General features: G+C 42.9%; 3 protein-coding genes and 3 long non-coding RNA genes across 6 annotated transcripts; 2 read left to right on the top strand and 4 right to left on the bottom strand.

Annotated features, from left to right (window-relative positions):
• Window positions 1–51: 51 nt before the first annotated feature.
• Window positions 52–152,149, bottom strand: LOC117452130 (voltage-dependent N-type calcium channel subunit alpha-1B-like; the record flags this gene model as incomplete). Its single annotated transcript, XM_034090611.1, is given in 10 exon segments — window positions 52–138; window positions 222–276; window positions 278–338; window positions 10,616–10,719; window positions 37,953–38,140; window positions 60,087–60,239; window positions 71,906–71,997; window positions 149,358–149,497; window positions 150,444–150,549; window positions 151,350–152,149. Coding segments are annotated over 10 exon segments (1,237 nt in total), but the record flags the coding sequence as incomplete, so codon positions are not given.
• A 1,071-nt stretch (window positions 152,150–153,220) lies between these two features.
• Window positions 153,221–189,094, bottom strand: ehmt1a (euchromatic histone-lysine N-methyltransferase 1a). Its single transcript, XM_034091240.2, has 23 exons — window positions 188,992–189,094; window positions 188,166–188,646; window positions 187,505–187,598; window positions 187,106–187,188; window positions 186,594–186,930; window positions 184,092–184,225; window positions 183,275–183,418; window positions 178,909–179,216; window positions 178,711–178,794; window positions 178,542–178,630; window positions 178,327–178,433; window positions 169,860–169,982; window positions 169,302–169,403; window positions 169,107–169,211; window positions 168,797–168,951; window positions 166,681–166,848; window positions 158,624–158,768; window positions 158,010–158,087; window positions 157,766–157,881; window positions 155,758–155,844; window positions 155,594–155,672; window positions 153,846–154,021; window positions 153,221–153,484 (listed from the first exon to the last, which is right to left on the bottom strand). The coding sequence occupies exons 2-23, from the start codon at window positions 188,490–188,492 to the stop codon at window positions 153,379–153,381; spliced, it is 3,147 nt and encodes a 1,048-aa protein (XP_033947131.1). The 5' UTR covers window positions 188,493–188,646; window positions 188,992–189,094; the 3' UTR covers window positions 153,221–153,378.
• Window positions 189,095–192,361: 3,267 nt separating this feature from the next.
• On the top strand, window positions 192,362–195,477 carry LOC139434365 (uncharacterized). The gene is made up of 4 exons (XR_011643712.1): window positions 192,362–192,705; window positions 194,727–194,833; window positions 195,223–195,283; window positions 195,401–195,477. It is a non-coding gene; the product is annotated as an uncharacterized lncRNA (long non-coding RNA).
• Window positions 195,478–233,613: 38,136 nt separating this feature from the next.
• arrdc1a (arrestin domain containing 1a) lies at window positions 233,614–272,832 on the bottom strand. The gene is made up of 9 exons (XM_034090326.2): window positions 272,801–272,832; window positions 271,260–271,413; window positions 268,082–268,192; window positions 267,798–267,848; window positions 259,065–259,219; window positions 254,642–254,824; window positions 239,698–239,874; window positions 236,232–236,751; window positions 233,614–234,667 (listed from the first exon to the last, which is right to left on the bottom strand). Exons 2-9 carry the CDS (start codon window positions 271,375–271,377, stop codon window positions 234,630–234,632), a joined length of 1,353 nt encoding a protein of 450 aa, XP_033946217.1. The 5' UTR covers window positions 271,378–271,413; window positions 272,801–272,832; the 3' UTR covers window positions 233,614–234,629.
• Window positions 272,833–273,002: 170 nt separating this feature from the next.
• LOC139434366 (uncharacterized) lies at window positions 273,003–273,483 on the bottom strand. The gene is made up of 2 exons (XR_011643713.1): window positions 273,266–273,483; window positions 273,003–273,155 (listed from the first exon to the last, which is right to left on the bottom strand). It is a non-coding gene; the product is annotated as an uncharacterized lncRNA (long non-coding RNA).
• Window positions 273,484–280,242: 6,759 nt separating this feature from the next.
• LOC117452978 (uncharacterized) lies at window positions 280,243–282,181 on the top strand. Its single transcript, XR_004552811.2, has 3 exons — window positions 280,243–280,521; window positions 280,602–280,687; window positions 281,262–282,181. It is a non-coding gene; the product is annotated as an uncharacterized lncRNA (long non-coding RNA).
• The last annotated feature ends 6,177 nt before the right edge of the window (window positions 282,182–288,358 follow it).

Genomic DNA, 288,358 nt, shown 5'->3' on the forward strand with positions numbered 1-288,358 from the left:
TGTTATTCATAATCGTTTACAGTTTGGGCTGCTCTCTAAACTGTTTCTCACCAGAGTTGGTTTGTTTCCTTTTGTACCACACTCCATCCAGAGATTTCTCTTCTGCATGCTTGTCTTCCTCAGCCAGCATCACCTCCTCTGCAACACAAACACCGATCCCATCATATTTTGTGTCAACTTCAGTTACTGCTCAAATGTTTTTATGTGTGCTTGTTTCTGACCAGCTTTGCAGATCCACTTCAGGTACCCGGTTAACTCTCTCTCTATCTGCTGCTGTCCTGCGGAGCTTCAGGAACTCCTGCCTCTTCTCCACCCGCTCTCTCTCCTTGGCAAACTCCCTGTAGAAACCACAAAGAACCCCCCACGAACACACACACACGAACACACAGAAATGTTTATTAGATCTGACAAGCCAAAACAGAGACACTGGAGCACTCCATCTTCGACAGGTACACATCCGGATGTTACACGGGGAGAGCTGAACTCATCGTCTGCAGCAGCAGTATAACGGCCCGTCCACACGGCGGCGTGCGTTGAAGCTTCTGCCCATTCACTTTGAATGGGGTGACATTGTCAGGGTTGAGCGAAGGACCCAAATGCAGATTTCACAGAAAAACACCTTTATTCCAAGGCTAAATGAAACAGAAACAGCACTCTTCCCCGTGAACAACGTCAAGACACACAAGGAACTAACAAAGGCAGACAGAAAAACCCGGGGCAAAGCAGAAGCCGAGAAGGGGGACTCGGGCGGACGGCCCGGGGGCAAGGCAGAGTTCATAAAGGGGCGAAGGCCACAGCGGGCGAACTCAGGGAGCCGGGCATGAGGGCGAAGACAGCGGCTGGAAGAGTCAGGGGGCCGGGCCTGAGGGCGAGGGCAGCGGCACAGGCGGGTCAGGCGTGGACTGGACCATGGACGGAACATAAGCTGGTGTAAGTGGGACCCACGACGGAGCAAGGGCTGGTGTCGATGGGGCACCAAACAGGACAGGACATGATGTTGGCAGGAAACCCGGCGGAGCACGTGTCGGCGGGACCCCCAACAGGACAGGATATGGTGTTGGCAGGAAACCCGGCGGCACAGGTGTCGGCGGGACACCCAGCAGGACAGGTGTTGGCGAGACCCACAACAGGTCAGGGCACGGAGTTGGCAGGACTCCCAACGGAACCCCCAACAGCACAGTTCATGGAGTTGGCAGGACCCCCGACGAAACAGGTGTCGGCAGAACCCCCAACGGGACAGGACATAGGGTTGGCAGGACCCCCGGCAGAAGAGTAGTCGGCGGGACCTCCAACGGCACAGGACATAGGGTTGGCAGGACCCCCCGGCAGAAGAGTAGTCGGCGGGACCCCCAACGGGACAGGACATAGGGTTGGCAGGACCCCCGGCAGAAGAGTAGTCGGCGGGACCCCCAACGGGACAGGACATGGAGTTGGCAGGACCCCAGCGGAACCTCCAACGGCACAGGACATATGGTTGGCAGGACCCCCGGCAGAAGAGTAGTCGGCGGGACATTGGGTAGGGACTTGAGAGGGGACTCGAGAGGTGATTTGAAAGGGGACTCGAGAGGAGACTTGAGAGGTGACTTGAGAGGGAACTCGTGAGGAGACTTGAGAGGTGACTCGAGAAGAGACTCGAGAGGGGACCTGAGAAGGAACTTGAGAGGGGACTCGAGAGGAGACTCGAGAGGGAACTCGAGAGGAGACTTGAGAGGTGACTCGAGAAGAGACTCGAGAGGTGACTCGCGAAGAGACTCGAGAGGGGACTCGCGAAGAGACACGAGAGGGGACCTGAGAAGGAACTAGAGAGGGGACTCGAGAGGAGACTCGAGAGGGAACTCGAGAGGAGACTCGAGAGGGGACTCGAGAAGGAACTCGAGAGGAGACTCGAGAAGAGACTCGAGAAGGAACTCGAGAGGGAACTTGAGAAGGAACTTGAGAGGAGACTTGAGACGGTCGGTTCGCCGACAGAACACGGGGGGCTGGAGTCGGGCGGAACGCCAACAGGACACGGGGAGCTGGCGTCGGCCGGTACGCCGATAGGACACGGCGAGCTGGAGTCGGCCGGAGAGCCAGTACTGGAGCCAAAACTGGAGTCGGACCATGGCTACTGGGGCCGGTACTGAAGCCGGAACCATGGCTGCTGGGGCCGGTTCTGGAGCCGGAACTATGGCTGTTGGGCACGGAACAGAAGCCTGGACCCTGGCTGTGTGAGCCAGGTAATGGAGCACGGAAGCATGGCTGTGTGGGCCGGTACTGGTGCACAAATCCATGGCTTTGTGGGCCGGTTCTGGAGCCGGAACTATGGCTGTTGGGCACAGAACAGAAGCCTGGACCCTGGCTGTGTGAGCCAGGTAATGGAGCACGGAAGCATGGCTGTGTGGGCCGGTACTGGTGCACAAATCCATGGCTTTGTGGGCCGGTTCTGGAGCCGGAACCATGGCTGATGGGGCCAGAACTGTAGCTGCTGGGTCCAGGACTGAGGCTAGAATTGTGGCTGCTGGGGCCAGAACTGGGGCTGGGGCCAGAACTGGGGCTGGAGCCATGGCTGCTGGGGCCAGAACTGGAGCCCAAAGCATGGCTTCTGGGGCTCGGGCTGCTAGCCTGGACTTGCGACTCCTTCTCTTAGAAGCCTGTTGGAGGCTCAGTGGACCTCCACAAGCCAGACGAGTACCCGAGAACGGCTCCTGGACAGGAACAGGAAATGGGGAAGAAGCAGGGGTTGACTCCAGACGGAACACACCGAGACGTATGGTGTCAGGTTGGGAATAGGGAGGCAGGGGACTAGCAGGCCGGGAATCACATGTCTGGAGGAAGTCCATAATCCAGCCAGGTAAGAACCTCAATAAACATGGTTTCTCTGCTGCCAACCGGTGCGCCTCTACCAGAGCGCCTACTTCTGTAGAACACTGGACGCTCCCTTCCACCAATCATAGCAGCAAGCCAATAAAAAGGTAACATTTTGTAATTCCACCTCAAATGGATCATCTGCTGGGTCCACTTCTGGTTAGTTCCTTCTGTCAGGGTTGAGTGAAGCAGGAAGGACCCAAACGCAGATTTCACAGAAAAACACCTTTATTTCAAGGCTAAATGAAACAGAAACAGAACTCTTCCCCGTGAACAACGTCAAGACACACAAGGAACTAACAAAGACAGACAGAAAAAACAGAACTTAAATACACACAAGACTAATCAAAGAAACAAGAGACAGGTGAGGAGGGAGAAGAAAACACAGGGGCACCAGGTGAACACAATCGGGTAATCAGACAGGAGGGAACACAGACAGAAAGCAACAGGCAAGACAGGGGGTGAACACTTTTCGAAATAAAACAGGAAACCAAAGACAGAAAAATACAAGACAAAACAAAACACAGACAGCTCGTGACAGACGTCAGGCTTTGCCGTTCTGCATTGTGGTTCCGTCGCTTCGCTTTGCTCGCTTCAAAAGTTGAGTAATGTTCAACTTTTGAAGCTTCGATGGAAGCGTCAGCCAATCAAATAATATGCCAGTACAAGCTCTAGCCAATCAAACCGTGTGCTTGTGTGTCCGGGGCGGGAGATTCATGTGATTGGTTGTTGGTCGAGTTTCAGACAAGCCCACTGGCAAGCTTCAACGCACCCGCCGTGTGGACGTTGCGTAAGAGCTTTTTCAGGACTCAAAACACGGTTTGAGACGCAACTGGGAATTCAAAGATTTCAAAGATTCAAGGCTTTATTGTCAAATACTGAGCAGCTACAGTGTCGATATTGCAATGAAAAAACCTAAGTCCCAAGCTCTTCCAACAATGCAACATGAATATATATATAAGAAATAAAACAATAAAACAAATTTAAAAATAAGAATAGTTCAAGAGGAATAATATAGTAAAATAAAGTTGAGAAAATGCATAATTGTGACGAAGAATGTGCTGACCAAATAAATGCAGGAGTATTTATACATGTAAATAGAATAAGATAAAACTGAATGTAATATTATATATTGTACAGGGAAATAAAATAAAATATGGTTTGTTGTAGTAGCAGATGTGTCATGTCCAAGAAACTTATAGTGAAAGTGTATTCTTTATGTTAGTTTTGTCATGTCCCTTTGTCCTGTGCTTTATGTTTATTCCCTTAATCTCATTCCAGGCCTCCACGCTCCCCGCCCCCTCCTGTCTCCTGCGTCCTTGATTGTTTTCCCCGCCCTGATTGTTTCCACCTGTGTCCCCTTTACCTGTGTATATATTGTGTTAGCTCCCTCCTGTTCATTGTCAGTTCGTTGTCTCTCTATGACCTACGTTACTGCTTACCTCACGGACTTCTCACGGATCTATGTTATCGATCACTGTTCTAGTTTTCCTCGAAAGAGTGTTTTTGTTCTCCTTGTTTTCATTACTGTGCAAATCCCAGTAAAGTCTTATTTTGAAACACTATCCGAGTCTGAGTTTGAGTCGTGCAATTGAGTTCATGCCTCAGAGTTCACTCCTTGACAAGATGAATGTTTTGGTTATGGCTGCACCCAACAGAGCTCAGCTGTTACAGTAATTATCGTGGCCTGTGGGATTATCCCATTGTAATCCCAATGTTATGTTCTGGAAGTCAAGATGAGAATCTTATTTCTAGGAGAAATTATATTTCATTGTAAATATCAATGTTTTTGTTACAGATGGGTTCGGGCACAAGCATGGCAATAAGAGCCCAGCTGGTTGGATTAGGTTAGTGAGAGGTGCATTGCAGAACATGACACTGATAACTATGGGCTCAGAACAGTCTCATAATACACACATGCACACAGAAGGATTCACACTTGTATTTCATGATCCTCAAAAGGAGTCACACTTGTATTTCCGGATCCACACTTGTGTTATTCAATGCACGCACAAATGTGTTCCGTTTCATATACATGTAAATAAAATCAAAATACAGAAACAAGTTTTAGATATGTATTTTTGATCCTCACATATTTGTTTTCCATTTAAAACTGCTGCACCTGCAAACACAAGGTCCATGGAGCCTGCCTGCAGGCGCTAATCTCAGGGCCGAAGGACTGTAGTATAGTCGTCTTTATTTTTACGTCATTATTATTCAAAGATAAATAAGGAAGTGTGTGTTATATGAGATGGCAGAGAGGTTTCAGTTCAGATTATTAAATCAAAGAGGCTTAATGTTTTCGATTATATTATTTCACGGTGTCAAGGTCCAATGTTGACGACATTAATCAATAGCGGGTGTAACTAAAATACAAGATGTCTTTATTTATATATTATTAAAATAACAATAATAATATAAAAGATTGTATTTGCGTGCATTTCCTGTTCGGAAAGTGACGCTGTACTGATAGTGCCGATTTTATTTTTGTAATTATATAATACTTATAATGGTGCGTTCACACCGGACGCGATGCGAATTATCGCTCGAGTTTCACGCCGGCTGTCTGTGTTTACTCGCCTCATTCATCTGAGTCAGATTCTCGAGCCGTATCTGGCCGTGCAACACTTATAGTCACATACTGTATGCCAAAGTGTTATTTTAAACAACACATTGACGAAACACTTGAGTCAAATGTAATTACAGTCAGATCCACTCGTGTCTTAGATGCATCAAAGCAGTATCCTTTTAGACGTTCAATTGGGAAAGAAACACATCGGTGATGCACTTGAACAGTGTTTCTCCAGTGCTGTCGGGAGCATTGTAAAATCCAAGAAAATCCGTGTGGATATTATCCATGCTCTCGTCCACATATCGCAGTGTCAGTGAACATTGTTCCATGGCACTTACATCCGTTGTACCATCCGCGGTTATTCCATAGTAGGGGCTTTTTACAGCACGAGACACAATGTCAGCCTGGATGGCATATGCGCACTGTTTAATGATGTCTTTCTGTATCGTATCCGAGAGCCAATTATCCCTCCTAACCACCCATTCTCTCTCTCTCGAGCATAAGTTCATACAGAACACCATCACGACTGTTATCACCCCGATAAGCTATTCCTTTTTGACCACGTAAGATAACTGACCTGAACATCAATTCAAGCACATTCCTTGCGGTGTTCTGTGTTTTTCGGGCAGCATCAGACAGAAGGGCATTAATTGGTGTGCTACCTAAAGCAGCAATACGTTGGCTTGAGTATAAGTACTTAGGAGTACACATTGACACAAACCTCAGTTTCAAAACCCACATCAAAAAGGTCTGCAATAAAGTAAAGTTCAATCTGTCAAATGTCAGATACATTAGAAACTTCCTATCGACTGCAGTAGCAAAGCTATACCTTCACTCAATGGTTCTCGCCCATATTTACTACATCAACGTCTGATAAGTGTGTGTGTGTGTGTGTGTGTGTGTGTGTGTGTGTGTGTGTGTGTGTGTGTGTGTGTGTGTGGTGTGTGTGTGTGTGTGTGTGTGTGTGTGTGTGTGTGTGTGTGTGTGTGTGTGTGTGTGTGTGTGTGTGTGTGTGTGTGTGTGTGTGTGTGTGTGTGTGTGTGTGTGTGTGTGTGTGTGTGTGCGTGTGTGTGTGTGTGGCACTGAAGAACGATGCTATTCCTACTTTGTTTGGACCAGCAGGAGATTCGGGTACACAACCTGTAAGTATTCAATGTTGTTTGTGTATTTATGATGTTTAAAACATACAAGGTATCTACCACGACTGTTTAAATGGGTGAACGTTTTTCGGGCTGCTAAATTGGGATCACGGAGAAATGCTCTCCGCAGACCCATGCTCACAGCGTTATAAACCTTTTTCTTACTCAATATCAAGCCACACGTATTGTTTTTACTTCGGCTGTGAGCATTTGGATGAGGATGAGGATGAGTTTCGCTTGTTCTCGCTGTATCGCCGACACGGAAGCCTGTCCGCTCCTCGCAGCAGATTGCAGCAACGAGCCTCTCAACGTCCCGACCAATCAGAGCACACTGGGCTCACAGGGAGGGGGGGGGGCAGGAGCTCCAACAAGCCGTTTAGGACAGAGAGTGAATACCGGTGAATACACATACTTCACTGAGATGCTGTATGAGAAGCCAATGTGAGTTTGGAAAAGTGCACAGTGTAAATCTATTTTAGTATACCTCAACAATGGAATTATGATCAGTAGAAATGGCCATGACGTGGGCCCTTTAACTTATTATATATTGTTAAATATTGTCTAATTGGATATGCACCTTACCGTTTACCTGTTTACGTTTGGCATTGCCTAGATTTCGTTTTTTCAGCCTATTGATCTTATTGTATCAATTTAGTTTGTATCTGCACTCTATATATACTCACTTTTACTACTATCGCTGCAACTCTTCCGACTTTGTAATTCAAACTGCTTCACAAGTTTCCCGTCCGTATCAATAAAGCTCTATCTTACCTTATCGTATTTTCTTCCTATATCTTGGAGCTTGATAATGATATTATAAAGATGGTAGTTTCCTATCAACAATAAACCAACACAAACTCGTCCCACCTCGAAAAGTGGTCATAGCTAACGTGTTGGTGAGTTTTCACTATAGAAGCTTTGATCACACCGCTTCTTCTCCCAGCCTGCCCACGCTGATGGGATCAGAGCTGAGGGAGGGGCCTGACTCCTGGGGTGGTGTTGCATGTCTCTGCTCTCCTGCCTGCTCTGAGGCTCAGATTGTGGCCTTTAAACAATGACATAACCCCTGCATACCTCTGCCAGACAGCATCAGTGACCTTCCATCTCCCCGTAACTGTAAAGCCATCTGAAACCTTCAATGAAGAGGACAGTAAGCAGAGAGGACAAGGTAGCCACAGAGGGAGGGCAAAAGGCTTCCTGCCCTCACAGGCTTGTTCCTCTTTGTACAGTCTTAGTACAAAGAGAAAGACTGTTGAAGCAACTAAACAAACAACCAACTAAGTTGGTGGACAAAACAGCAAACTGCTACAACTATGCCTTACACTATAGGGATTCCGTTGGAAAGCTTCCTGTTCAACAGACACGACGAACTGGCACTGACCAGGCAATGGCACAGATTATATACGCAGGGGGGGGTATTGGTATTATGGTATTGAGTTATATGTTTTATACTAAGGGGAAGTTAAATGTACAATCTAGAAACTTCTTCAAACCTTTTTTGTGTGATTTTATATATGGATGAATATAGGCGTTGTCAATGTTAGCACATAATGCTAGCCATTCATTTGGAAACCTTAACACGTAAAACAATGCAACGCATATTTTAACATTACCAAGTGTGACCCATCTTCCTCCCATAATACCATTGAGGATGTGTACCATGAGCTGCATGCAGTGTGCAGTGTAATACACAGCACGGAGAGCTCTGGACATCAGGAAGAACCTCCACTACCTGCTGCAGAACCACACCTGATGAACCATGTTCTGCACCTGTGCTGAAAACAGAGGAGAGCCGAACCATGCTCCCATGTCCTGAAGTTTCACAGAGAGAAAGCAGATTGAGTCACCACTGTAGGAACAGATAGTGCTCGCAATATAAATACAGCACTACACACAAAGATGCCCTGTGTGTAAATTGACCCTAATGGCAAGTGTCTACCGCAATTTCATCACAATTTCATCACAATATTTTTGTAAAAGCAAGGATTTGTAATTGTCTGCAAAGCTGAACCTTCAGCAGAGCAAACCGAGCATAAAGTAAGATAGGAAAGTAATTTTTAAAATAATCTAATGACTGTTAACTCAAAACTACACGTTCCACCTGTAAAGATAAATAATTGAATATAGACAGAGAGCAGAGAATAATTCAAATGTGGTAATGTCTATAATACCAACATAATCAACACAGTTTCAACATAAGGGTACTTGGCTATTCATTGTGTACTGTCTGTTCATGATGATCCAGTTCCATCTGCTGTTGTGAGGGCTGTCAGTTATAATATCTAGACTAAATATTAAAAGCGTGAGGGGTGGGAGTAAGCCTTGTGGAACACTATTAATCTACCTTGCTGCATTGCTTTAAAAAGTACATTCAATTATAATTTGATCACTGTAAGATGTCTGGTTTTCATAGCGTTATTTTGTTAACATTTTAAGTATAGTATATGTTGTTCCTAAGTTTACCAGTTCTATTGAATTTCAGTATTGTTGATATATTGATCTTGAGCTTTATGTAAAATTGTGATTTTTAACATTATTTAGGTCTTTCAATAAGCCCTATGGGTCTTTTGCCTCTTCCTGCACTCTTTGTCTTTTATCTGTTACGTTTGTGTAGTATCCAATTGTGCAAAAACATTAAAACCACTAAAAAAACACACACATTAAAACACGGAATTAAACGGAAGAGGAAGGAGTGAAATGAGGGACAAATGTGTTGTTATGGGATGGAAATTGATGGAAATGTGTAAAGAAGAAATGTTTGTTTCCTTTCAGAAGCCTGAGTCTGAGATCAAGGAGAACTGCAGTCATGGGTCTTGAAAATATATCTCAATATTGATGATAAAGCTTAAATGTAAAACTATATAGCTGGCTTCTTTTAACTAGCCATATGAAGATAAGGATTTGCTAATACTCAAAATGTTCACTAGTTTTCATTCTAGAAAGCATTATCTACAGTTACTCATGGAAATAGACAACCGTAATCATATCTTTGACGACATTGAAGACACAAATGAATGCAATGTGAGACAAATACTAACGTCTTTGTCCAGCTGACTCAGCAGCTTGTTACCTCTCGTCATCAAACTACCTTCCCAACGGCACCAAGTCATTGCTGTCAGAATCAAGTGAACAACAAAAGCTGAGGCTCATTATTCCATCCTGCAGTAATTAAGTTAACACAAAAAGAGAAGAGTGTCCACAAAATACCAAGGCTTTGCTTTTTAGCGACAGTTCATCTCACCTTTACGCCAGCAGGGAGACATAACACAAATCAGCAAGCGCAGAGACCACCTCTTCTTTTAAAGAAATATCCTTATCATTAATACAACGCTGTGTTCATCCAACCATTGTAATTAGCTCAGAAGAAGAGTGTGCCGTACAACAGAAACGCCATAGAGGTGAGATGTTGGAGAGGGAGCGTGAACAGTTCCTCTCGCTGTGCTGCTGCTGCTGCTGTAACAGCATGTAGAGGAACGGCACGTGTGATTCAAACTAACTAACCACCTCCCACGCTTCATCCCTTTAACCTCTCATAGATGTTGAGCTATACCAAGTTAAACACAGTGTTTATTTGTTTAAATATTACATCAAATAATTATCTTTATAAAGATATAGTTCAATCTTTCAATTAGTTTGAATTCAGAGGTATTTCAAGAGTAGACCGTCTCTTCCCACCAGAACTCTTTATCATCTGTCAACTGGAATATTTCAATGGAACATAAACATATTTCTGAAACCATGAGGGGCAATGTTGGTGGTGGCCTCATATCAGAAAATTAGATATTTTTTAAATAATGTACAAACGGCATATTGAAAGTATTACTTTCTATATTTTATTTTTCAAATAAAAGAGAAATGACTTGTTTTTAAGCATATGGTCTGATTAGTTTTAATATGCTGCAGTGACAGGAGTATGTGACAACCTGCGTAGTGTTGGCATATGGTTTGGTACTTGTATGCAAACGTTCCCCACTTTATCTTATGTCAGAGGTCTGGGGGTAAAGTAAACATGCATCTCTTGAAATACGTCCCTCAGGTCATCCTCACAGTGTGTACTCACCCTGAAAGCACACCTAACACCAGGTTGAGCATGAAGAAGGATCCGATGATGATGAGGGGGATGAAGTACAGCCAGTTCCACGTGTTCCCCGAGGCATCGTTGGCCTAAACAAACAGAGAAGACCAATGGAGAGTAATATTGTTGTGCTGTTGTAGTTAAAGAACAATTCTATATAAAAATACACTTTTCGGTGACACTTTACAATATGACTACCCTTATAAAGGATTCATAAAGGGTTTATAATGACTTTATTAATTAGGTTGTAAACACTTAATCATTAAGAACCAGGATAAACCAGTTATAACATAGTTTTCATACATCAACACAGGCTCACTATTTGGCAAGATGACTAAGCCTTATATTGTCTACCTAGCTTACTTTGTCTGCTTTATCAGCCAGCATCCTTGGTATCACTGAGTTGATTCCCCCCCTTCCACCTTGATGTTTCTTGGCATCTCTTTATGACCATTTGTTTATGAGTTACTAACATGTATAACTGCCAAAAGGGAGCCTTGTAAGTGTAATTGTTGTTGTTGCTATAATGCAGGGGTATTCATTTGCATTTCAAAGAGGTCCAGTAAGAGAACATGTATTTAAATGCTCTGTTTTCGCTGTCTACCTTTCTCTTTTTTGAGCAGGCCATTTGAAATGATTCACTGCTGTTTCTCTCCTCTTGTCTCGTCTCTGTGTGTGTGCGTTTGAATCTATCGTGCTGACTCACTGACTGCACCAATTTGATTGGCTGAGTAGCGTCACCTCCTTAAAACTTTAAACAATACCTTTTTTAAACCTTTTTATCTTTATGTTTTACATTTTTATTTTTTTATTTTCAACATTTTCAACATTGTGGATAAATCCGTATATGCTCCCGGCAACACACTGAACTAACCCTAACCCTAACCCTCGCTACTTGTAAACGGCCCGCTGACCGGACCTCTGTCGCCTGTCAGCGCAACTTAAATGATGCCGTTTCAAAACATAAAAATAAAGGGTGGTGCCGGCCGTCAGCGAACCGAGCCGGCCATTCTGTGATTCGCCAGAACACACAGATGGCCAGTCTGCCCCTGGGTGGAGGTGAAGGGAATGAGCACTTTTACAGCCTTTCTGGCGAGGTGGGGGAACTCGGTCTCCACAGACAGCCCAAAGTGTGCAAGTGACACTTTACTCGTCTTTTTCTCGTTCTTTTTTTCTCACGCTGCGCCTCCCCTGAAGCTCTCTGGCACCCCCCAGGGAGGCGCGCCTCACACTTTAAATTTGCTATGATCGATTATGTAGACAAGCTAACGTCAAAGTAGTGTTGAAGAGTGGCGTAGTGTATGTAAAATCAACCTCACAATAAGATGTGTGTATATTACAAATAACACAACTATGGCATTTTGAAACATGATATTTTTTGTTAGTATGCACGTGGACGCTTTGGACATACCTGGAGAAAGAAGAAATGGGTCTTCGGAATGATGGGAGTTAAAGACAAAAGGCGGAGACTAGTGTTGAAACTAGTGGAGAAACGATCAAGATGCCACCTTGTCCCTCTGATTACACGGAATGTTAAGTCAGGAAGTAGCATTATGAGCAGTACTCGAGTTGAGGGGGGATGAGGGGGGATGGCATCCCCCCTGAAATAAAAACAGTCAAAATCATCCCCCTTCTAAAACTGCCATTCCCCCTTTCCATCGCTTATGTAATTGTATCAATGGACGTGGCACTGGTATTACTGCTATTTCAACATTAATTTTGCGCATTTTGAGTAAAATACTGTGGGCGAGGGAGCACGCACACACGCAATGAAATTTTTGCCAAGTCACTGATGCTATACTATGCGAGTGCCCTAGAGGGCGCCAGAGCGCCGTGATGCGCCTGTTTGATCGATGCCAGAAGCGCAGGTAACGGCCATCACAATGGCCAAGCGACCAGGAGGACAACGCGATCTGAAGGACTTCATATTTAAAAATACTAAAAATAAAATTTCAGGTAAGTCAAGAGTCAGTAATCTTAGTCATTACTCATTACTTTAGTCACCAAAAGTGGAATCTATGGACATAAGCAGCAATAACAACTTAGTTTGGAGTTATACGTTTTTCTCTCATGTTAGCTAGCTGGTAAGACTCAAAACTGTTGATGAAATGAAACCAGCACCAGAAGAGCTGAAACCCCTCCTTCAAGCAGTGAACACTCTGGTCATCTCCACAGCTGAGTGTGAACGTGGGTTTAGTCAGATGAACATTTTAACCACAACTAGAAGCTCCCTAGAGGTAAAAAGCATGTCAGCCTTGCTTTTCATCAAGTGTGTTGGCCCTCCACTGAACAAGTTCAGACCAGAGGTATATGTCAAGACTTGGCTTCAAAGCCATTGCTTGGCTAACAATCCGAAAGCAAGAGCCAGAAAAATTGAGACCAAAAAACATGATTAGGAAAATCTTTGGAAACTTCTATGAGATGGGGGAGAGTGGAGTAGGCTGCCATTGACAACATTGGTCCTATTTTGTATTATCTGTATAATCTTCTAATATATTTTCATATTTTGTAAACAATTTCAATTTGCACTTAATGCCTTGTTAAAAAAAGTAACATTGGGAATGTTAACATAAAATATTTGTATTTGAACTGCAATAAAATGATGACGGATCAATATTTTTCGAATTTTTTTCCTCAAATCTTTCATGAAGAATTTACATAATGATTTAATTAATTACGATACAAATGTAACCCTTTAGATACCAGTTTTGATCGTATACCAGTAACTGCTTTTTTGAAAAAATACACTAATTCAATATTCTAAAAACTATTTTGACTTTATTATTAGTATAATCAGTTGATCCATCTGAATAATGAATGAGGGACTGTTAACCTACAAGATTTGTACCATAGACTTCCATTATAACCACATTGTTGTATCCCCTCCCCCCCTTTAAATTAAAGTGAAAAAAAGATTTTGCACTAAATGCTCTGCATTTGACCCTAAATGTTAGTGGTGGCATGGCAGCCCGGGACCGACTCTAATTCTGAGGTGCCTTGGTCAAGAGCAATGAAAGGAGTATCTGAACATCCATAACATGCATGTTGTTTTAGGAGTATAATAATTACCTTTATGCTGGTTGGTCTCCCACCCTCTGCGGGTTATCACTTATCAGCACAAATGATGTCCCCATATGATCAAATCCACCATCCCCCCTGATTTTTTTTAACAACTTGAGTACTGATTATGAGTGATGAGTGGAGGGCATACAGGAGAGTGCTGAGTAACAAGGGTACAACCACTACACCATAAACCACAGCAGGTGGTTGGTGAACCCCCAGACTGGCAGTCATACCCAACATAATGAAAGAGCTTGGTCGACCGTCAAAGGACATGTCCGTAGACTGAGAGGAAACTGTGCAGAGAGTTAGTCGGAGGAACACCTCACGGTTCTTGAATGGTCATCTTGGCTTGGCTCTGCTCACGCTGATGGACTGCTTGGATGCTTGCTCAAGGATATACACAAAGCCTTTCCAGTCTGAGTACCAGTATGTCTTACCAAGTCTTTCCTTTATGTCTGAGAAAAGCTTTTATGTTTAAATATGTGTATCATATCATATATGTGTAGGCTCTGTCCCCGAAGGTTCTCAGTTTGGTGCGGGGGGTGGTGAGCAGGCCAGAGTCGAAGACCGCAGGTTCCGGGGTGGGGCATGGGGTGGAGGATGTCCGATAGGTACTGGGGGGCAAGGGCATGGAGGGACTTGTAGGTCAGGAGGAGGACTTATAGTTTATGCGGAACTTGACCGGCAACCAGTGGAGGTGGATGAGGGTGGGAGTGATGTGCTGCCACGGCTTTGTGTGTGTGAGGACCCGAGCTGCACAGTTTTGGACATACTGGAGCCTGTCCAGGGTTTTGTTGGGAACCCCGAACAGGACACCATTGCAGTAGTCCAAGCGGGTGGTGACAAATGCATGCACCAGGGTCTCAGCAACCGACTCCGAGAGTGACGGTCGGAGTCTGGCAATGTTCCGCAGGTGGTAGAACGCCGATTTGGTCACTGATTTGACATGGGAATGGTAGGAAAGGGTGGAGTCGAGGATCACACCCAGGTTGCGGGCTTCAGGAGATGGGGAGATGGAGCAGCCGTCGACCTCAAGGACGAAGTCACCAACCTTCTGGAGCAGTGCCCAGTGGACGGTGCTACTTGTACTTTCCTTGATACTTTACATTTCATGCTACTTTGTACTCTTACTCCACTACAATTTGGAGGTACATGGTGTACTTTCCCTCCACTACATGTATTTAACACCTTTAGTTACTTTACAGATCTGGATGAATGATGTGAAATATAATCAAGTGTTGAATCAGACTCTAGTTCCACCTGGAGTAAATCCACCAGCTACCCTGCAGTCTACAAAGTCATTCAGACTAGCTGCACCTTCACCAGCTTTGAGAACACTTTCATGATCAATCATTATAACACAAATTATAAAATTATACAATTTAAAATGTCACAAAAATGATTTTTTATTTGTGTCATATAATACTGAAATTATTAAACTCACATGCCTGCTGGAATTTAATTGGATTCTATCCATTTAGGGCAAAATGTAATACCACTTGTTCCACGAGAGGCACCAACCTGCCTTCAGTGCAGAGCAGTGGTGAAGTGGGGATGTTTTTACTTTGGGATGCTATTTGAATTAGGTCATCCCAGTAAAAAAATGCCACACAAGTGCGCACGCGCGCAGTGCACTCACAAAACGGGCAGACAGGTCCACAGAAACTACCGGTATGCTTCGTCCTACTTTACTTACTGTTCTGCAAAAAACAGACGGTGCTGCGCTCAACACACACACAGACTCAAAACCATGGACACACTGGCACATAAGTTACATAAACAATTTATAGGCCTAAATTGCATAAACTACAGTATTGTAACTAAGCAGACAGGCTGCTTCTCTCTCTCTCTATCTCTCTCTCTCTCTCTTCTCTCTCTCCTCCTCTGTCTCTCTCTCTCTCTCCTCTCTCTCTCTCTTCTCTCTCTCTCCTCTCTCCTCAAAATATATTTAAAACTCATAACAATTGTCCTGAAATTAACTTATTAAATAAACGAAACGAAAAATATAGCTTATTTATGCAACAACATTGAATCTGGACTTGAAATTATTCTGATTAGGCCTAGCCTACATTTTAAATAAGCAGACAGCACTGCTTTACACACCACACACACACACACCCACACCCAACACACACACACACACACACCACACACACACACACACACAAACACACACACACACACACACACACACACACACCACACACACAACAACACACCACACACACACACACACACACACAACACACCACACACACACCACACACACACACACACCACACACACTACTACTGTGAATTACTAATGGTAAATGCACTTGCATTCAAATGGCACCTCTCTACAATGTTGTCCAATTAAAGTGCTTCAAACCCTCTGGTCGTGTTTCTCCCCCCTTACTTTGGTGTTCCCGTTCAAATGTGGTCTTTTTTACTGCTCTTACATTAACACAAAAACCTTTAATCATCACCAAATGTTATTGAACACCCTATTGAGCTGTAAACAATGTCAGACTAATGGTTCAAATGAACAACTGCAGTAAATATACAAAGAATATCACTGATCTAGTTGCTTTGTGGGTGTGCACTATCTGATGGATGACCGTAATCTAGGGTTACCGATTCATTTCCAATGGGGGTCATTTTTGACCATCAACATCATAGGTGTTAAAGTTGACTAAACCACTCAAAAGTCAATGAAAGTGGGGAATGGGGACCAGCAGTTGTATATGTTCAGATACCTGCTGCGGAGGATAGTATAAGGCCTTGAAGCAATCAAATGTAAAACACAATATGTATTATTGATGAAAGTAGTAAATCGGTCACATTTGACCCAAACACGACAGGAGGGTTAAATACCTGCCAATATGTACCTCCACACATTATACACTGATGGCAGCGCTGTCATCATCTAGTAGTCTCTAACGGACCATCCTTTTACTCAGGTCTTGTACTTGAGTAAAAGTAGAAGTACCAGAGTGTAGGATACTCAGTGTTCTGCCCTCACTGTCGTTATGAGTATAGATATGCAGACAGATAACTCCTCGACAAGTGGCAAGCGTTTATCTTCTTTAAGATGTTTACATCCACAAGTCAACAGAGTAAAACTGAAAGAAACACAATATACATTGCAATTAGACACTTAGCTGTGATGCAGAAATATATAATACAATGGTTAATTACATCACAAACATCACAAAATATGCATATCAAATGTTTACATGCAAAAGTGCTGTGTATACACACTACAAATCATGTGCTAACCATACATCAAACATCAATGAATAGCAATCTACATACACATTGAAACCTCAAAATAATCGTTGATATCCTCTTAAGAATACGTACGAAAGCCAAAATACTTACAAGCAATGCTTTCAACAACATAGCAAAGAAGGATGGATGCAGATTCAAACAATGATATGTCTCCTCTCTGTCCCTTTCAACCACGACTCACATGTGGGTATCACTTCCTGTGTTTTTAATGTAAGTCTTTCCCATTGGCTGGTACTAACAAAAGAAGAATTAACAAAAAGCAACAGCACCACCTGCTGGCTGGAGTAAGACAGCGTCTTAGACAGCACACTCCCCGCTTGACATCTATGAGATGTCACAATTACATTTTTTTTTTATTGTTCTAATCATTAGTGTTTGGAAGGAGGAGGACAGTGTCCGTTATGGGCCTCAAGAAAACCTTGCATGTTGCTCCAGAGGCAACCTTGAATTCTATCTTCCTGACCTTTCCGTTGTGGCTGGGGAAGGTTTTGACCACCATGCCCATTGCCCATTGGCCATTGATTCCGATGGACCTGACTGTCCTTCAGCAGCACGAGGTCCCCTTCTTGCAGGTTAGGTCTCTCCGATTGCCATTTCCTTCAGCCTTGTAGGGTAGAGAGGTATTAGTTTTGTCAACGATGCCAGAAAGCGTATGTGAGATGTTGCACCTGCTTCCACTGGCGTTTGTAGAGGTCACTGTCTTTGAAGTCACCAGGAGGTATTGATGGAATGCCAACCTTCTGGGTTAGGAGGGTAGCTGGTGTTAAGATGATAGGAAAGCTTGGGTCAGTGGACACTGGGATGAGAGGTCTTGTGTTCACAATGGCTGTCACCTCTGCCAAGAAAGTGGATAGCGCTTCATGGGTCAGCTGCCGGGATGAAATGCCCATAAGCATTGAGTCGAGTATACGTCTTGTCACGCCGATCATGCGCTCCCAGCTACCACCTACGTGTGAAGCGTGAGGTGGGTTAAACACCCATATGCATCCTTTGTCACTCAAGAAGTCTTGCAGTGTCTTGAGTCGATATCAAGCTCTTTACATGCGCCCAGGAAGTTGGTCCCACAGTCAGACCTCAACTGCTTTTCTGGGCCGCGGATGGAGATGAATCGCCGCAACGCATTGATGAAACTGGAAGACTCCATTGACTCGATCACTTCAATGTGTATGGCTCTGACACTCATACAGCTAAAAATGACTGCCCACCGTTTACTGTTGGCGCAGCCTCCACGAGTACGTCGAGCAGTTACTGTCCAAGGCCCGAAAAGGAGGAGAATGGTGGGCTGGTGCTTAGGTGCTCCGTGGGAAGGTCAGCCATCTTCTGTGTTTCGGTTTTCCATCGAAGCTTGCGACAGGTCACACAGCTGTGAATTATGGAACTTATACTCCGCTTTCCGCCAATAACCCATAGGCCAGCTGACCTCACCGCACCCTCTGTGAAGTGGCGCCCCTTGATGCTGGACTTGTTGTGGTAGTGTCTGATAAGTAGAGTAGTCAGGTGTTGACCATGAGGAATGATGAGTGGGTTTCTCTCGTCACTTACAATATCAGCTTTTGACAAACGACCGCCGACTGGGGCAACCTGCATCGTCCAGGTAAGGAGACAACCTTGTGAGATGGCTCTGTTTGGGGGTCTCTTTTCCTGCTTGTATGCATGCAAACACTTCGGGGAAGGCCTTGCATTGAAGACTGCGTATGATTATTTCCTTGGCCCTGGCGAGATCTTCTGGGCAGAGAGCATATGTGCCAACCCTGACATGTGCTCTTATTTCTTTCTTGCTTGAAAGACCTGGCTATGTGGATCAGCCTTGCTATAGTTCTCACAAGCGATCTCCAGGTTGAGAATGATTTGAAACGACTCAGATCCAAGGGAGACTCCACAACCCGAGTGGCACAAGACGTCACGGGAGGACGGATGTCAGGGTCAGACTCTGGGTTCACCAGGTCAAAGGATGGTTCGGTATCTCCCTCCTTCTGTTTTGGCTTCAACAGAAAGTCTGGACCCTTTAGCCACATGCTGGACATCGAGGCGTTTGCGGGAATAGACCTGGAACCAATGTCGGCCGGGTTTGCGTCTGTGGGAACATAGCTCCATTGTTCTGGTAGGGATGATTTTCTGATTCTCTGCACACGGTTGCTTACGTAGACATAGAATCTTCTGAATTCATTGCAACTTTACTGTCGGTGAAGAACCGCAGAGAATGAAACTGGACATCCATCTCCTCTGAAAGCATGTCTGCAATTTCCACCGCCAAAACAGCCCCACAAAGTTTGAGTCTGGGGATTGTCACCTCTGGTTGTGGCGCAAGCTTAGCCTTGTCGAACAGAAATCCAAGTTTACTTTTGCTTTCTGCATCTGATACTTTAATGTAGGCTACAGCGGCTATGGCTTTTGTAGAGGCGTCACAGAAAATGCAAAGCTCCCTGTGTGTTGAACTGCTCAGGGGGATGGCAGTGTATGTCCTTGGAATGCGGACGTGTTCCAGATCTTTGATAGAGTCTTTCCACTCACACCAGTCTGTAAGCTTCTTTTCAGGAAGGGGTTCGTCCCACTTGCAGGCCTCCGTTGTAAGCTCTCTTAGCAGGGCTCTACCTTTAATGCTGACTGGAGCTGCAAAACCAAGCGGGTCGTAGAGGCTATTTTTGGTCGATAACACCCCTCTGCGAGTGTAATGTTTCTCTGCCCTGGACACCTGGAAGGTGAACTCGTCAGTTGTAACGTCCCAGCTTATTCCTAGCCTTCGTAACATGAGTGGAAAGTCTGCTCCAAGATTGAGGTCTTTTAAGCCTTTTGCAAGATCCTCTTTTGGAAAGGCTTTCATCACTTCGATGATGTTAGAAGCTATCTTGTGCAGCTTTAAGTTGGATGCAGCTAGCGTTTCTTGGGCCGCCTTAAGAGCTGCAACGACCTCATTTTCCGATGGAAATTAGATGAGACCATCGTCAACATAGAAGTGACGCTCAACTAGTTGTTTCAATTGAAAGTCACTTCCTTCTTGGTCTTTGGATGCCTTTCTGAGCGCGTAGTTTGCCACGGCAGGTGATGGACTGTTCCCGAAGACGTGCACTCTCATACGATACTCCACTATGGGTTGCTCCAAGTCGTTGTTCCCGTGCCAAAGGAAGCGTAATAAGTTCCTGTGATCTTCTCGTACCAAGAAGCAATGGAACAACTGCTTGATGTCAGTAGTTACTGCCACTCGCTCTTCGCGGAACCGCATAAGGACACCCAGCAGGCTGTTGTTGAGATTAGGGCCTGTGAGAAGGACATCATTTAAAGACACTCCGTGGTGTGGAGCACTCGAGTCGAAGACCACCCTGATTTGTTCTAGCTTATGAGGGTGATAAACCCCAAAGAAGGGAATATACCAGCATTCCTCATGTTCTTTAAGTGGGGGTGCCGGTTCTGCATGACCGCTGACAAATATATTTTCCATAAAGTCCACGAAGTGTTGTCTTGTTTCAGGTCGCTTCTTCAGCGTGCAACGAACTGAGGAGAGGCGTTGACTGGCTTGCCGTTTGTTGTTGGGGAGACGTGGTCTTGGAGAGCGGAAGGGCAACGCAGCCACCCAGCTGTTTGAGTCATCTTGGTAGACTTCCTTCTCCATTATCTGCAGGAAGGTTCTTTCTTCTATGGAGTAGGCAGGTTTCTCGTCTGCGCTAGTAGACTGAAAGACTGTATCTCCCATGGTGTCTGCCTTAGAGTCCATCCTGTCGCGGTCTTGGCAATCAAAACTTTCCTTTACCTGCATGCTGTTTTGACATGGAAGGAAGTAGCTTGGTCTTCCATTTTCCAAGATGTTTGTCTTGAGAACATTTACATGTCCGGGGTTGTGAGCCCCGCCAAGACAGACATCACCAACATTAACCCACCCCAGAGCTAACTTCTGTGTGAATGGAGCATTTAGGGGCCCGTTGCGCTGCTCAAGCACCTTGTGGGTCTGAATAACATCTCTTCCAAGTAACAACAGAATATCAGCCTTGGGATTGAATGCTGGGATCTCTGTAGCAACGTCCTTGAGATGTGGATGATAGTGAGCGGCTTCAGGAGTTGGTATTTCATTTCGATTGTCAGGAAGCATGTCACATTCGATAAGCGTGGGCAAAGCCAGACTGGATTGGCCATCTGCTGATTCCACTATGAAATTACTCGCTCTTCTACCAGTCACCTTTGAAACACCTGCACATGTCTTAAGAGTATATGGAGAAGAGTTTATGTCGATCCCAAAGATATCGAAGAAGGAAGATCTAGCCAGAGACCTATTGCTCTGTTCGTCCAAGATAGCATAAGCTCTGAGTCGCTTGTCATAGTGATCCTTTGGATAGACAACGAGGCAAATCTTGGCACATGAGTGTCCACCGATATTATTTCCACACACCTGTGTGCATGTAGAGGTGGCAATGGGTGAAGCTGAGCCTTGCTCCCCGCCGTGATCAAAGGCAGGTCCTGCAAACCTGTATGTCGCCCATGGTGCAGGACCAGCGTGGAGAGCACTGATATGTGAATTACTTTCACATTCTGAACAGTGGATTTCCATCTTTGCTTGATGGCTGGAAGAAACACAGCATCGGAAACATATCTGATTTTGTCTCAGATAAGCCTTACGTTCTTCCAGAGACTTCTCCCGGAATAACCTGCATTTTTTGAGTGGATGAGGTTTTTTGTGGATGGGACACTCTTTGCTTGGGTCTGTAATGGTTTTTTCAGCACTTGGCGTTTGTTCGGAGCTAACCACTTCTGTTCTGTGGACTGTGTGCATTTTTGATTTGTCGTGTTTTTCCAGATGCTTGTCTGCTTTGAAGGTCGTGAAGGTGGGTGGAACCATAGACATGAAACTGGGGTCATTTCTCATTTTGGCCTCATCTTTAATGAAGGTGGCAAAGACCGAAAATGGAAGGAATGACAAAGGATAATCGCGTCTGTATCTGGTTCCGTGCGTCATCCATTTCTCTTGCAGGCCAAATGAAAGTTGATCCACTATGGGATGGATTCCACGTGCCGTGTTGAGGTACAGCAATCCTGGTATGTGTCCTTTGCTCTTCGCAGAGTCAATCTCTAACAGTAGGTCACCAAGGTCCCGTAGCAGATGAGGCTCCTTGTTGGTAATTCTGGGGAACTGTTCTAGCCTATCAAACATAGTCTTTTCTAAGGCCTCAAGAGATCCATAACACTCTTGAAGTCTCTCCCACACTTTGTTCAGACCGAGGGAAGGGTAGTTAATATGCACTGCTCTGAGGCGTTTTGCATGTTGTGAGGATTTGTCGCCTAACCACTTAGTCAACAAGTCAAGCTCTTCACTAGCTGTAGACCTCGGATGGCATTTTCAAATGAGGATTTCCATTCCCAGTAGTCACATGGCTTGTCGCTAAACCTTGTAAGACCTCCAGTGAGCAACTCACGTCTAGCTAGAAATCTGGGAAGGTCAGAAATACTTGAGGTTTCTTGTGGGTGAATCAGAGGACTTGGCCATTGTGGTTGTTCATGCACTGCAAAGCTCTTAGGTAGCTGAGATGCTCTGTCGTTTGCGTTGTTCTTGCAAGGCAGCAACGTGTATGGAGATCTTGGGACAGGCATTTCAACTTCCTGCTTGAGTTGGTTAAATGTGGAGTCCGCTGCCTCGTTAGGCTTCAGGGCTGCATGTGGAGATTTCTCATTTTGGAGAAATTGGTCATTCACATACTCGCTTGTGCGTTCTAATGGGTGAAATGTCTGTGGGAAGCGAACGGTTATGCGGTCTTCTTCTATTTCGCTTGCCGCAGCCTCGTACACATTAGCTTCAGTGAGAGCTGCATCGCGTTCCTGATGAAGCGCTTCCAATGTAGCCTCCAGACGTGTTTCTTCCACTCTGTGTTCTGCTTGTTTTACTCTCAATTCGATTTCCTTTTGAGCATAGGCCGCTCTGGCTCGTGCTGCCTCCGCTCTAGCCCGTGCATTGTCCGCAGCCAAGCTGGCAGATGACTTACTGGAGCCCTTTGATGATTTTGATGCGTGAGTGTGGACTGATTCATTATCTCCTGGCTGAGACATGTTTAGTTTCTTAGGGAAGACTGACGTGTGTATCCACTTGGTACTTTGATGATGTAGACGAATCTGCTTTTTTGCTGTTCTGCCCTCACTGTCGTTATGAGACAGATAACTCCTCGACAAGTGGCAAGCGTTTATCTTCTTTAATAAGATGTTTACATCCACAAGTCAACAGAGTAAAACTGAAAGAAACACAATATACATTGAAATTAGACACTTAGCTGTGATGCAGAAATATATAATACAACGGTTAAGTACGTCACAAACATCACAAAATATGCATATCATATGCTTACATGCAAAAGTGCTGTGTAATTGTGAAGTCAACTTGAAAAATCCTCACAGGAGATTAAGGGGTTAAAAAGTCGTGCTGATTGACAGAGTGGCAGCTGTCTGAAATCATTACCTAATTGCTAATCAGCTTCGCTGCACCTTTAAAAGCAATGCACCTGAAAGAAGGGCAGTAATCAAAGCTGGAGAGGGACAAACTAAAAAGCGTGTGTCCAGCAGCAGCAACAAACCAGCAGAAGAAACATCAAAGAAGCAGCACTGGTGCAGCCATAAAAAGCTGGAGAAGCGGCCGGTGAGAGACGAACTGTGTGTTTAGTTAAGTCATACAACTTGCCGTTCGTGGTGCACGTTAGAACGTGCGTTCTAGTTCAGTGTCATTTGTTTGTTTGTCCTCAAGCTAAAGCAACATGATTGTTGATTTAAAAATGAATGTGATTTGTTTATTGAGAGATGTAGATTGATAAAAACGGTTTGCATGCTGCTAAACATTCAGTCTATTATATTTGCATTTTTAATGAGACTGCATATGTTAAAAACTGTTTAAAAACATAAATCATAAAAATACATTAAGAAAGTAAAACAATATTCACAAGTGTTAAAATATATATGTAAAGCATGTATTTTTGCACTTATTATTTGATGTGCATTGTATTTACAGTAATTCTTTTTCATTTAAAGTTTTTTTAACTTACAACCTTACTACATAAGCTGTACTGCAACCACAAAAACGAAAGTAAAGAAGAACTCAAAAGAAACAAAGTTGTGGTCATTGTTCGAGTGAAACCCAGTTAAAACCTCCTATGGACTGTACCAGAGCCATTTAATAGAAGAGTTACGACATCTCCGTTCACTCCAATGGACCACTTTTTTACAGCAATGGCGGATCGTGGAGCCTCTCAATCATTCCCCGGAAGTTAGCGCCAAGGCTGGCAGAGCTGTGGAGTTGCAGCATAATACACCGTTCGTGACGGACTTTTAAAGGTAAGAAGAAGTTTAAAGATTTATATTGCGGATATTATCAGTACATCTGATTCAAATGAACATGTGTATTAAAGGATGTCAGTGGATTATCCCTAAATTAGTAGATTTAGGGAACGTTTACAGATAACAGATTAAGCTAGCATACCGAAGCAAGTTAGCAACACACGTTGAACAGCCTTTTAATTGTAAATTCCGTTCTCTTAATGTCATTTCGTCCAACAGGTTGAATTAGAGAAGAGGGGCTTCTAAACGGGATTGCATGCGGGGGTGGAGGGAGTTAAATATTAGATAAATATAACTTTGGTGCGTGTAAGAGTGAGTGTTTTTAGCAGAGCCATATTGTGTCCTTGTGATTCTGTTGATTATTACCTGTCTGTATAATGTTGCAGCTCAGCTGATTTTGGATTGATGGCAAAGGGAGAGGGACTTAAGTGAGAGTGAAAACACAAGGTAAGTTTAATACTACTGTTTTATATAAGTAAACACCTTATCTCCCCAAGGCATTTCCCATCCAATAGGTGTGCTGTGTGTATAACCCTTTCTCCTGTCTGTTACTCCCTCGTTCAGCACAAGAACCAGAGGGGGATTCAATGGAGCCTGAATACCTGCACTGAGACCCTCACCCTGCACCCTGAGTCTCAACTCTGTGTTTTTCAAGCCTTTCCCTGTTTTTTTGTATTAAACAAAACATTAAGCTTTCCCAATGGTGTGGTTTTCGTTTTGTGAGAAAGTGCAAATGCAGTGTTTGTATATAATTACATCACACATTTTGTTGCTGTTGGTCGTGAAATTGCTCCTGCTGACTTGAGCCAGCCATTTTTTCCTCCACTCCGTGTCAGTGGGGAAGCCGTACATTCGTACTCCTTTCTCTGAGCGATTTGAGCATCCCCAGGCAGCACAGCAAACCATGGTGGCGACTAGGAGGCAGCACAGCAAACCAGGACAACACGGAGGAAAAGGCACCGACAAACTGCATGATATGCTATTCAATGTTTATTGAATTCCATGTATTTGCAATGGATGTTCCTAAAACAACACATGTATCATCATATGCTGCTAGTCCTGCTAGTCCTGCTGCTGCTGCTAGTCCTTTGATAGTCACCTGTCGGTCTCCTGTCCTTTCTGAAAGCCATAAAGATGACATTAGTCATTTAGATAACTTGTGTCCTCAATTACCAGGGGATTACTGAAACTACCATGAATTTAAGAAAATGGTAGAAATGAATCCAATCTGAATTTTAAAGCATTACTTTAGATCCCCTCCCTCTAAATGTATCAATAAACATTAGAAAGTGATGCTCCTGACTACCATACAAGTTTAAGAAGATAATATTGGTTTGAAAGAATTCAAAGCTATAAATAAACAGCAACAGGCTCTTTAACCAAGCCACTGTTAGCCTAACATGTAAACTAGTTGTTCACACTAATCCTAATATTATCACTTAATATTAGCAAATTTTATTTTTTAAAACATATTGATGTAAATACATACACATATCGATTTGTTGTATAAATATTGCAAATCAAAACCTTTATTCACTAATAATGACCAAAAATCGTAGTTCTATCTCCTGTTATCAATGCATTCACATTGCCCGCCATGAACTTCCGGGTAACGATCCTCGTCTACATGAACCACGTGACGATAACCGTTTTTGGACTTCCGTTGTCGTAACTCTTCTATCTATATGGCGCTGGACTGTACCATCCCTTTCAAGCGGGGAAACTGCAAATATACCCAAGGGCTTGACAGTAATACACACTACAAAACATGTGCTAACCATACATCAAACATCAATGAATAGCAATCTACTTAAACATTGAAACCTCTAAATAATCGTTGATATCCTCTTAAGAATACGTACAAAATCCAAAAATGCTTTCAACAACATAGCAAAGAAGGATGGATGCAGATTCAAACAATGATATTTCTCCTTTCTGTCCATTTCAACCACGACTCACATGTGGGTATCACTTCCTATGTTTTTAATTTAAGTCTTTCCCATTGGCTGGTACGAACAAAAGAAGAAACAAAAAGCAACAGCACCACCTACTGGCAAGTAGGTGTAGTAAGTAAGTAAGTAGTAAGACAGCGTCTTAGACAGCACACTCTGTTACAGTAAAAGTACTGCTTTCAAAATGTTACTCAAGTAAAAGTAGAAAAGTATTATCAAAATATAGTGAAAGTAGCGACAGTAAAATTAGTGATTGTGCAGATTGGTCCATTTCAGAATAACATATATGATATGTTTTATAATGATTGATCATGAAAGTGTTCTCAAAGCTGGTAAAGGTGCAGCCTAGTTTGAATGACGTTGTATACTGCAGGGTAGCTTGTGGATTTACTCCAGGTGGAACTAAAGTCTGATTTAACACTTGATTATATTTCACATCATTCATCCAGATCTGTGAAGTAACTAAAGGTATTAAATACATGTAGTGGAGTCAAAGTACACCATTTACCTCTGAACTGTAGAGGAGAAGAAGAACAAAGTAGCAAAACATTGAAATACTTAAATAAAGTACAAGTATCTCAAAATTGTATCCAAGTATAGTACTTGTTGAGTTTATGAACTCATGAACTCAACAAGTTCATGAACTCAACAAGTACTACACGGACCACTATTGCGGTAAGCATGTTGTAACTTCCGGTTGTTGTTGTTGTTGTTGTTGTTGTTGTTGTTGTCATCTCCGGGTATCCCGTGTGCCTGTTCTGTTGCTGATAGCTTATTATCTTAATCGATCGTTTTAAAACTCTTGATCACGGCAACTGCCTGACGTTGTAATCACACGTTACTACAGCTTAAGCACTCACTACTCTCCTTCTCTTAGCGACTGTAACTCCACAGTTGCCTACACTCTTTTCGGGTTTGCTAACGGTAGCTACTTTAGCTTGATAGCTAGCCATGGCTCTTTCCCCACCCTCGGGTGTTATTTCCTGCTCTAACTGTCTCATGTTATTATGAATATGTCTTTATTATCAGGCTATGTTCCACAATAATTCAAAGTAGCAGTGATAAAACCTCTTCTTAAAAAGCACAACCTCGATCCAGAGGGTTTAGCCAACTATAGACCTATTTCTAATCTTCCGTTCCTCTCAAAAATTATTGAGAAAGCGGTCGCAAAACAGCTGTGTGATTACTTAAAAAAACAATGATTTATTTGAAGATTTTAAGTCTGGCTTTAGAACACATCATAGCACAGAGACAGGTCTGGTTAAAGTCACAAATGACATTCTAATAGCCTCATTCTAATAGCCTCAGACAAGGGACTTGTCTCTATTGTCTCAAGGGACTTGTCTATATTCTTGTTTTGCTCGATCTCAGTGCTGCATTTGATACTATCGACCATGATATCCTATTGCAAAGACTAGAGCACTTAGTTGGCATACAGGGAACTGCTTTAGGCTGGTTTAGGTCCTATCTATCTGAACGCTCTCAGTTTGTACCAGGGTTTCCGCTAGGATTTTTCCTCGCCGGTCAAATGTCCGAGCAGAATTTATTTTACCGGACTAATTTGAAACTTACCGGTCATATTTCAATAATAATAATAAGAGTTGTGTAGCAGAGTTTCCGTTAGCAGGTAATTACCGGACTATGAGCAGATATGCTTCAGTTTAAAACTCAGTTCACGGGGCTCATTTTTATATTGCTTCAGTTTATAATTGTAACAGATCGAAAAATTCAGATTCATTTTTCAATAAATGATTCCACAAACAACAAACAACATGATTATTACATTCAAACAAACTACTTGTAGTAGATAACATACATTATTCAGAAGTTTGAATAATTTGAATAATAACACCGGAGAAACGGGGCCTCTCTTTTCCCCTCTCTCTCTCCTGACAGCCCGTCAGTTTCTCATGCAGCTCCTGCAGCGCTAAACAGAGGGCGGGGCTTCAGGTGATTATGCAGAGCTGCGTGTCTCGGTCAGACTCAGCAGCTGATCTGATCTCTCTCTCGCGTCCGGTTACACTTCACTCGCATTTATGTCCATATGGATCAGATCCAGCTCTCCTGATCGGCCTTTATAGAGAGCACCGATCAAACTATTAAGAGTGAATATCGGCCGATAATGACCGGCGGCCGATCGATCGGAGCCTCCCTAATTATTACCAGACATTTTGACCGGCAGGTTTTGAATTTACCGGTTTTTAATAAATGTTACCAGCTAAAAACCGGTAATTACCGGCTAACGGAAACCCTGGTTTGTACGTGTTAACGATGAATTTTCCACGCAAACCAAAGTTAGCCATGGAGTGCCACAGGGTTCAGTGCTCGGACCTATTTTGTTCACATTATATATGCTTCCGTTGGGCAATATTAAAAGGAATCATTCTGTAAACTTTCATTGTTATGCGGATGATACTCAACTATATTTATCAATCAAGCCTGATGAAGTTAATCATCTAAATAAAATTCAAGACTGCCTTAAGGACTTATAAACGTGGATGACCTTAAATGTTTTGATGTTAAACACGACCAAAACTGAAGTTATTGTACTTGGCCCGAAGAATCTACGAAACTAATTATCTAAAGATATACTAACTATGGATGGCATTAATTTGGCCTCCAGAGAGACTGTAAGGAACCTTGGTGTTATATTTGATCTGGATTTATCCTTTAATGCCCACATAAAATCAATTTCAAGGACCGCCTACTTCCATCCACGTAACATTGCAAAAATCAGGCATATCTTGCCTCAAAACGATGCAGAGAAACTAGTCCATGCATTTGTTACTTCAAGGCTGTATTATTGTAACTCCTTATTATCAGGGTGTACCAAGAAGTCAGTCAAGTCGCTTCAGCTGATGCAAAATGCTGCAGCTCGTGTACTAACCAGAGTTAGGAAAAGGGACCACATTACTCCTGTTCTGGCTGCCTTACACTGGCTCCCTATAGAACACAGGATAGAATTTAAAATTCTTCTTCTCGCCTACAAAGCCCTTAATGGGCAGGCGCCATCTTACCTTAAATAACTCATTATACCCTACTGTCCTATTAGGGCATTGCGTTCCAAGAATGCAGGGTTGTTGGTTGTTCCTAGAGTCTCTAAAAGTACAATGGGAGCCAGAGCCTTTTCTTATCCACATTTGTGGAATCAGCTTCCAGTTTGTGTTCGGGCGGCAGACACCCTATCCGTTTTTAAGAGTGCGCTTAAGACCTTCCTTTTTGATAAAGCTTATAGATTCAGCCGCTAGTTTTGCTGATATAGGCTTAGTTTGTCGGCGGACATCTTACTTCTTCCTTCTCTCTGTCTATACCTGTGTACTCATGTTCCCACCTCGGCTCCGCGTGGTCGTTTGGGGAGCATCTTGTAAAATCATAAAGGAAGGAATTCAAAGCACCAGATACAGGGTTAAACAATAATCTGTTTTAATGGTAAAACACAATACACCATACAGAGCACTTTGCAACAGTACTCCGGGCTCAATTCCTACCACCGTGTGATATACGTACCACGACAGCCATCCAGGAAGAGAGCACAGAGCATAAGAATGTTACAGTATTTATACACATAAGCGGGGAGGAGGTTGGCCGGTTTTACTTCTGGGCGAACCCTAAGCAATGAGTCAGAAGTTTGTTGACTCCATCTTACAGTGTGTGTGTGTGTGTGTGTGTGTGTGTGTGTGTGTGTGTGTGTGTGTGTGTGTGTGTGTGTGTGTGTGTGTGTGTGTGTGTGTGTGTGTGTGTGTGTGTGTGTGTGTGTGTGTGTGTGTGTGTGTGTGTGTGTGTGTGTGTGTGTGTGTGTGTGTGTGTGTGTGTGTGTGTGTGTGTGTGTGTGTGTGTGTGTGTGTCTACCCTTAGGCAGTCCCACAGTCATGCTTTGGAGTAATTTCATAGACAGAGGACTCTTGAACAGAACGCACACACATTTCCCCTAAAACATTTTTAACACACACATCTGTTTAAACCAATTATTCCAAAATGTGGTGGCAATTTAGTACTTATAACATGAGAAAACTGATAGAAATCAACAAAACGCATAGTTTGAGCAGTAATTATACCTAGTTACTACAATAAACACACACATCCTCCCTATGCATGTTTGATGCACACACCTCTTATCCTCCAGCTCACCACACCAATGTCACATGTTTTTCTTTATGAAAGCCATACTTGTTGGGGTTTCACAGTCCTCATCTCATGACCTCCTCAGGACCAGCTAACCAACAAAGCTTAACTGTTCCCATACCCTAAGGCCATCTCTGTACTTCCCTTCCACTCCGAAGTCAGCTCACCCAGAATCAGAAGGACCATTGTCTCTCTAATTGTATGTGACCCAATCGTCTCATGCTCTTTAGGAGTCTTGAAATGAACGCACATACATTTCTCTCATTAACTAACACGTAACATCCCATATATCAGGTGACATAAAAATGAATATACCAGAATTACACTGTATTAAACTTTTTGCCATAACACTTTATTTTAATTATTCAGGGTCTAAGGACAGAGGGTGTCGTATTGTCATACTGATATTCTGTACACACTGTGAAGACCACTGAGACAAATGTAACATTTGTGATATTGGGCTATATAAATAAACATTGATTGAATGTCTGCCAGTCTTCCTACCCAAATCACTTTTTTTGTAAAATAGACACACTAATCTCCTCTATTTTATGGCAATACTCCTAGAATTAGGAGAGAGCTTTTACAAAGAAAACAGATCTACAGGAGGATTGGCCCTTCCAAACATAAGACACTACTATTTGGCAGCCAATATCCACAAAGTAATTTTGTGGATTAAGGAACCAACATTGAGTTGATGTGAGCTTGAAGCCGAATCCTGTCCTACTACCTCACTTTTGGCTTTGCTTACATCTATATTACCCAGCCGGCCGACACAATACTCGAATAACCCAATAGTTGTTTCCACCCTAAGAATATGGTCCCAATTCAGAAGTGCTCATGGACTTCATGGATCCTCTATTCATAGTCCCATTCGCAACAACCATCTCTTTCTCCCCCCTTACACTGATGGGGCTTTCTCTATGTGGCAGAGATTAGGCCTTATCAGAGTAAAGGCCCTGACACACCAGGCCGAAATCGGCCGTTTTCATTAGTCGGACGACGAAGCGTGCCCTGTCGCCCAAACTCAATTTGGTGTGTCCCGCACCGTCAGCCGTGACAGGCCTTATTTCGGTTGTTGCCTCTTTTTAATGATGAATACACACTACCGCCGCCTGCTGGTAAGGAGAGTTATTGCCACTCACGCATGCGCAGTTCGTATGTGCTCGGCTGAAGTCTTTGCGGTGTGTTCCAGTGCGACACATGGCCAATACGCGGGAGAACACGCCGACGCAAGTCGGCGTCAGTGTCGGCGAGTTCTCTGGTGACTGCCTGGTGTGTGTCAGGGCCTTAAGGGACCTTTACATCAACAATGTTTTCGGTAGCTTTAGCCAACTCCCTGATAAATGTAGCCTCCCAGACTCATCTATTTCGTTACTTCCAGGTCCGTAACTGGGTTGAACTAAATAACCTTTCCTTCCCCAATATCCCTCCGGATTCAATAATTGACTCAATTCTGGACACTCTAACAACCTAAAAAGGTCTGGTTTCAAGAATTTACAATTCCATCTTCCGTCTCACAGAAACATCTCTTGGTAAAATCAAACAAGATTGGCAAGAGGAAATATTCCAAGCAATAGATGATGATATCTGGGATGGTGCATTAGCGAGAGTGAACAATAGTACGTCCTGTTCCAGGCTCAATCTTACAATCTTATACAACTTAAAGTTGTCCACCGTATCTATTACACCAACTCTAAACTCTCCAAAATATACCCTAATGTCACGGATACCTGTAACAGATGTCACATGTCACCAGCAAACATGATTTATATGTGTTGGTCTTGTCCTCGCCTACAAGGATACTGGACAAGCATTTTCAAACACCTTGCAGAGGCCTTGGACGTGGTATTGACACCATGTGCAGAAACTGCCATTTTTGGAGTACTACCTGGCCACCGAAGGATGAGGAGGGACAGTATAGCCTTTGCACCTCTATTAGCACGTAGAAGAATACTCCTAGAATGGAAATCCTCAATAGCACCTAAAGCATCTCTATGGCTTAAAGATCTAATGTTATACCTGACCTTGGAGAATATTAAATATAACCTGAGGGGCTCTTTAGAAATGTTTGAATCTGTCTGGGGCTCTGTGATAGCCTACATAGCTGAACTTAAGACACTAAGTTAAGAAGAAAGGGGGGAGACTATGAATGTATGTTTTTTTTATATATATATATATATATATATATACATGTATGTACCAGGGTTTCCGCTAGGATTTTGTCTCGCCGGTCAAATGTCCGGGCAGAATTTGAAACTTACCGGTCATATTTCAATAATAATAATAAGAGTTGTGTAGCAGAGCTTCCGTTAGCAGGTAATTACCGGACTATTTAAAACTCAGTTCACAGGGCTCATTTTTATATTGCTTCAGTTTATAATCGTAACAGATCGAAAAATTCAGATTCATTTTTCAATAAATTATTCCACAAACAACAAACAACATAATTATTACATTCAAACAAACTACTTGTAGTAGATAACGTACATTATTCAAAAGTTTACATTACATTTGAATAATAACACGGGAGAAACGGATCCTCTCTGTTCCCCTCTCTCTCTCTCCCTCTCTCTCTCTCCCTCTCTCCCTCTCTCTCTCTCCTGACAGCCCGTCAGTTTCTCAAGCAGCTCCTGCAGCTCGCTAAACAGAGGGCGGGGCTTCAGGTGATCCTGCAGAGCTGCGTGTCTCGGTCAGACTCAGCAGCTGATCTGATCTCCAGTGATGTACCTGAACGCGTTCAATGAACGATCGTTCATGAACGCGTTCATATTTTGGGCGAACGTGAACTGAACGTACTGTATTTCCGCTAGATGAACGTAATTGAGAACGCGTTCATTCTCAGCGGTGTATAACGGCGTTCAAAAGTGCGTTCATTCTCAGCACTGTATTATAACGGCGTTCAAAAGTGTACCAGATTTCATATGCCTTTCAGCCGAAAACCCAGTTAAAACACACCGTAAACAGGCTTCAAAATAATGCGGAAAACCACCCAATTTGGCAACAGCAAGCTGCCTGTGACGCGTACGCGCCTGTCACCCCTGGCTGTCGCACTAAAATATAAATATACTAAATATATCAGACTCCTCACAACAAACAATGTGGAACCGCGGAACCGGCGAGCATTGAATGAATGAATGAATGAATTAGTATGGACGAAGCCGAGAGCAGCTGCAGCAGCACTCGCTCAGAGTGAGACTCTACGGCAGGGGTGGGGAACCTCCGGCCTCCGGGCCGTATACGGCCCGCGAGACAATTTGGTACGGCCCTCGAGGTAATTTATAAACACACGCAAAAAATAAAAAAATGAAAGAAATCTAGACCGCAAAATAATTAAACAAGGAAGTGCCTGTTTTTCCTGGCCAAGATCAGGGTCCTTGAACACAACACGAGCCTAACGTGTCATCACGTGGTATATGTCTCGACTGACGGGTGCAGTTCTGACGGAGAGCACCAGAACGCCACTCCAGCACTTCAGAAATGGCAGAAAGTCCATACACATGCCGCAGTTTCTGCGTGTCTGTGTCTTTAGTTGAAAGCCCAGTGGCGATCTGCTCATCTGTCATACAGTCAATAACTTTGTTGTTATCATTAGCATCTGGTTAGCTAGCTATGCTAACGAATATAAGAAGCTTTGTCTACAACCAGTGAGGTAAAGGCACATCTTTATATGATCATTATAGTTATAAAAAAAATAAGAGAATAAAGTAAACAGGTATAAAATACTATATGATAGTTATTAATAAAGAAGAATACAGTTTGAAAGGGGAGTGATTTGTCAAATATCCATAAATTAAAAGAAAATCTGCTTACAGTTGTGTTTGGGTGTTGAGAGATGTGTCCATAGCTCTCCTAATGTTGCTCTCAAAGTGCACCAGATTGATGCTTTTAACTTCAACATTTAAAAAAAATCTTCCCAGGGGAGCATGCCCCCCGGATCCCCCTAGAGGAGGTTAGGTCCCCCCCCCCCCACTTAAATCATGTTCACATGAATAGGAAACTAAATACATTTGCACACATCTTGTGTCCATATCTTTCTGTGTTGGTGGTCACGCCACACCCTGCACGTGCATGCATACGCGAGTCATGGTGAGATATCTGGATGAAGAGGTTGCTTTTTCTTTGCACAGAATGAAATGAATGGGCTGTGATTTTAGTTTTTTTAAGCAGAGGTCAATAACTTGTACGGCCCTCTGAGGATATTGTAAAAATTGAAATGGCCCATTAACATCGTACAGGAGACAAATAATAGCTCGCAGCAACATATTGAAAAAAGAACTATGAACTATAAATTAGTTCATTTTTGAAACCATGAACTTTAGTTCAACATTTTGAATTATGAACTATGAACTGAACTAGTTCATTTTAAAATGTGTGAACTGTGAACTGAACTAGTTCATGTAGAAAGTGAACTTTCCCAACACTGCTGATCTCTCTCTCGCGTCCGGTTATACTTCACTCGCGTTTATGTCCATATCGATCAGATCCAGCTCTCCTGATCGGCCTTTATAGAGAGCACCGATCAAACTATTAAGAGTGAATATCGGCCGATAATGACCGGAGGCCGATCGATCGGAGCCTCCCTAATTATCACCAGACATTTTGACCGGCAAGTTTTGAATTTACCGGTTTTTAATAAATTTGACCAGCTAAAAACCGGTAATTACCGGCTAACGGAAACCCTGGTATGTACGTATATGTGTGTATGGGTGTAGGTATGTACATATATTAAAGCAATAGCTCACGACAGGCCGTGGTATATGCTCATCACAGCTAAGGGGCGTGGTTCAACCCTCTTAGCTCTTAGCTTAGCTTTTATAAAACGGTTACCAAGTGTGGCAATATGAAAGAAAAATACACACTCTAATTTAAATAGTTTTTATTAGTAAATAATGATGTTCAAAATAAAATAGCCCCTCCGTTGCCTTCTGCACGAAACATAGTGCGAGGTGGTTGCTATGCAACAACACTAACAGCTAGCGAACATATTAGACAGAGAGCGTTGATCCATTATTTGGCTATTTATTTACATTCATTTGTATGTTGCCGTTTATTGTGCAGCCACTGAAAAACTGTCTAGAATCAGTAGAATGGCTTACGTGGTTACTTGTATAGGTTGAGGTTGTTCTAGGCTGTTGCGTGGTGTGGCGAGAATATTGCTCCACTTTCTCCGGTCCCCGAGATTCGGCTTCCAGTAGCTCTGGAGACAGCTGCTGGAAGCGGTCATAATTTCTCTGCTTTGTTTCAAGACCCGCATCAGAAAGCTTTTGAATGGTGGTACTTTTACAGTTGGTCTACCTGCTCTTCACGTAGCTCTGCATGTCGTCGTTTAGGTGCTTCCTTTTCTGGATATAGGCACTGCTCAATCCACTCCTCCATAGTAAGACCCCCCGGAGGTCGAAGATAATCTTAAATGTTTCCATCTTATGCTTTGTAAGTTTGTTTCGTAACGGAAGAAATGTAAATATATTTATAAAACTGACAAGTCAAATCAAGCAATCTGATTGGTCGATAGCGTTTTTGCGGACCTCTTTGATTACAGATTTGAAAAGATCTTTAAAAAAACTTGCTTTAAAAGTAGCACAATTCATGATGTCAAACCTTGAAAAGTATCTAGATATCCCTGCCCTAATGCCAAAGGAACTGCACACTGAATATGTTTTGCCGTCTGATGTCTATGTCTGGACCGCTGCGTAAAAAGGAGGGTTTCTGCCCCTTTACTTCTCCGCTGCTTTCTTGTTCCAGTCTGAAGGAAAGGAAAAATACAGACCGTATAAATGTAACTCATTGTGCCTAACTCAATAAAAAAAAAAAAGAATCCACAGCATTTCAAGTCAAGCACTTCCTAATGTACCGTCCAGAGATGTTCTGACTTCGCTTTTGGAGAACCCCTGTCCAATAATCAATAATTTATCATGATATCAAATTTGATCAAATTATCATTTTGGCAATCATGGTTTGTATTCAGCGTTGAAAACCTAGCTTGTTGTTTTCGCCCTGTTTGGAAATGGCACTTTCAGTCATGGAAAGGTTTGTGTATTTGTAAAGGTGTGTGTGTATATAGAATTCAGATACATTTAACTATTTCAAAGACTGTTGTATTAAGATACAGTTACAGTGGCTTCATGAACAGTCCTTCATGTCATAATAATTATAATGTGTGTGAAGTGTCTGATGCTTTTAATATGCTTGCAACGTGAATACATAATCCTCTGAACATTCAAAGTGTGTGTGTGTGTGTGCGCGTGAGATTGTGTTATTGAGGATTAACAAACACCCTGAAAACTCAGTTGGTCAATCCAGTGGCGAGCCGTGACTTTTATACCTAGGCCCTCTGACCCCCCCTTCCCTCCCTTCTCAAAAAAGAAGAGTTATTACGTCACAGCGTATACTTCAGCGGAATATCAAAACAACGGCCCGGGGTGCAAAACGCATCAATGACAGCGACCCTCTACCACACAGAACAACACCATTTATATAAACACCTATCATGACAGGGCACCCACAGCCAAGAGACAATAAAAATGAATGAAGTCGGCACGGCGGCCCACATTGAAAATGACTTAGGCCTACCTTTGATGATCAAATCACTGAAACACAAAGTCCATCCTCCTGTCCTTTTGGATGAAGCACTTGTGGGCCATGCAGCTGATCCTGTGCCACTCCAGTTTATCATTGTAACTCATTCTTGAAAATGACTCGGTTAATAATTTCACAACGATGTCATCACTATCACTGAAGTGAGCCATCATGAACGAATTTATGCTAATCATGAATCTATTGATCATAAATCTATCGATTAGATTTATGATTAGAAAATTATAAAAGTAGGGTAGACATGTGGATATTATCCGGCTGAACAAAACGTGCATTTATCTAACAGGTTCGTTCCACAGACCTTATTTCGAGCTATTTTCCAAAATCCTAAGGAGAAATCCCATTGCTTTTGTGTCGAGGGAACCAGCAGCTTACTTCCGGGTTTTAGGACGCGTCACTGCACCACTCTATAACACACTTCACAGCAGGTGGAACTTGTCATAAAGTCCGCGATAATAAAGCCCACCCATTTAGAGGGAAGATATGATTGCTCAATTGTACTGTCATTTTGCATTACTCTCTCATTCAGTTACCCTAGCTGGCCCTCTGTGAATTCATACCTGGACCACCAATCAGCTCCTATCTTCACAGTAACTCGCAGAGACGGCCAAAAGGAGAAGCTGAACAGGCAGATTTGAAGGATTTATTTATTTGGATATGTTATTTTAAATACAATTAAATCAAGTTATTTTGGTAAAAATAAATTATGTTTTCAATTTTCTTTTTTTAAATATCTTAGGCCCTAGACGGCTCGCCACTGGGTCAATCCCAAATGTTGTATTTTGTAGACTTTGTGAACTTTCCTCCCAGATGAACACATTGGCCATACTTAAAACTAGATTAGCCTACAAATCAATGCTCTGTGGTTTGCAGCATGCAGACAGGTTGACCCCCAGGTCAACCTGTCAAACTCATGGGTCAAACTCCTGGCCTGATTTATTTTTGTTTCAGTCTGCCACTACCTAACAGACAGTGCTTTACAAACAGTTCAGATGTGCTTCCTGTCAGTGGACTCACGTTGTAGAGGATCTCTACCCATCCCTCCATGGTGATGCACTGGAACACAGTGAGAATAGCGAAGAGGATGTTGTCGAAGTTTGTGATGCCGTAGTTGGGTCCCGTCCAGTACTCCTTGCAGATGGTGCCGTTCTCGCAGGTCCTGGCCGGAGCCTCCAGGCCGCAGGGGAAATCTGCCACTTGTTCGTCTGCAGCAAACACACATTTCACACACCGTCACAGACACAAAACACAATAACATGCCGAGGTATTTTTAGAGAAGGCAGTGGATGTATTATGTAAAAGTACTTCTCGTTATACAGTAGATTCAGAAGAACATTCCATCTAATGCACAATATATAGTTTCCACTGCAATGATACATATAGTAGCAACATTTAAGTGAGCACATATTTTGAGTAAAGCCCTTTGTGGATAAATTGTGATTTGAAAAATTACTCAACTCGATATAGCCTATACTTAAATGTAAGCAGTTTATCATCAGCAGCAGGAGAGGTCTGATGCATCTACGAAATGTCACCTTCTAATACAGAAGCATATACCTCCCTTTGTCCCTGAACCAGATGCAGACATCACAGACAGTTAAAGACGGGATACTTTAGAGTTGTTTTTTTAATCTTTAATAAAGGCAAAGGCATTTAGTTCTTTTTAATCTCTTGTAATATACTACTGTCTCTTATTCCCATAATCTGCCAATAATGGAATGGCTGTTGTGTATGCACATTGTTTTGTTATTGTTATTGTGAAGTTATTGACAGCTGGAGGACGGCTGACAAAGGAGCACAAATGGATGGAGTTTCACGGCACTGTGCAAAGAATTAAAGAATGTCTGGGTCAGCAGTGTGTCCATAAGCCATTACATGGGGATGATTAATATCAATGTACATATTGTAAGGGAATAATTGTAGCTTTACTAAGATATTTGACCTTTCAGCCTGTTGACGTTTTATGACCAAGCCGAAGTCTGGTATCTGTCTTAAGGAAAGGGAACGGTCAGCTGTGGCTGACCTTACCAATTTAATGACCGGTCAACTGTCGGTCACAAGAGCCCTAGAGTCAGATAAAGATAATTCATTGCTTCCAGGTGGACACAGATGCCTTCCCCAAGGTGGGGGTTGTCTCCCTGTAAGCTAGTTAAAAGGTCTATTAGGATGAGAGGCGGATTCAGATTTGACATGACAACCCACCCGTGCAGTCAGAAACCTTTGACTGTGTGACTTGTGATGTGAATTCTCCGGCTGATATTTGTATTAAATCTCAGTGTTTGACATCAGAACTCCTGCTCGTCCTGTGTCTCTTTCATGAGTCGGTGACTCCAGATACATTGCTACACAGAAGTTTCCTCTACAAATTGGCGTTGTCGACAGGATACCAAAAGATCTTCAGAGACTGGTAAGTGTAAATTCAAATATGTATTTGGGCATTGCCTTACCAGAATCTGTGATTGACGGTATCATAAAATTACCTGTGAAACTGAGCGGCTGCATAATTTTTTTTGGTTTCTCTACTCGTTTACATTTGAGGATTAAAAATAACCTTGGAAATTGGTGTCAAAAGGGGACGTTGTCCTGGCCAATTCTCCCAGTGATTGCTGCTGGGGCATGTGCCTACAGAGCAAACACAGCTCATGTAAAAAAACAATGAGAATATTTGGGGCTAATAAATAACCTAGGATATCGACTTTGACTGATTTCCTCTGTGTGTTTCTCGGAATTAAATTACCAGACAATTACACACAGCAAATATTCGCAGAGACCTTAAAAGAGAGCATCAGTAAAGTGGAGTTTCTGCATTAGGAGCAATGTGATAGATTTGTATTGAAACAAATCGCCGAATTCTGGGGATTTCAGAGGTTAAACTCATTAAATCAACAGCTGGCATCGCTTCCAATCTGCCTGCAGATTGAGTGGAGAGCCGCAGGCAAAGAGAGAGGAAAACAGCACATAGTGTCAAATTTGTTCCTCACCATTGCCGATTTTCGAACTAAAGAAAGCGGTTATTTATGGGAAACGTGGTATGAGAATGTGATATCGCGCTGTGTTTTCATAACTGATGAGTTGCTGAATTTGGCTGTTGTTTTGGAAGAAAGGGTGGGAGAAAAAAAATTAAAGTCTATGCTCTCGGACGGAGAGCAAAGCACCACTAAATTAGCATAGTGGTTGTTGATTTGAGAATAAATTGGTTATTGCTCTTCAACAGATTCCGTTCTTAGCACGTGTACAAGTATATATGAGTAAGAAGGCACTCATATTAAACAGATATTTCTCTACCCCCTCTGAAAGTCTCCCTAATTCGGATTAAAATTTAATTGGAGGAGTCACGTTGATGTTTGTTACGAGTAGGGTTGGGTACCGAGAACCGGTTCCAACAATTCGATTCCAACGGCATCATTTAGAAATGTGCATTTCGGTTCCGCTTTTCGATTCCTGAGGAAATGTTTCTCGCCGCTCTCCGTAGCCTACTGCAGCGGGGCGGGAAATGTAGCGTTGTATCTACATTTCCTACAGTGTAACCTGAGACCAGGGCCGGCCCGTGCACTGGCATTATAAATGTTCGCCTAGGGCGCCAGATCTGTGGAGGCGCTGCGCTGACAGCTCTGGGAGAAAAAATTAATGTTTTGACCGTTGGTGCTCATCCTAATTTTCGGCCTTGATGTAACAACATTCATAATTAAGTAAATGTAACACCCTTTTCATCCCGGTTACACGTTTCATTCGCCCTGTACGATGGGCGCTGCAAGTGATGAAAATGGGGGATGTTGGCTTATCTGGCAACCGCAGCTCACAGCCAAAGTGCGCGTGAGCGAGGGAGAAAGGGAGGGTGCACTGGAACCGGCGCTGTTGTTATTAGCATCTGGTGCTAGCTGCTCAAGAAGAAGATGTTTCTACAATGATGTGGAGGGAGAGTCCTCTCCAGTCAGACTGAGAGGCTGATAACTTCAGCTCAGTGAGGTAAAGGACTCTGAGTGTTTAGATAGTTCACTTTAGTCTAAGTTATCTCAGTGGGTCTCAAACGCATACATATTTCCAAGGCACTCTTTTATAATTATTGGGATGAAACAGGTTTGAAATCATTCCAATGTATACTATAGGACAGTAAACCAGACATATCGTTTTAAACTGGAGAGATAAAAAAATATGCATAAATAAAATAGTAAAATAAGATATGAATGAACAACAAAAATAAAATGCGTTACATGTAGGCTATTTGTTATTTAATTATTAAAATGTAAACCGATCTTTTTCATATGGGTGTTTAGAGTTGTACCCCCTAGATCTAGTCTCTAGTAATTCTGCGTGTGCACCAGATTGAAGCATTTTACTTCAAAATGTTCAAACATTTCTTCCAGGTATGCCTGAGAAGGCAGATATGCTTGTTTTTCTCAACAAGAACTGTTTTTAAAAGTTGGACTGTTGCACTGTTGTAGCTTCAGTGGTTCTCAGGTTACAGTTACATAGCAGTGAATATAAACAGACTGATTAATGTGAATATTACTTTAAACTAACCTGTGTAAAAGTTTCTCGAATAAATGTAATTTTTTTGGTGGAAGAAGCATGTATCATTTTTTTACCATGCCCCTCAAAGAATCGGAATCGAGAACCGTTAAGAACCGGAATCGAAAAGTAGAATCGGAATCGGAATCGTGGAAATTCAAACGATACCCAACCCTAGTTACGAGTTTGTTTGTTTGTCTGTCTAAATTGCAGTGTTTGTTTTATTGTACTAACCGTTAAACATGGGTAATACTGTCTCCACAAACGATTCAGTTGGTAAGATGAAAAAGAATTCACGCACCAAGACACTTCCAAAAAATCGTATTACAGACAGCCATTACACGCACATGTTTTCCCCTAATATGCCGTCTGGAATTGTCGGAAGAAGCTTGGATTGGTCTAAAGTTATGCCGTTCACCTCGTTACTTTGTGAACACTCACAGCAGAATAATCAGAAAGGGAAGATTCAATTTGATTGGCCGTTAACTGGTACATTTGACATGGGCGTGTTGTGGCAGGCGTTCAAGTTGATTGAAAATGAGGTGAATTGCTCCTGGGATATAGGATACATGAAGGAATGTGTTAAAGCTTGGATGGCTATTGCAGAAAAAAGAGGTTATGATGAGCGGAAAAATGAAAAATCAGTTGGCGCCGAGCGAGGCTCCATTGAGCTCAAGGCGTTGATTGATAGGGTTTCTAAATGTGCGGCGAGTTGTCATTTGCTTAGCCTAGAGGCTGCTTTTGATGTTAAATCAGAGAACATGTCCAGAATTAAGGAAAGACACGGAAAGGACGTTGCAGCCATTGCGAAATCAGTTATGTACGATTGGCTGAAAAGACGAGGGAAATCTCCCAGCATCGCTCAGCTAATTTCCATTCTAACAGACGCTGGGCTGCTGGAGGAAAAGCAGGCTGTAGCTCTCTGTACAAAAATAATTCCCGCGATAGAACTCTCAAATCCTGTTGCGAGAAACTCCGATGATGATCTGTTAATGACAGCTACAGCTATCATGAATGAAAATGGGTTGAGATATCAGTCAGGACAGTATAGAGAACAAGATATTGAGCAGCAGGAACACAGTGCAGCGGACAGTGGAGAGGACATTTCAGACAGCAGCCCATTACAAACCCCCACCCCTAGTCCCGCAATAAAAACATTATACAATCCAAACACGCCGTACGGCAGCAGTTTTAGAAAGACTGTCCCGCATAGAATTATCACGAGACTGCAAACATCTCAGAATAATAATTCTGCTGAAACTGTGACCACCCCGAAAATACTAATAGGAGAAATTCCAGTTTATAAGCCTTGGACACCCGCTGAGGTCATGAGTGTCACTAATCACGCTCCATGTCCCCTAAAAGCCCAGATGAGTATCTGTCGTGGTTGACTAATGTCTGCTCAGTTTATAACTGTTTGGTTCATGATGTTAAACAGCTGATAATCCTAACATACAAGGCAGATCGGCCCACGTGCGGAGACGAGTTTACATTTCCTGAGTGTACGCCTGCAGGTGACTGGCCTCCGACACAGACGCGCGACATGTGGATTCAAACTAGTGGTGGGCGATATGACGATATATATCGTCGTGACGTTTATTAGGTCTCCACGATATGCTTTTTCAGAGATATCGTCCTATCGTGATAAAAAAAAATTGAAAAAGAAAAATAGCGGGAGGGGAAGAGGCTCTCCGTGCGCGGCGCAGGGGGCTATGACAGCGGACGGAGAGCCTCTTCCCCTCCCGCTCCCCCAGCCTCACCTACTGATTTAATTTCACCATATATCAAGCCCGATCGATTTCACAATGTCAGCGCACCTCTGCTTTCGTTCAGTCCGAGTTGTTTGACACGCTCCCAAAGTCCCCGCCCCCTTTGCAGCGAGGGAAAATACACTGTTGGCAGTCTGCACACACAGCAATAATGGACAGAGAGTCAGATTCTGATGTAGAAGAATTAGATTTAGTCCCCAAAAAGAACTCTACGTCTGTGGTATGGAAATATTTTGGATATAACACAACAGACACGGAGCAAACAAATGTAATTTGCAAAATGTGCAAAAAAGGACATTTCAAAGCGACAGATGGCAACACGTCGGGCTTACGAGACCGCCTCAAACGCAAGCACCAGAAAGAGCATGCAGAGACTGTGCAAGGTCCCCCGCGTGTGAATGCACAATCTACCGCAGCGACTGCACCAAAACAAACTAACATAGGGCAGGCATTTCATAAAGGGGCTCCTTATGAAAAGACTAGCAAACGGTGGAAAGACATAACTGACGCGGTGGCGTTTTATGTTTTTCCCTTCAGTTATGCTAAAGTCTTTTATTACACTTCAAGTCTACTCTAAAGTTTACATTTTAATTGTTTGGCACTGACTTTTCCTCATTGATGTTTTATGTTTTACTTAGTTATGATTTACCCTCCTTTTCATGTTTATTGATGTTCACTGCTCACTTGTTCATTCAGGGATTCATTTCTGAAATAAAACCAGCTTGAAATGCTATTTTGGTCTGTTACTCCTTTTTGTTTTAGTTTCTGTTACCTTGTAGGTGCTTGTACTGTTAAGTAACTTGAAAAATAACCATAATAACCGACATGAAAGAATATCGTGATACTGCTTGAAAATATCGTGATAACATATTTTTCAATATCGCCCACCCCTAATTCAAACCGTCGCTGCTTCGGCTATTAGAGCATGCGCTAAGACTCACACAGATTTTTCGCAAGTGATGGCTTGCGTACAGAACCCAACAGAAACTGTCCCAGAATTTCTCCAGCGTTTCATGACAGTGTGGGATAATAATGCGGGCATTAAAAGGGAGGGCAATGATTTGTTTGCTACATCATTTAATCCCTGAGACAGCTCAAACCTACATGATGGCGACTCCTGACTGGCAAGTTAAAACCTGGAAACTCACGATAGCCACAATGCGTGCCCTGCACAGAAGCCAGATATTTCTGACCCCCAGAATTGCCCAGCTGCTGCAACAATTGCCTCAAAATACACAGGCTTATCAGAGTGCGAATAACTCCCAGCAGTTTCAGGGACACAACCGCACACAGCAGTATCAAAATCAGGGAAGATCACAGGGTTATCAAGACAAAAACAGACAGCAGCAAAACAGAAACCCCCAAAAACAAATGCACTGCCACGTCTGCGGTTGCACATTGGGCAGCTAAATATCCCAAGAGGTGGGGGGCACAACAGCACACACACAACTTGCCTGCTCTGCCCCCACCCCCGCGGCCCACACTGCAGCCTCCTCCAACTCCCCAGGCACCCCCACCTCTGTCCAACAGCCGGTTTCCACCCTATGACAGGCAGGCCCAGCAGGGGCAGTATGCCGCAGCACAGGGTGGCTATAATCCACAATAGGGAGGCCATGGAGAAATGGGATCAGATTCACAGCATTTCCCCATTCAAGCAGCAACAATTCGCCTTTCCAATAACCCGCGTGAAGATCCGATTATGCCTGTTGATTTTAGTGGTACGAATGTAGATATTTTGATTGACAGCAGAGCCACATTGTCAGCAGTGCGGACTAAGGAGAAAGTGTGTGAAGCAACTAATAATTTTGTTACAACAATGGGAGTTTCTGGCATTCCTATGTCCGAGCCCGTTTCAGAGAGTACTAATGTTTCAATCGAAGGATCAAATGTCCAACACTCTTTCATTATTTCAGATGGAAGTCCTATTAATCTAATGGGCAGAGATTTGCTTTGTAAATTACAAGCAACAATACATTGCACTCCAGACGGATTGTTTTTTACTATTCCTGACAGCAAAGTCTATCAAGCTGTCCAATTCATTCAATCATCTCAGGACAACCTTTATTGTTGGTCATTTCCAGATTTCAACATGATTTCTGTTTCCTCAACAACAGGAATTCAGAAAATTGCTAGCATTTCCCCTGTGTGTGCTTCCTTAATGTCCCTTATGCGGCCTGTGTTGAATTGTCACTGCACAGCTGCTTTTAACAATCGCCCTGATGAGTGGCGTTTTGTCCAAGATTTGCAAGCTATTAACGCTATTGTCATTCCGACAGCTCCTATAGTGCCTGACACTAATTCGATCCTTGCTTCTCTGCCCCCAGATTCCAAGTATTACACAGTGATTGATTTGTGTTCAGCGTTTTTCTCTGTTCCTCTGCATCCAGACAGCCAGTACCCATTTGCATTTACTTTTAAAGGTAAACAAATCACATACACGCGCCTCCCACAGGGGTACGTCGAGTCGCCTACTGTGTACGCAGCAGCGGTTAAGAGAGATCTGGACACTTTGGTCCTTACAGGAGGTAGCACCTTGCTTCAGTACGCAGATGACCTGTTGTTAGCTTCTCCCAACATGGACGCCTGTCGCATCGACTCCATTCTGCTCATGAAAAGACTTTCTGAATGTGGACACAGAGCATCCCTGGCTAAGTTGCAGTACTGCCAGACTGAGGTCACATACTTGGGTCACATTATGAGGGATGGACACCGACTCCTCTCGCCAGCAAGGATTTGCCTTTTGAACAAAGTGGCACCACCCCGCACAAAGAAGGAGATGCTTTCCTTCTTGGGCATGGCAAACTACTGCAGACATTGGATATACGAGTACGCTGCTATGGACTCTGTCCTGCGTGCTGCCACTCTGCAGGCTGCTCCTAACATTGTTCAATGGTCTGAGGACATGCACACAGCTTTTCAGGACTTAAAGCGAGCCCTGACATCATCTCCTGCCCTGGGGATCCCTGATTACCATCAGCCGTTTCATCTACACATCCATGAGAAGGGGGGCTTTGCAACGGGCATCTTGGTACAGAAGCATGGCTCTAATTTCCGGCCTGTTGCATACTACTCATCTCGACTCTCCCCTGTGGTGCTCGGTATGCATTCATGCCTGCGGGCAGTGGCCGCAGTTGCAATTGTTATCAAACAATCCTCTCCCATTGTACTGGCCAGTGACTGTGTAGTACATGTCCCACATGCAGTTTTGCATATTCTGAACACCTCTGCTACTCAGCATATGACAGCAGCAAGGCGCTCTGGTTATGAAGCGATAATTCTTTCAAGCCCACACATCACACTTAAACGCTCCCCCCCCTAAACCCAGCTACGCTGGTACCGATTCCAGATTTTGAAATCACACATGACTGCGTCACAACGATTGACATGTCTTCTTCCCCCAGAACTGATATGTTGCAAACTCCTATCCCTAATTCAGATATGATTCTATACACAGACGGGTCTGCGAGCAGGCCGTCTGACACAGTACACTTAGCAGACTATGCTGTTGTGGACGACTGGGAGGTCTTAGAAAGCCGGGCCTTGCCAAATGGCACGTCGGCTCAGGCCGCAGAATTGTATGCTCTGCTGAGGGCGTGTATTTTGGCTAAAGATAGAGTTGCAACCATTTTCACAGACTCCAGGTATGCGTTTGGTGTGTGCCATGTGTTACGTGCCAGGCAGGCTGTACATGTGTGGTTTTCTTTCCCTCCTGTGTTTCTCTCTTCTCCCTGTCTTCTGCACAGTTAATCAGCAGCTGATCGGTATCTGCCTGTGCACCTGAGTCTGATGGCTGATTGGATCCTCTCACCCTCAGCTGGCCTATCAGCAACCAGGGCCGACCATAAAGGAGACACCCAGGAAGTCTTCTCTCTCTCACTCTGGGCCTGTTGCTGAGGAAGGAACACGGCTGTGTTTAGCAACTAAAGATCTTTGAATACTCTGACCTTTGTTAAAGTGTGTGTGTTGAGAGGTGGAGGAGTTAGGTAAGTCTGGGGTACCCTGTACATTTCTCACCACCGAGCTAACTATTGTTTAGACACACTAGGTAAGCGGATTGTTGCCACCCCTGTATATTGTTTTGTCAAATTCTTTGTAGTTAGTTAGTGAGGGTTTTTGTTTGAGTTTGGTTTCAAAGGATAGTTGTAGAGATAGGCCTGGTTTTGTTATGCTTGTTTCTTTTGTTTGGCACAATCCTTTGACTCCTCCTCCTCCTCCTCACCAACAGAGTGTTTCTGTTTAATTGTATGATATGATAGGTTACAAGGAATAAACCTTTTGTTAACGTTTACTCTGACTCTCTCATAATTATTGGTTGTACGTTATTGTCTCCAGGTCCCCTAGACCTTAGTGGGGACGTAACAAATGGGGGCTCGTCCGAGATATCTATTTTCCTGAAATAAAAACAACCAATAATTGAGAAGTTATTGTAGGTGTTGTACATTGGCTGAAAAATGGGTTTTGACTTACAGGACTTTATTGAAAGTCCAAGTGTTGATACGTTGTATTCCTGTCGCAAAGATGACATGTTATGTATTGCAGCTCACTTTAACATTACAGTAGACAAGTATAATGTAAAAAAAGAGATAAGAGAGAAAATCCTACAAAAACTAGAGGAGTTAAAGATTCTTGAAATCCCAAGCATGTCAACTCAGCCTAGGGCTGAGGTGTCTATTGAAGATAATAGGGAAAGAGTATTGGCTACACCTAGAGTTGACAAGTTTAGTCCTGAAGCTCCTGCAACACTTCCTAGGTTTGAGGCTTTCTCTCCGGGTAGCTTAGGTGCAAGTAGTGATGCCAAACTAAAAGTTTGTCTTGTCCGTCTTCAGATGGAAGGCCAGGAAAAGGAGCGTAGAGCGGACTATGAACACAGGCTGCAGATTCGCAAGTTAGAGAAAGAAGCTGAGAAAGAAATCACGTTAAAGCGGCTTGAAGTTGATGCCCTGAGAATCTCTTCAGAGCAGACATTTGAGAGGTCAAGACCTTCACATACAGTCTCTCATACAAAGAGTTTTGATGTTAGTAAAAATATTGCTTTAGTGCCAACTTTTAGAGAGTCAGAGGTTGACTCATATTTTTGTGCTTTTGAGAGAATTGCTACCGCACTAGTCTGGCCTAAAGACATGTGGCCAATCCTACTTCAGTGCAAATTAGTAGGTAAGGCTCAGGAAGTGGTATCTTCACTTTCTTTGGAAGAAAGCTTGCAGTACGAAGTGCTTAAAGAGTCGATATTGCGTGCTTATGAGCTTGTGCCGGAGGCCTACAGACAAAAGTTCAGAAACCATAAAAAGTCTGCTACGCAAACATTTGTTGAGTTTGCGCGAGAGAAGGGCATTCTCTTTGATAAATGGTGTGCGGCTAATGAAGTGAAGGATCATTTTGAGAGTCTTCGTCAGTTACTTCTCTTAGAAGATTTTAAGAATTCTTTGCCTGAAAGGATGGTGATATTCTTAAATGAACAAAAGGTCACTTCACTGGCTAAGGCAGCTGTTTTAGCGGATGAATTTATGCTCACTCACAAGACTGTGTTTTCTTCACCCTTGCGCCCAGATAGAGTTTCAATATCACAAACCGGAAGACCTGATCTTGGCCCAACAACTTTTGAAAGGTCTAGAGGACCACCATCACCTCCACGGGGGCCCCGTGAGTGTAACTACTGCCATAAAACAGGACACCTTATTTCAGGGTGTCATTTCTTAAAGCGTAAACAACAATTTTCGCAACGCTTTCAAACGCCAAAAGGCATGGGACTCATTAAAGGAGTTTGCCTATCAGACATAGAAATGTCCCAGGAAGATGATGTACCTGATCCCTGTTTCAAACCCTTTATTTCCAAGGGCTTTGTTTCTTTAACAGGGGATCCTAAAGACCAGCTGCCAGTACAGGTACTTAGGGACACAGGAGGTTCTCAGTCCATTATTAGAGAAGGCATCTTACCTTTAACCTCCAGATCATCATGTGGATCAAGTGCTGTTGTTCAAGGGGTAGGCATGACACTAGTTGCGGCTCCTTTGCACAATGTTTATATTCACTCATCTCTTGTCAAAGGATTCTTTAAAGTAGCTGTCCTCCCTGCCTTGCCCATCAAAGGTGTTGATTTCATCCTCAGTAATGACTTGGCTGGGGGCAAAGTTAAGCCAGTACCTGAGGTCATTGATTCTCCTGATCTAAGTTTAGACGCAGAGAAATCAGCTGAAGTACCTCCCGAAATCTTTCCTGCTTGTGTTGTTACAAGGGCACAGTCAAAGAAATACGGAGAGGACTTGTCTGATTTTTTTCTTGCTACAGGGCAGTTTCTTGAAGACATGACAGTGTCGGACCGACTGCCAGAGGAGGCCCGGTCTGCTGGTGCTGGATCACCCAGTAACAGCTCAGAGCTTGTACAACTGCCTGCCACTCGGGAAGAATTCATGGCAGCCCAGTTAAGTGATGAAACACTTTCTAAATGTCTCTCTATCAGTCACGAAGAGGCCAAGTCAAAGAAGATGGCCTACATTATGGAAGATCACCTATTAATGCGTCGCTGGATTAGTGATGCCTGTGAGGAGTCAGACTCCTTAGCAATTTATCAGGTTGTTGTGCCAACAGCCTATCGTTCTCAGGTGATGTCCTTGGCTCATGATCATCCGTGGTCAGGTCACATGGGGGTAACAAAAACGTATGAAAGAGTTTTAAAACACTTATTTTGGCCAGGACTTAAGTCTGATGTAGTTCTTTATTGTCGAACATGTCATGTGTGCCAAGTTGTTGGTAAACCGAATCAGGTGATTCTCCCTGCTCCTCTCATTCCTATTCCAGTAATGGGAGAGCCATTTGAAAGGGTGATTGTGGATTGTGTGGGACCCTTACCTAAAACTAAAACTGGAAACCAGTTTCTCTTAACTATCATGTGTGCTTCCACTAGATTCCCAGAAGCCATCCCACTACGGAAAATTACTGCCCCGGTCATCACCAAGGCACTTCTGAAGTTTTTCTCCATGTTTGGTCTACCGAAGGTAGTTCAAACAGACCAAGGTACCAACTTCATGTCTAAAGTGTTTGCCCGGGTACTTGACACCTTAGGTATCAAGCATGTGACATCCAGCCCATATCATCCTGAAAGTCAGGGGGCATTAGAGAGGTTTCACCAGACTAGGGCTGTGCAATTAATCGTATTTTAATCGCGATTACGATTATGGTTTGCGACAATTATGAAAACAGCATAATTGACAAAATACGATTATTTTGCTGGGTGCGCTTTCGCCCCTCCCTAAAAGCCCACTCGGCCACGAGTGACATGTGTTGTGAGTGTTCAGCGCGAGCGAAGATGTCAGAACAAGAGCAGCAACTCGTTAAAAAGAAGGGTAAAACTATTTCCACTAAGTACTTTGCCATTACATTTCACATCGCTAAAGATATGTGCCCAGTTAGCACTGTTAGCAACCAGGGCTTTAAGCAACTTGTCAACACGTTGGACAAGCGTTACGCGATGCCGTCTCGGTATTATTTCAGCAGGTCTGCGCTGCCTGCACTATATGACAAATGCCGTGGGGAAGTTGAGAGAGATGTGGCTTCAGCTGACTACTTTGCGACCACAACGGACCTATGGTCTAGCCCTGGGGTGCCCAACCAGTCGATCGCGAGATGTGTCTAAAAATAGAACAACAATATTCTGTTTTATCGTTAATGTCCTGTAACATAATCTTTCTGTGCCAGAATAATGCACTTGAACGCATCAAAGCTTTGTGATTGGCCGGCGTCACCCCATGTGTCGGGGCGTGGCTGAGGGTCTTCAGTACAGGTGGCAATATTGTCACCTGCCTGCGCTCATCTCTGAAACCAGACCATGTAAACAGGCTGGTGTTTCTCGCAAAAAATCTTTAAGAGATGACATGAGCAGCCGTACCAGCATTTGCCATGGTGGCCTAAACATTTTTATTTGGCTATATGTTAAGGAGTTTTCAGTAGGTTGTGACAGTGCACTGCAACATATTTGATTTAATTTATTTTGGTCTAATTTATTTGTATTTATCATATTAATAATATATGTTTAGTAAGGTTTTGGAAGTGCGCTCCAACATATTTGTTGATCTTGTTTATTGGTAAAATATTATTTGTTTTAAAGTTCAATAAATGGTCAATGAATAATCGTCAAAATAATCGTGATATCAATTATTGACCCAAATAATCGTGATTATGATTTTTGCCATAATCGCACAGCCCTACACCAGACTATGAAATGCATGTTAAGAAAACATTGCCATGAGTCTCATAAAGATTGGGATGACGGTGTTCCTTTAGTGTTATTTGCTGCCCGTGAAGCTGTTCAGGAGTCTCTAGGTTTTAGTCCTGCTGAGCTAGTGTTTGGACATGAGGTCAGAGGTCCTTTAAGAGTTCTTAAAGAGCATTTGATCATGCCCACGAAAACAGTTTGCAGTATCCCGGAGTATGTCGCCAAACTTAAGGATCGTCTAAATCGTGCTTGCTCCTTGGCTAGGGAAGCTTTGACCTCTACCCAGGGGAACATGAAGAAACGCTACGACCAGAAGGCGGTAGAGCGCTTGTTTCAGCCAGGTGACAAGGTGTTGGTTCTATTGCCTGTACCTGGTTCTGCTCTGTCTACTACATTTGCTGGTCCTTATGTTGTAGATAAGAAGCTCGGTGAAACAAACTACGTCATTCAAACACCTGACCGCAGACGTCCTACCAGAGTGTGTCATATCAACATGCTGAAGAAGTACTGCACCAGGGAAGACCAAAGTGAGTCTTCTAAAGCTCACCAGGTGGAGACAACCGTCTCTCCTATGGCTTCAGTTTCAAAGGTGAGCTCAAATGAGGATGAGGATGAGTTGGTGATGCGCAGTGCAACACCACAGGGGGCAAGACTAAGCAATACTGAGGTATTAGCTGATTTGCCCAATTACTTGTCTCATCTTCCTGATATCCAAGGAAGTGATATACAGAAACTGATATTTGACTTTGCATGTCTTTTTAATGACACTCCCTCACAAACTTCTGTCCTAGCTCATGATGTGGTTTTGACCAACCCCTCGCCCATCAAACAGCGGGCGTACAGAGTTAACCCAGTTAAGAGAGAGGTTATGAAAAGGGAAGTTGAATATCTACTTAAAAACGGATTTGCAAGGCCTAGTTCCAGTCCCTGGAGTTCCCCTTGTGTGCTAGACACAAAGTCAGATGGCAGTCCCAGATTCTGCACTGACTTTCGCAAGGTTAATGCTGTCACTGTCCCCGATGCACACCCATTACCGCTCATTGATGACTGCATCGATGAAATTGGTCCTGCACAATTTGTCAGTAAACTGGACATGTTAAAGGGATACTGGCAAGTTCCTTTAACACAGCGTGCTTCTGACATCTCGGCCTTTGTGACACCTGACAGTTTCCTTCAGTATACTGTGATGCCTTTCGGTATGTGTAACGCACCTTCCACCTTTCAGAGGCTTGTAAATCTTGTATTAGGACATGTTCCAGACTGTAAGGCATATCTGGACGACATTGTTGTCTATTCTAAGGACTGGTCTAGCCACATGTCTACCTTAAGAGAAGTTTTTAAGTGCTTGTCGGCCGCATCCCTAACGCTTAACCTTGCCAAATGTGAGTTTGGAAAAGGTACCGTTCTCTACCTTGGTCAGCAGGTTGGTCGGGGGAAGGTGTGCCCTGCTGATGCAAAGATCAGGGCAATTGCCTCCCTCCCAGTGCCATCCACCAGGAGGGAACTTCGCCGCTTCCTAGGAATGGCAGGGTACTATCGCCGTTTCTGCAGAAACTTCTCATCGGTGGCGGCCCCACTCACTACGTTGACCAGTCCCTCAAAGTCTTTCGTTTGGTCCGGTGAGTGTCAGCAGTCATTTGAGAGCCTAAAAGGTATTCTGTGTTGTACTCCTGTTCTTTCTGCACCAGACTTTTCGAAGCCATTCAAGCTCGAGGTCGATGCCAGTGGAGTTGGGACAGGGGCTGTTCTTCTACAAGAAGATGCACAGGCTATCGATCACCCCGTGAGCTACTTCTCCCGAAAGTTCAACAAACATCAGTTGAAGTACTCTACTATTGAGAAAGAAGCTTTAGCTCTATTGTTTGCCTTGCAGCACTTTGAGGTGTATCTTGGCTCCAGTGTAAAACCTATTAAGGTATACACTGATCACAATCCGCTGGTTTTTCTTTCAAGGATGTACAACCACAATCAACGCCTTATGCGTTGGTCATTGATTGTCCAGAACTACAACCTTGACATAAGCCATAAAAAGGGGTCCGATAATGTTCTTGCCGATGCACTATCTCGTGCTATGTAAATAGAATGTTCATTGTAAGGGCCAAACATACTGTTTGGATTTATATGTGTGGGGGTGTTACGTGCCAGGCAGGCTGTACATGTGTGGTTTTCTTTCCCTCCTGTGTTTCTCTCTTCTCCCTGTCTTCTGCACAGCTAATCAGCAGCTGATTGGTATCTGCCTGTGCACCTGAGTCTGATGGCTGATTGGATCCTCTCACCCTCAGCTGGCCTATCAGCAACCAGGGCCGACCATAAAGGAGGCACCCAGGAAGTCTTCTCTCTCTCACTCTGGGCCTGTTGCTGAGGAAGGAACACGGCTGTGTTTAGCAACTAAAGATCTTTGAATACTCTGACCTTTGTTAAAGTGTGTGTGTTGAGAGGTGGAGGAGTTAGGTAAGTCTGGGGTACCCTGTACATTTCTCACCACCAAGCTAACTATTGTTTAGACACACTAGGTAAGCGGATTGTTGCCACCCCTGTATATTGTTTTGTCAAATTCTTTGTAGTTAGTTAGTGAGGGTTTTTGTTTGAGTTTGGTTTCAAAGGATAGTTGTAGAGATAGGCCTGGTTTTGTTATGCTTGTTTCTTTTGTTTGGCACAATCCTTTGACTCCTCCTCCTCCTCCTCACCAACAGAGTGTTTCTGTTTAATTGTATGATATGATAGGTTACAAGGAATAAACCTTTTGTTAACGTTTACTCTGACTCTCTCATAATTATTGGTTGTACGTTATTGTCTCCAGGTCCCCTAGACCTTAGTGGGGACGTAACACATGATTTTGGTGTCTTGTGGAAAATGCGCGGTTTCTTAACATCGGCCGGTAAGCCTATTCAACATCATGCGTTAGTAGCACAGCTGTTAGACGCTATCATGCTCCCTGCACAGCTAGCAGTAGTTAAGTGTGCTGCTCACACAAATTCTGATGATCCTATTTCGCGTGGAAATGCGTGAGCCGACACCGCGGCTAAACAAGCAGCAGATTCCTGCTCTTCTATGGTGCTCCAATGCCCCTTGACACAACCCGCAGAACCCATTTCTTTGCCTTCCTTTAATGATGTCGCGGACATGCAAGCCCGCGCTGATGTTAGGGAGAAAGATTTATGGCTAAGACGAGGTTGTACACTTGACGCTGAGTCCAGCTTGTGGCTCCACCCAGACGGACAGATGGTTTGTCCCCGTTCGTTCCTCCATGTTTTGGCACATGTTGCACATGGCAAATCACATGTAGGAAAAGGAGGGATGAATGGGATTATAAAGTCCCAATGGTTTGCTCCAGGCATCACACTAGCTACACAGACCCTTGTAGATAGATGCATGATATGCCAGCAGACAAGAAGAAGAAGTGGTCCAGTTCAGCATGACCATTTACCGCCCCCCTCGGGGCCCTTTGTAAATATGCAAATTGACTTTTCGCGCCACCATGCCAAGGATTCAAATATATTTTGGTAATAGTGTGCCAGTTCTCCAAATGAGTAGAGGCCTACCCTACCAGAAAAGAAGACTAGAACAGTTGTAAAGTATCTTCTCAAAGATGTTATCCCTAGATTTGGTGTTCCAGCAGGGATTAACAGTGACAGAGGTCCAGCATTAATTTCTAAGATAACCCAGAGTCTAGCTACAGTGTTAGGGTTCAAATGGCAATTGCATGTTGCCTATCACCCACAGAGCTCAGGCCAGGTTGAGAGAATGAACTTGACTATAAAGGAAAAACTCACTAAAACAATGTTGACCACAGGACTAAAATGGGTAGACGCGCTGCCGCTAGTTCTGTGCTCCATCCGAAGCTCACCAAATGCAACGACAGGGCTTAGCCCACACAAAGTATTGATGGGAAGGGTAATGTTCGCAGGGTCTAGCCCCCCAGTAACACCCCACAAACTCACTCTTTTGTGGACAGATTATTACATGACTAACTATGTCAAATATCTAACTGACATGTTGAGAAAGTTTCACAGGCAGGTGGCTGACAGGCTCCCCCAGCCGGGAGAGGAGCCCACCCACCCCTTTGAGATTGGTGATAATGTACTAATCAAATCTCTTGAAAAAGATGCTCTGTCTCCCAGGTGGAAAGGTCCTTTTCAGGTGTTAATAGTGACCAGAACAGCCCTGAGAGTACAAGGTAGAGCGGAGTGGATTCACGCCTCCAGATGTCGTCTCTCTTCTCTACCGGATGCTGGCGTGTGAAGGCAGTCATCATCATCGTCATTCTGGGTCTACTGTACCTGGCCAAGGACGCCCTGCTAGATGAAGCTGTGGAAATCCCAACGACAGGTGGCGAGGGATCTCGCCCCTCTGAGAGAGAAAATAAGGTGCTCTTATCTAAGAGCGCAGGCGACTTGACCACTCAGGGCCCAGACCCTGAGGGCAAAACGACACCAACGGGCAAATCAGTGCCTAGCGACAAGGACAGGTTGTATCCAATCACCACACAGACATTCAGTATGGTGCGAGAGACACAAAGAGAGAGAAAAGGAGGAAGAATCAGGAGGATTGTCTCCCTCCCTGATCACAAATCAGAGACTGTTTCTTTTAACTGCCCAACTTCAATATGTGATTCATCTAACTGTATTATTGTGTTTCCTGTGTCCTTAGTTTACTCAACATGGGAGATATATCCAAGGGACCAGTACCATTGGGTCGGGGTCGCATCAGAGGGGGTAAGAATAGCTCTCAACACCATTGAAGAAATGCCCCCAGAACTGTGGTGTAGCACTGTAGAACAGTTTAAGACACTGATAAGGGATAAGGCAACATGTACAATGAGGAAACCAGATTACCAGGTTCCCAATCCAGGTGCTACTGCATGCAAATTGTCTGGACCAGATAGAAAAAGAAATGTTCTATCCACTCCACTTAAACACTCAGGAGGTGATATAGATTTTTCAAAAAAGGCCTTAATCACTCCTTTTTAAACGAACTAAAACTAATTCTGCAGTAAGTTTAATGTTAGACTACGCGCATGAACGCAATATTAGCAACTGTTGGCTGTGCCAAAATATGCCAGAATCTATGCATTCTCCCATGTTTAGCCCAATTCCTTTCACGAAAGCTGACTATGGGTTAGTGAGCTGGAATGACATAGCATCCAGAATTAGCGATGAGGCTGAGGACTGCTACACTCCTTCCTACCCAACAGACTCTGAGAAACCGTTACAGTACGAGGGTCTAGTCTCCCTCATTGTTGATACAGTAAATAAAAATTACCTGCCTGATGGTTTCAAACGATTGATGTTTTTAAAACTAATATATGTGAAGAAATACATTAACCTAGCTTTTGAATACAGATTCCAGTTAGCTCTAGCCCAGACTAATTGTTCGGCTAACTCCACAAGTCCAACATGTACAAAACAACCACACACTGTATCTTTGTTGGTTGAAGCCATGGTAACAGTTGTGCCCTGGTTTGGCTCCAGAACAGTGGACTCCGTTGAGGTTAAAATACATGACTGTACGCAGCCAATACCCTTAGGCAAGCCCCCTACACGTGACTGTTCGGTATATGTTCCCCCAATTGTAGTACATGAATGGAAGAATGTGTCCATCTGTTTCCAGAATGAAGCAGGATCTCACACCTCTCCAGATGTGGCACACAGCGACTGTAATACCATAGTGAGGGTAAAATTAGCCAGAATTCCCCTCCCACAGAGAGTTTGTGGCTGTGTGCCCTATGACATTTTTTATGGCACCTTTTATCTAGCCTACCTAATTCATTTAATCCGTAAAGTAGAGGCTAATGAGATTTCAGCGATACTTCTCTCTCTACACAGGAACAGCAGGTCCATTACACAAGGACAACAGATAGCGAGCCTATTTTTGCCTTGGTACGGTATTTATGTTAGTCAGCAGGAAATCATGGCATTGTCCAAAGTAGTGGAAAATCATCTAAATGTATCTAACAGAGCGATGTTAGCTGAACACAAAGGATTGCAGGAAGTTAGGACAGTAGCACTACAGAATCGCATGGCGCTGGACCTCCTCTTAGCTGCCCAGGGGGGCACATGTAAGGTGATTGGAACTAAGTGCTGTTCTTTCGTCTCTGATGCTACACCTGAAGTTATGGATATGGCTCATGATACAGCGAAGGGGATAAAAGAATTGCATGAAACTCATGGGTTTACATTTGGGGATTTAAGTGGAACCCTTGGATCCTGGGGAGCGGGGTTGGTTAAATGTGTTGTTACTGTTTCAGTGTTTATCTTGGTTGTGCTAATCCTATTGACTTGTTTGATCACTGTAGTTAAATTAGCCATACGCAGGGTTGCCAAGACTGCCCTCCAGGCCCCACAGAGGCTAGTGGGGTATTCAACTGTAGATGACACAATGTTGATGTACGACGCCGAGCTTCCAGACCCATGGGTCTCCATCGCAGTTTCTGCACCTTGGGTATCCCCATTCAGTGATTGATAAATTGATTAAAGTTGACACTCAGAATAAAGAACAGCTGTTTTTGATTTTTCCTTGAATAAAGAACAGATGTTTTGATTTTTCCTTCCTCAGGTTGTTACACAATAAAATGTCTGATTTTTCTTTTCAGATTTTGAACAAATGTATTTGAATAAAATGTATACTACTAAGTGCCTTACTCTTGAATAAGCGTACTGAAGTAAACGTAAAGTAATGTTAAAGATTGAGGACACTGTAACTTTACAGATTACAGATTGATCGATTCATCACTGTGAATTTATACCTTAACTGGGAATTTTAGCTGGATCTCTCATGATTCTGATTTTATACCTCAATTGGATTTCTTTTAATCCTAAATTCTAATTGTGTTTTAATAAGTAATTGCCTTGAAGTAAATCTTTGAGATGTAAGCTGATTTTGAATTTGTGTTTGATGAAGGAGATTAACTGAGTGATAAATGATAAAAGATCTTATTTTTTAAACATATATTTTACTATTATATTTTTGTATTTCATGTGTTTATTGCGCTTTTTGACAAAAGAAGTCAAACACTGAAGAAAGATGATTTTTCTATTGTGGTTGTCTTATCAATCTTATTCTACTTTAGGATGTAATTAATGTACGGTGGGACCACACTCATATCTGAAGGCGCCTATTGATTTAAGTATTGACCAAATTATTATTAGACTTACGATTTCAGGTTATCAAAGATGATAAAAAGAGTGGGCTGTAAGGGAATAATTGTAGCTTTACTAAGATATTTGACCTTTCAGCCTGTTGACGTTTTATGACCAAGCCGAAGTCTGGTATCTGTCTTAAGGAAGGGGAAGGGTCAACTGTGGCTGACCTTACCAATTTAATGACCGGTCAACTGTCGGTCACAAGAGCCCTAGAGTCAGATAAAGATTACTACTCATTACTCCTGTTCTGGCTGCCTTACACTGGCTCCCTATAGAACACAGGATATAATTTAAAATTCTTCTTCTCGTCTACAAAGCCCTTAATGGGCAGGCGCCATCTTACCTTAAAGAACTCATTATACCCTACTGTCCTACTAGGGCATTGCGTTCCAAGAATGCAGGGTTGTTGGTTAGTCCTAGAATCTCTAAAAGTACAATGGGAGCCAGAGCCTTTTCTTATCAAGCTCCACATTTGTGGAATCAGCTTCCAGTTTGTGTTCGGGCGGCAGACACCCTATCCGTTTTTAAGAGTGCGCTTAAGACCTTCCTTTTTGATAAAGCTTATAGTTGGGGCTGATTAGATTCAGCCCCTAGTTTTGCTGATATAGGCTTAGTTTGTCGGGGGACATCTTACTTCTTCCTTCTCTCTGTCTATACCTGTGTACTCTCATGTTCCGATTAACCCAGCTTCCCCAAATGTCTTTCTTTTTGGTGTCTATATACGCCGGGATCCGGAGTCATGGATGATCCTGAGGTCCTGTGTCCTGGATCGCGAGCCCTGGATCGCGAGTCGTGGCTGTGGTCCTGGATCATCGGTCCTGGATGGATATCCTCGTGGATTCATCTTCCTATTATACACACATGCATTTCCAAACATTTGGACTACCTATGTTGCAAATGTATTATCTTTTCAATTTACACACGGCATCTATTGCACGTCTGTCCGTCCTGGGAGAGGGATCCCTCCTCTGTTGCTCTCCCTGAGGTTTCTCCCATTTTTCCCTTTAAACTGGGTTTTCTTTGGAAGTTTTTCCTTGTACGATGTGAGGGTCTAAGGACAGAGGGTGTCGTATTGTCATACTGATATTCTGTACACACTGTGAAGACCACTGAGACAAATGTAACATTTGTGATATTGGGCTATATAAATAAACATTGATTGATTGATTGAAAGATAATTCATTGCTTCCAGGTGTACACAGATGCCTTCCCCAAGGTGGGGGTTGTCTCCCTGTAAGCTAGTTAAAAGGTCTATTAGGATGAGAGGCGGATTCAGATTTGACATGGCAACCCACCCGTGCAGTCAGAAACCTTTGACTGTGTGACTTGTGTTGTGAATTCTCCGGCCGATATTTGTATTAAATCTCAGTGTTTGACATCAGAACTCCTGCTCGTCCTGTGTCTCTTTCATGAGTCGGTGACTCCAGATACATTGCTACACAGAAGTGTCCTCTACACATATAATAACCATGCCTAGATTCACATTGTGAGCGTGTGTGTCCCTTGCTGGTCTCTAACTCACCGGTGTCTATCCTGAAGCAGGTGCGATGGAACTTTCCCATGTAGAAGTCGAGGCCGATGATGGCGAACATGAGGATTGCGAAGAAGAGCAGCAAGCCGATCTGCAGCAGAGGTACCATGGCCTTCATTATGGACTTCAGTACCACCTGCAGACCTGGTGCAGACAAGGGAAAGATGCATTTCAAAACTGACATTTAATAATTATTCATTTATATTGTGTTTTGTATTGGAGTGAGTGGGGACAGACAGGAAACACCACATGTTAAGACTGATCAATCAGTGTGACATTGTGTTCATGTTACCAGATTCCTGATTGGTCGTGGTATTATTTATGTTTTTGTTTGAACTAATCAGAAGAAGCAATACATCCTGCCAACATGATTTGAAGTCGGCAATGGGTTCTGCCAACAAAGCTCTCATTGGTGGATTGTTTCTCCAGCTGAGGGAGTCATTAATGGGCACAACACCAGACATATTATAGACATTCTCTTGATTGAGTTAATGCTATAACATATTGCGTGAACATAAAATAAATTTTAACAGTTCCCTTGGTTGTTACTTATGAAAGCATTTGACATGAATACATATAGCGAGTACCTGGTGGTTACATTCATGTGAGACCGACTATGTCTCTTAGAAAAGCAGGTTTTATAGTACTGAATTGATTTGTCATGATCATTTTCCTGATACATAATCAGAAAATCTTGTTCTTGTTTATATTTACAGGAAACTTTTCTTTTTTCTCTAATAGAATGAGACGCTTCATGTATCCGGATGGCAGGTGTACACCAGAGAGTGGTTCTCTGTGGTCCGCTTTGTGCACTTTGGTTTAGGTGACTGTGGTCTGTTCCTGAGCAGGGTGGGAATTTCAGGACGGCCATGGCCGTCGTTGCCCCACACTTTGGCCGTGATGCCCTGTTAAAAAAAATGCAATTCACGGCCAAAGTGGCCTTTGTGCCCCTGTCAAAAGTAAAAAATTAATTCCTGTGGTATTGGTATTTTGACTAGCAATTTAGTCAAATTGTTTCGTTTATCAACGCTACAACATAGCGTTTCGTGAGTCGGTTGTCGTTGTTGGGGGGGAAAGCAAACAGCTCTTTGCTGCTCGCTATGTGCTCCGCAGCTGTTTGCTGCGGAGCACAGCGCGAGCAGGCTCCCATGAGCGGGAGGGCGCTCCTTCTTCACTACAGACTATCGCGCCACCTAACCATTCGCCAAAATGTTTTTAATACAAGCGGTAACCGGCCAAGCGCCGGGCAAAAAACAATCTTCTAATAAAAGAAAGTCACCGGAGGAGTTAAAGGAGTGACAGGGAGTTGGCTGCAGTGCCGCGTCCTAAACCCCTTTTGTAATCTATCGATTAGATTTATGATTCGAAAATTATAAAAGTAGGGTAGACATGTGGAGATTATCCGGCTGAACAAAACGTGCATTTATCAAACAGGTTTGTTTTCCACAGACCTTATTTCCAGCTATTTTCCAAAACCCTGTGGAGAAATCCCATTGCTTTTTGTCGAGGGAACCAGCAGCTTACTTCCTGGTTTCAGGACGCGTCACTGCAGCTCTCAATATGTCGGCTCTGTACATCAATGCGACCTATGCTGACAAGTAAGTGAAGAGTAGACAATATAAAGGTATTGGCGAAATGTCCCAGCAGTTTAGGATAATGAAGGTTCTAATCAAATCAATTACATATAGCCATTACATGTCTAACTCCTAATGACAGGAAGGCAGAAAGTGCATTATACAAATAATAATACTCATAATAATAGCAGACATTTTTAAAAAATGACCACAATATCATTATTTTAATAAACCAAATATGAACAATTGAGGAAAATGAGGAAGAACTGATGATTAAAATGTTGTAGTAAGTAGTAATTAGTAATGTAGTTAGTGCATAAATTATTGCAACAAATGTGTTAATTTTCTTCATTATTAGTCGATTTTGTTTTGGTGGACGAATGCTCCGGGCCAGTGGTTACAATGGTGGGGCCAGTGACAATACAATTGTACCCTTACTGTCTACCCCTGACTGACTTATGTGGTTTATGGCTGAACTTAACGTATACGTTTAAGAAACACTATTGCTATTCAGCCGTTTGTAAAACGACTGGTGTTGACGTTAGTGCTACACTTTTCAGTCATGTTGATTGACCAGCGTAATTTAACCAAACAGCCTTTGTGCCCTGACATGTGGCCTTTGTGCCCTGTCATGTGGCCTTTGTGCCCTTAAAAAAAATGTGAACGGGAAGGCCAAATGGCCTTGCCCCTAAAATGACGAAATTCCAAGCCTGTTCCTGAGTCAGTTACATTTAGTATCAACCTTTTTCTGACTTTTCAGTTATAATAATTAACATCTTCTCTTTGTGCTAATAGAAAACTGTTCAGTGTTTTTATGTAAAACCATATGTGTAGGGAGCCTTCATATATAAGTGTAAGACACTGGGAAGGTGAATGTGATGTCAATTTGATCCAACAGATAGCATAAAGACAAAGTTTGTTTTATGTCAAACATGTTTTACTTGTTATCATGGGAGGAGCACATTTGTACTTGCTAACATTAAATACGTTTTATTAAAGGGTCTGTAAATCAGCTGTAATTTATTTTTATCCAAATAAATAGCCCTTATTCAAACCATTAGGGTCAGAAAATATTATCGAATATATTAACCTAATATCTTTGAATCAGCTAAATTAACTGAGCTGATCATAATCATATTTCTTATTGTGACCTATATGTCACATTATGTTTGCTGTGACATTTGAATGTTAAAGTCCCGATATGACATTAGTGTCACAGCATTATGCATCTTATTTGTTTCATATCAATTTGATCAACAGGTTAAATGTAATAGAGGACATGTTATGTATGCATTATAATTCTTAAATGGCTTGAATCTGACCTTTAGCAATAAAAAACAAGCTTTTAAAATGTAGCTAGTTTTGTCACAGACGGGGATTAAGGAAAAAGCGAGTGCGCACGCTCTATGAGCCCAGATCAGAGAATTATTGTTCTAGAAAGCCAGGCCCTTTGGCTTCAGACGCCACTGCTCTGAGTGTGAGAGGACAACTTCAATGCTCTCATGTCTGTTCTTTATTACACCACACAAGTATTTGGTTTATTTCCCCTAAAATACAAATTCTTATTGCGATTGACACAATCACTTTAATGTTTTTTAATCGGCAGCACTATTATTATTATTAGTATTTTACAGAGGTTTAGGTAAGAATATATGAAATATCTTTGTTTAAACTTTTATAAGGTTACATTGTTACATATTATAATTATATATTACTTAAAGGTGAGGTAGGTAAGTTTCAGAAACCGGCTCGAGTGCACTAAAATTTGAAAGTACACAGCCGAAAAGAATCCGCCCCTTCCTTCAGACTTCCTTACAGAGCACCTCCTCCAACACACATGAACATGTCAGCAGACTGGTGAATGTGGCCGCCTGTTGCTGGCGAGTCATTGAAGTACTGCTGCAATGCACGCCCAATGAGGGCACGCCCAATGAGGGCACGAGATACATTTGTGCGTGCACGAGATGGAAGGCTGACAGCCGGCACGGCTAAACGGATGAAATGTTTTTATGGATTTTTTGTCAAAGCACTTAAGATATTCATTGCTATCGGGATTTACATTGCACTTAATATTGAGGTAATCCAAAAGTAAGAGAAAGTAATCAGTAGGGTTGGGTACCAACATTTCGATTCCAACGGCATCATTTAGAGATGTGAATTTCGGTTCCGCTTTTCGATGCCTGAGGAAATGTTTCTCGCCGCTCTCCATAGCCTACTGTATGACTGCGGCGGGGCGGGAAATGTAGCGTTGTACCTACACTTCCTACAGCGTAACCTGAGACCAGGGACCTCATGCATAACGCCGTGCGTAGGATTCACGTGGGAAGGTTGCTTACGTAGTAGAAATCCAAAAAATAGGTACAGAAATGTTCCGACATTTTCCAATTCACCAAACATTGCGTACCGGCGACGAAAGTGTGTACAGCACTTCCTACGCCGGTTTCCCTTTATAAATCACAACCGACTCGAAATGCGGTGCAGCTTTTGCGGGCTTCACGTAACGCCCATATTCGCCTATAAATAGTCAGAGAAACGCCCATTCATTCATTCATTCTGACTGACTTTATGAAGGAGATCGCAGGAAATGACGACAGAAAAGTTAAAAAAGACGTCTCACATAGGGTTGGGTACCGAGAACCGGTTCCGGTTCGGAACCGGTTCCAACATTTCGATTCCAACGGCATCATTTAGAAATGTGAATTTCGGTTCCGCTTTTCGATTCCTGAGGAAATGTTTCTCGCCGCTCTCCGTAGCCTACTGCATGACTGCGGCGGGGCGGGACATTTCCTACAGTGTAACCTGAGACCAGGGCCAGCCCCTTGCACTGGCGTTATAGATGTTCGCCTAGGGCGCCAGATCTGTGGAGGCGCTGCGCTGGCAGAAAAAAAAATGTTTTGACCGTTGGTGCTCATCCTAATTTTCGGCCTTGATGTAACAACATTCATAATTAAGTAAATGTAACACCCTTTTCACCCCGGCTACACGTTTCATTTGCCCTGTACGATGGGCGCTGCAAGTGATTAAAATGGGGGATGTTGGCTTATCTGGCAACCGCAGCTCACAGCCAAAATGCGAGTGAGCTAGGGAGAAAGGGAGGGCGCTGTTGTTATTAGCATCTGGTGCTAGCTGCTCTGACGGATATAAGAAGAAGATGTTTCTACAATGATGTGGAGGGAGAGTCCTCTCCCGTCATACTGAGAGGCTGATAACTACAGCTCAGTGAGGTAAAGGACTCTGAGGGTTTAAATAGTTCACTTTAGTCTAAGTTATCTCAGTGGGTCTCAAACGTTTTGATCACAATTTATGTAAACACATATTTCCAAGGCATTCTTTTATAATGATTGGGATAAAACAGGTTTGAAATCATTCCAATGTATACTATAGGACAGTAAACCAGACACATCGTTTTAAACTGGAGAGATAAAAACATATGCATAAATAAAATAGTAAAATAAGATATGAATGAACAACAAAAATAAAATGCGTTACATGTAGGCTATTTGTTATTTAATTATTAAAATGTAAACCGATCTTTTTCATATGGGTGTTTAGAGTTGTACCCCCTAGATCTAGTCTCTAGTAATTCTGCGTGTGCACCAGATTGAAGCATTTTACTTCAAAATGTTCAAACATTTCTTCCCGGTATGCCTGAGAAGGCAGATATGCTTGTTTTTCTCAACAAGAACTGTTTTTAAAAGTTGGACTGTTGCACTGTTGTAGCAGTGGTTCTCAGGTTAAAGTTACATAGCAGTGAATATAAACAGACTGATTCATGTGAATATTACTTTAAACTAACCTGTGTAAAAGTTTCTCGAATAAATGTAATTTTGTTGGTGGAAGAAGCATGTATCATTTGTTTACCCTGCCCCTCAAAGAATCGGAATCGAGAACCGTTAAGAACCGGAATCGAAAAGTAGAATCGGAATCGGAATCGGAATCGTGGAAATTCAAACGATACCCAACCCTAGTCTCACACCGTGTCAGATTTTGGTTATTTTGGGGAGGTGGAGATAAATCACATTGTTTGGTGGATGCCGTTTGAACCAGAGTAGCAGCATGGAGGTCGGATCGTCACCAACATAAATAACATAAATAAATAAGTGGTCCGAAAAAGTCTAATGACAAAATAAATACACATAGCCTTCCTCAGGCAGTGTGTTTGTACCGGGGACAGGAGACCCCCCCCCCTTGATGAGAGACTGTAAGAAATGAACGGGGAATCCCTCCGGAGTGGAGTCATGACGACTGGATCTGAATTATGTTTTTGTGTTTGGTGGTTTGTGTCCCAGCTGTCGATCAGCTGTGCGCAGCGTCTCCACTGCAGCAACTCTATATCCACCAGTTAAAGGAAATACAACTAATGTGTTGTGTTATATCAGCTGTACAATTGACCACATATGGTGTTCTTAGTTTCCATACCTCCTGTGTTTTACGAGCGACTTATCAAGTCTTGGCAAACGGCATAAAACACGATTAAACGTGAGAGTATATAAAACCATGCTCGTACCTACAACCTGAAATGCAAAACGGCGTCAGTTTAGACGTAATTCTGTCCTCCTGCTGACCGCATCATTTATGAGAAAACATTTCATAACATTAACACAACATATTCGAGGTGGTTTTAAATAACATATCCGTATTTATTTATTTCTCCAAGTTATGTTTTTGTGTGCACTGAGGAGTCTCAAACAGGCGTTTGTTTAATCATTTTAAGATTTGCTTTAATCAATGTTTGAAAATGAATTCTTTTATATGACAAATGAGAGGTAACATTTTGTTTATGGTATTATTTCCACATATTTCTCTCCATTCTTCCTTCTGCCAACGGGGTCGCAGTTTCTCGTCTCTCCCGTTTTTGTGCTTAGTGCGTACGCATGGGTTAGAGTTTGTGTGGAGGACCGCACGTTTTCCCGTCAAGTTAGTATTTTATAAATCGCAAACATTGCGTAGAAACTGGCGTACGCCATTTTTTGAGCGTATATCCCTTTATAAATGAGGCCCCAGAGCCGGCCTGTCGCACTGGCGTTATAGATGTTCGCCTAGGATGCCAGATCTGTGGAGGCGCTGCGCTGACAGCTCTGGGAGGGAAAAAAAAAGTTTGGACCGTTGGTGCTCATCCTAATTTTCTGCCTTGATGTAACAACATTCATAATTAAGTAAATGTAACACCCTTTTCATCCTGGTTACACGTTTCATTTGCCCTGTACGATGGGCGCTGTAAGTGATGAAAATGGGGGATGTTGGCTTATCTAGCACCCGCAGCTCACAGCCAAAGTGCGAGCGTGGGAGCGAGCGAGGGAGAGAGGGACCGGTACTCGCTGTTGTTATTAGCATCTGGTGCTAGCTGCTCTAACGGAAGAAGAAGATGTGGAGGGAGAGTCCTCTCCAGTCAGACTGAGGCTGATAACTACAGCTCAGTGAGGTAAAGGACTCTGAGGGTTTAGATAGTTCACTTTAGTCTAAGGGTGCGTTCACACCTGCCTTGTATAGTCCGGTTGAATCGAACCCTGGTGCGTTTAGCCGCTTGGTGCGGTTCATTTGGGTCGGTGTGAACGCAGTCCGAGACCTCTGAAGTGAACTAAACAACCGGACTCTGTGTTTTGAATTGACCAATCAGAATCGAGTATTCAACAAAGCCATGTCATAATGTTTTTTAACGGACGTTGTTTGATTATATAATCATGTCTGTTGATCTCAAGACTAACAGCAGCATGAGAATAACCTTCCGAAAGTGCCGATGCTCCATGGCGGAGGCTTCGCTAGAAATTGCCGGGATTTGCGTTTGTACCCCCTTAATGTCTGACCAATGGGTGAACAGCATTTCCGTGCACATGATTTGTGTTTAAAGTTTATAGTCCCTTTGAGTTTTTGCCAGTGTGAACGCAAACCGAACCTTCTGAGAAATGAAACAATGTAACAAACTGTGGTCTGGTGCGCACCAGAGAGCGGACTATTAGGTGTGAACACACCCTAAGGGTGTGTTCACACCTAATCCCGGCAATTTCTAGCGAAGCCTAATCCCGGCAATTTCTAGCGAATCCTCCGCCATGGAGCATCGACACTTTCGGCAGGTTATTCTCATGCTGCTGTTAGTCTGGAGATCAACAGACATGATTATATAATCAAACAACGTCCGTTAAAAAACATTATTACATGGCTTTGTTGAATACTCGATTCTGATTGGTCAATTCAAAAAACGTGACACGTTTTTAATCCAGAACAGACAGACCGCTGTCAAGGATTTATCGACCGTTGTTAAGGACGCTCACATCTGCACAAAGAAGTCCGTTCGATTTAACTGTACAGTTTGGCTGAAACTAACTGACAAGAGCGACAAGAAAACAGCGGAGAAGTAACAGGCAGAAACCCTCCTTTTTACGCAGCGGTCCAGACATAGGTCAGACGGCGACACATATTCAGTTGCCAGTTACTTTGGCATTAGGGCAGGGATATCTAGATACTTTCCAAGGTTTGACATAATGAATTGTGCTACTTTTAAAGCAAGCAACGATTTTTTTCAAATCTGTAATCAAAAAGCTCCTCAAAAACGCTATCGAAGCAGTTCCTGCCGTTGCTACGTTAGTTCAAACAGTAACAACGGACTATTTTTCTTAGCGGATGCATGTACATTTAAATACAACTATTTTTTAAATCAATAAAATAATTTTCTAAATCCACAAAAGCATTTCAATTAATATTGGGAGTCATGTCGTTACTTTGTTAGGAATGTGGCCATGTAATAAGCGGCATAATGTGCAGCAGCATCATTATGGGGAAAAGAACACCTTCATGTCGATCTAGATCCCTCCGCTTCACGTCGGGCTCCTGACCAGCCTGTCGGTGTTCTTTTCCTGCTTATCCATGCAGAGGAGGGGCGTTTCACCGACGACAGGTGTTCTTACTTTTATGTAGCTGACGGAGAATTGTTACTTTACACGACACTGTTCAACACTTAATTCTGCTTTACTCTTTAACTAAACAACCGCGGATGTCTTGAAAGACTCTTTCGCTAAAGATTTTTGAAGATATCCGCGTTCTTGTGACTAGGGTGACCAGATCCCAACAAACCAAATGTGGGACAAGGAGTATGGTTGTGTGGGACAATGTGGGACACCCTCTCAACAGCACCCCCCAACCCCCGGAAGAAAAACCGTAACAAATATATAACAGAGCAGAAAGTGAAGTCAAAATGCAGTTTTTTAATAAAGAAAAGTAAACTAAGGCTAACCAAGGCAGCAGGCATTATTCACTTCAAGTGTTTAGAAATGCATCTTCTTAATTCAACTAGTGTATTACCTGTACAAGTAGGCACAACATAAATTAATAGATAAAATAAAACCAACACTGGCCAGGAGGGAACAGAAACATAATAATACATAAAATAAAATAGCTTTAAGTTTTGTCCATCACAGCAACAGAAGGTGGGCCCCTACACGTGGGGGCCCACCTTCTGTTGCTGTGCTATTTTGTTGCTGTGCTATTTTGTCACCTAGAACCACTGGTGTCTTTGACTCTGTCAAACAACTCTTCACAGAGGCAGGGGCAAGCACATCTGTTATTATGGACGCTGATTTTGTACGACCACATGACATTTTCGTTACTATCTCAGAGTCTGGAAAAATGGTCGGCGCTAGCTTGTTACCAGTCATTTGACCGGTATGAATGGGAGTGTTGCACTGTATGGTAAACACTGGTTATTTCTGCTGCTGTTACCTTGTCTGAGTGACCATCATTTTTTGGTTTGAGTAGGAATGTCTCCATATAGTGGGATGTCTCTGTTTGAGCGACACGTTTCTTGTGAGAACCGCATTCTCTGTGTCTTTTGACGTCGTATTCACTGCCATGTGAAATTTAAAAATTACTCTTGCAAAGATTGCAAAAAAATCTCTGAGTCGCCCTGCACTGGCTGCACCCACGGGTAAGTGTCTTCCCAGTCTTTGTTGTATGTACATCTTCTTTTCTTCTTAGCTGTAGTTTCAGTTTCCTCCATTTTCCATAACCTGCTGCGTCGCCTGCGTTCGTTGTTGTTGTTTGGGGGGGGTGGGTGTGAGTGAGTTACTCTCATTGGTTAACACTTGACCAGCACCCGCCGTGTGTTACAGTTTGATTGACAGCAAACACAGCCCCCTGATGATAGCCTTCCCTGCTTTCTCAACAGCCATTGGATGAATCTGATTTTAAAGAAAAGCGTTTTAGCCAATCAAAATGAAATATGCGGGACATCGTCTCAATTTGCGGGACGCACCAAAAGTCGTGAAAATGCTGTGCAGTCCCGCGCAAAGCGGGACATCTGGTCACCCTACTTGTGACACGTAAATACTGCGCTTCCTATGTTTTGGTGCGGACTGCGTTCACACCAGCAATGAACCGCTCCAGAGTTCGCAAGCAAGCGCTCCGAGACCACCTATTTTAGCGGACCAGAGTCCGGTTGTTTAGTTCACTTAAGAGGTCTCGGACTGTGTTCACACCGTCCCAAATGAACCGCACCAAGCGGCTAAACGCACCAGGGTTCGATTCAACCGGACTATACAAGGCAGGTGTGAACGCACCCTTAGTTATCTCAGTGGGTCTCAAACGTTTTGATCACAATTTATGTAAACACATATTTCCAAGGCACTCCTTTATAATTATTGGGATAAAACAGGTTTGAAATCATTCCAATGTATACTATAGGACAGTAAACCAGACATATCGTTTTAAACTGGAGATAAAAAAATATGCATAAATAAAATAGTAAAATAAGATATGAATGAACAACAAAAATAAAACAAGTGACATTTATTTGTTATTGGCTACGGGTTATTGCTTATGCTTACATACTTATTTAATTATTCAAATGTAAACCGATATTTTTCATATGGGTGTTTGGAGTTGTACCCCCTAGATCTAGTCTCTAGTAATTCTGCTTAAAGTGCACCAGATTGAAGCATTTTACTTTAAAACGTTCAAACATTTCTTCCCGGTATGCCTGAGAAGGCAGATATGCTTGTTTTTCTCAACAAGAACTGTCCTTTAAAAGTTGGACTGTTGCACTGTTGTAGCTTCAGTGGTTCTCAGGTTACAGTTACATAGCAGTGAATATAAACAGACTGATTAATGTGAATATTACTGTAAACTAACCTGTGTAAAAGTTTCTCGAATAAATGTACTTTTTTTGGTGGAAGAAGCCATTTAGATTTTTTTTACCCTGCCCCTCAAAGAATCGGAATTGAGAACCGTTAAGATCCGGAATCGAAAAGTAGAATCGGAATCGGAATCAGAATCGTGGAAATTCAAACGATACCCAACCCTAGTAATCAGGTTACTTTCATATTGTGATACTCAGATTAGGTTACTGATTACATGTTTTGACATATAACTAGTTATTGTAATGGATTACATTTTTAAAGTAACCCTCCCCACCCTGCAGACGAGGGAGGCTGTGGCTCAGTGGATAGTGTGCTGGACTTCAAATCAGGGGATAGCAAGTTTGAGTCCCACTGCGGTCAGCATGTCGTTGTGTCCCTGGGCAAGACACTTCACCCCAAATTGCTCCTCTGGGGATTGTCCACAGTATTGAATGTATGTAAGTCGCTTTGAATAAAAGCGTCTAACAAATGTCATGTAATGTAATCATGTAATGTAATCATGTAATGACACGCAATGTTTTGTTCAGACCGTTTGCAGAAACTTGTCCTTTCACACGAGACTGCTCGACCCGCTGGAGACGCTGTAGTACATATGCCGGGCCTGTAAGTGCAAGTGGCGCTGTACTTCCGCCACAAAATACACCAAAAGCAGCAAAGAAGAGCTCGAGCATGGTTGCCCTTCTGTTTATGCTCCGTGGTGGATTTTGCAACATGTAGTTCATGTAGTTCTCCATATCCACTTGTTGCTGATGGTTGTGGTAGAGGAGCTGTAGATTTTGCAGTAACATCTGTAGAATGGTCAGTAGCTACTGACAGTAGCTACTGACCATCCTACAGCAGTGAGCAGCAGAGGTGGGGAGAGGTGGGGCTATGGCTTTATCATTATCAGGAAATGATCGTATAGGACGTACACACGGAGCCGCCCAGAGCGTTCCGTCCGCAGATCTACCCACCTTGGGACCCGTTATCGTTTCCGCGGTTCCGTTACGGCCTCGTGTGAACGAACGGGCTATACGAAAGAGAAAAGTAGCAGATACAACACGAACCATCTCCATGTAAACGGGGTCTAATTTTGATAGGAATCTGTTTACATGTGCAGGTAACTCACTTGGAATGCCGGATACCAGTTTGAGGGGCCGCAGTACTCTCACCGCTCTTAGTGTTCTCAGATCAAAGTCTGTCCCCACAGTGGCCAGGATCCTGCACACACAACACAGCAGGGGTCAGGATTTCAGATACTTTAACAGCTGATTGTCTCAAACACATTGGCAACCAAAGATCACTAGAGATCACTACATGTTACACTTTAACATCATTCAGTGAGTTAATGAGGCTGGTAGACAGACTGTTAACACATGGTTTTAACAGTTGGTAAATTCATGCAAATAGTATTTTCATAGTGTTGCTAACAGTAATAACACCACAGCACAAACAATAATATGCAGATATGATATTGATATTACTGGAACGCCCAAACAGACTGAAGTTTAAAGCACTTCCATCCTTATAATGTGAATAAGTACAGTGATAGTCTATCAGGCTCTGGCATTGAATACATTGTAAAAGGAAACATAACAGGTTGAAAAGTATTGATGGATGATATTGGATTTTTACCGTTATGCATGTTTTGCCTATTGCCGATGCAGTTACCAATATAAAAATAAAAATATTTAATTTGACTGTAAATGTATATTTTGTTGGTTGATGATGAGTTTGTGAATGCATGCTGAAGACAGACACAGAGAGAGTCAGTCTGTCCAGGCGCATTCAGATGTATATGTTGAGCAGATGTTTAAATCAAATTTAAATGTCACTCATGTGAAGAGGATGGAGGAGTTCTCGGCTCATGAGATCATGCAAGTGTTTGTATTCCCGTAGCATTAAAGAATGTAAAGGCAGTCATAAAATGTCTTGTTTGTCTTTAAGGAGCTTTATCAAGCCTGGAAATAACATGTCATTATTAGTGTGAATGCTGTGCCACAGCAATCCACTATAGTTCTTCAAATTTGTATTAGTGCGAATGCTGTTCATGGAAAACCTCTCCTACGTTGAAACATTAAAAAAAATTAAGAAAAAATATTAAACAAAATGCCTCTTGAAGAGTCATGAACTTGTCAAAAAGTCCACCTAGCTCCCAATAGACTCCCATGTTAAATGTGTCTGGTTCTTTCTTCAGAACAGAGAGATGTAAACTTTAAACAAACTGCTCCCATCTCCACATTTTACACACAAAACCCCCCCAAAAAACATATATCAGTTCATTGGGGTTCCCTGATGCTCACGGTCTGTTAATTTTTTGATAGGAGCTATAGTTTTTGAACAGGTGTCAAAATGGTCAGATATGATCCTCAATGCATTCTTAATGGGACTCAGTTCTGCAGTTGGTAACCATGGTGTTGCTGGGCAGATTAAAACCTTTTATCTCTGGGCTCACACAGGTGTTATGATTATTTGTTATGATTAGGTGCTCAGCACAGAAACAAACACTGACAAACACACTAGACTGTCTCAGCCTATTATTTTCTGTCGGATAGAGACTTCATACTGACTTCAACATGTTCCACATATTTTATTCATTATTGGTGATGTATGGTTTTAGTCGAAAAGTTTGCAGTCAAAATATTCTGCTGCTTTCCCAAGCCTTTTTACTTTATTTTCTCTTCCTAATACAAATTCATTCACTACTACGTACATCTGATATGTAACTCCTTCAGCCTACTTTCAGCTACAGAAACCATTCAACTATTACATTATTCAGCTATTTCAGGACATTGAGGCTATACATGTTGTTGTTTATACCTTTTTTAAACATTTTCTTTTAAATATTAAGCTTCTTCACTATTTTTCCTACTCTTCCAGTTAAACATTTCACTTTCAAGTTTTCAACAAAGTCGTTGCAATGCATTTGAGCTGTAACAATTTTGATTCAAATAATTTCACCCTTCTGCATTTCTCCGCTGAGTTTTCCCGCACTCGGACTATGTCTGCGGGGGGGGTTTAGCACACCTCCCACGCCAACACTACAAGTCGTTATTTTTCATTTGCCTATGAATGCCAAGTTTACTTTCATTTAAGGCAACCAGACCACATCCTTTTCGGACCCTTTTTAGGATTTTGCAGCTTTAATTTGAAGATTATACTACTGTATTAATTGAACTACATTACTCTGAAAATCTGATATGTTAAACATGCCTAAGGCAAGGCAAGGCAAGTTTATTTATATAGCACCTTTCAACACAAGGCAATTCAAAGTGCTTTAAAAAAATGAAAAACATTAAGAAAATGGCATTTAAAAACAGTAATTAAAAAGCAAAAATAATAAAAGAAACATTAAAAGAAAAAAATGTATGGAAAAGTTACAGTGCAGTTTAAGATATGAATAGTTCAATTAAAAGCAGCGGCAAAAAGAAAAGTCTTCAGCCTGGATTCAAAAGTAGTCAGAGTTGCAGTGGACCTGCAGGTTCCTGGTAGTTTGTTCCAGATATTTGGAGCATAATAACTGAACTTCTCCATGTTCAGTTCTGACTCTGGGGACAGAAAGCTGATGGATGGTTAATCATTTAGCAGTAGGTCAGAAATGTATTTTCGGGCTAAACCATTCAATGCTTTATAAACCAGCAGCAGTATTTTGAAATGTATTCTTTGACACACAAGAAGCCAGTGTAAAGACTTCAGAACAGGAGTGATGTGATCTACTTTCTTAGTGTTATTGAGGACTTGAGCAGCAGTGTTCTGAATTAGCTGCAGCTTTCTAATAGATTTTTTAGTGAGACCTGTAAAGACACCATTACAGTAGTCGAGTCTACTGAAGATAAAAGCATGGACACGTTTTTCTAAATCCTGCTGTGACATTAGTCTTTTTAATCCTCGATATATTGTTAAGGTGATAGTATGCTGACTTCCATGACTACAGCTACATTTCTGGCTTTATCTGTTGTTTTGAACATTGCAGACTGAAGCTCAGCGCTAACTTTGATATGTTCTGCCTTGGCTCCAAAAACCATTACCTCAGTTTTATCTTTGTTTAATTGGAAAAAGTTCTGACACATCCAGTCATTGATTTGTTCAATGCACTTACTCAGTGTCTGAATTGGAGCATAGTCTCCTGGTGAAATGGTTATGTAAATGTGTGTGTCATCCGCATAGCTATGGTAACTTATTTTGTTATTGTTCATTATCTGAGCCAGTGGTAGGATGTAGATGTTAAAGAGAAGAGGCCCCAGGATGGAGCCTTGAGGTACCCCACATGTCATATTTATCAACTCAGATGTGTATTTACCTATAGAAACAACGTTTTTTCTGTCCTTTAAGTAGGATTCAAACCAATTTAGAACTGTTGCCGAAAGTCCCACCCAGTTTTCCAGTCTGTCTAGTAATATGTTGTGGTCAACAGTGTCAAACCGACGACTTCTCAGTTGCAGTGGGTGACATTATTGTCACAAGTAAGAAGGAAATTACATACCTAGCATCTATTCTTGAGGCAAACCTCTCCTGTGACAAAATGGCATCCAATGTAATAAAAAAAGTCAATCAAAGAACTAGATTTCTATACCGGATCTCCTCTCTGGTAAACAAACAACAGCTACTTGCAATGGGCCTGGTCTACAAGATCCACTACATCTCTATGGTACCCATGTACATGTCAAAGTTCTTCCCAAAGGTCAAGGAATACCATGATCATAACACCAGAGGGAGCTCCACAAATCATGTGAAACCCAGATTTGGCGCAAAAAAGGGGGAATACACGTTTTGAAATTATGCCACATCAAGGTGGAATGCTCTTCCCACAACTGTAAAGGAAAGTAAAACTATGCTTACCTTCAAAACCTCTCTTAAAGAGCACCTTCGGGGGAGAGCATTGCAAAACTTGCCCCGGTAATGGTACAAATCTCAACCGGTCGTACAATGGACAGCTTCCCCCCCCCATCTATGTATATACTCGCATTTTAGACTATGTTACTAACTGTATATCTGTAGACTTGGTATGTCTTAAATGTCCGGTTAGGATGTATTAGAACGAAATCTAAAATGAAAATTGTAAATAAGCAATCTGTATGTAAAAAACCACCTGTATGTAAATTGTAAATAAGCCATCTGTATGTCAAATATGTCTTATATGTCTTAAATGATATGATGAATTGGAAATGGGGGACCCTGATGTAAACAAGACGAAAGTCTTTCTCTGGTCTGCATCCCCTTAACAATTGTATTTTTTGAGCTGTACTGTACTGTACCCAATATACAAGCTGTTAATAAACTTTTCAATCAATCAATCTATCAAACGCAGCACTAAGATCCAGAGAAGTCATTGTTTTTCAAGTCCGAGTCAAGTCTCAAGTCTTTGCGCTCAAGTCTGAGTCAAGTCTCAAGTCTTTGCGCTCAAGTCCAAGTCGAGTCTCAAGTCAGGTTGGGCAAGTTCAAGTCAAGTCCAAGTCCTAAACTTTGACAAAACGAGTCATAAACAAGTCATTATGTGTTTTTCACCAAATGTAATGACATCGATCAACAGAATAATACTTAATAATCAAACTGCTCTTTATTAGTCACATTAATAATTTAATAATCCATTTTCTCTCTGCTGGTAAAGTAACGTGTTTCTATTTTAAGAGGGATCAGTAAGTTAAGGCTACCGTGACGGTTTGATTCAGAAGGAGTTTAATGTATACGATCCCTGATGTTGAGGTGACCAGAATGTTTATTTCCACTGTGTACAACATATTATAAGGGACCCACTATCTATCTTTATGCAAGGGATAATGTGCAGCCAGGAAAAGAACACCTGAATCTAGATCCCTCTGCAGGTGGTACTTTAACTATATTTTGATGCTATTACTTTTCTACTTTTACTTGTAGCATTTTGAATGCAGGACTTTTTATTGTAACCGAGTATTCCTACACTCTGGTGCTTTTGTACTCAAGTACAAGATCTGAACTTCTCCCACCTCTGACAGTAAATCCTGAGTGGTTACCAAAATAAAGGTAACCAAAAAAGGTTATTTTCATTTTACAAATCCTGCACTCAGCTTTGCTTTCTCCAATATCATTGAAATGCAGCCAGATGCTGCTTATTTTTTCGGTTTTCGCTAATTTCTTGACTTTTTCCAATCCGTCTCCCCGTCGCTCTGTGCAGCTGGCCTGTACCACTACACCTTCTGTGCCCCCCACCCTTCTTTCACATAATGGTATGATCCTAGTGTGTCCTCGCATATGATTGGCCGCTTGGTGGACCAGCTAAATAAAGTCCCGCCCCTGCCTGCAAGGATTCTCAGCAAGAGTAGAAGCGGCTGAAGATTCTGCTCTCCCAGACGGAAGTCTTTTCTTCTAGCGGCAGCTCGCGATCGGCGTGTTGGAGACCTCTGAATTAAATGATCAAGTCCCCTCAAGTCAGAAGGCTCGAGTCCAAGTCAAGTCCCGAGTCATTGGTGTTCAAGTCCAAGTCGAGTCGCAAGTGTTTTGTGATTTTGTCAAGTCGAGTCTCAAGTCATCAAATTGGTGACTCGATTCTGACTCGAGTCCAAGTCATGTGACTCGAGTCCACACCTCTGCTGAGATCTAATAATACTAACACTGAAGTTCTGTGCTGTGGTTTGGCCGAAAGCCTGACTGGAACACATTTTTTTTTGGAAGTTACCAGGCTGTTTCTACACGGACCACTATTGCGGTAAGCATGTTGTAACTTCCGGTTGTTGTTGTTGTCATCTCCGGGTATCCCGTGTGCCTGTTCTGTTGCTGATAGCTTATTATCTTAACTTAATCGATCGTTTTAAAACTCTTGATCACGGCAACTGCCTGACTTTGTAATCACACGTTACTACAGCTTAAGCACTCACAACTCTCCTTCTCTTAGCGACTGTAACTCCACAGTTGCCTACACTCTTTTCGGGTTTGCTAACGGTAGCTACTTTAGCTTGATAACTAGCCATGGCTCTTTCCCCACCCTCGGGTGTTATTTCCTGCTCTAACTGTCTCATGTTTGGTTACTTCCCTACCTCCTTTACTGGTACCGATACATGTGTTAAATGTAGTATAGTTGTTAGGTTGGAGGCGGGAATCATAGCCATAGAAGCCCGGCTCCGCATCTTAGAAAGTAACTCAGCTAAAGTAAAGCCCATGTTAGCCGGTGCGGACCGGCAAAAGGTAGCTCCTCTTAGTCGTCCCCCGGCAACTCCCGAGCAGCAGGGAGACTGGGTGACTGTTCAGAAGGGGCATAACGCGAAACCCGCAGGTCCCCACCAACCCGTTCACGTATCTAACAGATATTCCCCACTCAGCGAGACACCCGCTGAGAAGCCAACTCTGGTTATTGGTAGCTCTATTATGAGACACGTGAATTTAGAGACCGAAGCCTCCACAGTCACATGCATTCCGGGGGCCAGAGCGGGCGATGTTGAGGCGCATCTTAAACTGCTGGCTAAAAATAAACGTAAATACAGTAGGATTGTTATTCACGTCGGTGGTAATGATGTTCGTTTACGCCAATCAGAATGCACCAAACTTAATGTGGAGTCGGTGTGTAGTTATGCTAAAACAATGTCGGACACCGTAATCTTCTCTGGTCCCCTCCCCAATCTGATCAATGATGACATGTATAGCCGCATGTCATCATTTCAGCGCTGGTTGTCTTGGTGGTGCCCAGCAAACAATGTGGGCTTCGTAAATAATTGGACAGCCTTCTGGGAAAAAACCTGGTCTTAAGAGGGACGGCATTCATCCTACTTTGGAAGGTGCAAATCTCATTTGGGCAAACATTTCAGGGCTTTGTGGACTTAATCAATGACAAAGTGGAGTTGAGACCAGGAGGCGGAGTCGCAGTCTTACACGCTTCTCTGCGCTCTCTCCGAGGCAGTCATCCATAGGAATCCCGAACCCAATAAAATACCCAATATTAACGGTGTGTGTGTCTGCCCAAGGACAATTTAAGGTAAAACCTAATAGAGGTGTCATACATAATAACCTAATAAAAGTAAATGTAACAACTACTACAGTGCAACAAAACAGGAATATTAAATGTGGTCTCTTAAACATAAGATCCCTAGCATCTAAAGCAATATTGGTAAATGATTGAATATCAGATTATAATATTGATATATGCTGTCTCACTGAAACTTGGTTGAGACATGAAGAATATGTCAGCATAAATGAGGCCACTCCACCCAGCCATATCAATACTCATATTGCCCGAGGCACGGGCCGAGGAGGTGGAGTTGCAGCAATCTTTGACTCAAGTTTACTTATCAATACTAAACCAAAATTAAATTATACCTCCTTTGAAAGCCTCGTTTTTAGTCTTACGCATCCGACCTGGAAAACTTTGCAGCCAATCTTATTTGTTACAGTGTACCGTGCACCAGGTCCTTATTCAGAATTCTTATCAGAATTCTCTGAGTTTTTATCAACTTTGGTACTTAAAACAGATAAAGTAATTATCGTAGGTGACTTTAATATTCATGTTGGCGATGATAAAAATAGCCTTACTGTTGCATTTAACTCTATATTAGATTATGTTGGTTTCTGTCAGAGTGTAAATAAACCAACCCACTGCTATAATCACACTCTCGACCTTGTTCTGGCTTATGGTATTGAAATTGAGCAACTATTAGTCGAACCGCATAATCCTGCTTTATCCGACCATTTCTTAGTAACTTTTGAAGTACTATTACTAGACTACAAAGCATTAGTCAAAAGCTCCTGCAGCAGAAACCTATCTGTTAGTGCTACAGCCACATTTAAGGAAGAGATTCCACCAATACTTAACTCGATAGCATGTCTGCATGTAAGGGAGGAAACTTATACAAAATGTACACCACCCCAAATTGATCATGTTGTTGATAGTGCTACAGATGCGCTGCGAATAAAATTAGACTCTGTTGCTCATTTGAAAAAGAAGAAAATAAGACAACATAGATTAGCTCCATGGCATAATGCCGAAACCCGCAAAATAAAGCAAAAGTCAAGACAACTTGAAAGGATATGGCGTTCCACTAAACTTGAAGAATCTCGTTTAATTTGGCATATTACTCTCAATGAATATAAGAAAGCACTGCGTAAAGCGAGAGCAGCCTACTACTCTTCATTGATAGATGAGAATAAGAATAATGCAAGATTTCTTTTCAGCACTGTAGCCAGGCTGACGGAGAGCCACAGCTCGATTGAGCCTTCTATTCCCATAGCACTCAGTAGTAATGATTTTATGCTCTTTTTTAACGATAAAATTGTTACTCACAGCTCCCGGAAACGTAAGTTCTAATATTACACTAGATAGTAAATTTTCAGCCATTAACCTTGAACAATTAAATTCAATGATTCTCTCTTCTAAACCATCAACGTGCATGTTAGACCCAATTCCAACTAAGCTGTTGAAGGAAGTTTTTCCATTAATTAGCACTTCTTTATTAAATATTATGAATATGTCTTTATTATCAGGCTATGTTCCACAATCATTCAAAGTAGCAGTGATAAAACCGCTTCTTAAAAAGCACAACCTCGATCCAGAGGTTTTAGCCAACTATAGACCTATTTCTAATCTTCCGTTCCTCTCAAAAATTATTGAGTAAGCGGTCGCAAAACAGCTGTGTGATTACTTAAAAAACAATGATTTATTTGAAGATTTTCAGTCTGGCTTTAGAACACATCATAGCACAGAGAAAGCTCTGGTTAAAGTCACAAATGACATTCTAATAGCCTCAGACAAGGGACTGTCTTGCTCGATCTTAGTGCTGAATTTGATACTATCGACCATGATATCCTATTGCAAAGACTAGAGCACTTAGTTGGCATACAGGGAACTGCTTTAGGCTGGTTTAGGTCCTATCTATCTGAACGCTCTCAGTGTGTACGTGTTAACGATGAATCTTCCACGCAAACCAAAGTTAGCCATGGAGTGCAACAGGGCTCAGTGCTCGGACCTATTTTGTTCACATTATATATAATTACGTTAGGCAATATTAGAAGGAATCATTCTGTAAACGTTCATTGTTATGCGGATGAACTAAGTTCTTTTGGTACCGGTGATATTCACATTCATGCCTTTTCATATGAGTGTGCAAGTTTGATGTATTTCCAGCCGCGTAACCAATTTTAGTTGAACAATGCCGACAAACAGCTTTGGTTTGGTCCACCTGTCTTTGTCCGTAATCCTTGTATGTAACTGCGAAACCAAAATGTTCCCAAACCGGAGACTTCAATGATGCTGGAGGATTTTCGAGCTCAACTTTAACTGCGTTCGCCATTAATTTTCGACAGTTCCTCAAATTACTGACTAAATTTGAACGCATCCCTCTGACCAGCTCTCATAGCATGCCCTCTCATCCAATGAAATGACTTGCTCGCTCTATGACGCGATGAGCCCAATGGGAGCAAATTACTCTGAATGCTGCGACGCAGCACCTGAGATTACTTCCAAGAAGTTGTTCACGTTCTCAATTTTTTTACGTTTAACGTTATATTCGTTCGGTACACTTCGGTACACACGTGTACCGAACCGAAGGGCCCGTACCGAATAATTTCGGTACGGGTACGTGTACCGTTACACCCCTACCGTCTACACTACAGCGTCGACAGCGTCGAAAGCTCCAATCTGCTCCAATCTGCCCATTCACTTTCAATGGGGTGACGTCACGTAGCCGCGCTTTTTCGCCGAACTGAATTGTGGGTAGCAGAGCGAGGCGTCTCAGGCGTCTCAGGCGACAGAAGTTGAACAATGTTCAACTTCTGTCGCCTGAGAAAATCTGACAGCTGAAACTGTAGCCAATCAAACCGCGTCTAAGCTGGGAGAGATATCCCGCTGTTCATTTCTATATTTCAAAAAAAGTCGGAGGAGAAACTAACTATCGCCGTAGCAAATCACCCGGTTTTGTATGACCAGACCCTCTTCACCTACCGGGATACAAACCGGAGGAACCAGGCATGGAGGGAGGTGGCAGAGACAGTGGGGGAAACTGGTAGGTTTTCGCCTGTTTGGGGAGTTTATATATATATTGCTCGCATAAAATCCCCGGGGGTTTTTGCTTTGTATGTCGGGGGCGGGAGATTCATGTGATTGGTTGTTGGTCGTGTTGCTTGAATAAAATCCCCAAGCTCCAGACACGCCCAGCTCCAAGCTATTTTTGGAGCTGTAGTGTGGACGCTCCGTTAGGCTTTGCACCCAGAGAGTTCCAGGGAGGACTACCACTTGTAGATGTATTACCCGGTACACAGCCCTCCTGTTTCTTTGAATCCTTGTAGCTGCTAACTAGCTGTGAGTTCCCACATAGTCCATTCACTTCCACATTAACTTCCAACTCTTTCATTTTCATTTCCAACACGGCCATCATCTGTAGAAGTTTGGAAGTCATCTGTAGAGAACGGAGGCATTTTTGCTGCTGTGATGCTTTAGCTTAAGCTAAATAGAATGCAGTACCAGGCTTTAGCTGTTGCTAGGCCACGCTACTGTAAAGGCCTGGACACACCAAGCTGACACCAAATAACTGACACAGACGGACCCCCGACTGTTGTGTCGCCTCACGTCTCCTGCGTCTTGGCCATGTGTCGCACTGGAACACACCGCAAAGACTTCAGCCGATGGCCAAGAAGCACTTACGAACTGCGCATGCGTGAGTGGCAATAACTCTCCTTACCAGCAGGCGGCGGTAGTGTGTATTCATCATTCAAAAGAGTCAACAACCGGAATAGAGACTGCGTGATAACCGAGAGAAGAAGAACAGACTGCATGATATAAACCAGGGGTCACCAACCTTTTTTAGGGTGAGGGCTACTTTCAAAAAATAAAACAAGTCGAGGGCTACTTTTGCTCCTCTTTTTTTTGTTTTTTGCAGTGTATATATTTAGCACATTTTAACATTATTATATGCTGACCTTTAACCTTTGTGTGCTGTTTGGGTCTGTGGGACCCGTTTGCAGTGTTTACTAAAAGAAAATGTTTGCAATTTAATTAATTTAACCTGCTTTATTTGGGGGTGGATCTCACCTCCTCTAGGGGGGTCCTCACCGCCTCATGAGCATGCATGGAAGATTTTTTTTTAAATGTTGAAGTGAAATGCATCAATCTGGTGCACTTTGAGCACAACATGAATTGATGGATACAGCTCTCAACACTCAGATGAAAGGGAGCTGTATTTTCAATAATCCAAACATCTTTAGAATATGATCACAACCAATAACAAATCATTTAAACTTGTTTATTCTTATCTTATGTTACCTATTAGCATTCTTTCTTTTTCTTTATGCATATTTTACTAACCACTCCCCTTTTAAACTGTTTTTTTTTTACTGTCCTATAGTACACATTGGAATTATTTCTTACTTTATCTATATTAAATAGATAAAGGTGTGCTCTCCCTAGCTCTCTTTCTCTCCGTCTTTCTCTCCGTCTCTCTCTCGTCTCTCTGTCTCTCTCTCTCCCTCCCTCCCTCCCTAGCTCGCTCACTCTCTCTCTCTGTCTCTGTCTCGCTCGCTCACAAAGGCTGTGTGCTCCTCCGTGGCGATGACAGCTTGCGTTAAAAAATAATAATAAACATATTTGTAAAGTGGGGACACAAAGGTGATTTCGAAAAGTGCGGGGGACATGTCCCCAGTGGAAATTACGCCATGCGTGTGTGTGCGTCAAGTGCAATAAATATATAAGTTACAACACACAGAGTAAAACTCTGCCCCTCGTGTGTTGTATAGGCTGGCATGATAGGCTGTTCAATGATGTGTAGTGTAGATTCTGCCAGAAGGAAAATCAGCGGGGAGGTTTTCTTCCCGACTGCAACGCTGGTCCCGCAAATCAAGCAAGAACGTGATTGGTCGATATTCATTGTGGGGGGAGGGGTGTTAGATAGATATAGAGTTGTAGTAAGTAGATAGAGTTCGCTATGATTTAGCTTTCGTTTATGCATAGGGTAGATTCTTTTAATTACATTTCCTTTTTTATTTTGTGTATTTTATACATTTTGGATTTGCTTGGCGAGCTATTTTTAGAACATGCCCGGCGGGCGACTCACGTTGCCCCTGCGGGCGACTAAGTGCCCGCGAGCACCGTGTTGGCTACCCCTGATATAAACAAACAACAAATAGTGTGTGCGTTCCATTTTCACTCTACAGCGAGAAGCTCATGGGGCTTACCCGAACCTGTGTCGAGAGCTGGAGTTAAATGAAATCTCAGATTTGCCTTCCTAATAGTTTATTTGGGTCCCTCACTTCCGTTTTGCTTCTCATGCACTGATTCGCTAGCTGAACAGCCAATCAGAGTGATTTATTTTGCCACAGCCTTCAGCCCATCGATTCGACATGTTGAATCGGTGGGTTTTCGGCTGAAAAGGTGTCGGCACGGCTGAAAAGACACGACGGTGCGGGAAACACCAATCTGAGTAGGGCGTGTCGACGCTCATCGTCGGCCTGACACCCATCGACGACCAAAATCGGCTTGGTGTGTCCGGGCTTTAAGACTGAGGTCGTCGTAAAAATATTGAAATATGGCTGAAACCCTCCGTCTATTTACGAAGAATGACTGTCCCAGTGATAAATGAATGTCCAGGAGCCGCTGCTGGAAGTTTTCAGAAAAGAAAAATAGGAAAATCAGCATAAAAAAGTAAGCAGAGGCAAGAGCAAGCTGAAAAGCGTCTGCATTGTAAGAAAGCACACTAAGAAAGCTAATGCATAATAATGAACATTTATAACCGTTTTCACATCCTCTCTGGATGTGAAATAACAAAGCTATTGTTTATATGATTCAAAAGGGGGCTGTCAATAAACTCAAATTATTGTATTAAACCAATGGATATTCTTGTCCACATGTTTCTGACAGCTGTTGTGTCCTGCACTGCCTGACATGCATAGGTTACTCAGATTCTCACACACATCCATCAAGTCAGCAGCAGGTCTGCTACTAAACTCCTTAACTGATCAGATGGACTGTGGACTGTGTAAAGATGTGGACGGCTGCTGGGGGGGAGGTGTTGTCCACAATGGGGCCAGATAAGCAAACCAGAAGGAGGACTCTTATTTTCTGTCTATAATTCAAGAGCTGATTTATCAGCACATCATTTAACAGAGAATGGATTGAGCAACAGGAAATTAACTTCAAGACCTTTGTTCAATTATGTATGGACTCTTACGAGGATGAACCATATCATGAAAGGCAATTCTAACAAAGTCCAAGACTAAATCCGAATATAAAGAGCCAGTCAAAGAGCTTTGACAAGGTATAAGTTATTAGTTATAAGTATATACCTATATCTAAAACTGGTGATCCAAGTAACTCCACAAACCATCACCCTTTCTCTATATGATTATTACTATATATTATTCTGAACATTAATTTAAACCTCAATTTTAACAAATGTAAACAGTAAAATAACTCTTATAAGCTTGAATATGTTTTTAGAAAGCATATTTCTACCTATGGCTAGTAATAGCCATCAGTAGAAGTATCATTTAAGTCAGGGATGGGCAAATTGCGGCCCCCAGTTTAATATTCTAAAAACCAAGAATTTGTTTATTTGAAATCAAATGAAAACAAACTGTCACGGACCCTGCCGTGTTATTAATATACGCTTTTCATTCATAATTTCAGCAGGAGGGGGAGTGGTGCTTTTTTTTGTTAGTTAGTCAATTTATTGAACATGTCAGAAACAAAACAAATATATAACAATAATATATATATATTCTCCTTTCTTTTTTTTTTTTTTCCTTTTCACTCAGATTAATAATTATAACAAAGTACCAAAAAAAAACAAAAAACAAAACAATAATAATAATTTTCAGATAGTCTCTGTTCATGTTCAACAGGGGCAAGAAGAAGCTTAAAAAACTTTTCTGGTCCTACCCCCTCTAACATATATTTTTCTTATAAAACATTAGGTCATCGTCATCAGCGACATGTTTGTCTTGTTAATCTTTTCTTTTTTTTTTTTACAAAACAATCAGAAAGAAATTACTTTTTACAATTACAAGAAATAACAACAAATGAGATTTTACAGGTCCTGTTCATAACCATTAATGATTAGACTCCTAAATAATACTTTCATTTTAGATAGACTTGTACAATATTTCAGTGCATCGTTACAGTTATTCCACAGACTAACACCTTTTGATGAGATGCAATGAAGTTTGGCATTTGTTCGTACGGGTGGTTTTTTGAAAATGCAGTTTCCTCTCAACATGTGCTGAGGAACAGCAGAGTGCGAGTTGACAGGTGTCTGTGTGGACATTCCCCTTATTGTGGAATAAGGGGAATGCAGAGACAGACTACAAGTGTCTTAGGTTCAAGTTAGACAACTAATGTCTGGGTTAGTGTTCATGACTTCATGTTCATGTCATCTTAATGCACACACATTTTCCGTGCTTTCCAATAGTTTTAAATAGTTTTATTCCACTGTTAAATAACCTGTTCAATACAAACATGCCACTTGTAAAAATTAAATAACATTTATGTGAACTGATATTTGTTTAGTGAGCTTATTAGAGGATGTTCCCATAAAGATTGAAAAATGTCAATGAAGATGTCAGACTTAGTATGTTTGTTAATAATTACATACAATACATGGAACTTGTGTGTGTGTGTGTGTGTGTGTGTGTGTGTGTGTGTGTGTGTGTGTGTGTGTGTGTGTGTGTGTGTGTGTGTGTGTGTGTGTGTGTGTGTGTGTGTGTGTGTGTGTGTGTGTGTGTGTGTGTGTGTGTGTGTGTGTGTGTGTGTGTGTGTGTGTGCGTTACAAGTGAATCTGCGGCCCCCTGGTGGCACATACATTATGTGGACCCCACCACCATCCAAGTTGCCCATCCCTGATTTAAAGTGGACCTATCATGCTATATTTGAAACATATATTGTAGGGGCATACCTGTATAAAGTATATAAATATATATATTTTTTCAAAATACCTAACAGATCCTGTATTTTAGACATGCCTCATTTCGCTCTATTTGCTCTTTCCAGCCCTGTTTTTGCAGGGGGCTGATTCTGTGAGCTGCAACTGACCATGCCCCCCTGCAGGAGAGGGGAGTTGGCAGTTACTGTGGCATTAGGGCAGGGATATCTAGATACTTTCCAAGGTTTGACATAATGAATTGTGCTACTGTTAAAGCAAGCAACGATGTTTTCAAATCTGTAATCAAAAAGCTCCTCAAAAACACTATCGAAGCAGTTCCTGCCACTGCTACGTTAGTTCAAACAGTAACAACGGACTATTTTTGTTAGCGGATGCATGTCAATTTAAATCAATATAACTATTTTTTAAATCAATAAAATCATTTTCTAAATCCATAAAAGCATTTCAATTAATATTGGGAGTTATGTCGTTACTTTGTTGAGAATGTGGAGAATGTGGCCATGTAATAACACCCTTCATCCAGATCTAGATCCCTCATGATCAGCCTGTCGGTGCTCTTTTCCCCATAATGACCGCGTCGCTGCACATTATCCCTTACATGTGATTATATAGAGTCATTATTCATTTGTTTTAAAGCAGGAGGCGCAAACGCTTGCCTCGGGGAGGGAGAAAAAGAGCCACAGCGGAGAATAAACAGAATGGCAACCATGGCAACCATGCAAGGGAAGTCTTCTTCGCTGCTTTTGTGGCAGACTACAGCACCACTTACAGGCCTGGCATATGTACTACAGCGTCTCCAGCGCTTTCGAGCGGCAATGGTCGGCCGTGGCCCAACCTCTCATTCCCCTGATAGGTGGAGAATTGACCAATAGCCGTAGCACCACCGTCTTGACGTCAGGACAGTGTTCAAATCTGGATCAGTCTGTATCAGATCCGTTGCAGTCCCTTCTTTAGAGATTTGGGTATGGAGGAAAATAGAGAGGGTTGTGTTTTCTGACACTTGGTAAGTTCCCTGGAACACCGGGGACACATATTCATGTATAAAAGACGTACAAAAGTGCATTTTGCATGATAGGTCCCCTTTAAGTAATAACCAGTGCTGCTAATCCAATCCGCATGAACCATGATGGAACAAGCCTCAACACAAAGGATAGAGGAAACATCTCTCCATGTCATTGAATTGCAATCCTACAAAAAAACATTTCTACTTTTCCTTCCACCTGAACATCTTAGAGCTCCAGTCATCCCTCAGCTAATATCCATCCCAGCAGAGGAGGGATCCAACATCTCGGCCCACAACGATTTGCACAACAGCTGCTTCGCGTAAAAAATGTGCGTACCAGTGGCCAGAGACTTTCTTTTGGGGGTGCTGTGTGGTAGCTTGATGTTTCATAGAGGGTGCTCAAACATTTAGGGTTTGCCATTAATGTATGCTACAGTGGAATGTTCTAACACTCCCCATACGCACACAGTATACCCGCGACTGTTACAATGAAGGCTCGATAATCAGCTCACGGCATATATGTGTAAGCAGGGGTATAGTGCAATTTTTTTATAAGTGGGGGGTGGACCTAACATCTTCTAGGGGGGTCCGGGGGCCTGCTCCCCCGGGAAGATTTTTTTTAAATATTGAAGTTAAAAGCATCAATCTGATGCACTTTGAGAGCAAAATGAAGAGATCTATGGATACATCTCAACACCCATATGAAACAGAACTGTAAACAGATTTACTTTTTCTTTGTGGATATTTTACTAATCACTCCCCTTTTAAACTGTATTCTTGTTTTACTGTCATATAGTATTTCATAAATGTTTTTCATTTATTCTCTTATTTTTTTATAGCTTAATGATCATATGAAGATGTGCCTCGGAAATAAATGTTTACATAAATCGTGACTAAAGTGAACTATCTAAACACTCCAGAGATGGAGTACTCGAGTCCTGGACTCGGACTCGAGTCGGACTTGAGTGCCGATTTTCGGGACTCGTGACTCGACTCGGACTCGCGCACTGATTGACGCGACTCGGACTTGGACTCGTGAATTCTCGCACAGGATGACTTGGACTCGGACTCGTGAATTCCCCCCCCCACGATGACTCGGACTCGACTCGTACATTGACGCTCCGACTTGGACTCGGACTCGAGCACATTTTCTCTGGAGTCTGATGTCCTCTATCCTGTATGGCGAGTTCACGTACTGGGCCCCGCTGTTCCAGTCTAGAGATGTCTACAGACACACCCCGCATCGTGCTGTATGCTTTCACACATTCTGCTTCCACATTGGAAGCAAAATGCTCGTTATGTGGAAACAATATAGAAGAGAAGGCTCCGTAACACATTACTCTAAGGGTCGAGTTCAGACATATAGGCTGTCTTGAACACTATCATCAGAGTAACGTGATCTAATCAATAAATAAAGATTCAGCCGATAACGAAAGCACATGGCTACTTAACATGCATAATGACATCATTTTGCATGCTAAGTAGCCATGTGCTTTCTGGGGCTAAATCTTTATCAGTAAACTGATTTAACCCGTAAAAGTTCCTTCAAAATAAGAGTCCCAATCTTATTACTATCAAAATAAAAGTGCAAAACGAAAACTTTACCATAGGAAAATATTGGCATACAAATATAATCACTTCTCTAAAAGGTAACTCATTTTAAATATAGTTTATTTATATATAATAATAATATGAATATTAGAAATAAGCTTTATATTTGTATAGCACCTATTACAAGAATTGTAGCCAAAGTCGCTTCACAGCAGTTCAATAGACAGGATAACAGCAATGTAGAGGAGCAGCTACATTTCAAAACATATATCCACGAAGATTAATACATGAAGACTTGTGACTCGGACTTGACTTGGACTCTTCTTAAGTGACTCGGAATTGGACTCGGACTCGAACACAGGTAATGATGACTCGGACTCGGACTCGACTTGGACACTCCTTGGGTGACTCGGACTTGGACTCGGACTCGACTACGACTCTCCCTTGGTGACTCGGACTTGGACTCGGACTCGAAGAGTGGTGACTCGAGGGTGACTTGGACTCGTGAATTGGTGACTTGACTACAACACTGAAACACTCAGAGAGTCCTTTAGCTCACCTGAGTCTCTCAGTCTGACAGGAGAGGACTTTCCCTTCACCTTGTTGTGGAAACAGCTCCTTATATCCGTTAGCGCAGCTGCACCAGATGCTAACAACAACAATCACCGGCTCTCTCTCTCTCTCTCTCTCTCTCTCTCTCTCTCTCTCTCTCTCTCTCTCTCTCTCTCTCTCTCTCTCTCTCTCTCTCTCTCTCTCTCTGCGCTCGTGGCACGCACGCACGTACTTAATAAAACCACGCTTCGTGTGTAAGTCAATGGGAAAATGTATTTGAGGGCCCAGTGACGTCACAGACTGACACAGAGGTTGTAGTACCGCCTTTTGGCGCACTTCCTATACATCCTGACTCAACTAGCTCTGATATCAGAACCAATGATGTCTGTTACACCACTCTAGAGAATGAGTGCATCCTTCATTTTTAGCTCCCTTTACCTGCTGAAAGCATATGAGTTCTTAAAATACAGCTCATTGGGGATTTAATTTACCCAACAACTGCCGGCAGGTGGTGTAATATATAGTCAGGCTGAATTACATAAGTGCTGCACTGTGCCTGCCTGTGGAAAATAACACATTCAGACACCGTCATCCTGCACATCTGGAGGCTCCATTAGCAGCAAGCTGCAGCAGGTGGAGTGGAAAACAGCCAATTATGTGGGAGGGAGACATTGAGCCCCGCCACATAAAACTCTCAAACTGACACATTCATAAGCATAGCGTAGACATGCATCCGCAAACACACCAGACTCATGTATGTTAGTACATGCATGCACAAACTGCGGAGTTGCACTGGCTCAAGCTGTCAAACTAATGTTTTAATATATATTCCAAACAAACCACTGGTTAACAGTTTACCACAACAAAAAGAGGACAGAGAGCTTGGCCACAGAATGAGCTGTGGCTGAGAGGAGCAGGGAGGCGTCAGCAGCCAGGAAGTCAGCCGAGCGAGATGAAGGATGAGTGCAACTGAGCAAAGCACTTCTTCCCATGTTTAATTCATGATCCCCCAGTTCAAAGACACCAAATTACTTTTTTTAAGATTCCACTACAGGTATGGTTTCAGTCAGGATATCCATGGAGCAGGAACAGAGTCATCCCCAGGTATTGATACATACGTAAATGCTGATGGAAACTCTGAGGACTGTGCTATTAGGAGAGGATTGTTCTGCTTAGAAAAAATCTGAGGCTCCTTCATGCTCTAATGAACAATATGGCTGTGTTTTTTAGGGTCAGTTTGTGCAGTGAACTCATTGAGCATCAGTGACAGTGTGTACGTTGTATTTACTGTCAGGGAAAAATATCCTGAATCCTGTGATCCAAGCAGCCTGACCGAGTTCTGTATTCAGCAGAGCTAAACCCTCAATGTTGCGTTCTGACTGACCGATTAAAATGAATAGCCATGAACACAGATTACATAGTGGAACTTTTTCTGGAAGAACAACAGTTAATCCAACATTTGTACAGTATTATCTAGTGCTGATGTGCTGGTGAGCCTACTGTTGGTTTTGAGGCAGACAACGGACTTCTACGTCCAGGGTGTATGAAAGGTCAGAAGTCTGAGGGGGTGTCATTTTCGTTGGTGTGGGAGGATTAAAAGTGTGGTCACAGGCAAGGGAAGACTCTGCATGTGAAACTGAATGCAGCATCTGTAATGGCCGGACACACTACGTATCACCTGCTTATAGTAACTCTCCTGTTGCTATTGATTTAAAGTAGAACTGACATAATACTAAGCTTGTTAACCTTTTTAATCAATTTTCATTTGCTATGTGTTCAATTTATAATCCTCAAACATATTGAACATCACAGCTACACTGATATTTTCATTTAAAATGTCACCGTCTGCAGCACGTTCAAGGACCTCAGTAGAAAATCGGCCCTTTCTGTGTCAGCCCCCCATGGGCCAATCTTCCTTTTATGGAAGGTTTGGCGGCGGAGTGGGCCACCAGAAAGTGCTATAGCTTCTTAGCTGCGGCTCCACAGTTGCTTGCAGATCCCCTAACACAGTGTTATGGGGAATGGAAGCTCAGCTGTGTACTCACATAATGGATGGACAGGACACTGAAACTGGGGTACTCACTCCAGTTTTGCAGCATTCCTCCTTCATTCAGGCAAATCTATCATCCCAGGAGGAGATAGGTTTCCTTTCAACAGAGATTCAGGCCCTGTTGCAAAAACAGGCTGTGTCTGTTGTGCACTCTCAGGACAGAGAAAAGGGGCTTTACTCAATGTACTTCCTGGTTCCCAGGAGACAGGAGAATTCAGACCCATTCTGGATCTTCGCAGCCTGCGAAAAATTCCATATGTAAACCAATTACTGGAACTACGGCAGCCCTAACGGCATTGGTTCACAACCATTGACCTGAAGGACGCTTACTTTCATGTCGAAAATTGCTCCAAAGCACAGAAAGTATTTGCGTGTTGCCTTCCAGGGGGTAGCCTACGAGTACAGACTACCATTTGGCTACTCCTTATCCCCACGCACGTTCAGCAAATGTGTGACCACAGCGCTTCAGCCGTTTCGCGACCATGGAATGAGTTTTCTAATGCGACCTCATAGTCATGGCCAGTTCCAGGGAAGGGGCAAACACAGCCCAATTGATCCAAGTGGATTGCGGTCAATTGGAAGAAGAGCAGTCCCATACCTGACCAGCAGGTGGAGTATCTGGGGATTTTGCTCGATGCAGGCAGACTACGTGCCACCCTGTCAGAGAGCACACAGGCTTCAGGCAGTTTGCAGACTGCGACAGGGGGCAACGGTGACAGCTTTGACCTTCATGCAGAGACTGGATATCATGGCGGCTGCTCACCCAACACACTCTCACTCCCCAAGCGTCCAATAGCGACGTTTGGTCAGTGTCCGTGGCGTCCAATTGTGACGCTCCTAGGCTCCTTCAGCGTCATAAAGGGACGCAAATAGCTTTCAACTGATTGCAATGTATTCCCATCTGCGTCGGGATTTGACGCTCATGGAAGCATGGCATTCGTTTATGTCGGCTGCCCTTAAAGGTAATGTGAGCGTCCATTCCCAGGAGTAAAGGATGGCAGAAGACACTACACTACCCAGAATCCCCAGCTATCGTTTGGACTACACCATGTGCTCTGTTTGACAAACCCCGTGATAGTCCTCAAGCTCTGTGATTGGAGAGTGTGCTCCGAGGGTTACCGATTCTCGAACAGCACTTGAAATGGGATGGAACCACGGCAGACTGTCCAAAACTGGATTTGAACGGGTCCACCGCGTGAAAATTGCTTGTGCCCATAATGGGCAGTATTAATATATATACCCACATGCCAGCTAAGGTCAGAAGAGCTTTATTTAACAGCTGGTCTTATGTGTGTGACCCCTGTGATAACATTACATTACATTAATTGATAAGCCTGAAACATGCACTTGTCAAGGTTCAGAGGCACATTTTGCAAATATGGCAGTAGCCATCGATCAGCTTAAGATAAGATATACTTTATTGATCCCAAGTTGGAACATTTGCGTTACATCAGCATATGTAACAGTCAAATATGCAGTTGTGTTGATTTGAAAATCATTTATCATCTATCATTATCATTGATAGATTTATCATCTATCAATCATTTTTATAATCACACAAATTCTGTGTTTTATATTCAACAATTCTGTGTTCTTTATTTATTGATTGTTCAATACCTGACAAGGCCGGAGATGAAATATCTACATACATATAAGAGTATAATACATTATGTATAATATCAGTTAAAATAAGTGCTTCAACATAGTTAACATTGCTGGAGGTATGCACACATATTGATAGATGTCTTGTAATGCACTATTGAGGAACCTGCAACCAGTTTTTCATTCAGTGCAGAACTACACCACAGTTGTGTAGGCCTATATGATATGTCAATAAACCTTAGAAAATCATGAAATCTTGAAAGGGATGTGCAAAATAGTCATTACATACAGTCTTTAATTAACAATTAGTAGAGAATAACGAGTAATGAATATACTTTATAGGGATCGTATTAATATCTAATAATAAAAATATTGAAATTCAATAACATGCTTTAACCACCAGGTGTCCCTTTATATCAGCTGTGCACCTTTATGGTGTAAATACAGCCTATCTACCAATTGGATCAAATATAAAAGTGAGCCGAATTAGTGTTGATACTGCAAGGAGACGTATTGTGTGAAAAGAAATGTAAGATGTTGTTTAAAGGAATGGTCCACTCATTAGATAATTAATCAAAACTTCAGTATTTAGTGAAACGTTATGTTTAAACCATACCCTGAAGAAATCAGCGATATTCCCCGGTAAATAATGATTTTATAGCTCTTTTTTATCAAGACCTGTATATTCCGTCTGGCCGCCGCCATGTTTGCCATTTTCAGTAGTCACGTGATGGTCGTGACGTCATCCATGCGTTCACTTTGTCAACACACGGAAATATGGTGGAGTATTTCAGTTCGGACTCGTCAGCAGAGGAACAAGTTTTGACCAATGTGAAGAGATTGGATGCGGGAATTCATCCATACATATCAGTATGACAATACGACACCCTCTGTCCTAAGACCCTCACATCGTACAAGGAAAAACTTCCGAAGAAAACCCACAGTTTAAAGGGAACATGGGAGAAACCTCAGGGAGAGCAACAGAGGAGGGATCCCTCTCCCAGGACGGACAGACGGGCAATAGATGCCGTGTGTAAATTGAAAAGATAATACATTTGCAACATAGGTAGTCCAAATGTTTGGAAATGCATGTGTGTATAATGGGAAGATGATATAAGATACTATATGTATGCATGTAGTACCACCCTTGCTAGCGATTCCCTCTCTAGTTTAGCATACTCAGCTTCGTTGTCCCTGGCCATAGAATCACGATTTTATGGGGCCGGAAAAAACTGGGGTAAAATACACACTAGCCGGTACTACGCTATATGGAAAGGCCACCAAAAACTGTCCTGGCCTGGACGTTAAAACGGGGCTAGCCGCTGCAATGGAAATGCGCTATAACATACCTTATTCTTACTCCGAGCACTACTTCTGCTCCTCCGTCGCTTCACAATTGCAGAGGGCGATTTCTCAACTGGCCGAACTGGTGTCCTGGTCGGTGATGACACCAGAAAGACCGATGGTACTGCATCTCCATTGAGTAATGGTTGTTCTTTAAATCCCATGTTATGTTTGATCATACTCTCAGAGTAGTCGTCCGGAAATGTGAAATGTTCGCTGCATACATGAGCCTGTAAATCTCTCGGTTCGGGCCGGCCACATTTCGCTAGCCACTGCCTCCGAATGTACTTCTTATGCTTACCTTTTGGCAACAGATGGAACCGAGCATTCCGTGGATTGTTCCTATCCGAATTATGGCAATATTTCGCGATACAGTGAGGCATATTTGAAGAGAGAAACTACAGTAAATAACATGGAGATCAACGTGTCTTCGAAAACCAAACGCATGGATTACGTCACGTCCGGGAAATGGCGGCGCCCACAGTGTTGATGTTATTTCGGTATATAATCAGTTTAAAATCACTGATAATGTCATCGGATTAAAAAAAAAAAAGAGAGACTGGCAGAGACTGGTCTGTTTTATCGGATGATAATTTTTAAAAAATGAGTGTCATGAGCATACCATTCCTTTAATGGCTGATATATTTATGATCCACGTCACGTTTTCAGATCCTCATGTTTGTCTTCTCATCAGGGCTCTATAAATACAGAACTACGGCAGATATGTAATATGTAATGCAGCCGAACCGTGTATTACAATGCCGTTATGTGATGACTTTCAAAGAGAAAAGCAAGCACACTCGGAATAAAGTGTTTTCGGTCTGTTTCCGGTATTTGTTAATGACGATGTGCTGTGAGATGTGAGACTGGAATTGCACAGGGGAAAATAACGTAGGCTATCTTTAGATGCGGATTTTGTTAAACTAATATGTTTAGGCTGTGGACCAACACTATACATTGACGGGGAAGGGGGTAGCAATAAAGATAACACCATTACAGTTACACAACATAACAGAAATAATATCGATAGCAGCGTCCCTAGCAACCACCTTGGTAACAATGAAAACGTCGCGATTTCCTGAAGTAATGTTCGTAATAACTAGCAAACTAAAGATCATGTACATCCACTGCACACATAATCTGAAATAACAACTCATATTTCTCGCATCAAATGACATCAAAACGCATTTTAATGGCCAAACTAACTTTAAAATAGGCATTTTCTACCGAGAATAAAACGAATTTCGGCCATGTTTTCTTTTTCTGCAGGGAGAAATTTGAAGATCATGTGACATAGACGCCAGCCATCGGAATGAATGGTGAAAAAAACGGGGTTTGTCAAACAGAGCACATGGTGTAGGCCAAACGATAGCTGGGGATTCTGGGTAGTGTAGTGTCTTCTGCCATCCTTTACTCAGACAAAATATTTGTTTCTCCGAATCGAAGGGGAAAAATACAAAAGCATTGCACACAATTTAAACCAATCAATGTTGTGTAATTAACAAGGATAATCTGGTGTTTTTTAGTCGATGAGTAGTGCAGATATCACTGTAAAATCAATCGACAGTAAGAGGAATACTTACTTCCGGGTGTACAATTCTCCGTTATCCAATGGGAATGGACGCTCACATTGCCTTTAAGGGCAGCCGGCATAAACGAATGCCGTGCTTCCATGAGCGTCAAATCCCGACGCAGATGGGAATACATTGCAATCAGTTGAAAGCTATTTGCGTCCCTTTATGACGCTGAAGGAGCCTAGGAGCGTCACAATTGGACGCCACGGACACTGACCAAACGTCGCTATTGGACGCTTAGGGAGTGAGAGTGTGTTGGCTCACCTTGTGGTACCACTGGGGTTACTGCATATGCGTCGCCCGCAGAGGTGGTTTGCCGGTGTTCGTTTGGATCCCAAGAGGCACAAACGACGTCTGGTGACCATCCCCCACCCTCAGTGGAGGGCAACCTCCGATACCGGGGGTCCCCAAAGCATCTGCAGAGGGGAACTCCACTGAGGCGGGTGACCTCCTACATCACGGTGTTCACAGATGCATCCGTGACAGGATGGAGGGGGGGGGCTGCCTAGAGAGAGCTGTAAGTGGTGGCTGGCCTCTGACAGAAACTCGGCACATCAACCTTCTAGAGCAGGGGTATTCAACTAAAATTCAACGAGGTCCAGTTAGAGAAAATCTCCCCATGCAAAGGTCCCGAACTTCAAAATGTCTAACTTGCTTTATGAATTAGTGTGATATAAATTGAAGTAGCCTGTAGCTTTATCAACGTCTGTATGTAATCAACAACTGACTGCCAATCAAATAAAGAAAGAACAATTCATAAACAACAATATTTAATCAATATTAGTCAATTAACATTGAACTATACAGATATAGAGTGGCGAAGTCACGCCCATCTACTTCCGGTCCATGGGACCTTATTTCGGAAAAATAATGTATTGAAGTCAATGGAGAGAGAAAACGTATCTTTCGATCCCGTTGGAATTGTGCCATGAATTACACTTATGATGTTTGTCAATCTTAAAAAATAATTTCCATGTAAAAAAGTCACAGTTTGTCGTAAAACTGCTGAAATATAAGACTATGAAAAATATGCAACTAGAAAGACTACAAATCCCAGAGTCGCGTAAGTGATGTCATAACTGATGCCACAATTGTTTTCCTCCACCAAATAAGAGATGGCTAAGATAAGATAACTTTAACAAGATGCCTGAGTGCTTGGTTGTTATCATACCAGCAATGGGTCTTGCTCGTTCTTTTGCTTCCCGTCTGATGAAAGGACCAGGAGTGGCTGGATCAAGTTAGCTACCTAGCTAGTAGCCAGCACATTAGTTAGCATTACAGCCTTGTCATTTTTATTAGCCTTAATATGAAGTAACATTAAGTAACCCAAAATGTTAAACTGTAAGAGTAGCAGTCATATTTCGTGAACCCTTTGAAGAGTACTGTCACCGGTGTGATCATTCTATAATACACAATTTAAGCCCGGGGGAGAAATGCTAACGCTACATTAGCACCGGCGATCTGTTCTACTTCATGCTATCTGCACAAATGGTTGACATTAAACATTAAAAAGACCAGGCAGTTCAGAGAGAATCAAAGGAAGGCAGGCAGGCAGCTTTGCATGACATTCTTCTGGATGTGTTTCATTGTGGTGATAGTGAGGGTAGTCAATCGTTTTGTTGACAAGACAGTAGTGACGGCCATCTTGGTGACCTGTGTTGTTCTGCGAGACCAGAGATGTAGTTCATTGAGCGTTTCACACAAACATATGTGTTACTTCACGGTTTTACGACACATTTTTATTTTTTTGACTTGCAAAATTATCTTTTAAATTGACAAACATCATATGTGTAATTCGTGGCACAATTCAAACGGGATCGAAAGATAATCTTTCCCTCTCCATTGACGGCAATACATAATTTTTTCCAAATAAGGTCCCATGGAGCTCCACCGGAAGGGGAGGGACTTCGCCTCTATATACAGTAAATACTGTGGATATGTGGAATGTTCCTCTCTGGCTGCATTTAAAAATAAAATATAGAAAATGAATAAAATAACTTTTGAAAATGTGTGCATCTTAAAAGTGCTTAATTTTAGATAAATAAAGTGTAGCAGCAACTTGAGTTTCTCTTTTTCTTTGTTAACAGTTTCACATCATGATTTAGCAGTTTCAATAATAATAATATATTTCATTTATAAGCGCACTTTTCATTTGCGGAAACAAAACTTAAAGTGCTACAAAATTAAAAAGGGTGAAACAAAAACAACAAAAACAATAAAAACAATAAAAAACAATTTAAAAACAATTAAAACAACATAATAAAAGCTGTGACATTCATGCCGGCATGGCATAATGTGGGGGATTTAAAAATCTAGTTCAAGGCTATTCTAAAAAGATGCATTTTTAGGCCTTTTTTGAAAGCCTCCACAGTCTGTGGTGTCCTCAGCTGGTTTGGGAGCGCATTTCACAGTCTCGGAGCAGCGGAGCAGAAGGCTCGGTCTCCCATGGTCTTCAGTTTTGTCCTTGGTGGGATGAGGAGGAACGTGGGTTCCTCGTGGAGGTTTGTGGGGTGAGCAATTCCTTGATGTAGGACGGAGCATTTCCATATACTGTATGCACTGATGAGTGAAGAGGGTGATTTTGTAGTCAATCCTGAGTGAGACCGGGAGCCAGTGCAGTGATTTGAGGATGGGTGTGATGTGTTCGTACTTCTGCACTCTCATCAGGATCCTAGCAGCGGTGTTTTGGATGTATTGCAGTTTCTGGATGTTCTTGCTAGGAATCCCAATGAGAAGTGCGTTACAGTAGTCCAGCCTGGAGGAGACAAAGGCGTGGACACGTTTTTCAGCATCTGGCAGACTGAGTGTGGGGCGGAGTTTCGCAATATTTCTCAGGTGGTAGAAAGAAGTCTTGCATATTTGCTTGATGTGGGCCTCAAAGGTCAGGTGAGGATCCATGTTAACTCCCAGATTGGTAACCGTTGATGAGAGTGGAATGTTCTGACCGGAGAAGGTGATGCTGGTGATGGCGGATGAACGGACCTGATGTGGAGTGCCAATAAGAATGGCTTCAGTCTTGGAGCTGTTTAGCTGGAGAAAGTTGTGCTTCATCCACACCTGTATCTCCTCCAGGCATGTGGTTATTGTGGATAATGGCAGAGGTGCAGAGGGGGTTGGGTTTGCTCTGATGTAGAGCTGTGTGTCATCAGCATAGCAATGGAAAGATATTTCATGCCGGCTGATGACACAACCAAGGGGGGATATGTATATAGTGAAAAGGGTGGGGCCGAGGACTGATCCTTGGGGGACACCGCAAGTCACAGAGTGAGTTCTTGATTTAGCCGCTCCCAAGGTGACGTGCTCAATCCTCCTGGTGAGATAGGAGGTGAACCAGTTTAAGGCAGAGTCAGAGAGTCCAATTGTAGTGTAAAGACGGTGGAGTAGGATGTCATGGTCGACGGTATCAAATGCTGCAGGAGGATCCAGGAGGATGAGGAGAGATGGAGATCCGGTGTCAGGTTCAGTTAAAAAAGCTGCAACTCAAAGCTAGCGCAGCTACACTGAACAAAAATATAAACGCAACACTTTTGTTTTTGCTCCCATTTTTCATGAGATGAACTCAAAGATCTAAAACATTTTCTATATACACAAAATAACCATTTCTCTCAAATATTGTTCACAAATCTGAAAAGATCTGTGATAGTGAGCACTTCTCCTTTGCCGAGATAATCCATCCCACCTCACAGGTGTGGCATATCAAGATGCTGATTAGACAGCATGATTATTGCACAGGTGTGCCTTAGGCTGGCCACAATAAAAGGCCACTCTGAAACGTGCAGTTTTGCTTTGTTGGGGGGGGTCCGAAAACCAGTCAGTATCTGGTGTGACCACCATTTGCCTCACGCAGTGCAACACATCTCCTTCGCATAGAGTTGATCAGGTTGTTGATTGTGGCCTGTGGAATGTTGGTCCACTCCTCTTCAATGGCTGTGCCAAGTTGCTGGATATTGGCAGGAACTGGAACACGCTGTCGTATACGCCGATCCAGAGCATCCCAAACATGCTCAATGGGTGACATGTCCGGTGAGTATGCTGGCCATGCAAGAACTGGGATGTTTTCAGCCTCCAGGAATTGTGTACAGATCCTTGCAACATGGGGCCGTGCATTATCATGCTGCAACATGAGGTGATGGTCGTGGATGAATGGCACAACAATGGGCCTCAGGATCTCGTTACGGTATCTCTGTGCATTCACAATGCCATCAATAAATTGCACCTGTGTTCGTCGTCCATAACATACGCCTGCCCATACCATAACCCCACCATGGGCCACTCGATTCACAATATTACCCTAACCCTACCCCTCACACCAGATACTGACTGGTTTTCAGATCCCCCCAGACCCCCCCAATAAAGCAAAAATGCACATTTCAGAGTGGCCTTTTATTGTGGCCAGCCTAAGGCACACCTGTGCAATAATAATGCTGTCTAATCAGCATCTTGATATGCCACACCTGTGAGGTGGGATGGATTATCTCGGCAAAGGAGAAGTGCTCACTATCACAGATTTTTTCAGATTTGTGAACAATATTTGAGAGAAATGGTTATTTTGTGTATATCAATTCAAAACCTTTATTTATCCAGGTAAAATCCCATTGAGATCAATGATCTCTTTTTCAAGGGAGAACTGGTATTAGAAACATATAGAAAATGTTTTAGATCTTTGAGTTCATCTCATGAAAAATGGGAGCAAAAACAAAAGTGTTGCGTTTATATTTTTGTTCAGTGTAGTTACAGGGTGAAGCAATCAGCATTGGAGGCTAGCTCTAAACACTGAGGCTATGCCCCCACCACGGCCGGTGGCACGGGGGGAGCTGAAGAAAGTACAGTCAGGAGGAAGAAGTTCAGAGAACGATGTATACTCGCCAGCGTGGACCCAGGTCTCCATCAGAAACATAACATCCAGTTCACGAGAGGTGAAGAAGTCATTTAACAGGAACATTTATTTGCTTTGTTTAGCAGAGCCATGTAAAGTTTTCTCTCCGGGCTGGCCGAAGGTGTAGTGCGTCTCAGCTGACGAAGATGTGCGTGTTGAACGCCGCATGGACCGAGAGCAGTCAGTCGGGCAGGAGGATCTGCCAGCGGGCCCAGCAGAGGCCGCAGCTCCGGAAAGACAGGGCGAATCCACCGATCCCTCACATGGCGTGCAGCGGGAGGGCCATGACATCCGAGGCACGGATAAGTCCCAGAAGAAGCCGTCAGGTATGCTTTTTGATGGACCAGCGCACCACCCCGCTTTCCTCGTCTTCTAAAGCACTTTTGGCAAAGTAGGAAGGGCAACCGGCGCAGGTAGGTGGTGTAGAGTGATCGAGGGTCGAGTATCTTTCACGACTCAGGTTTATTGTACAGTAAGTCAAGACATTACAGTAGGCAGCAACAACACACTCGCAGGCTTACTCTGAAGTAAAGCAGTCCCTCGCATGCCATAAAGCTTTTCTTCTATGCTGTCATTGGAGGCAGTCGCAATTTCTACAGGCTCGCACTACCTGTTAGCATCTGGCATCTGTTAGCATCTAGCATATGTTAGCATCTAGCTCTCCTGCTTACAAACTTTTAGCCATCCCTGCTTATACAAGTAGTAGTTTTAATTGTCTGCGATCTGCAGAGGCCTATTCCCACCTGTCGAGTACGGCTGTACTGAGGTGTTTTTCCTCCGGAGACGTCGCGAAGAGACGGAGCAGCTCCACCTGTTGCTGCATGCGATCTGCGATTTACGGAGGCCTGCTCGTCGCGAAGAGACGGAGCGGCTCCACCTGTTGCTGCCTGCGATCTGCGATCTACGTTGGCCTGCTCCCACCTGTAGAATACGGCTGCACTGGAGAGGTTTTTACCCCGGAGTCGTCGCGGAGAGACGGAGTGGATGCACACTTCGGGCTTGGCCTGCTTCCACCGGGCGTGTGCTGCTGTGCGGTGGAGGATTTTACCACCGCTGGGGCCTGCTTTCCACCTGTCCTGGTTCTGCTGTTGCAGAGGCCTGCTTTCACCCCGGGGATACCACAGAGGGACCGGAGCGCTTCCACGCTGCTGTTTTCGCCTGTCCTTTGCTGCTGTGCTGATTTTGCTCCAGGAACATCGCGGATACTGTGTGCTGGTCTGGGAAAATGGCCCATATCGGGATTCTGCTGTGCCTGTTAACTGTTTTGGACTATGAGAAGATCTCTAGTCAAGTCTACTGGATTCAGGTCTGTTGTGCCACCCGCAGTGGGCATCCCCTGCAAAGGTTCGGATTTGTTGCACAAACAATTACCGGTTGCCTTGTCACCAGAGATGGGGTCGTTACTAAAAAAAAGTAATATATTACATATTACTTTAAAAAAAAAAGTAATATATTACACTACTTCGTTACTCTCTACATAAAGTCATTTGTTACTTTACTCGTTACTTTACTCGTTACTTTACTCGCAGGGCCGGCCCGCCCCTCCCTGCAGGCAGATCACGCAGACTGCTAAAGTTTCAAATGTTCTCTTTTCTCGTTCTAGTTCAGTTTCCATTGTCGCATAAGACTGATCCAGATAGCTCCTGAATGTTTTCCTATTTGACCATGGCTGTCCTCTGTCTCCTGCTATCTGTATATTTTGTGCAGTCTATCTCTGCTCACGCTGTTGCGTCAGCGTGTTCTCCTGCGTGTTGGCCATGTGTTGCACTGGAGCCAGACTGGAGCACACCGCAAAGACTTCAGCCGAGCACGTACGAACTGCGCATGCGTGAGTGGCAATAACTCTCCTTAACAGCAGGCGGCGGTAGTGTGTATTCGTCATTCAAAACAGGCAACAACCGGAAAACAGAGAAGAAGAACAGACTACGTGTGTGATATAAATAAACAACAGCTATGTGCGTTAGCTTCACCTTAGCATGTGTTCTTTGCAGGTGTTTGTTGAGGTTTGATTATGACTGATTTTAGAAAGTAACGAAGTAACGCGTGTCGGGGCAATGTTAGTAACTGTAGTGTGATTACTGAATTATAAAACGCGTTACACTACTCCGTTACCGACAAAGTAATATTATTACACTTTGTAACGCGTTACACCCAACTCTGCTTGTCACAGACAATCTGCTCGACAAAATATGTCTTTTTTGTTTTCCTGCGATGATGGTTCTTCAAGACTGCTTCTTAAGCTCAAATCACACTCTCGCAGACTTTTCCGGTGTTTCTAAATTAGATGACAATGTATGTGTGTCGTTTAAGAGGAAAAGATGCATGGTTTTTTTGTTGTTATTACTGTCAGGAAATGTACAACCTAACCCTGGTCCACCCAGTAGTAGTAGTCAGATCGCTACTCCTGCTGATTTTAAAGCTAGGTCTGGGTTGGGTTTCATCCACTTGAATGTGTGCAGTCTGTTTTTTCCGCATCTGGGCGAGCTCGACTGACGCTGACGTCATTGTTTTATCAGAAACATGTCTAAACAAATCTATTTTGGCCTCTGACATTGCCTTAAATGGTTTTAATGTGTATCGTACCGACCGGCCTAATAAAGGTGGTGGCGTTGCCATTTATGTTAAGAATAAGTTCAGTGTATCCACATTAGTTTCCAAATCGATCAGTAAGCAATTTGAATTTTTAGCCATAAATATAGAAGTGGCAAAGGGTCAACAGGTCATGGTAGTGAGTTGTTACAGACCCCCCTCAGCTGTCAAGGATTCCTTTGTCTTCGCTAGCAAATCTTTTATCTCAACTAGACTACAAGGAAATAGTGCTGCTTGGAGATTTGAACTGGGACTGGTTAACTACAGTGTCAGAGGATTTTAAAAACCTTTGTATCTCTTTAAATGTTACTCAGATTGTTGACAGTCCTACTCACCCTAACATGAAGTCGCCTAATAAATCCTCCCTAATTGATCTCATTCTAACTAATGTTCCCCATAAATGTTCATCTGTGGGAGTATTTGCAAATGATTTGAGTGATCACTGTGTTGTAGCCACAATTAGGGACACAAAGGTCCAAAAGGTTAAACATTGCATTATCATTAAGAGAGACATAAAACATTTTGTGGAGCAGGGTTTTGTTCAGGATCTGTTTGATTTTGATTGGGGTCAAATCGATCTGTGTGCTGATGTAGAAACCGCATGGTCTTTTTTTATCTTGGTTTCATGGAGATCATTCAAAGACATGCACCCCTGCGTACATTTAGAGCAAAGGGACGAGACAATCCTTGGTTTTCTGCTAATCTGTCCAGTCTCCTTCATGAGAGAAACAAGGCTTGGGCAAAGGCTAGGAAATCAGGCTCAGAGGTAGAATGGCTGCGTGTTAGGCAGCTAAGGAATAGCTTCACTTCACAAAAGTGCTAAATCAAAGTACTATCTGTCAGTAACCACAAAGAATCTAAATAATCCTGGACATTTTTGGAAAGCCATTAAATCGTTATCCACCGGCGATATCCGCAATGAGCTACCTCCGTGCATTACCACAGCATCTGGCTCTATATCGGACAGGGCTACTATGCTCAATTGCTTTAATGAGCATTTTGTGTCCTGTGGTTCTCTATTTGATTCTGTCACTAACTCTGCTTCTGTGAACACTAAAGTATGTGACTCTGAAAAACGTGTGTTGGAAAACCCTTTTAGTTGTACCCCTTTTACTGTTGATGTTGTTCGTGAAGCTTTAACCAAGCTAGATCCTAAGAAACCGGCTGGCCCGGACAACGTAGAACCTTTCTTTTTAAAGATAGCTGCAGATTGTATTGCTCCACCTCTCACTACTCTTTTTAACCTCTCCCTCAGCACTAACACAATTCCGAAATTGTGGAAGTCAGCATATGTCCTGCCTTTGCTAAAAGGAGGGGAGGCCACCTTATTAAATAACTATAGGCCCATCTCTAAGTTGTCAGTTCTGGCTAAGGTTCTTGAACGCTTAGTGAGTGAACAGGTAAAGGTGTTTTTATGTACAAATGACATCCTGTCTAAACATCAGTCAGGCTTCAGAAAGCAACGCAGCACCATCACTGCCACAATGACAGTGGTGAATGATGTGGCGAGTATTTTAGATAATAAGCAGAGTTGTGCAGCTCTATTTATTGACCTTTCCAAAGCGTTTGACACCATCGATCATAACATTTTAAAGCAGAGGCTACTCAGTATAGGCATGTCCAGCCATGCAGTGGGTGGTTTGTGAACTACCTCTCTGAAAGGTCCCCATGTGTTCATTTTTGATGGGCTGTCTTCTGAGTGGTTGAACATTGCTAATGGTGTTCCACAAGGTTCTGTTTTAGGTCCACTTTTATTCTCCATCTACATCAACAGTTGTAGTAGAAAATGTGGATGAAGCTACTTTACATTTGTATGCGGATGATACCGTGATGTACTGTGCAGGTCCCTCCATTAAGGAGGCTGGTGTTAAATTACAGGCTGTTTTTAACATTATTCAGACTCAGCTCTCTGAATTAAAGCTTCTTTTAAATGTTGAGAAAATCAAGGTAATGCTCTTTTCTAAAGCTAAAAAGACACCAGAGCCTGTTTTAGATATTGTAACTACGCAAGGAATAAAACTTGAAGTGGTTACCTGTTACAAATACCTTGGTATCTGGCTTCATGATTGTCTCACTTTTAAACTTCATGTAAATAACCTGCTTAAAAAGCTGAGGGTTAGGCTAGGTTTCTTCTACAGGAACAAGTCCTGTTTCTTGCTTGAGGCCAGGAAAAGGCTCTGTGACCTTTGACCTGTGCTGGACTATGGTGGTTTGATATATGAATGCACCTGCCAATTGCCTAGTCAAGTTAGATGCTGCGTATCACAGTGCACTAAGATTTGTGACAAACTGCAAAGCATTAACCCATCACTGTACCCTGTATGCAAGGGCTGGTTTGCCTTCACTAACTGTACGGAGGCTCAGTCACTGGTACATCTTTATATACAAAGCCATGTTAGGGAAACTTCCATCTTATATCTGCTCCCTGATCTCACGGAGAGTTGTAAGTGGCTACTGCCTGAGATCGAATGCTGTGGTTTTATTAAATGTGCCAACTGCTAGGACTGTCTTAGGGAAGACAGCTTTTAGATGCGCAGCTCCTCTGTCTTGGAATAGTCTGCAAATTAAATGGAAACTGAACAATCTGGTGCCACTAAATGTTTTTAAAGCTTGGTTGGATGCTACTCAATCGGAAGCTATTGGTACCTGTTTATGTTTATACTTATGTAAATGATGCTGTATGATGTCCTTTTGTTGTTCTGTTTATGCTTTTATGTTTCATGTGGAACTACTGGAGCAGGTCTCCCTTGGAAAATAGATCAATGATCTCAATGGGATTTATCTGTATAAATAAAGGTTTGAAATTAAATGAAATGAAAGCATGTCGCAACACTGTCATAACAGCCTTACTCTGTATGCATTGTATGCATATGTGACATCTCCCCTTTTTTCCTAGTTATTTAATTTTAAATAACTGTAAAGAGTTTTGACAGATTAGTCACAGCATCATCCTGTAATAGTAAACAACAGTCAAACTTTGATAGCAAATGTTCATTCAGTCGTACTGACTAACCAAAAGTGTCCTATGAATACAGGTTAACTTCACAGATTATGTTAATAAAGATGGGTAACCAATACCTTCAGTAGTGCTGTTATAAAATAAAATTCAAGATGCAAGTTTTCTTTTCTAAACATTGCAGCAGTAATATCACGTGTGTATAACATTCACAATAAACAGAACCCAAAATTCAGCAGACTCTGAGTCCACCTGTGTTTTCATATTCATTTTCTCCCCCCCAAAGGCCATAGATGTTTTTTTTCTCATTCACCCCCAGAGGTCATTGTGAAACACCCAAAACACTCCTGTCTACAAGTCCAACCTAGTGGCCGGCTTACTGACACGGCCAGACCTGGTCTGAACACGTCCTGGTGTTGGTGTATGGGTCGTCACCTCACTTGGTTTCAGGGTAACAGTCTCTGGTGTGTTGGCGCTTACAGGCTGGGAAATCGCCACAGCACTCTCTGCTGGTGTTAGTGGGATGTGCTGTGCAGGTCGGGAAGTTGGTTCTGCCCGGAGATGAAGTCGGTTCCGCCACAGCACTGCACCTCCTTGTGTGTTAATGAGGTAAGACCTCGGAGTAACACACTCTTTTGAGACGATCGCAGGTGTCTTCCAGGAATTCTCGTTGTGGAGCTTGGTGTAGACCAGGGATCACCACTACATTTGTCCAAGGGCCGAAATGTAACCAATAGACACTATTGCTGGCCCGCGAGGGGCCAGCGATTTTTATATAGCCCAGCATTTTATAAATAGTATTCAGATTACTTTTAGAATACTTTTGGAATACTTTCTTTTTCCATAACAGATGGGTATGTTTTGGTGAACAGGAGACACGTATTTTACTGTTCTAATGGCTTATCAAGAACTCAAACACAACATCTTGGTGTCATTCTGGACAGCTCTCTCATCTGCACCCCACATAAAAAACATCACCCGGACTGCATTCTTTGTACTGTCTTAAAACCTTTCCTTGGAATATGTTATGAATTGTAAGGTGTCCTTGGGTGCTTTGAAAGGCGCCCCTAAATAGAATGAATCATCATTATTATTTATTATCTGAAACGATGTAATAACTTTTAAAACTTGTTCCAGTCACTTGCCCCATGCATTCAGCAGCAGCAGGCCATTCACTTTGATTTCATCCCGTTATAAATGTCATCATTTCGACAATAAAGAAATGCTACATAAACGTTATTTTGCACATTTTATCTAACCATCTCCGTTTCTAACTTTCAATATATTTAAAAAGAGATCTCTCTCTCTCATCTGCATGCGGGGGCGGGGCCTCACAGACACGCTGCATCTCTCTCTCGCTCACAGACATGCTGCAGCGCAGTGCAGAGTGCAGTGTGCACACAGTTCTGCCGGTAATGAATATTACATTTTGTGAGGAAACTTTTCCACCAATAATTCCAATAAGTATTCCAAAATGTATTCACTTCAGGTTTACGAAAGTAACTGCAATCAGATTACTCGTTTTTCAAATGTAACGCCAGCTGAATACAGTTAGCCTACTTGATTTGTGTATTCTGATTACGTAACGCTGTTACATGTATTCCGTTACAACCCAACCCTGCTTCTCGGCTACTGTCCCGCAGCTCCTGCCTCTCTGTTGGACTCTGTCGCAGCGGGGCTACTGCTGTGGTGCGGACGGAGCGCATTAACCAGACTCTTCACAACGAAGGATCACTTCTTCTTCAGGGGAGGGAAGGTTTCGCAGTACGCAGTCTACTGTCCAGCAGCTGCTGCCTCTCTGTTGGACTCCGGTACTGCACCTTACTCACGAGACGTTGTAAACAAAGAAATGGGTGGAACGCAGTACCACTCCGTGTTTATATATATCTATGGTCACCCCCGTCGTGCGGGCTGGATGAGAATGTCTGGCGGGCCGGATGTGGCCCGCGGGCCGCCAGTTGGTGGTCACTGGTGTAGACTGTGTCTCCTGGCTGTCGAGCTGGTAGATGCCTGGCACCATGTTGTCGGTTGTAATAAAAGGCTTGTTTTGCTTTCTCACTCGTGTCCTTTTGTTTGACAATCTGTCTGTTAGGCCATTTAGGCCGTAGATTTTCCTCGAGTGTCGGGAGCGTCGTTCGATCTTTCTCCCCATTAGCAGTTCTGCTGGACTGACTCCTGTGGTAGTACAGGGAGTGGATCTACAGCACATAAGGGCTATCAGTGGATCTTCCTGAAGAAGGATTCTCTTAGCGATCTGTACTGCTCTTTCTGCATGACCGTTTCCTTGAGGATGGTGAGGACTAGACGTGATGTGTCTGAAGTCCAGCCGCTGTGCCAGCTCCCGGAATTCTGCACTGGAGAATTGGGGACCATTGTCACTCACAACCTCTTCAGGAATTCCGAACCTAGCAAAGGTCGTTTTAAGTCTCTGGATGACAAGGGCACTGGTCGTAGATGGTAGTTGTAGTATTTCCAGGTACCGTGAATAGTAGTCTGAAATAACAAGGTAGTTGTGCTTGTTATGTTCACAGAGGTCGAGAGCGATTCTTTTCCACGGACGATCAGGCAGCGGTGTGGAAATAAGCGGCTCCTTTTGTTGAGCCCGCTTCTGCTCCTGGCAGTTCGTAATGTCTACAGAGAGCCCCGACCACCAAACTGATGCATTCACCCTTTCTCTGCATTTTGAGAGCCCCTAGTGTCCCTCATGTATTTTCTGCAACATGTCTGCTCTCAGTGACCCCGGAACCACAATCCTGTTTCCTCGTATGACTAAGCCATCAGCTTCCGACAGCTCATTTTTCACTTTGCTGTAGTCCCTGACTGAATATCAGTAAGTCAAGACATTACAGTAGGCAGCAACAACACACTCGCGGGCTTACTCTGAAGTAAAGCAGTCCCTCGCATGCCGTAAAGCATGTCGCAACATTGTCATAACAGCCTTAACTCTGTATGCATTGTATGCATATGTGACAGGTGGGAATATCCGACAGTAGAGGGGGGGGGAGTCGAGTTATGGTTGCCAGATGTAGTTTTGGGCAGCAGTATAAATTCCAATGAGGGTCTGAGATGGAGGAGAGCTTGGCGATCAAAGCAGGATAGCTAAAGGCAGAGAGCTGAGGGAGCGGCACGCCGACACAGGCGCCATCTTCCCACACTAGTCTTAATATTGATATTATAATCAATATTATAACTACTCCATAATTATATATCATAATGTATTATATTCCAGTCATTGTTTCCTTTAGCCAGTGATGGCATCTGACATATTCAAATCTCTCTGGTCCTAATTAATGGTGAAAATAATTCCTCATAAGCACAATTTAAAGTGCATTATAAATAGGCTTATTGAGTCAGCAGCAGCCGCGAGACACCATGGCGGAGCCTGTGATCCGTCTCCAGTGTGCCGCAGAAAGAGGACTCCATGAGCTATATGTATTTTGGTTTGTTTAGAAATTACATTTTATTTAATGAGAATATCTAGGCCGAAAACATCGATTTATTTTTGCGTGAAGAGTTACGGCGTAGTGTTGCGCAATATTTATTATCTTTAGTATCTTTGGAATGGTGTCAGCAGAAAGGTAGCCGTGTGTGTTCAGATTCCGTGCTACAACTCCTCAGAACCCCTGCTGAATAATGTGGAGGGGCTCTGGTTAGCCAACTAACCTAACAGTGGCTCAAGCTTAAGCTGAGCTGACAGGGGCCCCCGGTCCTAACTGCTTTTCTTGCAGAACCCATTATCTAAATGTTTAGGTTTACCATACAATATGTAAAGGGTGCTGTATATGAGTATATAAAATAAAGATCATCTCCATGAGGGTGGGATATAACAGATGATGAGCCATTTTGCCACATGGTTATGTAAGCCATATTCCAAGTAGGGAAGAATGTCCATTTGAATAAAAGATGACAGCAGAGAAGGTTGTAAAGGAAAATAAATGTTCTATTCCTTCCGTTGTTATCTTTATAAACATGGTGTTCATTGATCTGAAGTTATTATGGTTTGGATGTATTGACTATGAGTGAAGTTTCACATCTCAAATCATCATCCACCTCTCTGACAGCAGCAAGGAGCATGCACATGTGTGTGCATGTCAGCTGCCTTAGCAAGTTGTTGCTACAACTAACAAGGACATGTATGCAAATAAGGTGTAGCACAGAGCGGTTCACCGAGCCGGCCCAAGCAACCCGCGCCTTCATTAGCAAATTGGGTTTTGCTGTGTCTCGCAGGCGGCCACTGGGCTCATGGGGGGGGGGGAGTGAATACACAGACTATACAGAGATGCTGTATGAGAAACCAATGTGATTTTGGAAAATTGCACAATATAAATCAATTTTAGTAGACCTCAACAATGGAATTATGATCATTAGAAATGGCCATGACATGGGACCTTTAAAATTAGCCTAACAGTTGCAGTATTAGTTAGCCATTATGTTCATCAAATTAACATCTCATCCACAAAGATGCAAAGTCATCTAAAAAATTGGAGAGAAAAAACAGGAAAAGAAAATGCAATGCCGATTGGACGTTGACAGCCCTCAACATATCTTTTTTTATATCTGCTGCTTTTCAGGAAGTACATTATCTCCAGTGCATATCTCAAACCATTGAAGCGCTCAGGATTAGGATATGTCTTCAGTGAAACATGTCTACTGTTCATTTTGGGCTGGATCAATACACGGAGACTGGCCCTCTGTGATGGACAGTAACTGCGAATCAATGCTTTAATTTCAGTCGGAGCCTGGGGCCAAAGCCAGGTTTAATGTAATGGACATCAGCTGAACATAATGACAGAGCACGCTCAATAACCTACACCCATCGCTGCCTGGCATCAACACAAAAACATAACGTGGTTAAATGGGGAAAAATAACCAATTCTGGAAAGCGCGAACTCAAGACTTGGCATTTGTGTGTGGCATTGAATTACAGCCAGAATACATTAGACCACGGGTTCATTTGATCCTTTGGCGTAGGTATGCACACTCCCCATTCAAGCCTGCAGCCACACGCTGATTCTCCAGCAGGCTCTCCGGCTGGCTCCCCAGCAGATGAAAGGGAGAGCAGGTAGCATGCAGTGATACACGGCTAGAAGCTGAGTGTAGGGCCTGGCCCTCTGCGGGGTCCCGACCCTCCCTGACAACCAGCTCTCAGATCAATCCGCTCCCTGGAGGAGGTGGGGGTGATGGAGTGGGGGCTTGAGACACCTTCCAGGCCATATATAGTGAGTCTCAGACACATTAGTCTGAATCAGTGATCGACTGTCTGCTGCCCTGCTCCCCTCCTCACTCTCCAGGAGACGAGTGTGACGAGCTGAGCCCAGCTGAGCTGCTGCAGTGTGAGTGGCAGCAGCTTCCTCCATCACAGTCCCAAAGAACACACAGACACATCCTGCACCAGAGTTCAAGATATAAGAGGTGGGAGGAGTACTCGGATGCTTAATACTTACTTAATGCCCCTTTCACACCAACGCGGTTCCCATTCTAGCTCCGTGCTTGCGCTCTTCTCTTTACATCGCTGATTTTCTCCCCAACGGCGTTGGGTCGATGATCGTGTTGCTTTTAATCATATGAAGCCAGATTAAATTAAATAACTACTTCTCAACCCTCAAACTTTTCTCCAGAGTGCCGTAGATTCATTGTTTATGAATGTGTTTCAGCGGCATCTACCGACCGCTGCAGTGCTGCTCGCTGTTTGGCATCACAACGCTGTTATGAACGTTTCTCTGGTATAAAATGGGTGATGTTGGCATAGCAACCAAAGCTAAACTGACTATCTTGACTACTTGTTGCTATCCTATTGTGGCATAAGCCGTTTTCTACAGGCACATTTTACCGGTGTATTTTTCATTATAATTAGGGTCTGAGACCTAGTCGGCGAAGACCCTATTGAAATTGGAAAAAATCGGTCGCACAGCGACCGATAAACCTGCCAAAAACACCCAAAAACATGGAAAACGACCGACTAAAGCACCGAAAATTTTCGTAAATAATGTCGGCTGATAGACCGCGTGAGCCCACTGCAAATCGCATAATTGATATCGTAACTATCATCATAGTCGCTCGCAAAGCGAGCGATAACCACTAAAACCCACTAAAAACAGGGTCAAAAAGGGGCAAAAGTCCTTCCATGTTATAGACAGACGGCCTAGGTACAGTGAGGGGGTCCCATCCGCGTCAATGTTAAATCGAACATGATTGAAACTGGACGGATTATTCATTATTATTCTGATTATTCTTTACCTTTGTTGCACGCACTTTTGACCCCCGCAGCATATGTGAAAACTCACCAAATTTTGCAGTCGCGTCAAAAGTGTGGCAACTTGAAGTATGTCATTGGTCCCGGAACTTTGCGTCAAAAATTGCGTAGGCCACGCCCACTTCCGTTTTTGACGTTAACTCCCCCTATTTTAACTTTCACGTAAACCAACGAAACTCGCCACGCATATCCAGGGTTCGGAGACGAACCAAAAAGCCTCTTGGAGGGGTAAAAAATAACGTACAAACGCGAAAAAACGCGATTTTATCGCGTTTTTTGCCCTATTTCGCGTACCTACGAAATCTATCTCCTCCTAGGGACTTTTATCGTACGCCTCGAAATTCGTCGGGTAGCTTCGCGAGACATGGGAGAGCTTAAGTTATCACGAGAATTTTTTTCTTTCGCACGGCGTAGCCGTGATTTGTCGCCAAAGTTCGCTTTCGTACGATTTTTGGCGGTCCCTCGCCATGGAACCCGATGATGTCATAACTCAAACTGACATTCTCAGAACGCCACCAAACTTCACATGACGGTTCACACCACAGCCCTGAACAGCTCTAGGTCAAATCTGATGTTAATTAATTTGGCGTTACCATGGCTACGGATCCTTCGCCATAAACATCGGTGTCGCTGTAAATCCAATGGACACGGTCCCATCGTCCCCCAATCTTCACTTTTATATCACTGGTCCATGCCTCAACAGCTCCAAGTGAAATCTGAAATCTCCCTCGCCAAAACATCCGATGTTGTTGTAAGTCAATGGAAAATCGTCCAAACACCACCAGACTTCAGACTATCATCAATGGTCCGGCCCTCAACAGCTCTAGGTGAAATTTGAAATCTCAACGTATGCCGTTTCCATGGCAACGCATCCCTCGCCGTCAAACATCATGTCGTCGTAATTCAATGGAAAATCATCCAAACACCACCAGACTTCAGACTATCATCAATGGTCCGGCCCTCAACAGCTCTACGTTAAATCGGAAATCTCAACGTATGCCGTTTCCATGGAAACGGCATCCCTCGCCAAAACATCCGATGTTGTTGTAAGTCAATGGAAAATCGTCCAAACAGCACCAGACTTCATATGATGGCTAATGATCCGGCCCTCAACAGCTCTATGTCAATTATGGGATGTCATCATTTGGCGTTGCCACGGTAACGCATCCCTCGCCGTCAAACATCATGTTGTCGTAATTCAATGGAAAATCATCCAAACGGAACCAGACTTCAGACTATCATCAATGGTCCGGCCCTCAACAGCCCTATGTGAAATTTGAAATCTCAATGTATGCCGTTTCCATGGCAACGCATCCCCCGCCAAAAAATACGATGTTGTTGTAAGTCAATGGAAAATCGTCCAAACAGCACCAGACTTCAGACTATCATTAATGGTCCGGCCCTCAACAGCTCTACGTGACATCGGAAATCTCAATGTATGCCGTTTCCATGGAAACGCATCCCTCGCCGTCAAAAACATCATGTCGTCGTAATTCAATGGAAAATCATCCAAACAGCACCAGACTTCAGACTATCATCAATGGTCCGGCCCTCAACAGCTCTACGTGAAATCTGAAATCTCACCATTTGTCGTTTCCATGGCAACGCTTCCCTCACCATAAAACACGGTGTTGTCCTAATTCAATGGAAAAGGTTCCAAACGGCACCAGACTTCAGATGATGACTAATGGTCCGGCCCTCAGCAGCTCTACGTGATATCTGAAATCTCAACGTATGCCGTTTCCATGGAAACGCATTCCTCGCCAAAAAATCCGATGTTGTCCTAATTCAATGGAAAATCTTCCAAACAGCACCAGACTTCAGATGATGGCTCCTAGTCCGGCCCTCAACAGCACTATGTCAATTATGGCTAAATATATTGGCCGAGTCCTCGAGACACCTAGACACACACGTCGACGTGCGGACAACAGCCTGCGGAACGTCGAAGACCCACTCAACGCTGCTTGCAGCTTTAATTCTACTTGTGATAGTCGGACCCGACAACCTGTGGAGCCCATGTATTCATTCCGTCCGATAGCTGCAATAATACAAAACAAAACGTCTGCCTCTCTCCACAATTATCAATGACAGTGAACGGTCAAAGTAAGGTACAAATAAACAGAATCACAAGAAGCCTGGTTAGTGTTGCCTGACTTTATAAAGTGTGTTTTTTGTATGTGTGTTCTAGTCACTTTGGTCAGCGCTACTGCTTGTTACAACTTTAATTTGCCGTACTCGCCATAAACAGTTATTAGGCGCTTTCACACCAAGTACTTTTCCCTGGAATAGTTCCCGGAACTTAGTTCCCCGGAAATCTTTGGTTCCGGAACTATCTAGTAGATCGCGTTCACACCGGAATAAGTCGCTGAGGGAGGATTACGCAAATGAGCCGCTGACGTCACTTCTTCTTCTGCTTTGGGTTTACTGGCAGGCCGCAAACAACTTCACGGCGTATACTGCCACCCGAAGTCCCCGGCCGGAAGTCCCCGGAGTTGGGGACTGGCTTTAGTAGAAGCTGCTGCTTCTAGACTGACAATTTTTTGGTGCTTGGTAAGCACCGGTTGTTTGGTGCTTAGAGCCGGCTCCGCTGCAGTGTGAACAAGAAAAAATGGTGCTTATCAGGCTCAAGCTCCGAACCCGCCATGGAACCGCGTTGGTGTGAAAGGGGCATAAGTGAAAGTATACAAGTATTATCATCAAAATATAGTTAAAGTAGCGACAGTAAAAGTAGTCATTGTGCAGATTGGTCTATTTCAGAATAATATATATGATATGTTTTATAATGATTGATCATGAAAGTGTTCTCAAAGCTGGTGAAGGTGCAGCTAGTCTGAAGTACTTTGTAGACTGCAGGGTAGCTGGTGGATTTACTCCAGGTGGAACTAAAGTCTGATTTAACACTTGGTTAGATTTCACATCATTCATCCACATCTGTAAAGTAACTAAAGGTATTAAATACATGTAGTGGAGTAAAATAACAGTTATCTCTGAATTGTAGTGGAGTAAAAGTACAATGTAAGAAAACATTGAAATACTCAAGTAAAGTTACTTTACACCACTGAAAAATATAAGGTCTGTTGTTTTCCATATGTGAACGTGAACTAGCTTTGGCTAAATGTAACAGAAAAGTGTTCATGTAAATCTAGGTTAAAAAAGTTGAATGCAAATGTCATCATAGATATAAGACTATGGTTTTATATCGTTTCTTTTACTTTCTAAATGTACCGTTTCATTATTTTGAGACTGGGTAACGCCGTGATTGTAAAGGAGGTGATCTCTGGGGCCATAGATCTCGGTTAAGGATTGTATAGCTTCCTTGGTGTTTTAGTTTGTCTGTCTCTGTTTCCTGTTTTATTTTGAAAAGTGTTCCCCCTCCCGTCTTGTCTGTTACTGGTGATTGTGGTCACCTGGTGCCCTGTGTTGTCTCCTCCCCCCTCACCTGTGTCTTGTTGGTTTGATTAGTCTGTGTGTATTTAGGTTCTGTTTGCTTGTTTGGGTGTGTGCGTGAGGTCCTTGTTGCTGGTGACTGTGTTCAGGGGAGACAGTCATATTGAGGCTGTTTTTCCTGTACCACAAAGAGGAATAAATGCCCACACCGGGTTATATTTGAACTCTCTGCCTCTGCCTCCTTACTTGGTCGGGCTGCTCAACGGTCAGCATCACAGTGACATCTTTTGACCTATGACCTTAATCAATTTGACCAAGAACATTGGACCATCTCGCACACAAAGCACATTTTTTAGGAACCAATCAACTCCTGAACAACAACAAAAAGCCGGCGTTGTATCCAGTTTGTACACAACGATGGAGAAACTTAAGCAGCAGTGGTCCACTGAAGAGACCAGCTACCTACTGGGAATCTGGTCTTCCAAAGAGGTACAGAGGAAGCTGGAGCACAATCGGCCATTGTTGTTGTTGTCGGTGTCAGCTGTGAGGGGTTTCCGCGCGCTTTGGCTTTATGAAGCAGGCACGCAAACGGTTACGTCATGACGCAAACGATGACGCAATGACGCAGCACCAGTCGGACTCTGGGCGGTGTGAAAAGAGCCGGAGCTAAACCGAAGAACCGGTTCTGAACCTGAAAAGCTCTAGCACGGAGCTAGTGTGAATGAGGTATAAGTGTTTCTCCACTCCACTGAGCTGCTTCATCAGGCTCCACCTGCTGCCTGTCACACTGCATACAGGGCGGGGCCAGGTACAGTGCTTGTTACAGAGCACTGAACACAAACATTGGTCTCAAAACCTGACAAAAAGATCACCATAGTGGAACTCAACCACAGTACATACAATAACAAGAACATCTACCTGAAAACATTTTATTTGTGGCTACTGTAAAGGATACAACATCACCTTTGGCAAAGACGGACTGGCCTCTCTAATGCTAGGGTTGCAAAAGATGACCCGCACAGCTTTCAGCTGGATCCAGGCAGTATTAACATATCACTCCATTAATACTGTACACCCAGTTACTTTTTTTTAACTAAACTACATTAAGCTATTCCTGGCCTACTGGTCACCCAATAGAAACCCTTTGATACCATACACAACTCATGTGTAGCTGACAGACAGCTGAAACAGTGCTATATAAATATATATAACTAAATATTATCATATTACTTTTAAATGTGTTTGAACCTTTGTCTTCTACATGAGGTTTAGACTAGTAGCAAGGATTTGTTCCACCAGTGTCCTCTGTTCACTGTCACTGTCTTCCAGGGATGAAGCTCAAAATTCCATCGCATCGCAAAGCGGAAATAATTGTATATTATATAAAACTGGCCACCTCATAATACAAACATATGTATATAAAGGCAGTCCTTTAACTACTGCGCAGAACCACAGGGAATCTCCCATTATATTAGAACAATGATATGAGCATTAAAAGAGCAATTTTCATAAGCAGTCATTCTGTCCTTTGATATGCGCTTCGTCAACATTGCATGGAAGTCGGAAACAGTACCGAAGGAGTGGCAGACCGGGGTGGTGGTTCCCCTTTTCAAAAAGGGGGATCAGAGGGTGTGTGCCAATTACAGAGGCATCACACTACTCAGCCTCCCCGGGAAAGTTCACTCCAAGGTACTCGAAAGGAGGGTCAGGCCGATTGTCGAACCTCAGATTGAGGAGGAACAATGCGGATTCCGTCCTGGTCGTGGAACGACGGATCAGCTTTTTACTCTCGCAAGGATCCTGGAGGGGGCTGGGAGTACGCTTATCCGGTCTGCATGTGTTTTGTACACTTGGAGAAGGCATATGACCGAGTTCCCAGGGAGTTACTGTGGGAGGTGCTGCGGGAGTATGGGGTGAGGGGGTCTCTACTCAGGGCCATCCAATCTCTGTACTCCCAAAGCGAGAGCTGTGTCCGGGTCCTCGGCAGTAAGTCAGTATGTAGTGTCTCTACTTTAAAGAGTTCTCTCCTGCTGATGTTCAGGTGTATATCAGTGTGTAGTGTCTCTACTTTAAAGAGTCCTCTCCTGCAGATGTTCAGGTGTATATCAGTATGTAGTGTCTCTACTTTAAAGAGTTCTCTCCTGCTGATGTTCAGGTGTATATCAGTATGTAGTGTCTCTACTTTAAAGAGTCCTCTCCTGCTGATGTTCAGGTGTATATCAGTATGTAGTGTCTCTACTTTAAAGAGTCCTCTCCTGCAGATGTTCATGTGTATATCAGTGTGTAGTGTCTCTACTTTAAAGAGTCCTCTCCTGCTGATGTTCAGGTGTATATCAGTATGTAGTGTCTCTACTTTAAAGAGTCCTCTCCTGCTGATGTTCAGCTGTATATCAGTATGTAGTGTCTCTACTTTAAAGAGTCCTCTCCTGCTGATGTTCAGGTGTATATCAGTATGGAGTGTCTCTACTTTAAAGAGTCCTCTCCTGCTGATGTTCAGGTGTATATCAGTATGTAGTGTCTCTACTTTAAAGAGTCCTCTCCTGCTGATGTTCAGGTGTATATCAGTATGTAGAGTCTCTACTTTAAAGAGTCCTCTCTGATGTTCAGGTGTATATCAGTATGTAGTGTCTCTACTTTAAAGAGTCCTCTCCTGCTGATGTTCAAGTCCATATCAGTATGTAGTGTCTCTACTTTAAAGAGTCCTCTCCTGCTGATGTTCAGATGTATATCAGTATGTAGCATCTCTACTTTAAAGAGTCCTCTCCTGCTGATGTTCAGGTGTATATCAGTATGTAGCGTCTCTACTTTAAAGAGTCCTCTCCTGCTGATGTTCAGGTGTATATCAGTATGTAGTGTCTCTACTTTAAAGAGTCCTCTCCTGATGATGTTCAGGTGTATATCAGTATGTAGAGTCTCTACTTTAAAGGGTCCTCTCCTGCTGATGTTCAGGTGTATATCAGTATGTAGTGTATCTACTTTAAAGAGTCCTCTCCTGCTGATGTTCAGGTGTATATCAGTATGTAATGTCTCTACTTTAAAGAGTCCTCTCCTGCTGATGTTCAGGTGTATATCAGTATGTAGCGTCTCTACTTTAAAGAGTCCTCTCCTGCTGATGTTCAGGTGTATATCAGTATGTAGCGTCTCTACTTTAAAGAGTCCTTTCCTGCTGATGTTCAGGTGTATATCAGTATGTAATGTCTCTACTTTAAAGAGTCCTCTCCTGCTGATGTTCAGGTGTATATCAGTATGTAGTGTCTCTACTTTAAAGAGTCCTCTCCTGCTGATGTTCAGGTGTATATCATTATGTACTAGTGTCTCTACTTTAAAGAGTCCTCTCCTGCTGATGTTCAGCTGTATATCAGTATGTAGTGTCTCTACTTTAAAGAGTCCTCTCCTGCTGATGTTCATGTGTATATCAGTATGTAGAGTCTCTACTTTAAAGAGTCCTCTCCTGCTGATGTTCAGGTGTATATCAGTATGTAGCGTCTCTACTTTAAAGAGTCCTCTCCTGCTGATGTTCAGGTGTATATCAGTATGTAGCGTCTCTACTTTAAAGAGTCCTCTCCTGATGATGTTGAGGTGTATATCAGTATGTAGTGTCTCTACTTTAAAGAGTCCTCTCCTGCTGATGTTCAGGTGTATATCAGTATGTAGAGTCTCTATTTTAAAGAGTCCTCTCTGATGTTCAGGTGTATATCAGTATTTAGTGTCTCTACTTTAAAGAGTCCTCTCCTGCTGATGTTCAAGTCCATATCAGTATGTAGTGTCTCTACTTTAAAGAGTCCTCTCCTGCTGATGTTCAGCTGTATATCAGTATGTAGTGTCTCTACTTTAAAGAGTCCTCTCCTGCTGATGTTCAGGTGTATATCAGTATGTAGAGTCTCTACTTTAAAGAGTCCTCTCCTGCTGATGTTCAGGTGTATATCAGTATGTAGAGTCTCTACTTTAAAGAGTCCTCTCCTGTTGATGTTCAGGTGTATATCAGTATGTAGTGTCTCTACTTTAAATTGTGCTCTCCTGATGATGTTCAGGTGTATATCAGTATGTAGCATCTCTACTTTAAAGAGTCCTCTCCTGCTGATGTTCAGGTGTATATCAGTATGTAGCGTCTCTACTTTAAAGAGTCCTCTCCTGCTGATGTTCAGGTGTATATCAGTATGTAGCGTCTCTACTTTAAAGAGTCCTCTCCTGATGATGTTCAGGTGTATATCAGTATGTAGCGTCTCTACTTTAAAGAGTCCTCTCCTGCTGATGTTCAGGTGTATATCAGTATGTAGCGTCTCTACTTTAAAGAGTCCTCTCCTGCTGATGTTCAGGTGTATATCAGTATGTAGCGTCTCTACTTTAAAGAGTCCTCTCCTGATGATGTTCAGGTGTATATCAGTATGTAGCGTCTCTACTTTAAAGAGTCCTCTCCTGCTGATGTTCAGGTGTATATCAGTATGTAGCGTCTCTACTTTAAAGAGTCCTCTCCTGCTGATGTTCAGGTGTATATCAGTATGTAGCGTCTCTACTTTAAAGAGTCCTCTCCTGCTGATGTTCAGGTGTATATAAGTATGTAGCGTCTCTACTTTAAAGAGTCCTCTCCTGCTGATGTTCAGGTGTATATCAGTATGTAGTGTCTCTACTGTGTCTCCATGCTTTAATGTTCAAAACGCTCTTTATTTCTCTCATGCTGCCTGTGCTGCAGCACCTCTTTTCACCCTCTGTCTGAAACCAGAGCCCAGTCTGCTCTGATTGGTTAGCTAACTGGCTCTGTTGTGATTGGTCAACCGCTTAAGCATGTCCCGCCCCTTAACCTATTACGTACAATGTGTTGGAGTGCTAGCCAATAGGAGCATGAGTGATAGATAGTGATGTCACTATGTTACGGAAGTAAACAAAGGGGTCCAATGGAGGCGTTTCAGGCCAAAAACAATGCTTTCTTGAGGTTTTTAAGGACATTTCCAATGTGTTAGCTTCAAGCTAACTCCATCTCAAATAAAAGAATCACTAGACATACATGTCCTCCTTGATCTTATGCAACAATTCTAGGCAAAAAAAAGATTTAAACATTTAAAACAAATAAAAAAACATCAGCTGCCTTTGAACACCAGACCAAATCTGCTCAATACCTCAAGTGGCAAGGGGTCGAAGGTCATCTACCAGCAGAGATTCTGACCGAGATAACACATTTGTTATAAGCTGTGCTCTATTTTGGCAGGTATTCAGTTTACCTATTCAGGTGCATGATGTCAGATAAGACTTCACATTATGCTACACCGTTTTCATAGGCAAATGTATAATACGCTTAACGTTAAGTATACTGTGGCAATACTGTCCACAGCGCCAACAAAGAGGATACAATTCACTCTCTAGCTGGGCTAATTCATCCACAGTGAAACCTGATCAATTATTAATTCCTTTGCTCCAACCCTTCTCTTCAGAGAGGCTGAAAGGATCTCAGTGTGCAAACACCACAGTCTGACTTCTACAGATATCTGCGGTGGGCTCTGTGCATTAGCCCTGACCACAGAGTCATCATCACAGCATCCTGTGGAGATCCTGATTAGCTCCATATCTCTCTGGAGCCACAGCACCTGATTGGGTGGCTGCCATCACTGTTCATCCACCTGTATGCACAAGCACACAATATTAGATGATGGAGAAAGTGTTCTGTAAATTATTGTATGAAGTTGCTGACTTAAAGGTGGGGTAGGTAAGTTTGAGAAACCGGCTCTAGATCGCTAGAATTTGAAAATACACAACCGGAGAAAATCTGCCACTTCCTTATAGAGCCCCTCCTCCAATACACACGAACGCGCACATGACCAATGAGGGCACGAGATAAGTTTGTGCCCCGATGGAAGGCTGACAGGCAGGTAGGCAGGTAGGCCTGTACTTTTTACAGTATTACGGCTTCTACAGATGAAATTTTTTTATGGATTCTTTGTCAAAGCACTTAAGATATTCATTGCTATCGGGATGTTAAGAGCATTCCATGGAATATAACAAAAAGTGTATCTCGAGCCGGTTTCTGAAACTTACCTACCCCACCTTTAATGGTCTCGCTGACCATTGATGAAAAACAAAAAAGGATCTGCTCCATGTCAAAGTGATACAAAGAAGGGTAAACCTGGAACCAACAGTCCAATAACACTCAATGTCTGCTAAAATGAACTCATTCTTGATTGAAGTGAATCTTGGCTGGTTGGTTTTAAGGAATACTGTTTTGAAGATTTGAGTTGGGCATTTCGGCTGTTGCCATCTTGTTTTTTAGGAGCCAGAAGTGAAGGTTTTGAAAGTTGAAGGTTTTTTTGAAGGGACTTCTAGTATAATTAACCACGTACGCATGTATACATTCAACATGTGCATACAAAATGGCACAATTGACAAATTCTGTCAAAAAGTCATCACTGACTCCAATTTTCTTAGATGATGTCTAACAGGCAGCTAGCGGCCAGTCCCCTGTGAAGGCACCCTCTTGTCACTCAAAGCAGCCATGCCTTTATTACACATAACTTTAAGCCTTCACATTGTTTTAATAAAAGGTGAGTGAAATTTCACCAATCATAAAGTTGTCAAGAACGGGAATATTAGCTTTCAAAATGTGTTTTGAGCCATGCTGTTAAACCCTTTATCTCTGCTATCTCTTTATAACTTAAAAAAAATTATCTCAGTGGATAAAATCAGTTATTAGGTCAAAACAAATCTACGTATTTCATACAATGTATGTCAGCTGAAGGCATATCCATGCTTCCAGTAGGACTCCTCGTCCCGGCCAGTGTCTGCCTGTGCACAGTCTACAGCACTGAGCTGCTCCACACACTGTTTATACCAGCAGTCCCTGGTGTTGTATCAATGTTTATCACAAGGCATTCACACAGCAAATACACAAGCTGGCCCTTATCATTATTAAACACCTAGTTTCATCTCTATCTTCCAACACGAAACACGTTTACCTAAAAATAGAAATCATGGCTGTGAAGACTTCTCTGAGGCTTGGCTGGAATTACCTTAAACCTCTCCCCAATATGTATCCCATAACTATGACAGTAGAGACAGTAAGTCTGAACAGTAAGTTCAGATGTTGATAGTAAGAGATTGATTTCAAGGGGTTTAAGGGACTTATTGTCATATGCACAGATGCTACAGTGTAGATATGGCAATGAAAATGTTAAGTGCCAAGCTCCTCCAACAATGAAAAATATTGTCCTCTATATAGAGGACATAAAACAACCAAACTATTTAAAGTAAATAAATAATAAAAATAAAAATAGTGCAAGAAGATATTTGAAGTGACAGTTCATGGGAATTCTCACACCACCCACCGTTTGAACGAATAAGGCATGTTGTTTAAAAATAGCTAAGGACACCAGGTCACAGGCTAACGCCAGGTTACAGACATTTATGGAGCAGCACCATTAAGTGACAATATACAAGAAACGTACTCTTTAAATTCCTTTATATTCTAAAAAATCACTTGAGATGCCACCTGACAGTTAGCGACATGTGTCTATAAAGTTTGCATCAGCCTTCATAAGTGTTATACCAGACCAGAGGCCCTTATCATTCAACATTACACCAGGTTCAAACTTGGTAAATTGACAATAGAAATACAGTCAGTGGCGGCGCCAGGGTATGGCTGGGGTAGGCTACAGCCATACCAAGAAATGGCTTAGCCCTACCTTAGCCCGACCATGAAAAATTATGTTAAAGTAAGCAATAGCATGTTGAGAACACGGATTGCGAAAATCTACCGGTCGTGTCCACAACACACAAACTGATCCTGCTGTAACAACCAAGCCGCAAACTGTGGGGTAGAGCCGTGAAGCCAATACGGAAGTGTCACACACTGCAGTTCATATATTGGCCGATAGGCGATGGCTGCAGAAAGGAGCAATTTCCATAGACCCCCATGTTAAAATGCCCAACTTTACAGCAGAAAAAAACATGTTTCTCTCCCTGGCTCGATACATTTTATTATCGATATAGTTAGATTCCACCTTCATAAAATCATAGACTGTATATATAAAGGTTAAAACGAAATCGACAAGTGTTAAGTGGGATAATACTGTTGAACAAACGGCTTCTGTTTGAGGTTGATAAAATAAGGTTACATCCTTGTAACTTAGAGATATTTTATTATGTAGGAGGAACTGTATGCATCGCTAAGGTTAATTTAAATTGGCTATGCTCAAGTATGTAGACAAGTTAATGTCGAAGTAATAAATAAACCTCACAATAAGATATGTGTATATTACAATTATTAATGTCATATTTCAAGATGATTACTTAGATATTACAATATGGTTGGTTGAGCTGGAGTTCATTATCGAGCTTACACGTTAACGTCACAGTCATCTGAAGAACGAACCCAAACCTTGTTGTTTTTATTAATTGTATTACAAATTGATATAAAATAAACAGTAAGCATTGGTAACACAACTTCCAAAGTTACAGTAAAATAAAAAGGACCCTGACTCGGACAATACACAATCCAACATGTTCAACAGAAGAGAATCAGTTATATTGTTTGTACACATGGTACTTTACATATATATATATATATATATATATATATATCTGTTTGTTTAAGGTGTCCAGGTGATGCAGACAGGCTGGACCAGAGAGTGAGAGACAGAACTGGACTCCTCACAGCAGTGAACTTCAGCTCAGGTACAAAGACTCTTTTTTTCTTACTGTACAAAGAATCAAGAAAGATATTGGTTTAAATGAATGAAGTATTGACTTGAATACACCGATATACACATTCCATTAAACAATACTAAATACTAGATCACCTACACATCAGTTAAGTTGAGGGGTTTTTCCATGCAAAAAGTTACATTTAGATATTTAGCAATATGACTTTGTCAGCTTTCTAATGTAATGTATTGAAGGCAAAGATTTATCTCTCAATATTGTCTGTAAAAACGTGGTAAAAGTGATTCTTTCAGGGAAACAACAGAGCAAGCTTCTACAGTTGCACTACGTTTTGATAACAGTTAAATATTATTTTGATAATAACATATATTTCAATGTTGATGAACTTCATACTGTTCATTCATAATCTGATTGTCTTTGTAGCTCATTGTTTAAATAAAAAAAAAAACATTACAATTACAAAATAATGATATCTACAGCCCCTAAACACACAAACACACCGCATTTTTGTTAGGAAAGGACATGCCTGAAAGACACGACATGTTCTCCTTCTCTGAGGGTCAAGAAGAACATCCAAGAGGATCATTAAAAGCTGATGCTATGAGATGTTAAGACCAGTACAGGACATTCACTATAAACAACTTTTATTGTAAAAACAGTCAGCTGATCGAATGCAGCTATTTCCACATCTACACTCCATCAGCTGATTATTTATATTTGCCTCGCTTTATGAGCTTCACATCACCTGTGCCTTGTGCCGCAGAGTTTGCAACGTCACAAATAAATGGGGCCAATCTTCAGTCAGATGTGAATGTGTAATCTAACATTTTCAGTAAGAATAATGGACGAAAGGAATGCAAATACAAATACAATTTATTGAAATGTGAACCAAAAGTTAATCAAATGTTTTAAATAAAAAGCACATATGGACAGAAGGTGTAAACCTATTAAATGTATAAGTAAACACATTTAGTCAAATAACGTGACAGACTAGGCCTGTGCAGTTGGTATCAGCTTTGCCCAGCATGGGCTCCTCCATCAGCCCTGGTCCTTCTCGCAGAGGAAAGACCCTCAGTCCTCTCCAAACCAACAGACAGGACGTCCATCACACGGAGGTTTCTCCCTGAAGTCTCTTCAGCTCTCTGGACACCGCGCTGTCTCAATCCGTCCACACTGAATATGAGAGGGGGGAAATGAAAATAATAAATGCTTTAGACAATAAGAAATATAAAGTTGACGGTTGAGTTGCTCAGTTTTTTTAGATTGTCAATACTATTACTGTATAACTAATATCTCAGGTTAAGAGGCACATTCAAATAAAGATTGGTCTTTAAATACATTTTGTCTTTTGAATTGTTTGTCTAAAGTCAAGGATCTAGAACTGGTACTTATTTTTAATGATAGTCTGGTTATTATGCTGTTTGGAGGAGGCATCACAGGTAAGAGCACTAACTAGCTACCATCACATGTACCTTAGCTTGACTTAAATGTATTAAACGTATTGGTTAAGTGATATAAAAATATAAATAACTAATGTCATGCAAACATATTAATATTTGCTTGATTCCAGTGTTGAATTTAGCACAATTGCATACAAACGTTAAGGGGTTTTAAGATTCTGAAGTATTATGCTAAAAACTCAATAACTTAGATTATTATTTATAGTTTTGCTGAATAATTTCATGGCCGCTTACCTTAGAAACGTAAAATGCGACGGCAGTGTGCAGATGGGGAGCATGTTAGCTTAGCTTGGTAGCTTCAGCTAGCTCTGGAACTTCCAGCTGGGTGGCAGCAGGTCCCGCCTCGGCTCCGCCTTTTTGCCCTTATTTGGAGCAGGCTGGAGAAGGCGGGAGTTGAACTCTGACGTCACTGTTGAGCCGTTAGTGGCCGACTCCGCCTACTAAGGGCTTCACGGCAACTCTGCAGAATCCTATGGGTGACGTCACGGACCCTACGTCCATTTATAGAGGCGAAGTCACGCCCATCTACTTCCGGCCCATGGGACCCCGGAAGCGAAAAATTAACATTGAATTCAATGGAGAGAGAACACGTATCTTTTGATCCCGTTTGAATTGTGCCACGAACTACACATATGATGTTTCTCAATCTTAAACAATAAGTTCCATGTCAAAAAAGTCACATTTTGTCGTAAAACTGTTGAAATATAAGACTATGAAAAATACGCGACTACAAAGACTACAAATCCCAAATCCCATTCTGGCTCGCGTAAGTGATGTCACAGGCGATAATTCTCCAAGTGGTTGCGACTCGTAATTAAAGCGAAGAAGAAGATCTCATAACCGATTTATTCCCTCCAATAAATAAGAGATTGCTAAAAATAAATGCACTTTTACAAGATGCATGTGTGCTTTGTACCAGGTTGTAATCACATAAGTGATCAAACCACTTGCTCGTTCTATCGATTGCCGTCTGATGAAAGGACCAGGAGTCGCCGGATTCAGACATATCAGGTAACACCATGCACATGTTGTGCATGGAACATATAGTCAAGTTAGCTACCTAGCTAGTAGCGACGAGTAGCGAGCACGTTAGTTAGCATTACATTACTTAGCCTTGTCATTTTTAGTAGCCTTACCATGAAGTTATTATTTTATTACATGAAGTAAGAGTAAGAGTAGATGGTAAGTATTTCGTGAAACATTTGAAGAGTAGCCTATACTGCGCCATCCACCGGGTGCTAAGGAAGCAGTCAGGGAGAGTCGAAGGCAGGCAGGGAGCTTTGCATGACAGATTCTTCTGGACGTGTTTCATTGTGATGACAGTAAGGGTGAGTCAATCTGTTTGTTGGAAAGTCAGTAGTTGAGTGATTACTGAGAGAAAATTATTAGAAGAGATAATTATTCAAAGTGTTACTGTTGTGTTACTTTAAAGTGTTGTTACTGACCTTTTTCTCTTTTATTTCCTTTCCCTCACCTGTAACTGCTGAGACCCTGAGGAACATGCACAGTGACCTGCCCTGGCAACCTGATTTCCACTGTACGTAATAGTATTTGGTTATGGTATATTATTTATATACATCAAAGGCACAATGCACCCCCCAGAGACACACATGTATTGAGTGTGATATTGTGCATAGGTCAAGTGAAATCATCTTTACACACTAGAAAACTGTAGGAGCGGCAACTTGTTTTGAAATTGAATTTTTAATATCCGAAAATGAAGTTGATCTGTTTTCTTTATTTTTCTCTCTTCCCAGCTCCATCCATCACCGTGCTCTGTTCCTGCAGGTCCTGCTTGCTAATCAATGCTCATATGTTTTCACACAATTACAAATAAAGTCAATGTATTGTATGACATGAAGTTGTGCTTCATTCGGAGTCAATAATACATTCATTCTGCCTTCATTCATTCTGCCTTCAACTGCACAATGACTGTGGACTGCACCGACATCCATGTAGCTGCCCCCCAGTAAGATGAACCAAGCAAAGAGGGTCAACATCATGCCTAAGGACATCCAGCTGCATCCGCGGAGAGAGGGCTTAGACTGACCTGAGACCAGCACACCCAAACACAACGGCTCTTTTAAGAGCCACCTACAGTTTCAAAGAGTTGCAATCCTACGTTATTATAATGATTAAACTGGTTCATGTATCACTTAGTTTACTGAACCGTGATGAATGAAAGAAATTAGTGAGGTAGTGGTTTAAAGAAGTTACAAAGACATTAATATATGAGTGACAGGTCAGTGTAAACACAAGCTTCTGTCAATTATGGATCATTCAAACTATATACAAATAATATGTAATAAAGTTCTAAAACAAGTATTCGGTATATTCCTTGATAGCTTTTGGAGAAGGTTGTTTTTAAGTTTACTAAAATCTATCGTTTCAACTGTTTCACTTTATAAAAAGGAACAGGTGAGTAGAGCATCATTGAGTTTCTTATTCTGTCAGTAAATTATCCAAATGAAATGTTTATCATTATTTTAGTCAACCCTAAACAAATTGATTGTACCTTTTTAATAATGACCTTACATGGTCGGCAAAGTTAAATTAACTTTAATCAAATCTGTTCTGAGAAAAAACTAATAAATGTTTAAAGATAGGAACTTGCCATCCCACTGAAAAACAGTCCGTAGAGATTTAAAGGCGTAGTTGTAGTTCAGTCCAACGTTTCATTTGGATTCATTTCTCCAACAGTCAACTATTTTCATAAAGAATATATATATTTTTCAAAGTCAACTTTATTGTCAATCTTACTCAGTTTGTGTTTATAGACAGAGAGATCAAAAAGACGTTTCCAACAATCCCAAATACGAAAAATTAAATTATACAATTTACAGATATGTAATGTATACAAATATATATATCCTATATACACCATCATGTATAATGATGGTGTATGATGTAGAAGGAAGTGTGGTAGATAACAAGTAAATATAGAGTTACATACAATGTATGTACAGCAAAAGATGGAATAACTAAGAAGCACGCAGTATAATAATAATTACATGCAACAATTAAATAACTGCTCAGCGTCTCCACCACAATCCCAATCTGCTGTGTCCTGTTTTCCTCCCCTCTGCATAACACCCCATCACACATACGGAACACAACGCAGAGTCTGAGGGTGTTAAGAGTATGTTTATTTAAATGTCCTCCTCTCTACTGGCCAACACATGGGAGCATATGCTGGGTGTAGAAGCTCTCCAGGAGGAGGAGATTTCCATGCCATGCAGGGTCTGTGGGGATGAGGATGATGATCGCCTCCTTCGTGGTCCACACAACAAAGTAGCAGAGACTCCGGTCTGTGATGTGCAGCTGCCCTTGGACCTGGTGCCAGTATGGGTGATATATGACCCACCCTCCTCACGGAGACAGAAGGATGGTAACTGGGCTGCCTCCGCGATGGTCATGTTCATGTCACCAAAATCCTTGAATCTACACACAGCAAATAAACTCAAATGACACAACGAGATGTAAAAGGAGATCACACATCCAGTATAGACTATATAAAACTGTCCGCTTCAATCTGAAGAGCAACTAAAACAAAACACGGGAGTGTACCTTGTTCTTGTGAACACTAATGTTATCCACAGCATACACAGAGACCACGAAGTTCTTAAGGAGACAACTAGTTACTAAAACAAAACACGTTAGTGTACCTTGTTAGCTAATGTTAGCTAGCTGACATTAACGTTACACATTGCACTCATATTACTCACCGAAACCTTGTAAAGCCGGTCCCGCTGCTCTTACAGAACCGACTAACTCCCCTTTCGTGTATGTACAGCTCTCAACGTGTCCAGACTTGTAGTGATGTTCACCTCGTTTTATACTTTTATTCTCATTCTGAAGGAAACAGGTGAAACGTGCTAACGTGACGGCCGTCTTTGTGATGGTGACGCGTATTGTGCGAGACCAAGAGACCTGTAGTTCACTCAGCGGTTTCACACAAAAAAATGTGTAACCTCACAGTTTTACGACACATTTTAATTTTTTTGACTTGCAAAATATTCTTTTAAATTGACAAACATCATATGTGTCATTCGTGGCACAATTCAAACGGGATCAAAAGATAACCTTTCTCTCTCCATTGACTTCAATGTATAATTTTACACTTCCGGGGTCCCATGGAGGCTCCCGGAAAGGGAGGGACTTCGCCTCTCTATATATACAGGCCCCTTCTCATTTCATCAAATCCCCCTCCTCGACTCCTCGACTCCTCTGTCCTCCGGTAGTGACCCGGAAATGAATTTTAGCGCGCCATGTTGAAGGACATACCATTTCTCTAAATGCACGTCGAGGACCGAGCATCGAGCATCGAGGAGGCTCTCTGGAGGAGCTCTAACCGAGGATACACTGATGGGTCCTCCATGGTCCTCCACGGCTCCTTCGCGGATGCATTTCCGGGAACAGAGATGTTTCAAAGAGTCGTGACGCACGGCCGGACTTATCTCAGCCAATGACAGCTCTGCATGCATCCCCTGGATATTATTTTAGAAACTGCTTTCATCGCGACGCGATGTTTACAGAGAGAACAGCTGTGAGGTCCTTGCAGAAAGCAGAGCAGTGTGTATAATATATATCGCTCAGTATAACAGGCCTCCTCTCTTTATTTGCTTTAGTTTAGTAGATATCTACAAACAAAGAGTCGATATTTTTCTAAAACCATTTAGTGCTTCACAATAAAATACACAACGGCTGTAGCCTGTTTTAGGAGCTGTATGTGCGTGTGTGTGTGTGTGTGTGTGTGTGTGTGTGTGTGTGTGTGTGTGTGTGTGTGTGTGTGTGGTACAGTGTGTAGGTGTGTGTGGTACAGTGTGTGCGTAGATGCAGCGGACAGACAGGTCTGTTGGTTTGGTGTCCTCTGCTTACTTTTAATACTTGTAAATACAACTTTTGGCCCGTAATTTATTTTCCTCATTGTAGCGACCAAAGGGGAGAGGGGGGGGGGGATATATCCAGTCTCTGATAGTGTTACGAGTTATGAGAGTGCTCTATTTGATTCTGAAATTGTATTTATTTATATAAATATATACACATGTGTGTGTGCGTGTCCGCATCTGTAGCCTGTTATTGTCTCATTATACCGCACTGTGAATGAATCAAAGTAAATATAGAAGTCATCATGAACACATCTGTCCATCAGACAGAGGCTGCTGTGCCTCCTGTCATCATTAATGGACGTCTCTTTAAAATGACCGCTCAGAGGAGAGGAGTTCTCATTTCTCTAACCGCCTGCTGCTTCCCCTCCTCTCTCCTCGGTTCCCCTCCTCGGCTCCTCCGCTCGCATCTCCTGTGGGCGGGACTAAGTATCGAGGATAGGAGTCGAGGAGGGGAGTCGAGGAGGGGAGTTAGAGAAATGAGAAAGGGCCACAGTCTATGGTAACAACAAGTGCACGTTACTGACGCAATATGGTTGAGACCATTCGTGCTTATGCTAGAGGGGTGCAAGGAATAGTCTAAGTAGTGGGGGAGTTTTATACACTAACGGCCCGTCCACACAGCGGCGTGCGCTGACGCTTGCCGGCGGGCGTGTCTGAAACTCGACCAACAACCAATCACATGAATCTCCCGCCCCTGACACACAAGCAGCGGTTTGATTGGCTAGAGCAGGGGTGGCCAACCAGTCAGAGGTTAAGAGCCACATTTGTTCTATGTTACTGCAAAGAGCCACATCAGACACACAGTCACTGATACCGTTTGTTTCAGTTTTTTGTTTTCTGGAGACAAGATTTCAACCACGTCACTGATGCGTTTGTGTGGCATTGGGATATATATTCTTTAAATCCTCTGGAGCAGAGAGGAGCTGTGGATTATTGTTATTGATTAATGCATCAGTGTTTCTTAGGGTCAAAAACACTAAACTTACAACTTAAAATGAAAGCGTTTAGTTTATTTAATAAAAGAGTACATGTTCAATGTGAAAAGTGACAGTAGTTATAGATTATTTGCAATTTGGTGCTATATATATATTTAAAAAAAATTATATATATATATATATATATATATATATATATATATATATATATATATATATAACACCTTGAATTTCAGGGGGGGCCGCGGGGCTCCGTTGGCGGGGCGCAGCGCCCCTCCAAGACAATAGTAGGGGAAACACTGGATAGTGTTTAATCAACGATAGGTTTCCCCCCCCTCAAAGGTGATTGGTTCACTGCATTGCAGGTATTATTGTGATTGGCTCTTGGGCCACATCAAAATTAGACGCGCTGTCATCCTCTCATACTGACACCTGACACCACACATACACACGTAGGGAGAGCCGGGACGAAAGTAACACGGGACGAAAGTAACGGAGCGATTTTATCCGAGCCCAAACAACTTTTACAGGCCAAATTACGTCAGAATTATCAGCATTCAATACTTAACAGACCTACAACATATCAGGTTTAACTGTCAGGAGTAGCTAGTGTTGTCACGATCCCAACATTTTGGTTTCGATTTCGATAACAAGTCAAGAATTGCGATTCCGATTATTTTCCTTAAAAAAGGGAAACAGTCTTAAATGTAATTATTGTGCTTTATTTCACACCAGAACCATAACACAAACTTTTAAACAATGAGAACAATAAATAAAATAAATGACAAGAATTCGTATTAAATAAAATTAATACATTTCTTACAGACAGGCCTCATGGTGTCCGTAGGCTTGCCCTCACTGTTAGAGATATAGCTAAAGTACTTCCAAATTTCGCTTCTGGCGTTTTTTTGGTCAACAAGCCGAGGCGCAGCGGCAGCCATGCTTCTCGTTTTCTCACATGCTCTGGCAGCTAGCGCGTGCACGAGAGAGGGGAGGGACTTAGAGCGTGATTGAGAGGGAGGGACTGCAGGCACGGCTGCAGTGCAGGGAGTGGAAGCAGAGCGCTGAACACACACGGCTCTTATTAAAACGGCGCTTTCTTACCGGAGTACTTTCCCCCGTCATTCTTAAAGTACCGATACTAATGAAACGGAGGAATCGTAACGTTTTAACGGCAGGGTATCGCGGTATACCTCAAGTATCGGTACACCGTGCAACACTAGTCAGGAGTCAGTGTCTCTCCCCCAAACTCACACATATAAAATTCGATATGAACTGAAGAGCCGCATGAAACTAGGCAAAGAGCCGCATGCGGCTCGAGAGCCGCGGGTTGGCCACCCCTGGGCTAGAGCTTGTACTGGCATATGATTCGATTGGCTGACGCCTCACCGAGGCGTCAAAAGTTGAACATTGCTCAACTTTTGCAGTGAGCCACGCCAGCTACGCTCCACGTCGCTTCCCACGATGCATTTCGGCTAAAAGTGACGTCACCCCATTCAAAGTGAATGGGGAAGCGTCAACGCACGCCGCTGTGTGGACGGGCCGTTCAGGTGTGGAAATTCTCTCAGCGCGGCCGCGGTCAGATCAAAATGCCTGCGAATGCAATTTGAACAGACCTACAGCCAATCAGAGCAACGAAACGTTGGGCGCATTACTGCATTATGCATTACTGATAGGCCTACGTCACGTTCACAGTGAAAAGTCCCCAAACTCGCGCCGAGTAAATTGCAGACAGACAGCAGAACTTCTAGAATTAATTGTATATTTCGGATGGATAGATTTGTTCTTAAACGCCCTCGCATTGAGGTACAAGTCGAACAGGTGCCAGAGTCACACGACCCACTTGAATAGTGAGTTTTGAATATATGTTGTAATAATGGGTCATTTGAAAAAGTGTTTTGTATGACAATAGAGACACAGGCCACCTGTTGTGTGCTGTGTCCGTCTCTCTCTGTTTACCTGTGTCTGTCTGTCTGTCTGTCTGTCTGGCTGGCTGGCTGGCTGTCTGTCTGTCTCTCGCTCTCTCTCTCCGTGTCAATTCTATATGCCAACTTTTCTTGTTTCTGCCGCTGCGTAGCATGTTGTAACAACGTGGAATTAGCAGAATAGGTTATTGTATTGTTTAACTCACACCTGTTGCTCTCGATGTAATTTAGCTGATAAAAGGAGACTAATAAAAACTAATAAAAGCCTCACGCGTGGCGTTTCACTGTCAAGGGGTGCGATATAGCGTGTATGTAATTACATTACAAATACTGATTTGAGCCCCGCCCCACCACTATATGGGTTAGCCCTACCATAGATTACCCAACAAAAATACTCTGGCGCCGCCACTGAGTAAAGTCAACTAACTTTAAATTGGGACAGCAGGATTATGGCTGACATCACATCATTTGGACTACCTATGTCCTTTTCAATTTACACACGGCATCAATTGCACGTCTGTCCGTCCTGGGAGAGGGATCCCTCCTCTGCTGCTCTCCCTGAGGTTTCTCCCATTTTCCCATTAAACTGGATTTTCTTCGGAAGTTTTTCCTTGTACGATGTGAGGGTCTAAACTGCGGTCAAGCCAGCCTCCACTTGGGAAAACACAGTCAAGCCAGCCCGCACGTGATATTGGGGTGCGCGAATATTAGAAGCATTACGGTAAAATCCCAGCGCTTATTCGGTCAATAACAAAAGCACCTATAAAAACAAACCAAACATATTAAATTAAGAAATATGTACTATATAATGTGATCAATAATTATTTAAAACAAACTACGTATAACTACCACGAGTAAATGTAAAATGTAAGGAGTTTCAAAATAAAAGTCCTTTGAAATCTCATATTGAAATCTCATATATGAGCTATCAGCCCTGTGTTTAGATAAGAATAAAACGAAATCTCTCCCTGATGCAAGACTCATCTCACTGCAGGGTGATAGAAGGACACCCCATCTACGCACCCAGAAAAAATCAGGACATTCTGATGTGGAGTTTCAAAATAAAAGACCTTTGAAATCCCATATATGAGCTATCAGCCCCGTGTTTAGATAAGAATAAAACGAAATCTCTCCCTGATGCAAGACTTATCTCACTGCAGGGTGATAGAAGGACATCCCATCTACTCACCCAGAAAAAATCAGGACATTCTGATGTGGAGTTTCAAAATAAAAGACCTTTGATATCCCATATATGAGCTATAAGCCCTGTGTTTAGATAAGAATAAAACGAAATCTCTCCCTGATGCAAGACTCATCTCACTGCAGGGTGATAGAAGGACAGCCCATCTACTCACCCAGAAAAGATCAGGACATTCTGATGTGGAGTTTCAAAATAAAAGACCTTTGAAATCCCATATATGAGCTATCAGCCCTGTGTTTAGATAAGAATAAAACGAAATCTCTCCCTGATGCAAGACTCATCTCACTGCAGGGTGATAGAAGGACAGCCCATCTACTCACCCAGAAAAAATCAGGAATTTGATTTCACTTTTACCTCGCCTGCTCCTTTTTGTTTTTTGGTCCTCAATATCTGCCTCCCTTGTTTTAACACTGTGTTTGGGTCCTACCTTACCATTTTATTTTGAAACTATATATCAGAATGTCCTGATTTTTTCTGGGTGAGTAGATGGGGTGTCCTTCTATCACCCTGCAGTGAGATGAGTCTTGCATCAGGGAGAGATTTCGTTTTATTCTTATCTAAACACAGGGCTGATAGCTCATATATGGGATTTCAAAGGTCTTTTATTTTGAAACTCCACATCAGAATGTCCTGATTTTTTCTGGGAAACTCATTTCTGTGACAAGAAATTGCGTAAGATATTCAAATAATATATTTCACTGGAAAATATTACCCACCAAGCATGAAGTGTATGAAGGTAGATATGGTGCAAAATGTGAGAGTGTGTAAAAGCTGATGTGAGCACTTGCAGAAAAAAAATCTGAGTTTGTGTGCATACATTTACACTTGTATAAAATATCCACGTAACTGTGAACCAAATTTGAAGTCACAGAAGAAAAAAAAAAGTTTTGTAGCTTGTAGAAAAAAAATTGACTTGGTGATGAAATGTTCACTTGCAGAAAAATACATATTTTTTAAATATATTTTCCATTACAACTGCAACTTGGTTATTACAACCTCTCAAATCAGCCATTACAACTTGACGAATCTGCTCTGTGGCAGTATAAATCGACGAATCTGCGGTCTTGACTTTTGCTACACTTCTTGCGATAAATGTGTCGCAAAAGTAATTTTCACCTGCAGATGAGGGGGAGGGAGGGGGGTTGGAGCGAAGGGGCGGAGCTATCAGAACGACGAGGCTCGGGTCAGTCACACAGTCACAGCCAGTGTTGCCAACTTGGCGATGTTCACGTTAAATTTGGCGGCTTTCCAAACCCTCCGGCTACTTATTTGTGTCAAAAGCGACTAACGACTAATCTAACTATTTATAATGGTGTTATTAGGGACTTTTCTGGTGTTTGGAGACTCACGTATTGTTCTGCAGTTAACGAGCCGCGGGTGCTGCCGTGAGCCCCGCCTCCCTCCCATAGTACTCACAGGCACTCAGACTGACAGTTGCCTGGCCGCAGCAGAGCTGCTGCTGCTGCAGTCAGAGCAGAGAGGAGACAACCACACTCCCCCGCGTCGAGACTGCAAATGAATTGCGCATGCGCCAACTGCCAAGCCGTCCTGGTTTTGAGCGGGATTTAAATGTAAAATGTAAATGTTTCTTCACTCACTTTCACACTATAATAAATTCTGAGTTATGTTCTGCTTAAGACGGGGAAGCAAACAAGTAATTTTACCTTGCAGAATAGACATTTCTGATCTACTGTCGTCTGGATTTAACTCCGGTGGTTTCAAGTTTTGATCCTTGAAGGGTTGGGAACGTTTTTTGTACTCCCCTCTACCATGCTCTCTCCTACAGCCGCCATTACATGATATGCAAATTAGCGGATGACTGCGGGGCTAACGGAGCGTCCACACTACAGCTTCAAAAATAGCCTGGAGCTGGGCATGTCTGGAGCTTGGGGATTTTATTCAAGCAACACGGCCAACAACCAATCACATGAATCTCCCGCCCCCGACATACAAAGCAAAAAACCCCGGGGATTGTATGGGAGCAATATATAAATAAACTCCCCAGGCGAAAACCTACCAGTTTCACCCACTGTCTCTGCCACCTCCCTCCATGCCTGGTTCCTCCGGTTTGTATCCCGGTAGGTGAAGAGGGTCTGGTCATACAAAACCGGGTGATTTGCTACGGCGATAGTTAGTTTCTCCTCCGACTTCTTTTGAAATATAGAAATGAACGGTGGGATATCTCTCCCAGCTTAGACGCGGTTTGATTGGCTACGGCTTCAGCTGTCAGATTTTGGGAAACGGGATTTGATTGGCTGGCGCTGGCTACTCCGGCGTCTCAGGCGACAGAAATTGAACATTGTTCAACTTCTGTCGCCTGAGACGGACCGCTCTGCTACCCACAATTCAGTTCGGCGAAAAAGCGCGGCTACGTGACGTCACCCCATTGAAAGTGAATGGGCAGATTGGAGCTTTCGACGCTGTCGACGCTGTAGTGTAGACGGGCCATAACGGAGCGTCCACACTACAGCTCCAAAAATAGCTTGGAGCTGGGCGTGTCTGGAGCTTGGGGATTTTATTCAAGCAACACGACCAACAACCAATCACATGAATCTCCCGCCCCCGACATACAAAGCAAAAACCCCCGGGGATTTTATGCGAGCAATATATATATAAACTCCCCAAACAGGCGAAAACCTACCAGTTTCCCCCACTGTCTCTGCCACCTCCCTCCATGCCTGGTTCCTCCGGTTTGTATCCCGGGAGGTGAAGAGGGTCTAGTCATACAAAACCGGGTGATTTGCTATGGCGATGGTTAGTTTCTCCTCCGACTTTTTTTGAAATATAGAAATGAACGGCGGGATATCTCTCCGAGCTTAGACGCGGTTTGATTGGCTACGGCTTCAGCTGTCAGATTTTCAGAAACGGGATTTGATTGGCTGGCGCTGGCTACTCCGGCGTCTCAGGCGACAGAAGTTGAACAATGTTCAACTTCTGTCGCCTGAGACGCCTCGCTCTGCTACCCACAATTCAGTTCGGCGAAAAAGCGCGGCTACGTGACGTCACCCCATTGAAAGTGAATGGGCAGAGTGGAGCAGATTGGAGCTTTCGACGCTGTCGACGCTGTAGTGTAGACGGGCCGTAACGGTCCGTGTCGCTACCAGTCCGCTGACATGGTAGGTACATTTTGCCCATTACTTGCCCAGTATTACTTTGAATATTATTATTGTGATTGATGATTAAATCCGCTTTGAAGACCACCGTTTTATATCGTGCAGTTTAGCGGCAAAATAACGTCAGTTAGCCAGCTAACGCTAGCTTTGTTGAGCTTATGCTAGCTAAACATGTAGTGGTTGTAGTCTACAGCAGTAATTCATATATTATAGCCTACTGCTTTGGCACTAACGATTGATAACCGTTTATGAAAATAAAAAAATGGAACTGTACTGAAATAATGACAAGTTTTATAATTGTCTTGGACTCCTGCTGTGTTTTTAATGCCTTTGTAAATTATCCATGCTATTTTCTATTTAGAATGAAGACTTCAGAATCTTAAAATCCCTCAACGTGTGTATGCAATTGTGCTAAATTCAACACTGGAATCAAGCAAATATTAATATGTTTGCATGACATTAGTTATTTATATTTTGATATCACTTAATTATATGTTTAATACATTTAAGTCAAGCTAAGGTACATGTGATGGTAGCTAGTTAGTGCTCTTACCTGTGAGGCCTCCTCCAAACAGCATAATAACCAGACTGTATAATTAAAACTACAAGTACCAGTTCTAGATCCTTGACTTTAGACAAACAATTCAAAAGACAACATGTATTTAAAGACCAATCTTTATTTGAATGTGCCTCTTAACCTGAGATATTAGTTATACAGTAATAGTATTGACAATCTAAAAAAACTGAGCAACTCAACAGTCAACTTTATATTTCTTATTGTCTAAAGTATTTATTATTTTCATTTTCCCCCTCTCATATTCAGTGTGGACGGATTGAGACAGCGCGGTGTCCAGAGAGCTGAAGAGACTTCAGGGAGAAACCTCCATGTTATGGACGTCCTGTCTGTTGGTTTGGAGAGGACTGAGGGTCTTTCCTCTGCGAGGAGGACCAGGCCTGATGGAGGAGCCCATGCTGGGCAAAGCTGATACCAACTGCACAGGCCTAGTCTGTCACGTTATTTGACTAAATGTGTTTACTTATACATTTAATAGGGTTACACCTTCTGTCCATATGTGCTTTTTTATTTAAAACATGTTTGATTAACTTTTGGTTCACATTTCAATACATTGTATTTGTATTCGCATTCCTTTTGTCCATTATTCTTACTGAAAATGTTAGATTACACATTCACATCTGACTGAAGATTGGCCCCATTTATTTGTGACGTTGCAAACTCTGCGGTACAAGGCACAGGTGACGTGAAGCTCATAAAGTGAGGCAAATAGGAATAATCAGCTGATGGAGTGTAGATAGCTGCATCCCATCAGCTGACTATGTTTTTTTTCGCCACACTTTATAAGCCTGACTATAACCACCCCTTCTCTGAGGTGCAGGCAGCGTCACAAACAAATGATGGTCCTGGTAGACTACAAAAATATTCGGTGTACAGATCTTTGTTTTCACAATAAAAGTAGTTTCTTAGTGAATGTCCTATACTGGTCTTAAAATCTCATAACATCAGCTCTTAATGTTCCTCTTGGATGTTCTTCTTGACCCTCAGAGAAGGAGAACATGTCGTGTCTTTCAGGCATGTCCTTTCCTAACAAAAATGACAGGAAACATAAAACATATTATTGCAGAACAAGTGTGTTATTTATGAAAGAGGTGTGTTTGTGTGTTTAGGGGCTGTAGATATAATTATTTTTTAATTGTAATCAGATTATGAATGAACAGTATGAAGTTCATCAACATTGAAATATATTTTATTATCAAAATAATATTGAACTGTTACAAAACGTAGTGCAACTGTAGAAGCTTGCTCTGTTGTCTCACTGAAAGAATAACTTTTACCACGTTTTTTTAGACAATATTGAGAGATAAATAGTAGCAGTTCTCACTATGTGTAAAATATCTTTGCCTTCAATACATTAAATTAGAAAGCTGACAAAATCATATTCATTTCAAACCTTTATTTATACAGATAAATCCCATTGAGATCATTGATCTCTTTTCCAAGGGAGACCTGCTCAAGTAGTTCCACATGAAACATAAAAACTAGGGCTGTCAATTTAACGCGGTAACGGAAAAAATTATTTTAACGCGATTAACACATGTATATTTTGTATTTCTGCTGGGAGTCCCAGCAGCTTCTACTGAAGCCAGTCCCCAACTCTGGGGACTTCCGGCCGGGGACTTTGGGCGGCAGTATACGCCGTGAAGTGGTTTGCGGCCTGCCAGTAAACCCAAAGAAGAAGAAGTGACGTCAGCGGCTTCATTTGCCTAATCCACCCCCAGGGACTTTTTCCGGTGTGAACGCGATCTGTATTTAGTTCATGCGAACTAAAGAGTTCTCATGAACTAAGTTCGCATGAACCTTTGTGGGAAAAGTACCGCAGTGTGAATGTGGCTGGTGTATGAGAGGTTACAGGTTGAATTGAGGCAAATATTTGTAATGTTCAGAGGTTGTTGTGTTTAATATTCATTAGAATATTTGTTATTGTTCAAATGATAATAAACATTAGCATAAAGCATATTTGTCCGCTCATATGTTGATAAGTGTATTAAAAACTTGAAATATATTCCTCTAAGATACATTTAGAACAGATAAAAAATGTGCGATTAATCGCGATTAACTATGGACAATCATGCGATTAAATATTTTAATCGACTGACAGCCCTAATAAAAACATAAATAGAACAACAAAAGGACATCATACAGCATCATTTACATAATTATCCACATAAACAGGTACCAATAGCTTCCGATTGAGTAGCATCCAACCGAGCTTTAAAAACATTTAGTGGCACCAGATTGTTCAGTTTCCATTTAATTTGCAGACTATTCCAAGACAGAGGAGCTGCGCATCTAAAAGCTGTCTTCCCTAAGACAGTCCTAGCAGTTGGCACATTTAATAAAACCACAGCATTCGATCTCAGGCAGTAGCCACTTACAATTCTCCGTAAGATCAGGGAGCAGATATAAGATGGAAGTTTCCCTAACATGGCTTTGTATATAAAAATGTACCAGTGACTGAGCCTCCGTACAGTTAGTGAAGGCAAACCAGCCCTTGCATACAGGGTACAGTGATGGGTTAATGCTTTACAGTTTGTCACAAATCTTAGTGCACTGTGATACGCAGCATCTAACTTGACCAGGCAATTGGCAGGTGCATTCATATAAATCAAATCACCATAGTCCAGCACCAGTGTTGGGTGTAACGCGTTACAAAAGTAACGCAGTTACAGTAATATATTACTTTTTGCTGTAACGAAGTAATGTAACGCATTACTAATGAAATGTGGGTAATATATTACCCGTTACAATGCTCAGTAACGCAGTTACAACACATTTTAACCCGAAATTAAATGGTGTTTTGTTTTTTAACAATGTACTAACATAGCGAGACATTCCGACACCAGACACATTGTGCGGGTAGATTAGTAAACCTGGTGTTTACCCTTCAGGCTTCGCGTCGGGATCTTCGGGGCAGTTGAATGTTATTCACCCTCTATTCCACAAAGAGAACGGAGCGAAAAATACTAACAACAAATTGTGTCAGCTGCGCGTGACCTGCTCCGCTGCGCGTGCATCATTTCCAAAGTGCTTCCACAGCAGTGACACACATCTGTGGATAATCATTTATACGAAAATGGTTAAAGCAACCATCACTAAACGCCAGCAACACTGCATCTACTGCAGACCGTAGCAACAGGTCAGATGGGGACATCACGTTACCCTCCGTTGTGGACACTAGCTTACTCCCGCCTGACTCGCCGCCCTCAATCCCGGAGCAGCACTCTTCGTTGCCCGAAACTACGCCGCCTCTCTGCGGCCCGCAGGTGCGAGCCAGGATACCACGGCAAAACAGAGCCTGCTCAGGTAAATCTAAACAAGTACCCGCCTGTACAGTGGGGTTAGGTGGTCATTTTGCAGCTCGTGGTATACAAATAGACAAGGGCTAGAATATGTGAAAATAGTGCCATATTCTGCCCTGCCTGTAGAAATGTTGGGTCAAAAATAATGCATACAATAGCACAGATGCCTTCACCACGAATGGCTACACAAATATCTCATATCCCAAGTTTATCAACGAGCTAATGTTGCAGCTGAAATGATCACACAAAGTCAACCTCACATGATGATGTGATCCAGTTTTCAAGCACAGTAGATACTCTCTTCCCAGAGTATATGATGGGACCAAGGTGATGATTAGTAGGCTACATGGTTTTAATAATACTTTTGCTTTTCAATGTTTGCCATTTCAAACCATGAGCTGGTTCAAATAATATTTGCCTTGATTTACAATATGTTCTCATTTGTTTTATCAGTACAGTTTTGAAGCTGTTGTGCTTTTCTTTGCCACAGTCCACTTTGGACTGTATGAAATATTACAGGATTGCACTTTTAACTCACTTGAAATGTTCTCACTTGCTTGGTTTCAAAACATAACAAATGCCATAATCTGTTCATTGGGACCATGAATGCTATTTGTCATTGCTGTTGCCGGCCACTATTGCTCATGTAAACCTACTACTGCTGCGCCCCCTGTAACCTCAGATTCACCCTGAGTCATTTTGTTCTGGAACTGGGCCTGCACACGGCCATATACTAAACACACTACAGAGCCCATTCCGTGTCCTGTTAGTGTTTACTTCCTGTCTGCCTTCTTCTGGTGGTTTATCTGACGTCCAGCACTCCGTCTTTTAACCTCTTTTCCTTTCTCTTTCTTGATCCTCCTTAGCAACCTTCATTATAGTCCTTGACAGTGGTCTGTACGACTGTATTAACAACGTGTCACATGTTAAGAATTTACAATCAGAATCGAGTATTCAACTAACCCGTGTTATACAAGTTGTTAGGCCTACACAGTTGTTATGCTATACCACATCGCCCTTCACTGGATGTATAATGAGCTGCACTAAACTACATTTTAGCATTTAAAATACCTAGCCATTCTTTTGCGGTTATTTTGGTGAAAGTAACTAGAAAAGTAACTAAAGTAGTGTAACTCATTACATTTCAGAGACAGTAATTTTGTAATGTAACTTATTACTTTCAAAAGAGAGTAATAAGTAATATGTAATATATTACATTTTGGAAGTAACTTGCCCAACACTGTCCAGCACAGGTCAAAAGGTCACAGAGCCTTTTCCTGGCCTCAAGCGAGAAACAGGACTTGTTCCTGTAGAAGAAACCTAGCCTAACCCTCAGCTTTTTAAGCAGGTTATTGACATGAAGTTTACAAGTGAGACAATCATCAAGCCAAATACCAAGGTATTTGTAACAGGTAACCACTTCAAGTTTTATTCCTTGCGTAGTTACAATATCAAAAACAGGCTCTGGTGTCTTTTTAGCTTTTGAAAAGAGCATTACCTTGGTTTTCTCAACATTTAAAAGAAGCTTTAGTTCAGAGAGCTGAGTCTGAATAATGTTAAAAACAGCCTGTAATTTAACACCAGCCTCCTTAATGGAGGGACCTGCACAGTACATCACGGTATCATCCGCATTAAAATGTAAAGTAGCTTCATCCACATTTTCACCTAAACTGTTGATGTAGATGGAGAATAAAAGTGGACCTAAAACAGAACCTTGGGGAACACCATTAGCAATGTTCAACCACTCAGAAGACAGTCCATCAAAGTGAACACATTGGGACCTTGCAGAGAGGTAGTTCACAAACCACCCTACCCCATTGCTTGTTAACATCTAAATGTAACCTTTTGCATGGAAAAAAAACCTCAACTTAACTGATGTGTAGGTGATCTAGTATTTAGTATTGTTTAATGGAATGTGTATATCGGTGTATTCAAGTCAATACTTCATTTATTTAAACCAATATCTTTCTTGATTCTTTGTACAGTATTAAAAAAAGAGTCTTTGTACCTGAGCTGAAGTTCACTGCTGTGAGGAGTCCAGTTCTGTCTCTCACTCTCTGGTCCAGCCTGTCTGCATCACCTGGACACCTTAAACAAACAGATATATATGTAAAGTACCATGTGTACAAACAATATAACTGATTCTCTTCTGTTGGACATGTTGGATTGTGTATTGTCCGAGTCAGGGTCCTTTTTATTTTACTGTAACTTTGGAAGTTGTGTTACCAATGCTTACTGTTTATTTGATACCCATTTGGTAATACAATTAATAAAAACAACAAGGTTTGGGTTCGTTCTTCAGATGACTGTGACGTTAAGGTGTAAGCTCGATAATGAACTCCAGCTCAACCAACCATATTGTAATATCTAAGTAATCATCTTGAAATATGACATTAATAATTGTAATATACATATCTTATTGTGAGGTTGATTTCACACACACTACTTCGACGTTAGCTAAATAGAAAATAGCATAAACTCAACAAAGCTAGCGTTAGCTGGCTAACTGGCGTTATTTTGTCGCTAAACTGCACGATATAAAACGGTGGTCTTCAAAGCGGATCTAATCCTCAATCACAATAATAATATTCAAAGTAATACTGAGCAAGTAATGGGCAAAACTTACCGTTGATTGATGCGCCATGTCAGCGGACTGGTAGCGTCACGAACCGTAACGGCCCCTACACACGGCGGCGTGCGTTGCCGCTTCAACGCTTCTGCCCATTCACTTTGAATGGGGTGACGTCACGATTCGCCGAACTGCATTGTGGGAGCAAAGCGTAGCTTCTCTCGAGGTGCTCGCTCCAAAAGTAGAGCAATGTTCTACTTTTGCCGCCTCGACGGAGGCGTCAGCCAATCAAATCCCTCGTATGTAAATCTGACAGTACAAGCACTAGCCAATCAAACCGGGTGTATGTTGGGAGAGCCAGACCGCAGTTATTTCCATATGTCAACAAAAGGAGGAGAAAATGATCGTGGCGGTAGGGAATCACCCGGTACTCTATGACCAGTCCCTCTTTACATACAGGGATACAAACCGAAGGAGCCAGGCATGGGGGGAGGTGGCAGAGACAGTGGGGGAAACTGGTAGGTTTTCACCTGTTTGGGGAGTTTATATCCAGTGTATTCCGTTTGAATGGACAGCTAGCAAGCATAGACAGTATATTTAGCCAGCATGGATGTAGCATGAATGCTTTGCTTTGTATGTCCGGGGCGGGACATTCATGTGGTTGGTTGTTGGTTGGGCTGCTCGCGTTGACTCCCCAAGCTCAAGACACGCCCACCGCCAAGCGGCAACGCACGCCGCCGTGTGTAGGGGCCGTTAGCTCCGCACTGCCCGCAGTCATCCGGTTCGACGTGACTATGGCTGTGACTGTGTGACTGACACGAGCCTCGTCGTTCTGATAGCTCCGCCCCTCCCTCCCCCCACATCTACAGGTGAAAATTACTTTTGCGACACATTTATCGCAAGAAGTGTAGCAAAAGTCAAGACCGCAGATTCGTCGATTTATACTGCCACAGAGCAGATTCGTCAAGTTGTAATGGCTGATTTGAGAGGTTGTAATAACCAAGTTGCAGTTGTAATGGAAAATATATTTTAAAAATATGTATTTTTCTGCAAGTGAACATTTCATCACTAAGTCCATTTTTTTTCTACAAGCAACAACACTTTTTTTTTTCTTCTGTGACTTCAGATTTGGTTCAGTTACGTGGATATTTTATACAAGTGTAAATGTATGCACATGAGCTCAGATTTCTTTTTCTGCAAGTGCTCACATCAGCTTTTACACGCTCTCGCATTTTGCACCATATCTACCTTCATAGAAGTGCTACCCTGAGCTGTGTGTGTGGCAGTGTGTGGGGGGAGGCTGTACTGTGGGAAGGCGCTGCTGAGAGCCAGCTATAGAGAGCAGAGCTGAAGTGATTCTATTCCCTCTGCGCTCCGCTCAATACACTATTGATCTGGGTGGGAGCATGGGGAGAGGCAGATATATGCGCTTATTAGCAACCCCCACATCTTACTGAAACATGGTACGGTCGGGCCTGCCCTACAGGACCTATCAGCCTCTGCTGTTCATGCACCCCCCCTCCACATGATCTCATTAGCAGCTCATGAAAGACGGCCCAGGTCCATATCCTGAGAGCAAACACATGTGTAGAGTGTACTCGGATCAATTGATGGCATGTTCAAAATGGTAATGGTGTTAGAATGAGACTGCCCCTGAACGGCCTCACGCATGAGTACTACGCATTATTCAGACACCCTCCCTTCAGATGTAAAGAGTCTATTGGATGGACGTTATCAGCATCATAGGGATTATAAGCGACCTACTATAAAAGATGTAGAAGGCCGTTATCATCTGTTCCGGTTAGTCACTGATATGTCTCAACAGTAATACAGCCACAGTAATAATTAATAATATAAAGAGTCTGTGTTGAGAGGAGTACACACACAGGGCAATGTCAGCTCGCCCAGCATAGGACTTTTGTTTTTGAGTGTTTTTTTAATTAAAGTGTGTTTTGCATAGCAATGTGTGTGTAATGCTAAGGAGTATGGGTGAGAAAGAGAGAAAAAAGTGTGTGAGTGTGTGACGGCGAATACAAAGTCAGCATAATACAGTAGTTGTGCATATTAGCAGTACTGTGTGTTTACAGAATATACAGTATGTCAGTGAATACATGCTTCAAGTCCTCAACAGCCAAGTTCCCACTGGTTGTTTCTTTTGCAATCTGGTCATTAGAGTTCACATGAGCATATATCAGAGCATATATCATCCTCAAGGACAAACATGTAAATATAGTCCTTTATACTTTTGTAAATAGATTAGATTATAAATTAATTTAAGAATGTGTGTTATGACATTGAGTTGAATCCACAACCAATGAAGGCTGTTGAGCTAACCATGTATTAACAGGTCACAAAGCCAACAATACAAACGGATACTCTGAAGTTCTGTACAACCGAGCTGAATGCAGGGAGTCATTGCTAATGCTAAATGTTGTGGTTTCTACACAGCACATCCTGCAGGAAATGGACCTCATCATGGAGAATTGATTTGTCGGCATGTGTGTGCATGCACGGCCAAGTGTCCCTGACGGCATGTGTGCTCTTTATATGAGCGATCTGAGTATGTTCCCGCCCAACATCCAGTCATTGCAGTGACGCTCTGACAGGAAGTGCAGACTGCTGCTGTAATGGCCTCTCCCAAACCTTCCCCCCAATTATTGTTATCATGTCAGCCTGCTCAGCTAGTATTCAATCAGACCTGCACCCAAACAGCTCACATACTAACACAAACAGCTGACTACTGTTTTTAATTCAGCCTTCCACTGTAACTCACACCAAGGGAGTATTCTATTAGGTGTTCATTTCATCTTGCACATAAGGGCTGTGTGATTAATCAAATGTGATGCTCAGTTCCTCCAATCAGCTCTCCCCCTCATCTGACTGTGTACAGTAGAAGCTTTTCAGGGTACCGACAGCACCGGAGCCAGAATATAAAAGTCACACCACAATCTCAACAGAGATAACAGACCACAGTGAAGGGTAAGGCACTCCAGTAGATGGAACGATTCTGGGTAGAGGGACCTTTGGGCTAACTCAGGAACGATATGTTAATTCAAACTTTTTACTTTTAAAAAGGTGTCAGCTCGAGCACATACAAGTGCCCAAAGACTGCCAGAGAAGAGCAACCAGAAACATTCTTTAGAGACAGTCCGAAGTGATTAGAGAAGGAAGCTTGAATAAAATATAGCCTGATTAATAAAGGACTTGGGGAAGGACTTGATGAGAGCTGCAGGAGTTGGAGGAGCCCTGTTTATGCAGTGAGGTTCCCATCACATGCCCCATAGAGAGCCTGCCGTCCCCTGGTGGCAGAGAGCCTGCCGTCCCCTGGTGGCAGAGAGCCTGCCGTCCCCTGGTGGCACAGAGCCTGCCGTCCCCTGGTGGCAGAGAGCCTGCCGTCCCCTGGTGGCGTCCCCTGGTGGCGTCCCCTGGTGGCGTCCCCTGGTGGCGTCCCCTGGTGGCAGAGAGCCTGCCGTCCCCTGAGAGCCTGCCGTCCCCTGGTGGCAAAGAGCCTGCCGTCCCCTGGAGGCAGCGGCAGGCGTTCAGGGACTCTGTTGCGGAACAGCATCCTCTGTCACTACCCCCCCCTCACAGCTTTCCCTCCACAGCACATCTGAGATGTTACAATGAAAAAAGAGCCTGCTCTGCATTTCTGTAGCGAAATGGAGATGCTTAATGGTGCTGATATGAAGACGGTACAGTCCTCTGCTGAAGGGTCAGCGTTAGCACACATTGCCCGTCTGCTTTACAGGGTTATAAAACGGTTTCAGTTTAGTATTAACAATGGGACTGAACAGTTCATCCAACATTAAGTGTTCCTTTTGGCTTTCCTGCATTAAGCGGGGATGATGAACTCATGTTCAACAATATAGATAAGGTTTCGGTGTTAATATTGCTGCTGCATTATGCCACAGGTTAGTGCTGTGGACTTTAAATACTGTTGGGTTGTTTACCTAGCAAAACGAATCACAGAAAATCACCGTGTGTCTCTGGCGTTCTGTGAAAATCGCTCATTCTAAAAAAATGGCCTTTCATTTGCACCCTAAGCATCACCTGTTCGTACAGTCAGCTGAGTTGGATCTGAGGGGCAACACAACATCCTCACTCGACACTGGCCTCCTCTAATCCTCTACTCCTGTTCTCTTTTCTTCACACAAATGGACACATTGACATTAGTTTTCCCAAGTTCAGTTATATTTGTATGTACCCCTTCACCTCAGACTCAGAAGCTGAACTGTTAAGGGACACTTGGTATTCAAGAGACCTGACTTTGCATACAAGTCAGCCCTCCCCCAGCTGTCCTGATGTGACCCGCCTCTCTGAACATCAGAGGGAGGCGTCCTCTCAGAGCAGTGTCTTATCTATATCTCGCACGCACGCACACACACACACACACACACACTCACCCTGTTAGGACCACCACAAAGTCCATTGCATTCCAGCCACTACGCAGGTAGGATCCTTTGTGAAAGGCAAAGCCCAGAGCGATGATCTTGATGCCAGCCTCAAAACAAAATATTCCAATAAAGTAGGGCTCTGTGTCATCCTGTTAGAAAAAGCAGAGTAGGGAGGATCATGAAATTATACATCTCTTGCTGGTTGTGTCAATAAAACGTGATTGAGCCAGTCTACGTCAGGCTGTCGTCTGTAAAGGTATGGACTTGAGTCCCACAACTTGGACCACATTCGATGGCCGTAGACTTGTCCTCACAACAATCCAAAAGTCTGGCAACTCAACTCACATTTCAACACAAACGCCATTTGGGTTTTTGATGGAAACCATTGGTCGGTTATGATACATCAACAGAAACACCAGGGTCTGCCGTTTCCTTATCATGTGTACACATCAGCACTGAAACCATTTCAGTGCTGATGTGGCTTCTGAGAAAGGTTGACTTAAGAGTAACCTAAGGATACATTTACAAAAGATCAACACCTAAAACGTAAATGTGATTGCCAAAAGTGAAACGCTAACAGTTATATTTCATTTTGCAACAGGAAACAACACATTATAAATATAGAAAGGGTTTGAGCTAAGGCCGTTTGTGAGAGCACAAGGAGGATGAGAAGGCAGACTAGTAATGACTCGAAAGTCACATTTAGCCAGGAATTGTTTTTAAGTTTATCAAAATGTTTAAGTGGGGTATTTACGTTTTTTCTTTTGTAGAAAATATTTGAAAACCTCTTAAGTGACTGTTGACCACTGAACGTATTTCAGCCATTTAAAAGTCATAGAATTCAGGACAGGGAGACAGAAGTGGCAAAGTGCGGATTCATTTCAGGCTTTAAAGAGTGATTCCTGCAGAACTGGATCGAACACACAGACGGAAGATAAGGGGGGGGGGGGGGGGGGGGTAAACAGGGCACATGCTGATCTCATGATTGCAGCAGACAGACACGAGAAGCATCACAGATGTCAGTCAGTAAACTATCCTGTGCATGGATGAGACATGAGGAGCCTACAGGAAAAGGAAACGGGCGTGTCCACTCACCAAGCGCTCGGACATGGGGGTTTTGTCTGAGGCCGGCAGGTGCTGCTCCAGGGCCAGCACGATGCAGTTTGCTATAATGGTGGCCAGGATCATGTACTCAAATGGAGTGAAAGTGTTAAGGAACTTTCATGGAAAGCATACACAAAGGTTTATAGATATGCAAACACACTCCCACCACAATACAGAACCATTTTCAATGAGAAATGGAGAACAAAAATCATTGTGTTCTTTGCTCAATGTCATTTTATTGACAGCTTGTTTGTTTGGTGTCACACCCATGCAGCTTGCCACCGACAGCTCCACCTGCAGCCTGCATGAAACACCAGGGATGTGAACCCGCGCAACGCTGCCATCATGAAGTACATTAAGCAACGAACAGCCTGATGTCCTACTCTCAATCACCGCCCACTGTCAGTCAGCCGCACGGTGCCTGTTGTGACCGGCAGACTGGTGATAATTAATCAATGCAATATGAAAACATTATGCCGAAGTACATCAGAAATGTGGCTCTGAGATCACCTTCCTGCCCACAGACGAGCCGGGTGCTTTGATGGAAATGGTAAGACTAAGAGCTGAATGAATATCAACAGAAGATGAACTGAGGAGCTCTCATTCTGCAGCAGCACTCCCTTCTGTATGTAAGGCTGTGGAGACACAAGGAGAACCAACTAGTTACATTTCACTGATTAAAACGCCTCTTTGCATATTGCACATGTGCTGAATGAAAATATATATCATTTAATTTCATTTGAGATAGTGTCTGAATTCTTAGATGTATGAATTTTCTTCCGGTAAGCAATGGGCCTCTATCTGACACATTCCCGCGGAGCTTGGCTGAATGATCCCGCGGTAGAGCCGGGATAGAAGCTCTGCTGGTCGGTCGGCCTGACTGACTGTAAAGGATATGGCCATTCGGTGATCTTGTTGGCATATTTCCGTATGATGTTATCCTCACTGAAGATGAACAGAGAGCGGTTAACGGCGAGGCAGCTCTGTTTGACGGGGATGGGGTTGTAGATCGCCATTGTCCGGGCTCTCTGGGCCATCGTCTGCTTGTACACCCTCGGGACCCCCGGCAGCCGGCTGACCCCTCTGGTCGGTCCCGCGGGGCCGCCGCCTCCGTAGCGGCCGGCCAGGTCCTCTTCAAAGCGAGCCATGGTGGGAGGGAGCAGGTGTTGCTCGAGAAACCAAAACTGACCCCCGGGATGAGATGGAGCATCACAGCACAGCGCGCCCCGTCCCCCCGGTCCTCTAGCTGCGGGTACCACGTGCACCAAAGTCACACATTAACGGGAAACAACGACCCTCACTCAGTCTCTGCTGCTGCCCATGACCTCACTCACGGAATTGTTGCATAAAGTGCAGCTGCTCAGATTCCAAGATGCATCATGTCCTACCGCGTACCTGCTGGCGTCAGCGCGCGAGCTCCAAGCTACAAGAGGCTCCTCCTGAAGCCTGGGGAGAAAGTCGGATTAAACAGCTGAGAAAATACCGCGAACCGTCAGCACGACGAAACCGGATAATTCCTTGAAGAAAGCATCCATAAAATACTCATTTGTGTTCCACAGCGACACCTCTCATGTTCGCGTTGAAGACTGAATCTGAAGCAACGCGTTATTATCACTTTCCGTGTCTCCGGTAAAGGAGGAGAAGGCTCGGGGAACAGGTTGTTAACGTGATGCAGACACACTACTTTCTGCACTGCTCCTTCAGAGACCCCACGTGACCGACAGACGCCAGTCAGGCTCCACCTGGACCGGCCCTGTTTCCATAGCAACAGGGAGGAGAGTGCCACACCGGGTCAAGTTACACACATTTTAGCAACAATTAGCCTACGCGATAACTTCCAAAATAAGAGCAAGCCTGTAAACAACCAATAAAGCTTTAAATACCAGTTAAAAGTATGTTTAGTAAAATAAAACTGTTAACTGTCTCATACGGAATTATTATATATTATATACAATATATATGTTTTAGGGTGTATTAGAGATCATTCAGTAAAGCTATTCGTAACTCAGTTCATGGGGACTTCGGGGTTATTAGAACTGGATTGTCAAATACCCCCTGTGATGTGGGTTACAAAAGACATACATAGTTTAATGATGATTTCTGTCATCCTTACTGGACAGCTAGGTGGATCAGTGTTATGTGGTTCTGATATTTCAATGTTTTAACTCCGGCCAGAAGCAGCCTATATGGAAACCACTGTCCATGTACTTTAGAGGACCTTTGGTCTGGAGCCGTTTTCCTCCCTTGGCCAGAATAAAGGAGAAAAGGGATTAAAAAAATGTAACCTGAGAAATTATTATATTTAAAAGTATGTTGACAAACACATCGCGTACTTTGGGTCAGTAAGTTGTTCCTTGTTCAAGTCCATTAGTGTAATATATGTTTCAGTAGTTTTTAAGACAACACACTTCTTCACACCGAGTGTCATCAGGTTTCTGTTCCTCAAAGCCAACTCAGAGCACATCAGACCCCGACTGAGGCTGGGGCTGTGTGAAGACAGAAGCTTCTTTCTATTGGCCACTAGAATTCATTCATAAAACAGATCCTTTAAAAATGTGTTTAACTGCTAGTTAGACATTTCGTAAAAAGCATGTTTACATAAGAGATCAGACGATCAAACCAGTGCATTACTTCATTAATCCCCCAGTATAACACTTGGCAGTTTTCAGAGTTCATGACTGTTAAAACCTTTTTTTAAATGCTAGTTGAATCCACGCTCACAGACAGTATTTCTGTCATTAGGTCTGTAAATAAGTAGCAACATGTGCTCTGAGATGACACATTTCCACAAGCTTTATTCCTCATGTGTTGCTTCTGAACAGTAATACAAAATCAGTCCTATGCGGGATCAGGTTCAGAAGACAGTGTTTCTGACATTAAAGAGGTCCAACAGAATGAGTCCAGGCTGAGGGGGGGGGGGGGGTCATCAGTGGGATTCTCTGCTGCTGGCGGAGTGGCGACACTTGAGCGAGCCACACTGGCAGCTGAAGTACTTGCTCTTCACCCTCCAGTAGTGATCGCCATAGTCAAACCTGGTGAGGAAGAGACAGCACTGCATCAAAGGAACTTTATAGCTAGCACTTGGTGGGACACTGTTTTCAGATTGAAGAAAAACACCAGCAAACATATACAGTAATGTAGGCTCGCCATCTGTTCGCTATGCATGAAAGGGCATGCTCCTCGAGCTTTCCCTCATATCAGTCCTATCGGTCCACTCTGGTTCAGAAACACACCCAGGACGTGAGGACAGTTCTCCAGATTTAAATGTTCACTGTGAAAATAAACCTTCCTCCAACTGTTTTCAGAACATTTTAACAGATGATCCTGATGCAGAGTTATGTCCCCAGCACCTATGGTTGCTGGAGGGGAAATGAAGGCTGCTCCACCACTCACCCTATCTGGTCTCCAGCCTTGATGGCGCAGCTGGAGAAGAAGGCGATCCTGGGGAAGCGCAGGTCCTGGTGCATGGTGAACACGCAGACCGCCAGCAGGGTGGGCTCACACAGGTGGTTGATGAAGCGCCCGATGTTTCCAAAGAGTCTCGCATCAATACAGTGAACGTCTCCAACCTGCACAGTACCGTGAGCAGACAGAGCAAACAATGGGACACACGTGCAGGGAGTATGTTCTTCACGATATGCGTCCTTCTTATTACTTACCTTTTTTTTTTTAAGAACAAACAAAAGTGAAAAATATGTGCGAATGGGACACGGAGACGCACACACTCATCCCATGGAAAGGCTACTGCTAATGATCTCTGCTTTTACTATTACTGCCATTGATGAGTAATACACATGTTATTCTCTTAAATACTGACAACACACATTTCTAAAATAATCTTGTCATTAAGACAAGTCTTTTGATGATTTGCCCCTCACATTAGTTTAGTATAGCTTTATAAGTGACACTTGTTCATGATTGCGTGTCTTTCTCGGTCTGCAGTTCAGCTCTTCTTTAGAATTAAAAGAGTTTCCATCTGAGTACTACTCCAGGAAACCATGCACTCTTCCTGACGGCAGAGACACTGGTTTCCACGGTGCTTCCACAGAAACTCCAGCAGACAGACTCATTAGCGTAGTTAGTGTGGTGCACGTGGGCACAGGAAGTTGATGTTATTATTTTAATTACATTTAACTGAGCTCATTTTGTAATATTGGTTGTTAGTCAGAGGTGGGAGAAGTACTCAGATCTTGTACTTAAGTAGAAGTAGTAGTACCAGAGTGTAGGAATACTCTGTTAAGTCGTGCATTCAAAAGGTTGCTGAAGTAAAAGTACACAAGTATTAGCATCAAGATATACTTAAAGTACCAAAAGTAAAAGTACCCAACAGAAATAATTATACTTCAAAAGAACAACTGGCTATTAAGGAATCAAAGAGACTGGTGCAAACAGCTACCTGTCACCATGAGCTCAGCCGGCGTGAGACGGCCTCAGGCGTGCGGAGGCAGAGACAGTCAGTTCTGATCTGCATATTGTTTTAAGTCTCTTGTTCTCGTGTTTGCTGCCGTCTTTGCCGGGACTCTCTTGTAAAATAGACTCTGAATCTCAAATGTGAACATTCCTTATTATAGTCCTTCTATCCCTACATATATAATGGAGCAGGCATGTATAGAGAACCATGTTCAGGTTGGGTTTTGTCTTGCTTCTGAAGGTATTCTTCTTTACTAACAAAGGGCCGGCTTACCTAAAGCCAGCTGAGTAGACTTGAGATGGTTGGCTCGATGAAGCCTGATGTACTTTGTGTCTTCTTGGTCGAACGCACTTACTGTAAGTCGCTTTGGATAAAAGCGTCATTTAAATGAAATGTAATATTCGAAGCAGTGCCTTGTAAAACGTGGGCGGGGCACTTTTACTCGTGTTACTCTTGATCAAATAAAAGATTAAGATTAAAATCCATTAGAGTTCAACTGAATCCTGCCTCAATGTTACCATTCTCTGTGGGACAAAAGTACACTGTAAACACAAGTATCTGATTACATGAAAGTAACGGCAGCTTCACACGTGTTCTCTGAGTCCTCGCTCTTATTGAAACTGCATGTTCTCCTCTTACCGCACACAATGACAAGTTAACACTTTCACGCAATCATGTCTCATAGCAGCCAACTGCAGCGGTTTGACATTCATTAAACCGAGTTAATCACCTTATTGTCGAGGGTGAAGAGGAAAGAGTCATTCTCTCTTTTATCGGCCTCTGCATCTGTGATGATCTCTCCGACATACCTGTGCACAGATGGGGGGTGTTAGTGCTGCGGCTCAGTTTGCTGTATGCTGTAAAACAATGGATTTGGTGTAGGCCCGTCCTCACTCGCAGACGAAGGTTCCCTGTGGGATATCCTGCATGGCCCTGACTCCCCAGCCCATCCTCTGAGTCCTGAAGAGCTGCAGCCGCACTCTGAAACAACACCACGGTGATCATCCACCAGCTGACAGCAGCACACTTCAGAGGAATATTAGCACAGACAAAATGACATTATATTTGTTTAAGGAAGCACAGCTTCAAGAGAGAAAAACAAAACTTCAGAACCAAGCCAGGCCGGGCCAAGCCACCTGCCAGCCACACAAGGAGCATATCATATATAACACGTTTGGAATTATCATTTATTGGATATGTACTGTATATGTAAAGAGAAAGCATTAAAGCAGCATAATGGTAATTATCAAGCATGTACATTCTTTAAAAAGGAAATAGTTCCTACATAAAACTGTCTTATCAAGGATTATCATTTGTGACAGGGTCATGATTTCTGAAGAGAGGCATGGCTGTGGACATGTTCAAATGCATTTGGTGTGGCTTTAAACAAGCCAAGAGCAATTGAGTTGTATTAAATAGAGGAGAAAGCAGACTTCTCTCTCTAACACCGGCCTGGTTCAGGAGGGAGAACAGTCGTCCTACAGTCAGAGAGCCAGTGCGTCTGTGTGTGAATATATAGGGCTCCTTATGAGCAGGTGGCCACTTGTATAGTAGCCTCTGCTGCGTAAATGTGTGTGTAAATGCTGACATGTAAACATGCTCCGAGTGGTCTCAAGGACTAGATTTATCATAAAGGTGGCTGCATGAGGCAATGTGGGAACCAAGAGAAATTAATCTCATTTGTGATGTGGTGAACAAAGACTTGTATTTAAATGGAGCTGCATTAAAAGCATCACAAATTCATGGTGATGTAAGACAATTGATACTTTTAACCCAGGGGTGGGGAACCTTTTTCCTCTCAAGGAATCCTCCGAGGGCCGTACAAATTGTTAACCACTACTTAAAAATACTAAAATCACATCCCATTCATTTGGCCTCTCTTTCATGCTATGCAAAGAAAAAGCAACCTCTCAATCCAGATATCTTACCATGACTCGCGCATGCATGCATGTGCATGACCACCAAAACAGAAAGATATGGACACAATATGTGTGCAAATGAAGTTTAGTTTCGTATCATGATTTAAGTGTGGGGGGGGGGACCTAACCTCCTCTAGGGGGGTCCGGGGGCATGCTCCCCCGGGAAGATTTTTTTTTTTTTTTTTTTTTTTTTTTTTAAATATTGAAGTTAAAAGCATCAATCTGGTGCACTTTGAGAGCAACATTAAGAGATCTATGGATACATCTCTCAACACTCATATGAAACAGAACTGCAAGCAGATTTTCTTTTTCTTTATGGATATTTTACAAATCATCCCCTTTCAAACTGTATTCTTGTTTATTAATAACTTTTTTTTACTGTCATATTAGTATTTTATACCTGTTTACTTTATTCTCTTGTTTTTTATAACTATAATGATCATATACAGATGTGCCTTTACCTCACTGGTTGGAGAAAAAGCTTCTTATATTCGTTAGCATAGCTAGCTAACCAGATGCTAATAAGTTATTGACTGTATGATCAGTGTGACAGATGAACAGATCACCTCTGGGCTTTCAGCTGGAGACACAGCCACGCAGAAACTGCGGCATATGTACGGCTCCTTGTGGGTACTGACATTTCTGAAGTGCCGGAGCCGCGTTCTGGTGCTCTCTGTCAGAACTACACCCCTGTCAGACGAGACATATACCACATGATGACACTTTAGGCTCGTGTTGTGTTCAAGGACCCTGAACTTGGCCAGGAAAAACAGGCACTCGCTTGTTTAATTCTTCTTTAATTTTTTCTTTTTTGCGTGTGTTTATAAATGACCTCGAGGGGCGTACCAAATGGTCTCAGTCCGTATACGGCCCGGAGGCCGGAGGTTCCCCACCCCTGTTTTAACCATTATCATAATGATCATGCAACCAAATAATCTTTGAGTAGTGTGCCCATGTTGAGCTGTGAGGAAGAGGAAGGTCACCTCAGGCCGTTCTGCACCACTCTGTTCCTGCAGCTCCTCAAGCAGGAGCAGGCGTGGTTACACTCAAACAGCACGGGGGGCTCCCTCTGACAGAAGTCCAGGGGTAGTCGACCCTCCTACAAATACACCAGGAGACATGTTACACACTGCTACCAGGAACACACACGTGTCACTGTGCTTTTAGAGTTATTTTTAAAATAAAATCAAACTTCAATTAAAGTTGTGTGTGTGTGTGTCTACTTACTCCATCATACCAGCAGCGCAGACTGAGCTGCCCACACATGCAGCTGCTGGAGGAGCAGTCTTCTGTGCAGCTGCAGTGCTGAAGGACACAGACATCAGTGAGTTATCAGGTATGACATTTAGCTGTTTTTTTTCTCTACATTGCTGGACTGTTTTTGAAGTCATTTCCTGGACATGTGAAAAGAAAATAACAAATAGATCCAGCAGGCCGGTCAGTGTTGTTCTCACTTCACTTGGATAGCACAGTTAAATCTGATATTGGATGTTTGGTGAACTTCTTCTGTTTCTTCTGCTTGTGAATTTCATTAATTCCATCAACTCTCTGGATTTAAAAAAAGGCTTCTGGCGATCTCGCACGGAAGACCTGGTAACACTCACACAGCAACAGTCTGACGTCAATGTGACCAAGACTGCTTATATTACATATTTTTCTCACTGTCAACAAATCCCATGATAAGATCAAAGGAGATGTATCAGGCTTTGAAACACACACACAATACCTGTTAGGAGATACATTTAGTATTGACTTGGATCTGCTCTTGTGATGTTTTGACAATAAAAAAAGATAGAATATTACTGATTTATTCTTAAAATACACACAGAGTTAGAGCTCACCTGTAGATGAGTGATGTCTCGGTCTATGTTCAGGGCGGAGGTCACACAGCTGTCAGGGATGTACTTAAAGTTGTCCGGGCTCGGCTCGCTGTCCACACTATTAACACAGGCAATAGGAACTGCCTCATAACCTCGTGAAATGTCCCTGAGAGAAGGAAAAAGTGTTTTAGGGCTGTCAAGTTAACGTGCTAATAACGCCACTAATTATTTTAACGTGCGATTAACGCATGTGTATTTGTCCTCAGCCCCGCCCCGTAGTTTCACATCACAGCACATTATTTTGACCCACAGTGGGAACTTCAGTCTTATGCTTTGACTGTTATGAAGACAGAGGAGTGGCATTTCGCCGACAACTGTACTTCTGAATCCAAAGTTAATTCTATAATTTCCTCTTTAAACAATTCCAAATCAAAAAGACACTTTTGGACTGGATTCTCTGTTTCTAAAGAAACATGCTACCACCCTCACAGGGACAATTACATAAATAATTAACACCTCTTTTAGGGAGGGAACATTCCCAAAAGACTGGAAGTTAGCCATTGTTGTGCCAGTCCACAAATCCGGGGACACAACTGATGCAAACAACTATAGGCCCATTAGTGTTTTACCTGTCATGTCTAAGATCTCTGAGAAATGTGTAGCTGAGCAATTGACTGGACATCTTAACAGTAGTCCTTTCACACTACACCCCATGCAATTCGGCTTCCGAGCCAATCATTCCACTGAGACCGCAAATTGTTTCCTTGTGGAAAATATTAAATTAAAAATGGACAAAGGAGGCATGTTGGAGCAATCTTCTTAGATCTTAAGAAAGCTTTTGATACAGTCAATCATCAAGTACTCATTCACAAAATGTCTTATTTTAATTTCTCACCCAGTGCAATAGACTGGATGAGCTCCTATCTGTCAGACAGAGTTTAGTGTGTGAGGGTAAGTGGCGAGACATCACCACCCCTGAGGAATTAACTGGGTGTACCCCAGGGATCTATCCTGGGCCCAATTCTATTCAGCCTTTATATAAATGACTTGCCCTCAGTGTGCACTGGATGTGAGGCGCACGCTGATGACACTGTCATTTATGTCCATGCAAAAACCAAGGCCCAAGCTGCGGCCAAATTAAATGATGCAATGGTTCATGTAAATCAATGGCTTACTGACTCACAGCTATATCTGAATGTTAAGAAGACAGTATGTATGTTTTTTAGCAAGACCAACACTGTATCACACTGTGAACCCAAGGTCTATGTGTCTGGGGAGGTCATTCAAACAGTTACACATTTTAAATATCTATAGGCATTATCCTTGACACTACTTTATCCTTCAAAAAACAAGTGAGAAAGGTAATGCAAATAATCTAGCAAACTTCAGATATATAAGGAACTGTTTGACAACACCTGTAGCAAAACTCTACATGACATGTAGACATGCCATGATCCTTCCCCACCTAACATACTGTATGACCAGCTGGACCCAGGCGAATAGCACCACATTAAGGCCTATCCTGTCACTTCACAAACAAGCTCTCAAAGTGTTGGACAGAAAACCTAAGCTATACCACCATTGCAAAATCCTGGACAAACATAACCTGCTCAGCTGGGAAAATATTTTAAAACACACCGAGGAATGTCTCATTTTTAAAATTCTAAACGGCAAGGCACTCCCACCACTCTGCACTTTTATGCAGCAGAAAAATTCAAACAGCAGAACCACAAGGTCTGCCCTAAGAGGGGACTACACAGTCGCCTCTTAGGTCCAGTTCCTTTGGCAAACACTGTTTCTCTGTGAGGGCACCAACACTCTGGAACACAATACCAATACAGATCAGGAATAACACCTCTTATCATACATTTACCCACAATCATAAGAACTGGCTTTTAAACAATCAAAAATGTGAACACTTTGAACTGAATCAAGGTATGATGATATTTCATCTGTTTGCATGTTTGTTTGTTCCTCTCTATTGTTGTACTGCTGTTCCTATTTATTGTTGTACTGATGTTGTCTGCTGTACTCTAATTATGTTTTTATTTTCTAGTCTTGTTGTCATTTAACATCTTGCCAAGGACAACAGTTGAAAATTAGCCTGCTGGCTCATTTACAGCAATGTGAATTAATGTGCACTGTCCTTTAAATAAATAAAACAAAAACAAAACAACTGTAAACAGGCTTGTCTGTTTGAGCAACTGGCTCAGTGCAAAGAAGTACACAGGGTTGGGAGAGAGTGTAAGAGAGAGAGAGGTTCCAGGTTGTTGTGTTGAGAATATTCAGGAGAATATTTGTCATTGTTCCAATGATAATCAACAAACGTTTGCATAAAGCATATTTGTCCACTCATATGTTGATAAGGGTATTCAAAACTTATTCCTCTAAGGTACATTTAGAACAGATACAAAATGTGCGATTAATTTGCGATTAACTATTTTAATCGACTGACAGCCCTAGTTTTTTTTAAATATATATTATATATATGTATTTAGATCTGCATTGAGAAAATATATAGAAAAATACAAGACTGTGAAAAGTATCAATTCTACAATTAATGACTAGTGGATGAAGTAAATCATGCATAATAAAAGTTTCGAGTTTGAAAGAAAAGTGAATTTGGAATGTGTCCGTTTTAAAAACACATTTTAAATGAATGTTTTAATTCTCAACGGCAATAATTAAATGTCCTGACATAACTCAAACACTAAGACATTACCAGTCTGGAATATTTATTTTATAATTCAACATTATATAACATCATATTATGTAGGGGTGTTGAAAATAATCGTTTCTACGATGCATTGCGATGTGGACGATTCGGTATCGATGCAGTGACGGAAGATAATCGATTATAGCGTAGTAATGTTGCTTCCTGATTTTCCGGCCGCGGCTTTTTCTGTCACTTTAATATCGAATCGGTCGGTGAGGCAGAGATCAGGGAGCAGACGTGACAGCGGCACAGCAACACCGAACACGGAGCAGTCTGCTTTATCCACCAACACAAGAACACCAGTCCAGAACCGACAGCAGAAGGACCCGCTCTGAATCACTCCGTGTCGCTGCGGCTCAGAGACACAGGGATTTATGTTTTTCAAAAATAATCGCGTTACAATCATGTCAGGTTTTTGGTGGATTTAATTAAGTCTTGGATTGCAGAGTATGAATGCCCTCTAGCAGTTTCCAGACGATATATACGTGTGTAGAGTTTGTGAAGGCAGGAGGAAAAAAGCTTCCGCGATCACCGTCTCCTCTCCGTTCCTCCAAGCCCCGCCCCCTCCCTGAAAATAATGAGTGACAGGCTGACAGTGACCCGATAGAAACTTTATTATTCACTTAATCACTGAGATATAATGAAGCTAACTTAATCTCATACATTCATGGGATTTATGTAACAGTAAGACAGAGAATGTGAGTGTGCACCCACATGCACTATTTTAGTTTGTATATGCTATTGTAAATACTCCTGTTCTGTTGTCTGCTGTGTTCAGACCATAGACTGTATATATATGGTTCAGACCATGGTTCAGACTCAGGTCCTGTGTGTGAAGCCACATTCAGGACATTCAGTGTCCTTTCTTAACAGAAGACCGTGACTAGAAGCTGCAGCTAGACTGCAGAAGCATTAGCTTTTTGTTTTTGAGGATGGAACAACTTCACACACAGATATAGGGAGGCGAGACCTATACAATTCATTTATTTTGGTTTATAAATTAATGTCAAGACATTTATGTTATTGATTTCTGAAGCACTTTCTAAATAATAAAAAGAGAGTTCATATGTATTTACTGCATGTATGCATTGATGAAAAATAAGCCATGTGCAGTAATATAGAAAATTGAGGATGCAACGTATTGGTATGAATCGTGATGCATCGGGATATCGAATTGAATCGAATCGTGAGACCAGTGAAGATGCACAACCCTAATATTATGAAGAACCAGCACCTTACCGTGGTGGAGAGGTTTGTGTGCCCTGATGAACCTGGGGGCTGTGTTGTCTGGAACCTTGTGTCACCTCCGGGTGACAGAAGCTGGCTTTGGGGACGTGGAACGTCACCTCTCTGGGGGGGAAGGAGCCGGAGCTTGTGCGGGAGGTGGAGCGTTACCAGTTGGATCTGGTTGGGCTCACCTCTACGTACAGCGTCGGCTCTGGAACCTTACTTCTGAATAGGGGTTGGACTCTATTCTTCTCCGGAGTTGCTCAAGGTGTGAGGCGCCGGGCGGGTGTGGGGATACTCACAAGTTCAAGTTCAGAGTAAACAGCCTTCTTGGAGACCCTGGAAAGAGTCCTGTATGGGGCTCCTGAAGGGGACTCTTTAATCGTGCTGGGAGACTTCAACGCACATGTGGGCAATGATGGAGACACTGATCTGAACCGGAGTGGTGGTTTGTTACTGGACTTCTGTGCTAGTCATGGATTGGCCATAACAAACACCATGTTCGAACATAAGGATATAATATAATTGGGAGGGATGAAACCCTCTTTAATGCTCACACATGCAGAGCACACAGCACACAGTGAAATGTGTTCTCTGCATTTAACCCATCCTAGTACTAGGAGCAGTGGGCAACAGAGCAACAGAGGAGGGATCCCTCTCCCAGGACGGACAGACGTGCAATAGATGCCGTGCGTAAATCAAAGAGATAATATATTTTACAGCTTAGGTAGACCAAATGTTTGGAAATGCATGTGTCTGTAATGAGAAGATGCATCACGCATTTTAAAAGGTGTTTCGCCTGCCGTCTGTCTGCAGACTTGTCAAAGCATTAATTCATGGTTTGTACTAACCAGTATCAGTGTGTTGTTACTTCGGCATCATTTTGAAACGTGTATTACAATTAAATCACGGTCAAATATGTTCATCTTGTTGTAGCTGTAGCTCCCTTGCCAGCGATTCTCTCTAGTTTAGCAAACTCAGCCCGACTCAGCCCTGTTTGTTGGTCCCGATAGAACCACGATTTTGTCGGGCCAGAAAAAAGGTGAAAAAGTAGCCCTGGGTCGGAACTAGGCCTAGTGGAAACTCAACCAAAAACGGGGCCGGCACGACACGGCACGCTTAAACCGCGCCATGGTGGAAATGCGCCATTAGGTACTCGAAAGGAGGGTCGAACCTCAGATTGAGGAGGAACAATGCGGTGAGGGTTGGCCTCCGCCAGGGCTGCGCTTTGTCACCAATCCTGTTTGTAATATACATGGATCGGATTTCGAGGCGTAGTCGTGGGGGAGGGGGTCTGCAGTTCGGTGGACTAAGGATTGCACCACTGCTTTTTGCAGATGATGTGGTTCTGATGGCTTCATCGGTCTGCGACCTTCAGCACTCACTGGATCGGTTCGCAACCGAGTGTGAAGCGGCTGGGATGAGGATCAGCACCTCCAAATCTGAGGCCATGGTTCTCAGCAGGAAACCGATGGACTGTCCACTCCAAGTAGGGAATGAGTCCTTACCCCAAGTGAAGGAGTTCAAGTATCTCGGGGTCTTGTTCTCGAGTGAGGGAACAATGGAGCGTGAGATGGGCCGGAGAATCGGAGCAGCGGGAGCGGTACTGCAGTCGCTTTACCGCACCGTTGTGACGAAAAGAGAGCTGAGCCAGAAGGAAAAGTCTACCGGGCCATTTTTGTTCCTACCTATGGTCATGAAGGATGGGTCATGACTGAAAGAGCGAGATCGCGGATACAAGCGGCCGAGATGGGTTTTCCTCGCAGGGTGGCTGGTGTCTCCCTTAGGGATAAGGTGAGAAGTTCAGTCATCAGGGAGGGACTCTGAGCCAGTTGAGGTGGTCCGGGCACCTAGTAAGGATGCCACCTGGGCGCCTGGAAAAACCTCCCAGGCATGTCCAGCTGGGAAGAGACCAGGGGGTAGACCTAGGACCAGGTGGAGGGATTATATCTCTTCGCTGGCCTGGGAGCGCCTTGGGATCCCCCAGTCAGAGCTGGTTGATGTGGCCAGGGATAATAAAGTTTGGGGCTCTCTGCTGGAACTGCTACCCCCGCGACCCGACCACAGATAAGCGGGAGAAGATGGACGGATGGATATTACAGTATCGAACAATAGAAACAGCCTTGTTTTTAACTTTTCCAATATTTTTAGAAAGTGTTCCATAGCCTGGAGATGGGAGCTGACATTAGTGTTAATTTCATTGACTATGACGAAATATGTTCGTCAACGACCTTTTTTTCCATGACGAAAACGAGACGATGACGAGACGGCACCGACGGCAGTAAACAATAACTAACGAAATCATCATGCAATATCGTTGACGAAAACTGACGAGACGAAAATGTAGTTCACTAAATAAAAACTATGCCAAAATCTCTCTTTACTTTTGTTGACCAAAAATGAAGAGACGAAATATTATCAAAGATAATGTTACATCTCTGATAGTCAGTTTTTCTTCCAGCAGTTCAATTTCCGGTGCTGCGGCAGAGCAGCAGCTGTTTCTGTGCTGCGCGCGGCGGTACATTTGAATTACACCGGGCAGCGGCACAATATGAACTGTCAGGAAGACTCTGGTCTAACGAACCTTATTTAACAGAAAATAAAATGGCAACAACAGGGCTTGGGAGGAGTTAACCGAATACCCCCCCGTCAGCGCGAGTGAGTGATACATTGTGCACTCGACGGATAATAATGGATTATGACGGAAATGTTACGATCCTGTCCGTCAAAATGACTGACAACGAAATAGTCTAAAGCCACCACTGCTTGGGAGAAAGAAACGATGTGATATTTGGGCCAGGGTTTCCGCTAGGATTTTTCCTCGCCGGTCAAATGTCCGAGCAGAATTTATTTTACCGGACTAATTTGAAACTTACCGGTCATATTTCAATAATAATAATAAGAGTTGTGTAGCAGAGTTTCCGTTAGCAGGTCTATGAGACTAATTAGATTAACCGGACTATGAGCAGATATGCTTCAGTTTAAAACTCAGTTCACGGGGCTCATTTTTATATTGATTCAGTTTATAATTGTAACAGATCGAAAAATTCAGATTCATTTTTCAATAAATGATTCCACAAACAACATGATTATTACATTCAAACAAACTACTTGTAGTAGATAACATACATTATTCAGAAGTTTACATCAACTTTGAATAATAACACGGGAGAAACGGATCCTCTCCCTCCCTCTCTCTCCTGACAGCACGTCAGTTTCTCATGCAGCTCCTGCAGCTCGCTAAACAGAGGGCGGGGCTTCAGGTGATTATGCAGAGCTGCGTGTCTCGGTCAGACTCAGCAGCTGATCTGATCTCTCTCTCGCGTCCGGTTAAACTTCACTCGCGTTTATGTCCATATGGATCAGATCCAGCTCTCCTGATCGGCCTTTATAGAGAGCACCGATCAAACTATTAAGAGTGAATATCAGCCGATAATGACCGGCGGCCGATCGATCGGAGCCTCCCTAATTATTACCAGACATTTTGACCGGCAGGTTTTGAATTTACCGGTTTTTAATACATTTTACCAGCTAAAAACGGAAACCCTGATTTGGGCCCATTTTCACTACAATGAGGCGGAGAAAAAAAGCGAATGCATTGTTTCATCAGAAGGGAAGCAATGTGGCCATAACACAGCTGGTACAAACACCACAAACCTGACCAGATACTCTCTGCAAAGCTTCTTAATCATTCAACCTGTGTTATTCATCAAATAAGGACAAGATATAATCTTATTTATTTATATATACTAAAATGACAAATTATTGGTTTTGGCTAGACTAGTTTGACTGAAATGTTCTATATAATGACTAAAAAAGACTCAACAGTTTTCATTGACAAAAAGTAGTCTAAAATAATTAGTTTTCTTTGACTAAAATAAGACTAAAATGCTCAGACTTTTAGTCGACTAAAACTTGACTAAATAAAAACAGGATGAAGGTGACTAAATATGACTAAAACTAAAAAGAACATTTCACACAGGACTAAGACTAAAACTAAATAAAAAAATAGCTGACGAAATTAACACTAGCTGACATCAGCAATATGTATTATAAACAGTTCTATTTAGTATTAGAAATTAAATATTGACAAAATCACTAGATAACCCTAGACACACGCAGTGCTGCTGAGTACCTGCTGAGCACCCTCTCTCCGCGGCAGTCCCTGCCCCTGCGGGCGTCCGTCAGCTTCTTGTTGGTGCTGAGGGCCGTCCACACCTTGGAGCCGTACATACAGCAGTCCAGAGCTGTCCCCCCCTCCCTGTTCCTCTGAGTGATGTCCGCTCCACGAGACAGGAACAACCTGCAGACGGAGGATGTTAAAGGTAGTCTAGTGAATAGGTCTGACAATGTTATGTAAGGTGTAATATAACTTATCAACCGCAATTAACTAATGAGAGGGCTTTGAAGCTAAAATTGATATCTGCAGATAAAGCTGGACAACATTTTCCAGTAGCTAACACTTCACAGCATGACCATGTGCCAAAACACGTAGAATTACGGAGCCCTGGAGGGTTCATAGAGAGAAAAATAAATAAAACGTGGCCACGCTTTAGTAACTCGTGCGCACGAGTTAATAAAGCGTGCGCACGAGTTAATAAAGCGCGCGCACGAGTTACTAAAGCGTGCGCACGCTTTAGTAACTCGTGCGCACGCTTTAGTAACTCGTGCGCACGAGTTAATAAAGCGTGCGCACGAGTTAATAAAGCGTGCGCACGAGTTACTAAAGCGTGCGCACGAGTTACTAAAGCGTGCGCACGAGTTAATAAAGCGTGGCCTCGTTTTGTGTGCGGGAATTTGTTTATGATAGTATCGTTCGTTCCGGTGCACTCCGGCAGGACTATAGCACATCGAAATTAAGATTAAACGAATTTCTTTCACTTGGGAATACACATAACTATGGAGAACCAGATTTGTGTAAATTACTGTTCGTGGTAATTTGAAAACAAATGCCGGTGGTGTCGGACACACACAAACACACCGAACACACAGAGCGGAGCACAAACACACCGAACACACAGAGCGGAGCACACACACACACACACACACACACACACACACACACACACACACACACACACACACACACACACACACACACACACACACACACACACACACACACACACACACACACACACACACACACACACACACACACACACACACACACACACACACACACACACACACACACACACACACACACACACACACACACACACCACACACACACACACACACACACACACACACACACACACACACACACACACACACACACACACACACACACACACAGGTGACAGGACATCTCCTTCATAAAACGAGGGGAATACTCTGGTAGTTCGATGTGTGTAGAGGTGTGTGTGGTTGAACGTGGCAGCCTCGACCTCTATCCAGCGGTGCTAATGAAGGGCAACGCAGTGAAGTAAACAGTAAAAGGCACCGCTCTTTGCAGCTGGTGCTGCTCTTCTCAGATTCTGCTGAATTACACGTTACTGCCTCCAGTGCCCTGTACGACGAAGCCAGTTCAACAGACCCTGGATATGTTTGATTTACCCGGCTTAACTAACCCTAACAAACGCAATGTCGCTAAGCGGTCCTACGAAGCTGGTTATCAACTCAGCAAATCAACCAGGGTTTCTCTGTCCGGCTGAGGGCGCGTTCACGTGAAAGGGACGGTGTTACCAACATTTGACCAATCACAAACATGGAGACGGGTGCTGACAGTGCAGCGTCATACTTCATGAATGAATAGTGTAAATAGCAAATCCTGCTTCGTAGTACAGGCCACTGGTGCCACAGAGAGGAGGTTTTCCTTCTATAAAACAGCTGTGGGCAGCAGATTCTGTGAGTCACGGACAGGAATCCCTCAATTTCAATAAAACGAGGCCACGCTTTATTAACTCGTGCGCACACTTTATTAACTCGTGCGCACGCTTTATTAACTCGTGCCCACGCTTTATTAACTCGTGCGCACGCTTTATTAACTCGTGCGAACGATAAAGTAAAACGTGGCCACGTTTTATTTATTTTTCTCTCAATGAACCCTCCAGGGCTCCGTATAGAATGAATTAGGATTCAAACTAAAATAATTGTTGAGAGATTTTAACCTAACACTCAAAAATATAGTCATTCAAGAATTGATCCATCGAAAATGAGAAATACTGTAAAAATCTGTAGTCCTGAATTTGATAAAGGTGTGTGTAACACAAACAAACGTTGCACTCAGATCCACACAAACTCACATGACACACTCCAGGTGGTTCTCTCTGGCAGCCACATGGAGCGCGGAGTCCCCGTGAACGTTGACGGCGCTGAGGTCGCAGCGGGCCTCCAGCAGAGCCTGGGCCAGGTCGTCACAGCCCGAGAGAGCGGCCCAGTGCACACACACGTTCTCCTCCTGAACACGCACGTGTTGGACAGGGCTTTACAATCACCTGAAGCCTAATTCATTCATCATTATTAATGTGACGACTACATGTGCTGCACTGTATGTAGAACATTCTTTGGTCTAATTGTTAATGTGGTTTTCCTGACTTGAGGGTGGGTACTGACCTTGTCCCTGATGTTCACGTCGGCCCCTCTGGCCAGCAGCAGGTGGACCAGCTCCCTGTGCTTGTGCTCGATGGCCCAGGTGATGGGAGTCCAGCCCCCATCATCCTGCACACAACAGGCTGTAAGACTTGTGCTTTACACTTTACAAAATTAGCTGCTAGCTGCCGTTAGCCAATGAGGCAGTGCATGTGTTACCTGACAGTTGATGTATTTGGATGCCTTGGAGAGCAGATGATGGATTATGTCATGATGTCCCAGTTTAGCTGCCAGATGCAGACAGGTGAAACCCATGATATCCTGAGATTACAACATGATTCACATTGAACAACACTGAGCTGCTGCCACTACTGTGTAGTCCAGAATATTGTGCATTTCATTGGCTACTGCACTTAAAGTTAAACTCACATTTTTTTAAAACTAGACATTAAAACAGACATGATGAAGGAAAATGTGTCCAACAGTTCAGATGTGTCTGTGACGAATCGTCTTTCTGCTGAGCCGTAGAGGTTCATAAAATGTACTGGTTTTAAGACCTTCAGCTGACTTTAGTCAGTCCACTAAGTGATATTTAAAGTGGCTGTAATCAATCATAGGTCCATTTGTGCACTTTTTAACAAGGTTGAACGTGTTTGGTCATACAAAGGGCCTGAGTAATGGCAGCAGTTGACAGTTATGGATTGGATTGAATGACTAATGAAGAAGCAGAGTTTGACATGAGCACACATCAGCTATAGCCCTGAGAGATGGCGCTACCTTGTGGCTGACAGCGGCTCCGGCTCTCAGCAGGTACTTCACCGTGTCCACATGGTTGTTCTCACAGGCGGCCATTAGCGGGGTCCTCTGCTCCTCGTCACACATGTCCAGGTTGGCTCCCGCCTTTGTGTGCGCACAAACACAAACACTTGGAATTTTTACTATCTGATTCGAAAACGTATTTAGCTAATTTCACTCCTGAAAGATGTATATAATATATAATGACCTTTGACAAAATCACCATTAGGCTGTATTTTAAATGTAAGGGAGACTATCTCCAAAGGTAAACCGTGTACCTGTATTTTCTGCATCATTCTGACAATCACTGACCAAGCCTTAAAGGTCATTCATCCTAAAATATATATTACTTTAATATGTTTTAAGTAAATTGGTACATTGATTCCAGATGAATCAACATGTAAAGAAAGCCACTGAGAAGGGGCCAACATTGCTATGTGAGGCATTAGTTTCTTCATAAAAGACATGTGTCCCTTTTAGCATTGCAGCAACATAATTATAACTAGAGAATGCAATTCCTGAAGAAATTGCAAGTGGGAATGCTTTATGCTGAAAAGCTGATGCTGAACTGCTATGCTGGAATATAATGTGTAAGATGAAAGTGAAGAACATAGATTGAAATGACACATGAACACTGGGGGCTTGAATGTGTGATAAGAGAAGAAAATAAAGTAAAAAGGCTTGCAGAATATTTGAACTGCAAACTTTTGAACTAACTTGATGGCGAATGATCTGTCACCATGGCAACGGTATTTGATGACACCCCATAATACGCTTAGATGTGTTGATGGCTGCATCGTTACCAAACCTGTGATGTTTTGGGTCGTTTGGATCATCTTCACTGAAGTTATGAGAAAACCGTGTTTCATGGCGAGCATTGTGTTGCCATGGCAACGGCATTTGAAGAAATATCAAAACTGTCACATAGATGTCTTCACGGCTGGACTGTTAGCACACATGTGAAGTTTGAGTCCTTTTTGACAATTTTCATAGGAGTTATAGCAATATCATGTTTTATGGCGAGGGATACGCATCCCTTCCATGGGAACGGCATATGGTGAGAACTCAGATTTGGCGTAGAGCTGTTGAGGCATGGACCAGTGATATACAGGTGAAGATTGGGGGACGATGGGACCGTGTCCATTGGAGTTACAGTGACATCGTGTTTTATGGCAAGGGATGCGTTGCCATAGTAACATGTAGAGCTGTTCAGGGCCACAGTGTTAACCGTCATGTGATGTTTGGTGGTGTTCTGAGCATGTCAGTTGGAGTTATGACATCATGGCATATCTCCAACACACAGGTTTATGTTTGAGGTAACAACGTTATGAAACACCTGTGCTTGAGCCCAGAGATCAAAGGTTTCCATGGTGATGTGCAGTAATCAGTGAGAGGAGCTTTCACCTGGGAATCATAGCCATAGAAGCCCGGCTCCGCATCTTAGAAAGTAACTCAGTTAAAGTAAAGCCCATGTTAGCATGTGCGGACCGGCAAAATGTAGCTCCTCTTAGCCGTCCCCCGGCAACTCCCGAGCAGCAGGGAGGCTGGGTGACTGTTCAGAAGGGGCATAACGCGACACCCGCAGGTCCCCACCAACCCGTTCACGTATCTAACAGATATTCCCCACTCAGCGAGACACCCGCTGAGAAGCCAACTCTGGTTATTGGTAGCTCTATTATGAGACACGTGAATTTAGAGACCGAAGCCTCCACAGTCACATGCATTCCGGGGGCCAGAGCGGGCGACGTTGAGGCGCATCTTAAACTGCTGGCTAAAGATAAACGTAAATACAGTAGGATTGTTATTCACGTCGGTGGTAATGATGTTCGTTTACGCCAATCAGAATGCACAAAACTTAATGTGGAGTCGGTGTGTAGTTATGCTAAAACAATGTCGGACACCGTAATCTTCTCTGGTCCCCTCCCCAATCTGATCAATGATGACATGTATAGCCGCATGTCATCATTTCAGCGCTGGTTGTCTTGGTGGTGCCCAGCAAACAATGTGGGCTTCGTAAATAATTGGACAGCCTTCTGGGGAAAACCTGGTCTGATTAAGAGAGACGGCATTCACCCTACTTTGAAAGGTGCAGATCTCATTTCGGCAAACATTTCAGGGCTTTGTGGACGTAATCCATGACAAACTGGAGTTGAGACCAGGAGGCAGAGTCGCAGTCTTACACGCTTCTCTGCGCTCTCTCCTAGGCAGTCACCCATAGGAATCCCGAACCCAATAAAATACCCAATATTAGCGGTGTGTGTGTCTGCCCAAGGACAATTTAAGGTAAAACCTAATAGAGGTGTCATACATAATAACCTAATAAAAGTAAATGTAACAACTACTACAGTGCAACAAAACAGGAAGATTAAATGTGGTCTCTTAAACATAAGATCTCTAGCATCTAAAGCAATATTGGTAAATGATTTAATATCAGATTATAATATTGATATATGCTGTCTCACTGAAACTTGGTTGAGACATGAAGAATATGTCAGCATAAATGAGGCCACTCCACCCAGCCATGTCAACACTCATATTGCTCGAGGCATGGGCCGAGGAGGTGGAGTTGCAGCAATCTTTGACTCAAGTTTACTTATCAATACTAAACCAAAATGTAATTATACCTCTTTTGAAAGCCTCGTTTTTAGTCTTACGCATCCGACCTGGAAAACTTTGCAGCCAATCTTATTTGTTACAGTGTATCGTGCACCAGGTCCTTATTCAGAATTCTTATCAGAATTCTCTGAGTTTTTATCAACTTTGGTTCTTAAAACAGACAAAGTAATTATCGTAGGTGACTTTAATATTCATGTTGACGATGATAAAAATAGCCTTACTGTTGCATTTAACTCTATATTAGATTCTGTTGGTTTCTGTCAGAGTGTAAATAAACCAACCCACTGTTATAATCACACTCTCGACCTTGTTCTGACTTATGGTATTGAAATTGAGCAACTATTAGTCGAACCGCATAATCCTGCTTTATCTGACCATTTCTTAGTAACTTTTGAAGTACTGTTACTAGACTACAAAGCATTAGTCAAAAGCTCTTGCAGCAGAAACCTATCTGTTAGTGCTATAGCCACATTTAAGGAAGAGATTCAACCAATACTTAACTCGATAGCATGTCTGCATGTAGGGGAGGAAACTTATACAAAATGTACACCACCCCAAATTGATCATGTTGTTGATAGTGCTATAGATGCGCTGCGAATAAAATTAGATTCTGTTGCTCCTTTGAAAAAGAAGAAAATAAAACAACATAGATTAGCTCCATGGCATAATGCCGAAACCCGCAAAATAAAGCAAAAGTCTAGACAACTTGAAAGGATATGGCGTTCCACTAAACTTGAAGAATCTCGTTTAATTTGGCATATTACTCTCAATGAATATAAGAAAGCACTGCGTAAAGCGAGAGCAGCCTACTACTCTTCATTAATAGATGAGAATAAGAATAATGCAAGATTTCTTTTCAGCACTGTAGCCAGGCTGACAGAGAGCCACAGCTCCATTGAGCCTTCTATTCCCATAGCACTCAGTAGTAATGATTTTATGTGCTTTTTTAACGATAAAATTGTTACTCTTAGAAACAAAATTAATGACCTCTTGCCTTCGACCAGTATAGTGTTATCAACAGCTCCCGGAATCGTAAGTTCTAATATTACACTAGATAGTAAACTAGAATGCTTTTCAGCCATTAACCTTGAACAATTACATTCAATGATTCTCTCTTCTAAACCATCAACGTGTATGTTAGACCCAATTCCAACTAAGCTGTTGAAGGAAGTTTTTCCATTAATTAGCACTTCTTTATTAAATATTATGAATATGTCTTTATTATCAGGCTATGTTCCACAATCATTCAAAGTAGCAGTGATAAAACCGCTTCTTAAAAAGCACAACCTCGATCCAGAGGTTTTAGCCAACTATAGACCTATTTCTAATCTTCCGTTCCTCTCAAAAATTCTTGAGAAAGCGGTCGCAAAACAGTTGTGTGATTACTTAAAAAACAATGATTTATTTGAAGATTTTCAGTCTGGCTTTAGAACACATCATAGCACAGAGACAGCTCTGGTTAAAGTCACAAATGATATTCTAATAGCCTCAGACAAGGGACTTGTCTCTATTCTTGTTTTGCTCGATCTTAGTGCTGCATTTGATACTATCGACCATGATATCCTATTGCAAAGACTAGAGCACTTAGTTGGCATACAGGGAACTGCTTTAGGCTGGTTTAGGTCCTATATATCTGAACGCTCTCAGTTTGTACGTGTTAACGATGAATCTTCCACGCAAACCAAAGTTAGCCATGGAGTGCCACAGGGCTCAGTGCTCGGACCTATTTTGTTCACATTATATATGCTTCCGTTAGGCAATATTATAAGGAATCATTCTGTAAACTTTCATTGTTATGCGGATGATACTCAACTATATTTATCAACCAAGCCTGATGAAATTAATCATCTAAATAAAATTCAAGACTGCCTTAAGGACTTAAAAACGTGGATGACCTTAAACTTTTTGATGTTAAACACGACCAAAACTGAAGTTATTGTACTTGGCCCGAAGAATCTACGAAACAAATTATCTAAAGACATACTAACTATGGATGGCATTAATTTGGCCTCCAGTGAGACTGTAAGGAATCTTGGTGTTATATTTGATCAGGATTTATCCTTTAACGCCCACATAAAATCAATTTCAAGGACCGCCTACTTCCATCTACGTAACATTGCAAAAATCAGGCATATCTTGCCTCAAAACGATGCAGAGAAACTAGTCCATGCATTTGTTACTTCTAGGCTGGATTATTGTAACTCTTTATTATCAGGGAGTACCAAGAAGTCAATCAAGTCGCTTCAGCTGATTCAAAATGCTGCGGCTCGTGTACTAACCAGCGTTAGGAAAAGGGACCACATTACTCCTGTTCTGGCTGCCTTACACTGGCTCCCTATAGAACACAGGATAGAATTTAAAATTCTTCTTCTCGCCTACAAAGCCCTTAATGGGCAGGCGCCATCTTACCTTAAAGAACTCATTATACCCTACTGTCCTACTAGGGCATTGCGTTCCAAGAATGCAGGGTTGTTGGTTGTTCCTAGAATCTTTAAAAGTACAATGGGAGCCAGAGCCTTTTCTTATCAAGCTCCACATTTGTGGAATCAGCTTCCAGTTTGTGTTCGGGCGGCAGACACCCTATCCGTTTTTAAGAGTGCGCTTAAGACCTTCCTTTTTGATAAAGCTTATAGTTAGGGCTGATTAGATTCAGCCCCTAGTTTTGCTGATATAGGCTTAGTTTGTCGGGGGACATCTTACTTCTTCCTTCTCTCTGTCTATACCCGTGTACTCTCATGTTCCGATTAACCCAGCTTCCCCAAATGTCTTTCTTTTTGGTGTCTATATACGCTGGGATCCGGAGTCATGGATGATCCTGCGGTCCTGTGTCCTGGATCGCGAGCGCTGGATCTTGAGTCGTGGCTGTGGTCCTGGATCATAGGTCCTGGATGGATATCCTCGTGGATTCATCTTCCTATTATACACACATGCATTTCCAAACATTTGGACTACCTATGTTGCAAATGTATTATCTTTTCAATTTACACACGGCATCTATTGCACGTCTGTCCGTCCTGGGAGAGGGATCCCTCCTCTGTTGCTCTCCCTGAGGTTTCTCCCATTTTTCCCTTTAAACTGGGTTTTCTTTGGAAGTTTTTCCTTGTACGATGTGAGGGTCTAAGGACAGAGGGTGTCGTATTGTCATACTGATATTCTGTACACACTGTGAAGACCACTGAGACAAATGTAACATTTGTGATATTGGGCTATATAAATAAACATTGATTGATTAAATAAAGGCTACATACATACAGGAGAGCCTTTCCATTGTTCTGAATGAGAGATAAACCTCTTACATGTGAATGTTTTGTTGAAGAACCGTAACAGATATCGGTGAAATGTCAACGCGTGAAGCATCTCAAAGACTCTGAGCATCTGAAGTGTGCTTTTTGTGTACTTCCGGGTTAATAATGTGGCCTTTTTGGCAGATTAACTAAAGGTGTGCAGCTGCTGCTGTGAGGAAAGAGCAGCCTGAATGTACAATGATTGGCTTTAACCTGTTGAACCCCATCAACCCAACCCCGGGCAGAACAACGCATCATCTGCAGGAAACAGCGTCTGAGGGCTTCTTAATATTTAATAAACTATGAATGTTTCATATCCATGTAACGGGAAGAAACTCAGCTAACTGCATTAGCTACGAGCGAAAAAATCTTAAGGCTGTTAACACAGAACTCTAGCTATACCAATCGATATACTTATTGGATCTGCACAAACAAGCTTAGATAACATCCTGAGAGTCCACAGATTATAGAAATATAAGGATCATCACTGAGCGATCAGAACTCGTGACAGGGGAAGCAAATACAGACAACACACGACGTAGCTTTAGGTAGCAAAACACGGAGATATGCTCACTTTAGCTGTTATTCTGATCAAAAGTCGTGTTCAATGGCATTAAAATGGGAAAAAACGCGGCTGAAGGTTAATCCATAGGTTAATACAATGAGTCTGTCACTTTGAAAAATCCATAATTCAATTTGTATGCAAAAATCGGAGAATAAAAATTAGCTGCTAATGGTAGCCACCAGAGTGTGTCACAACTCCAGTTTTGGCTACGCGTCACTCTCACTCCTTATTTGGTAACCTGTGTGTGTATGTGGAACTTTCCCTCGATTCCATTGGCTCTAGCTGTTAAAAAGAGATGTCAATCAACAAGATCGACCGAGGGGGGGCCAGAGATAAGGAAAAACCTCCCAAATTACACCAGAAGCGTTTTTTTTTGTTGCTAAACCTCTCTAAAAAAGGTAAAATGTCAATTGTTTTGCATCAATCTTGATACAGGGTACTTATATGTTGTACTTTGGATTCCTAAAGCTTGTAGTCTACTATCCCATCATTCAAGGGTGGTTTTCACTATAAGTAAACAATTATTTTTGGACAGACACTATAATTTACAGTTTTTTACTATGTTCAATCTGAATTTTCTTTAAAATAAAAAACATCTATATTGACTCTACATCCAACTCAAAGGTTTATCATTACTTTGAGAAAAAAGATTAATAATTTTCCCCTTTTAGAAGTGTAGTTATGGTCATTTGTTCTGAGAATGTAATTTTCGAGCCTGAGACTTGAAAAACAGGGATGGGTTTCAACAGGTTAATGGAGAAATGTTGAACGTTTTTGACACGTCATGCCCTCAAGAGGCATTTTGTTTAATTGTTTTGCTTAATTCTTTAATTTTTGTCAAGCTACGAGATGTTTTCCTACGTTTCTCATGGCAGGTTTAAAAAAATAAATAAAGGTGAATTTCAAGCTGTCCTTAGGCGCATTCACACCGCAGTACTTTTCCCACAAAGGTTCATGAGAACTTAGTTCATGAGAACTCTTTTGTCGCGTTCACACCAAAAAGAGCCGGTACTAAAATTAGTTCATGAGAACCTTTTTACCCCCTTTTCCGTCCCTGCTAGAGAGCAGGGACTTTCGTGGGAGAAAAAGGTTCCTATGTCTGATTGGCTGGGCGGATTGCAAACCACGCCCCGTAAAACTCCCAAAAAGTTTTGTGAAGCCGCCATTTTATTATCCTCGCATTAGCATTAGTCCAGCGCAGAAACGCGGAGAGACTAACTTATGGCAACACAAAATAAAACATGGGAGAAAGTACTGCGGTGTGAATGCGCCTCTTCACTCTAGCTTTGAGATCACGCACTCTAGCGTTAACGAGCTGAGCAATACACACTAATGTTAAAATCTGAACAATGTTTAATATCTCTAAAAGTTTGAATCTGATGTAAAAGTAGTTTAGCATGAATAATGTCAGAAAGATGTGTAACATTTTAAAGTTGGAATGAGGTTTCTGAGTGAAAGTATGAATGAGCAGTTAGCAGTTGAAGTCGCATGAAGATTTTTCAAGTCTGAAGAGTTTCTCCATTGACTTCCATGTTAAACATTTGATGAATTATGGGATGTATCTCTGGAATTATGAAAGTTATGAATGAGAAAAGTAATAGCAACCGATTCCCGACCTCGCTGAACGTTTTGATGTTTGAACGGAGTTTCTGCGATGTTCAATGTGGGAGGAGAAGAGGGCCAAAATAACCCGGTGGAATAAAAATAAAGAATGTCATGCGTCGAAGAACAAGTAGTGGGAATGCTGTATCAGCATTCCCACTAAATTAATAATTTGTTACCAATGTCTTTACTGCACATAACAAATGTAGTATTTTTTATAATAATATCAGAATGTCCATGTAATTGAATGTTGTCAATATAAACGCCTGGCCTAAATTCCCAGAACCTAAAAGACAGAACTAGAGAAGTCTGGTGTTCTGCTTTGATGCATCTTTGTGAACACAGGCCCTGAGGGGCAGCCTGTGGTGAAGACCCTCCTCACCTGGACCAGCATGTGGCAGATCTCCTGGTGGCCCTCAGCAGCTGCTGCATGAAGAGGGGTCACTCTGTTTGGGCCCTCCATCAAAAAGTTGGGGTCCTTCCCATCAACTACAATTTAAAATGGTTGGTTTGTCAGTGAGTGTAATAATAGAAATTATAAAAAAACATATATTGAGCTATTTTATGAGATGCTGCTTTATGTCAAGTAACAGTTACCTAGCAGCTGGATGACCTTCTGGAGCTCTCCTTGTTTAGCAGAGATGTACAGCTGTCTGGTGGGGTACTTCACCTTCTTTGGTTTCAAGCTAAACAATATGAAAATGTATCAACCAAGGACTTCCATCAAGGGGCAAACTGCGGCAAAAAATCACATGGTTAACCTTACTTGTCATCATCCAGCGCCGTCAGGATGCTCTCTAGTGGCTCTTTGGGTATTCTGTCTGTGGCACACACAGCCTCGCCCTTTGACCTGGAGAGACAGCCAGCAGGACAGCTGTAATCAACTAAGATGAGCCTTAATATTTGCAAGTTTATTGATCTTGGCGAAGGAATTGGATTTTCTAAGCCACATGAGTGCTGTTACCTGCTCGGGCTCTGGTCTCGGCCCCTCTGTGGCTCGCTGCTCTTCTTAGCTCTGAGTATGCGTGGAACAGCAGGCGTGGTTGGTACTGATGGCAGGGCGGCCATATTTGGAACAGCTGGGAGTGACGGCCCGGGTTTGGATCTGGGTACAAAGGGAACCGGATCAGCCTTCAGCACGGTGACCTCTATGGCACCGCTGGCATCCTCTCCGCAGTGGGGGCAGAACCTGAGGTCCTTCAGGATGGAGGCACAGTTGCGGTGGAAACGGTGGGAGATGCTGCCGTACGGCCTGCACTCCATGAAGGTGCCCTGGAGGACGGAGCAGGAAAATGCTGCATCAAGGTTACGGAGCACCACATCAAAGAATATAATATACATTATGATATACAGTTTATAGTATTCAAATGTTATTTTAAGTGAGGTGAAGTGGCGTAACAAGGTTGTTATTGGCGCCGGTGCAAATATTGTTTTGGGGGCCACCCCTATCGCCCCAAACATAAGCACACGCTGATGCGCTCACACACGCACGGACACAGACAACCACTCAGAAGCACCACATTTAGGCTATCAACAACAGCCTGCCCTGGCCTCATACGACCACAGCCTGACAACGGCACAGCGAACTAATCACACAATCACTTTACAGAATTAATCGAGATCTCGAGGACGATGTATGACAAAAAAAACTAATTTCGTAAGTTTAGCCGTTACATCTCCTTGTTCTCTCTTGTCCTTTCTCTTTGAGAGCCGCTCTTGTCCTTTGGTTTGCTGTACATAAATGCAGGATATTCAATTTTGTATAGCGAGGCGAAGTCACGCCCATCTACTTCCGGTCCATGGGACCTTATTTCGGAAAAATTATATATTGAAGTCAATGGAGAGAGATATCGTATCTTTCGATCCCGTTTGAATTGTGCCACGAACACATATGATGTTTGTCAATCTTAACAAATCATTTCCATGTCAAAAAGTCACAGTTTGTCGTAAAACTGTTGAAATATAAGATAAGATATACCCAACTAGAAAGACTACAAATCCCAGAGTCCCGGTCCCGCATGCTGGCTCTCACGGAACCGACTAACTCCCCTTGTGTGTATGTACAGCTCTCAACATGTCCAGACTTGGAGTGATTTTCACCTCTTTTAATACTTTCTGCCTCATTCTGAAAGAAAGAGGTGAAATATTCCAACGTGACGGGCGTCTTGGTGTGTGGTGCGAGACGGGAGATGTAGTTCTTTGAGCGGTTTCACACAAAAAAAGTGTTACTTCACAGTTTGACGACACATTTTAATATTTTTGACTTGCAAAATGATCTTTTAAATTGACAAACATCATATGTGTAATTCGTGGCACAATTCAAACGGGATCGAAAGATAATCTTTCTCTCCCCATTGACTTCAATACATAATTTTTCCGAAATAAGGTCCCATGGAGCTCCCCCGGAAAGGAAGGGACTTCGCCTCTCGATGCTGCCGAACTTGCTGCTGCCAGACAAATTACAAATTAATTTAGCTTGCTTGGTTACTTTGAAGACTGCGTGAACCGGCCAATGCCATTGGGGCCCCGAAAAAGAAAGATATATTTAAAAAAAATTGTTTTGCATGGGCCCCTGCCCGGCCCTTGGCCCTGGTGCGTTGCACCGGCTGCACCGTCGATAGTTACGCCACTGAAGTGCGTACAAACGGTTTACACACAAATCCAGGATCCATCAATAATTTCTTACTTGAACTTGTTTTTACTCTGCAAACTGTAGTGTATTTTTTAACTCAAGTGTTGTCTCAAGTTATAGATACGTTTTAAGATAATCAAAAGAGCTGAAGTATCGTGTGGTTCATTTTAATTAATGTATTACTTGAACTACCATCCCCAGCTGGGAGTGAAAGATGTTTCAACCATTTCTCCACTTTTTTTAATTTCTGTTTTAACAATGTATCCATAACTTAGCTACCCATTCAAAAGACATATTCATTACTTTAAGCTATAACAACAATTTTTCAATCACTGTTTATTACTTTTCCCTTATCCCTTAAGCACTTTGAATTGCCTTGTGTTGAAAGGTGCTATATAAATAAACTTGCCTTGCCTTATCATTTTAACAGTCACCTTATTTGTACAGGTACCTATAAAACATTTGGCAAAAATCGAGCACATTGACCATATTTAGTCCAGCCAGGTTCTGTATTGAACTCGTCTTTGAAGCAGGCTAGGAAAAGTTGTCAGAGCAAAACACAGGCGACAAGTCAAGGACTCATTTTAGACTCCAACTTAAGCTTTACATCAGGTATAAACAAGGTAACTACAAACAGCGTTACTCTGTTTGTGAAGTTAATTTAATTAATTTATCTTATTTATGTGACTTGTAATGTACTTCATTTTGTTATGTCTTGTGGGTTAGGGTTGTTTTGTGTCTTATATATTGTCTATATATATATATATATATATTGTCTATATATATATATATATATATGCTAAAACAATAAAGAAAGTGTTTTTAAAAACAGCTTTCCTCCACCTTAGAAATATTGCCAAAGTGAGCCCATTTTTTTACAACCAAGAGGCTGAAATGAATCCATGCGTTCATCTCAAGCAGGTTGGACTACTGCAATGCACTCTTCACTGGTCTTTCCTATTTAGTGTGAATGCTGTTATAAAATATTTTATACTTTTTGAAATATTCAGCTTTTTAAACTTTTGTTAACATGGAAGTCAATGGGACGACTCTTCAAATCCTCTTAACTGCTTCTCCTTCCACATACTTTCATTCCAACTTTAAAATGATCACAAGACCTTCAGCTATAACACTTGTTATTCAGATCTTTGCTATCTCTTACACTTTGAGATATTGAACTTAGTTTGGAGCTTGGTCAAGACGCTTCCTTCAGACTGTAACAGTAGAGCGCATGGAGCAGCTCCTTAAGTCTGGAGTGCTTTGATCTCAAAACAGAGTGGAGGAGTGCTTGAAATTCTCCCACAAAATGTTTTTAAACCTGCCATAATTCCCAAACCCTACACTCCTCAGACATAATTGTTCATGAAAAACGTAGGGAAACCTCTCCTAGGTTGGAAAATAAAAAAAAATTAAGAAGAAATATTAAACAAAATACCTCTTGAGGGCATGAAGAGACAAAAACTCTCCTTCACATCAAATGGAAAGGCTCTCCTTTCACAGCACATCTCCATGGAAACCTTTGATCTCTGGGTTTACACACACAGGTGTTTGTAAGCATTCATTCACTACTACTTACATTTACTATCCAACTCCTTCAGCCTAATTTCAGCTGCAGAAACTATTCAACTATTACATTATTCAGCTATTTCAGGACATTGAGGCTATACATTTTGTTGTTTATACCTTTTTTAAACCTTTTCTTTTAAATATTAAGCTTCTTCACTATTCTTCCGGTTTAAAGGAGACCTATCAAGCTATATTTGAATAATATATTGTAGGGCCATACCAATAAGGTATATTTATAAGTTTTCTTTTTCAGATCATGCATTTTAGCCATGCCTCATTTCGATCTATTTTGCTCTCCTCCACCTTGCATGCACTGCAGCTGGCCACGCCCCCTGCAAAGGAGGGGCCGAGTTACGAGCGTCATGTTACCATGCTGTTACCATGCCACGGCAACCTCTCATTCCCCTGATTGGTGGAGAGTTGGCCATATAGGCGGAGCTCCTCGTCACTGATGATGTCAGACTATTTTCAAATCTGTATCAGCTCCGTTTTAGCCCCGTTTTTAGAGATTTGCGTCCGATATGACGTAATATCGGAAATGTAGGCTGGCTTTACACCCACAGTCCTATCAGAAACGTTGCCATCAGAAACAATGCCCGACTGTTTTAGACGTAATATACACTCAGAGCTAACCTGTACTGCACAGAGCATGTGTGTGAAGAGGCAGGAAATAAAAAGGAACTCACCTTGTGGTATACCCGGCAAGAGAGAAAGCCTTTGAGCTAATAACCCATGATATGGTGTTTCATCACCGCAGTATTTAGTTTAGACAATAGATTCTCCCGCATGAGCTCAGCCCCCTCCTTTTTTCTTTAACTTTTTTTTTAAAGCTTTATACCCCAAATCAGCACTTTTGAAACAGGAAGTGAAATAGAGGGATATGGATTTGGCTAGAATGGGTGATCTGTTTGGAGTTTTGAGCAAAACACTACATAGACATTTTTATATATTCGTATATATCTGAGACCTATGCTATTGCCTACAAATAGCATGATAGGTGCACTTTAAATAAAAAGGAGATAAGGAATATGACATGAGTTGGAAATGGAAAAAAAGTTCCAAGGAATAGAAATAAAACATCTTTAAATAGAGGCAAATACGAGTTGACAGATGAGTGAGCGTGTTCCCTTACCGCCCGGCAGAAGAGCCCACAACCGGGGCAGCAGTGGTGCTTCACCATGCCGGCCCGGTGCTCCTCACACAGAACCAGCAGATGGACCGTGTTAGAGGGGCGCATCATTTCCTGCTTCATCACTCGCCTCTGGCAACGGCTCAGCTGTTGAGAGCAGAGGTACCAAAAATATCTTATACTGTACCACATTTTAAAACAGGTTTACAATGTGTTGGTGCTTTTAGACCCATAACAATATATATATTGTTATATAATTATATAATTTCTGGTTGGATCATATCCTACAGGTTTTCACTGTTTGGAGTCTGGATTCATGGGACACTAAATGTGTTCCATAGAAACCACCCATAAAAGGATTAATTGTGCACACTAAATAACATTTAGATCTATCATCGGCTGCTTTTAGTTCAGGGTGGCCTTCAGTGATGTAGTGTGAAAATGTTTAGGTCAATTTCTAAACTGTAATAAAAAGTGATTCTGTTCACAAAGAAGTGAAGACAACACGTTGACAGCAGGATTGCAGAAAAACTACTGGGTGGATTTTCATCAAACTTGTTGAATGGGTGTAGCATTGGCCAAGGAAAAACCCATGAAATGTTGGATCCAAATTGGTTTGTGGTGCATTCGTGAAAAACAGCCTTGGGGGTGTAGTTTTAATCCATTATTTTAGGGAAAGGTGAACCAGCTAAAACAGCAGTCAAATACCACACCTTCCTCTGGTTAAGAACTGGTTACTGGGTGAGAGTTATCTGAGGTTTTAAAACTGATTTGTAATAATAGGTCAATGCTAAAGTGTTTTAATTCAGATGATTTTTACCATTCCATCCATGCTCTCCATGGCCATGCAGGTCTGCTCCATTGTGGATAGGCTGTCTCCGCTGTAAGGAGTCTCCATCCGACAGCAGCACAGCGGCAGCTCCTCCAACAGGTCTGATTCTGTCACCTTAGCATCTACACACACACACACACACACACACACACACACACACACACACACACACACACACACACACACACACAACACACACACACACACACACACACACACACACACACACACACACACACACACACACACACACACACACACACACACACACACACACACACACACACACACACACACACACACACACACACACACACACACACACACACACACACACACACACACACACACACACACACACACACACACACACACACACACACACACACACACACTTTTATGTAAGGCAAGGCAAGTTTATTTATATAGCACTTTTCAACGCAGGGCAATTCAAAGTGCTTTACAAAAAAAAATGAAAGACATTAAGCATTAAAAAAGAAAAGCTAATAAAATAAACATTAAGGAAAGATACATGGATAAAAGTTACAGTGCAGTCTAAAATATGAATAGTTCAATTAAACATTACAAGAAAAAGTACATGGATAAAAGTTACAGTGCAGTTTAAGATATGAATAGTTCAATTAAAAGCAGCAACAAAAAGAAAAGTCTTCAGCCTGGATTTAAAAGTAGTCAGAGTTGCAGCGGACCTGCAGGTTTCTGGGAGTTTGTTCCAGATATTTGGAGCATAATAACTGAACGCTGCTTCTCCATGTTTAGTTCTGACTCTGGGGACAGAAAGCTGACCAGTCCCTGAAGACCTGAGAGATCTGGATGGTTCATCATTTAGCAGTAGGTCAGAAATGTATTTTGGGCCTAAACCATTCAAAGCTTTATAAACCAGCAGCAATATTTAGAAATCTATTCTTTGACACACAGGAAGCCAGAGTAAAGACTTGGAGTGATGTGATCCACTTTCTTAGTGTTAGTGAGGACTCGAGCAGCGGCGTTCTGAATCAGCTGCAGCTTCCTAATAGATGTGTTAGTGAGACCTGTGAAGACACCATTGCAGTAGTCCAGTCTACTGAAGATAAAGGCATGGACACGTGTCTCCAGATCCTGCTGTGACATTAGTCTTTTAACCCTAGATATATTCTTTAGGTGATAGTCGGCTGATTTAGTAACTGTTTTAATGTGACTGTTGAAACTCAGGTCAGAGTCCATGACTACACCTAGATTTCTGGCTTTATCTGTTGTTTTGAACATTGCAGACTGAAGCTCAGCGCTAACTTTTAAACGTTCTGCCTTGGCTCCAAAAACCATTACCTCAGTTTTATCTTTGTTTAATTGGAGAAAGTTCTGACAGATCCAGTCATTGATTTGTTCAATGCACTTACTCAGTGTTTGAATTGGAGCATAGTCTCCTGGTGAAATTGTTACGTAAATGTGTGTGTCATCTGCATAGCTATGGTAACTTATGTTGTTGTTCTTCATTATCTGAGCCAGTGGTAGCATGTAGATGTTAAAGAGAAGAGGCCCCAAGATGGAGCCTTGAGGAACCCCACATATGTATGCTATATGCTTGTGTGTGTGTTCATTTGCAGGTATGTGCAGTTTGGAGCACGTGTGTAATCACAGTGGTGACGTAGCACACAAGGTACCTCATTCACACCAACGGTGTTTCAGGGCCGGTTCGGAGCTGGAGCTTGAAAAGCACCAGGTTTTCCTGTTCACACCGCAGCGGAGCAACCTCTTAGCTCCGGAATCCGGTTCGTTTCAAGCACCAACAAATTGTCCGGCCAGAGCAAAAGCACCGCATACGTCACGCTTACGTTGAGGCGGGGGCAGGGGCGGGATCAACTCTTGAACAACAACAACAAGCCCGCGTTGTATCCAATTTGTACACAACGATGGAGAAACGTAACAAGCAGCAGTGGTCCACTGAAGAGACCTGCTACCTACTGGGAATCTGGTCTTCCAAAGAGGTACAGAGGAAGCTGGAGCACAATCGGCCATTGTTGTTGTTGTCGGTGTCAGCTGTGAGGGGTTTCCGCGCGCTTTGGCTTTATGAAGCAGGCACGCAAACGGTTACGTCATGACGCAAACGGTTACGTCATGACGCAAACGATGACGCAATGACGCAGCACCAGTCAGACTCTGGGCGGTGTGAAAAGAGCCGGAGCTAAACCGAAGAACCGGTTCTGAACCTGAAAAGCTCTAGCACAGAGCTTGAACCGGAGTTGCGTTGGTGTGAATGAGGTAAAAGTGGAGTCCCTGGGGAACAGTTGGTGGAATAAGGAGCTGAGAAATAGACATTTATAATCGTGCCTTTGTAGGTTAAGTTTTGGATATGTAAAGCTCATCCTTTGCAACACCACATGCTGGACATGTCTTCCCATTCCCACAGGTGCCATTTTGTGTTAGATTGTCACTAAATGACATATAAAAACATGTCTATCGAAGAGAAAGGGGACATGATAAACGTGTCGTCACCTGACAGGGGAGGAGAGAGCAGCTCTTCCTGAGCTTTCAGATCCAGACACTCCAAAGCCAGCTCTGTGTATTCTCCTTCTCCAGGGTCCCCCTCCACCAACAGCTCACTCCTGAGGGGCTGCAGAGTCTCTGTGAGCATCACTGGCTTCTCCTCCTCAGCTGCAGCTCTGTTCTGCTGCACACTGGGTCCTGCCTCCTCCTCAGCTGCAGCTCTGTTCTGCTGCACACTGGGTCCTGGCTCCTCCTCAGCTGCAGCTCTGTTCTGCTGCACACTGGGTCCTGGCTCCTCCTCAGCTGCAGCTCTGTTCTGCTGCACACCGGGTCCTGGCTCCTCCTTCTGATGAAGAAAGGAAGGACATGTGTAGGTATTGGTATTTATTTAACATGACAAACAGCATATTGCTTGCATGGTATTTACTTGCTACTGGGTACACTCCTGGGAACATACAACAACATGACCCCAGTGGGCTAAAAGGTAGGAATAAATGACTGAATGACAAATAGATAGATACCTTCTCCTGCTGTTTGATGGCCTTGGCCTTCTTCTTGGGGACGAGGTTGTACATTCCCATCTTCCTTTTCCTCCTCTTCACAGCTGGGATAAGAACAAAGGTTAGGCTATGTAGTCAGAAGTCATCAGTCGGAACATCAGTCTGAAAGGTGCTGTCGCCCTGGAGACGACATATTACATCAATGCCCACTTTTCCAGTAAAACACATGACTAATGCTGAAGAAGTCGTTATTAAACACAGAAAGATGATCTCAAATAGCAACGTTTGAGTGCAGCTAACTCGCGCTGCCCCTAACAGTCATCCAAACGTTATTCTTGCAATTTTCTAGCAACTCTTTAGGTATATTTTCTCAAGATAGGTTGAGTTCAATGAAGTTTGCAAAGAGAAGCATCAACCCACCGGACGGAGGTTTGCTGGAGATCGCTCTCCTCTCCTGTCCTTGGAGGCTGGGACACAGCTTGGTGCTCGACTTCAAAGCTTTCCTGCCAGCAGGCTTTAAAAGGGCAAAAACACATTTATTCTAAATGTAATAAAAGAGAAAGGAGAAGACAATATGTCAACATATGGACAATATTAATCATTTTAATATTAGACCGGTATGAACAGTCCACAGTGTTACAGTAAGTGTTGGTTCTGTACACTAATGAAGATGTTTGTAATAAGAGTATTTGACATCTAAACATTCAAGTTGAATACATTCACACAATAATTCAGTAAATGTATAATAAAATACAATATAACCCAAAAGTATGATTTCAATCTCATTGTCAATTTGAGCCTTTCTGCAATCTGTGCATTCAGATGAATATAACTGTGTAGAGCGCAAACATCTTGATGTAGAACTTCTGGAATCAAATTTAAATGTTGAACACAAAGTAGTGCAGTAATTAATGAACAAAGTCAATCGAAACACACACACATAACTGGTATACACACATTTCAAATTTGTGTGATAACAACATGTTATCATTTACAATATCTCTGCGTGTGGAAACATATACAATGTTATTGCTTTACAACCCTCACAGCTCACATGCAGCTGGAACATCAGAGGACTTGCCTGGAGCTTTACTCCTGTGGGGGCCGGTGCAGAGCCTGAACTGGGGGGGGGGTCCTCTGAGCTCCCAGCAGCAGCTCTCCCTCTGACAGGAGGGGCAGTCAGCCGACCAAATGTGTCCAGAAACAAGCTTCCATGAGCAGAGGCTGCGGGCCGGGTGCTGCGGAGGGCTCCATCACTGCTGGCTATGGGGGAGCCATGGAAGGGAGTGACCTTTACACTGGGCTTTTGAACACTCAGTGCTGCTTGTCCCTTGGCACCCATGGGTGTCCCAGAGGAGGGACTGGAGGGTCTTCTGCCTGGCCCCTCACTGGCTCCTCTGTGGTCCATTGCTGTCCTCAGGGGCTAATTGTTGAGGCTTGAGCTGCTGCTCATAACCAATTGCCCCTTGCGGGATTAATACAGTTGTTGTTGTTGTTGTTGTTGTTGTTGTTGTTGTTGTTGATTGATTGACGCTTGACGGTCTAACGGGCCTTAGTAGCACCTGTGGAGGTTAACCAAGTTATAATCGACTCAAAAACATCTTAAAGTAAAACAATTAATTAAGAAGAACTCTAACATGATTAAACAGTGCATACAGTAGAAGTATCGTAGCAACCTTCTAACTTTACATGCAAGGTAATGAATAGTGCACCAGGACGAAAGTTATCCCATGTTTGCAGAACAATTCCGCTTCAGATGGAAGAAAGGCAGAGCTGAGCCCGAGAGCATTGTGCACGCGGATTCATATGACACACAATGCGCGTGAACAGACTACAAACATCCCAGAAAGTGTAAACGACATTAGGGTGAAAAGGAAAAAGTTGAAACAGCAGAAGTTTCATCCTACCAGCTGCAGTCGGTCTAGCTGTATCGAGCGACGGTGAGGAGGATGGGACCGGAAGACAAGAGTTTCCACTTCCGCCTCACCCGCTCGAGCATGGCCCTTTCTCATTTCTCTAATTCCCCTCCTCGACTCCTCGTGTTTTAGTCCCGCCCACAGGAGATGCGAGCGAAGGAGTCGAGGAGGGGAGCCGAAGAGAGAGGAGGGGAAGCAGCAGGCGGTTAGAGAAATGAGAAATCCTCTCCTCTGAGCAGTCATTTTAAAGAGACGTCCATTAATGATGACAGGAGGCACAGCAGTATGGAGCTATTTCAGGGTCATGAGCTTTGATCATTCAAAAAAATACATTTTATTTGAAAGTCCAAGTTTTCATCCTGAACTTTGAAAAATACAATGTTGTATTCAAAACAAAAAAAAGTATTTGAAATTTGTTTTCAGGTTGAATATTATTTTTGATTCAGTTCAGCAATTGTTTTGAATAAAATATGTATTTTCCTATTTCACTTGTATACATATTTTGATATTTGAATACTTTTCAGTTTCAGATTTTACGTCTTCAGATTCAAAACAATTATTTTTTCAGTTTCAAATCTTTTTTTTCAGGTTTCAATAATTTGTTCGCCTTCATATCGTTTTTCACTTTCAGATCTTTTTTTTCGCTTTCAGACTTTTGGCCCTGATATTGCTTCGGGGGGCGGGGCTTACCAAAGAGTAGTTTGGCACCCTGAGTGACAGGCCTCCCTCTGATGCCTTCATGGATGTTAGGTAGCGCAAGAAATACAACTACACACTTTCTATACACAATACTCCCGTGATTGGTGGTAAACAAAACTGATACCAGCGTCAAAGTTCCGTTAAGCGAGCTGTCGAGCATCATAGTTGGCAAACATTGCGGTATAAGAGCAATAAACTGTGCTAGAATGTGAAATTACGTATCCGCAATGAAGCATTGTCCTTCCCCACTTCCACGTAGCTCCATGAACGCAGCATAGTATTGGCTTGGCTTTTGCGATGGCTTCAGGTCCACCTGCTGGCTCCATGGCTGGCACCAGCGCACAGGTAAGAAATATGAACTTTTCATTCATGCTCTTAGAAGTTATCTAAGAGCATGATAATAATAATATTATAGCGACATACATAAAAGGAAGGCAGGCCTTTTGAGGTGGGGAATGAATGAATGAACTGCATGGCATTGAGGCTACTAGTGTATGCTATTAGCTATAGTCAGTGCATGTGAATGTCCCTTATGTTGATGGAGTCCAGCTCACGTGTTTCTCAATCTGTTTTTGCCAGGGAGGCGACCGTAATTGATCTGTGGCTGCAGCAGCACACACTTTAATAACCGTGCTCACACAGCACCTCTCTTTAAATGATTATTTAAAAATGATTGGTAATAACTTACATTATGTTTTGATTTTATCACCTATTTATAGTTTGTTTACAAAGCATAATTGTTGCAGTCATTTTCTTTGCACATGTCCTTAACGATAGTTGTCATGCTGTTTATTATTTGAACATGAACTAATCCAGTGCAATATGGTAAATCGATGTTTGTCAATTCTAGGAGCAACTGAGAAGGGACTTTCTTCAGAGACTACTGACTAGAATGTCCCAGATCACGCAAAGACTGCCCTTAGATGTTGACTATTTGCAGTTTGCAGTGGACCAGGAGATGGCTCTTGTTAGGTCGCTATCAGGCCAGGTTGATACGCCACAGGATGTCATCAATGCTTTGACTGAGCTGTCAAGGCTTGTCAATATTGAAGACATCTCTAATCAGACCGCTATCAGGTGCCAGTGCAAGGAGAAACGGGACGACCAAAAGATGTTGTCTGTCCTCAGCAACTACAAGGCTTAATAGAAGACTTGTCCCTACCAGTGTCGGCCACAGCAACACTTCTGGGTGTATCTGAGAAGACAGTCAAAAGGCGCATGCATGAAAATGGCCTTTCCATAAAACGGTCCTACAGTACCCTAACTGATGATGAACTGGACCATTTGGTTCGGCCAGTTAAGGCCAGGACACCACATGTAGGATATGGAATGAAGAAAGGAATCCTGAAGGCCATGGGTCACCGTGTGCAATGGAAGAGAGTGTCTTCGTCAATGCATCGTGTTGATTCTGTGGGTGTACTCACAGAATGGAGAGGATGGGGTGTGTTGCAAGAAGGACACATTCTGTTCAGGGTCACATGGGCACAAATCATAAACTCATCAGGTACGCCACACATTGTATGTTTACATGCTATGTACAATAAAGGATAATAGAGTACAAATTAAAAACGTTATGTTTTAAAATGCCCTGTCACTTTGTTTTAACACAGTTGTTTGCATAAGAAATAACAGACACTAAAAGTGATGTTGTGTTGTTTTTCAAAGATATGGTCTTGTTATTTTTGGAGGGATCGATGGCTTCTCACGGAAGGTCATTTTGTTTTCACAAATAACGATTGTTTATAAGTCAGATAATGACAGTTATTGGTTAATAACTAAACCTGATGCATGATTTACAGGTCCTTTCAAAGGATCTATATTTTTAGTTTGTATCCATCTGAAACCTTGTAGCAAGAATGTCTGGTGTTGGTTTTTAAACACATTTAGAGATCTGCTTTTATTTATTCTGCTTAATCATTTTCTCTGCTGCAGATCATGCACCTGGTGCTGCCACTAATAATAAAGCATTGACTTCACTTGACTTCTTCTTAGAGGGTGTGCAAAAGTATGGCTTTCCATTAAGGTATCTTAATCTTATCTTAATTGTTATCTTATCTTAACAATTTCACCAGGAGACTATGCTCCAATTCAAACACTGAGTAAGTGCATTGAACAAATCAATGACTGGATGTGTCAGAACTTTCTCCAATTAAACAAAGATAAAACTGAGGTAATGGTTTTTGGAGCCAAGGCAGAACGTATAGAAGTTAGCGCTGAGCTTCAGTGTGCAATGTTCAAAACAACAGATAAAGCCAGAAATCTAGGTGTAGTCATGGACTCTGACCTGAGTTTCAACAGTCACATTCAAACAGTTACTAAATCAACCTACTATCACCTAAAGAACATATCTAGGATTAAAAGACTAATGTCACAGCAGGATTTGGAAAAGCGTGTCCATGCCTTTATCTTCAGTAGACTCGACTACTGCAATGGTGTCTTCACAGGTCTCACTAACACATCTCAGTGTGCGAAAAAGTACACGTCCCACCGTCCGGGACGTGTTATTTACAATATCGGACAAGTAGATCTTTCAATTGACTTGTCCGGCGGACAAGTGACGTTTTTCGCCCCGATTTATTGACAAATTATTGATACATTCAGTTTACAAAAGGCAGAACTCATTCGCAAATTGTCCGTGTTCGCCATTGTTCGTTTAGAAATGTTAGTTTCGGTTCTGCTTGTCGATTCCTAAGGAAATGCATCTCGCCGCTTTCTGTACAGTTAGACGGGGGCGGGGCGGGAAGTGTAGCACCGTGGCAGGGTTGGGAAGCAAAACTCGGTTCCGAGTAGGAACAAATAACAATTGTCCGGTACCGGGATTAATAAGAGTTGTGAGGACAGGAGGCCGAGCCCCGCGGACTGCAGCTCTCTCTCTATGCTCCGTATCAGCTGATCGCTTCATGGTGCAGCTCAGCGTCTCTCTCTCTCTCTTTCTACACACAGCGGATCTGCTGCCCGTTAACAGCCTCATCTTTGTCAAACGTTCTTATGTTCTCTCTCTAACACGTAATGAAGGTTATTAAGCGTTTTAGCTCCTGTGTTGTTAATATTGACCACCATTTCCTTTATGAAGTGAAGCAGCCTCCCTGTCTGTGTCCTCGCGCTGTCCTCACATCCCCGGACCCCCAGGCTCGGAGGAGCACAGGGATGTCAGTATTGTTTATGAAGCAGGTTATAGAAAGTACATTATTGAAATGCTATTTATTAACTTTTACAAACAGTGAGTAGCTGGGCAGCTGCAGCATGTGTATTGCAGGACATGTGTAAGCGTGCAAGTGTCTTTGAGTTGTAGAAAAGCGCTAGGCCTATAGGCTATAAATATAATAATAATAATAACTTTATTTGTATAGCACCTTTCATACAGGGGATTGCAGTTCAAAGTGCTTTACATCAGTAAAAAATAAGACATAACATCTGTGTAAAACAAGCAGCAAGAGCAAAGCATAAAGTGGGATAAAATAATTAAAAATAAAAACATGGGGAATAAAACAGAGAAATAGTGCAATGTCAATCACAGAGAATAGTGCAGTATAATAGTGTAAAATCAGTCAAATGCTTTGGTAAAGATAGGTTTTAAGCTGCCTTTTAAAAATGCCTAATGTATTGGCTTCCCTAATATTGTTGGGTAACATGTTCCACAGTTTTGGGGCGTAGTTTACAAAGGCTGCATCACCGATCTTCTTTTATGACTCTTTCTGGTGACCTCTAATAGACCTGCATCTGATGATCGCAGTGTTCTGGCAGGTGTGTAGTTCATTAGAGAGTCAGCAATGTAGCTGGGTCCTTGTCCATTTTTAGAGCCTTGTATATGAGGAGAAGTACCTTAAAATCAATTCTAAAAGTTACAGGAAGCCAGTGTAGAGTAGCTAAGACAGGACTAACGTGTTCCCTCCTTTTGGTATTAGTCAGTAGTCTAGCTGCAGAGTTTTTAATGAGCTGGAGTCTTTGTACATTCTCAAACTGCACCACTTAGAACTAACTAAACAATGCAGAGATTATTTTTATATAATTGTATTCAATAACCGTAAGAAATTCAACAGTATGAAGTGATTTGTAAATAGGAATACAGATTTGACTTAATGTTTTCATAAATATATTTTTCTCCCAGTTTGTCATGGGACTGATTTACCCTCTCAAAGAACCGGAATCGAGAACCGAAAATAACCAGAATCGAAAAGCAGAACCGGAATCGTTAAAATCCAAACGATACCCAACCCTATGTGTGATGCAGTAAAATGTTACCGCTCACTTACGTTAGCGGTGTTGTAAAAACTGTGGGAAAATGTAAAAAATACGATGACGAAGAAGATTCCAGTGGCCCCAATTGTTGTCAATTCTGGACAAGTGAAAAATGTATTCGGACAAGTAAATTGCCAAACTCACTTGTCCATGGACAAGTACTCTCTAAAAACTTTTTCTCACACTGCATCTATTAGAAAGCTGCAGCTGATTCAGAACGCCGCTGCTCGAGTCCTCACTAACACTAAGAAAGTGGATCACATCACTCCTGTTCTGAAGTCTTTACACTGGCTTCCTGTGTGTCAAAGAATAGATTTCTAAATACTGCTGCTGGTTTATAAAGCACTGAATGGTTTAGGCCCAAAATACATTACTGACCTCCTGCTAAATGATGAACCATCCAGATCTCTCAGGTCTTCAGGGACTGGTCAGCTTTCTGTCCCCAGAGTCAGAACTAAACATGGAGAAGCAGCGTTCAGTTATTATGCTCCAAGTATCTGGAACAAACTCCCAGAAACCTGCAGGTCCGCTGCAACTCTGACTACTTTTAAATCCAGGCTGAAGACTTTTCTTTTTGTCGCTGCTTTTAATTCAACTATTCATATTTTAAACTGCACTGTAACTTTTATCCATGTATTTTTTCTTTTAATGTTTATTTTATTAGCTTTTCTTTTTTAATGCTTAATGTCTTTTATTTTTTGTAAAGCACTTTGAATTGCCTTGCGCAGAGCTATTTAATAGAAGAGTTACGACATCTCCGTTCACTCCAATGGACCACTTTTTTACAGCAATGGCGGATCGTGGAGCCTCTCAATCGTTCCCCGGAAGTTAGCGCCAAGGCTGGCAGAGCTGTGGAGTTGCAGCATAATACACCGTTCGTGACGGACTTTTAAAGGTAAGAAGAAGTTTAAAGATTTATATTGCGGATATTATCAGTACATCTGATTCAAATGAACATGTGTATTAAAGGATGTCAGTGGATTATCCCTAAATTAGTAGATTTAAGGAACGTTTACAGATAACAGATTAAGCTAGCATACCGAAGCAAGTTAGCAACACACGTTGAACAGCCTTTTAATTGTAAATTCCGTTCTCTTAATGTCATTTCGTCCAACATGTTGAATTAGAGAAGAGGGGCTTCTAAACGGGATTGTATGCGGGGGTGGAGGGAGTTAAATATTAGATACATATAACTGTGGTGCGTGTAAGAGTGAGTGTTTTTAGCAGAGCCATATTGTGTCCTTGTGATTCTGTTGATTATTACCTGTCTGTATAATGTTGCAGCTCAGCTGATTTTGGATTGATGGCAAAGGGAGAGGCACTTAAGTGAGAGTGAAAACACAAAGTACGTTTAATACTACTGTTTTATATAAGTAAACACCTTATCTCCCCAAGGCATTTCCCATCCAATAGGTGTGCTGTGTGTATAACCCTTTCTCCTGTCTGTTGCTCCCTCTCTCAGCACAAGAACCAGAGGGGGATTCAATGGAGCCTGAATACCTGCACTGAGACCCTCACCCTGCACCCTGAGTCTCAACTCTGTGTTTTTCAAGCCTTTCCATGTTTTTTTGTATTAAACAAAACATTAAGCTTTCCCAATGGTGTGGTTTTCGTTTTGTGAAAAAGTGCAAATGCAGTGTTTGTATATAAATCACATATTTTGTTGCTGTTGGTCGTGAAATTGCTCCTGCTGACTTGAGCCAGCCATGTTTTCCTCCGCTCTGTGTCAGTGGGGAAGCCGTACATTCGTACTCCTTTCTCTGAGCAATTTGAGCATCCTCAGGCAGCACAGCAAACCATGGACAACACGGAGGAAAAGGCACCGACAAACTGCATGATATGCTATTCAATGTTTATTGAATTCCATGTATTTGTAATGGATGTTCCTAAAACAACACATTTAACATCATCATTATCATCATATGCTGCTAGTCCTGCTGCTGCTGCTAGTCCTTTGATAGTCACCTGTCCTTTCTGAAAGCCATAAAGATGACATTAGTCATGCAGATAACTTGTGTCCTCAATTACCAGGGGATTACTGAAACTACCATGAATTTAAGAAAATGGTAGAAATGAATCCAATCTGAATTTTAAAGCATTACTTTAGATCCCCTCCCTCTAAATATATCAATACACATTAGAAAGTGAAGCTCCTGACTACCATACAAGTTTAAGACGATAATATTGGTTTGAAAGAATTCAAAGCTATAAATAAACAGCAACAGGCTCTTTAACCAAGCCACTGTTAGCCTAACATGTAAACTAGTTGTTCACACTAATCCTAATATTATCACTTAATATTAGCAAATTCGATTTTATTTTTTAAAACATATTGATGTAAATACATACACATCAATTTGTTGTATAAATATTGCAAATCAAAACCTTTATTCACTAATAATTAACAAAAATCGTAGTTCTATCTCCTGTTATCAATGCATTCACATTGCCCGCCATGAACTTCCGGGGAACGATCATCTTCTACATGAACCACGTGACGATAACCGTTTTTGGACTTCCGGTGTCGTAACTCTTCTATCTATATGGCGCTGGCCTTGCGTTGAAAAGTGCTATATAAATAAACTTGCCTTGCCTAAGGTAAGGCCAACATTAGGTGTGGCTCCCGGTGGTACTCTTTAGTCATGTGGGCCTTATCTGTCAATAAAAGATGCATAATGGTTTGTATAACACTTACAATGATCAATGTTTTGATCGCTGAAATGACCCGAGAATTATACACAACTGAGTCAGGAAGTAACTCTGAGTGAAACCAACCTCAATCTGTCCAAAGCCCTATTGATGATAACATATATCGTATAGAATACTTGTCACCTTCTGTCTCTCCAAACAAACCATGTTTAGGATTATTTGCATTATACCATTACCTATTCATTTTTGACCTGTCTTTAAAAAACGATAATAATAATAAAAATAACTTGCATATTTTCTTCTACATTAAGAAATCTTAAAAATGCCATGTCATAACTTTTTGTAATGTTTTATTTCATGTGTGTGATTCATGTTTTTAAGAGTAAGAGCCGACCAACATGTTCACTATAAGGGGGGGGCTGTGGAAGGGGAAGCGTCCTGTCAGGGGAAGTGTGCACAATCAAAGGTACATTCTTTGAAGTAACGTCAAACAATGACAAACACAAAGCCATCATTTGTGAATATACTGTGCTTTGTCGAATTTGAGTGCAATTTGATGACTTTTATTTGAACAGAATCGAACGTTTGTGGCGAGATGTTTGGACGGCTGTTTCAAACGTGCACTACGAGGTTCTTCACAGCCTCGAGGATGAGGGTGTTCGAGATCCTTCTGATAGCATCCACATGTTCTGTGCCCAGCATGTATTTCTTCCGCGTCTTCAGAGGGATCTCAATGTCTTCAGGATGGGTTGGGGTAATCAGCCTCTAAGGACAGAGCGAAATGTGTCCCCACACCAACTGTGGCCAATGGGACTCCTCCGGACCTCGCAGAGCTACTCATTACATGTTTATTTCAAGCAAAATTGTATCAACATCATTTTGGCCAGTGTTCTCAAACTATTTCAACTCAAATATATTAGACCAAAGTATTGTGCTTAAAACAGCTTAACAAAATTAAAGGAACTCCATTAAACTTATATTATGAAAGAAATGGACATTGCCACTGATGTTCGCTGTTCATTACATTAGTATTGAACCTTTGGGCTAGGAACAAATTATATTTGTCATGTTTCAATGGCATTTACAATCACTAGCATCAAATAAATGAAAGAGATATTTTTCTTTAAAATTGCATAAAACTTGCTTACTAGTGTAAAATGCAAAGCATGGGACTGCACTTGAAATGCATTTTGTAAGACCTCAAAATCACCTGTTTTGATAGGTGTACCGTTGAAAAGGCAAAAAAGTGTTTCATTTGTATTCTTTACATTCTCTAGTGTTTGTGGTGCTTCAAGTTATTCTTGGTCCCCTAAAACCCATGACTGATATCTAACTTTTATCAAGGAAATGGAGGATGCAGATCTTGATTTCAACACTGCCAGTGAGCCAGGTGAGACCAGTCCTGGAGTGATTCTTCCACCTGTTCAAAGTCCCCTCAGTGAGCAGGATATGGCAGGACTGTTGGCCAATATTGATGTTGCAAGACCATCTGGGTCCTACGGCCGAGACATGTATTTAGCTGTATTGAACCAGGTACTAAATCATGCATCCTAAATGCAAACATGTTTCAAGGGTTTAACCATTTAGACATCAACACCTTTACACCCTTAACATTTTATTATATTCCATATCACAGTTCTGGGTAGCAACATGTTACATCAATGTGTTTGTTTTCTTTAAGAACTGTTTAACCGAGTGGTGCAGTGATGACGTATTTGTGTAGTTCGACCCGGAAGTAAGCTGCAAGGGTTCCCTCGACAAAAAGCAATGGGATATCCTACAGTGTGGAGAAATCCCACTGCTTTTGTGTTGTTGTTTCTTTTCCGGGTCAGCCTACAAAAACACGTCATCACGGCACCACTATATTGCTGCCATTACATTTTTTTGTAAGATTACTTGACTGGAAGCAGTCAATGCTAAACCTTTAACACTTAAACAGTAAGGTTAACTTGGAACGGAGGTCATTAATGGTTACCTTACTACACATTGCTAAATTCTTGGCCTAATTGAAACGCTTCAGTCAGGATGTTTTAGAATTTGTCATAGGGCCTCATATGTCTCACAGGCAAGGTGATTGTCTTGGCACATGCTGTCACAACAGGGTAACAGACACTGTGATGCCCAAAGTCTGCACTGCAGTCATGATTGAATTGGATCACAACTGCAAAGTCCTTCTTCTCTGAGGGAAGAAGTGGGACGTGACCCTGACCTGTGATCCACTGCAGAAACGTTGCAGGTGTGATGGGATGGAGGCCATCTTTATCTACGTGCCCATGATCTTCAGCTATGAGGAAAATAAACAAAAAACGTTATGACAGTTTAAAGTGTAGTTTTCCTTTAGTGCAAGTGAATTGTACTGAGGTATTAACCACAGAACGTCTGATCCAAAAAAGGTAATCAAGTTTGTGTAATTCAGGATTCCTACAACATCTTAAATATTAAATTCAAGGACATTTTAATGTTTTTCCAAGCCCAATGCCTTCAAATTTAAAAACCCAACTTTTGTAATTTAAAACAACTTACATTTAAATCTTCATTAGAAGTAAATCAACAACTTTATACCTTCATATAAGAAGTCCTGTTAGAACAGGGTACAAAAATACTGGACTCAAATGCGACGGCTCAGATTTTAATGAAAAAATAAAACAAAGTTTTAACAAAAAAATCACTCAAGCGAGGACAAAACAAAACTTCTCGATTTTAAACAAAACTCTTCTCTCTGGTTTTAACGCTGGGTCTCTGGACATGGAAGCACACTGAAACAAGACGAACTGGCACAAGACAAAGGGAGACAAGGACTATTTATACATGAGGGAATAGGGACCAGGTGGGAACAATCAGGGGCGGGGCAGACACTGACGAGGACGGAAAATCACCCAAAGTGAGGAATTAAAAGGACCTGAAAGGAAAGACAAGAGGTAAGTACAAAATAAAACAGGAAATGGGAAAACGAGACATGACATGAAATAGACAGACAAGACATGAAGTAACAAGAAAACGTGACTCTACATAGAAACCTTACTAGACTTGGAATTACATACCTGACTAAACATGAAGTGACAGACATAAAACAAACACGACTAACACAATTGACGAGACACCACAGTACCCCCCCCTCTAGGGACTGCTCCGGAAGTCCCAGACCCTCCTGGATGATCCTGATAAAAGTCAGTGATCAAACTCCGATCTACAATGAAGCTTGCAGGGACCCATTGTCTTTCTTCGGGACCGTAACCAACCCAGTCCACGAGGAATTGTTTCCCTCGACCACGGTTACGGACTCCAAGCAGTTTCTTAACAGTGTAGACAGGACCACCATCAACCATCCGGGGAGGCGGTGGGGGCTTAGAGGCGGGCACCAGAGGACTCTCTCTTACAGGCTTGACCTTCCCCACATGAAACGTAGGATGGACTTTGAGCGACCTGGGTAGACGTAAGCGCACAGACACTGGGTTAATCACCTTAGACACCTGGAAAGGACCCACGAACCTTGGGGCTAGCTTTCTGGACATGACATGAAGGGGTAAGTCTTTGGTAGCCAGCCAAACGCTTTGTCCAGGCCTATAGGATGGAGCAGGTCTGCGATGCCGATCCACCACCTTCTTCATCTGGCTGGCACTGCGCAGGAGAGCACGACGAGCACCTGCCCAGATCCGGCGGTGGCACCCAGGAGATGGCAGAACTCCTTCCAAAAACCTGAGATGAACTGGGGGCCTCGGTCCGATACGATATCCCTGGGAAAACCATGAATGCGGAAAACTTCACGTAACATGACCTCTGCCATTTCTTTGGCAGAGGGGAGCTTGGGTAATGCAATGAAATGTGCCATCTTACTGAATCTGTCCACCACCGTCAGGACGGTGGTGTTTCCCTCGGTAACGGGTAATCCAGTGACGAAGTACATGGAGAGGTGTGACCATGGACGATGTGGAACAGGAAGAGGCTGCAGCAGACCCATCTGAGCTTGTTTGGAGGTCTTGTTTCTGGCACAAACGGTGCAGGCTGCCACATACTCTGCCACCTGTTTCTCCATAGCCGGCCACCAGAAACGTTGCTTTATCATAAAGATTGTGCGTTTAACCCCCGGATGACAGGTGAGCAAAGACGTGTGAGCCCAGTGAATTACCTGTGAGCGAACAGAAACAGGTACAAACAACCTATTTTGCGGGCAACCACTAGGAGCCGGGCTCTCACCATGTGCTTGCTTCACCACATATTCTATTGGCCATGAAACTGCCCCAACCACACAATGAAGTGGAAGGATGCTTTCAGGTTTTTTGGCAGCAGGTTCAGGCTCGTACATGCGTGACAAAGCATCTGGTTTCACATTTTGAGAGCCTGGTCTGTATGACAAGGTGAAGTTAAAGCGACTAAAAAACAATGACCATCTAGTCTGGCGTGGGTTTAGTCTTTTGGATTTTCTAATGAATTCCAGGTTCTTGTGATCAGTCCATACTATAAATGGTTGTTCCGCCCCCTCTAACCAATGACGCCAGTCTTCTAAGGCTATCTTTACTGCCAAAAGTTCCTTGTTCCCCACATCGTAATTCCTCTCTGCGTCTGTCAACTTCCGTGACAAGAAAGCACAAGGATGGAGCTTGTTGTCCTGAGCAGACCTTTGGGAGAGCACCGCTCCGACGCCTTCGTTCGAGGCATCCACCTCCACAATGAATTGTCTCTGCGGGTCAGGCACTGTGAGGATTGGAGCGGTTGTGAACAACGTCTTAAGTCTTTGAAAGGCTTTCTCCGCCTCAGTGTTCCACTTAAAAACAACATGAGAAGAGGTTAGTGCATGTAATGGCGCCGCAATGGTGCTAAAGTTTCTTATGAACCTTCTGTAGAAATTGGCAAAGCCTAAGAATTGTTGGATCTGTTTCCTGTTTGTGGGAGTTGGCCAATCTTCCACAGCACTAACCTTTACTGGATCCATCTGAACATGGTTAGCGGTGACGATATAACCCAGGAAGGAGACCGTCTTGACATGAAACTCACATTTCTCAGCTTTGCAGTACAGTTGATTCTCCAACAGTTTCTGGAGTACTTGGCGGACATGTTGAATGTGAGTTTCCTCATCCGGTGAGAAAATTAAGATGTCGTCAAGGTAGACGAAGACAAACTTGTTGAGAAAGTTCCTCAACACATCATTGATCATACCCTGAAAAACACCTGGAGCATTGCATAAACCAAAAGGCATAACAAGATATTCGTAGTGGCCACTCGGAGTGTTGAACCCTGTTTTCCACTCATCCCCCTCCCGAATTCTGACGAGATGATAGGCGTTTCTGAGGTCCAGTTTGGTGAATACTTGGGCATCCTGCAACAGTTCAAACGCTGTAGACATTAGTGGAAGGGGGTATTTATTCTTGACAGTTATTCCATTGAGTGGACTATAGTCTATGCATGGACGGAGGGAACCATCTTTCTTGCCCACAAAGAAAAAGCCTGCAGCCGCAGGTGATGACGACGGTCTAATGAGTCCAGACTTAAGGGAAGAGTCAATATACGTCTTCATGGCCCCTCTTTCTGGTGCAGAGATGGAGTAAAGCCGACCTCTAGGGATCGGAGCTCCAGGCAAAAGGTCAATAGGGCAGTCATAAGGTCGATGAGGTGGTAGCGAAGTAGCCTTAGTCTTGTCAAAAACCTCTTTTAAGTCCAGATAACATGCAGGCACTCTGGACAGGTCAGTATACTCTGACTTGATGTCAGTGGTAACTCTATTGGGGATGTCTGTCTGATTAACAGACTGTCTGGAGTTCCCAGGGGAGGCTAAGCAGGTTACTTTACAATCAGAGCCCCAGTTCATAATGTTTCCCGACCGCCAGTCAATATTCGGATTGTGCCTGAGGAGCCATGGAAGTCCCAAAACTATAGGGTGAAGTGCAGAGTCAAATAAGTGGAATCTTAATGTTTCTGTGTGAATGTCATCTATGGTTACTTGAACGGGTTCAGTTATATGGGTTACTCTGAATAACAGCTTGCCATCTAAGGCACTGGCATCTACAGGAGAAGTCAAAGGAACAGTAGTAATACCCAGTCTTTTAACAAGACCCCAGTCCATCAGACTTTCGTCTGCCCCTGAATCCACTAGTACCCCCTGAGTCATGGTGTGGTCACGTAACTGTAATTTTACCTTGGTCAATGAACGTGGAGGAAAGTCAGCTGCAGAAAATCGGCTCACCAGCGCCCTCCGTCGCGCCGATGAGCCTGTCCTTTTAACGGGCAGGAAGATGCAGCATGGCCATGTTGTCCACAGTAGAAGCAGCATCCTTCACGGAAACGGCGCTGTCGCTCCTCTGCCGTGATCCTGGCTCCGCCCAGCTGCATTGGTTCCTCGGATGATGTTGTCAGAGGTGTATTGTTTATCCATGGGCGTTGTGGGGCAGATGGGCGCACGCTGGTCCTTAACCTTTCACTGTTCCTTTCATTAAGTCTAATATCAATGCGGGTAGACATTGCAATGATAGAGTTAAGATCTGTTGGTAGCTCCAGGGGTGCTAATTGATCCTTAATAGAATCCTTTAATCCATTCATAAAGGCATCAATAAGGGCTGGGGTGTTCCACCCGCTATCTGCTGCTAAAGTGCGAAATTGTATCGCATAATCTGCCACTCTTCTGGGTCCCTGTTTAATCTGCATTAACACTCGGCTGGCCTCTCTGGCTGGTGAAGAGTGATCAAAAACATGCCTTAGAGTCTCTGAGAACATGTTCACTGACTGGCTCACTGGAGAATTAGAGGACCATTCGGCCGTAGCCCAGGCAGCAGCTCGCCCGGTTAAATGGGACAGCATAAAGGCTACTCTAGCTTGGTCTGAGATAAAGGCTGAGGGGTTATGGGTGAAATGCAGTTCACACTGTACCAGAAAGGGGCGACAGTCCCCAGAGTCCCCGGAAAACTTTTCTGGAGATGCAAGGCGAAGCGACGTTCCAGAAGAGGGAATGTGGTCTGCAGCAGCACCAGCGGATGCAACGGATGGGCTTGGCATAGTAGGAGACCGTGTAGATGATCCAGCCTCGAGCTGGGCAAGAGCTCTGTGCACTTGAACCGCCAGGTGATTAACTTGATTCGTTACAGCCTCCTGGAATTCTGCTTGGCGATCAGTGAGGTTACCAACTCCTCTGTTAATGGAGACCAGCTGTGCAGCATGGTGAGCAAGCTCTGCTCTCTGTTCTTCGACATCCACTTTAATTTTTTCTGAGTCGGCTGAGTCCATGTTGGCCAGTTCGTTCTGTTAGAACAGGGTACAAAAATACTGGACTCAAATGCGACGGCTCAGATTTTAATGAAAAAATAAAACAAAGTTTTAACAAAAAAATCACTCAAGCGAGGACAAAACAAAACTTCTCGATTTTAAACAAAACTCTTCTCTCTGGTTTTAACGCTGGGTCTCTGGACATGGAAGCACACTGAAACAAGACGAACTGGCACAAGACAAAGGGAGACAAGGACTATTTATACATGAGGGAATAGGGACCAGGTGGGAACAATCAGGGGCGGGGCAGACACTGACGAGGACGGAAAATCACCCAAAGTGAGGAATTAAAAGGACCTGAAAGGAAAGACAAGAGGTAAGTACAAAATAAAACAGGAAATGGGAAAACGAGACATGACATGAAATAGACAGACAAGACATGAAGTAACAAGAAAACGTGACTCTACATAGAAACCTTACTAGACTTGGAATTACATACCTGACTAAACATGAAGTGACAGACATAAAACAAACACGACTAACACAATTGACGAGACACCACAAGTCCTGAATGAAGTTAATCATCCCCAGCTCAACCTGATGCCTGGTAGTCCCTTTTGCAGGGTTCGTACGGTCATTGAAAACCTGGAAAAGTCATGGAAATTCAAAATGCAAATTCCAGGCCCTGGAAAAGTTAGGGGAAACAATATTTTCCCAAAGTTTTGGAAAAGTCATGGAAATTTAACTAAAGTTGCGTCAAATATAATTGACATTTAATCTAATCGCCGAAATAATCTGCGGTCGCGAGCTGTTATGCGCCATCATGACGCGCATGGCGTTATATTTTTAATATACACTGAACAAAAATATAAATGCAACACTTTTGTTTTTGCTCCCATTGTTCATGAGATGAACTCAAAGATCTAAAACATTTTCTTTATACACAAAATAACCATTTCTCTCAAATATTGTTCACAAATCTGAAAAAATCTGTGATAGTGAGCACTTCTCCTTTGCCGAGATAATCCATCCCACCTCACAGGTGTGGCATGTCAAGATGCTGGTTAGACAACATGATTATTGCACAGGTGTGCCTTAGGCTGGCCACAATAAAAGGCCACTCTAAAACGTGCAGTTTTTTCTCTACCATAAGCCGTCTCCAAAGGCGTTTCAGAGAATTTGGCAGTACATCCAACCGGCCTCACAACCGCAGACCACGTGTAACCACACCAGCCCAGGACCTCCACATCCAGCATGTTCACCTCCAAGATTGTCTGAGACCAGCCACTCGGACAGCTGCTGCAACAATCGCTTTGCATAACCAAAGACTTTCTGCTGTCAGAAACCGTCTCAGGGAAGCTCATCTGCATGCTCGTCGTCCTCATCGGGGTCTCGACCTGACTCCAGTTCGTCGTCGTAACCGACTTGAGTGGGCAAATGCTCACATTCGATGGCGTCTGGCACGTTGGAGAGGTGTTCTCTTCACGGACGAATCCCGGTTTTCACTGTTCAGGGCAGATGGCAGACAGCGTGTGTGGCGTCGTGTGGGTCAGCGGTTTTCTGATGTCAATGTTGTGAATCGAGTGGCCCATGGTGGTGGTGGGGTTATGGTATGGGCAGGCGTATGCTATGGACGACGAACACAGGTGCATTTTATTGATGGCATTGTGAATGCACAGAGATACCGTGACGAGATCCTGAGGCCCATTGTTGTGCCATTCATCCACGACCATCACCTCATGTTGCAGCATGATAATGCACGGCCCCATGTTGCAGCATGATAATGCACGGCCCCATGTTGCAAGGATCTGTACACAATTCCTGGAGGCTGAAAACATCCCAGTTCTTGCATGGCCAGCATACTCACCGGACATGTCACCCATTGAGCATGTTTAAATCTTTTGTCAACAAATAAAAAACATCTTAATTTCCTTCACGACAACATTTTGTTTATAACACCACTACATTAACAATAAGCATATGAAAATGATAAATGTCAACATTTAAGTTTGTGCTTTTACTCTTTATTTAATCAGATCTATTTCACATTGAAAATGTGATAAATACACAAGCCACATTGAAAGTTACATCTTGCATTTTATGAAAAGTAAAGGTTTTGAATCACCGGGGACCCTGTTTTTTTCTTTTTCACGACACTGTGTCTTAGGGGATCTTAATATTTAAGAACCTATTAATGTGTTATACCAGATTAACGGGAATAATCTCATCTAACTGACGATACAAACCATGTTTACCAAAACAAAACACAAGTCTCATAAGAAGCATCTAAATGACCCCTTAGCGAAAAATGCTAACGGACATTAGCACAGAACTCAAGATAAAAGTACCCTTATTACTTATCATAGCTGCACATACAAGATATCCGATTAAAGCTGAGGTTCCACAGATTATTTAGGTATAGTATCATCACTGAGTGATCCGGACTCTTGACAGGGGAAGCAAACACAGACATCACAACACGTACCTTTACGGAGCTTCTTGGGATATCGTCTCACCGTAGCTGTCAATCTGATCAAAAGACGTGTTCAATGGCATTAAAACGAGAAAAAACGCGGCTGAATCGGTTAATCCATAGGTTTTTAACGTATCTGTATAAAAAGATTATTTCATTTATAATCCACAATTCCATTTTATGTAAAAATCGCAGAGCAAAAGTTAGCTGCTAATGGTAGCCACCAGAGTGGCTGCTGCTTCCGGTAGTTATGCTATGCGGCAGTCTAATACACACATTACCAAATAAGGACTATGTGTGAGTTCCCCTCGATTCCATTGGCTCTGATGGTTAGAAAGAGATGTCGCATGTCAAAATCCAGCAAGGGGGGCCAGAGATATGGAAAATCCACCGAAATGGCCCCAGAAGAGGTTTTCTTGGCTAAATCTGTCTAAAAAGGTCGAATATCACTTGTTTTGCATCAATCTTGATACATGGTACTTATTATATGTTGTACTATGGATTCCTAAAGCTTTTAAGGTTCCATCAGTACGTGTACGCAGGGCCGCCTTAATGCACGGGCTGACCTGGGCTGAAGCCCAGGGGCCTATGGAGATCAGGGGCCTATCATGAGCCAATAAAAAAGTTTTTAAAAAAAATGTAATTAAAAAAAAAATGTTTTTTATTTCGGATGTTTTTAAAAAACATTTAAATAAACAAAGTCTTGGCTTTCAGAATATGAAACTTTTATTTCCAAAATCACACGATAAATACATTTTTGAAGCTTGTAAAGGGAAGATGACAGCTCTCACTCGCCACTCACTCCCCCTCCCTCCAGCTGACATTATGAATGTAAGGCGTATAGTAATCATAGATAACACGGCAGGGTCCGTTACAGTTTGTTTTCAAATAAACAAAGTCTTGGCTTTCAGAATATTCAAATTGTTTCGGCAAATTCAGATGATAAATACAACGTTGAAGCTTCGGCATAATTACAAGCGGAGAACGGAGTAACTTGACGTCACAGCAGGCACAACAACAGCCGGGGTTTCTTGTGAGTGTTTTCCCCGGGAAACAAACACAATACACACAAACGCGAAAATACACAAACACACACTCGCGAGCTTCCCCCAGACCAGTAATCCAAACGAAAATATCTTCCCTCCGTAGTATTGTGATCATTTGCTCCGCTAATCAATGAGATCGATGGATTCCAGAGATGACTCCGAAACAGTCAGTGGGCACCACTTAACAGCCAATCAGAAGGAGAATATGTTTCACATGTGACTTATTCAAATTGCGAGTGATTGAGTGACAGATAAAGGTTGTTTAGGAGAAAAAGTTTGAGAGTGGCGCTCGGGAAAGGAAATTGTTGAGGGAAAAGGAGTTTCGAGACAAGCAGCTATTACAAAACATGCCGAAGTTTACAGGTTATTTTAAACCTGTAGGCCAGGATGACAGATTAGTTCTGTACCGAGCGGCAGCGGTGCCGGCCTCGGAGCCGGCCTCGGAGCCAAGTAGGCCGTCTGGTTCTGATAGCGATGGAGTAGCGGGAGAGGAAGAACAGACAGGAGGGACATTATCTGTTGGAGGAGATGAGAGGACGACGAGGACTCGCTGTGTGGAGGGGAGCCAACGGCAACCGGACAGATACATGAGGGAGGCCCGATACGTCACTCATCTGGAGGAGAGGACCAGGCGCGCAGAGCAGAGTGGAGAAGTGCGATCACAGAGCCTGCCGAGGCTATACATGACTTTGATTTGTTGTTTAAATAGGGGGCCTACAAAACCATCAGCCCCAGGGCCTGATGGCAGGTTAAGGTGGGCCTGCGTGTACGGATTGAAAGTGGATGTGCAGTCAGACCACAAACCTCTGGAAAGCATTCTGAGAAAGCCGCTTGGAGCAGCTCCTTCCAGACTCCAACGGATGCTGCTCCATCTGCAGCGATAAGACTTGAATGTCTACACACCAGGTAAAGACCTACTGATTGCAGACACACTCTCACGCGCTGTCACACATGATGAACACTCAACAGTTGATGACATCACAGATGAGAAAGTTGTCTATGCTCTGGAGCCAACAGACGCTTTGAGCACTGAGATGCTGCAAAAGCTCAAAAGTGGAACAGCTAATGATGAAATACTACAGCAGGAAACACACAGACAGGCTGGCCACGACACAGAAAACAAGTACACACTAAACTGGTTCAATACTGGCCTATCAGACATACTCTGTCAGTAATACATGAGATCATGTTTGCAGGTGACAGGATAATCCTCCCGAGCTCGATGAGAAGCGACATGCTGCAAACATTACATGTGGCTCATCAACATTACATTCCATGTCATTTGTTAGACGCTTTTATCCAAAGCGACTTACATACATTCAGTACTGTGGGCAATCCCCACAGGAGCACTTTGGGGTGAAGTGTCTCGGGGACACAACGACATGCTGACTGGGATTCGAACTTGCTATCACCTGATTCAAAGTCCAGCACACTATCCACTGAGCCACAGCCTCCCATCAAGGAATGCAGCGGACAAAAGCACTTGCCAGAAGGCACTGGTACTGGCCAGGTATGTCAAGAGAGATAGAACAAATGGCCGAGAATGGTGGGACATGTCAGCAGTCCAGAAACCAGAGGGAGCCTCTGATCTCACACGACATCCCTGAGGCCTGTACTACGAAGCTGGTTCACTTCTTAGCGAGCTAGATAACTTATGCTGAACGGCTAGCCTACGCCGGAGCAGGATAGGTTCCAGGATAAGAGATCAACTTCTTCTTCTTCTTCTTTGCTTTAATGGCGAATCACTTCCACTTGGAGCATATATCGCCACCTACTGTTGATTTATTTAATGTGCATGTTAAATCCTTGTCCTCAGACCAGTGTTTTTGAGAAACTTGAAGATCAGCTTATCAGTAAATATCTGTATAAACTGCCCATATTGTTCATGTAGAACATTGTTCACGTAAGCCTGCACATTGATTTTATTTTTCATTGAATGTAACCGTTTCAATAAGGATACATCTATTACAGGTTGCGGTAGCAACCATGGTGGAACAGCTGATAACAACAATGTGCAGAGTTTAAAGCGATCAAGTCATATCACAGGAGAAAGGAAACACAGAAAAGCTGCCATTGCAGGAAAGACGGCCGGCAAAAATCACAGACTGTGTGAACGTGAACATGAATAGAATATCACCTCCATCTTCAGAGCAATCTGACTATTATAACATTAGCGTTAAGAAATCTTACTTAAATATCTGCCACGACATCAGTACCCGGATCAGAGTAACATTAAGTACAGTCCGCGGCACATCACTTCATAATGTATCACATATCTCCTGATCTGAGTCAGCTGAGCCGTGTCTGGCCGTGCAACACTCACAGCGTCACAGACTGGATGCAGAAGCATTATTTTAAGCAACACATTAAGTTGAGGAAACACTGGAGTCAGATGTAATGAAAGTCAGATGGTGTGTTAGACGGGCAGTGATATCATGAACCTGTTAATGTTCGCATTCAAACACTTCATTTCATTTCATTTCAAACCTTTATTCAGACAGATAGGTCCCTTGAGATCATGGACCTCTTTTACAAGGGAGACCTGCATCAATTTAGTTCCACATGAAACATAAAAACAACATAAAAACAAACAATAGAGGACATCATAATTACATATTCACCAACACGTACAAACACCCATAGTGTCAGAAAGCATCTCGTGCAGACGTGCCTTAAAAACATTCAGAGAAATAAAATTGCTCCATTTCAATTTGGACTGTAGGCTGTTCCAAGCAAGTGGAGCTGCACATAAAAGCCGTCTTACCTAAGACAGTCCTCCCTCTCGGCACATCTAACAAGACCACATCCTGCGATCTCAGACAATAGCTGCCCGCAACTTTCTGCTTTACCAGAGAACAGATGTAATACGGGAGTTTGCCCAACATAGCTTTATAGATAAAAGTGTACCAGTGACTGAGCCTCCGTACAGAGAGAGATGGTAAACCTGCCTTGGTATACAGTGTACAGTGATGTGTAAGCGCTTTACAATGTGTGACAAATCTCAGAGCACTGTGATACGCAGCATCCAATTTGCTCAGGTAATTGTCAGGTGCATACATATAGACCAGATCACCATAGTCCAGCTCAGGTCAAAGGTCACAGAGCCTTTTCCTGGCCTCAAGCGAGAAACAGGACTTGTTCCTGTAGAAGAAACCTAGCCTAACCCTCAGCTTTTTAAGCAGGTTATTGACATGAAGTTTAAAAGAGAGACAATCATCAAGCCAGATACCAAGGTATTTGTAACAGGCAACAACTTCAAGTGTTGTTCCTTGCGTAGTTACAATATCTACAACAGGCTGTTCTGTTCCCAGCTGTGTTCACCTTGCAGGTGCAGCTCTGTGGCTTTGATCCTGATCAAGTGTTTAAGTCATGTTTAAAGTTTAACTTCTTCATATGTCTAATATTATAGTTGACTTTTCATTCAGGAAGTATGACGCTGCGCTGTCAGTACGCGGCTTGTCCATTTTTGTGATTGATCGATCGCTCCAAATACCGTCCCTCTTATGTGAACCTAACTAGATCGGACAAAGCTGGCTTGAATGAACGAGTTGATAGCCAGCGTCGTAGGACCGCTTAGCGAGAGCGGGTTTGTTTTGGATTAGGTCAACCGGCTAACTCAAACATATCCAGGTTATGTTGAACTAGATTCGTAGTACAGGCCTCTGAGCTTCCTTGGCTCAAAATAGGGGCTGACATCTTTGAAATAAAAGGACAATCATTCCTATTGATGGTCGACTACCTGTCAAAATATCCTGAGGTGCTTAACATTAACGACAAGACATCACATACTGTCATTAAGAAAATGAAATCAGTCTTCTCCAGGATAGGAATACCAAAAGAGATGGTGTGTGACCATGTCCCATTCGCGAGTCAAGAAATGAGAAACTTTGCAGAATCATGGGGCATAAAACTCACTCATTCCAGCCCAGGCTATGCACAGACAGTTTGTACGGTCCTTTCAGCACAGACCATGGTCTGGCTGAAAGGACCGTACAAACTGTTACACATGTTCTTAAAAAAGCACAACTAACGAACACAGACCCTCATCTTGCCCTGCTCATCCTGAGAAACACACCTGTAACAGGCATGCAATACTCACCCGCACACATGCTCATGGGGAGAGTGCTAAGGAGCACCTTACCGAGCTCCACCATGGTGTTTCAGCCTGCTGTGCCTAAGGATGCTCACTCGACTCTCGAGAATCTACAGAGGAGGCGGCAGCAGTATTATGACAGAGGAACGAGGCCGCTTCCTGAGCTGCAACCAGGAAGTACTGTTCACATGGAGACTGAACAGGGTTGGCGTCCAGCTTCGGTTACTGCACAGAGAGGTGAGCCACGTTCCTATGATGTTGTCACATCTTCAGGTCAGCACTACAGGCGCAACAGGAGACATCTGAGGAAAACACCACACGACGCCCAAATGGACCCAGAACCTAACTCCCAAATGGACCCAGAACCTAACTCCCAAATGGACCCAGAACCTGACTTCCCTGAAGACAATCAACTATGCATGCCAGATGCAGACACGTCAGAGACTGTTGAATGTGAAATGTCATCACCGCATAGCACAAGACGAACCAGATGTGGCCGACTTATTCGACCACCTGAGAGATACAAAGATGTCCTAATTAGCTCAGGCTAAAGGTTGTGCTAACACAGAGTTAATACATTAATACTATTTGCACACACAAAAGAGAGAAGAGTAAGGTTGTGTGTGTTGTTTATATACAGGATTCATGTTTATATGAGGATGTTGGAGTGATATACGCTGATTCTAATTTGACATTGACAAGATATCCTTCCCTCACACAAAATATAATTTCATATATTCGTACGTTAACAAGTGAACAATATTAATATTGAGACCGTTATAGAATGTTTACTACAGCACATTTTATATGCAACTTTCATTGTAAGAAAGGAGGATACGTATATAGTACTATATACGTTACTGATAGGGTGCGGCGGCGGAGTGATACTGTGTGTGCAAGCCCGCATCTAGGACCTGTATGTATCATGGCGGAAGACCTGTTAAGTAAATAAAGATGCCTCATACAAAGGTCTACGGTCTATATATACACGCACATATATATGCACGCATATATATATATATATATATATGCATATATGCACGCATATATATATAAATATGCATATATATGCACATATATACAGTGGCGGCTGGTGGAAAATATTTTTGGTGGGGCTGTTGATATAGTGAGTAAAAAAAATTAGTTTTGGGAGAAATGACCCCTTAGGTCTTTTGGTTGCAACCCAGTCTCACGGCATTTCGTGTTCACCAACACGACTTTTAATCTATTGATTCGTGTTCACCAACACGACTTTTAATCTATTGATTCGTGTTCACCATCACGATTTGCCCCTTTTTTTCGTGTTGCACAGCACGATTTTAAAAGCAATGTATTTCTACTGGTAACGTGTTTCGTGCCTGCAGGCTGCAGCACGTCTTTTTCTCCGGTCGGGTCGTGGAAGACCGGAAGCTGTGTGGTTCATAAAAACATGTTCTTACTCAATATCAAGCCACAGTTATTGCTTTTATTTTAAATCGTATAATTTCGGACTTTTGTTGCCGTCTGTGAGGAAAATAAATGGGGCTCAGAGCCTCAGGATACTGAAATCTGTATTTTTAAATCTTTTTTTCCTTCTAATTTGTTATTCTTTTCAAAATAACACACTGTTATTTACTCACCAATAACACACAATTATCCTTGCTTTTATTTATTGGTTTAATTCCATAATCTCGGGCTCTTTTGGCGTCCGTCAGGAACTGAATTTCAAAATAAATATAACCGGAAACAGACTTAGGCATTTCGAGCGATTACCCAAGATCCTCAGCTATGGTTTTAACCTCGCTGATTGGATGTGGGTATACGGCATTAATATAATGCTGCGCATTATGGACACAAGTGATTTTCACCCATTTATTAATTATATGTTTTACATTTGATAACACCAATGTGTTTAATACTGGCAACTTCTAATTGTGGGAAAAACGAAAACGTTCAGTAGAGACGTCCCATAGAACATTCTGCGAAACACAATAGCCAGCATGTGTAGTTCTGGGGGGGCGTTCGATTCCAGTTTTGGATAGTCTGGCGTGGTTTCGTTCCATTTCACACAGCTGTTTGACGCTCTGCGTATCCTTACGGGAACTGTAGTCCTACACGATAGCTGGGGATTATGGGTAGTGTAGTGTCTTCGGCCATCCTAAACTCAGAAATGTTGACAATCGCAATGATGCTCGAAATGTCCCTTATAGGCCTACGTCTGTTTCCGGTTATTTTTATTTTGAAATTCAGTTCCTGACGGACACCAAAAAAGCCCGAGATAATGGAATTAAACCAATAAATAAAAGCAAGGATAATTGTGTGTTATTGGTGAGTAAATAACAGTGTGTTATTTTGAAAAGAATAACAAATTAGAAGGAAAAAATATTTAAAAATACAGATTTCAGTATCCTGAGGCTCTGAGCCCCATTTATTTTCCTCACAGACGGAAACAAAAGTCCGAAATTATACGATTTAAAATAAAAGCAATAACTGTGGCTTGATATTGAGTAAGAACATGTTTTTATGAACCACACAGCTTCCGGTCTTCCACGACCCGACCGGAGAAAAAGACGTGCTGCAGCCTGCAGGCACGAAACACGTTACCAGTAGAAATACATTGCTTTTAAAATCGTGCTGGGCAACACGAAAAAAAGGGGCAAATCGTGATGGTGAACACGAATCAATAGATTAAAAGTTGTCTTGGTGAACACGAAATGCCGTGAGACTGGGTTGTCTGGTGATGTAATGGCGCGTTTCCAGTGCAGCGCGGAGCTCGCTATGCTGCGTTCAGACCGGACGCGATGCGAATATTCGCTTCGCTCTAAACGCTCCTATCGCATCGCTCTAGTCGCTCGAGTTTCACCGCGGCTGCCAGCTGTGTTTACTCGCATCACTCAAACAAGATGCCCTCGGGAGCTACAACTACAACAAAATGAACATATTTTACCGTGATTAAATTGTAATACACGTTTCTAAATGATGCCGACGTAACAACATACTGATACCGGTTAGTAAAAACCATGAATTAATGCTTTGACAAGTCTGCAGACAGACGGCAGAGAAAAACCCTTTAGAATGCTTGTTTTCTGAATGGAGCTTGGCTAAGCTAACGCAGTATATGCTCCGACCGTCCACACTCACAACAACGGCCTACAGACATAAATAAACCAGCGACTGTATTCTCCATGACACAGGCAGTCTGTGGTTTGTACTTGTTTAACTTTTGTCTAGTTTCTGAACAGATCGTATCTGTCCCCGGCTGTTTGAAGAGCAAGCATGTGAAACAAAAGATAGCATTTACCTGTTTGGATCGTTTGCATCCAGCTAGCCATGTGAGAAGCCTTGTTGTGATATATACAAATCGGTTGGTCCGGTCCAAGGTCTTTAAGTATCAATCTATCTCCCAAACTTCTCCTTTCAAAAGGATTGGAGAGTAGCTCTTGCACGGAATTGGGTGCGGAGCACTGCGGACCGAGGTCCGCCGAATCCACCTGCACACCATTCTCATCCAACTACTGCGTCACCTTGGTCACTCACGAGTCTAAACAACAACTCACGTAAGCAATGTGGGCTCCAACGTGGGCTCCAACGTGGGCTCCAACGTGGGCTCCAACGTGGGCGCCCTCGTGACCAAAATATTTGACGGCGCTGATTGGCTGAAATTATGTTTCGGCGGCACAATTTACTATTGAGACTTTTGCAACGTGCTGGTTGCTGCTGTTTGGCTCGGGGGCTCCGCCCGGTAATGATAAACTAATGCCACGGGCAAGGCCAGGCAGGAAACATGTGACTTATCAGGAACTTTAGACATCGTAACACAATTTTGAACGATATTTTATTGCATATTATACATTTTAGTGATACCAATTGTATGATATTTACCTTGTTCATTAAAAATAAAAATATAAAATATATATATATGGACAGATTTAACGGTCAAATGGACTGTCAGTTTATGCAGTCAAATGGACACTCGAATTAAAACAGTTTAATATATTTTGAAGACTCATGTACCCACAATTCAAGCTGCTTTCCTGTGTTCTAAAGTGTTGTGAAGCAGCCTGTTCTCTGCGTAGAGCCATCTGCTGCATGGAGCTATTTACACCACTTTTTTTTCGCCTAGAGCCCTGCTCTGTTGTTGGTTGTGCATACCATGGCATGAGGCTGGACCGGCATCTCGATACTGACCACCCGGAGCTCAGCCAACAAGAAGCAGACTTGTCACTGCAAGAAGTGAAACGCAAGGTGGGGCTTAAAATGCTGAGGGAGCTCCGGGAGATCGACCCCCCAGTACACATGACAACGACACTGGATGTGGAATATGGTGCTTATGATGAACACCCAGACTCCTTTTCCGGGGAAGTTGACCTCGAAGCCGATGAGGGAACAACAAACAGACTTTTAAGGCTGGAAAACGTCGCACTGGCAGCTCAAAAGCAGGCCCTCAATAAAGAGGTGTGTTTTCTAAGAAATAAGCTGAAGCAGAGGAAGGCTTCCAGTGCCAAGAGGGACCTCCGTAGCTCGTCAGCGACTCCACCAGCTGAAAGCATTACGATCCAGCAGCCAGAAAGGCCAGCCTCCTCCGGCATAAGGTCCTCAAGCAGATACACCCCCTTGGTTGAACTCGGCAGGCCTCAATCGAAATACGCTGGCGATGAGGAGTCTAGGGGCGAAGGATTAAGGAGACCAATGTCAGCCCCCCCCCCAGTGTAAACCAAGTAGACTTGTCTCGGCGGCGAGCAACCATGCCGAGTTCCTCGGGGTGAAGTGAAAATCCAAGCAGAAAAACACATCACATGAGCATGGTGTCATCTCTAAGACGGCCCGTGATGAGGGTCAGGGGGAACCAGGCGGAAATCAGCGACACCACGTCTAACAGGCAGAAGCAATGCAGTCGCAACAGGCAGATATACCCCTGGATTGCTCGAAGTCATGGAGGACACAGCTGTGAACGCCATAGGGGCCGAACTGGCACCTAGTGATGAGCTGCAGGGGGACTGTGAGGACTCGGATGATCGGGCCATGGCTGACGTGGATGAGCCGGAGATGGCAATTGAAGTCACGGAGCTCCTCATGGGTCAAAAGCAACCCAACATCCCAACTCTCTCCGGCATCACGACTCCAGTGACACAGCCCACGGGTCAGGGTCACCCGCATACACAGTAGCCTTTTAAATGCTGCAGCCATTGTCAGTGCGCAATCATCCTCCACCAGCGGGACATGGCCATCCTTCCGTACCCCTGTATTGCTCAGGAACACCAAAGCTCGGCGCGCTAGGCGGGCAGTGGCCCCCGTGGCTGGGAATACGTCACCCACACCTCCCAGGCCCTCTGGTAGTGGGCGGGCGAATACAATGTGGCACATAACCCTTCCACCCAGCATGGAGGCGGTAATGACAGAGTACCGGGACTAGAACGCGGGGATCGATCCAGACACAAAGTTGTCAGAAAATGTGCAGTCTTAGGTGAGCCGGGTCAAGAATGTTCTACTATTTATGAGGCGGGACTCTCCCCGTCTGTCAGACTGGCAGTTCCTGAAGGACACTTCAAAGATCCGTGCCTGGCCACATGACCTGAGAGAAAACAGCAACCTTGCCGTCACGACTGTTGCCTTTTATATAAAAAATATACTGCAGTTTATGCGATACCTGATGGACTCGCATGTACATGCGAACAGGCTCAGTCGGTCTGACATGCACACCATAGTGCGGGAGTTGCCAGGTTGCCTGGTGCGCCTGCACAGGGAGGTGACAGTGCACCAGTTCCATGTGAAGAGGCGTAAGCTGGATATTTCTCACTCCATTGGTCCCTGCTCTCTGGTCACCGTGCAGGAGTCTACGCAAACATGACTAATTCAGAGGTGAATGATGCGGAAAACAGGGGCACCAAGCACGGTTATGTCATCCATGTCAAGGCACACAAGACCGCCAAAACCTATGGAGAAGCGCAGGTGCACTGTACTACGGAGGAATTTGGCTGGGTCCAGCGATGGATGCAAATCAAAAAGACACGGCGGGGGACGGCCACTCGAAGAACCTCCATATGTTTCTCAACCATGCATGGACTGATATAGGGCTTCAGGGGTCGATTTCCCACACCCTGCTCCGCACTGCCCTGGCAGACACTGTGAGTTTGGTAATGACTGCACATGTAACTGTTACCCATTCCAGTTTGACTAATTATCCGTATCTTTCCAGGTGAAGAGATACCAGGACCCAGGACCCATCCAATTGTGAGGTGCTCTCCCGGTTTATGTGCCATGACTTAAGGACGGCTAACCGGTACTACGCCAGCAACCCGGGTGCTAAGGAGGCCTTGGGCATCAGATACATGTTTCAACAGTCGTTTGCCCAGGCGACAATGGATGCACAAGCCGAGGCCGGGATAGAACCTGAAGCAGCAGGTCCCTCCGCTGCCCCAGCTCCAGAGCCAGAGCCAAAGCTAAAGCCAAAGCCAAAGGCATCCTCCGCTCCAGCACAGCCTAAGGCAGGGCGAGCTCCAGCCTATTGTCCCGAGTTCAGCAGCAGCAGCGATGATGAATTAACTCTGGTTTACCAAGATACCACCAGTGATCCCTCGGAGGACGAAGCCGATGCAGAGTTCCAGGCTGGGTTGCTGGAGCGGGCGAATAAACAGGAGAAAGAACCGAATGAGTCTTTCCTCGATTCTGCTGACGATGACAGTGACAGTCCCTTAGAGTCTACTTGCTTATCGAAGACTCATCAGAAGCGAAGTCGCTAAAGACTCGCTGTAAATATGCATATATGTATACATGTTCTTGTGTAATTGAAAATAAATATATTGTTATAATTAAATACTGTTTCTTCTTTTCAAAATGCACCGAAACACCCATATATATTAAATTAAAGTCAGCACCGGATTATCAGAGCGGAGGCTCTTGGTAAAAACTCTATTTTAGCCCACTGTCTGGTTCCCAGGGGCACCAGCATGGATGCTTTCCATCAGCACCGGTGATGCGCTGTCCCCGGTGCTGCTTTCCCTTCAGCACCGGTGATGCGCTGTCTACCTGCTGTTTTTCTGTCTGGGACTCTGGGTAAACTCTCCTCCTATTTACGACGTGTCAAGCTCTTTTCCCCACGTTTCAAACACTTATTCATGGGTGGAAGTAAAGTCAAAGTGTTCGCACCTCCATGCGCACCATGAGGGCCCGGGGACCCACACTTAAGCACACTGCCTCGGACAAAAACCCCATGTGAATGACTGCCAGACAAGCGTGCCCCTGGTAATCTAACACTCTGAAAAGTGTCTGAATGTCTGGTAGTCATGAGTCATGAGAGATGCTGGAGCTTTGTAGGCCGTCCTTTGGTGGTCTGTGAGGGGCTACAAAGAGGTGCTTTTCACGGTCTCTCTCCTGGAGGTGTAAAATACTCAGAGTGCCTGAGGGAGCCATCCTGGAGCTCTGTAGGCCGTCCTTTGGGGCTGTGTAAACGGCCACAGAGAGGTGCGTTTCACGGGCTCTCTCCTGGAGGAGTGAAGTAACCTGTTTGACCTTAACCTTTGCAACTAATTTACCCCCGTTTAGCATCCTATTTGCGGGTATAAATGTTATCTTCTCACCGTGGGTGTCTGTGTCCTGAATTAAAACAGTGTGTGCTCTCTCTGGGTACACTCTGCCTCTATTTACAACACTTTCCCCCACGTTTCAAACACTCATTCCTGGGTTGTTCTGCCTCCTGCTATCTTCAGCACGTGGGAGCTCTCCGGGGGGTCATGCAGAGGCATTTTCACGCTTTTTTTCACTTAAAACATCTCCCCCGACTTTAAACGGTAACATTACACATGTGTATAACACTTTCTGCGGGTACAAATGGTGTGTGTCTGCCCTGGTTGTATTTGTACTGAATTAAAACAGTTTCCCCGACTTTAAACAGTAACAATACCCATGTTTTGAACACTTTTCCTGCGTTATAAAGTAATTTGATTTATTCTTATTTAATTTACTATGTCTCCATCTGGAGGAATTGTTGTGAATTACACTACAATCCCAAAAATGTAATGTTTTTTTTCTCTGTGAGGGAATGGTCTAAAGACCCCAATTGTTGACCAGTTTTAATCCTGCAGCCGTTGTCTACATGTGTATCACAACGGATTATTTTTAGTGTGCCGTGGCAAAAGCGGTTAGGCTGGATTTATTTCTGTCCATTTCACATGCGGCCGTTGCAGTGCATTTGGACACCGTGTCCATATGACTACACGGACCCCCTAATGCATGTTAGGCTATGTGTTGTGGACTAATGCATTCAAGTTAGTTCACATTTTAGTTGTTATTGCCCCTGCTGACAATTGTGTGGCTAATATGTAGAATTTCACATTTTGCTCATTTGCACAATGTATGTTATTTTAATGTTGACCCATAATACTATAACTATATATTTTACAGGAGCATTGTTGAAATTCCTAGGAAGAACTAAGCCTGCAGAACCACACGTCAAGAGGACAGAGGAACAGACAGTGGTGAGGAACGCACTGTCATTTCATTTCACTGTAATTTTACTTTTCATATATCACTTTATTCACTATTCAGCTTAGTTATTTATTCTGGTACTGCTAATTGCATTATGCGTATTGTTGTATATTCTATAACACATAGGTGTGAGCAAGCTCTCTGATTGGTCAATAGGCGTGTTTGATTCCACGATCAAACAACGGTCAAATAGAACGTGCCTTTTCACAACAAGTCAGTATCCCTCCGCGTCTGAGAAAAACGGTATACCGTTGGGCCGAAAAGCAAACTGCTTGCAGTTTGCTTTTCGAACTGGAACAAGAAAGCAAATGCCCGAATCAGCAAAGGCTTTCTACCACCATCCAAGGAAATCGGTGAAGCCTGGGGATGCGGTGTGGTATAGCATGGAGCCCTTGGGGGTGAACAGCCTGGGGTCCATGATGACCCGCATTAGTGAAGAGGCTGGCACTGCTACGCGTTACACAAACCATTGCGTCAGAAGCACCTGCATACAGCGGCTGGCGGAGGCAGGGTTGGAGGCCAGAGAAATCATGTCCGTTAGCGGGCATACAAATGAGTCATCGCTTCACAGCTACTGGGCTCCATCTCTGGACAACAGAAATATGTGGAGCAACGCGCTTTTTGCCGGTCCGGGACATGCCATGAAACGGCCACTGGAGGAAAGCTCTTCCGATAACCTACCGTGAACACCACGGCACCACCTGCAAAAAAGTCTGGCATGGAGTTCATGGAGAGCTGTTTCAAAAATTGCACTTTTAATGGCAGCATGAACATCCACCTTCATTCTGAAGCCAAAATGTTAAATATGTAAACAAATAAATAAATAGCCTAATTCAAGAATTGTTGTAAATAAATTGTTTTCAATAAATTGGTTAATAATATATTATTTACTATAATTATATCAATAACTGTAAGCGGGGAAGCAGGAGTGTTCGATTGATCGGCTAGCGTTACCAAGGGAACTATACTTTATAGGAACTACTTTCTGACGGAGATTAACTCAAGCAGAAAGTGTAGGTTTGGGAGCAAATGAGCCCACATTATGAAATTATTTTACGATATTGTTGATTACAATGATAGTTTGTGTTATAGAATCGCAATCATACACGAGAGGCCGTTCTTGAACGTCATTATTGGTACGACAGTACTGCGGCAGTCCGTACGCCTGTACTGGACCTCTACTGGACCTCTACTGGACCTCGCAAGCGCCTCGGTCCTGCCGCAGTACTGTCGTACCAATAATGACGTTCAAGAACGGCCTCTCGTGTATGATTGCTTAATTGTATATACGCATGTATTTACTACTACTACTTACAAAATCGAGGGTTGTAGCTTTGTGTCAGGGTTTTTCTATGCCTTTGTTCATCTAAATTCTAATACTCATAGGCGACTACAACTCCTGCCGATGCCGAGGCCCAGTTCTCCCTTCCCACCACCCCAGGCTCATTGTGCTAGGTTCAACTCTCATTCAATAAAAGTAGTCTTTTAAAGATGAATGCAATTACATTTTAAAACGTTTTAAACAGAACTGTTACAGATGCTTGGTCCAAATTCCATAAAACCTATTTCAAGGCATTAGCTACAGACAAACAGTGCAATTTCTCCCATTAGCTCAGGCCATATGTACAGTGGGGCAAACAAGTGTTTAGTCAGCCACCAATTGTGCAAGTTCTCCCACTTATAAAGACGAGAGAGGCCTGTAATTGTCATCCTAGGTACACTTCAACTATGAGAGACAGAATGGGGGGAAAGAATCCAGGAAATCACACTGTAGGATTTGTAATGAATTAATTGGTATATTCCTCGGTAAAATAAGTATTTGGTCACCTACAAACAAACAAGATGTCTGGCTCTCACAGACCTGTAACTTCTTCTTTAAGAGCCTCCTCTGTCCTCCACTCGTTAACTGTATTCATGGCACCGGGTTGAACTCGTTATCAGTATAAAAGACACCTGTCCACAACCTCAAACAGTCACACTCCAAACTCCACTATGGCCAAGACCAAAGAGCTGTCAAAGGACACCAGAAACACAATTGTAGACCTGCACCAGGCTGGGAAGACTGAATCTGCAATAGGTAAGCAGCTTGGTGTGAAGAAATCAACTGTGGGAGCAATTATTAGAAAATGGAAGACATACAAGACCACTGATAATCTCCCTCGATCTGGGGCTCCAAGCAAGATCTCACTTCGTGGGGTCAAAATGATCACAAGAACGGTGAGCAAAAATCCCAGAACCACACGGGGGGGACCGAGTCCATGACCTGCAGAGAGCTGGGACCAAAGTAACAAAGGCTACCATCAGTAACACACTACGCCGCCAGGGACTCAAACCCTGCCGTGCCAGACGTGTCCCCCTGCTTAAGCCAGTACATGTCCAGGCCCGTCTGAAGTTTGCTAGAGAGCATTTAGAGGATCCAGAAGAGGATTGGGAGAATGTCATATGGTCAGATGAAACCAAAATAGAACTGTCTGGTAAAAACTCAACTAGACGTGTTTGGAGGAGAAAGAATGCTGAGTTGCATCCAAAGAACACCATACCTACTGTGAAACATGGGGGTGGAAACATCATGCCTTGGGGCTGTTTGTCTGCAAAGGGACCAGGACGACTGATCCGTGTAAAGGAAAGAATGAATGGGGCCATGTATCGTGAGATCCATCAGCAAGGGCATTGAAGATGAAACGTGGCTGGGTCTTTCAGCATGACAATGATCCCAAACACACCGCCTGGGCAACGAAGGAGTGGCTTCGTAAGAAGCATTTCAAGGTCCTGGAGTGGCCTAGCCAGTCTCCAGATCTCAACCCCATAGAAAATCTTTGGAGGGAGTTGAAAGTCCGTGTTGCCCAGCGACAGCCCCAAAACATCACTGCTCTAGAGGAGATCTGCATGGAGGAATGGGGCAAAGTACCAGCAACAGTGTGTGAAAACCTTGTGAAGACTTACAGAAGACGTTTAACCTCTGTCATTGCCAACAAAGGGTATATAACAAAGTATTGAGATGAACTTTTGTTATTGACCAAATACTTATTTTCCACCATAATTTGCAAATAAATTCTTTAAAAATCAGACAATATGATTTTCTGGATTTTTTTTTTCTCATTTTGTCTCATAGTTGAAGTGTACCTAGGATGAAAATTACAGGCCTCTCATCTTTTTAAGTGGGAGAACTTGCACACTTGGTGGCTGACTAAATACTTTTTTGCCCCACTGTATGTATTGAATGTGTGTGTGTATACAGGGGCGCCGTTTACCGACAGGCAAGTGCTTGTACCAGAAGAGGGGCCCCAAAGAAGGTAGATTAATCCAATCCATGTCAGGTCCTCAGTGAAGAGTCCATGGCAGGTCCTCAGTGAAGAGTCCATGGCAGGTCCTCAGTGAAGAGTCCATGTCAGGTCCTCAGTGAATGTCAGGTCCTCAGTGAAGAGTCCATGTCAGGTCCTCAGTGATGAGTCCATGTCAGGTCCTCAGTGAAGAGTCCATGTCAGGTCCTCAGTGAAGAGTCCATGTCAGGTCCTCAGTGAAGAGTCCATGTCAGGTCCTCAGTGAAGAGTCCATGTCAGGTCCTCAGTGAAGAGTCCATGTCAGGTCCTCAGTGATGAGTCCATGTCAGGTCCTCAGTGAAGAGTCCATGTCAGGTCCTCAGTAAAGAGTCCATGTCAGGTCCTCAGTGAAGAGTCCATGTCAGGTCCTCAGTGAAGAGTCCATGTCAGGTCCTCAGTGATGAGTCCATGTCAGGTCCTCAGTGAAGAGTCCATGTCAGGTCCTCAGTGAAGAGTCCATGTCAGGTCCACAGTGATGAGTCCATGTCAGGTCCTCAGTGATGAGTCCATGTCAGGTCCTCAGTGATGAGTCCATGTCAGGTCCTCATTGAAGAGTCCATGTCAGGTCCTCAGTGAAGAGTCCATGTCAGGTCCTCAGTGATGAGTCCATGTCAGGTCCTCAGTGATGAGTCCATGTCAGGTCCTCAGTGAAGAGTCCATGTCAGGTCCTCAGTGAAGAGTCCATGTCAGGTCCTCAGTGAAGAGTCCATGTCAGGTCCTCAGTGAAGAGTCCATGTCAGGTCCTCATTGAAGAGTCCATGTCAGGTCCTCAGTGAATGTCAGGTCCTCAGTGAAGAGTCCATGTCAGGTCCTCAGTGATGAGTCCATGTCAGGTCCTCAGTGAAGAGTCCATGTCAGGTCCTCAGTGAAGAGTCCATGTCAGGTCCTCAGTGAAGAGTCCATGTCAGGTCCTCAGTGAAGAGTCCATGTCAGGTCCTCAGTGAAGAGTCCATGTCAGGTCCTCATTGAAGAGTCCATGTCAGGTCCTCAGTGAATGTCAGGTCCTCAGTGAAGAGTCCATGTCAGGTCCTCAGTGATGAGTCCATGTCAGGTCCTCAGTGAAGAGTCCATGTCAGGTCCTCAGTGAAGAGTCCATGTCAGGTCCTCAGTGAAGAGTCCATGTCAGGTCCTCAGTGAAGAGTCCATGTCAGGTCCTCAGTGAAGAGTCCATGTCAGGTCCTCATTGAAGAGTCCATGTCAGGTCCTCAGTGAATGTCAGGTTCTCAGTGAATGTCAGGTCCTCAGTGAAGAGTCCATGTCAGGTCCTCAGTGATGAGTCCATGTCAGGTCCTCAGTGAAGAGTCCATATCAGGTCCTCAGTGATGAGTCCATGTCAGGTCCTCAGTGAAGAGTCCACGTCAGGTCCTCAGTGATGTGGACCCCGAGGAACCTGAAGCTGCTGACTCTCTCCACAGTAGTCCCATTGATGGCGATGGGGGCGTGTCCCTCACTCTGCTGCTTCCTGTAACCCACAATCAGCTCCTTGGTTTTGCTGACGTTGAGATGGAGGTTGTTATCCTGGCACCAAGATGTCAGGTTTTCGACCTCCTCTCTGTACGCCGTCGATGATCAGGCCGATGACGGTCGTGTCGTCAGCAAACTTCACGAAATCTAAGACCATTTACATGTAAAGGCACACCAAGCTGACACCAAAGAACTGACACAGACGGATCCGACTGTTGCGTCGCCTCGTGTCTCTGCGTATTGGCCATGTGTCGCACTGGAACACACCGCAAAGACTTCAGCCGACGGCCAAGAAGCACGTACGAACTGCGCAAACGTAAGTGGCAATAACTCTCCTTACCAGCAGGTGGGGCGGTAGTGTGTATTCGTCTTTCAAAAGAGGCAACAACCGAGAGAAGAAGAACAGACTGTGTGATATAAACAAACAACAAATAGCGCGTGCGTTCCATTTTCACTCTACAGCGAGAAGCTCATGGGGCGGTTTATGTTGACCAGTTTGTTCACGTTTTAATTATACTCAGTAATGGTACACAAGCTTTTGAATATCATATTGGTACAAGAAGGTCAGATAAAATGCGATGGCTGTTATACGCCCTATACTATATCATTTGTATTTCACTGTTACATGAATGGCAAATAATTCCTACGTTAAGGTAGTGTGCTGGAATATTAATGGTTGTGAGAATCCAGTGAAACGGAAGAAGGTGCTTTTATATCTTAAAGGTCAAATGCAAAGATTCCAAATATGCTACATTTTTATAGAAATGTTGTTTTTAAGACTGACTGTATTTTTTATTTAATTGAAATCGAGATAATACACCCGGAAAAAAGCTTTATATTGATACAAAACTCGACCCAAAGCCGTCTGAATTTCTGACATGTCATTCCCAGCAGCCTCCGCGCGCGTGACGTCATTGTGGCCAAACAGTCTCTGGGCCAAATATCCCGACTCGGCAGTCTCGTGCGCTGTTCACATGTCAGCGGTGTTTTTCGCTCATGACTGGTGCAGAAAACTCTGAATTATATCTGCGAAATCACGCAAAACATGGGTTATTGTTATGCTTTCGGATGTACGAACGGTGCGGGATCTGGGAGAATTTTTCATTCATTTCCCCAAGACAAAATCATCTGCCGAAACTGGATTATTTTAGTGAATCGTGTTGGCTGGCAGCCGACAAAATGGAGCAAGTTTTGCTCTAACCACTTCGCGTCTGATGCATACGATGTTGATCCTGCCATCGTCAAGTCTGTTGGTGGAGAAGCATTTAAAGTACATCGGAGCCGTCCCCTCCATATTTGAGCACAAAAAACAACCGAAAGAACGAAAGAGCCGGGCAATGCAGAAACGCCAAAGAATTGAGGTAAACAAATTTTGATTTGATTTCAAAGCGCACGGAGCACAGAGCGGACAGCAGATAACGGAATTGCAGTTTTATTGCTTATAGATTATCAGAACATTTCAAAGGGGACACAGCCCCATTGGATATTAACCTATGGATTAACTACATCATCGTTTTTATCGTTTTAATGCCATTTTAGAGCAGGCAAAGAGGAAGGTAAGCCTAGCTCATGTTAGTACCTAGCGCCACATGTTTTGATGTACGTTTTTGTTGATAACCTCGCGAGTTTGTATCTTTCAGTGTTGAGGTGGGCACCGTTAGATTCTGTGTCTTTACGATCATAAACAATGTGTTGGATGTGGAGCTAGGATAAGTAATATGGGAGCTAGGAGTGATTTTCGGTGCAGTAATAGGTTAGCATTTTTCGCTCGGGGCTAATTCAGAGGCTCACTGTTAGCATTGTGTTTTTAAAAAAAATAAATGAAAAAGATCAGTTAAATGAGTTTTTCCCCGTTATATGGATATAAAATATTCATAGTTTATTAAATATTAAGGTTCCTTAGACGTCGTTTCCTGCAAATGACGCGATTTCTGGTCCGTGGGGCCTAAGAGGATAACAGAGTAGGCCCTATGTTTTTTTTTTTTCACAACAGTTGTATTTGGATGGAATGAATACCTATAGTGATAATTCAAAGTAATAAAATGATTTTTACAGTGAAAAAGTTCAAATGGAACTGATGGTTCCCAAATTACCCAGAGGTCGCCTGGACTTTATTTTTCTAAACCTCTCTAAAAAGGTCAAATTTCACTTGTTTTGCATCAATCTTGATACAGGGTACTTATTATATGTTATAGTTTGGATTCCTAAAGCTTTTAGTCTATAGTCTACTCAGAATCAGACATGATAACGAAACTAAGTTGTACTATCGGCGGAAGCAGCTGTGAGCGATAAGCCAGGTGGAAATATGTTTGGCCACTCTGACGTCACGCGACGCCATCTTGCGGAGACGAACGGCTGAGAAATAAATCGTCGGACTTGGTGTTGGGGGTTGAGCAAAATAAATATTGCGCATTGCCAGACGCTTATTATCTCCGATTTTAATACTGCAATATCTTAGATAGTGTTGTAGCTATATGATTTCGATTTTACTGGCAATTATAAAAAAATCTTTGCATTTGATATTTAAACACAAACAAGCCGACTTCATTCAAGAAACACATCTTAAGGATGATGAGGCTAAACAATTTAAAAGAGACTGGGAAGGGGACGTTTTTCATAGTTCCTTTTCCTGTAAGAAAAATGTAGTTCTTATTCTGGCACAGAAGAGGCTGAACCTCTCGGTGGTATAGGAATCTAAGGATGATATGTCTTGAAACCATCATACATCATACAACTAATCCTCTGCAATATCTACGGCCCCAATAAGGAAGACCCATCTTTTTTTCATGAGGTCAATGCACATTTTGACAGGAGATTTCAATCAGGTTCTGGATGGTGTTCTTGATAAAAGCAGATTTTCAGGAACCTGAACATCGACTCCTACAGATAGAGCTGCCATTCACCCGCTGATAAAATACATTGGTCTGTACATTGAAGTATGGGTTAACCCGAGGAAACGAGAAAATTCATTTAACTCCCATTGTCACAAATCCTACTCACTAATAGACATTATTTTGATATCCCGAAACCTGATCAATGCTGTCATTGATAGCAATATTAATGCTATGTCCCTGTCAGACCATGCACCTGTTGAACTCTGTATAAACATACACTCGGATAGATTGAGACGAGGTAAATGGAGAATGAATACCTCCCTTCTGCATGATGAAGTATTTAACAAAGAACTAGCAGGAAAAGGGAAGAGAGAGGGTCCATCTACAGCAAGCAACACGGTGTAGCAACGTTCTGAAATAAGCTGGTCAGCCAGTAGCCAATCCCCACCAGGCTCTAACATCGAGTGGCTGGTTACAAAAATCCAGGAAACATCAGTCGTCAACGTATATAAGCCCCCACCATCAGAGCTGTCCACGACGTCACTCCCACCAATAACTGCACCCGCCATCTATGCAGGTGACTTCAACTGTCAGCACACAGACTGGGGTTACAACTACACAACACCTAATGGAGTGGCGCTGAGTGAATGGGCCTCCAACACTGATGCGCTGCTGCTGTATAACCCCAAGGAGCCTCCAACCTTCTTCTCTGCACGCTGGAACACCTCCACCAACCCGGACCTGGCCTTCGCCATATGCCACAGTATCGACCCAATACCGGTGAGACGCGTTCTGGACAGGTTTCCCCGCTCACATCACCGACCATCCATCATTAAAGTCCCATCACTGGTGGAACCGGTACCAGGGAAACCCGTCAAGCGATGGAACTTCCGAAAGGCCAACTGGGAGTCGTATGCAGTGTGCATTTGGACCCGGTGGCGACAATACCTATTGACGCAGCAACCACTGTAAGTACTATTCTTGTTTAATTAGACTTCTCTATTTCAGTTATTCTACTCTGTATAATTGTTCTGTAGTTATTGTAGCTAAAACGGCGCTTTTGAGAGAATTTAAATCTCAGATCTGATCACGTGAACCTGTTACACTGCTCTCAGTAGGCAATCTAGGCTGCATTTAAATAGGCAGGGCCTCTCAGCTGTCGCCCATCAGCTGTGAGAACACAGCAATCAGGTGTCCATTTAGGTAGCTCTTTCTTTGAGCGTCAGACAGCCGAAGACCGACAAAGACATTGGAGTCCTGCGGGAGTCACGAGGGTGGCAAAGAGGAGGCAAATCCTACTCTGATTGAGCTAAGTATTGCTGGTGTCTTATTTTTATTTTCTTTAGCTTTCTAGCCCCTCATGCTATAATCATGTGTATTTTCTCCATTCCTGTTCATGTGTCTTCTCGCAATTATCACTGGCCCGTGTATCGCCTAATCGCTATAACCGGCATGATAATTTCCCTCTTCGTCTACCCCACGTGCTCCACTGACATCCAACATCTAGTTTCAGGTGGCCTGTGGAACTGCCAGTCAGCTGTTCCTAAGGCTGACTTCATCTCTGGCTACGCTTCCCTGCAGTCTCTGGATTTCCTTGCTCTCACTGAGACGTGGATTACTCCATTCAACACATCCACCCCAGCAGCTCTCTCCACAGCATATTCATTCTCCCATACACCCAGACCCACTGGCAGAGGAGGTGGCACTGGTCTCCTGCTCTCTCCCAAATGGAGCTTTTCCCTCTTCAAGCTACCCAACTTCCCTCCTTCCACCTTTGAATTCCATGCCGTCACAGTAACCCATCCTATACAATGAACCCTTGTTGTTCTCTACCGTCCACCAGGCGCCTTGGGGGACCTCTTGGAGGAATTAGATCATCTCCTCTCACACATCCCTGAAACTGGCCCTCCCGCTGTACTTCTCGGAGACTTCAACCTCCAGACGGGGAAGATAGACGAACTAACATCTCTGTTAACCACCTTTGCTGTCTCACTGTCTCCGTCCCCACCAACTCATAAAGCTGGCAATGTCCTTGATCTCATATTCTCAAGGAACTGCGCTACTTCTAACCTCTCTGTAAACCCGCTCCACACATCCGATCACTTCTTCATTTCATTCTCTCTACCCCTTTCCAAACATAACGAACTAATCTCTTCTCATCCTGCACCTGTCCGCCGTAACCTTCGTTCCCTCTCCCCCTCTACCTTTGCCTCATCGGTGCTCTCAGCCCTCCCTTCCTCTGACTCGTTCCAACTCCTGCCTCCAAACTCTGCTGCAGAAACTCTCCTCTCTACCCTCTCATCCTCTCTTTCAAGATAAGATCCAATCTTCCTATTCCAATCCTAAAAAACTATTTTCCATCTTCTCCACCCTCCTGGACCCTCCCAAAGCCCCTCCCCCCTCCTCACTTCTGTCAAGCGACTTTGTTAACCACTTTGAAAAAAAGGTTGATGATATTCGCTCTTCTTTTTCTGACTCACCTTTACTCACCGCTGGGTCACCAGACCCTCCTTCCACCCGCACACTAACCTCCTTTTCCCTTCTCTCTCCAAGGGAGGTTCTTACCCTCATTACCTCTGCCCGCCATACCACCTGTCCTCTGGACCCTATCCCTTCAAACCTCCTTCAGACTATCGCTCCTGATGTTCTACCTTTTCTCACCCATTTCATCAACACTTCTCTAACTTCTGGTCACTTTCCAAACAGTCTCAAGGAGGCAAGAGTAAACCCTCTCCTAAAGAAACCCACTCTCGACCCGTCTGATGTTATAAACTACAGGCCTGTCTCTCTCCTCCCGTTCCTGTCTAAAACACTTGAACGCGCTGTCTTTAAACAACTCTCCTATTATCTCCATCAGAACAACTTTCTGGATCCGCACCAGTCTGGTTTCAAGGCAGGTCACTCCACAGAAACTGCTCTCATTGCTGTCACTGAGGAACTGCACACGGCTAAAGCAGCCTCCCTCTCCTCTGTCATCATCCTTCTGGACCTGTCTGCTGCATTCGACACGGTGAACCATCAGATCCTCCTTCACACTCTCCAAGAACTTGGAGTTTCAGGCTCTGCACTCTCCCTCCTCACCTCATACCTCAAAGACCGTACCTACAGGGTAACTTGGAGAGGGTCAGAGTCCGACTCTTGTCAATTAACTACAGGGGTCCCTCAGGGCTCTGTTCTTGGTCCCCTCCTCTTCTCCCTGTACACAAACTCGCTCGGATCTGTCATTAGCCCGCATGGTTTTTCATACCACTGCTACGCTGACGACACCCAATTAATTCTGTCCTTTCCCCGCTCTGAGACCCAGGTCGTCGCACGCATCTCTGCTTGTTTAGCTGACATCTCTCAGTGGATGTCTGCTCATCACCTCAAGCTCAACCTTTACAAGACTGAACTGCTTTTCCTTCCGGGAAAAGATTGTCCTGACCTAACTATCAACATCGGCACCTCTGTTGTTTCCCCGACTCAGACTGCAAGGAATCTGGGTGTGACCCTAGATAACAACCTGTCCTTCACTGCCAACATCGCTGCTACAACCCGTTGCTGCAGATACACGCTCTACAACATCAGGAAGATACGTCCCCAGCTGACCCAGAAAGCGACCCAGCTTCTGGTCCAGGCTTTCGTCACCTCACGCCTAAACTACTGCAACTCCCTCCTGGCTGGTCTACCTGCATGTGCCATCAGACTTCTGCAGCTCATCCAGAATGCAGCGGCTCGTCTGGTCTTCAACCTTCCTAAATTCTCCCACACCACGCCGCTCCTCCGCTCCCTTCATTGGCTTCCGGTAACTACTAGAATTCACTTCAAAACACTGGTACTTGCGTACCATGCTGCAAATGGATCTGGCCCTTCGTACATCCAGGACATGGTTAAACTGTACACCCCAGCGCGTGCTCTACGCTCTGCATCAGCCAAACGACTCGCTGCACCCTCGCTGCGAGGGGGACCCAAGTTCCCATCAGCAAAAACACGTGGGTTTGCTATCCTGGCTCCAAAATGGTGGAATGAGCTCCCCATTGACATCAGGACAGCAGATAGCTCACACACCTTCCGGCGCAGACTGACAACTCATCTCTTTCGACTCCACTTCGAGCGATAGAACTACTAACAAAGAACTGCTAACAGAGTACTTATATACTAATAAAGGACTGGCTTATCTAAAGCCAGTTGAGTAGCACTTGAAATACTTGGCTCTATGAAACCTGATGTACTTATATGATTCTGTTTTCTTCAAGGTTGTGTCTTCCTGGTCGAATGCACTTATTGTAAGTCGCTTTGGATAAAAGCGTCAGCTAAATGCAATGTAATGTAATGTAATGTATGCTGAGGAGACTGAAAGAAGGTCCGCTGGCCTGCCAGACCCAGACACAGCAGACCTGGATGCGGCCTATGCAGCCTACTGCCAGGTCCTCCTGGGTGCGGCAAAGAGGTCCATCCCACGTGGCTATAACAGGAATTACATCCTGGGTTGGGACGAGGAATGCAGCCACCTTCTGTGTGACCACCAGAGGGCTAGCTCCAGAGAAGAGGTGGATGTGACTGCAGCAGCACTGCTCAATAAGCTGGATATCACCCGCAGGGCCAGATGGACAGAGGTCGTTGAATCAATCGACTTCACCCATTCTAGTCGCAAGGCGTGGCAGACCATCAACCAGCTCACAGGCAGAAATACAACACCCCACAGCTGCCCAGTCTCAGCAAATGCCATCGCATCCCAGCTCATGAAGAACGGCTGCTTCCCGGATGCTGACAAAGCCTTTGCCCGACTGACATCGCATGAGGTGTCTTGCATCTCGGGAGTGGCCAGTGTCGATTCCAACCTCATGGGAGAATTTACAGCAGAGGAACTCAGTGAGGCCATGAGCAAGCTCAAGCCAGGCAAATCCCCTGGCCGTGACAACATCCACCCGGAGTTCGTCATCCACCAGAGCACAACAACTGGCCTGCTCTGTGCTTTCTATACATCATGCTACCAGAGATTAAAGCTCCCAAAGACTTGGCGTCGTGCCTCTGTCATAGCTCTGCCGAAGCCAAATAAATCTGCAGAAGACCCCAAGTCATACAGACCAATCTCGTTGCTCCGTGTCCCATTTAAATGTGGGATAGGTAAGTTTCAGAAACCGGCTCGAGATACACTTTTTGTTATATTCCATGGAATGCTCTTAACATCCCGATAGCAATGAATATCTGAAGTGCTTTGACAAAAAATTTCATCTGTAGAAGCTGTAATACTGTAAAAAGTACAACCAATCCAGTGTGTTTGGCCAAAAGGTCCTCGGGGGGGGGAAACAAACACTGACTAAAGAAGGTTCCGGGACGAACGTAGGGGTTTCTGTTGTAGTTGGGAATGTATTCTATATATTATGGTCAGTTATAATGTGGGTTTTGGGGTTAACTTAACAGCTGGCTATAAACCACTGATCATACATGCACAGAATATTATAGATTATCGTTATACCAATTATGATGACATGTGTATTTATAATGGCTCACCTGTGAATGGTTTCTCCCAATAAGATCCTCTATAAAAGAGCCAGTCTTCAGTCGGAGGAAAGTGGTGAACACCTCCATGCTGGCTGGCTGTTCTTTATGATGGTTGTGAAATAAAGACACTATGGTGTGCAACTCTACCTCCTCTCGTGTTTGGTTCTTTCACTGGAAATCCAGCCGCTAAAAGGGTCGCTGTCTCACATGCTTTATAGGGATCTGCAGATAAATGTTTTGTCCAACTATCAAATATCTATTTTTTTTCAATTGAATAGCAGCCCTGTGCGTGGTCGGGCGCATTGTAGGAAAGCAAAAATAATAAATGGCAAATAGGTTGAAAATAAACGTATTTGAGTTACGTCCAAAACAAACGTAATTTGGGAGAAAATACGTTTCTAGCTTAACGTAGTTGAGAATTGTATTTTTGATAATTGATTTATTTAGCATTAAAGTGTCTCATATTGTTCAGAGTTTACCTTTATTAAAATGTTAAAACCACAAATGCAGACTAATGTTTATTTAGTATGAGTATAAATGTCACATCTGATACTGGAGTACAGTATTGTTATGGGACTTTTCTGTAAACTGAAAAAAGGTTCATTTGACCTCTTTAGTCTAAAAAATGAAATGATAAAAATGAGCCTTGTCAAAATGTTGAGTTGTTAAGAGGGGAAACGTTCCTCTGGTGGAACTGCTTACAACAACTCTAATATATGAAACAACCTTCCAAATCAGAATCTGAATTATGAGACTTATAGTTTTAACGGATTTATTAAAATCCAGACAGCAGTTTAGAACACAGACAATAAATAAATACAATGCTGTCTTATGAATGTGTGAAGGATTTAACTTTATCAAGAAATATTAAAATCTATTAAAAAAAGTATCAAGACAGAGGCTTTTAACTACAACCTGAAATCACAGTGATGTTGCTAAAAGACATTTAAAAAGTTTGTCTGTGTACAAAGAACCAACACAATCACAACACAGTGCAAGGGCACAAAAGTAAAAAAGGATCAAACATGGCAAAAATCTTAAGAGGCCAAAATGTATCATGCATTATAGCCCTATGAAGATATATGTAGACAAGAGCAATATCTGGATTCTCCTTATCATCGAAAACACCGGATCAAAAGCAAATCAAACAAATATTTTCAACCAAACCATTAAATCTAGCGTTATCGAAACTCAGATTAAATGAAAAGATGTGCCAGAAGATGATCCCCCTGTTTCAAGTAAAAACCCACAGATTCCTTTCCTATTATTCTTCTGAAAGAAATATGATAGATTAATTGAGATGTTTGTTTTGCACAGGTTTCCGTACATAAATCATCCGAACTTGACATCACAGAGGCCATCTGAGGGACACCCTATGACTCCTGCTCAAACAGAAAATCAAATCTGCAGATTCCCTTCAAAGTGCAAAAGCATACCGAAAAGGACCGACAGTGTTGATTGGCTGTAGTTTGAAGAAAGAATAACCCCTTTAGATTATTAAAGGTATTTGTTCACTGGGCAGCAGAGAGTGAGGTCAGTCCAGTTTCATTACAATTCAAAATGTTGATAACCTGACATTTAGAAAGTCCTTTGACAGGTAGGTAAAGTTCCCTCATTACACCAGGGGATATTAGTTTGATGGTTTCCTTGGTGGCTGCTGCCTCTTCATCCTCTTCATGTGTTGAAGCTGTCATCATAGGAAGGGGGGGGCTCTGTAACAGACAGTCAACATCAGATCAGCTGCTTTTTACACTCACAATGTACACACACTGCTACACACACACTGCTACACAACACCCTGTCCACAAGTCAGCAGCGTCAGCCCTGTAAGCCTGCCACACACACACACACACACACACACACACACACACACACACACACACACACACACACACACACACACACACACACACACACACACACACACACACACACACACACACACACACACACACACACACACACACACACACACACACACACACACACACACACACACACACACACACACACACACACACACACACACACACACACACACACACACACACACCTAAAAGACTCAAACCGACAAAAAGAGTGCAAGGCAATGCAAAACTATAAGGATTGCAGTCATCTCCACAACAAAAGTAGTGTAAAACAAAAACACAATTACAATGTGTTGTTGAGTTACTACTACTGTAGTTAGGTATGAGTGCTGTAGTAGTGCATTATGGGGACAGGTGTTTCTATTGTTTTGAAAATACAATTTTAGTCTATTTGGCCGACGTGTGAGACAAAGTTTGATGATATAAATGAATAGTGCGCATCCCCAGGACATAGAAACTGCCGGATGCCAACTTGCATATGTTGGGCAATTTGCACAATTGGCTTAAAGGTGGGGTAGGTCATTTTGGAGGACCCGGCTCGAGTGCGCTAGAATTTGAAAATACACAGCCGGAAAAAATCTGCCACTTCCTCACAGAGCCCCTCCCCCAACACACAGGAACGTGCACACGACCAATGAGGGCACGAGATAAGTTTGTGCACAGATGGAAGGCAGGTAGGCCATCCAGTTACTTTAGCCAGGCCGGCTCAGATGATTGGTCGTGCTTTCTACAGCGCTACGGCTTCCACAGATGATATTTTTTATGGATTTTTTGTCAAAGCACTTCAGATATTCATTGCTATCGGGATGTTAAGAGCATTCCATGGAATATAACAACAAGTGTATCTCGAGCCGGTTTCTCAAACTTACCATGTTTAAGTGACATTAATTAGCATTTATATACAATAGCTAAAGTATAGCGTTGACACATTTTGACAGTTTGCGTGTGGTGTTTGAGCTACATTGAGGATATTGAATCAATTTCTGATTTTTTTTGATAAATAAATTGCAGTTTTGAGTCCCCTAAAACGTTGAAAACGACCTGAAATTCATAAAAATCATACTGTTAGTACAAGTATTGGTTAAAACTGCCCTTTTTGATCCTGAAAATGTCAGGAATTGATTCCACATCCTCAACAACCCCCAAAACCACTCCAAAATTGGCCAAATCGGCCAAGCCATTTTTGCATAATGCTAATTAGTGCTAATTTATGCTACTTGTACACATTTCCCAAAATATGCAGGTTAGCATCCAGCAGTTTCTATGTGCTGGCGTACTATACATTTCTAACATAAAACTTTGGGGTACATTCCTGGGTTCAAACATTCAAACGAGCTGCAAACAGACTATTCACCTTCTACAGGTTAATGCGTATTCAGCCTGGATGCTTCACCGTGTGCAGACTGACCTTGTGGATAAGCTGAGGCGCCGTAGTCTGGAGGCAAGATGAGTGGTGTTGGCATTAAGCTGGCGCTGCTCTCAGAGGGGTACGGTGCTGTGGCCCCTGTGGACCCAGGGGGGGCTGGGCTTGGCCCGTTGTGCTGCTGGTTTTGGGAGAAGAAGAGGCCGGGAGCGTAGCTGAAAGCATTGGGGGACACCAGCTGAGACTGGCGCTTGTTTGGAAGGCCATCGTTCATGGGAGCCCCCCCCTCGGCTCCCTGGGGTGAGTCAGCCGGAGGAGCACTGTGGGGATTATGGGAGGACGCCCTGGAGCGAGGGGTGGGACGTGGACCAGGTTTGGGGACAGGGCGAGGGGGCAGAGTGAGGGTGTTGGTGGTGCTGGTGGAGGGGGGGTTGGCAGATTCTTGTGTGTCTTCAGCAGAACAGGCAGCAGCTGCTTTCTTAGAAGAGTGCAGCTTTTTGTCCAGTGAGACGTTCCCGATGTGGATGGGCAACATCAACATGACGTCTGGAGACTTCAGACAGACCTGAGCAATCACAAGAGAGGAGAACGGAATCATTCTCTACAAACCAATCCAATCAACTATTGATTTGATCATTGGGGCTATAGAATATCAGACGTAAAAAATAAAAGGGCTTAATATATATATATTAGGGCTGTCAGTCGATTAAAATATTTAATCGCGATTAATCGCATGATTGTCCATAGTTAATCGCAAATTAATCGCACATTTTGTATCTGTTCTAAATGTACCTTAGAGGAATACGTTTTTAATACTCTTATCAACATATGAGTGGACACATATGCTTTATGCAAATGTTTATTATCATTTAAACAATGACAAATATTCTCATGAATATTAAACACAACCTGGAACCTCTCTCATTCAATACAAATGGGGTGTGTGTGTGTGTGTGTGCGTGCGTGTTGGATCGTTGAAGCTATGTGCAACTCAAGGCATATGCTCGAACGGGAGCTGCCTGGACGCTGCAATCATGTTGCTGCAATCCTGAGTGTGCTGACTTCTCCTCCAATGTCCCGCTGTCTGCTTCCTGCATCAAGTCAAGTGCTCGGCGCAGTTGTGGCGAGATGTCGCTCCTCTGTTTTCATTTAAACAGCTCCTTATATCCGTTAGCGCAGCTAGCTAGCACCAGATGCTAACAACAACAACAATGCACGTAAGGTCTCTCTCTCGCTCGCTCGGACCACACAAACACACACCCTCCCGGTCCTCCCGATGGCCAGTCGGTGCCTGCCGGTGAGCGTGGAAGTGTGGTCTGCCACAAGCGGGCGGCAGGAGCGGGGCTGTCAGCATCAGCTTGTAGATGGTATTTTAAACTCGATGCGCTCTGAAACTACGGGGCGGCCGAGGAAAAAAAAATACACATGCGTTAATCGCGTTAAAATAATTAGTGGCGTTAATTTTTTTTTGCGTTAACGCGTTAACTTGACAGCCCTAATATATATATATATGTATCAAGCCCTTTTATTTTCAGACAGATTGATGATTATCAGGTTCTTTTACAGTTCTGTGTATAGACATGTTCAGGGCTGACAAAGAACAGTTACATTTGTATGTTTTGTAATGACGACACTACTGCTACTTATATTATAATAAAAATAAAAAGGAGAAACAAAATAGACTAAAAGAAAAAAGTCCTGATATTAAAAATCGAACATTAATTAATCAAAACATTTTTAAAGTATTTATATTAGGTCTATCAACAATAATGTTTCCCCTTGTAATTCATCTGGAAACCTTAAATAAAATAAAAAAGGAACACAAATGAATCACAAGCAGACTGGTTTAAAGAGGATTTTTAGTGTTGAGCAGGATATTCATTCAGTAGGAAACTGGTACTTCCAAAATAAAAGTTAAACAGGAATAGAAATTGCTGGTCCAACTATATTATAGTCAGAGGCAGTGTTGTAGTCAAGTCACCAATTCACGAGTCCAAGCCACTCTAGAGTCACCAAGGGAGAGTCGTAGTCGAGTCCGAGTCACCAAGGGAGAGTCGTAGTCGAGTCCGAGTCACCAAGGGAGAGTCGTAGTCGAGTCCGAGTCACTAAGGGAGAGTCGTAGTCGAGTCACCAAGGGAGAGTCGTAGTCGAGTCCGAGTCACTAAGGGAGAGTCGTAGTCGAGTCACCAAGGGAGAGTCGTAGTCGAGTGCGAGTCACCAAGGGAGAGTCGTAGTCGAGTCCGAGTCACTAAGGGAGAGTCGTAGTCGAGTCACCAAGGGAGAGTCGTAGTCGAGTCCGAGTCACTAAGGGAGAGTCGTAGTCGAGTCCGAGTCACCAAGGGAGAGTCGTAGTCGAGTCCGAGTCACTAAGGGAGAGTCGTAGTCGAGTCACCAAGGGAGAGTCGTAGTCGAGTTCGAGTCACCAAGGGAGAGTCGTAGTCGAGTCCGAGTCACCAAGGGAGAGTCGTAGTTGAGTCTGAGTCACCAAGGGAGAGTCGTAGTCGAGTCTGAGTCACCAAGGGAGAGTCGTAGTTGAGTCCGAGTCACTAAGGGAGAGTCGTAGTCGAGTCCGAGTCACCCAAGGAGTGTCCGAGTCGAGTCCGAGTCATCATTACCTGTGTTCGAGTCCAAGTCAAGTCCGAGTCACAAGTCTTCATGTATTCATCTTCGTGGATCTGTGTTGAAATGTAGCTGCTCCTCTACATTGCTTTCATCCGGTCATGTTATACTAATCTGTCTATTGAACTGCTGTGAAGCCAGTTTGGATACAGTTCTTGTCTTTTTCTTTTCTCAATTATGTTATTTCTTTTGTGCACTCTGATCAATATTAATCCAACTATTGTTCGTTTATACATTTTAAGAATGGCGTTTATCTTTTTTGAGAATGAGTTCTTATTTGATTTTATGTATTTGGGTCTACAACAGATGATACAAATGTTTGTGTCAGTACATGTGTACTAACAGAGGCGGGGGTGTTTGTGAAAACAACGGGGACAGAGCTGCTGCCAGACGATCAGCTGTGCGGCGTCATCACAAACGGACGTCGCTTCACGTGACGCTCCGGAGGAAAGGACGTCCACTTGCTCTTAAAACTCATTTCCCTGCTTCTCGTGGTTTCCTTGCGTCCCTCCATGCTTCCCTGGTGGGAGGGACTAGACGCAGGGAAACGACGCAAGGAATCCATTTAACCGACCTGAGACGGGGTCCGAGTCGCGTCAATGTGTGGCACTTCCGTATTAGCGAAAATCGGCCCCCGAGTCCGAGTCGGGTCCGAGTCCAGGACTCGAGTGCTCCATCTCTGGTCAGAGGATGTATTTTAAACCTATTTCGCTCCATATGACTATGGCAACTGCGTAATTGAGTAAAGTAAATACATTCACTAAGTAAGAAAACCATAAGTACATAAACAATATTGTTTTGTAAAATTGACTTGTGCACAGATCCAGACTTCAGATCAACCTGTAAAATGACACTACCAAAGGATGATGGCAGAACAAAAAGCATATCTTACTTTGACATAATAGTCCATCTTTATAAGATCACAGCCAATGAGGGAGGACTGAGGAAGAGGAGGGACGATGATCTGCTCCTTCCACTCCGACTCCTTGCCAGCCTTCACCACTCCGCCCTCCACCTCAGCTATGGTCCTCACATCGTGGGTGGGCCTCTTCGTCTCATAGGTCACTCTCTGAAACACACGGAGGTTCATGAAGGCAGCAACATATGTGCATTATACCAAAGGACCGTATCTGCCATCTGAACATCGACCATTAAAACCCTTTAATATATATGATTAATCTTTACATTTTAATTTTTCTTTTTTTTTCTCATATCTCTATCCTTAGACCTTACATTCTTACTCATTTTAAAGAAGCAGCACTCAGTGTATGTACACTGTGCCTTATGTACTTGCTAATTACAAATATATATATATATATATATATATATTTGGTGCAGAGTAACAGTACTAGCAATTGTTATATATATATAAAAAATCTGTGCCTTATAAAAAATACAAGGCACAGATTTCACAAATATGATACAGTACGTTCACCGAGTGCTGCAAGTCTAAATGAGTAAGAATGTGAGGTCTACATTAGAAGGTCTAAGGATAGAGATATGAGACGGACAGGAAGGAGAGACACAACCAAATGTATACAGGAAAGGACCAAGTAGATTAAGATCAAATAAAACATAGCATTTAAAATGGCCTGGACCATGTTCTGAAACAAACAGGGTCTATGGTAGCAAGGCCGGCTAATGCTTATGGCAACATTGAATTACATTTCCTCACCAGAGGGAAGCTTTTGCAAGGCATTAAAAAAAGATATACACGGTTGCCGCTTTGTAACAAATGTTCATTTGAGCCCCTTTTTTTAAAGCTTGAGAAAGAACATCACATCTATTAGCCAGGCAGAAACAGAGGGACTTCCAATTGAGAAGCATTGTGCGACGGGCCAACAGGGCGGTGAAGATACCTGCTGTCTGCAGGTTGATGAGGACACCGACGATGGCATCAGGGTAATCTTGAGAACGTCTGGGAGGGTTTTGCAGATTAAATACCAATCATTTTGCAATTTGGGACACGAGGCAAACATATGACTAAGGTCACACAGGAAGAGAGGGCTTCTGTTACATGTGTCAATTACAGTCGGGTATATTTTGGATAGCCTCGATTTGGAAAAGTGTAACATCTGTAGGATTTAGAACTGTATGAGCCCAAGACGAGCGCATAAGGTGAAAGGTGGCACTCGATCAGATATATTATCCCACCACTCTTCAGATAATTCAATGTTCAATTCCTGCCCCAAAAGCGTTTGTCTTGTTCATAGAATAGGCATCGATTGACAGAATGAATGAGATGTGGGAGACCCTCTGTCTGGGCATCCATAGATGCCGGTATACCCAGGGTTGTTTGGGAGGATGAGCGGGAACGTTAGGAAAATGGAAGGAGACAAAATTCCTGACCCTGAAAATAGCAAAAGAGGTGTGACGGATGCATGGGCGTTGCATCCATTATATGAGGGGGGGGGCAAGTCCCCCCCACCTTTTAAAATGATTAGTTTAGACCCCCCACTTTTACCATGCGGAAAGTCCGTGCATCGGTCTATCCACTTGCTCTTTGGCGCTGAGTCAGTGCTTCACTATCAAATCCATTCCACTTGCTTATTGAGAGAAGGCCCAAATCAATGAAACTCCGCCCCATGTTTTCACTGCTGCTTTGCACCAAGGCAGATTCTCTGAGCCGTGCACATGCTGCCTTTTTTGTGTAGCCATGTCTTTAGTTGTAAAATGATGCGCGCCACAGATTCCACGCTCTAAGGTTCCGGTGCTAACAGTTCACAAGCATGCTCCACTAGCACCCAGATATAAGGCGCTATTATTAAAGAGGTGGAGGAGGGAAGCGATTCACCATTAAAGAGAAGAAGATTTTTGATTTTTAAAACACATTTTATTTGCATTTGTTTTAAACATACACCCACCCTGCAAAAGAGTCGGAACAAACCTAATGCATTACGCAATCAAATAAATAAATAGATTTTCATGACTACCAAATAAATATCATTTGAAAACCCCAGTTGAAAGCGTTTTACCCATTTCAAAACATCCTCTTTTACACACTTTCAAAACAAAAACTACACCTATCCTTTCAAACTTCAATATGAGAGTCCTTCTCCCCAGCGAGCTCAGAACCCGCCCCACAGCCCACGCATCCAGAGCCCCCTGCAGATGGTTGATCAGCGTATAGTACGCATGCTCCACCCTCAGACGCGCCGCCACCAGCCCCCTCAGACCGAGCACCGTCCATCCCACTCCAGCAACTTGGCTCTTCTACTTTTCCAGATCGCTCATTTTGCATTAGCAAACAAGAAATGTATCAATAGTAGGGTTTCCCTCTTTTTCAGGATGTATTTGGGCCATGGACACAAAGTGGTATGGAGAAAACCTCCCCGAACCCTTCCACCCACCCCTGTAACATTGTTTTAAGACCAGCCAATCGGGGACACGACTAAATGCTCCAATGTTTCTGCCATAAAACAGAACGGACAGCGCCCCCTTGTGCCCGGGTCAAAATGAGCTCTGCATTTGTTAGTGGCTATTGCTCCGTGTATAACTCTCCATTGGATGTCAGCCATCCGTTTCTCAACCGGAGCTTTATACAGGATCCTCCAGCCGCCCTGAGGGGAAGAGCCCAAGCCAAACACATCCGTCCACCTCGACTCTCTGACGCCTGCGAGCGAGCTGAGGGTTAGCACCTTTACGCTGTTAAGATATAGCTTCTTCCCATTGCAGGAGCTGAACTTTCCAGGTGTTAGAGTCCCCAGTGATAGCAGGAGACCCTCCTCCTCTCTCCATTCCCCCACCGCAGGACCCACACTCAAGGCAAGAAAGACAGACTCATGTCCCTTTCTCCACTGGTCAGCCAGATCTGCATCCAGAGCAAAAGTCAGGTGGGATGGCGACAGCGACTGCCACACCTCATCTACCAGGTTCTCCAGAACTCGGGTTGATCGAATGCCTTCACCTCTGTGGAGACCCCCGTCAAATGGCCAAGTTTTACTTCTCCCGCTTCAATGAACGCGTTCTTTAGGGTGGCTGAAGAGAAAAGGGTTCCAGAAAGAAACCCAGTGTCAAACAGTGGCTCCTCAAACAGCCACATCCCAGGCCGGGGGTCGGGTGGTCTGGTGAAACTCAGAATCTTCCAGGCATTGATGACTGAGCAGTAAAAAGGTGTAAGTCCAGTTATCTTGTACGCAGGGGCCTTCAGCAGAAACAGGTGTTTATCAAAACCAAAGCCCCCCGCCCTCCAGAGCAACAGCCGGGCCATAGCCATACCCTTTTTTCCCCAGCTGAGGTTACCAGGAAGACTGGGCCTATTTTCAAGACTCCACTGACCTACCAAAACTGCATCACTCTTCTCCCAGTTCACTTTGGCTGAAGCAGCCTTCCTGCACAAAGCTAGACTGTCCTGGAGCTCCTGGATATCTCGCTGACCCTGGACAAAAACACTGACATCATCAGCATAAGCTGATACAACCACCGGGGGGCCTGAGCTGACTCTGGCAGACACAGGCCCCTCAGCCGGTTTCTAAGTCTGCACAAAAGCGGCTCGATGGCAATACTGTATAATAGGCCTGAGATAGGGCAGCCCTGCCTGATCCCCCTTTTAACTGGTACAGGTCTGCTCAGCCCTCCCCCACCTTCACAACACAACATGCATCACTGTACAAACACTTCACCCAGGACAACAAATGCTCCCAACACCAAAAGCCTGCAATGTGGCCGCCAGAAACGTGTGATCCACACGATCAAACGCCTTCTCCTGGTCAATAGAAATAATACCAACATTTATATTATACAGTTTGCAAACATCAAAAGTGTCTCTCATCAAAAACAAATCGTCCACAATTGATCTGCCAGGGATGCAATATGTCTGATCAGTACCGATAAGAAGTTCGATAAAACCTTCAGTCTGTTAGCTAAGACCTTTGACAGTATCTTATAGTCCGTACATAGGAGAGCCACAGGTCTCCAGTTGTTCAGCAGCAACAGTGAGATCACTGCACGCCTACAGGAAGCTGGAAGAGTCCCTTTCCCAAAGGACTCCATCAATACGTCTGGCAAGTCATGTCCTAAAATACTCCAGAAATGTTATAAAAAGTCTGCAGGTAAACCGTCTATGCCCGGAGCCTTGCCGGAGGCCATCTGTGTCACCGCAGAGGTCAGTTCCTCCAGCGTAATGTCAGAGCCCAGGGTGTCACTTTCGGCTGGACTCAGCTGTGGAAGACCCTGAAGAAGTTCATCAGCAGCTTCCACGTCACGACCTTCGGCTTTGAACAGGTCTGTGTAGAAGGACACTGCATGCCTCCTCATCTCAGCAGGCTCAGAGGTGACCTGTCCTTCGGGGAGACGCAGACATACCATCTGCTTCCTTTGGCCCACAGACCTCTCCAGGTTGAAGAAGAAGGTGGTTGGTGCATCAATGTCTCTCATGGAAGTGAAACGGGCTCTGATCAGAGCTCCCTTGGCCTTCTGCTGAAGAAAACAGTTAAGCTGTTGTTGTTTTAGGAGGGACTGTTCTATATTTCGAGCAGACACTCTCTCTAACTCTCTGATCTCCCTCTCTAACGGCTCTATAGCTCTCCTAATGTGTGCAGTGGAGTAGGCTGTATACTGCTGGCAGAACACTCCAATCTGAGCCTTTCCTACCTCCCACCACTGACTCAGGGAGGGAAAAGACTCTCTTTGATTTCCAGTTGATCCAAAACAATTTAAAATTCTCACAGAAAATCAAATCTTGTAAAATGTTAACATTAATCTGCCAGAAGGATCTAGGTTTCTCTGTGTTGGATAAAACCAGATCTAAAGAGACTAGCTGATGCTCTGTGAAACCAACAGGTTGGATGTGACTGGATGTAGCTCTTTTATCTTCTCTTGCACTTTATATGTCGTTGCTGCTATATTGTATTACCATGTGATACATACTTATCATATGGTGCTCTTGCTCTCTTGCACTTTTTGCATATCATGTATTTGTTTTTGCCATGTTTGTAAAATGTCAATTTTTAAATGCTTTATGTGAGGGACTGCGGATGGAAATTAGCTCAAATCAAAATCTGGCATATTTACGCTCGACACATTTTATTGTGTTAAGCAGTGGCGGCCGGCCCATAGGGGCGCCGCCCACCCTCTTCCCACATGTTTGATTGTCATTAAAAATTAAAAATAAATTAAAAAATATATTTAACCCTCCGGTATCATTCGATTGGACTACGCAAATGAGTCATTCGAGACAAAAAATGTCCACTGCAAAAGACTTTGATAAAAACATTATATTTAAAGGTTTCTTTCACAACTTTTTTGGGTTCAATTTTTAAAGCAACTTCCGCCCTAATAGAAAATACCAAAAATGTAATCATTTTCAGGATATTAACCCTTTAAATGCCATTTTGAATACATGAAACCGCTGTTTTTTTTCATGATGAAAACAGAGAAAATGAGTTATTTTACCAAAAAATACATATCTGGAGACTGGCTCTTTTTTTATCACAGTCTTGGATATGTCAAAGATTAGCAACACAATTGATTTTTTTTGCATTATTACTTTTTGCACAAAATCAGATTGAACAAAAAAGTCACAAATTAGTCATTCGGGACAAAAATGTCCACTTCCAAAAACTGCTCTAAAATGACAACAGATTAATATTTTTTAAAACGTTTTGGGGTTAAATCTTTCAATCAACTTCAGTCCTGATCAAAAATACCAAATGTTAAATTATGTTCAGGGTTTTAACCCTTTAACTGCCAGTTTGAAAACATGAAATTGCGTTTTCTATGAAAACATGCACAAAAAGGCAGTTATTTTCCATATAATGAATGTTGGGGGGGGTCGGCTTTTTTTTATTATCACAGAATGATATTATCGGAATGCTGTAGACATTGATTGCACCCAGGTGTGTGTTCCAAGATGGCAGCACGTTGATTTGTTTCTGTCTCTGTTAGTGTTTGTCTCATTCTCCTTGTGCATACTGACATTTTATAATTTTTATTTTGCTTTTAAAAACATTTTAAAAGCTTAAGTATTTGGGCTGTTCTGTGCCGGTGCCTCGCTGCGACTGGATTGTTTGCTCTCTGCCTGAGCGGTCGCTCTTTTGGACTCTGGATTGCTGTCTGTCCTGCCGTGCTGTCGGGGCTGATTGACCTGAGCTGCTGATCGACCTGAGCTGCGGATCCTGAATTGGGTGTGTCAAGGCACAATGTTGCCTAAAGCTACACTTGTGTTCGCTTTTCTCCTGGGATTAATTGTCAGCCCGCATGTCGGCAAAACTGACGGATTGCCTCCCAGCAATATCTCTGTTCTTTTCGGACATTCGGATGGTGGAATCTCTGGAGCACTGACTCCATCGGATAGTTTTTACCAAAAGCTGACGTTTCATGGTACGAAATGCGCTCTCCCGTATGCCCTTTTTACTCTGGACTCGCTAATATCGAAGGATCGGAGCAGCCCCGCCCCCCTGAGGAGCGACGCGTCCAGAGCCCATGTGAAAAAATCATCTTCCAGACTGTTGATATTGTTACTGCTTTTACTCTCTGGTAACGTTAACATGAACCCTGGTCCTGAGTGTTTCTCTGCTTCCCTGCATCATTTGCCAACTCCGAATGAGTTTAGCTGTAGGCAAGGATTGGGTTTTCTGCATGTTAATGCTAGAAGCCTAGTGCCTAAATTAGATGTTTTCAAGACCTGGTTTTTAGTTGCTAAGCCTGATATTGTTGTAGTTTCTGAAACCTGGTTAAAACCGTCTGTCACTGACACTGTTATTCACATTGATGGATATAATGTATTCAGAGCAGATCGTAAGGGCAGAGCTGGTGGTGTTGCAATATACACTGCTGAGAAACTACAGTGCTCCGTCCTTCACTCAATTTCAACTCCAAGGCCATTTGAGTTTCTAGCAGTCCAAATAACTATAGCAAATGCTCCTCTCACTGTTATTGGCTGTTATAGGCCTCCATCGGCCATCATGGATGCAACTACTAGCCTTACTGAATTGTTGTCTACGTTTTCTTCTGAAATCATATTATTGGGTGATTTAAATTGGGACTGGTTGAGTGATAAATCTTCACAGTTTAAGCAGGTTTGCGAATTCTTTGAACTTAACTCAGCTTATTGATAGTCCCACTAGAATAAACCCTGCCAAACCCAATAACGATACCCTTATAGATGTCATTCTAACAAATGCAGCTCATAAGTATGTGTCTGTTGGTGTTTTTCCTAATGATATCAGCGACCATTTGACCATTGCATGCGTTAGGAGCACTAAGTTGCCCAAAGCCAAGGGCCTTATTGTGCTCAGGCGCTGCTTCAAACACTTCTCTGAGCAGGCTTTCCTTCACGATCTGGCGGAGGTTAAATGGCACTTCATAGCGTTAATTCCATCTGTCGATGTTGCCGTCCAATTTTTTATTGATCACTTTTTATCGATTATTAATAGACATGCCCCCCTTAGAAAATTCAGAGTCAAGAATAGGAACACTCCATGGTTTACTAGAGAACGATCTGATCTCATTCATGATCGAAATAAGCAATGGTCCTTAGCTAAAAAGTCTAACACTAGTGATGACTGGCTTCTTTTTCGTGTCCTCAGAAATAAATGTTCAGCCCTTATTCAAAAAGCTAAAGCTGATTACTATCTGAGCTTAACCACTGATTGTTTTAATGACCATTTTAAGTTCTGGAAAACAATTAAATCACTTCAGAACAAGAAGGTTTCTAGTTTCCCATAAAAACTGAAGGTCAGTGATTCTTTTATTTCAGATTCAGATGGTATGTCTAATGCTTTCAATGCTCACTTCAAAAAGGCTGGTCACGTGTTTGATGAGCAAAGTCATGACTCTGTGCATGGTCGTACTCACAGCCCTAGTCAAGAGATGAACTCCCCTCTTTTTGATTTAGCTTATTTATCGGTCTCTGAAGTCTTACAATTGATCCTAAAAAGTCTGCCGGGCCTGACGGCCTCGACCTGTTCTTTTTAAAAATTGCAGCTCAGATTATAGCACAACCAGTAACTGATATGTTTAATCCCACCCTGTCCACTCACACACTGCCAGCTGTGTGGAAGCAAGCTCTGGTATCGCCCCTCTTGAAAGCTGAGTTAAATAACTATCGTCCTATCTCAAATCTTTCTGCGTTATCAAAGATTCTTGAGTCCCTAGTTTCTACTCAGCTAAAACTTTTTTTAAATTCACACAACATCCTTAACCCTATGCAATCTGGATTCAGATCAAAGCACTACTGTGACTGCCGGTCTGAAAGTCTTATACGATATTAAGGCTGCTTTGGATAACAAATCTGTATGTGTTGCATTGTTTATTGACCTGGCCAAAGCATTTGACACTGTTGATCACCACATTATGTCTAATGTTATGTTGATGTCTCGTTTCGGTCAGAAGGCCATTTGCTGGTTTCAGAGTTATCTAACCGACCGTACTCAATGCGTCAGGTTGGGTAGTACTGTCTCTGACCCTGTCACCTTGAAGAAGGGAGTTCCACAGGGCTCTATTTTGGGGCCTTTGCTCTTTTTATTATATGTAAACAATATTTGTAATCAGATGCAATTTTCTACCTATCATATGTATGCTGATGACACTATTGTATATTCATGTGCTCCTACTCTGGATATGGCCGTTTCCAATCTAAAATCTGACTTTATCACGCTGCAGCATGCACTTCTTGATTCCAAACTGCTTTTGAACAGTAAGAAAACCAAAGCAATGCTTTTTACTCCCAAGTCAGCGTCCTCTTGCTTCTCCATTGACACCCTTGATGGCGTCTCTGTTGAGTTTGTCGATACCTACAAATATCTGGGCTTTTGGTTGGACAGTAATCTCAACTTCAAACACCATATTGAAGTTCTAACTAAGAAATTGAAATTCACTCTTGGCTTCCTTTACAGACTTAAATGTTGTTTTTCAACTTCATCCCGTAAAAGGTTGGTCTCTGGCTTATTCCTGTCCCAGCTGGACTACGGTGATTCCATCTATAGGTTTGCCTGTCCCACTGTTTTGGCCAAACTTGACCCACTCTACCATGCGATATATATCAGATGCACCCTGTAGGACTCATCATTGCAAACTGTATAGCCTAACTGGATGGGCCTCACTCACTATGCGCAGGATGCAGCATTGGTTTTTATTAATGTATAAAGCCATTTTAGGAAAGCTTCCACTCTGCATATGAGCCAGATTCGCTCCAGCTTGTGACTCTCACAGCCTCAGACCCAGCGCCTGGATACGGGTCCAGGTTCCTGCTGAGGCTGGGAAAAGTAGTCTTTTTCATTCTGGTCCTTGGTCTTGGAATGAGCTTCAATCAAGCCTCAAACTGAGGGCACTTGTCTCAATAGTATGTTTTAGATTGAAGTTGTCTGAAGTCCTTACCACCAGCTGCTCTTGCAGTAATAAGTAGTGCACCTTTCTTACTGTCCTAATGTGCACAATGTAGTGACTGCTTTTTTATCTTTTGTTTTCTTAGTTATGTTCTCTGTATTTTATATGTTTGTGTTATGTGTTATGTGTAACGTTGCTGCCTTCTTGGCCAGGTCAGCATTGCAAATGAGATTCTCTCTCAATGCTTTTATCTGGTTAAATAAAGGTTAAATAAAACAGTCTTGGATATGTCAAAGATTAGCAACAACATTGATTTTGGTGGATTATTAGTTTTTGCACAGAATCAGATTAAACAAAAGAGTCACACATTAGCCACTCGCGGACAAAAATGTCCCGTCCACTCCCATTATGACCACATCTTTTGATCTCTCCGCCATACCGGTATAACATCATGCACTTTGTAATGTCAGGGTTTTATATTGCAGGAAAATAGTTCCATTTGTCCTTTTGACTGTAAAAACCAGATGTGACATTTTACCACTGAATTACATGCTTGTCATTTCTTGGTTTCTTTGCCTGTTGTATAACGGGGCCCTGACAGCCATTGGAATACATGTGTGCAACTCATATGATGTAGGTGTGTTGGTATGGATGTGGAAGAGTGGTATCAGCTGAGAAAGAAATATGTGTGTGTGTGTGTGTGTGTGTGTGTGTGTGTGTGTGTGTGTGTGTGTGTGTGTGTGTGTGTGTGTACACAGTGTGTGTGTGTGTGTGTACAGAGACAACAATATACAGTAGATTTGGTTAACAGCAAGTCACAGTTTTCACCTCATATCTTTCTCTCCCTCTCTTTCTCTCACTCCCTCATTCCCAAACACACTCTTACATATTAAACCTCCTTATAATCCTTACAGTGATAAAACCGAGTTTCTCCTAGTTGGCTCCAAGTCCACTCTGGCTAAAACTGACAAATTCTTCCTCACTATTGACAATTCCACAGTCTCACCCTCCCCCCAAGTTAAGAGTCTGGGTGTCATCCTTGACAGCACCTTATCATTTGAAGCTCACATCAACAACATCACTCGATCTGCCTACTTCCACCTCCGCAATATTAACCGCCTCCGCCCGTCACTCACACCCAACAGTACCGCCATCCTCGTCCACGCCCTCGTTACGTCCCGTATCGATTATTGCAACTCCATCCTCTCTGGTCTTCCTCAGAAATCCCTACGTAAGCTCCAACAGGTCCAAAACTCAGCCGCCCGTATCATCACCAGAACTCCTTTCATTAATCATATCACTCCGGTTCTCCAACAACTCCATTGGCTCCCCGTTAAGCAGCGCATAGACTTCAAAGTGCTGCTCCTCACCTTCAAGGCCCTTCACACTCTTGCACCTCCATATCTCTCTGAGCTCCTTCACATCTACACTCCCTCTCGTACTCTCCGATCCTCCTCTGCCTTCCAACTCTCTGTACCTTCTGCCCGCCTGATCACCATGGGGTCACGAGCCTTCAGCCACTCTGCCCCCCGTCTCTGGAACTCTCTCCCACAAGACATCCGCAATATGGACTCACTCCCAACCTTCAAATCCAGCCTGAAAACACACCTTTTTAAACTGGCATATTCAATTTCTTAATCTCTGCTAAACTGATTGTTGTTTTTAATTTTTTAAATCTTGTATTACTGTGTGCTCTTCTTTGATTATGCTCTGTAAGGTGTCCTTGAGAGTTTTGAAAGGCGCCCATAAATAAAATGCATTATTATTATTATACCTTGTGTGTGTGAGTGATTGTGTGTGAGAATGAGACAGGAGTACATGTGCTCTCATGGCGTTTTGTTTTTCATTTGTGCCGTTTCAGGTGTCTTTGAGGTAAACAGATGTATGATCTTGACCTCGATGTTTTGAATTGTTTGGAACTTCAAAGTCCTTTGATAATGTCTCTTTAGCAAACAGACATACACAGCCATGCATACACTCCTTCAAGTAAATAAAAACACCTGGCTGCAAAGCCAAAGCTTCAAATATGTGTCGTTTGGCTGGATGGTCATTTAATTCCTGTGATACGCAACAAGCAGTAAGATGAAGAGGTCTCACGCAGCCCGTAACTTCAGCTGCAGGATTCAACCTCTGAAACAGAAGCACCCTGAGAAGGAGAATAATAAATTGTGAAAAAAACCTTTTAATATAATGTTTTTATCAAAGTCTTTTGCAGTGGACATTTTTGTCTCGAATGACTCATTTGCGTAGTCGATTTGTTACACAGTGAATTAAAGACCGATTTGAAAAATTTAAATTCCAAAATAGATCGAGAAAATAGCCTTGTTACAATAAATCAGGCCATTTGCACCAACACAACCAAAGTTATTGCAAAATGAAAAGTGAAAAATGACCCATATGGACAAAAACGTCCACAGTGATACTGGAGGGTTAAAAAAATATGTATTTATTTGTATTTATTATTTTAATGAACAAGGTAAATATGATATAGTTGGTATGAGTAAAATGTATAATCTACAATAAAATCTCGTTTAAAATTGTTTTACGATGTCTAAAGTTACTGATAAATCACATGTTTCCTGCCTGGCGTGTATCATGTAGTGTTAATTTCGTTGATAAAACTATGACGAAATATGTTCGTCAACGACCTTTTTTTCCATGACGAAAACGAGACGATGACGAGACGGCAGTAAACAATAACTGTAACGAAATCATCATGCAATATCGTTGACGAAAAGTGACGAGACGAAAATGTAGTTTACTAAATAAAAACTATGACAAAATCTCTCTTTACTTTCGTTGACGAAAAATGAGGAGACGAAATATTATCAAAGATAACGTTAAATCTCTGATAGTCAGTTTTTCTCCCAGCAGTTCCATTTCCGGTGCTGCGGCAGAGCAGCAGCTGTTTCTGTGCTGCGCGCGGCGGTACATTTGAATTACACCGGGCAGCGGCACAATATGAACTGTCAGGAAGACTCTGGTCTAACTAACCTTATTTAACAGAAAATAAAATGGCAACAACAGGGCTTAGGAGCAGTGGTCGCGTTAACCGAATACCCCCCCGTCAGCGTGAGTGATACATTGTGCACTCGACGGATAATAATGGATTATGACGGAAATGTTACGATCCTGTCCGTCAAAATGACTGACAACGAAAAAGTCTAAAGCCACCACTGCTTGGGAGAAAGAAACGATGTGATATTTGGGCCCATTTTGGCTACAATGAGGCGGAGAAAAAAAGCGAATGCATTGTTTTATCAGAAGGGAAGCAATGTGGCCATAACACAGCTGGTACAAACACCAAAAACCTGACCAGATACTCTCTGCAAAGCTTCTTAATCATTCAACCTGTGTTTTTCATCAAATAAGGACAAGATAATCTTATTTATATATACTAAAATGACAAATTATTGGTTTTGGCTAGACTAGTTTGACTGAAATGTTCTATATAATCTGATGACTAAAAAAGACTCAACAGTTTTCATTGACAAAAAGTAGACTAAAATAATTAGTTTTCTTTGACTAAAATAAGACTAAAATGCTCAGACTTTTAGTCGACTAAATCTTGACTAAAATGTTTACTGTTTTAGTCGACTAAAATAAGACTAAATAAAAACAGGATGAAGGTGACTAAATATGACTAAAACTAAAAAAGGAAATTTAACACAGGACTAAGACTAAAACTAAATTAAAAAATAGCTGACGAAATTAACACTAGTATCATGACCCTCTCTCGCCCGGGCGGTAAGAAAGGAGCCCTCAGCCGGAGCAGCAGCAGCCAACAAGCGGACTGTTGCTATCTGTAAACTATTAGGGATGGGAACGATTAATAGAATATTCTTAATTATTTAGGTATTCGAATAATTATTCATGTATCGAATGAGTTTTTTTCTGCATTTTTTTTTTTGGGAGTGATGCCTAAGTTGATTACATATTATCAAATTGAATAATTCAATGTATATATATATACGACAGTGCCATAGATAAATGTGTGTTAGTTGACGTCTAAAGGTGTGTTTTGCTCCGCTCACCGGTCCCTCACAGCGGGCAGAGCTGCAGGTGCTGATCTCTCTCTCGTGTCCGGTTATACTTCACACGCGTTTATGTCCAAATCCATCAGATCTAGCTAGTTCTAGCTAATGATATGGCTGCTGCCCCTCCCTACACGCAGATCACGCAGACTCAACCCTCATCTTAGGCCCAAATGTGGCGCAAATGAGCTCCGCAGCCGTTGCGAGGTTCCGGCGCTAAGTCGCTAACAGTTCATGAGCGTGCTCCCCCGCCCCGTCAACACTCGCGACACATGAGTGGCCAGCCTAAACAACAATAAGCGCTGCTTGGCAACAGTGTGTGGCGGCAAAGTACATAAACATTTTGACAGGAGAGATTTAGTTTTGCCGGTATTCAACATATTTTACCAGTCATAGTCCGGTAATTATTTACACTCTAAGAAGAGTCCTACACAACAGACATGGAGGAAAAGGAGTAATGTGTGGAAATATTTCGACCAGGTTAGTGAGTGCGGTGTAGAGGTCAAACTATGCAAAATTAAACTTATATATACTTGCTATACCCGCAACCTCCGTTCCAGCTGAGAGGGTCTTCTCTACAGCTGGGCTGATCGTGAATCGCCTCCACACATGAAAGCTGTAGGCCTATAGCTGTCAAACTGTGTTCACCAGTTCAAAACATTTGACAAATTCGACTTGGTTTCTACTCTTATTTGAACATGTATGTATTTCTAAAAAAATATTGAAAAAAAAAATCACACACACACACACACACACACACACACACACACACACACACACACACACACACACACACACACACACACACACACACACACACACACACACACACACACACACACACGATTTTAAATGGGAATTACATCATGTGAGTGTTCCCAAAGCACCAGTGCTCTGCAGTTTGTGTGGGCCTCTTGTACTGTTGCACAGTTGTGGAAGATTCATAGCTAACCACACTGAACATTATGGATTCTCGCATATTTGTAAACCTCAATTTGTCCTCCCCCCCCCCCTCTAACATCACCAGAAGTCATCATTTAAGGGGTCATTTCTCAAAAATGTCTTCCGGGGAGGATCCCCCCCCGGCCCGCCTTAGTATGGTTTGGTCCCTATTTCCATAGCCCCACCAACAATATTTTCCACCAGCCGCCACTGGTTTTAAGCGTTCATCACTGTGCATTGTCCCTGCTAAATAAACGATTAAATAAATAAAATTGTAATCTTTAATACATGCTTAGTTCTCTCTGGGGGTCTTTCACATTAAACGTATTCTTTTGATCGATTTTAATATAAGAATATTAATCAGTAACGTTTTTATCATTCCATCTCCTGGTAGCTTGTTTCTGTTTTATAAATACATGTTTCAAAAAGGTAAAAAAGTTACAAAAACTAAACAAAAGAAATCACCAACAGGAATCAAATATCAAACATCAATAGTCCATATTGGGATTACTGGGATTTGGCGGAAGCTCTATGATGTCACCCTGAGCACTACCAGCTGGTATGGTTGGGGAACATTTAAATAAAAGAGTGTACCTGCATCAGACTGGCCGCCATGTTGCCAGTGGATTTCCCGGACTGGTTGTGGATCTGGGCCAACACCTGGATGATCTGGCCCTGTGTGTAACCCTTCAGGTCCGTCTGGGCCTTCAGGACCACGGTCCCCGTCTTCACCAGCAAGTACGTGAACTGCTGCGTCACTGCAGAGGAACTGGGCTCCTGCATGGAGGAGGGCAAGATAGATATCAGTCAGTCGGGGCTGGAGTCCAGATGTGGCTAGCATAGCTTAGCACAAAACCTGACGCAGTTGGAAACAGCTGGCCGGGCTCAATCCAAACTGAAATAGCTCACAAATTACTCATTGAATTAAGTTTGTTTATTCAGCACTAATAGAAACTAAAAAATGACAATTAGTGGTTGGAGAATGGGGAGATATTAGGTGAAACAAAACCTGGCTTTATGTTGTTGGCAGCAACCTATGGGCTCAGAACAGTCTCATAATACACGTATGCGCACAGAAGGATTCACACTTGTATTTCCGGATCCACACTTGTGTTTTTCAATGCACACACAAATGTATTCCGTTTCATATACATGTAAATAAAATCCAAATACAGAAAAAAGTTTTACATATGTATTTTTGATCCTCACATATTTGTTTTCCGTTTAAAACCGCTGCACCTGCAAACACAAACAGCTTTCTGTGCACGGATCGCTTTGCATTCGTGTGTGGGTTTTTTGAGACTCCCCTGACGGTCAGCCGATTCGTACTTGTAATTATTTCTATCTATAGCCAATCAGATGTCTCCTCAATTCTAAGCCAATCACATGAGTGCGCCCCCACGAGGGTAGATTTCTTGCGTTCATGACGTAGCGCTTCATGTACGCATTTTGCGCAGTCCGGAGCTGACCGCTCCATGGAGCCTGCATGCAGGCGCTAATCTCAGGCAGGGGCGGCGCCAGGGGGCATCTAGGAGTTGCTATAGCAACTCCAACAATTGGCCTAGCAACGGCTTAGCAACCCCATTGTTTTGATATGAAAATGTATCATTTATACACATTCTCGCAGCCCGCGAGAATGTGTATAAATATGATACATTTTCGCGGGATCTATCAGGGGCGGGTCGTTGTAATTTACTGCGTGAACTGTTACTTGGCAAATTCTCAGTAGATCGAAAATGGAAACATTTCTCACAGTCACAAGTCAGCGTAAACGACCGCGATCTCCAACGGAGCCGGTCCAACCGGACAACCCTGCTATCCACAAGGATCCCGATGCGCACTATGAAAACCGGGAGGATTGGGACCACGAAGAACAGGTGCCCCCGCCAACTGACCCGCTGCACCCGCAGCAGCAGGACCAGCTAGCTGCTACCACGAGCTGCATTGGAACTAGCGCTGCTCCTCTCCGCACCGTGATGATCCATTGCCCTCATTTCCTCCACCCTGCTCTCTGCAGAGCTCCACTCCAGAATATACAAATTCTGGTAGTCAGTGATTCTCAGACACAGTGTCTCACCCTTTGAGCATCTCGGCAGAAATGAGCAGTCGCTCCTCTCAGTTACAAATGGTCATTTTAAATGAATCAAGAATGTGTTGTATTTTCCGACATGGCGCATTGTTCGAGGCGTGCTGACAGTGAGATCTAACACGGGGGATTGTGAATGAGGAGAAGAGAACTGAGAATGAGGAAGAGGAGGAGGAGAAGAGAACTGAGAATGAGGAGGAGGAGGAGAGTCACAGAATGAGGCCAGAGAGGAGGAAAAGTGCGTTATTTAGGCAATGTTGTTGGTGGGAGTTAGGGAGAGACCGCCCCTTCCAGGTGTGTGTATGTGTGTGCGTTTTCCGGTGTGTGTCACGTGAAAGTCATGAGTGTTAAACTATTGATTGGTTCTGTAAATAAAGAGAACGTTTTCGACATTGAAGGCTGAGTGATCTTGAATAGCGGTGAACGCTACAATATGAACAGGCTCGTGCTTGGCCCACTGGTATTGTTTGTTTATTTTGAAAATTAACTAGCAACGCCGTGCTGTCATATAGCAACTGCTAAGCTACTGCAGCAAAACAATCCTGGCACCGCCCATGATCTCAGGACACCTCCACTCTCAGTACAGCGCCACTTTCCGAACAGGAAATGCACGCCTTTATATTATTACGGTACAGCGCCACTTCCCGAACCATTGAGGAATGCTTGTGTACACAAAAACGGCAGGCAAACCCGTTTTAAATGTGTGTTTCCTGTGTGGTGAATACAGCTGCTTTATTTATGTCTGTATGAAGTTGTTGTGAGTGTGGAGGGAGCAGCTACAGGTTAGCTTAGCCTAATCGATCAGTGCACTACGAAGCCAGTGCTAGACAGTGAACTGTCAACCGCGGGAGCCCCGCCGGTCATTATCGGCTCTTAATAGTTTGATCGGTGCTCTCTATAAAGGCCGATCAGGAGAGCTGGATCTGATCGATATGGACATGAACGCGAGTGAAGTATAACCGGACGCGAGAGAGATCAGATCAGCTGCTGAGTCTGACCGAGACACGCTGCTCTGCATGATCACCTGATGCTCCGCCCTCTGTTTAGCGAGCTGACCGGACAGCGCAAAATGCGTAAGTAATCTTACCCTCGTGGGGGCGCGCTCATGTGATTGGCTTAGAATGAAGGAGACATCTGATTGGCTATAGATAGAAACAATTACAAGTACGAATCGGCTGACCGTCAGGGGAGTCTCAAAAAACCCACACACGAATGCACAGCGACCCGTGCACAGAAAGCTGTTTGTGTTTGCAGGTTCAGGGGATTTAAACGGGAAACTAATAAGTGAGGATCAAAAATACATATGTAAAACTTTTTTCTGTATTTGGATTTTATTTACATGTATATGAAACGGAATACATTTGTGTGTGCATTGAAAAACACAAGTGTGGAACCGAAAATACAAGTTTGAATCCTTCTGTGTGCATGTGTGTATTATGAGACTGTTCTGAGCCCATAGCAACCAAACACTTTAAAAGGATGCACTTTAAATCTGACAGCAGAATGTGTGTGTGCAGAAGAGAAAGAAGGTTTGCACATCGCACATCAACATTCAGACACAGCAGCAGACCTACATCCGTGGGGCGGGCTTCTGATTTCCCAGGGCTGGCCCAAGGTCAAAATAATAGGTGGCACATCATTAGTGATGTTGCCGATTTATTACAAACATATCATCCCATCTACATGCAATATATGTGAGTTTGGAATTTCACTGACCTGAGACATACTGTTTATTCACATTTCATATATCTAGCATGTGAAACTGTTTCACCCAGCATCCAAACATCTTGGAAAACACCACTTAAGCACCATCTTAAGCTTGTCTGGGGTGTATGTGTGTGTGGGGGGGGGGGGGGGGGATTTTTGTTTGTTTGTTCGTTTTGTACAAACACTCAAGTATGAGTGGGGATGAAATGTATTTATTATTTCCTATTTTTATGAATGTTAATTTTTTATTTATTTATTTGTATTTCTGGAAGAAGTGAAATGTTGTATCATGTTGACATTTTGATTGTAGTGTATTCAAACCCCCACTCTGAGTGAAAATACAATTATTTAAAATAATAAAATAAATGAATTTTTTTTTTAAATGAAATGATTTTCTGGCGCAGCGCCAATATATGACTCGGTTTCATCCCAGCAGAGCGATAGTCGTAGCACATAAACATTCAGACAGCACGTCTGCAGGGGGGTCCGGGGGGATTCAATATACATCCACGGCCTACACATTGGCAATAATAACGCTATCTTCATTGGAAGGCCAAAATCCAAGGTCTGGCAAAAGTTTACTATTATTAACTATTAAAATATAATAATATATTAATACTGAAAGGGTTTAGATAAAACAAATTGAAGAAAAAAAAGAAAATGTAGCCAGCACATCACAACAGCTGTAGCTGATGGCTCACTAGTCACTACACTTAGCTAAGGGCTCTTAGAAAACAAGTGCAGACTTCATATCAGTCATCTTTTCATATCTTCTCCTGCTCGTTGGAGGAAAATGACATCAAAATAACATGCGTGATCGTTTTGCTTTTAAAAGCCGTTTGACTTTTCTAAGTGAAGTCTAACAGCACAGTCTTTCCCCTCTGTGGGACTAATGCAGGTATTCTGATTCGGATTGATTACAAATGATTTGTAATACATCAAAAGCAAACATAATCTGGAGGGAGATGATGATTGTTAAGTGGCCAGGTGGACCAAGCATGCTGACTATGCACTATGGACGCAGACACAGAAGGGATGAATGGTGTTGTGTAAATTGCTCGAGCACCACAAACCACAGGCTGTCCATTTGACATGCATCTTCATATGGAGGATGTATTGAACAAGGATGGGGGTCGGTTTATGTCCATGTAGATCAGCCTTGTGTAGTGGTCTAGACGAGGCAGACGAGGACAGAACATTTACACACGTCGGATCATTTCTCACCCATATGTCGGGCACTTCGTTCAGGTTTAGGAGGCACAGCAGGTAGAAAGCTTTCTCTGTGTTGTAGTCCTTGGCGAAGCGTGGAGTGTTGATAAAAGCTCTCACTCTGTAAATGATCCTTCCATAGTTTCCTTCAAAAGATGTCGGGGCAGACTCTGTGGAAAGAACACAAACATGTTTTAGAAAATACACACTTCCACAGCGAGTTGTTCTGACAGTTTTTACACAGTTTGCAGTTTCCTTTGTATCTTCTTGACTGGATTCAAGCAGCCGCTGCTCACTAGAAAGTTTCATAGTTGTGCAACGGAATTATGGACACAAACGTTGACCATGTGATATTAGTGCAAGAAATGACTCGCGGGTTAAAGGATGACGATGCAATGTAAACAAGCAGGATATATATATATATATATATAGCCTGGACTTCTCAGACCGGTGTCTACAGATGATGCCACAATACTGCTTACTCCCGATTATAGTCCATCCTCAGACTGCCCCCCCCCCCCCCCCCCCCAATTCCAGTCTCTACATTAGGGGCTAGTGTTCTTTGAGACAAACTCTCCTCCGTCTTCTCGTTCAGCCAGAGACTCATCACTGCTCTGCAGAGCACAGGCTGCACAACCAAGGGTTAACAAAGTAGCCCAAATAACCTGCACTGAACAATAATAATATCAGCACTGTATGCACATACAACTTTCAACCGCACTGGTACTTGCACATTTAAATGTATGCATATTTAACTTGGTTTACATATCTGTATATATGTACATTCACCTGATCAGTGTTTGACTCAAGTCATTATTGTCTTTTCCATTCATAGTGTTTATTCTTATTTTATTTTGTAATATTTTATTTGTATTGGTATCATCCCTGTGTATATTCTCATGTGTTCTCTCTAATTATGTTGCTTCTATTGCACCTGAATTTCCCTGCTGGGATCAACAGAGGTCCATCTTATCTCGTCTCCTCGATCGAACAGACCCATGTGACCTGCTCCATCGAAATCAGTCGCATTGACCCGAAGACACATTTTGAGTTGTATACCCTGCTGGAAAGAGGATATTCCTAGCTTTCTAATGATATCAGGATTGTTGTTGTTGTTCTCCAAATATTAAGCGAAATATGTCACATTATATAATGACTGTCACCGAGTAATCGTTTTGAGAAAAAGGCCTTAAAAGTTTCTTCTTCTCTGGAATCCATCGATCTGATTGGTTATTAGTGGAGCAATGATCAAAATACTACGGAGGGAAGATATTTTCGTTTGGAGGGGAAGCTTGCAAGTGGGTGTGTATACGTGTGTGTGTGTGTGTGTGTGTGTGTGTGTGTGTGTGTGTGTGTGTTTGTGTATTTTGCGTTTGTGTGTATTGTGTTTGTTTCCCGGGGAAAACCCTCAGGAGAAACAGCGGCTGTTGTTGTGCCTGCTGTGACGTCAAGTTACTCCGTTCTCCGCTTGTAATCATGCCGAAGCTTCAAAGTTGTATTTATCTGAATTTGCCGAAACAAGTTTAATATTCTGAAAGCCAAGACTTTGTTTATTTGAAATCAGATGAAAACAAACTGTCACGGACCCTGCCGTGTTATCTATGATTACTATACGCCTTACATTCATAATATCAGCCGGAGGGAGGGGGGGCGGCGCTGCTGGAAGAGCAGAGTGCGAGTGAGAGGTGCCCGTCTTCGTCCCTTCACACGCTTCAAAAATGTATTTATCGTGTGATTTTGGAAATAAAAGTTTCATATTCTGAAAGCCAAGACTTGGTTTGTTTAAAATCAAACAAAACAAAACACCCGAACCCTGAAAAAATAGTTTTTTACGTAAATCCACGTTTACTTCCGACTGATTTCGATAGAGCGGGTCACAAATGATTTACATTACATTGCATTTAGCTTACACTTTTATCCAAAGCGACTTACAATAAGTGCGTTCGACCAACAAGATACAAACTTGAAGAAAACAGAATCATAAAGTACATCAGGCTTCATAGAGCAAAAACATTTCAAGTGCTACTCAACTGGCTTTAGGTAAGCCAGCCCTTTGTTAGTATATAAGTGCTTTGTTAGCAGTTCTTTGTTAGTAGTTCTATCGCTCGAAGTGGAGTCGAAAGAGATGAGTTTTCAGTCCGGAAGGTGTGTAAGCTATCTGATGTCAATGGGAGCTCATTCCACCATCTTGGAGCCAGGATAGCAAACCCACATGTTTCTGCTGATGGGATCTTGGGTCCCCTTCGCAGCGAGGGTGCAGCGAGCCGTTTGGCTGATGCAGAGCGGAGTGCACGTGCTGGGGTGTACGGTTTAACCAAGTCCTGGATGTAGGAAGGGCCAGATCCATTCGCAGCATGGTACGCAGGTGATTTGAATCACAATGTCATATTGGTAATTACTAATGCAGTGCTCTATACATGAAGCACAGCAGCCCTCACTGGAATTAAAATGTTGTTAAGTAACTTACACACTAAAATAAGGCCACCAACAGAGATTACGAAAAAAATACTAGATCAACAGAGCGTTGTTTAAAATTAACTTGTGACACATAGGACTTCAAATTCCACAACTAGTTGCAGAAATCCACAGGCAGCATGGCAGCCAGCCTGATGTACAGGAAACTATCGTCAGCACAGACCAAACCATCTAGTGTTTCTGTTTAAAGTTTAAACACCGGACAAACAAAAATGGAAATTAAACCAACTCCAAATGAAGGTGAAAAAGTTAAAAAACAAATCTTCAAAAAACATTCCTCCAGAGAGTGCCCTGAGTTTCGGACAGTAAAAAGACTGGTTGGGTTGCTTTTGAGTTTCTGTGGTGTTGCTTCTGCCAAGCGATGTCAGGCACATGAGTTTCTTTACAAAGGCTAAACAAAGATACACTCTTTCACGCTATAGTTAAACACTGTGAAACTTAAAGAGGGCAGGGTTGTACAAATGTCTTTAAGGACATTTAGACATCACAAGTTTGTATTATTTGGAATATCACAAGAAACAAAAAGGTTTACCATGATCCAACTAAACTGTCCCATTATCTAAAAAACATTTGGTCACTGCTCCGTGTCTCAGAATAACAATGAGAAACTCCCCTTTGTTGTCAAACATCTGCTGATGTCACGAGGGAGTGCTCTCCAGATTGCACTGTGATGAGTAAGTGGAACAGAAGCTGCTGACTCACTGTAGATGGCAGGTGACAGGAAGTGGTGGTGGTAGATGGAAAACTTGAGGAGAACCAGTGGCATGAGACAAATGCTCTACTTCAGAACATTTTCCATACTCGCTCTCATTTGTGTCTCTAAATCAGGGTGTCCAAACTACGGCCCTGGGACAAGCTGCAGCCGTTAGATTGCCCGCAGCAAGTTCTTAAAGAGCCTGTGACGCGAGTTTCGCCCATCATCCAAACCCATCGATTTGAGTAAATATTGTCCCCTTAAAAACCGTTACTGAACTGATTTTGGATATTTGTACTTTGATAACCATTAATCTCAATGTTGACCATTTTCTGGATCTTCTCGGGGATTCTTCAAGTCCCGCCAAATGATGTGTGACGTCATTGCGGGCACAGCGCTCCAGTTCAGGATCCCAGCTTCTGCATGTAAACGCACGACGGCGCACACAGCAGCAAGCTCAGACAGCGATGACAGGTTAATGTTGAACGTGTCTGAGAGCTCATGTGAGGCTGAAGGATCGGTTTATGTTGCATCTGTTAGAAGTTTAGGAATGAGGTGCGTCAATAAGGGCGATCATACGGTCATGTAGCCAGTGGTGGACTGGGACTAACAATCAGCCCGGGACTCTCGACCGGCCCACTTCGGTTTGTTGTGTTGAATGTCGGCCCAGCTGAGTTTTGTAGTTATAAAATCTGGCCCATTTTGTGATCCAATAGCCCTGCCCTACATTATATCACCAAATGATGTATGCAGAGTGAACATGGTGGCTAGCCGAGCAGTATTTGGAACAAAAACTCTTCAGATTTCCCAGCTCCTCTCCCCTCGAGCCGTCATGTTACCCACTCCAAGTCTCCACACACACACCCACTCCAAGTCTCCACACACACACCCACTCCAAGTCTCCACACACACACACACACACACACACACACACACACACACACACACACACACACACACACACACACACACACACACACACACACACACACACACACACACACACACACACACACACACACACACACACACACACACACACACACACACACACACACACACACACACACACACACACACACACACACACACACACACACACACACACACACACACACACACACACAGGGTGAAATGTTCACAAAATGTAAGCTACGTCAGAACCGCACTAGCCATCAAAACATATCCAACTAGTCTAATAAAGTCCATGGTCTCAAGAACCATTTAAACTTGTCATTTCTTTTGATGTGTGTTTCGTGTCGGACGAGTAGCATGACAACATGTGTGGGGGACGAGTAGCATGACAACATGTGTGGGGGAAGAAGGAGAATGAGATGATATGTCTGTCAAAAACGATACTGTGTGGCCTCGCCAGTCACACGTAATGAATAATGCTTGGAAAAAAGGGTTGTGGCAAAGTTAGGACTAAAAACAAACTGAATAGGAGATGGGGTGTGATCATGGTTCTGTGGTAATTCATTACAAACTATAATCAAATCAAAACAAGGGCTGTCAATGAAATGCAGTGTTTAATCCAATGATGATGATACTATATTTAGGCATATATTATAGGTCTCAGATATATACACATTTATAAAAAACATGTCTGTGAAGTGTTTTGTTTTTTATTCTGGGTCAATAGCTTTAAATCAAATCAAAAAGAGGGGGCGAGCTTCTGCCTTCTCAGAATTCTACCCAGATACTCAGCTAAATGCTGCCGTGATGAAACGCCATATTTTGTTCCAAACCACATCAAGGATTATTTCTGAAACAATATGGCGCTCAAATGCTCTTCTGGGTTTACCACGAGGTGAGTTCCTTTTATTTTCTTCTTTTTTTTTTTACACATGTGACCTGCTCTATCGCAATCAGTCGCATTGACCCGAAGACACATTTTGAGCTGTGTACACTGTTGCAAAGAGGAGATTCCTAGCTTTCTAACGATATCAGGATTGTTTTTGTACTCCAAATATTAAGCTGGGGGAAGCTCACAAGTGTGTGTGTGTATACGTGTGTGTTTGTGTAATTTTGCGTTTGTGTGTATTGTGTTTGTTTCCCGGGGAAAACCCTCACGAGAAACAGCGGCTGTTGTTGTGCCTGCTGTGACGTCAAGTTACTCCGTTCTCCGCTTGTAATCATGCCGAAGCTTCAAAGCTGTATTTATCATCTGAATTTGCCGAAACAAGTTTAATATTCTGAAAACCAAGACTTTGTTTATTTGAAATCAGATGAAAACAAACTGTAACGGACTCTGCCGTGTCATCTATGATTACTATACTCTTACATTCATAATTTCAGCCGGAGGGAGGGGGGCGGCGCTGCGGAAGAGTGCGAGTGAGAGGTGCCTGTCTTCGTCCCTTTACAAGCTTAAAGAATGTATTTATCGTGTGATTTTGGAAATAAAAGTTTCATATTCATTTCATATGTTTATTTAAAATCAAACAAAACTGAGCCGTTGGGACTTCCGACTGATTTCGATAGAGCGGTTCACATATTCTCTCCAGTACAGCGTTAGCGATGCTTGCTAATGTAAACACAGACCATATTACTTCCAAAACACGTTGGGCATTGTTTCTGATAGGGCCGTGGGCGTAAAGCCAGCCCACATTTCCGACGCCATATCGGACGCAATTCTGGATCAGCTCCGTTGTTCCCCCGTCTTTAGAGATTTGGGTACGGAGGAAAAGAGAGGGTTTAGTTTTCTGACACTTTGTGAGTTCCCTGACACACCGGGTACACATATTTAAGTATAAAATACATCAAAAAGTGCATTTTGTATGATAGGACACCTTTAATTAAATCAATATTAATTGATTGGGGAGGGGCTTCTGCCAGCGGGAGCTCCACTGACAGGAAGGGAGGAAGAACACTGATCATTTGTACATACCTCCTCCAAAGCAAAACAACAAAGCATTCACTTTGCATGCAACAGTGCAACCGAGCGGTCCACCGTGTCAAACGGGTGATTTGAGAAATTCTAAAGTGTCAGTGCTCTCCGAGGCAGGATATAATGCACATATTACTAATAATAGTAATAATAATAGTTGAATTTTTTGGATCTGTGGATCATTACCAAATCAGGTTTTTAGTAGGTTCTCTGCAGTTCCACAATATTTAATGCATACGTGACCCGCTCTATCGAAATCAGTCGGAAGTCGCAACGGCTCATTTCAAAATAAACGTGGATTTACGTAAAAAACTATTTTTTCAGGGTTCGGGTGTTTTGTTTTGTTTGATTTTAAACAAACAAAGTCTTGGCTTTCAGAATATGAAACTTTTATTTCCAAAATCACACGATAAATACATTTTTGAAGCGTGTGAATTGACGAAGACAAGCACCTCTCACTCGCAATCTGCTCTTCCAGCAGCGCCGCCCCCCTCCCTCCGGCTGACATTATGAATGTAAGCGTATAGTAATCATAGATGACACGGCAGGGTCCGTGACAGTTTGTTTTCATCTGATTTAAATTAAACAGAGTCTTGGCTTTCAGAATATTAAACTTGTTTCGGCAAATTCAGATGATAAATACAACTTTGAAGCTTCGGCATGATTACAAGCGGAGAACGGAGTAACTTAACGTCACAGCAGGCACAACAACAGCCGCTGTTTCTCGTGAGGGTTTTCCCCGGGAAACAAACACAATACACTAGGGGTGTAACGGTTCACAGAAGTCACGGTTCGGTTCGTACCTCGGTTTGGGGGTCACGGTTCGGTACGGTTTCGGTACAACAAGAAAAAGCAAAAAAAAGTCCCAAATGCATAATTACAGGTTTGTTGTTATTTATTTTTGAACAGTAGTGCACGTTTCAGTTCAAAAATAAGGAACTCTGACATTTTGAATAATTAACTGTGTTAAAAACAAACCACAAACACTCAGATGGCCATATTATCTATAATGGCTGATGTCAAACAAAAAGGTTTCATCAAGCTGTAAAACTAAAAAGAATGTCTTGAAAATATTACATCATAAATAATAAGAAAGTGTTTCAAGAGCGCATAAGCCAAAAGCTTCCATTATTTATTTTGGTCTCACGGCTCTCATGTCTATCGGTTTAAACAGCGGGGATCAGCTGTTGAACAGCTGTTGTCTTTTGCCAGGCTCCGGTGATTGGCAAATCTGGGTGATGCCTTCTGATATGATTTAGCATGTTTGAGTTGTGTTCCCATTAGCATACCGCACCGCTGTCTAACAACGCCGACACACCGTCCTCGTCCGATCCACCACTCGCACACCTCATCGTTATTGTAGTCCACAGGGAACCCGGAATGTTCCCACACAGCTGATTTAAAAGAAGCAGGTGGGTTCTAGCTCCTGTGTGTTATCTGAACTCACCATACTAACTTTTCTTCTTCTTGTATTTTGTTCGTTTTGTTGTGTTTTGTTATTGTTCTTCATTTGTTGTTTAAGGGCGGCTGGCAAACAGCTTTTAGGCGCAGTACCGCCCCCTGGATTATAAATAGTGTAATGGATACTGCCCTGAAGGACAGACTTTTTTCCCCACTCGTTAAAAAAAAGGCATATTCGCCATGTGACTGCATGTGCCGAATCGTGACGGTACGGGACGAATACCGTTACACCCCTACAATACACACAAACGCAAAATTACACAAACACACACGTATACACACACTCGCGCTTCCCCTCCAAACGAAAATATCTTCCCTCCGTAGTATTTTGATAATTTGCTCCACTAATAATCAATCAGATCGATGGATTCCAGAGAAGAGGAAACTTTAAAGGCCTTTTTCTCAAAATGATGACTCGGTGATAGTCATTATATAATGTGACATATTTCGCTTAATATTTGGAGTACAACAACAACAATCCTGATATCATTAGAAAGCTAGGAATCTCCTCTTTCCAACGGTGTATACAACTCAAAATGTGTCTTCGGGGTCAATGCGACTGATTTCGATGGAGCAGGTCACACATTTTGATGTTACTTTGATTTGGATATTGTAGTAGTGCAATTTCAATAACATTTTCAAGTCTCAAGTCATGAACACCAAGTCAAAGTCAAGTCAAGTCTTTTATCAATGTTAGTCAAGAAAGTCTCAAGTCCAAAAATATGCGACTCGAGTCAAGTCATGTGAGTCGAGTCCCCCACCTCGGTCTTTTACCCATAATGTCCGCCTCACTGCACATTACCCCTTACTTGTTTCTGGCCCTATGAAAGACTGATTGACAGTTTGATATGCTAACAGCAAACATTAGGGACCTGTGTATGTATACCACCAATATAGAACATAGGAACAACTACTTCCTCTTGCCCACCCCACCATAAGGGGCATTGGGTGCTTGGTAAACATGAACACACTGATAAGCGAAGTGCAGCATGATGACTTGAAATGGTCAAATGTAAAGTACTGGCTTTGGGAAATAAGTTGGGCTGGTTCAAAGAAACACTGGAGATCAGTTCAATGTTTCACACAACACGCATGAGCCCCAGTGAATGATGGGAGAAGAGCCCCCTCCTCACTGCTGGTAAACATCAACATGCCAGGACATGTCTGACTAACACACACAAACACAGGGAAGAATGTACACAGTGCTCATCCCATCAATCCTCGCTCCTACCTGGTATGAGGAACTTGAAGGGAAAGGTGTGTTCTCCTTGTTTCAGGGTTCCTGTTCGGGACACAGAGCACAGATAATCTCTGTCAGTGGAAACAGTAACAATCAGCCTCTGTTTCCCAGCAGGCAGAGGCCTCCGGCTGCAGGGGTCACATCCCTGCTGCAGGCCACAGTTAACCCACACGTCACTGTTCATGGCAGACTGAGTATTATTTACTGTTTCTGATGTGGTAAAGTGTATCTTTGAATCAGTGTGGAGTTCATATTTCCAGGGTTTGGATGCATACCTTTGTCTGCAACAGAGATGGTGCTGTTGAAGTACTGTTCCTCTAGAGTCCATGCCGTGTCGTTTTCCTTACTGGTGATGCCACAGAAACCATTGCAGTTCACTTTGATGGCTGCAAACAAGAGACACAGGTTTTAGGTTTTCCCCTCAGAAACTTTTATAAGCAGCTGCAGCGTAAAACACTAAATCAAACACGGTACAAAGGCAGACCGTTTTTTATTCTTAAAGTAGTATAAAAAAAATCACAACAAGTGTCTTTAACCCCGGAGTAAGAGAGGGGTATAAGAAAATATGCTCATTATTATGAAACCTAGCACACATACAAGTGAAGAAAGTGTTATGTGACGATGACAGGATATCCAGGAGACCTTGTTCTCTCCTTCAATGTTAAAGCTGAACTCCAGAGGTGTGAGAGTAGAAGCCACAGCTTCGTTCACACTTGACAGAAGATATTCTCTCTATGGAGCTGGCTTTGTGCACCGTCATCGTCATGTTGAAACATGAAAGCAACAAACACCGACTGTGGGAAAGACACTGTTCTCTCAAACATAGATTTTATACCTGCCCTGAACAGTGACAACCGGGACTCATCCGTGAAGAGAACACCTCTCCAACGTGCCAGACGCCATCGAATGTGAGCATTTGCCCACTCAAGTCGGTTACGACGACGAACCGGAGTCAGGTCGAGACCCCGACGATGAGGACGACGAGCATGCAGATGAGCTTCCCTGAGACGGTTTCTGACAGCAGAAAGTCTTTGGTTATGCAAAGCGATTGTTGCAGCAGCTGTCCGAGTGGCTGGTCTCAGACCATCTTGGAGGTGAACATGCTGTGGATGATCGCATTGCTTTTAATCACACAAAGCCAGATTAAATTAAATAACGACTTCTCCAACCTTATACTTTTCTCCAGAGTGCCGTGGTTCATTGTTTATTAATGTGTTTCTGCAGCATTTACCGACCGCTGCAGTGCTGCTCTTCCACGGGACTTTATTCTCCCGTTAGCTCCCGGTTAGCTCACACTGCAGCGGCCGCTCTAAAGTATTCACTGTCCGACTCACACAAGCAGCTGATGCATATCCCCAGTCCCCTTAGCCTAAGTGAATGTGTGTCAGTCTGAATTGACACGGTTTGGTATCACAACGCTGTTATGAAAGTTTCTCTGGTATAAAATGGGTGATGTTGGCATAGCAACCGAAGCTAAACTGACTACTTGCTATTGCTATCCTATTGTGGCATAAACCGTTTTCTACAGGCACATTTTACCGGCGTATTTTTATTATGATTCTACTTGTGATAGTCGGACACGACAACGTGTGCAGCCCATGTATTGATTCCATCCGATAGCTGCTAAAAAATTGTCGGTCTAGAGGCAACAGCTTCGGAGCTAAGAGGTGGCGTTGCTTCTATCTCTCTTACGTCGAGGCGTGCAGGAAACTAAACCCACCTCCCCTGAACATGGGTCGACTGTCATGCCTGCCTACAAGCAGTAGTGCCTATAAACACACTTTATAAAGTCAGGCAGCACTAACCAGGCTCGTGTGATTCTGTTTATTTGTACCTTACTTTGACCATCCGTTCACTGTTATCGATCATTGTGGAGAGAGGCAGACGTGTTGTTTTGTATTATAGCAGCTATCGGATGCAAGTAGTCAGTTTAGCTTCGGTTGCTATGCCAACATCACCCGTTTTATACCAGAGAAACTTTCATAACAGCGTTGTGATGCCAAACAGTCAATTCAGACTGACACACGTTCACTTAGGCTAAGGGGAACTGGGGATATGCATCAGCTGCTTGTGTGAGTCGGACAGTGAATACTTTAGAGCGGCCGCTGCAGTGTGAGCTAACCGGGAGCTAACGGGAGAATAAACTCCCGTGGAAGAGCAGCGCTGCAGCGGTCGGTAAATGCTGCAGAAACACATTAATAAACAATGAACCACGGCACTCTGGAGAAAAGCATAAGGTTGGAGAAGTCGTTATTCAATTTATTCTGGCTTCGTGTGATTAAAAGCAACACGATCATCGACCCGGGGAGGCGTGTGGCGTAGTGGGTTGTCCGTAGGTGTTCGGATCAGGGGGTCACAGGTTCAAACCCCGCTGCAGTCAGCATGTCGTTGTGTCCCCGAGACATTTCACCCCAAATTGCTCCTGTGGGGATTGCCCACAGTATGTAAGTCGCTTTGGATAAAAGCGTCTAACAAGTAACATGTAATGTAATGTAATGACCCGTTGCAATGTAAACAGAGGCAGCACCAGTCGGGCTCTGGGCGGTGTGAACAGAGCGGGAGCACAAAAGGAAAACCAGAGCTGAACCAGAAAAACTCTAGCTCGGAGCTAGAAAGGGGAAAGCGCTGGTGTGAAAGCCGCATTAGCTCCGAAGCTCTTGCCTCCCGACAATTTTTTGGAGCTGGAAGTGAACCGGATTCCGGAGCTAAGAGGCGGCGTGGCTGCGGTGTGAACAGGAAATACCGGCACTTTTCAGCTCCAGCTCCGAGCCGGAGCTGAAAACGCGTTGGTGTAATCCAGCCGAGTGGTGACAAAGGCGTGGATTACCGTCTGAAACTGCTGTCTGGAGAGAAAAGGTTTTACTTTGGCTAGCTGCCTCAGGTGATAAAAACTTGTTTTTACCACAGATTTAATCTGACTCAAATTTGAGTTCACGGTCCATTTTAATGCCAAGGTTCGTAATGGTGGGCTTGGTGTACTGAGCCAGGGAACCCAGGTATACAGAAGTGGTGCTACCAAAAACCATTACTTCTGTTTTTCCTTCATTTAGTTTTAAGAAATTGCACGCCATCCAGGCCTTTGTGTCATCTAGACACTTTAGCAGTGGGATAATTTAGTAACCCTCCTTTTTTAGTGGGACATCAATCATAATAGCAGTGGAATGCGATGCCGTACTTGAGTACATCTACTTTACACCACTGGCCACACTTTCGAATGATGAAAATATCCCATCACCAATAACAGTCTGCTGTAGGAGATTATAACGCCATTAAAACTCCACTGAATCACTGCTCTGAATCCACAGACAAAAGTAGTGTTGTTTTTTAACTATGACAGAGTATTTTTATAGTACAAACAACGTGAGAGGCCGCATTTCCTCCCAATGTAGTCCCAGCTAAACTCCACTTCCTCGTTAGGCGTCGGGCAGGTTTCCCGGGGGGGGGGTCTCTCACCTTTACACTGCAGCAGCTGACCCACTTTGATGCTCACGGTCCCGGAGATGGACTCCCCCGGACTGTACACGTCTTTGTTTTTGTCAAACGTGATGTTAAACTCCTGAAGTTTGCCCATGTTGTCCCCGATCCGCAGCGACAGTGAGCAGCTCACCTGTGCGCACAAACAACATGCGCATTTACCTCTACATGTCCCGCCCTCTGCATGACGTCACCTAGCTCCACAACATGGACAAATAGTCACGTGCAAGTATTATAATTAAAGCAATACTCTGTTGCATAAAATATTTAGAGGTCGTGGGCGGTTTTCCAAAAGAAGATTCTGCTAGTAATTAGGAATCTTTTTTTTTTTTTTTACTAGAAGTAGCCTACTGTTACTGAAACAAATGATGGTCCTAAAACAAATATCAACAAATATTAAGAAATCAATTATGTTTACAGAAATCTTTCAAATATGTTTAAAGAAATCTTTCAAATGTGTTTAAAGAAATATTTTAAATGTTTAAAGAAATAGTATCCATAATTAAGTTAACACATAATTATTCAAACTGATAAATATGCCCTTACTCTCAGGCCACATGTACCACAGTCATTTTAGCTGAAATTAAACCTCTCCTTAAAAAATCTAATTTTGATCCGGAGCTGCCTATTACAGACCAATATCAAACCCTCCCCTTATCTAAAAAAAAACAACCAGTTGCTCATCAGTTGGGTGAATTTCTAAATATCAATCATTTGAGGACTTTCAGTCAGGCTTTAGAATCCATCCCAGCACAGAGACAGCCCTAGTGTAATCACCAATTGTTTCGATACATTTTCATTGTTACGCTGATGATACACAACTATCTATCTATCAAGCCAGATTAACAATATCAATTAAGAAAACGTCACAAATGCCTGACATATTTAAAAACATGGATGACCCGCAACTTTTTATTATTAAACGCTGACAAAACCCAAGTCATTATATTTATCCTGAATCAAATATCAAATGACATATTAACTATTGATTGTATCGCCGTGGCCTCCAGCTCTACAGTAAACAGCCATGGCATTATCTTTGTCACGCATACACACATAACATTGATACTGTAAATTAGTATTTCCACATGTATATTTTATTTTTTACTTTTGTAATGTTATTTTATTTCTATTTGAGATGTTTACATTTTGGATTGTTTATTTCTAGTCTTTTCATTTATCTTGTGTCCAATGCCTTGTCTTTTTATGCTGCTGCAACGCAAACAAATTGGGATCAATAAAGTACTTCTTATCTGATCTTATCTTAAAGCAAGTTTCACAGACTGCCTTCTTTCTTCCCACCACAATATTAAAAAAAATCACACTTCCTAACTCAAAACGATGCAGAAAAACTAAATCATGCTTTTATTACATCTACACTGATAAAAACGATGATTATGTGATTAAATTATAAAATAATTCTAAGCTATCCAGCAAGGTTATTTTCATTTATGTTGTTTTTTTCCTGCACAGTGTAGAGTCTTGTTGTGATGAGAGGGATGGAGGTATTTAATAAAAACCTTGCTCGCTGGAGAATAGCTACAGAAGTCCTGTCACAAGTTAACCGGAGAGGATCACAGCTGGCCACGGATCTCGATGCTGCATTCGGGCTGAGTAAACAACTTGTGTCTTACTTGAAGGCTGTCTGGAGGTATGGACAGCTATCAAAGCTACTAAATATCACATTAACAACGATGTGCAAATGAAAGTCAGAGACAAATACATATTTGAAATGATTTATTCACGTTTGCAATGTTTTGAACAGACATCCCCAGTCACCTCATTGTCATTTTGTAGTCCTCGCTGTACGCGTCCGGATATCGGCATCGCAACCACAACCTCACACACTGGTACTGAATGTGCATCAAAGTGTTCCTATGGAGCCAAATATACCAAAAGATAAATGTAAACAACAGAAGAAGATCAAAATGTGCATTTCCTGGTTATTCGACAATGGCTCCTCAAAGTACACGCCCCATTCCTACCGTTTTAGAACGTCACGAGTTCCCCGGTGTAACCAGTTAAACGGCAACGCGTTCCAATCATAAGAGGCTTCTCAATACTCAAATTTCCCCTCCTCGACTCCCCTCCTCGACTCCCCTCCTCGATACTTAGACCCGCCCACAGGAGATGCGAGCGGAGGACCGAGGAGGGGAACCGAGGAGAGAGGAGGGGAAGCAGCAGACGTTTAAAGAAATGAGAACTCCTCTCCTCTGAGCGGTCATATTAAAGCGACGTCCGTTCATTATGACGTGGCAACAGCTGCATCAGCTGTCGAGTGTTTTGTCATATTTTATAATCTCTGTTAGATCAGCTGAACATTGTTCCCCCACATATTTTATTTGAATTCATTGAGAGTGCGGTATAATGAGACAATAACAGGCTACAGATGCGGACACACACACACAAATATATTTATATAAATATATACAATTTAAAGTATGAGAGCACTCTCATAATAACGTAACACAGTCAGAGACTGGATATACCCCCCCCCCCCCCTCTCTCTCTGGTCGCTGAAATGGGGAATTGAAATTACGGGCCAAAAGTTGTATTTGCAAGTATTAAAAGTAAGGACATCAAACCAACTGAGACCCGTCTGTCCGCGGCATCTGCGCACTGTACAACACACACCTACACACTGTACAACACACACACCTACACACTGTACAACACACGCACCTACACACTGTACAACACACGCACCTACACACTGTACAACACACTGTACAACACACGCACCTACACACTGTACAACACACACCTACACACTGTACAACACACACCTACACACTGTACAACACACACCTACATACTGTACCACACACACCTACAGCTGCTAAAGCATAATCAGGCTACAGCCGTTGTGTATTTTATTATGTGAAGCACTAAATGGTTTTAGAAAAATATGGACTCTTTGTAGATATCTACTAAACTAAAGCAAATAAAGAGAGTAGGCCTGTTATACTGAGTGATATATATTTTACACACTGCTCTGCTTTCTGCAGGACCTCACAGCTGTTCTCACTGTAAACATCGCGTTGCGATGAGAGCAGGTTCTCAAATAATATCCAGGGGATGCATGCAGAGCTGTCATTGGCTGAGATAAGTCCGGCCGTGCGTCACGCCTCCACCGTTCCCGGAAATGCATCCGCGGAGGAGCCGTGGAGGAACCATCAGTGTATCCTCGGTTATAGCTCCTCCAGAGAGCCTCCTCGATGCTCGATCCTCGGTCCTCGGTGTGCATTTAGAGAAATGAGACGTCCTTCAAAATGGCGCGCTGAAATTCATTTCCGGGTCACTACCGGAGGACCGAGGAGTCGAGGAGTCGAGGAGGGGAAATTTGAGTATTGAGAAGCCTCTATTGATATAATAAACACTAGATGACTCACCCGCGCTGCTGGCCAATGGAGACCGACGTTGCCACTTGGCCGCCATCTTGCTACAGGGAGTTCTCTCATTCATAACATTATGGTTTACTATTTAAATAACCATAGCTTGCTCAATTTTCAACCAATTTTCAAACGGTTTGGTTTTTTATAAACATCAAAGATGTAGTTATAATACTGCATACTTATAATCATGGACTTTCATATGAAAATAACATTAATCAGATAAAGCAATAGCTATACACACACAGACAAGGTATTTATATTAAATATTTGCCGGTGTATATATTTCCATTTATTTGATTATATTGTTAATATTTAAAATAAATTATAAAATTAAAATACATTTATATTTTATATATAAGAATCGGTCTCATGTTACCACTCTGTAAGCCAAGAGTTGTTAATTTAGCAATGCCTTAGCTTTAAGAACAGGGACACAACTAATGACAATAGCATTATGTTGGTATATTATTTAGATATTCACACCTTTATCAGAAGAACCAAACCAACATAAAATGTGCTCACAGACAGGCCAGTTCTGTCTAATTTATCACAATTATTTTTGACATGAGATCTTCATATCATCCTAGTTTTGTATTTAGTTTCTAGATTTGTAAACAAATCCAGAACCTTTGAAATATGTTATTGAAAAAAGACCAAGAATAATATAAACTGTACCATGTGTCCTTTTGTGTCCTTCTGTAGTCCATTTGTGGTTTGTCTTGTCTCATCCCGGCTGATATATCACAAAATCCACTGTTTAAATTGTTCCCTATATTGCCCCTATGCAATATAGGGAACAATTTAAACATAAACTATCCTATGTGTCCTTGGGTGTTGTGAAAGGCGGCCCCCCAAAATAAATGTATTATTATTATTAAGAAGAACAACTTGGTTTGGTGTGGAGGGGATGTAGGAAGCAGGAGCAGGTGGGGAGAGATGGGACTTCAAGGTTATTTGTTTTAAATGTGTCTTGGAGATAAGGACCAGCTGCACACAATAAAATACAGTATAACACAAAACCAATAAGACACACAGTGACACATGGCACACCAACAATCAATCATTCTTTCACAACCATGTTATGGGTTTATTAGACTGAGCAAACATAAACATATGTGGTGATCCCACGGGTTCTTGTTTGCAGACAGCGGCGATTGGAACATCCGTAGGCTGCACAAAAGTCCGGCATAGTCAGGTACTTCTGTAAACACAAAGCCAGCAAATTCCTGTATCATAATGCAAGATGTTTTTAACAAGCCAAACCACTTGGAAGAAATCATGTGTAACTTAAGTTGTATTGAAAAGAAAGAGCAGTTCTGCCTCTCCCACTGGTGTAAAGTTGCTGGGTCAACTTTGTAATACTAGGTCTCACTGACAGCCTCTTGTTATTAGCCAGCTAATAAATACAACCACATACACAAAGAAAAGCTGCAATTTCAACATGTCCAAGCATCCTGTATCATAGCCATGCTAATCATGTTTATAATAAACCAAACCGTTTGTAAATCAGTCAAGATTTCAGTGAGTTAAGAGTATTATTGTGCAGATCACTCACCTTACAACAGCTACCATAACACGAATCAGAGTAACTGTTAACTGTAGCAAGATGGCGGCCGGTCAGCTACGCTGGAAAATCTCCCATGAGCCATCTAGTGTTTATATATATATATATATCTATGGTTCCAATAGTCCATTTAGTTTAGGAACCTTCCTAACCAAGTGAAATGACCCGGAAGTACCTCAGTGGCAGCCATGTTAAGTGCCGTTCCAATTCTCCAAATGAAAGGAAAGAAGGTTTCAAACTTCCTTTATAACCTTTAGCTTAGGAACCACTGGACCTCCCTTGACGAAAAGAGAGGAGAAAATGCTGCCCCACAATGCATTGCAGCCGCAGCATTTGCCGTCACTCAACAGTCGGCCGTTCACGGAAACAACAGATTATGACCGAGAAATTATATCATGAACGTTACGGTGATTATTAAGCATTTTAAAACGTATGTGGTAAGTTGCCAAAGTGCTTTGTTCTGAACGTTCATCAGTATTATAATCAAAAAGAGAAATATGAACGTTAGTTTTTACTGAAATGATCAAATAAAGTCAACATCTCACAGTCTTTACTGAGCTGTGTGGAGTTTGTTCAACTTTTAAAAGATGTTTGAATGGTGATATACACAGTGATAGATGTTAAGGACTAACGTTTATAATAAATACATTTGTATTTATTTTAAGATCTTTTCATAGTTCATACAATCATACGTATTGGGATCATTTGTATTAATGTGGACCGGAGGGAGAGGGTGACGAGCATAAGTTTCACTTTCCTTTTTTATTTCAATTCCAACTTTGGTCCTGAAGAATATGTTTCTCTGTTGTCCACGTTCATAAAGCATAAAGCAGCAGCATCAGAGCACGGTGCAGAGTCTCTAGATGAGTCCCTCGTTCTTATTGAACATCCATGTTGTAGTCCGCTGTATAGAGAACTGTAGTTTCCATAGTTTCCCCACAGCAGCAGACGCACATTCATGACGTCCGCTGGCGCATCATAAACACGTCGGATAGTGAAAGTGCATTCAGATTCTCTAAAGTACTGCAGTCTCTTCTCCTAAGTCCTTTTTAATTCTCCTATCCACTATCCCTTAACCCCGTGACGTTTCACTCAGAGGTCAAGGGATAGGAGATGGGTTTAGAATTTAGGAGCTGATTTTTGGATTATCGGACCGCAACCCGGTACCAGATTCCTAAAAAAAGGGTATAGAGGTTTCTCAATACTCTAATTTCCCCTCCTCGACTCATTTCCTCGACTCCTATCCTCGAGACTTAGTCCCGCCCACAGGAGATGCGAGCGGAGGAGCCGAGGAGGGGAACCGAGGAGAGAGGAGGGGAAGCAGCAGGCAGTTAGAGAAATGAGAACTCCTCTCCTCTGAGCGGTCATTTTAAAGAGACGTCCGTTAATGATGACAGGAGGCACAGCAGCCCTCTGTCTGATGGACAGATGTGTTCATGACCACTTCTATATTGACTTTTAATTAATTGACAGTGCGGTATAATGAGACATATACATATACATGCGGACATATACACACATATTTATATAAATATATACAATTTCAGAATCAAACACGTTATTATGAGAGTGTTCTCATACTTAACACAATCAGACCCCCCCCCCCCCCCCCCTCTCTCTGGTCGCTGAAATGGGGAATTGAAATGACGGGCCAAAAGTTGTATTTACAAGTATTAAAAGTAAGCATAGGACACCAAACCAACTGAGACCCGTCTGTCCGCCGCATCTACGCACACTGTAAACTATTACCATGAGTTCACAATATTTAGCTGTAATATTTTACAATAAATTACTGTTTTACCACTTTACAGTCTATACCTGTAATGTTCACAATATAACACTGTAATTTAGAATTTCACAGTGAAATCAATACAGGCACAGTTAATTACTGTGAATGTACAGGATCAATGATTACCAGGATTTCACAACATGTTACTGTATTATTTCATCGTAAAATACTGTATTCAGACCATCCTCTGTGATAACACAACACATTAAGTGATTTTCTTGCTTTTATCGCTCTTGCTTGGCTTTAAATACAAATGTCTTTCTTTGGTGCAGGTTTTACTTAAATTGAAAGGGGCACCGCTGCATGTGCCTTAAAATAAATGAGGCAACATATACATCTATGTAAAATTGAAATTGTTGTCTTGGCTTATTGTTTTCAGGTGCATCCTGGGCATTAATCCTGAGACGGGCTAGAAAGCCAAAAAGAGGCATGGCAATTTAAACCCCCATGTCAGCACATTCTTCAGAACAATTGTTGACTTTGAGTGGATGTCTGTGTAGACATGTGTTAAGTGCTCCCCTCCTTGTTTTCTGTCTTCCTGGCTCTGCCTCTGCCCAGGTGTTCCAAATTCCACTCAGCCGTGTGTATATATAAAGAGAAGCTGGAGGAGAAGGATGTCTCACCTATCCTAATGCCGGAGACACTGTCCTTAGAATACCTCTTTGCCATATTTTTGCAGATGTGTTTATGTTTAGCCTGGAGAACCTGGTAGTCCAGTTTTTGCGGCTTTATTTTGTTTCCCATAGGGTTTATATTTGATTTTTGGTTAGGCGGGGGAGTTCTGGGTCCTACGGCCCGTGGTGTGGCTGGCTCGGGTTCCCTCCTTCTGTTTGTTCCTTTTGGCCAGTCCTCCAGACCTCTTTTTGTTTCCCATTTCGCTTGTGTGAGCAAACGGCTGATTATCAATAAATGCTCGTTACCAAGTACCGGTTATTGTGTGTATTCTTTCATGTTGCGGGTCTCAGCACAAGCCACTACCGCGGATTAGAGGTTGGGGCCGTAACAACATTTCCAAAACACTGTAAAATGTACTTTGCACTTCAATGGAGTAATACAAAGTTAAAATGGGCATTTTCTTTGTTGATTGAGCTGATTGAATTATGGTACAATCCCAGTCAAATTTACAATATATTATCGTATTATTTAGATTTGTATATTTACAGTAAATTACTGGCTACTCCTGCAGTACTTTCACAGTACACATTGTACATTCACAGTAAATTACTGGCTACTCCTGCAGTACTTTCACAGTACACATTGTAAATTCACAGTAAATTACTGGCTACTCCTGCAGTACTTTCACAATAGAAATGTAAAAGTACAGGCCCTTGTTGTAATTAATGTACAACAAAATGATGTAATTCCCCAGTAACATACTGTAATATCACAGTAATTGAAGCTGTGAAGTTACAGTATACAGTTGTACCTTTACAACAATGCATTGTAATATCATGGATGTGAAATTACAATACATTGCTGTGAAGACATTCACAGTAAATTGCTGTGAACCTTACTGTGAAAGTCATGCAACAAGTTGCCAGGTAATTATTGTGAATTCACGGTGGATATTTTTACAGTGTACGCATTGTACAACACACACACACACACACACACACACACACACACACACACACACACACACACACACACACACACACACACACACACACACACACACACACACACACACACACACACACACACACACACACACACACACACACACACACACACACACACACACACACACACACACACACAGTGTGTAGGTGTGTGTGTGGTACAGTCTGTACCACACACACACCTACGCACTGTAGGCCTACCACACACACCTACAGCTCCTAAAACATAATCAGGCTACAGCCGTTGTGTATTTTATTATGTGAAGCACTAAATGGTCTTAGAAAAATATCGACTCTTGTTTTGTAGATATCTACTAAACTACAGTATACAAATACAGAGAGTAATGTGGGCCTGTTATACTGAGTGATATATATTATACACACTGCTCTGCTTTCTGCACGGACCTCACAGCTGTTCTCACTGTAAACATCGCGTCGCCGTTCAAGCGGTTTCTAAAATAATATCCAGGGGATGCATGCAGAGCTGTCATTGGCTGAGATAAATCCGGCCGTGGGTAACGCCTCCACCGTTCCCGGGAATGCATCCGTGGAGGAGCCATCAGTGTCTCCACGGTTAGAGCTCCTCCAGAGAGCCTCATCGACGCTCGATGCTCGGTCCTCGAAGTGCATTTAGAGAAATGAGATGTCCTTCAACTTGGCGCACTGAAATCCATTTCCCGGTCACAACCGGAGGACCGAGGAGTCGAGGAGGGGAAATTAGAGTATTGAGAAACCTCTTATGTCACATTCACTGCCATGGACACTGCTCTGTGGGCCAGTCTGTGATGCGGCCAGAGGGGTGATCCAGGAAGACTACTGGGAAGTTGAACTGTTGGTGCATCCTTCTGTAGCGCGTTACATTGAAGTTAAGGTATACTCTTTGTCTCCAGTATCTTTCTGTACTTACAGTTATGTGTGTTCGCTACAATAATCGACATGTCTGTTAAACAGCACCACGTTGAAGTTAGACGGAAGCCGTCCTCCCGCCTGATGGAGCTCTGGAAGAGTCTGCAGAGGAGCTGATTAAAGAGAACCAGGTAAATGTTCTGCTTTATTTGTGTTAAAATGTGTCTGCTGTTCTGTTTGCACATGAATATCTCTATTCTCTAAAGGTAAGTACATCTTGCCAGTATGTGAAAAACCTCTTCAGTCTCCAGTTTTTAAGTTAACATTTAGATAAAGTACATTGGAATCTAATTTGACTGTATAATATTTATATATATTTTCAAACTTACTCAATTTCAATGTTTAATATTCTGATTCAAAATGTGATTTTCAGGAGAATTGATAGTTTGAGATTGTAGAACCCAATTATTTAATCAGGTGTACTTCCTGTTGGGAACAAGGCAAACATTTAATAAACTGAGCTTACTTACTTGTAGTCATACTTTGACCGTAACAAATAAGAGTTAATATAAATTCCCATATCCACACTGTAGCTACTGCATATGATAATAAAGCCTTTGAAGCTTACCCCATCCCCTCTGCTTAAAAAGAACATGGCTACTTAAACACTAAATGAAATAGCTAACTCAACCCAATCAGTTTTTAGTACATTCACAGAAAGGTTTACAGTATTGTATGTTAACACTGATTTACATGTTTTGACAGGATGGAGGCAAAGATATCGTGGAAAAAGGACTATGCTGAGTGTGTCGTGAAGCTCCATGTCCCCCATGAAGTGCAGCAAAAGAAGACGCCACACCTCCCAACGTGTCCATCTCCATCGAGGAATCGGCGGTGCTTGATGAGGGTGAACGCCTGCCTTCTGCTCACGGACATCATCCATGCAATGAACTTAAGTAACGCATCAAAGATGAAATACGCTTCTGTCGTTTCCTCAAGATTTCTCTTGAAAGTCCACATGTTTGTAGAAGCAGTCGTGGAATGTTAAGGTACTTGAGAATGCTCTTTTCGTTGCACTTTATACTCCACTACAAATCAAAGGGAAATATTGTACTTTTACTTAAGTAACATTTTCATTACCAGACTTTCACTTGTAATAGAGTATTCTTACAGTGTGGTATGAATATTTGTACTTAAGTAAAGGGCCTGATACTCCTTGGACCTCTGAGTGACAGTATATCAATGCGTTTATGTGCCTGCTTTGTTTACTTTAACGGATGTATGTGCAGTATTTGTTAAAATCATTGTAAACTGTAGATTAATCATGGCTTGTATCAGACAACAGAACAAAAATAAATGTGTTTGTGTTGCCCTGTTGTTTAGGTCAAAAGGACACCTAGTGGGTACAAATGGTAATTACAGTGCTTTGAGTTATGTATTGTACTTTCAGTGTTGCCGTAGTTATGCAGAACTCGTCTCTTACATGTATTCAGACGCACGTTTTTACTCTGCATTGTTGTCTAAGAAACCATATGCCTGTAAGTGTTTCTATGCTCTGTTGTTTCAACATTGTTAATGAAGAGTATGTTTGTTAAATGGTGAAAATTTGTGACCCGCTCTATCGAAATCGGTCGGAAGTTGCAACGGCTCATTTAAAAATAAACGTGGATTTGCGTAAAAAACTATTTTTTCGGGGTTCGGGTGTTTTGTTTGATTTTAAATAAACAAAGTCTTGGCTTTCAGAATATGAAACTTTCCAAAATCACACGATAAATACATTCTTTAAGCTTGTAAAGGGAAGAAGACAGGCCCCTCTCACTCGCACTCTGCTCTTGAGCAGCGCCGCCCCCCCTCCCTCCGGCTGACATTATGAATGTAAGGCGTAGAGTAATCAAATAACACGGCAGGGTCCGTTACAGTTTGTTTTTATCTGATTTAAATTAAACAAAGTCTTGGCTTTCAGAATATTAAACTTGTTTTGGCAAATTCAGATGATAAATACAGCTTTGAAGCTTGTAACGGCATAATTACAAGCGGAGAACGGAGTAACTTGACGTCACAGCAAGCATAACAACAGCCGGTGTTTCTCGTGAGGGTTTTCCCTGGGAAACAAGCACAGTACACACAAACTGAGGTTACCTACTGTAACCCCAGCTTCTATGAGTAAATGGCGCAGCCCTCTAAGGCTATCGCTATTGGGTTATCCCTCTGCGCCCCCGCGCAGCACTGAAAACTTGTAGTTCACGCCCACCCGCAAGGTGGGCCCCAACCTCGGGCCTCCTTCCGGTATAAATAGGAAGGTGGCCTGGCAATCTGCTCCCATACAAATAACTTTTCTTCAGCTATTCGTAGAGCCAGTGGGGCCCAGCGCTTAGAGGGCTGCGCCATTACTCATAGAAGCTGGGTTACAGTTAGGTAACCCCAGTTCTATTTCGTATATGGCTTCGCCCTCTAAGGCTATCGCTATTGGGTTAAGGGTGAAGCAAGATGTAGTCTGCGCCCCAACAGTGCTTTCTGAGTAAAACTTTCAAACGGAACTTCTGAAGCAGTTTTCTTCCTGTTGTCTGTCTGCCCCGCTACGGGAGCGCGGGCAGAATAGTGTTGTTTGAAAAGTGTAAAACAGTTTTATTGAATAAGAATTGCATTTGATGTTACTTAATAATTATATTTAAATATTACCTACATATTTATTAAATGAAAGATAAGAATAGCAAGTAAAAATAACCTGAAAAGCGAGGGTGGGGCGCGTGAAACCAGGAGGAACAATTGTTTTGAAATTTTTTTTTAAAATCATTTGACAAATTATTGATTCGAAATGAATATGCTACAGTATAAGTACGTCTGGGTCTCTGTGTTTCATTCAAGCTCGGCTCTGTGTGTGTGTGTGGAACGAGCCATGTTGTGTGCGTGTGTGAGCGAGAGAGAGAGAGAGTGCACCAGTACCGGAGATCGTTGTTGTTAGCTTCTGGTGCTAGCGAGCAAGTGGCCGGGTCTCAAACGTTTTGGTCACGATTAATGTAAATAATTATTTCCGAGGCACACGTTCATATGATCATTATAGTTATAAAAAAATAAGAGAACAAATGAAAAACAGGTATGAAATACTATATGACAGTAAAACAAGAATAAAGTTTAAAAGTAAAATATCCATGAAGAAAAAGTAAATCTGTTTACAGTTCTGTTTCATATGGGTGTTGAGAGATGTATCCATAGATCTCTTCATTTTGCTCTCAAAGTGCACCAGATTGATGCTTTCAACTTCAATATTTAAAAACAAATCTTCCCGGGGGAGCATACCCCCAGACCCCCCTATGTGAGGTCCACTCCCCACTTATAAAAATAGCACTTTACCCCTGCGCTCACCTAACGTGAGCTGATTATCGAGCCTTCATTGTAACAGTCGCAGGAACACTGTGTATTTGTATGGGGATTGTTGCAGTAGAAAATTCCTCTGTAGCGCCCGGTATATTACTGGGAAACCCTAAATGTTTGAGCACCCTCTATGAAACGTCAAGCTACCCCAAAGCATCCCCAAAAGAAATCTCTGGCGGCGCCACTGAGCCTGACTATTTGTGTTGGGGGGGCCCGACTTTTTTTTTTCTCCAAAGGGGGGGCCTGACAGAAAAAGTTTGAGAACCACTGGGTTACACTGAAGACACGTTCGGCAAAGGCTTGTGATGCTGGCATTGCCAGAAGGTCCAAGGCCAGAGGTTTCAGAAGTGTAAATACAGTACTACTCTGAGAGATTCAAAACTCCATCCCAGATTCCTCAGTGTTAGCAGCATGGGACAGCCCTTCTTTGTATTTTTTTATCTCCTGCCTGATACTAGAGGCCTCGGAGGTCCTGGGCCTCGATGGACGACTGGGGCTGAAAAACCTAAATCTAGGCCGCTTTGGGCGATGGGTCGTCTCTGGAGCCACTGTAGCCACAATCTCCTCTTCCTCGTTTTCACTCACCTGCTCCTCCACTTGAAGTCTTGGTGGCACACTGCGAGTGATGTAGTCTTCCACCACTTTTAGAAGATTCTGAATTCCCTCATCATTGTTTTCAACAATGGCTTCAGCTGATACACCGGGGTCAACAAAACATGCAGCTGCAGCAAGGGGAGAGAACTTGTTGGCCGTGACATCCAAGAAGAAGCTGAAGCGTTGCTCCATATTTTCACTCATCTTCTGTGCCAGTGTAGCTGCGTCCCTGTAGCTCCTTGTATGCACTAGGGAGAACTCAGACAGGTGATTCCTCAAGTCCAATAGTGCAGGCACAACAAGGGATAGGGAATGTGTGTCACTTTCAAGCACCTTTGTGTCTTCTGCAAATGGAAGGAGCAAATCTTTGAGAATGGCTACCTTCTGCCACTCACTGGGTAGAAGGCTGTCCCAGCTCATGGAGTCAGCTACTGATGTAAGATGGTCCTTCACTTCAAGAGCACGGGACATCATCAAATAAGTACTGGACCATCTGGTTGGACAGTCTTTGATGAGGATGAGTCCACACTGTTGCAGCAACCGCTCTGTGGCAACAGATGATTTTCGAAACAGTTTCACCAGTTGCCTGACTTTTCCCAGCAGTCGATTGATTGTGAGTTCCTTCTGGATCATGTTGACAACAAGCTGGAGGGTATGGACCACGCAGGGGGTCCTTCTCTCCAAGGTTTCGTACCTAATGAAAATTGGAACACAGAACACACAGACTTTTCATTTTACCCAATCCATGAAGAATTAATTTGATATTTTAGCACATAATTTATCACCACATGGAATGTTAAAAATGCTGATTGCAGATCACATTATAGGAGAAATATCTAAAACGGTGAACAGTCACAGTATGTGGGAAGACTGCATTGGGTTTTCTGTTTGGCACACACGTTACATAAGCATTATGCACACTGCAGACTGACCTTTCGTCTTCTTCTCCCTCCTCATCACTATCCTGGAGATTTTCCTCTTCAGAACTGGAGTCCTCTTCAGCGTTGCAATGAAAAGCAGCAACCATGTTGCTTCCATTGTCCGTAATAATGGTGAGAATCTTTTCTTTTGGGAAATCCAGTAAATCATTGCTATAATTTTAACTTAACGCAAACAAAGTATCTGTAAAATGAAAACTCTACACAATCAAAACTAGGTGGTATTATACTCACAAAGTAAGTATGTATGCAGATTATGCAGGCATATTACTGCAGACACCTTGTGAGGTATGATTTTGTAGGCAATTAATAGTTATAACATATTATCATATGACAAATCAAATGTAATGAAAGCAATGTGCCGTTGTTGTGAAATAACGTTCACAGTTACTAGTAACGTTAGCCCATCATCTAACATTGTGAGACCAACTCAACCCTATGGTAAAGTACCTTTCCGCCCTTTTTTAAGCTCCTTCACAAGTTTCAAAACAATTTGCTGCTAGCATTTGGTTTGGCTAACGTTAGCTAACGTTATAGCATACAACACAGCCTACCCGTTAGCTAACGTTATAGCATACAACACAGCCTACCTGTAACGTTATAGCATACAACACAGCCTACCCGTTAGCTAACGTTATAGCATAAAACACAGCCTACCTAATGTAACACCATACCTCAATTGCTTTGTGGTGATTCTTGATGTGCCTCTTGAGGTTTGTGGTGTTTTTACCCACAGATTTATGGCCACATTGCTTCCCTTCTGAATCTAAAGCAATGCATTGAGTTTTTTTCTCCGCCTTATTGTACACAAAATGGGCTGTAACGTTATCATTGATAATATTTCATCTCGTCATTTTTCGTCAACGAAATTGCATGTTGATTTCGTTACAGTTATTGTTTACTGACGCTGGTGCCGTCTCGTCATCGTCTCGTTTTAGTCATTGAAAAAAAGGTTGTTGACGAACATATTTCGTCATAGTTTTAGTCAACGAAATTAACACTAGTGGGGACGTAAATCTGTTTACATAGTCACGTGTGTGTCTCGCCTCCCTTATGGGGACAAATTGGAGGTCCCCATGAGGGGAATCATTAATTTTAGGGTGAAGTTTAGGATTAGGGTTAGGGTAAGGGTAAGGTTAAGGGTTAGGCATGTGTTGGTTATGGTTATGGTTAGGATAAGTATCTAGGAAATGCATGTAAGTCAATGTAATGTCCCCTGAAGTGATGTATACATGGTATGTGTGTGTGTGTGTGTGTGTGTGTGTGTGTGTGTGTGTGTGTGTGTGTGTGTGTGTGTGTGTGTGTGTGTGTGTGTGTGTGTGTGTGTGTGTGTGTGTGTGTGTGTGTGTGTGTGTGTGTGTGTGTGGAGGTGTGTGTATGGGCTCAGAACAGTCTCATAATACACGTATACACACAGAAGGATTCACACTTGTATTTCCGGATCCACACTTGTGTTTTTCAATGCACACACAAATGTGTTCCGTTTCATATACATGTAAATAAAATCCAAATACAGAAAAAAGTTTTACATAATGTATTTTTGATCCACACATATTTGTTTTCCATTTAAAACCTCTGCACCTGCAAACACAAACAGCTTTCTGTGCACGGATCGCTGTGCATTCGTGTGTGGGTTTTTTGAGACTCCCCTGACGGTCAGCCGATTCGTACTTGTAATTTTTTTTATTTTTAAAAAATAGTTTTTTATGGACAACTTTACCATTCAGTCTCGTCCAACTGATCTTGCAGCTGTCACTCCTCGGCTCTTGGTAGTTCAGGCATTTATCAAACCTGGCAACTCCGGGCTTCCTTGCAGCTGTCAATCAAAGTCCAGTGGCTCCGCCCCAAAGTGTCAGAAACTTTTCACGCGCGCGCAGACAGACTCCGCGAGCGAGTGAGGCTGATACTCCCGCGAGGGAGCAAGAGGGCTGTCTCTCTCGCGAGCGAGCGCATAGCCGCTCGCGGGGGTTTAATCTGCGCACGGGGGTCATTTCATGCGCGTGTAAAAGCACATTTTCTGCTCGTGAGTAGCTTGTTTTACGTGCTAGAATATTGACCTAAATCTGACTCCATACATATTTATGTATAAAAGACATCACAAAGTGCATTTTGCATGATAGGTCCCCTTTAATGTATATTTTCTTGTGTCTGACGCATTGTGAGAATGAACGTGCATATATATTTACTTGTGTGCGCGAGCGTGACACGCATTGCAGTTAACCGCAAGTTTACCTTGACTTTCTAATGCTTCTAATGCCATTGTTGCCGAGGTTCAAGGCATTGGCTACAGACAAACAGTGTCATTTCTCCCACTAGTTCAAGCCATCATACTGTATGTATGTATTCAATGTGTGTGTGTGTATACAGGAGCGCCGTTTACCGACAAGCAAGTGCTTGGACCAGAAGGGGGCCCCCAAATAAGGTAGATTAATCCAATCCAACTTTATTTATATTGCACTTTAAAACCTCCAAACCAAAGTGCTGTACAGATAGATACATAACATATAAAATCACACGGCTCAGCTCACAAAACTTTAAATACATTTAAAATAAAAGATACAAACACAAAACTAGAGTTGGGAACCGAAACTCAGTTCCAGATGAGAACTGCGAGTAAATGCCGAGTACCGGGTACTAAAGCAAACAGATATTGTTCTAAACTGTATTAAAGTAAACAGGTATTATCTTGAACATGTATTATTTGGGACTGTTTTTAAGTAATCCTATATATATAAACCTTCTTACATACACTTTCCCAGACACCCTGACACACACACACAATACACTCCCTGACCAAGATACCAACACACACACACACACACACACACACACACACACACACACACACACACACACACACACACACACACACACACACACACACACACACACACACACACACACACACACACACACACACACACACACACACACACACACACACACACACACACACAC

The sequence above is a fragment of the Pseudochaenichthys georgianus genome, chromosome 9, assembly GCF_902827115.2.
Source record: "Pseudochaenichthys georgianus chromosome 9, fPseGeo1.2, whole genome shotgun sequence".
Classification (NCBI taxonomy): domain Eukaryota; kingdom Metazoa; phylum Chordata; class Actinopteri; order Perciformes; family Channichthyidae; genus Pseudochaenichthys; species Pseudochaenichthys georgianus.

What these genes read in the sequence shown, in the direction of transcription:
- ehmt1a (XM_034091240.2), bottom strand. Translation starts at nt 188,492, where the DNA reads ATGGACCACAGAGGAGCCAGTGAGGGGCCAGGCAGAAGACCCTCCAGT. An exon ending in CCATCAAACAGCAGGAGAAG is followed by an intron (nt 186,931 to 187,105) that starts GTATCTATCTAT and finishes TTTCTTCATCAG; the next exon opens with AAGGAGGAGCCAGGACCCGG. An exon ending in GAGCCGCTGTCAGCCACAAG is followed by an intron (nt 169,404 to 169,859) that starts GTAGCGCCATCT and finishes TTGTAATCTCAG; the next exon opens with GATATCATGGGTTTCACCTG.
- arrdc1a (XM_034090326.2), bottom strand. Translation starts at nt 271,377, where the DNA reads ATGGGCAAACTTCAGGAGTTTAACATCACGTTTGACAAAAACAAAGAC. An exon ending in AGATGGACTATTATGTCAAA is followed by an intron (nt 236,752 to 239,697) that starts GTAAGATATGCT and finishes GTGATTGCTCAG; the next exon opens with GTCTGTCTGAAGTCTCCAGA. An exon ending in CGCCTCAGCTTATCCACAAG is followed by an intron (nt 234,668 to 236,231) that starts GTCAGTCTGCAC and finishes TGTCTGTTACAG; the next exon opens with AGCCCCCCCCTTCCTATGAT.